This window comes from Micrasema longulum, unplaced genomic scaffold (genome assembly GCF_059751315.1).
Source record: "Micrasema longulum isolate JH-2025_06_02 unplaced genomic scaffold, ASM5975131v1 h1tg001946l, whole genome shotgun sequence".
In the NCBI taxonomy this organism is placed as follows: domain Eukaryota; kingdom Metazoa; phylum Arthropoda; class Insecta; order Trichoptera; family Brachycentridae; genus Micrasema; species Micrasema longulum.
Window position 1 is genome coordinate 1 of NW_028279120.1, and position 286,254 is coordinate 286,254.

Below are 286,254 nucleotides of genomic sequence, written 5' to 3' on the forward strand. Positions count from 1 at the left end.
TATAGATTTACTGGACTATTTTACTAAAATAATTATAGAATTATGTAAAATAGTGGCCATCTTTGTGTAAGCCAATTATAAATTAGAGTCAAGGGACTTCAAACTGACAAAAGATTACTGGCAGTAAATTCGATCCGAAGATATACAAATTCGATTAATTTTGGCGTCACGAGAAATTTATACTTTAAGTTTATATTTAACATTTTACTTTAAAAAGAAGCACCATTTTTTTAAAACACTTAGATATGCATCTAATAAACCAATTAAAAAAGTTTTAAAATAAATTTATTCATTTTAAAAACATTCTCGAATGAGCAAACCAAATACGTAAAAACTGTACTAAAATAAATATTTCATTCTTAAAATAATGACATATTTACAAAAGTAAGTGTGTATTCAAAACTTCGATAGCAAAATAAAATTAATTCACAAGTATAGTAGGATTTTCAGAAAAAAAGGTGCTTTTGAATGAAATATTATTGTGCTAAAAAAATGACATTCTGGAAAAGGCATCATGTTTAAATAATCAATCAATATAAAATTAAGTTTATACAAGAAATATACCAGCTAAAACAAAATGCATGTAGAGAGTGCTGAGAAAAATAAATATAGATTTCTGAAAATATTTCCCTAAAAAAGTGGTAGTAGAAATTATTTGACGTTTATGCAAATCAAAATATTTTTAATCAATTTTAAAGCCTTGTTTTGGGATCTGTTGAAAAAATTCAACGCAAAAAAGGTAGGGCAATTTTTTAGTAGATTATTACTGCGCAGGTAAGCTTTGTAAACTTTTAAAGCAACCATTAAATTTCTCGAAAAATATTGATGACTAATGCATTCCAAAACAAGGTGATAATAAAATAATAAATAAGACTCTATTTCTATTAAATATCAGTTGAAAATAAATTTATTTACAGATCTGATAGAATGAAAGAAAATCGACGGTTATATAAATTAATCCACGATTATTAGTAAATAATCAATATGAAAAACGATATAAAGTTTAAAAACGATGAAAGTATAAAAAAATAAAGTAATATCCCAAAATTTATCTTAAGGAAAGGCGGTCTGGTCTGGCTTTTCTTCATACAAACGTTTTCTGGTATTTTTTCCCCTGGATAATGGCACTAGAGTAATGTTTTTTTACACACTATAAACATTTGCCATAAGCGTGTTTCTATTGTTTTTATAACTTTTATTTATGTTAGTTCGAAAAATTTATTGCAAACCTCATGTTTCAAAGACATAAAGAAAAAGGTTATATTATTTTAATGAACTGTGTTTTTACCTCGCATCTACGGACTAAGAAAAATGAAAACTAATTGTTTGATTGTTCAAAATAAAAAATCTTCCTGACCTAACATTTAAATGTAACCTGGGCAGAACCCTTTAGTCTTATGATCAGCGACAAGAACAGTTTAGTCCAGATAAGTTGGAATTGAGATGACAGATTTTTGACATGATGTATCTTTGTAAAATAATTAATTGTAATGCTGATTTTATTTTTTGTTCAGAAAATGTACCCCTGAATATCCCAAGTCGGTGATCGAACACTACATTTTATTTTCCATCGTTCAAAAATAATATGGCACACTTTAATGGATTATCACGTATGTTAAGATTGTGTAATTATGTAAAAAGTAATGCTGATATTTATATATTAAACGATAAATTCAATAATTAAAAGAGAGCTGTAACGCAATTTATAAGGTCGAATAGTTTTTTATAATCGTCAATAGTCCAAAATAATTTGTAATGACCTGTTGGTATAATTTATTGTTATAACTTTCATAGTCTGATATTATTATATTTTAATTAAGCTAGTCAATTTAAAAAATACATGTATAATAACTTATTTGTGCATGCTTTGTTCACAAATAATAAATTGATGAACAATATCTAAACATAATAACATGTAATGATGTAATAATTTATATTTACATATAAGTTATTAATTTAAGAATATTTGGTATACTTTAACTTAATTATTTTAACCAATTAGCGCTTTCACCCTCTAATGGGCATCTTCAGACTGGTGAATATTATACAGTGTAAGGATAATGTATAAAAAACTAAATATTATCTTAAGTGTAGGTACATTTAAAAATAAGTTGAAAAAGATACAATACGAAATATTTCAATGCAACAGAGTAAGATAGATTGCAATTGAAATATTGCGTTTTTTATCTTTTTCAACTTATTTTTATATGTACCTACACTAAAGATAATATTTAGTTTTATATACATTATCCTTACACTGTATAATATTCACCAGTCTGAAGATGCCCATTAAAGGGTGAAAGCGCTAATTGGTCAAAATAAATAAGTGGAAGTGTACCAAGCATTTTTAAATTAATAACTTGTATGTAAATATAAGTTATTACATCATTAAAATGGAATTCCATTAAGAATTGTCAATAAATAATTAATAAATAATAAATAAAATAAGAACATGTGATATTTATACCAATGTCGTGTGTATTGTTTGTGAACTATAATAAATAAGATTAAAAAAATAAAATCATAACATTACGTTTTTCTATAGCCACACATCACAGTGAATACTAAGACAGGCGACGCGTAACGTGACCAGTAAAGACAATTAACACATAATCCGCTAGCCTTAAGAGGAAACGCGGTCATACTTTTCTCCATATAAAAGTAGTCCCGTATTTTCTCCGTGGATTATAGAACTAGCACAATGATTTTTTTATGCAATATGGATATTTACCATTTGCGTGTCTTTTTTGTTTTGCTTTTTTTGATAAACTGTTTCTTGTGGGAGCTAGAACCATCCAAAAACCCAAAAAAGCTACTTGTTTTATCTACCGTTTGTAGACGTACGCTATACAAATATGATTTTTAAAATTGAAAAACGGAAAAAGTACTGGCACAATTTTTTTATTTTAAAACTTTTTCTCAAAAAGATCTCTGATATTGTGTAAGGGGTGCTAGTTCAAGAAATTAAGGATTTATTCCATTTTGAAATTTCAAAAAAAAACATAAAAAAATTCATTTTTGAGGAAAAAATATTAGGATTTTTTAACATGTTTACCATGGGGAATTTTCATATGAATTTTCGCGATCTGGCCCTGAAACATCATGTATAATGAATGATTATAAAGTTAATGGTTCAGTTACTGATTTTATAATGTATGTGTTGATTCAATTTGGTACGCAAAATTAATTGTAATTACAATTTAATTAAATGTTATGTTTAGGTCCACTTAGATATTTATTACAGACTTCAAATCTTAATGTAGTAAAGTTATAACAATAAAATTGAAGTTATTTGACACCTACATAAATCTTAACTCTCAATAATTTTATAAATAAACAATTTGATAGAATTTCACTTGACGTTGGTATGCTAAGAGGTGGCGTTAACATTCCTCGGCGTATTTGTTTACAACTGAAACATTATAAAGAAGTATATTTTTCCGGATCTATTGGATACAATATTGTGGGGATTTTCGGCCATAAATTACAAATTTGGAGTCAGTTTATGGCTTATTATATTATTTGATGGCGCCAACTCCATTTGATTGACAAAACAGTTTCTATGTTTTGCTTAACTTAAAAGGATAGGCGGTGTCAGAGGAATGTGATGAATAAGTATTAAAACATGCTCTCGCAGATGCCTCCCCGAAAAGACAACTGCATGAGGACTGATTATACCTGACGAAAATCGACAAAATCGAGGTTTCGTTGTCCCGCTTTCCACACCTCAAAACTGAACGGATGCTGTATTTTTAATGAAATTTTCTGTGACGTTACTTTTTCCGTTTTATCAAAATCATTTATAATATTTGTACACCGTACGTCCAAATAAGGCGGAAAAAACCAGGCGTATTTTTGGGTTTTTCTAGCTCCCATAAGAAACAATTTATAAAAGAAAAGCGAAATGATAGGGACACGCTAATGATAAATATCTATAGTGTAGAAAAAAAGCACTACACTAATTATATAATCCGAGGAGAAAATACGAGAATACGTCCTCTTAACGCAGATCTTTGTTTAATGTTTGGCAACATAAATACGAATTAAGAAGTGACTGCATTCCTTTTTATTTATTTATTAATTGTTATTACTAACATGATCTTTGTTTTTTTTAGAATGTGTTCTGACAAATGTACTCTCAGGTAAAAATCCTATAGCCTCCATGATTGAGGTTCTTGGTTCGATTCCTGGGAGGGATGATATGAAATATTTGTTTAATTAACTGGTTTTTTACTGCATTATTTCACTATCTCTTGACTGGCACCTGAATCGTAAGACTGATTACCTTACTTTCCTGCGACAGATGATTGAAATTTGCTGCATTTATTTAACCAATGCAGTTCCATATGCATTATCAGGTAGAGATATGTGTTTGGCGACGATAATTATATTTTTTGTTATTTTTTTCGCATAATATATAATGACATATAAGGTATTATTATCATCATTAATCCTTTATATACACCAAATTGTGCATAGGGCAGTGTATTTGTAGATTAATTGCACGGTATCTCGATCAACTTTGTGAAATGAAGATAAAAAGATCAGTATTACGCTTCAGGTACTTGGTAAAATATGAAACTATGCTGCGTTAAAACTCACTTGAAGAGCAACAGATCAAAGTGTAGTAACTTAATATGTCCAAGTAATATGATTTTAAGCGAAGCGAAAATTGATTTGTCCTTTTAATACGTATTTATTTATTTATTTTGTACTAAATAATAAACAGAATATACAGAAAAAAATTGTGAAATTAGTTTTAAAGGATATGATAAAAAGTTTAACAAAGTAAAAAAAAAAAACGATAATAACAAAGGTATGCGAGAAAAAACAGTAAGCATATAAACAAAAAATGCAAAGATATAAGCTTATGACATAAATTATGTAAAGCAAACAATAAATAAAGTGTTGCGGTAAGCAAGAAAGACATTTTTAAGTTAAATTAATAAACAAGCAAGCATATATTATCACGAAAAAATAAGAAATAAAAATATGTTTCTATGAAATGCGTATTTGCCAATACTACAATGCAATTTGATATAATAGTAAAAAATAAAAAAACAAGTATAAGGTAATAAAAATAAACAAGTAAGTATTTTATTTTAATTTATGAAATTTAATTGTCAATAATAGTTTGACGAGCAGCTACAAATAAACATGATATTGTGGACTTATAAGATGGTAAAGAATTGGACAGAATGTCTGCAGCCGTTCCATAAGTGTTACCTAACCTATGCAGTCTCGGTATCAACGAATTGTTTTGTTGGTTGGTAGAAGTACTGGAGCAATGAAACAATAAAGTACTCCTAGTGTTGACAGCAGGTACTCTAAAATAAATCAATTCAAGTATTTTTGGTGCGTCAAAAAGAGAGTTTACAATTTTATACAGTACAATGAGATCATTAATAGTTCTTCTTTCAGAAAGTGTTGTTAGGTTAAGCAGTGTTAATAAATAGTCATAATTCACATTTTGTATTGGAATGTTTAGTTTGTAGTTTATGTATCGTAGAAATTTATGTTGAATGTTTGCCAAGTATACCTTACTACGTATAACTAATGTTTAATATTCATATTCAATCGGTCCTGAAAAGAACATATAAAATGATCGGACTTATCATGCGGGTATCGAAACTATTTAAACATGCAGAGACATACGAAAAACTTCATAGAAAATTTGTTCTTCCCCAGCTAAAATACTGTACTCTTATTTGGTCACCTACTGTAATGTTAGTATAAATAGATTAGAAAGGGTCCAACAAAAAATATTTAAACAGGTTGACTACCAGTTAAGCATTTACTTCCCTAACTATGCTGAAAGTATGCAGTACAATGGAATAACTTCTCTTAAAAATCAAAGAATGATGTTAGACCAGTTTTTTTATACAAATCGAAAAAAAAATTCCCTTGAAAGACTTCTATTCCGTGTGCCGATGCCGTCTAGACCGACAAGACAAAATTTTCTGTTTTACACAGACAACGCGTCAACAAACTATTTTAAACAATCTACAATGCCTAGAATATGCGAGCAATATAACAATAGATTTACTGAGGCTGATATTTTTGTATGACAATGTATGTAAATTTAAGTAAAAAATCAAAGAAATATTGAGAGATGCAGATATTTTTTTAAATTTTTAATTCTAGCATATTTTTCATTTTTTATTTTTTACATTTGTTAATTTCATTTAATCTATTGTCTTAAGTGTAAAATTTTTTTTTGGTATGTGCATGAGTGTTATACACTAATAAACTAAGAAATTGGTGATAAAGGAATAAATGGTTGCCATGTTTTGTATTCATTTGAATTTAAAGTTTCATTAATAATATGCTATTATGTGATTTACTTACAACGTGCATTTTTTTAACAAGTAATCGTTAGTATTGAATAGACTTGGTCTCCAAGTCTCGTCTTAGTTGGCTCAAATTTGCTTCGAGACTGGAAGCCATATTCTGAACATGGTAAAAAAATAAAATGTAAAAAGTTTTTTTCAATAGATTTAAATTTTTACAGGTAATTTACTAAATCATTACGTGTGCGATGCATTTATTTTTTATTTATTTAAATGTGGTATAGTGCTAGTACTTAAGAAAAAGATATTTCCGTTCAGATCCTACTTTAAAAAAATGTAAATAATAAATTTGATTCCCCAGAGCTAATTAATCTACTTGCTTGCCATGTCACCTCCAGACCAACTAGACTGTCTGATATTTTATATATTCCTAACATTAAAACTAATCATCGAAAACATTCTACCATCCCTCGTATATGTGAAACATTAAACATGAATTTTAATAGTCTTGATATATTTAATACTCCATATAGTAAGTATATAAGAGAACTAATAGGCTTGATTTAGAATAACAGAGAATAGATTTTTGTCTCTACTTCTCGTTATCAAATCAAATGCAATTTTCCACTCCTACTTTCCTTTATTTATCCTACACCACTCCTCATCAATTTCCTTCTTTTCTTTCCTACTATTTCCTTGTTTTGGCCATACTGCTTTTATTCCTTTTTGTTATTTTAATATACAGTTCATTTATTATTTATATAGTTTAAACCGTCGTCGCTTTATTTTAGTATAATTAAGTAAATACATGTTATTGGATGGCAGGCCCTACTTTTATTTATATAAACATTCTTTTTATTTTTTATTTATAATCATTCAACCTGTACATCTGTTTGTTTTCTAAATAAATAAATAAAAAGTAAAAAAGGTTTTTGCATTGAGTATTATGAAACTAAACCGTTCTAGGAAAAAAATAATAGGTTTTCTGTACTAAATAATTCATAAGAGGAAAAAAAAATAGTTAACATATTTCAATAAATTTAAGTACTTAGTTTTGGTAAGCATTCTTTAAACAAAACGTATCGGGGTAAAAAATACGATTGTGACTTGCATAGTAAAGGAAAGAAAGATAGTATTTAAAAATGAAAACTAAATTCCGAGTTTTTCATAATTTCATAGAGTAATTTTATTTTATAGCACCTCCGCGGTGTAGTAAGTTAATATAATATTGATATTTTTTGTAGATATTTCTTGATATAAATCCATAGTTCATGATTTTAATAAGTGTATCAATAAAATTCCTTGTTTAGGTTTTTTTTTGTAGGTATCTTTAGTAGGGACTGTTTACAACATTTTAAACTTTTATCTATTTTTTTACAAGGGAGATAAGATCAGGTAATATTTAGGGACATTTAACATATATATAATTTGAAATTGTTTGAAAAACAGTTTTCAACAAACTTGAGAAAGTTTGTTAGGGCCAGTTGCATAAAAAAAGGTTATTTTAAATAGCATTTATAGTTAAATAATTGTTGCGTTCTTATCAAAATGTGCAAAATGAGATGCTTTATTATACTTTTTCGTGCCAATTCTTTTGTCAATTTTGACGAAAATGCAACAATATTTTAACTTTAAACTTTATTTAACATTATTTTTTCATGCAACCGGCTCTTATTGGAACGAAATTGAGATTATACAATATTAATTATTAAAAAGGCAGGGAAATAACACGTGGAAAAAACAACAGAGTAGATTTTCTGTCACTAAATAAAATACTTACCTAATCTTCTTATATCTCAACTTTGCAAGAAATAGAATAAAAAAATTCAGGAACAATTTAAAAGTCCTGAATATTACGCCTACTTAGGCGAAAGCGTTTGTTGGTTAATTTTAAAAAAATAAAACTTAACCAAGGAATCCTATTGATATTTTAATAAATATATTTAAAGAAATTATTAAACCTTGTTTTGGATAGCATTCTTTAGGTATAAAAGATTGTGGTTAAAAATATAATTGTGACTTGCATAGTAAAGGGAAGAAAGATTTAATTAAAAAATTAAAACAACTTTCCTAGTTTTTCAGCGTTTTATATGGAAACTTTACTATATAGTGCCTCCGCAAAGTAATACTTAGGATCTTTGACTAAGGCGCGGAAGGTTCTGAGATTCCCAGTGAGAACACAAAAATTGCATCAGATTTTTCTCAACTCAGGGTGTTCTGGTGTGTTGTGGTTCAAAAAAAACCCCAAGAGCACCACAAAATCAAAAGTATTATTATTTCCATAAAAGTGAAAAAAACGAGTAAGAAGGAATATGGTTGCTTACAAAATTTATGACATCGATGTTAAAAAACCTACGGTCAAAAACTTGGAAAGTGGTTGACATTCAATTTAAAGTTAAAATCACTAGAGTCAAAATATTGATTGTAAAGAGAGACGTTGTAAGGAAAGCACTCATCCACAAAGTACATTTTGTTTCGCTGACCTGATTTACCTTGTCCGTATCCAGCCCTTTGGTCATGGCCCAAGTGGAGACCACGTAGTCCATGACTCTTTCGCTTAAGGCCTTGGGGACCTCGTGCAGCTTCATGAACTCCCTGACGTTGTTCAACATGTCGTGGTATTTAGCCGTGGCGCTGGTCATTTGTTGGATAATGGTGGTCACGTGACCGAAGATTGTGGCGTACAGCAGGGCTACACATTTGGACTCATAGTAATTAGAATAAAGTGGAAATGAAAAATTAAGTTAATTTACTATAGGTGATAACTTTGTATATGTTTCTCAAGTTGTTCTGGAACATGTTTTTACAAAAAAAAAGTTAAGTTAAAGATGCTAGATTTAAAATACAAGAAGTGTACTGTAGTATGTCTAAATAAGAAGGCCAGTATAACCTTTTTTAAATTGACATTAAGATTCCCATTTTTTTGTGGAATTAGCTTATTTGACCGAAAATATGAGAAAAATACTGTAGTATCATAGTAACTGCAGTGTTTTTTTTGCTTTTTTACCCAATTGATTTTTAAAAAATACTGAAGTTTGTAGTGTATTTCGCTCAACGAAATATTAGAAATACATGAGTGAGATAGAAAACAATGTGGCTAAACCGCATTCACAACTCAAAACAGCCAAATTTAAACTTACGACGGTTTACTTCTGGGGTTGCGATATGTTGTTAAGAATGTAGTTTTTTAGAATTTTTATAAGAAAATTTCGGTTCCATAAAATGCGTTTAACTATTTCTGGATAGTTTAACCATTATTTTTTATTAATTGAGGAACCAAATATTAGTAGAAAACTACAAACAAACAAACAAACAAACCATCACGCCATTTCCTCGTAAGATAGACAGAGAGAATAGAACGTCATATCGCTCTATCTTTGCATACCAATCTAGCTTCCTCTACATTCATACATTTTTTCGTACACGCGCGCCGATTATTCCGATTTTTAACATGTCCATCTTCAAGTATTAATTAAATTTGATCATACCATGTCTTTCTCGGTCTTCCTTTGCTGTATCCATAAACATTTGCATTGTAAATATTTTTAGCCGTTCTTTCGCTGTCCATTCGCTCTACATGTCCAAACCAACGCAGAGCTCCTTTCTAAAGTTTGTCGATAATGCTTTTCTCAGCCTTACATAATGTACGGATCTCAATATTTGTGCAGATGCATAGATATGCGTAGATAGCTTTACCATACAGTCACCTGAGAGATTGCACTTCTACAGCATTAAGCCTACTTTCATCCCTGTTTTTCTAAGCCCATACTTTGCTCCCATACATCAGGGTCGGGACCAGGACTCTATGTTGAAGTGATAATTTTGCCTATTGCGACAAACATTAATTTGACAAGGTTGATTTAAGTGCACCACTCACTTTGTTCCCGGAACTCACCCTCCTTTCAAAATCTTGCTCAGTCATCCCATCACTAGTAAACATACTTCTCAGATAAACGAATTCCTCTTCTTGTTTTTGTATAACCCCAATCACAGTGACTTCACATTTAGTCAAACTTTCATTTCTTTCAAAAACTATCACATTCGATTTATCGACGTTCATCAGCAAATCGCTTCCCTTGCATACATCGTAGACTTTTGTTACCAAGTTACCAATTGCAGTTCCTATTTGATGTGTAGAAAATATTTTTCATTGATTTATTTTTAAAAACCCTGGTATGTTCAATTAAATTGATTGATTTTAATAAAAAATGTACCTACTTAAATAAACATGTTAAATTAAAAACATTAGGGGTCCAACAAAATAACGTGAATATTTTCACAAAAGTCATCACAAAAAAAAACATTAGTAAAAAATTACGATCATTCCAATATCCTAAAACAATGAAAACTGGCGAAATTGAATTGTTTTCAGAGAATATTGCTAAGCGAACGCCCAGTTTTGATTCATTTTAGAAATATGGAAACGGTAATTATTTTAGCTTTCAACTTCATAACCCAGAACAGGCAAAGAGTATAGATTGTGACAGATCTCTCACGGATCGTGATGAATCTGTTGCTTGAAACCCAGAGAAACTATTACAGGTGGGGCAATCAAACCAAAGTGTAAAAATACAAAAGAAACGTACTAAAATCACACACCAAAAACTAAATTATGTTTTTTTAAATAATGCGTTAAAGGAAAAATATAAAAAAGAGAAGAAGCAAATCACTCATTAAACGCAAAATAAAACGTAATAAAAACAGAATTTATGAGAATACATTAACGGATTCGATAAATAACAGAAGAAGTCTAAATCATTGTAACACATGTGGACATCTTTATCGGTCTGTTTGGGAATATTAGCTGTGACTACTTCTGTCTTAAGCAGTAATTTATTCATGTCAGGCGCGTGCTTTTAGTAAAGTAGGGTTCACACGAGGACAAGGCAACATTGTCTTCTCCTGACATCGGACCTGTTGTCCTAGTGTGACCAGAAACTTGTAGAACAAGACAATGGAACGAGACTCCTAGAGATTGACGGCAGGTTATCTCCGCCGGATAATGGATTTACCTACACCGCGCACGGCCGTATTGTCCTCGTGGGAACCGGAACAAATTACCAAATTAATATGTATCGGAGTATATAGGCAAACATGACTGCTTATGGCGCATCAAATACCCAATATATGGGGACAAACAATGCAGAGAAAACGCAACGGGAGCAATTGTTACTGCTAGAGGAATCCACATTTTTTTTTAAATATTTTTTAATTCGTCCTCCAAGAACATTTTTCGCGAACACGCTCGTTACGCACGTCGGCGTCGTTATTAATTCATTTTTGCAGCGTTCCACGTTTGGATTGGGGTCAAATTATTGTATTGTCTCATTTTTCAATCCTGTGCGGTCAATACTATTTGTGAAGCTGTAAAACAACAACATTGGCCTGTCTATTTTAATATAACTGAAGGAATCTCTCAATCGAATATTAAAAAGATGACTTTTAATGCTCTTCTTGATGCTTGGCAATCGCGATTGGAATTTTCCCCTTCAGGGAGGGTTACCTTTCTTTTTTTTCCTTCAATTCGTCAGCGCTTAGAATCTTCTTGAGTTGTCCTTGATCACTAGACTACGCAGTTTTCATCAGGTCATAGTAAATTTAATCAAAAATGATTTGTTTAAAATATTATTGACGTCTCTTTGTGCTGCTGCGGATATCCTAACCAATTTTCTGAACACATCCTGTGGTCTTGTCCTTTTCTCCTTCTCTATGATAACCGAATGGAGCTTCTCGCTACTATCCGCGGCCCTGTTATAGGTCCAGTCAGATATACAGATCTGGTGGCTTCCAAAAAAAATTCAAGGCTTTTCAAAAGTTTTGTAATCATTTCGGCGAATTGATCATGTCCAATCAATTTAATCCCAGTCAGTAAATAATTCACTTCCCTCTTTTTCCTATCTAATAAAGTACATATTATGTACTTCTGGATTACTTTCTTTCAACACAAAAATGCTAAGGCTACCAGATTTCACAGAGCTCTTTCGGGCAGCTTTTCAACAACGCTTCGGGCAGCTTTGGGCAGCGTTTGACAACGAGCAAATTTTCCGTGGATGTGGGCACCGCCAAGGAGACTTATGTCCTCAGATGCGGTGTGCGGTATGTGGTGGGCAAGCTGTCTATTTTAATGTTCTCGGTGAACCCCACATAAGAGTGAAAGCCGTGGTTGCAGCCGTGAGAATTTAATCAAACCAGGATTATTTTTTTCCGCTTTGACATTATCGCTTCTGGAGGTCATCTGAAGAGAGATGCAAGTCGTTTAGCCGGACTCCTTTCAAAAGGTTTGGTTACTTCGACTTGTTTTTGCAAAATTCATATCTTTAAATACCTACCTCCACCTTTTTTGTAAACGCAGCCTAAACGGGTTAAAATACGCATTTTTACTCAGGGAAAAAAAATGCTAGTGAACCATGTATAAAAAATATTTTTTCATTGAAATCTGTACTATACGTTTAAACAAATTGAACGTATTTATGCAAAAAGCAGCCAGTCCACAATTAAAAAAAAAATGACATTGATGTTATCGAGTGCAGGAATGTCAATTCTATGTTCTGCTTAAAACAGCCAAACTGCTTTTGTACAAAAAACTGTATTAATCACCTTCTGAAAATGGTGTCTATCAAAAAAAAAGCATTTCTCAATTTGCAGAAAACATCCACAACACTAGAAAAATCTTATGGTTTCTTAAAAATCATTAAAACTGGTCAAATATATAATTATATTCTTGTTTGTAATATAAAAAAAAACTCATGTATTCATTGTTTATCATTTGTTAAAGTCAAAAACATTCCAACTGTTGTTTAGATTTGATAATCCACTCATTTCACAAAAGTGCTTTTATCTCAGTTTCATTTTTATATGGCTGACTGCTTTCTGCATAACTACTTTCAATAATTACCTTCAACTCCAAATTCATCTCCTTTTTCAGTACACTACAACCTGATTTTATTCACATTGATTGTCAATATGGATCCAGCTGTTTTTAGTACTCATTTTCTCTAAGCTTTAACCAAAAATACTTGTGATTTAAACTTGTAACATCTCTATTAGTATAACTTTGTCATGTCAGAATTCCGTTAAACTTTAAACTCATATTTAAAGAAAATGATTGTTTCATTAAAATTAATCTATCTTTTTTCTTTGTAACTCAATGAATAATATAAGTAGATGCAAATTTGATTATTAAAACCACAATATAGTTTTTTTGTTCAAAATAGACATATTCATAAAAATATCCACATATTACAATGATTTAGCGATACGATAATAACAAAACCAAAACGACTGGCACACCTGCAACGTTTTTACAAATAACAGAAGTACCAATCCCCACCTGCTATGATCATCATGCAGATGGTAAAGATCTTCTCATTATCCGTCTCCGCGGCTACATTGCCAAAGCCAACAGAAGTCATACATGTCATGGTAAAGTAGAGCGCTGTCACATACATAGTCTTCCTGGTAGGGCCGTTGATAAGTTCCAAACCATTAGACTCGTTGGACCAGATGTAGTTATAAGGACTTTGCGTGATGTTAGCCAGCTTCCAGAGCCAGCTGTATTGGACGCCGTTGTCTGCGTCGTTTCTTCCTATGGAGTACCAGATGCAGGCGAGCCAGTGAGCCACCAACATGTAGAAGCAGAGGAGAAGTATGAGCATGGCTGCTCCATATTCCAGGTACCGATCCAACTTCCTAACGACTCTTCCAAGCCGAAGAAGACGGACCACTTTTAATGCGCTGAATAGACTGCCAATACCCTGGAAAATTATAAAACAATTTTTATTTTCCGCTTTAGTATAATTAAACGCTAAGATATCAGTCTGTTCAAGAAACGATTTAAAATTGAGATTCAGAGCTGTTTACGTTATTTATTAACTTATTTATTTATTTTAAATATGACCTAAACCAATGACAACAGTTAAGTGAAGAAACATATATACAAGAAACTGAATAACTGTGTAAAGTGGCCACTTAAACCAGCCAATGACAGGTCATAAGCCCTGTAAATGCCTTGACTTCCATATTCCCTTATTTAAGGTATTCTCCATCCCTGTTGTAATTTGAAAATCTTAATGTCCCCCGAGGGGGTGAAATCCAGTCTTTTGTCTACGAACATTTGGACAAACTCAAATATTGTAATGAAACCAACTGGTCCAAGAAGAAGTTTAAAAATTGAAAAATTGTTTTAAGGCGTTGCCTAGTATGTGAAATAATTCAGTCAGATGAATCTCTTCGCAACAATAAAGGTTTCAGCTCTTTAACTTTACTAAAATCCACAAATGGAAAAATTGAAGAAATATGGATGGTCAAACATAGGCAAAATGGTGAATGTTACACAGTGTGTAAAGTGGCCACTTAAACCAGCCAATGACAGGTCATAAGCCCTGTAAATGCCTTGACTTCCATATTCCCTTATTTTAGGTATTCTCCATCCCTGTTGTAATTTGTTAATAAAACTATGTAGCAAAGACAAACAAGGGCAATAAAATAACAGTATACAATGTATATTATAATAATTACTTCTATTTATTGACTTGGTGTTTATTTTGTAAAATTTCGTATTAAAAATTTTATATTTATTTTTATTTATTTACTTAAAGGCAGTTTTTTACACATTATTTGAGACATAAGTCCCAACTCCATGGGACTTAAAGTCCTATGTTGAGTTGGGAGCAGAAATTACACATGAGTTTATCATCATAAATATTGAATAGGATCAGAAATATAACAATAATTATTGTAACATTAAAATTAAACGCTGATTTGAGTCATATAAAAATAAGAAATATAAAATTCCAACTAATGCTGAACTGAGTATGTTCATTTCATTATTACTCAAGTACCCAGAATGGTATAACTACCTAGGGATCTTCAGTTCATTTGATCTTCACATTCGTCTAAAAATGCCCTAACAACGCAAAACAATTATACGAATTTTTGTTATTGTGTTTAAAAAGAAAATAAACGATTTTTAGTGGACTCAAATCAGATTTTGATTTTAATATTAAATTTATCGCTACTATTTTCATTTTACACATCTACCATCATTATTATTTGGCTCTTTAAAGAGTTTTAACATGAAAACTGTTTTTATCGTGTCTAAATGTTTGTAAACACGGCTGAATTCCACCCTCTTAGAGAGTTATCAAGGATTTTTTTTTGCAAAAAGAGGAAAAACATTTTTGAGACAGGAATATGGAGGTCAACGCATTTACTTGACTTAAAACCGGTCATTGGCTGGTTTAATTTATCACTTTACAAACGTGTATTATTCCCCATTCTGCCTTTGTTGAACAAATATGATAGGCCATGCACCCTGAAAATGCATTGACTTTAGTATTCTCTTATCAGAACGGTGCCCTCAGTGGTGTAGTCGTTTAAACTATTGACTCAGGCACGGGAGGTTCCGGGTTTAATTCCCGGTGAGAACGCAAAAAAAATAATTTGTTTCAATCGTGGGTGTTCTGTGCCGTATTTTTGCGTCCTGGGCTGTTGTGATGCAATTTTTTTTTTCAAAAATAATAATGATACAAAATAAATACAGTTAATGACCTTTCGGGCAATTAAATTAAATTTAAACTTACTTCTTCGTCGTGGTCAAATGCGTTGAATACATCATACGGCAGACAGGACAGCAGATCGATGACAAACCAGGACTTTAAATAATTCATCCTGATGACTTTAGGATCGCTTACAACTTCTCCTCCGGGTCCAACAAACGTTGTATGGAAGTTTAAAACAATATCAATGAAGAATATCACATCAACAATAGAATCTACAACAAGTAAGGAGACGTCTTCACTCGTCTTGTTCTTAAAGGCAACATTGTATGGTACCATAATGGCTGTATAGAAAGTTAAACATAAAATTATCCAATCCCAAATAGCTTTAAAAGCACAGTAATGCAACAATATGTGAGGGGGGGTCTTGGGAGCTTCTTGTCTATATTGGGGCATAACATCTGAATTGAGGCTCATAACCTTTAATATTTTAATTTTATCGTTTATCCAGTTAATTTTTTTATAAAATTAAAAAGATTTGATTAGTTAATTAATTAAAATTAATAATTAAAATAAATTAATTAATTTATTAATTAATAATTAATAAATTAATTAATAATTAATTAAATAAATTAATTAAAAAGATTTGATTGTTAATATAAACCACAAACCCACAGCAGCATAAAAGAAGAAAAAAAAAGATTATTAGGCTACAAATCATATAAAATTACATCACAAATGTTTTACGCATTTTAAAGCAATGGTTTTCTAAGAGCGGTGCCGTCAAATAGAGGCCGTCACACAACGGTGAAGAACGCCATTAAATCATTTGATGTGCAAACTAGATACGGCTGGTTTCCTAGAGAGTATTAATTGCAAGCAGAACGACAAACAGCGGTGTCGTAATTACGGACAAGACAATGTGACAATCTGCAAATCTGCAGGACGGCCGTCATAAAAGTTCAAAGTGCTTGGGGAAAAAAATCTCGTATGGCGGCGAGCATTTTTGTGTCTGAAAATGAGTGCAAACGTGATTTGGACTGTTAAAAATCAAGAAATAATTGTCGATTTTGTAAGAAAATTAACACCTCAACTTGAAATGCACTTCTGTATAGCATAATTTTAAACATATCGGTTTTCTCCAAACGAAAGTTTTCAACATCCGATTACTCGCTACTTTCCAAATGTACCTACCTTTAATGTTTAGTTTTTCTAGATTGTCTTTTTTCCGTTGTAGTACGGCATAGTTTTATAAACATAAGATGATATAATTAGTTTATCTCGGCTTCTAGATAACGGCACTGCTCTTTTTAAGTAGACATCTCTAGTCATCGTTAAGATGACCGTTTTGTTTCGCCCATTGCGCATCACGGCCTATCATCCCTTTCTTAGAAAACCATAGCCTAACCCTTTGATCCCTGAACATAGATTTGGTAAAGAGTTTTTTTTTTCAAATTATTTTATTTATGGCCAGAAAATATATATATATTTTTTTAACTCTTTAAATAATAATAAATCAAAAAGACAATTTTTTTACCGTTAAGAAAATGCAACATAAAAAGTTGATATTGTTCGATCAATATATTTACAAAAATTAATTAAATACCGACATTATAATCCAACCACAAAAAGAAATGAAAAATAAAACACATAAAATACAAATTCAAAATGATGGCAGGTCGGTTTTATATTTTTGTACAACAAACTAACTATTTTAAAGCTATAATGTAGGTTCGGTATGATGGTTTAATTAGTGTCCTGGCGAAGAGACGGGTACGTCTCGAAACCGTTAGGCATAGAAAAGTCTATTGTGTAAACATATTAAATAATATTTAATATACTTGCTGTAATAGCAAAATTATAATGTTAACGTTTGTAAAGAAGTTGTAATTTTACGCAACCAAACGGACGACAGCTCTACGCCTACGCAAACTGGTCCCCTGGAGTCATTTTTTGGAGCGAAATATTTCGAAATGGCCGAAACTACTTAAACATGCCCAAATTTGCACCGGCGGTGTTTAGTTACATTCAATGCATTATCATATAAGAGATATATGAGTTATTTTACACCAGGTTACATTTTTACCGTCAGGCAGCAAAGGGCTTTAGAAAAATGGGAGGAATTTGATTTAATTTATTAATGTTATGTCTCTAAAAATGAATTTTAAAAAAACTTAATTTCATATGTTATTTTCTGTGCGAAAAAACAACAAACAACATATTGGTTCTTCGCAAATCTTATTTCCAACTGCAAAAACAAAAACTCTTACTTTCTATCGTGCATGGAAAAGTTTTTAGCGACTATGAAATTTTTACCGTTGTACGGGGATTATTTTTACTTTTACTCCAAAACTTAGCAGTTTACGTATTTTATACTCAAGTTAAAAATTCTGAGAGACTACTGTTAACATAATTAGGTACTACATTACATTAACCTTGGCGTTCAGATTTTGAAAATAAGCATTTGAGCTCATTTTATTTGCCAAATATTTCAATTTTCACACCATTTCCTGTCTTAAATTAATTGAAGTCTTAAATTACTTGTAAAAAAATGGGAATTTGGTTGTAACAGAGTGAGATTTGAACCTCAAACTTTTGGTACGTAAGTCCACTACACTACCCGATTCTAAATGTGTGTACATCTTATGTGAGGCACTTAAAAATTGAAAATAGCCTTGTGGGTTTTGACACCACTTATATATTTTTTTAAACTTTTTTTTTTTTAATTTTGAAATTAATAACGGTGTAAAATTATAATTTTTACAAAAACTTTACTTTAAATATTTTTCTTACAAATAACAGATTTTAAATGAGTATTTTTAATAGGGCGACCATAAAAAAAATACGCAGTTTTTCCTAAATTCCCATTAAATTTTTTCCGATGTGTAGTAAATGTAATTGCATTTTGACTATGAGGATTTAACTCTCTGCAACAATTCCTTAATGCTAAATCAATGATCTGATTCAATCAGGGACTTTAATATGTCATCATTAAATTTTAAAGACCATCCAGATTTAGGTGCATTTTAAATTTCAAATGCCCGATTTAAATTTTGAAACAAAAATTGATGTCTATGTGCTGTAAACATTTCAATGACGTTAGTCGCCATGCTGCCATTAGCCCTGATCGAAAAATGCAACATGCAGTTCTTGAGAGTGTTCTTTGTTAATTTCTGGTTTGGACATTTACCTTAATGATAATATAATATTTTTTTTACTTAATAATGTCAAACAATAGTTTGAAGCGAAAAAAGCTTACGGACACGTTTACTTCACTGAGTCTGAACACAAATTGCACTAGAACAGGTCATAAAGTAAACGATTTTTTATAGTTCTTTTAATGTATTTTAATCGCGATTTGATCATTTTTAAATGCCTCACGGGCGTTAGAAAATTAAGGCTGAAAAATATTTTTTAAGTTCTAAAAGTCATAATAGTCCCATTAAGTCCTTTCCACATATTTATTCAATATATTTATGATTTGTATTACAAGATTACTTAATACAACATGCCAAATTTACTAAAAATTTTGATTTGAAATTTTATTTTACTAATTGAGTTATTTTTTTAAAACAACAAAAATTTTTAACACGAACGAACAAATTATGATTTAAAAACAAGAAATAAAATTGAACTTAAAACTATTGAAGAGTAAAAAGGGGCATTTACACTGACATGGTTGAAGCTGACGTGGGCAAGGTGGGTCTGCTTAGCCGGGTCCTTCAAGTTGGGCAGGTGAGATGAGAATTGTGACACCAGTACCGATCTGCTCCTCGTGACAGATCTGGCGAGCTTGGCGAACTTTGAAAGACCTGAAATTCCGAAAAAAAATTGTAAACATTTTGGTTTTTTTTAACATGAATTTTTTAAGAATAAGTTATAAGAATAATGTATTGAAATTTTATATCGCTGATTATGCTCAATTATACTTGTTAATATCTTTCAAAATCAATTATACACTGTGCTTGCTTACTTGCTTACTACACAATTACTTCTTAGGAACATTGGAAAATTAAAAGTGTTATCTTCAATGATCTATAAAGTAAAATCAAACATTCGTTTAAATTATTTTTAAAACATGTTCAATCACATGTCACCTACGAAAATACCTCAAATTTCCATACAAATATTTACATTTTCTTAGAGAAAATTATATTTTACTTTAAAAACAATATATATCGAACTAGCTTGAAACAAATGAACTAAAACTGGATGATGAAAAAACTCAATTTATGGAAATAGGAAGAAAAAAACTGAGCATATTGATGAATGTGTTATGGATGGCGAAACTATTAAGAAAGTGGATTGAATAAAGTATTTGGGTATTATATAAGATTTGAATTTAACTTTGAATGCAAACTTTAAGCATTTAAAAAAAATATTTCTCGTAGATTGAGAAATAAATAATATATAAATACGACATAACTCATAGATAAAAATATTACTATCCACATATAGTTTACACATATAAATTACTCTACAGTATGAATTTTAGCCAATGACATGAATTCAAATAAATTGGGAGTACTTTGAAATAGCTCCATGAAACTAAAGAAAGGTACTACTACCATCACGCCATTTCTCCGTAGGGGTAGGCAGAGAGAATCGAGCGCCACACACGTCTATCCTGGCATAGATTCCTAGCTTTTTTTACATTCATACATATTGTCATACATGCCCTTCGGTTCTGTCTGCTTTGACATGACCAGACTTAAGGTTTTGGAAAGGGAGATATAATAAAATAAAAAACTACGAGAAAAAATCAATCAGATACCAATAAAAAAGAGACTGGTATTGTTTTTTATGATTATTTGAGTTTTTTATTGTTTATTATGATAATGATAATTAGAGTAATTGGATTAATTACGTTTTTTTTATTGTTATTATTGTGTTAACTTTGTTAAATAGCTAATCTTAGGCATGTTTCACATTTTATAAAATGTTTTCCTCGGCATGGGACACCCCAGTGAATGAACATTATTCTGTATAAAAAAAGAATACCAAAAATTTAAAAGCATAAGTACATAAATAAATTAATATGGAATTAATAATTCTATGCTGATATAAATATGTAAAAATTTTGGTTCCGTATTTTTGTGGTCGCAAATTTCGGAAAGTAATCGCAAGATTGACTCAAAATTTTTTTAAATTATTGCATTTTAGTAGAAAAGTGTTTCTTTATTCTTTTTATTAGGAAGTTTTAACGAAAACGGAACATTCTATGAGTTTTAAATTGACTCGTAATTTGTAGTTAACAAGTACTGAATGACAGTTTGACTTAGTGCTGTCATTTTGCCTATTATAGCCAAAGTTACAAAACTTAATTTTCCGTACAACTAAGAATAAAAAAAAAATGATAGGATATGAAAATCGAATTATATCTAAAAAATTACATTACTAATTTCGATGATTGTTTTTTTGTCACAGCGAAGCGTGGCCGGCTTCAGCTAGTATATATATTATGATAAAATTAAGAATAGTCCAGAAACCGCATACGCACATCAAACAGAAGGCGACTGAACTACTCATAAATGAGTCAGTTTACTTTTTGGCCCATTAGTTTCTTTGTAGAAGTCGCTCAGTATGCAACTCCGAATTTAAATTCAACTATAACATATTGTGCCCTTTTAAAGTGTAGAAATACTGCTAGGATCTTAAAGAAACAGGATGCAATCACATTTCATGAGTAATTAGCAAATAAATATGTATGGAACAAATGCATTACTTAACATTGAATTATTTTTCCATCTGTTAGATTGTCAAATAAACAAAATTGAAATTTTGTTAGTGTTGCCAGGGTAGTAAATTTTTTACCCTACTTTGCTTATCCAATGAGAGAACTAATGAAAATTGGATCTTGGATTAAACACCTTTATCATAGACATTTGACTGACATTATTTTTAAAACGTCAAATATTATTTAACATGAAATAATAATATCCGTTTTATGTAAAATAAAATGTGTTTTACATTTTAAGCGTAAAATTCATTTATTCAATTATTCTTACTTTACTTTACTTATCTACTCTGTTGTGTCAATCAATATTTCTACGTGCACAATAAAATTTTTGAGAAATTAACAGTTTGCTTTTTTTTACCTTACATTTGTGTTATAATTATATTTTTTCCCATCGTGCAACATCACGCGGCGGCATCACAAATGCACGCGGCGAAAGTGAAGCATAGTGGGAGAATTATTGGACACAGTCCGATGTACTCAAATATGATTCTACGCTCCTTCTGGACTATTCTTAATTCTATGTATAATATGCTAACTTTTTTATAAATTTTTTTCAACAATCGAATGCCTAAATACTTCATTAATACTTTGTATCCCGGAGCCGTGTTAACACGTGATAATATAACCATGCGTTTTGTCCCGGTCCCGTGTTTTCACGTGGTTTACCAGCAGTCTATCTTAAAAAGTTCATTTTATTGACATCTAGTGACTTTTATTAGTACATTTTCGCTGCATTTTCTAAAACACGGGACCGGGACACAACGCGTGGTTGTTATAATCACGTGTTTACATGGCTCCGGGATACAAAGCACAAAAAAAGAGTGAGGCCCCGTAGATAGATAGACACAAATTAAAAATAAATGCACACTGAAAATTCATCATATTTTCGTAATTTCAGCATATTTGGTTTTTCTTTTATTTTAATTTTCTTTTTTCTTTCTTTTCTTTTCTTTTCTTTTCTTTTCTTTTCTTTTCTTTTCTTTTCTTTTCTTTTCTTTTCTTTTCTTTTCTTTTATTTTCTTTTCTCTTCTTATTCTTTCACATAACTTTCTCTCCAAAAATATTTTCCCTCTCTGTTGCAACAAATTTGGATAGAAATTCGCTCAAATACATAGATTATCTTAAAGTTTGCCCAAGGGTGAAATTTATTTTCTGATATTCCCTGAAATTCTACTAATCATCGAACACAAAAGCCGTTACAAAATATCAAAGCAGATTCTCTGAAATTCAGCAAATTATTTCATGATCTTCTCTGGCTTTCCTTTTTACGTCCGTTCTCTAGCGACTTATCTCCTTGAAGGATTTTAAGCGCAAAGGAGAATAAAAAGAGACTTTTTACATACTTTAAGGTATTACAATTCTATACTCGTTCTATATATTCGCTCTAAGTCAACTGACAAAGTGAAGAAAAGAAAGAATCCAATAGCAGAGATAAGATAAAAAAAGCACTAATAAATTAAGTCGACATTTTCCATACGCTTTGAGTTAACAGAAAAACCAGACATGTAGTTAGCGTGCTGTTTAAATTGAAAAACGAGGAAATTCAGTGGGTTCATTTATTTCTGAATAGACTTATAACCTAAATAATTTATTATCTGGGGTTTGAACTGTCAGTAGGGTCGCAATGAGTCACATCTTGCTAGAGGGTGTGATTCTATAAAATGCTGCGAACGCCCAGTTGCATTCCACCGGCAACACTACTGACTAGGCCTACTCGTTAGCGTCTACGTCACGCACCCCGGGCAACGGGATCACACTCGTAAGGGTGTGATTACAGCAGATAACGAGAGGATAAATTATTTATATTTATATATTTCAATTTCAGTGGCCATTTTAAACAAGTTGTAAATAATTCACTTTTAGAAAATGGGAATTAAGTTGGCGTAGAGTAGGGTTGGAAATCGAACTTCTGGTTCGTCCGCAACACTAGCCACGAGACCACAAATTGATTTACAATTGAATGTTATAATTTTTACCGTACATTAGAAAACATTTCATATATCCAATTTCCATTTATGTATTATTTATGTTCAAAGCATTTACTTTGTAGTCCAATATTTCAATTATGTTAGTACATATTAGTATTAAATCGCTTACCGACTTTTTATGTCTGCCAGTTTTAAGACGTACCCGTCTCTTCGTCACTCTCTGACACTCACTACACCAACATGTAGTGACATGGACATAAAAAGTGGATTAGTGGTTTTATACTAATATTAACTTACATAAACATAATAATAAATCCGGATTTTTGTGGTAATTGCTGGAAATGACCAAGTAGCAAGAAGCACACGAACGAACTAACCAATGTATCGAAGATCATTAAACTGTAGAGCAAATGATAATGATAAATATTAGTGCTGTTGACGAGTACATTAAGCTTGAGCACAAATCTAATTAGTAAAATTTATTCAAACTGCGGAGCTGCGTAGATTAATGGGGTTAGTTGGGCTGCGTTTGGAAAGCTGAAACACGTTTTCAGAAATAAAGAAATCCCAAATAATCTGAAGGCCAAAATTTACAACTCTCGTGTTCTGCCGGTGGCAACATACGGTCTAGAAATCATGTCACTTACTGCTAGAAGTGTTTTCAAAATTTAGTGCACTCAGCGGTCTATGGAAAGACAAATGCCAGGCGTCTCTTTAAGGGACCAAATAAGGAATGAGGAGATAAGACGCCGTACAAAGGTGACCGATATCGCAGAAAGAGTGGGGAGACAAAAATGGAAGTGGGCGGGTCATGTGAAGAAGTCGATAGGTGGACCCCCAGAATACTAAACTGGAGACCCTACGAAAGTAAAAGGAAAGTAGGGAGACCACAGAGGAGATGGACTGACGAGGTCGTTGAACTCGTGGACCATGGATGGAAACAGAGAGCCGAGGACAAAAAAACATGGAGAAATTCGGAAGAGGCTTTGCAGGAGGGAAAAGCAAAAACAAATTTTATTATTTTTATTATTATTTTTTTTTACTATGTTTTCACTGCATTTATTACTTTGTTTTTATAATTTTTTTTTTTTTTTGCAACGTTTTTTTTACTACATTTTTATTAAGTTTTTACTACATTTTTACTATGTTTTTACTACAATTTTACTATGTTTTTATTACATTTTACTATGTTTTTACTACATTATTTACCATGTTTTTACTCCATTTTTTACTTTGTTTTTCACTTTGTCCTGTATCTTTATAACTGTTTCTATAAATTGATTACTGTTTTTTATATTTTTTGACTGTTTTAGAACGGGGTAAATAACCCTAGTTAGACAGTCAAAGCAACTTTACATAAATTATAATTTTGTGTTTGTAATATAATGATAATAAATAAATAAATGTAAATTATAATTGAAAAAAATTGACAGGGAAATATTTTCATAATTCGAATGCATTTTTAACATTATGGGAAAGGATTATGCATAAAATGAAATCAAAGTGACAATTAACAAAAAAGGTGTTAATAAAATGAAATCAAAGTGACAATTAACAAAAAAGGTGTCAAATATAATAAGCTACCTAGGGGGGACCATTAGGCCTGAAAGTGTTAAGTTACACGAATAATACCTAATATTAACAACTAAACAAAAGTTTTAAAAAAATGTACTCCTTAGGAAAGGGGAAAATTGACGGTGTATAGATGTTCAACTTAAGACGGAAAGGTGAATGTTACACAATGTGTAAAGTGGCCAATTAAACCAGCCAATCACAGGTCATAAGACCTGTAAATGCTTAAACTTCTATATTTTCTTGCTGAATTAAAAATTTAAGAAAACCGTTTTCAAAACAAACCTCCCATCCCAGTGAACCTTATGAAATCGGTGACTAGTTGTTCCAAATTTGTGGATTAAAATCGCAAACAAACCTTTTCGATATGTAGAAATTGTTTGTGTGTTATTTGTATTAGTCGGGGATAGTCATGAAGATTATTCAGAGCATAAGCTGTTCAAAACAACAGTTTATCTCAAAATACTTCCTGCACGTTGTTACCCTATTGAAAAATATTTTCCTTAGCGATATGTCATGTTGAATTTGAATAGACTATAACAAATGGACAGAATAATGCATTATTCATCTGTCGTACGCCGTGGGAAAACGTCTTTAATAACAACTCTACATTTGACGACTACCTGCGTCATATTTTGTATAAGTACAAATATATATATTTAAGCATCATCAGACGTATACAAAAAACACCCAAGACGTTTTCTTTATCCTAACTTTAAAGTGAATTTATTTTTGTTATTCTGTGGTTGTGTTCTGTTCTTTGTCAAAAATACTTTTAAAATATATTCCTCGGCACGGGATTTCATAATGAGGAATACCTTATAACCAAATCGTTTATGTACAAATATTTACCAACATTTATTGAATTAGTAATAATTCTCCAAAATATATATTTTTTACATAGACATGATACAACCCTTCTTTCAGCAGTATGCATCTGATAGTGTTTTGGTTGATAATCCAATTACAGCGTATTTTTCATTAATTCAAATTCATTTTCAACAAATATCAACAGAGTTGGGAACATTTAGGAGAAGGAAATATGAAAGTCTAAGTATGTACAGGGCGTATGTCATTTTCTGGTTTAATTGGCTACTTTACACACTGGGTAACATTTGCCAGTGTGTAAAGTGGACACTTAAACCAGCCAATGACAGCTCTTTAAATGCCTAGACTTCCATATTTCCTTCGCTGAAATGTTTTCCGTCTCTGTTGTTATTTGTGAATCTAAATAACTCCCTAGAGGGTGAAATCTTGTCGTACGAACATTTGGGCAAACTCAAAATATTGTAGATTCATTTTTGATAGACCAAAATAATATTATAAATAAAACAAAATATTTACGACATTAAATCAGGCCAGGATCACTTGAGTAATGACTAAATTTTAGGAAGGGACATTACCTCTCCAATAGCAAGAATATTTGCATCTTAAACATGGTTTCACTAATGTAAGTCGATCTAAACGAATTCAGCTGCCTGACTGCTTTTCAAATCGGCATAACCAGAGACAGGTTGTTTCTGGAAACTGGAAGATAAAACAGTCTGTGCTGACTATGTTGGAGATATTCATTATATCAGAAATATAAAAATTGATCTTTGTAATGGCTGAGTTCTCGATAAAATCTATTATCAGCCTGAAAAAAATATGTGTGAACCCATCCCTTTTAATGAGCAAACTGTTGCTCAACAGCACGCCTAAGAGGAATGCAGTGGGATAGAGCCACAGATAACAAGATTCTCAAAAATTAAAAGGTCTCATTTCCCTCCATTTGGGCGAGAAAGGCCGAACGCCAAAATCCTTCATTTTATCATGTACCTTATGTACAGAGTTTTCCTCTGCGTATCTGTAATATACCGTACCAATTATTAAATTTGACAATTTCTGCTCAGTCAGGCTGAACTACTTGCAATACGAGACGCTCTTAAATGGTTATTAAAAAAACCACCAGAGAAGTGGCTTATTGTAAAAATATTATCAAAATGCCGTTCGGGCCCACAAGCTATAACTAATACTCGGTCGGTAAATCCATTCAGAATAAAATTAAGCATTTAAAATAGGAATCAGAGGAATCATTATTGAAATATGCTGGATAAGAGGACATGCTATTATCGTAGAAAATGAGAGAGCAGATGAATGAGCAAGAGCCACCACTTGTTAAAAAACGGCACTTTTCTTCTCAGAATTCCCCCTTAGCTTTGCCAAGCGCTGTATAAAATGAAATACGCAGCAACGTTGGGAAGATCATTACCGCGGTTCTTCTACAGGTAAAAACTAAAATGTTTTTCCCAACGCTAGCTGGTGCAGCAAACTTCCGTCGTCATCACCAAAGTACTTTCGAAACGACCCAAATCTTTACCGGGCACGGAGCTATGAGAAGTTACCTATAGGTTTAAATTAAGGAATGATGACTATCGTCCATGGGATGATATTTCTTCACAGAGTATCGAACATCTGTTAATTCAGTGCCCATTTTCAGTGTACAACGCCAAAATCTTGAAGCAGAATGCAGAAAAGATGGAATATCCTTAACAGATTTTCACATTGTCATTAAACGATGTTTTCAAGCGCCGTTGTTCTTAGACTTTGCAACAATGGTGAATGGACTCATAGAGGTAATAAACCAAAATCAGTGATCAAATATACCATTTCCCAGATAAACAATTATGTTTTTTTTAAATAGCTTAACCCTGTACATGAAACGCAAGGCTACTAAATACAGGAGTCTATACATTACATACATTTTTTTTAAAGATACGCAGTGCGGAATTTCTGCAATACTCGTATTAACGCTCCAGCAAAAGATAAAATGATCAATTTTCATGTATTGAAATTTATTCAGTTGATATTACTCAAGTCTAGGATATTATAAATATCGGACAGATATTATTTTATCATTTGCTACGTTTCAGATACAGCCATTGAAGTATAGTATATATTACATACATAAAACGTTTTGTCATATACTCGTACATATGGCGTGTCGACCTCGAGGGGTATCGAACCCAGTTATGTGTTTTGATGGAGTTTTTTTTTTTTTTAATGCATATTAATATGTTGTATTCAATTTCACTTACCCCCTTTCGTGTCATCTGTCTCTATCGGCTGTTTGAGAGCGGTGATATCCCTGAACGTGAGAAGAAACAGGACGACAAGATCCCTCTCGTTCTTTATTGGTGCAATTTGGAGTAGTAGCCATAATGGTGTCTCTGTTTTCCCACAAAAATAATGATTAGTACAAAAACAGTATTTTTAGATACAAAAAGGTAAAATAAAAAAAAAATTCCCGTTCAATAAATAATAAGAAAAAATAAAAGAAAAATGTTGAATTAATTTGACTTTAAAAATTGGGATCATTATAGAATTTTAATTAAGCATCTTTGAAAAAGTTAATGGTACTGTTTTTTTTCTGGACTTTTATGTCATGCGCTTTGGAAAAAAAACACACTTCATAACACCATTATAATTAGATGTAAAATGTTTTATAAAAAATAATCGGAATGTTTAAAATATTTTAAAAGAACTGCCTAAAATATTATCAAGTATAAAATAAGCAACAGTTTATAAAAAAACTTAATATATTAAACACACGATTAAGAAGGTTTGATTTAATTTTCATTGTATATATTAAATTCTCTTAAAACAGTATCTGAATTTCAAATCCTTCGTAATGTATCGTTAGCTGATTAAGATTACGAAGGACAAATATCGTTAATTATATATCATCTGGCGATAATAATTAGTGTGTAAATACATGTCGCCTATAATTTAGAAATCAATTTGACTGATGAATTCCGAATTATTTGTCTTGAATAGAAAATGTCGAACTGAATCCAAAATAAAATGAGTTTCAACCGAAAAAGTGAAAACAATACTTATTTGAATCAAATAAATAATATCAAAAGAGTATTAAATAAATACGATTTGTCACACCAATCAAATCTTGATATAATTATTTAATATAATTCACCGTTGCTTATTTTGAACTTTATAATTTTATACATACTTTATTTACAGTTTCAGTTGTAAATTGTCATAAAAAAATTCTGAAACATCGTTTATTTTAAGAAAATTTAAATTAAAATTGCATTTAAAATCTAAAAATGTGCAATTATATTACGTGTCGTTTATTATGTTCTTTTTACATGAATTCTTTAGTAAAAAAAACAAAGAATAATGCTCGATGGTGTGAACTATTTGTAACAATACAAAGAAATTATGTAGCTCACATTCATTTGAGTACATTAAAATTTTTCTACTGTTACTCGTTTTTGATGGATTCTCTATGAAAATAGTTTTTATCAACAAAAGTGTATTTTGATTGACAGTTTGAATGTTTGAAGAATTCGTATTTACTGTCAAGACAAGTTAAATGTTTTAATAATCAATTAATAAACAAACACGAATACTAGTTAATTTTCAAACAAAAAATGCATGATAGTTAAAAGATGGCTTCATCATTCATTGATGAATTGATCAAAAAACAGTTAACACTATTCTTTTATTTTTTACTCGTATTTTTGTTCATTAATAAATTATAATGTTATTAATGTATATATGTACATGGAGGTGCTTGAGTGTGAAATGGTGTAACTTAAGTTCTATTTCAATTTTTCAAATAGTTTAGTTAGGTACGTTAAATTAAAAATACATTTTTTATGTGTTATTTTTTTACATAGCAGGTTTATTTAAGTAAAAAATTAAATATTTCATTATGGAATAATATTACCGTCTTTATTTTAATTTTAAATTACTTAAATAAATCTAAAATTATGATTTAAGAGGGGTATTTTGTTGAGATGTTTTTAAATCGGTTTGTTTTCTATGACCCATTTAAACTTTTTATAATTAAACATATACCTAAATAATGATTTATTTGTAAAAACTAGTTTATAAGAGTTAAATGTTTCACTGGCTGATATTATATTCTCGAATTTAACGCAGCATTTTGAATTTCAAGCACTTTCTAGCGTGAAATCTTTTTTAGTGAATAATGAAAAAACTACGAATATTAAAAGCTATCATAGTCTTTAATTATAGAAGCAGACAATTAATATGAACAACCATCATACCTTATCTCAAATTACTTACATTATAAATAATTAAAATAGTAATTAGAAATCAATACCACCACAAAAGCTTTTGAAGAACTTGTAAAAATTATGATTTAATAGATCGAAAGTTAAAAATTATTTAAATTAAATTTATAATTATCGTTTTAAATCCATCTTTTTAACAACTTTTATTGTTTAACTTTTTTAACATTATAGTCGCATACTTTATTTATAAATTTATTGAGAACTTTGACAATAAATAATATGTTACGTTTAATTTGACATTTTTTATTTACACATGTTTTGGGATCACAAAAATCTAAACATTGAACAGATATGTTTACGACTAACACCAAACATCGATAGCACATTGACATATTTATATCGCAACAAAAATATTTTTTGAAATGGACATATTAATTTGAAGGGATTTGTCACTTCAGATTTAATTCGCCGTATGAATTAAAAAAAGATGCATTCGAGCAATAAAATTTTACAAATCTCTTCAAAATATTAAGTAACTGCTCTATGAGCCAAAAAATACAAGAGTCAAAGTAATATCATATGTACTCTCATGTCAAAAAGGTGTAAATTTATGTGTTTATTTGATTTTACTATTTACCTACTACGGAAAAAATTTCTTAACGCCAGCCCCTAACTAATTATTGCTTCAAATATTGACAATAGTAATCACATATTTTTGGCATTTTTGTGGTGTTATATATGTTTAATCATGTGAATATTTAATTGAATCAACGACATTGCGTTCTCGCTTTTCTCGTAAAAATCTTTTGACGTAAAAAAAAGGGGTTTAAAAAGTTTCATGGGATAAATAGCATATGTATTACTCATAAATATCCTTTTCTATTTTATGAATTTCATAGTTTATTTAGATGATACATATTACAGTGCTTTTTAATTATTTTTTTCTATATGCTTTTTTTCTTCCACATAATTCGTAATTAGCATGCTATGGACAGTTTTAACGATCACTGTAGTCCAGTAACGTTTATTAAAAAAATGTTACTTGTACCAAGTATCAATTTCTATAAATATTAGTTTGAAGTTGTGAACAAAGGTACAGTTTTGGATTGATTCGCCAATTTAAGATTACAGAGTATTGATCTTAACTTAGCAATTATTTTAGCAAATAACAAACATTTTCTTTTTGTTCTGTTGAGATTGAACTTATTTTTATTCTTAGGAGTCAGTGCTATGCAAGCTCCTGACGTCACTGCAACCTGTGAAGATCTACTGTTACGGGTCCCCGAGCCTAGGTCTGTAAAGAGCCTGGCTACTGTGTGGAAGGCAAGAGATTACATTTTGTTGAATCTCCCCTTCCAAGCCCAGATCCGAAAAGTATCGAGTTATTAGGCAGATAAAGAGTTCTTTGACTTCCTCAGGTTTATCCAGTGGTCCTCCAAGGATGAAGCTCCTTTTGTGATGTAAAACATCACATTCACATCACGTGTTTCCTCACCTGCACTGCAGAACACTAGAAGTACATCTAGAAGTTTCGGAAAGGTTCTTTCTAGCAAGGTGTTTGTTCAATCTGCAGTGGCCTGTAAAGGCTCTAGTGATAACCCTTCCTTAATTTCAGCTGAGCTTCATTAGGTCAAAGGCAAAACTTTGCGAGTACCCTGTGTACCGAGTGAGATTGTACTAAATGAGTACTTAATTTAACTAATCTCAGCTAATTATCACTATTTAGTTGTGGCTGGCTACGAGTAAAATAACAAAACACGAGCCTTTATAAAAAATAAGCTTTTGTAAAATATTTTTCAATCACGGAAAATTAAAAAACGTGCCGCGTAACTCCTCATAGGTAAAAATTAAGATTGAATGATAAATCGTACTTTACTTACCATTCAACATTTTTAAATCTTATCGGAATATAACTAATCATTTCAAAGCACGTTAGTATTTATTTTGAACATGACGAGGACTAATAAATCATTCGTTCGTATGCTTTATAAATAATAATATGACAAGGGTAAAATGTATTTTTTAACAGGCAAATCACACTGTGTTTTAATGTAATGCTTGACCTAATTTACGAATACCTACCCTCCCAGAGTTCCGTTTCTTTTATTATCGTCCTAAAATACTTTTACTGTTCTTTCGAAGCATTCATTTTATTTATTAATAAGAATATTCGTGCGTCCATTTGCATTGTGTGACGTACTAAAAACTTAATTCATCCAAATTTTGCTTAAAATAATTAATTACTTTTTACCGCATTTAACAACAAGGCTTTATCAACGTATTATTTTAAATGATCGTAGAACGCAAATCTAAACATTGATGAAAAACTTAAATTTCTTCGACAGGGTACGCTGGATATGTCCAACAAATTCCGCTAAATGTTTTTTTTTTAACATTCATCCTATGTTTTAAATACCTAAGCGGATTGATTCATAGCAACTGTTTTGCAAGGCAAGGATATGTGAAACCTGTGTCCATCCTATAATGATAACATAGAATCCAGTGTCAATACTCTCAGAATCAAAAGCCTCCCTCAAACCAGCGAAATGAAGATACTCAGAAACATAGCTGGCAAAATCTTTCATGAGAGGATATGAAACACAAAGATTAAAAGGATATACGAAGTCGAGGATATTGTAAAGTGGAAGCCGCAGAGAAGAAAGTTCTGGAATGAGTATGTGATCTGAATGACAGAATCAAGTGCCGTATGAACAGCAAGGGATAGTTCACAAAAAAGAAGCAGATTTCAACGATGAGCTCCAAACAGATGGAAGGACAACTGGTGGTCTTTCTCTCACGAGGGAACTTGATTCAGAGAATAAAAGGCCAACAGGCCTTAAACAAGTGGAAAAAGAAGAATAATAAATTATTGTAAAGCTGAAAGAATTTAGTCACACCAGTTAGATTCATAAAGCTTCACCTCGTTTTTTTCGTAAAAACGAAAAAATAGAAGCGATATTGAAAAAACAAAAATGGGTTCAAACATGAACATTATAAATGTTAATATGTGCAACCGATGACAGCTCATTAACTCTTTTAGCCCCGGTGTTGATTAAAATATGAACGATATTTAAGATTTATTTACTCCTCTCGCACCAGCCGAAATAAAAAATACAGCGAGTTTATTTTATAATTACTGGTATCTCTTCTTAAGTCACTAGTCGGCATTACACAGAATAGTTTGTTTTTTAACAAATTACCACAGGGATGGAGAATTCTTTAAATACGGGAATATAGAAGTATTGGCATTTACAGGCCTTGTAACCTATCATTGGCTAGTTTAAGTGGCCTTTTTACGCACTGTGTAACATTCACCATTTTTCCCATATTTGAATATCCGTATTTCTTCAATTCTTTCATTTCTTGATTTTAGTGAAGTTCGTTTTTTAATTTTGGAAGCTAACTTTTGGCTTATTTGTTTGTTTTGAAAAGAGTTCCAGTTGTTTTTTTTAATGATATCTAAGCCAAGTTTTCAATATAGTTTACTCAAACTTATTTAATAAAATAAACATACATCGTAAGATGTTACATGAACTTTTCCGCATCAGTTTAAGGCTGTAGTCAGGAAAAACGCAAGAAGAATCATACGATTTTGCCATTTTAGTACGAATATTTTTTTAAAACCGCGTTATAATAATTAAAAAACAAACATCAATCAGTAAAAAAAAAAAAGATATTTCAGTAAAAAAATAGACTAAAGGTTTATATAACTAAAATATTATTTCTTTCCGACCGGCAGAGTACGCCATTACAAATTTCGACTTAACGTTGGTATCTCGATTTTTATATAAATACTAAGTATTGAACTCTAATATTAAAAAAAAAATGTTTAAAGATAATAGATCAGAAATTAAATTGCAGAAGTAAAATCTTAATTTTTTGTTCTTGAAAAGAAATACAAACATTTTAAATCACATAAATTTCTGTCACATTTTCCTTTATCTGCCGGTCGAAAAATAATAAAAAAATGTTGTAGGAAGCGTTTAAGTATATTTTTTAATAGAAATACATTTAAAAGGTTTTTTTATCTTATTTATGTTTTTTAAAATAATATTACTGTATTTTTCCAATATTAAAGTTAAATAAATAAATACGTTGGCTGGGTCAGTCCAGTAATAAAAAAAAATGAATTTAGAAAATAAAAAATTTTGATCATTTTATACATTTCATATCACGAAATTCGCTTCTTCGAACGCATATTTTATATCGTTTGGGAATCAAATCTGGGACCTCAAACATTGTAGGCAAAAGGTCTAATCGACTGTGAGGCTAAATATCCATTCAGGGTTTTTACTTAAGAGAACTAATCTTGAACACTTTCCAGGAATCTGAATACATGGAAAACTATAAACTTCATTTTATCCAGACACGGGAAAAGCATTGAAAAAGCGGGATAAATTTATTCACGTGAATTTTGACAACTTTATTCGAAAAAGTAGGATTTTCTTATTTTACAAAAGCATTTAATCATATTTTACTGCAGTTTTACTTAAACCTTTATAATATACGACTCGTGTTGCAAGGAGAACAACATGTTTTTTCTCTCCTATGGCTGGTTATGTAATGGAAATGGAACCATTGACGATGTGTTTTGTAAAAGGGCAATTCTGGGAATTTCCGACAGAAAGTCCATTTCAATACACAATTCCACAAAAACGACTCCCGAGGGACTTATTTAGAGGAGATCGGGTAACTGTTTGACTTTCCGTGGAAATTTGTCGAAATTTTGTAAAAAACCAGTAAAGTTTAGACATGTTTTTTTAATAGGGAAATATCTCATACTACGAATACTGATAAAAATTTATGAAATATATTTATAAAATTTCATTGTGTTTTCAAAATCAATATGGATATTATAGAAAAACGTTTTCATATATAACTTTGAAAAAGAAATTATAATACAATATATGTCCCTAGAAAACCGCTTCATGTTTGGTATTGATAATTGTAAGGTCAAGATTTGAGGCGATGTTCTATAAAAATTTAAACGGTAACAAACAAAGGTCAAAATTAACATGAATCCTGCCGTATTAGAGGCGTGGCCAATTCAACGTACAAATGTGTGTTTTATTCATAAAATCGTGTTGTCACGATAAACTGATTAAACTGGTATGTCCACACCCTGACTCTGCTTATGTGGGATATTATTATTCACATGTACTGTAAACCTATATAATTTTCAGATTTTTATACATATAAAACTTAAAACTTAATTTAATTCATAATTTTATTTAAAACTCTTGAAAAATCACTCGTCAATTGTTCGTTTGAAAGTCCGTTTTTTCAATTCGTTTACAATAAATAAATAAACTTAGTTTCTGAAAATGTTCATTTTGTTTTTTATGTAAAGTTTCTTTGTCCTCGGCATAGCTTATTGCACTTATTATATTAAAAGCTCTAAAAAGATCCATAAAAGTAATTTAATTACAAGCTCAGAATTTGATTTCAAAGCTCTATTTTGGATGAATTTGTATATTATTTTAGCACCGAAATTTGCCCTAAACAAACACATCTGAAACACTCGTAAAATATCCGCAATTTTATGACAAACCAACACTGGGGAGGGGTCAAAACAACAAACGGTGGTGAAAACAAACTCATATCATGTACCAGATGGTACAGAAAAACAAATTGCATATTCCAATATGTATTATAATACACCCGTTTTTGAAAATGATGGGAACATTGTTTTTTAAGCATATTTCAAATTAATATGGTGTGTGCCTTCAAATCAAAAAAAAATTGTACCTTCAGTAAGTTCTAATGTTCAATAACCTTACATTAATAATATAGTAAAAACAAAGTTTTTTTCCGGCCAGGTAGTGGAATACCCACTACCCAACAGTGCAATAGCCATATCACCATTACAATGTATAAAATATCAGAAAAGAGAAGATAAAGAATTTCATAATTTATAAAAAATACACTAGATATATAGGGTTTAAAGATAATAAATGTAAAAAAAATCACAAAAAAAATTACTTAGGGTAAACCAGGGTATTGTCAGCACCCCTTCTGGTAATTGGCACTCTCTTATTCAAACTAAAAAAACATCGTTAGTAATTTTAGTATTGAAAACGGAGTACTTAAATTTATCGAGTTTCATTATATTCTTGAATACTGACCACAATAATTAATCGTAGTTATTATTTTGGTATTCCCATTTTAAACCATCTGTCCATGTGCTCTCCTAAAACTTACGAAAAATTGAGAGTTTCTTTGGTTTTTTTTAAGGATAGAACTGTTTTGAACTTTGATTTTCAGCACGGTTAGTTCAAAATTCAACTGTATAATGTTTACCAGTGATTGAATACATGTTTATAAAGCTAGTTTTGTATCAACTGTGATTATTTTACCAAGAAATTATCATTTTCACTAGGTGCCAACTAAACAAAGAAAAAATGTACAAAATCAGAGATTGGCACCGTGCCAATAACTAACACGGTGTAGTGTTATTTGTTAATATTTTAATTATCGGCACAGGCCAATCAGTATTTTACAAGCATAATTGATATTTTGTTTGTTTATTATTTGCGGCAAAGAAAGTTGATAATTTTTGCATTTAGAATAAAAAGGATTGGATTTTATATAAAAAGAAATACTCCGAAGAAGATTTTTTTTGAAGAAGAAAGAGCGTCGCTATCTTCATATGATTCAGATTGAATTATTCACGTCTTTTATTTTTTCTTTATACACGGAAGTTTTAAAGGTGGCGATAACTGAGAAAATTGCTGTGCCAAATAATAACTAGAGGTGCCAATAAATGGCGGAAATAGTACATTTGCAATCATTATTATTTATTTTTAAAAATTTAAGGATCCTCTGAATATCAATTAAAAGTTTAAAATCAACTCACATTTGTTGTACTAAAAAAAAAAACGTTTTCATTAAAATGGTTATTAATTTTTAAATAAATATTGACTCAATCAATACGCTTAAAGTGCCAATCATTGGTAGTTTTACCCTATTTATAAAAAAATTGAAATGTTCGTGACATAACGTTTTCAAAACAGGCTAGTGTTCCCACTAACATAAACGAAATATTTATATTTACTTGGTTCACGGACAGGTACTAACACATTAACATAGGGTTATTAAACATCAAACTAATATCACTGTAACTTTAAAGTATTTTTTTCTTTCCCGACATAAAAAAAAATTATACGCCTCCACTCAATTGCGAGTGGTTTTGATCCCAATAATTAAAACAGAATTTTTACTTAGACTAACGAATACGAAAGTCTAGACTAATGCGAAAATACTTTTTTCTCTATTATTATTATTCATTTTTTTTAAGGAATATGCGAGTCTAGATTTATGACAACGCGTCTTTTTTTAAATGTTTAGATTTATGACAAGGGTTATGACAGCATTTAATCCTTGACAGTATGAATAATCACTTTATACTTCCGTCATCATTCCCTTTTCGCACGGTGCATAGGCTGCGGCGTTGGTATATCAACAAAAGCGTATCTTGATGATTTTTTGTTATATGAAGGTAATATGATCAGTCTTATGCTTCAGGTCCCAGTTCAGGGAAATATTTTAATTAAAAAAAATATTTAAAAATGCTTTCTTATGATTTACCCAAATATTTCATTTTGAAGGCCATTTTCAACAAGTTGTAAATAACTCACTATTAGAAAATGGAATCGAGTTGGGGTATAGTGGGATTCGAACCACTTTTGGTTCGTGAGTCCGAGACACTAGCCACAGAACCACAACCAGACTTTGCAGTATAAATGTTTCGAACCTGGGTCTTCAAACATCTAGATTATCTCCATTCTACATAGATTTATCTCCACTCAACATCATTCTTCAGATGATTACACGTGTCTAGGGCCCTGGCTCTATATAACACATAGAACCGTATTCTTCATTCGCCCGGACATAAAATTGTCAAAAGTAATTAAAAAATATTTCAAATATTTTTGGCATCATGAAATTCACGTCAAAATAAGCCGAAATGTGGTTAATGTACCTGAAAAGGTCCGCTTACTCAACCGACGATGAGTCCTGAAATCATCCCTTCTGTAATTCCCGTGGGCGCCTCTTACAGCGGAATTCATTAAAGTATTCCTCGCAGAAGGAATAAGGTCGACATCATGTACTCACTCGTGTTGGCGAACATCGAGGATCAGTAGTACTCAACCGGGGGCCGCGGACTCTGGGGTCCACAGGTCCGTTTGGGAGCGATTCGTCATATTAAAGCGTACAAATGTAAAAATTTGCTTAACTTTTAACACCGCGACTCGTTAAAATAACACGTTTGTTTGTTGTGTTACCAACAAGCTCGAGTGGCCAACATTTTCAATAAAATTGTTTGTTTTACAAGCGGTTTGTTGTATAAAATATTGAATGTGAACCAGTAGTGAACCACTACTGTATAGTAACAATTTTTTTAATGTTGATAAAAACTAACCGTGGATCTCAACAACCGTAAAAAGTAAGAAAATAATACTCTTTGTTAAGAAAATGTGAACAAAATCAGAAAAGTGTTCTATTTCATTAACTCTTAATGAGTATTTATGACTTTTTCAACTCCATGAACGTTATAAAATATATATATAAAATTTCCTCTGTACGTGTGATGTGTACTCCTCCTAAACGGCTTTACGTGCAGTTTTCAGAGAAATATAGATCTTTGGGTTGTGTGTGTTCGTAGAGATTAAAATCTTCAATCGAATATGTGAAAAATAAGTTGGGAGCATAAATGTTTTATTCATCGATCTACCAGGGTTGCATTTGCAAAAAAATGGAAAGATATTGTTTTTTTGTTTATAAAAAAAGTTTGTTTTTGTATGTTTACAAACAGCATTTGTTTTTTGTAGATCTCAATCAGATTCTTTCGTTAAGTTCCTTTTAATTTCTACCCATTTATTTCTTTTTATCGGATTTTTGGTAACACTAAAATAATATTGGCAGCCTCCGTGGTGTAGTAATTAAGACGATTGAATTCCGCTCGGAAGGTTCCCGGTTCGATTCCCGGTGAGAACACAAAAATAAAAATGTGATTTTTCTCAAGCCTGGGTGTTCTGTGATGTAATTTACCACTGTAATTGGGCCTCCTGGCCTGTTGTGATGCAAAAAAATAAAATAATAATAATTATTATAATAATAATAATAATTACTATAAAAATAATGAGTATTAAATGCAGTAAATTTTTAAAAATCGTATTCCTACATAAGTACACCCCTTTGTTGGTGAGATGACTGGAGTTTGACGTTTGCAAAATGAATGCCATAGTTGAAAAAATATTTATTTTATGTTTTGAAATTCAACTATAAACAAGTACCTAGGTACCAACTAATCAATGAAAAGTATTATTCCAAGCATATAGCAGGCAAGCCAACGTTTGAGCAGGACAACGTCTGTCGGCTCCACTAATAAAATATATATTTTTTAATAACTGTAATCATTTTAAGTGAGTAACAAGATAATACAAAAATGTATTTTTTAATCCGAAGCGGGCAAACTTTGGATAACACATTCTCACCCGGACATGTTTTTAAAATAAATTAGAGACTCATTATGCAGATAAGGAAGATCGTAATAAGAAAGTTTTAATGTTTTTATTTGTAATTAGACCGTCAAACTAGGTTCAAAATAGTTTCTATTAAAAAATATGTATATTTAGTATCGTATGATGGCGCCATGAAGTTTTGTCATTTTGAAATTACTTCGCCTATGACGTCACAGGTTCTCTACGAAGAGTTGTTCTGAGTGGTGGGTCAGCTTTCCGGCAATCGGTAATGTATCGCAACACTCTGTCATTGGTTGATTTTGGAGAACTAGTGACATCGTTTAAAGTTTTTATCAAAATCATTTCCATAAATTTTTGCACACATTTTTGAAAAACTTCGCCGTACAATTGAATGCTCTAATTTTTACCACGCACAAGAAAGCATTTGTTATATGAAATTTTCCGTTACACTGAACATCATAATTTGTAAGATTTAGCGCAAAAGTGCTTTTAAATTTATAACGAAATAAGAATAAACAAAAATATTCATTAAGATCCTTAAGAAAACCATATTTTGTTAGAAATAATATTTTTTTTTACAACTTTCAGTTGAATTATTATTTTAAAACCTGTTTTAACTAAAAAAAATTAACGTAGAATACAGTTTTTGTTGCTTAATGTTTACAAAAGTTTAATTTTTTTAGTGAGATATATACGCTTTTGATGGTTTAGAGTAAATGTTGAGAATTCTGTGTAAGTCTTTTTATGAGTATTTACAGTCGATGGTATAAAGTATTAAAAATTCATTTAAAAAAAAATGTGACCCACCTCTAGGAGTGCCTGCACAGTCCAAAAACAAATATATCTGTTAGTCAAGTAGATCTTACATCTTGCATAACAGAAACAACACATTTCACGTCTTATTAAAAAAATCTAATTTTAAAAACATTTTCAGATCTGGTATATTAAAATACCATTTGTCTGTTTATTTCCAATGGTTGTAATTTTGTTAATATAACGTGAATTTAATACGCAAATAAGACTACGCTACATATTCGATTCGGTTTGAATGATATTTTATTTGTCAAAATAATGATTATTTGGTGTACAAATGAGGAAGGAATGTCATCGAATAATCAAAATTATATATATATCCGAAAATTACCCAATTGAGTAATGTGGATTTTTAAACTGCTTTTTATCAGTCATCTAGCAATATACTTCAAATTTTCATTCCTCAAGTACACGATTTAATTAATTCATAATTAAATTATTTCTTTAATTGATGACATTATAAAGTTCACCAACGGTATTCTTAATATAACGTTAGACTAAAGGAATGAAAGATATATTGTAAAAGCTTTATTAAAGGGTAAGAAATACGATATTATTTTACAATAGTTAGCATAAAGGACGTGTTTTAACTACGTTTTAGGTATAGCGATACTTGAAGTAGGAATGTTAGATATATAATGTAATAAAAGGCAAACTCAATTCTCAAGACTTATACAAACCGTCTACAGAAATATCTGTTTAGTCGCGTGCCGTAGCATCAGGAAGAAGAAAATACCAGAACATTAAAACAATTTTGAACCTTAAAGACTAAACTTAAAAATCAAAACACATTTTTAAGGATAGATATGAGCAAAATAATTGCGCGTAATGAAGAAAATTTAGAATCACTTCATGCATATAAAGTATTGCAAGTAAAAAACTATGAAAAAAAGTCATCAAACTTTATGTCTTATAGAAAAAACTAAACCTTCGTCTCGACACAATATAAATATCAGCACAATAATTCTTCCATTCAAAAAAGCGTCAATGACAACAAGCAATGTTTAAAATGTTTATTTTAATAAATTTGTGTTACTCTCTAATAATTATTTGTGTGAAATATCGATATTATTCGTAACATGAAATGTTTTTCAAATAAAAAATGTTCACGTAACAAAGATTAATGAAAGAAGATATTTAAATATAATTTAAGTACTTTTGGATTATTTTATTATATTATTTTACGCCTCCTATATGGGTTTCTATTACTCCAACTCTTGAAACACATAAAATCAACCGAAAAATAAAAAGCCGCGGTCTTATAAAACATCCAGTAATGCTATAGTTTTCCACTTAAAAAAATTCTTCTGGGACTCAAAGAGTAAAAAGTATAATTTTTACTGGTTATTTCATTTTCGCGCACTACAAAGCAGCCAATCAAATAATTGCAAAGTGCATACGTACCTTTGTGTTCTTTTTTCAAAATTTAACGGGTAGCATTATACGTAGGTAAGAAGTAGCACACGAGCGAGATAGAAAGAGAAAGAGAGAGAGAAACAGCAGTCAATCGCCATGCGTGGGAGCGAGATACAGAGGTGTAAGGTGTCTAAAATACTCTTCAAATTGCGCTGTTTTTCAGTATAATGAGTTCAAAATATGTTTTAAAGTTGTTAGTTGGCTGAAGCTTGTCAAAAACAAATTTGTTTTCAAATTAATCACTGCAACATTGAACACTTAGAAGTCGATGTAAGCTTTTAAAAATCAGCAATCTCCAAATAACGTGTACATGTAACGTGGGAGTACCCAAAATAAACCGGACAAAATTGTGGTGGGCGTACTTTTTGTAGTACCGGGTTACTGATAAGATTATGTAGAACAACCTTTCATCAGTCAGAATCTAAAGTTTCGTTGCTGGAAAAAGCTCCGTTTGGCTGCTGTATTTTTTTTTGTGATCTCTATGCGGCCGAGAAATTTTGCTTCCTGCTCGGGAAAACTATCAAAAAACTCTTGAAATGTTAACAACGGCCTACAAACATGATGCTATGACGAAAACCTAAATATTTGAGTTGTTTTCCTGATTTAAAAGAGGTGAAATGTCAATTGATGACGAACCCCGCTCTGGACGGCCTTCGGCAGCCAAAAATCACATAAAAAATTCTCAAATTATCATTTTTAACTGAAGATAGACCACAAAATAAATTTTGAGGCTATCTGAAGTGACTTGAAGTTTATGAAAGAGAATTTTAAGTGAAGATTTGGAGATACCAAAAATTATTGCCGAATTTGCTTTCACACAGCTCTCTTGCGCGTCGACTTTTGTCCAAAAAAAGTACAACTGCAGTGCCCTACCCAATCTAACCAACTGCAACATCTTTTATTATTTTGAGTAAAAATACATGAAGGTAAAGCGTTTTACCGTCGTTGCTGAGGTTCAGACAAAAACGACGGAGGCGCTGTCAAGCATCACGGAAAACAAAATTTAAAATATTTCCCGTAATGTAATAAAACAAAAAAATGTCATCTCCAATCGAGAGAACTTTAACGGTTTTTGAAGGGCAAAAAACCAGTAATTAAATACATTTTTTTTATTGGTTCGGTTTCTTTTGGGTACTTCTTGTATATCAAATTAAAAATGGTAAATGCGTTTGTTCCGATTTTGTACATGTTCGATAAAAAAAATAATAATACAATAACATGTTTTATAATTACAATTGATGGATTTTGTATTTATGTTGATGCTTAAATGATTCATCACTATCGTCATTCCATGTCCGATCCCTAGTTGGAGCGTACAGTGTTCTCAAAGAGCCTCCAAAAATCTGTCAGATGCCAGTTCCTGGGAATCCTCCTGGTTCGTCAAATTTTCGACCCATAATTCTGACATGCATTGCCGAACAAATCAGTAGCGGACGTCCAGGTTGTCGAGAACCTGACGCCTTGTAAAGTAGTCAAGTGGCTCTGAGGGGGCATCAGGAACTAGTGATTAAGCTTAAAAATTGGATATTTTTTACACAATAATATGTGTATATGTAATTTAGAACCAGTCAACAATCAAATCAGAATAATTGACTATTTAAAAAAATTTAAAATTTAAAAGAAATGGAGACTGCCAATTTGATTTTTTTTTTTGTTTTTCTTCAATATCATGGCCCTTCATTCAAACTTAAATAAATTTCAGCATTAGCTGGACCATTTAAATGCTTACATGTAAGATACGTTTTAGAGGAAAGATGTTCTAAGAGTAAAATACTACGATGGCAAATCACCTTGAAAAAATCTGGGACCTTATTTGCAGTAGATTTAAGCTCACAAGGATGTGATTAAAGCAATTCAAAAACAAAATTTGGCTTTGAAATGTATTGGAAATGCACAATTGTGTACAGAAAAAATGCGCAGAAAATCCAAACTACAAGAGTAAAAATAATTTATTAATTAATACATTTGATTATACAGTTTTCAAAGTCTACAAAAATGGTTTTCTAAATATAAATTAGGAAAGGTAATTTTATTTTCTGTTTCACAAATTGACAACACACTGTGAACAATTAATACATCTAAAATTATTTTAATATTATATATTTTAAAGTGTTTCATGGCTTCTATTTATCACACATTTAAATACAAATAAGTCAACACACTCAAAACAAAAAAAGGATTGGAAAAACATGTGAACTATTTAAGACAAAACACAAAGCTCATTTAATTTTTGCAGACATTTTGTATTAAGTTGAATGTTATTGTTTTTTAAAACACAGGTGTTTTTATGATATTTATTAAAGATACAATATACAACATAAAAGAGAAATAATACTAAGTACCTACTTAATACAAATTTAATTAGTTATTTGCTGTCGATTTCAAGGTACGAGTATAAATACTTTTCAGAATGTCTAAATATTTTAAACTGCTGGATTTCATTTATCGGGTAATTTAGAGGATTTAATATTTTCAACAGAGCTGAAAAAGTTTTTAAAAGTATAACATGAATGTCTGATAACTTTTAAATGGCAGAATGGCGATTGTTACGTATTTATTAATAATATGATCTCTAAATTAGCAAATCTATTGAAATACCTTTACAATATTTAAATTTTTACAAGAGTTAAGAAATATGTTGATAAAATTATTTTAAAAATTCTTACATAACATTGGTTTCCTCTTTTATAAACATTTATATTTTTTAATTATAACAAATTTTTTATATTATTTTGCAGTTTGCCAAGATTTATACTGTATTATTTCTTGTTTTTGTTGTAATTTGTATAATTTTTTTTCGTTCAATAGAGTTAAGATATCTATTAATATTTATCGATAAATTATAATATACACAACAAATACCAAAGACAATACGATATCTATAAATTATTATTTAATTAAAATATAGTATGCATAACATGTAGTTTTAAAAAATGACAGTGTTATATAGAAAACATTTAAAGATTAATGACTGTTTTAGATTGAATTTAGGTTTAGAAGAAAAAGTTTATTTATTTATGAAACTGTTAAGTGTTTAGAATACTCGTATTCATATCACCCGTTTAATTTTTTTAATCACTCAATTTAAAACACAAACAAAAAAACAACGTGGGTTTATAATATATCTTAATTTATTTGGACGTGTAATGTTTGTACCAGAAACATAAAGAGCGGTAGTTTTTGCAATTTCCCCCTTCCAAAAATACATTAGAGTTGGAGAAAATATTTCAAATGTCACCCTTAATAAAAAACATGAAAAACGATCTCGTATGTGCGTGGGAAAACGTGGTAAGGTTGGTTATGTGGTATTTGAAACACATTTCAACAGCGCCTGAAATTCAGATTTGGTTTTCAGATAACATCCCTATACCTACGATTCAATGTAATCCTGATTTACGCCAATGAAATCAGCTGTAAAATACATATGTTATCGTTTATTCATGAGTATAGGCATATGAAATAAACATAATTATAGGTAACAATATTAACGTAGCCTCCGCGGTGTAGGGGTTAAGACTCTTGACTCACATAAGCAATGTTCCGGGTTAGATTTCCGGTAAGAACACACAAATTAAATGTGATTTTTCTCAAGCCTGGGTGTTCTCAGCTGCTATTCACCACTGTAATTGGACCTCCTGGCCTGTTATGGGGCAATGAAATATTTTAAAAGGACAAAAGCAACCTCTTCTGTCTCTTGCTAGAGCATATGGGGCATGCTCGACGGATGCACTCCCGGTTCTAACGGGCTCGTCTCCGTTGGATCTGGAGATGCAGTGAGGTTTTGTGAATTACCACTTAAAAAGAAAGTCTTCTTCTATCACTGATGGCGTCCGTCTACTCCCAACTGAAAGAATATCTCTATCGAATGTTTTAAAAAAGGCTCTAAATGCTCTCGTTGCTGCTTGGCAATCGCGATGGAAACCTTTTTTTTCAAGGAAGATTACAATTATTTTTTTTCCTTTCATCCGCCAGCTCTTAAAATCTTCTTGTGTTATCCCCGATCACTGGACTACGCAGTTTTAGGTCATGGTAAATTTTATGAAAATTATTTGCTTTCAATATTGTTGATTCCCCTTCGTGCTGCTGTGGACATCCTAATCAGTCTTCTGAAAGCATTCTGTGGTCTTGTCTTTTTCTCCCTCTCTATGATTTTCGAATGGAGCTTCTCGCTACTATCCGTGGCCCTGATATAGGTTCTGTCGGATATACAGATCTGGTGGCTTCCAAAAAGAATTTCGAGGTTTTTAAAAAGATTTGTAATAATCTCTGCAAGTTGATCATGTCCAATCAGTTTAATCTCAGTCGGTGAAGATTTAACTGCCATCTTTTCTCAATCCAATGAAATACATATTATGAACTTCTCGATTACCTTATTTCAGCACAACGATGATAAAACTACCAGATTACAGAGAGGTCCTTCGGGCAGCTTTTCTCGTTCGGTAACGAGCAACTTTTCCGTATATTTGGGTACCGCCAAGGACACTTATGTCCTTAGGGAAGTTCTTATGAACGCGTTTTGGCTAATTTAATATTTAGTCAAAAAAACTATAATAAAACAATATAACACTGTCATTTCTTGTATTTTCAGAAGTATTTTTTACTCTTGTGTATTTATTCTTTGGTATTTGTTACATTATTTGTTTGCACACACATTTATTCCAATTATACACATAAAAAGAATGTCTTATGCGTGCATTTAATGTTTTTTTATCCAAATAATTAGAAATAATATATCGCACCTTTGTAAGAATAGCGATATCATCCAACATTTAGGAATTTTGTGTAATATTACTTGTACCATAGAGTGAACCGAATAACTATGAAGTTTTTTATTTTTTTAGACATCTACACTTAGGGATCTAAAAAGTTGCATTTTGGATCACATTGAACGTAAACATTATTTTAAAAAATATTCCAAATTATTTTTGGCCCTCAACCGAGGTTTGAAGTTTATCACTGTCTGAACAATTATCTATTTTGATAAAATTGCTTTTTGTTAGTAAAGATATTACTAAATCACATTGCAAATTCAAACACGTTTTAAAACTACCGAAATGAAAAAAGTTTACACTCCACGGAACTTATTCCGTTGAGCGCGTGGCTAATATTGACGAAAACAATGTTTCATTAAAACAGTGTTACCCATTTATTACAAAACTAAGTGCAACACACGCCCTTAAATGCTTATTAAGTGAGGTTTAGTGCATATTATAAAATTTTATTGGACTGATTTTCTTTCTTAAATACGGAATGACAACCGGTTTAGCGCAAAAAAATCTACTTTTTCGAAAACTATCAAACTCTGGTTGAGGGCCAAAAAGCGTATAGAATTTTTTTTACGGTATTTTTTGCATTCCGAGTAATCAAAAACGCAACTTTTTAGACCCCTTTCATTTTAAAATTCTGAAAAAAAAAATTCGGCCCATCTTGTACAATATATGCCACTAGTTCTTACTTGAAAATGAACTATTTTAGGGGGTATTTCATAATCTCCTTGTAAATTCTGTTTAACAAAATTTAACTTAAAATTAGCTACTCTATTTGAATAATATTTGTGACGAACTGATTTCGCTCAGACTAAAAATCAATGGATTTTTTGTCAAATATCCCGCATTTGTTAAAATCCGCATTCCAAACAACTCCGTCAATTCCTCAGTTACGACGTTAAGTTTTGTTCGTTTTAGATAGATTGCAATATTTTATCATCAGCCATGTATACACTAAATGCAGCACTGAGCAATTGTCTTGTATTAAATTCAACTTAAGCTCCAGAACTTAAGTTGTAGTCAGTAAATGTGAAGCAGCGTAAAAAGGCGCGACATACAACTTTGAATTACTTATTAACTGGCATGGACAGTTAGTCTTTTTTACTCTATTACGCGTTTTGGATGGCAATGTTGACGCGATAAGGCTCATTTTTCAGAACATAATTCCAAACTATCGTTCTATGAAGCATCATCTCTGGTTATTTATACCTCAGTATATTTTATACGTTATTGAAGACAAGAATCAATAATAAATTGACTTTTTACGGCGTGTAGGTTTATGTATCTATAATAAGTCTTTCGTAGTTTGATTTAGTACAAATAGTTATTATTTTTCTATTTAAGTATTTTCTGTTAAGCTTTTTAAATAGTTAATGTAATGTAGTTAATTTGATTTAAATCTATCAGTATACATAACAGAGGAATACATTTGGAGTGAATGTAATGAGTGGGTTAAATTAATATACAGTCGTAAATGTGTAATTAAATGTAATTACTTCTTTATTTAACTGTCAAAACTCTAAATACAATTCGGCTAGGTTATGAATTGAGATAACTTTTCCTTTTATGCACGCTCTATTTGATTTTAATTATATTTTGTTGATAGAATACTAACTCAATTAAAATCTTGGATTCTCCTTTTATTAATATTAATAACAAACGGTTTACAACGCTATAAAAATCTGAGCTGAAATATCAAAATGATATCGCGCGCGACGTCGTTTTTAAATATGCTTAAAACAGGGAAAAAATCTTACAAATAACTGCAGCAATAATTTCAATGAGATTTTTATTTTTTTGCGATAATCAGAGATGGTGAAATCGACTTTAAACTTCAATAACATTTAGCAGGACAAATACTGTAAACGGGATTTAAAGGGAGATAGTGAAATACCCCATCAGAATTTCAATAGCCTTTTCATACGCTGTACTAGTTTAAATAAATTCTAACTGAATTCCCATACAAATAAATGATGATTTTAGTAAAATAAATATAAAAAACTTTGTTGTTAACCACTTATTTTTAATTTTTCTACCGATTGGTTTCAAAACTATACAAGCTTTTTTTATTAAGATATATAAAACTAATGAATCTTTTCCTATTTTGTTGTACCAGTGATTACTAAATATTGTCGAATAAATATACATCAAAACATACGGAGCTTATAAGTAACGTATTTTTGTCATATTGCTCTTCGATGTAAATTTATTCGATAATATTTAGTAATCACTGTTGAAATTAAATAGGATAAGATTAATGAGTTAATTACACTTTGATAAAGAAGCTTGTGTAGCTTTGAAACCGGTCGGTAGAAAAAAAGCTTGATTAAACAATGTTGTTTTATATTTATTTTAATATAACAAATAATCGCAAAGTAGGTGCTTGAAACATAAATTTTAAGTTATTATTTTGTGTATCACTGTTTTTTTAAAGGTGCGATATCCATTTAAATATGATAGAATTTATCGTATATATTGATTTAATGAATATATGGAGACTTACTGTTTTTTTTGTAAAGAAGAATCTCGAACTGGTCATGAAGTTGGGAATCCAGAACTTGGTCAATCCTTTCAATCGTCTCCTTGTCCGTCAGCTCCCCGAACATGAACGCACACCTGTTCCAAACAAAGAAAATTCATATTAAACAAACAGACCATCACGATAGGCAGAGACGCCATATCACTCCGTATTTGCATACACACCTAGGTTCTCCTAAATTCGTACATCTTTTCATACATGCACGCCAATTATTCCGACATGTTTATATTCAATTATTCGTTGAATTTGGTGGTGCTATATCTTTAATTATTTTACTTATTTGATCGATTTTGGATATCCAATTGGATACAGCGAATATACGTACGAACAAAAAAACATAAAATGAAACCAATAACAGATATTCACAAAAAACACATTATAAAAAAGGGTATACAAGAATAAGTATAAGAATGTACGTAATGAATGTATGTAGAATAAGAATGTATTTGTGGCTGTGCGAGAGAGAGAGAGGGTGGGTGGGTGAGGGTCTGTGTGCATGTATGAAGGTATGTATTAGGGTGTGAAAGTGAGGGTGAGGTTGTATGTATATGTGAATAATTTTCAATGTTGTCTTGAAAAGTTAGAGTGCATAAGTTAGTATCTGTATTTGTAAAATTAAGATATTGTAAGAATAATTGTTAAATATTATAAAATATCATTAAAGACCTAAAGACTAGCATTAAGTATGAATTTTCGGGCCCTCGTTTTATTACAATCAAAAGAGTCAGTAAAATTAAGATTTGAAGAGCACAAGTGGACAGTTCTGGGCATAGTTTGTACGAACGGATTTTAAATGGAATAAACAGTTAGACGTGTGACGAGTATGGATTCCTTGGTCTTCCTCGTTTTCCATAACCATCAATATTCGAATCGTAAATCCTTATGGCAGTTACTTTGCTGTCCATTAGTTATACATGTTCAAATCAACAAAGCGTTAAATTAATTAAAAATTGATTGATTTTAAAAGTATTGAAATTTTTATCTATATTCATTATTTAAATCAGTCGATACAGGCCGTCATCCCTGTAAACGCCTATATTTCCATATTTTTATATTAAAAATGTTTTCATTTCATTAAATTTTCACTAACCAAATTTCAACTTTCATATCTGTTCAAAATATCTTAAAAAATCCCAATTTGGCTCATGTTTATAGTAACATAAATATTATACATATTCGTATTCATAAATGCTTAAACATTCATATTTCATTCTCAAAATGTTTCCATCTCTGTTGTAATTTAACGAAATATATTTTTTTTAAATAACAAAATACTTAATTTATTGTGTATCTAAATATTTCAATTTTCAGACCATTTCTTAAAAGACATAAATTACGTGTGCGGAAAATCAAATAGTAGCAAAGTGAGAATTGAACTTTGCAACTTTAATCCGTGAGTCCACAACACTACGACGGAACCGCAACTCAGCTTAAAACTTTTTTTCAAATATTTATCTCGATCAAAGCCCTCTCTTGTCATAAAAGTAATCTGCTCTAATTCAGTCTTGTGTTTTTGCCTGCCGGAGACACTAATAGTACTTGGTTAAGCAAATCGACCCTTCCGAGAGGCGAATAATTACTTCGGCTGGCAACAAGAAAGGGGATGAAAGGTCGAAGGCTTTATCTACAAAGAAGGCTGTATCTCCTTGTGGTGACAACACGAGCTTTGAATCACCAGAATGTTACTTTCGCTGCTGACATGTTGATAAGCCAAACGTATTTTATGAATATGTATAAGTTACGAAGCGACATAATAAATACAAAGAATATGCAAAGATACGCTTTTATATTCTTCTTTGTAATGTGCCCTTGAGGGATTACGAAAATGGCGCTTAGACATCCAAAATAATAATTATAAATGAAACAAAAAAAATTGTCGGGTTGTGGTCCCGTGGGTAGTGTTGCGGACTCAGAGATAAAAGGTCAGTGGTTTGAACCGCACTTAACCCCAACTTAGTTTCCATTTTCTAATAGTAAATTATTTACAGCTTTATTTTTTTTTTTTATCAAAAAAATTGAAAAAAATTTGTTTTCGTATTCATTTGCCTAAAAACCTGTACCAAAATAAAAAAAATATATTTGGCTCCATTCAAATATTTTAATTGACTTTTTTGAAACACTAAAATATTTTTTTTTTTTTTAATTTTGACCAAAATTGAATTTTTTATCATCATCATTCCCTTTCGGTACCAAATGGTACATAGGGCACTGCATTGGAACACTAATCGCACCATATCTAGATCATTTTTGTTACATGAAGGTAAGATGATCAGTCTTACGCTTCAGATGCTAGTCTAAGTTCTATGAAATATTGCGGTGTGTAATTCATATTTCAACCATTTGAAATTCGTGATTCAAAAACACCATTTACGAGATGATAATATAGTATATTATCATCTCGTATATTTCATGTTAAAATTTTTAGAGTAGTTTCTTTTCACTCTACAATCTTTTGTATCTGCCTTACGCGTTTGCCTACTATGAAGGAAGTCTCGAGTTCGATTGCTGACATGGTTAATATTCAATATTTATTATAAAATATTTATTTCACTGGAATATTTCACAGTCCCAGGACTGGAACCTGAACCATGTAACATGTAACGAAAATTATTAAGATACATTTTGGTTGGTGTCCTAATGCAGTGCCTTATGCTTCATTAGGTGCATAAAGGACGAGATGATAATCAGTACAGTTCTGGTACCAATATTAATTTTCTACATGTTGGGATTCGAACTGTGAGTAGGGTCACAGTGAGTCACATCTTGCCGGAGGGTGTGATTCTATAAGATTATGCGAACACCTAGTTGCATTCTACCGGCAACACCACTGACTAGTCCAACTCGTTCGTGTCCACATCGCAAATCCTGGACGGTGGGATCACACTCGTAACGGTATGATTACAGCAGATAACGAGAGGATGAAAGGCGAGTTCTGGCGCCTCAAGCCAAAACCGACAGGTAAGGAAGGTAACCTCGTTAGAAAAATCCACCATAGAAGGCAAAAGGAAACCATTCTGGTCATCTTTTTCCAGGAATCGCTATGGCGAGTACTACCAATAAGCAGTTGTCCTGGCTGCGGAATACAAGAGTAGCACAGGACCTGGATGCTTTCGCTGTAGTGATCGCCAACGTCGGCGTCAGGAGTATTTGACCAGGCACCGCAAGAAGATGTAGGCCGTAAATGCAATAAATAAAATAAAATAAAACACTTAAAGAAAACAAATAACAATTACGTTTATTAAATTAAATTTATTTCCTTGGACTTTAATATTTTGTTTAAGCTTGCATCAAGTTACGAAGTAAAATTTAAAACAAGTCGTCAGTTTTCTCAGTATTAAATTATTCTCAGACGGTGTCATGAATAAATTATTTTTAGAAAATACAGACTTCAAGTAGGCACAACCAAGCAGAAAAAGTTAATTCAAAACCCAAGAAGATATTTTCACTAATAGAAAACAGAAAAAAGTCGAAATTTCTCGTTGAAAATTAAATCCTTAGTAAAAACACTGGAATATTTTTTATTAGACTCGTTTACATATATTTTTTTGATGTGGCCGTGGGGTTGTGGTGGTGGCCAAATACGCCAGCCATTACACTAAGAAGCCCCATACATGTAAATATAGTGACTTTTTAAGGGGTGGGCCTTGTCTACAAACATTTGGACGTACTAAAAATACTGTTTATAACTGGTCGATCTGGTATCAGAACAAGTATTGAAATTCAAAAGTTTTCTCAGGCGGTACTAGAAGGTAAAATAATTCAGCCAGATAGTTGCAACATTTCTTAAGAAGTGTTTTTTTTTTGTTTGTTTTCCATACATATACTATTTACATAGAATAAAATTACAAAAATACACTTTAGAAAAATACATCTTAAAATTAAGCTAAACATAAATTGGAAAAAAAATGCCCACAAAGACTTCAGCGTCTGAGCGTGGGCCATTCCTTTTTTAATTATTAAAAAGTTTATAGCATATAAATATGGTTTGACATAAAAAGAAAAGAAAAATAAAGAAAAACCAAATTAACATATGCTGATATTACGAAAGCGTGATTTATTTGCAGTATGATTTTATTTTTTATTTTTTTATTTTTAAAAGAATGTGTCTATCTGTTCCTTCCATGCTAATCCAAGACCTCGAACCTACTTTAAACTGTACTGGTGATTTAATGTTTTGTAGTTCCTTAGTTAAAATATTGAAGGATCTTAAACCAACATGTAGGAGTGTCCCTATGCTAAACTGAGTTCTGCATCCTGGAACTGACAGTACACTATCGGATCTATTTCTAATACGATTTAAATTATTACTAAACAATCCCTATTCAAGTAAAGATGAATCTCACCCACGTCGATTGGTAGGCTCTGTGGTCTAATAGTTGAGACACTTGACTTAAGCACGGAGGTTCCAAGTTCGATTTTCGGTGAGAACACAGAAATAAAAAAATAGATTTTTCAAAGCTTGGGTGTTCTGTGTTGTAATTCACCACTGTAATTGGTTTTCCTGGCCTGTTTGGTGCAAACAAATAAAATAACGGTTTCAACCCTTTTAGTTTACAGTATAGAGACAGAGGTGAATATTACACATTGTGTTCTTTGATCACTTTAAGTATACAATGACGGGTCTAACGCCTTTTAACAAATCAGACTTTAATAAAAAAAAAAACATTTTAAAAATATTCTTCCTATGAGCTGCGATTAATGTCAACGATGCAAAACATTGAAATAAAATAGTTTCCACTTAATTTCTAAAAATAAAATTTATTGAAAAACACTATTTTTTTTTTGGGAATATCAACTTATTACATGTAAAAACAAACAAATAAAATATACAGAGAATAAAACCAATGACAGAAACCCACAGAAATACATTAAATACACGTACAATACATACTAGTGTGTTTGTGTGAGTGTAAGTGTGTGAGAGGGTGGATGAGTGGGTGTTGTATTAGAATAAGGGTGGACTTGTGTGTCAAAAATATAAAAAATTAAAAAAATTTAACAATTACCGATAAAATAATATTTTATTACAGAAACTAAGGAAAAGACAAAAAAAAGTATGTTTAAAGCGCGCATTTTTAATGTTATTTTTTTACTATCAAATAGATCAATAGGAGGAAAGCTACAATTATATTCACGAGCTAACGTATAGGGAGAGTTCTGGGCATAGTTCGTATGAACTGCTGGCACATGAAATAGAGAGCTCGACGTGTGACGGGTGTGGTAGCCAGGGACTTTAATGATAACTCCGACATAAGAGCCGGACTATCCAGGCGTCCACTATATGTCATGACGAACACCCCATGTCTAATAGTAGACGGCGAACTTCTAAACTAAGCAAGTGGTGCTTTTTGCAGGAAGACATATAATTGAGATCGGTATTCCTGCATCTCCAGTTAAGATGTCTCGCGTTATGCGTTCTGCGCATGTTAAGAGGAATCGCGGTCTCACTTTTCTTTATACAACGCACACCCGTATTTTCTTCCTGTATTATGGCGATAGCGCAATAAATTTTTTACACACTATGAATATTTAGTATTGGTGTGCCTCTATTGCTTTGTTTTTTGAAAAATTATGTCTTATTGAAGCTAGGACCACCTAAAAACCCAAAAGCGCCTAGTTTTATATGTCGTCTCAGACGTACGGTATACAATTTAGTTTTTTTTTTTAAATAAAAACTTTGTTCTAAAAACGGAAAAATTCAAATGCATGAAGATTAGTTAAAACTCAAATATGTTATTTGCAACTATTATAGGGACCAGGAAATCAAAATGACATAAACAGACTACAAAGACAGCAAAATAAAATATTAAAGTAAGCATATGACCTCCCTTGTCTACCAGCAACCAAAGAACTATTTGAACAAACTAAGCGATTAAATAAAACTGAACTCTTTAAACTAGAATCCTTAAAATTAATATATAAATAAGCCACTGATGTTATTGTAGACGAAAACTAAAACTGAAAAAAATGTTGTCAACATGGACACACTACATAATATTATTTCCATCTGTAAATACTCACCACAACTACAACTTTGACATATCTTTTTTTCACTTAAATTTAATTTTTAAACAACTTTCATTAATGTTTTTCTTTTTCCTTCTTTTTTTATACTTTTATAATAAACCTTACATATAATTGCTTTTTATATGGAAACTTCACTGGTCCATTAGAATTAAGTCTTATTGTGTTAAATATTAAACTTTGTAACTGTATTGTATGTTTCCATAAATAAAGATAATAAAAAAATAAAATCAGAAAAATATCTTAAGCAGCCTTCTAAAACAAGACAAAGACAGTCTAGACTTATAAACCAGGGACTGAAATTATACAATAAACTACTAAAAAAAACAAAATAAAAGACTCAGACAAACTTTTTAAAAGATGTATGTATAAAATATTATTATCAACAACAGAATATGAATAAAAAATTAGAAATCATTGTAAAATGTATGTAATAGATCCGTAAGGGATAATACAAAAAAATCTAAAAATAAAAAAACAAAATTCAAAACAGCAAAGGTACCAACACAAAATAACCAAATCTGTTAAGTTTTGGGGTGCGGAAAACGGGACAGCAAAACGTCGATTTTTTCCGATTGTAGTTAGGCAAATTAGTCCAATGTGCAGTTGTTTTTTGTAGAGAGAGCGTGACAGAAAACATTGCTCAAATGCCTACTCATTACAGTTGTCATGTATCGCACATTCTCTTTCCACTGTTATCGTAGCCCAGCTTCTGGTTCTTTTTTCAGATACATAACCGTATTCGTCATTCCACACGGACACAGAAATGGAGAAAATTTAATGACATGTGCCTCTTTTGAGATAAAAATGAAAATGAATGATTGAATAAAAATAAATAGAATTGTTTTATCTTGTTCGTTACAGTTATTACAATCTATACTTAAGGGGTGTTATGTATTATACAACCTGCAAGATTTCTGCATTACTTCAGCCCTGTTGTATCCGCTGATCTTACAAAAAGGCCTTCGTTGCAGTAGACTATTGGGAAGTCTACTATCTGGGCGTTGGCCAACAGGAAACTGCTGTCGGCTGCAAAAAAACAAACATTCCATCAATACTTAAATACTTTTTTGACAATATTTTGAGTTTGTCCCAATGTTTGTTCACTGGATCTCACACTAGGGAATCATTAAGAGAAACCCACTACAACAGAGATGGAGAACATTTTAAAAATGAAATATGAAGGAAAATATTTTTTAAAAATAAAAACATATTTTTAGGCATTGCTTCTTTAATCAAATGAAGCTCTTCACAACAATAAAGGTATCAGCTATTATCTTAACTTAAATCAACAAATAGAAGAGTTGACAAAATGTACAGGTTCAAACATGGGCAAAATGTGAAGGTTAGGTTACCACTCAAACCAGCAAATAGCACGTTATACCTGCTATATTTTTTGTTGATTTACATTGTTATTTCTTTATTTTTTGCTCGTTGATTTTTATTTTGTGTACGGGTGTTTTGTATTTTGCTTTATTATAGTTTTTTTTAAATTATTATTTTATACTTTGTTAAAGGCGTAAACCGTCGAATGAAAAAAATAAACATTTTTAATGCCCAGACTTCAATTTTCTAATGTTTTCACTCTGTATTGCAACTAATTATGATATTATCTTAATTGACATTGACATGATATGATAAGTTATTGACTTTGCGTTTATTTTGTAGAGGTCCACAATATATAATTTAAATACTAAATATTTTAAAATTTATAAATAAAAGCAAAAAATACGTCAAACTTTTTTAATTATAAAGTTTTTAAAACAAAAGCGATGAAATAAATTTTATTTTATTCGATACATAATTAGAGAATATATGATTTATGGGAGTTTCTCATTCATTCGATTTACAGTTCGGCGGTAAAAAGGCTAAACAACTATGCGTAATGCTGAATTTTGCAGAAGAGTCAATAAAAGATTTTAAAAACAAATAAACACCGCGTTTATTTTGAAATAATAATTTACGTTAACACAATCATTTATTTGAAGTGACCGACCGAAGTTTTGGTGTCGCCAATTTCAGCCAGTAAAACGAGTTCGGCCACGGTTTTGATTTCGGCTAATAATGGTCGAATATTCGGCTCGCCCGAAATCTGGGGTCGGGATGTGTTGGATTACGTTTGGCTGTATTCGGGTGGAAAATTAGCACCATTAGAGATATCGGATTGTTGCACATTCAACTAATTAGTTATTGTCTATTCTGCCGTCATAATAAAGAAGGACGTTTCTATATAAAACAAAAAAACGGAGAAAATAAATATTTTGTAACTCGGAGATTGAAAAAATTCACTGTGTGAAAAATACTACAAAAATAAGGTATAATATTATGCGACAGTATGTATTATGGTTTGTCCTAACGGAATATATATATTAATTTAAATAAGTTTTACGTGTATAATAAAATACTTTAACTTATTAAAATAGTATTATATAAACTCATTAGTTAACCCGAAAAAAAATTGACAATGATCCTTGAGATAAAAATAACTTTATTTCATTTACTTTCATATAACTTTGAATTATCTATCCTCTACCTCTGTTTTGTATAAATACATTGAACTCCTTAATAAAGATACCAGTCTCGAAGAGGTCGCGAAAGCGATGAAACCGGTTAATGGGTTATTCCAAATTTGTGGATTAAAGTATCACTCGTCTTTTATTATATAATAAATTACTATTAACTTCCATTAAGAATTTTCACTTACAAACTTAAATGTAATTAATTGTTGTAAAAAAAATTATTTCATTTCAGTTTTTTGGATTAAAGTCTTAAAATTGAGTCTTATTCCAGCTCTCTGGATCGTTTTTTTTTATTACAGTCCTTTGCCCACCCTTCTGCCATCTGACTACCGATTTAGTCTTTAAAACGGGTTTAGGTATGTGGTGGATGCTTTCAATGCCTATGCGTAAATAGTCATCGAGGATGATTTTTCGGAGTGGCTGTCCGGCGGCGAAGGGATTGACCGACTATTGTCGCTTCCAGGAGGCGCCAGATAGCTTGGTATAGTCATTCAGATTTCCTTCGTGTTTTTGTCGCTTGGATTTATATTATTATTTTATTTGTATGTTTTTTATAACCAAGCATGCATACCAAGAGGCTGTTTTTTTGCCTCCCCTGGTAGAAGTACCTCTCTTGTGACATCTTGTGTGAGTGCGGTGCAACCCAGAACGACAGCCACCTACTGACATGTCTGCTCATGGAAAAAGGTTGCACTCTTGGTAACCCAATTATGGCAAATGACAAGGCGATATCCATCGCCGCATATTGGAGTGGCAGGATATGATCCAGCCAGACACGTTAAGTAAGTATGCAGAATGATTTTAATCTAAGAAAAGCTATCGAGTCGAAAACATTCGTCCAAGATTCAGGTTCTTACTTCAAGTACAGAATTGTATTCGTGGTCCTCCCGGACACAGAATAATATTAAATCAGTGACGTTTAATTACGTAAGTGATCAATAATATTATTTTGGTTGGGGAAAAACTCTGAGCTGGACAAACGAATATCGATTAACCAATTGACGAATAAATGAATTGTGTTAAAGTTTGCAGTGACATTTCACGTTCCGGGTACGTGTTATCGTTCGTACGTGCTCTGTTAAAATGGCCAACATCACAGCATCATGTTTACACTACTCGTATCCACTAAATTAAACAAATACACTATTTACATATTTAAACGAACCGATCAGTCTACACTGCTCAACAATAAAACTAACTCAACATATTTCCGTATCAGATAAATTTCAGTACCATTGATATTTTGAGTTTGTCCAAATTTTTTAGACAATGTGTAAAATGGCCACATAAACCAGGTCATTAGCCCTGTAAATGCCTAGACTTCCATATTTTCTTCTCTGAAATATTCTCTATCTCTTCAGTTATTTGTTATTGTACTTATTTATTTAAACATTTTGTGCGGAATGTGGAAACTATAGGGCAATCAGTCTTCTGCGTTCTGTCGGTACACTGTATGGGAAAATTATAATCGAGAGAGTGAGAAAGGCGACGAAAGATAAAGTGTGGGACGTACAAGGAGCCTTTATCAGTGGACGTGGATGCACAGATCACATTTTTGTGCCGCGAACTCTAACGGAGAAGTTTTTGGCAAAAAGTCAGAAACCATTCTGCGCATTTGTTGATTTGCAAAAAGCGTATGATAAAGTAGTTAGAATGAAATTGTAGGGCGTGTTAGAAAAATATGGAGTAAACAATAAACTTGTACGTGTAGTATCATCTCTCTATGAGGAGAGTTTAGCGTGTGAGTTGATGGGAAATTCAGATCTTGGATTGCGATCTCAAAGGGTGGTTGTTTAATACATACACGGACAAATGTATGAAAGAGATAGAAGAGATGGGTATTGGAGCAAAAATTGATATTTTTTCAGTAAGCTACTTTTTGTATACTGAAAATGCAGTTATGTTAGCAAGCAGCAAAGAGGATTTGCAAAAACTAGTTTCTAGAATGTATGATGGCCTGGAGAGCGAATTGGCGATGAACGATAGTAAGTCAAAAGTAATGGTATTTGAAAGGGGAATTGAGATTACTGACTGCATAATAAATGTAAACATTGACTGTCTCGAACAAGTAAAATAATTTATGTAGATGGAAAGTAGGTTTTCAAGGGATGGAAGAGTAGAAAAATATGTTAAAAGTAGAGTGAATGCGGAAAACAAAATTAACGGTGCACTAAGCACAGTAATTGCTAATAAAAATATGTCAATTGAAGCTTAACTGGCAGTGCACAACGGAGTTTTAGTCCCAACACTTATGTATGGAAGTAAAGCATGAAACTGGTAGAGGAAGGATGAAAGCCGACTGAACGCGGTGAAAATGCGATCTCTTAAACGAGTGTGTGGGAAATCAATGTATGACAGGGTTACAAATGATAAAATCAGGCGAATGTGTAAATCTAAGTCAAGCATAATTGATAAGATTAAGAAAAGGTCTCTGAGATGGTTTGGTCAGGTAAAACGAATGGATGACGAAAAAATGGTAGAACAAGTATATATGGCGAAAATAAACGGTAACGTGAGACGAGGACGACCAAGAAAGACGTGACATGATCAGATAAACCAAAATATTAAGTCTGGTCATGTCAAAAGCAGACAAAACCGAAGGGCATGTATGACAAGATGTACGAATGTGGAAAAGGCTAGGAATATATACCAGGGTAGACGTGTGTGGCGGTCCATTCTCTCTGCTTACCCTTACGGAGAAATAGTATGATGGTAGTAGTAGTAGTCGTAGTAGAAACACTTTAAAATATACAGTTGATAAACATGTGCATAAGGTTTAGGTTGAGAAAATCAGTGGTATATGAACATTTTTTTGTATATTATAATATTTTCATTATAAAATATACATATTTTATAAGAAATAACAATTGACTAAATATCTATATTATACTATTAAGAGATAAGGGGGTAAAGAGGGAAGGAAAGGGAAAGAGAAATAGAGAGTTGTATTGGGCGTTAGCATAAATTGTGTCCGTTTTTATCAAATTTAAAAATAAAAGTTATTCGTCATTCGAAAAAAATTTTTGTTTTTTTCAAGATATTGTGTTTGCTTTTACTTTAAATAATATCATATAATTTAATTGCAAGCCATTAAATTGAATGTCAAATAGACGATAGTGAGTATTTTGATGTCAAAACTTGGCTAATAACACCTTCGCTAATAATTGCTAGCCACGGATCAGAGTTCCGAGGTTAGATCGCCACTCTACCTCAACTTGATTTCCATTTCCTAATATTGAGTTATTTTCAACTCGTTGAAAATGCCCCCAAAATTAAAATATTTGGGTCAATTATAAAAACGCTAATATTTGTTGTTCTAAAAAAAAGTTGCCTGCTTTAATTTAGATAAAAACAAAGCTTTTGAAATATGACTTTTAGAAAAAATTAATTCATTTTGTAAATCGTCAGCATTTGTTCACTCAAAACTCAAACCGCCGCGCCATAATCAATAAAGAAATCAAATGTTGGCGATTTCATTTTGTAAAACAACACCAGGACAGAGGCATATTTGCCTTCTAGAAGAATATTTTCTTGCTCCTAAACTGTATAACTTCTGTTTTAAAGACACAACGAAAAATGATAATTAGAGCCACTCTTTTTCTAATAATTCATTTATAAACTGGGTCAAAAATAATGTCAATGTTTTCTCTTCCAGGTGTTAACTTTTTATTTGCTTTCCTACTTTTTCTTGATAAAATAATCTAACTTTAATTTAATATTTTTCGCTCTATTTTTATTTTTTCCATTTCGTATTTTCCACTTTCTCGTATTTAAAAAAGAAAACTGGAGGGTAAGTTTCAATTATTATTTTATATATTTATTAATGCATCTGCACCGTATATTTCATAATGTATTTTATATTTGGTAACCCACGCACATGCCATGCATATGTAGGATTTTTGTTTTTATAAATAATGTGACATATTTTGTTTTAAAAAATGCAAAATATTTCAATAAAAAAATGAAAATAAGCAAAAAAAAAAAACATTTTTTCATACATATTTCATTATTAAAATCAAATTGAAATTATCAATCTTAGATTTCCTCTAATATTTCGGATAGTAGATGAAGATACCAAATAATGATTTTAATAAAACTGACGTAATGTATGGTTTTCTTTGTTCTGTTTGAACAATGCTCTCTTCAAAACGAACCTGCTATTGTTCATCCATATTGTACTATACACAGCTCGTATATATCTTGTTTTGTTCTAATACTCAAGAACTACATTTCTTTGATCTGAAAATGTTCGCGAAATAACCGAAGATATGTATGTATTTACCTTTATACATTCATCCGAAATAACATCATCTTCGATGTAACTGTCAGATAAAAGTTTCGAATTATTATCTTTTTTATAAACAATTTTCATAACAAAATAAAACGTTTTTCAAAATGGCGTTGCATAAGAACTAGAACCCTAAAAAAATAATGCGTTTTTTAAAACACGACATCTTTAAAAAACTTACTGTTTTCATAAACGTTATTTTTTTTACATTCTGATCGCATTTTATTCTTGATTTTTTAAATTCGTTAACTATTTTAATATCAATCGATTTGTCTATGTCAAAAATTTGAAAAATTTTCAGGTTATTCCAAGTAATTTTTCAATGACTTGTTAAGAAACATTTGAAACATTATCATATCCTTACCTTCTTATATATATTTTTTTGTATTCGTTTCCTTTTCTGGATTCTCTTCCTATCTCTTTCTAAACACATTATCTAATCCTACATTCCTTATCATATAATGTGTTTAACATACGAATTTTTATTAGCAAGTTTCTTTGTGCATGCTTTTACAAAATAGGTGTAATTGAAAAAGATAAATTGAATTTACATACATATTTATAATTACAAATTTTAACCAGTTTGGTTTTTGGTAGGTTATGAAGTAGTATTTTTAGCTACAAACCCGCCAAAGTGGATGTATTGTCTGCACATGAGGTTTTAAATAAAAAAAATATAAAACATTTGAGTTTGTAAGTGAAAATTCTTTATGGAAGTTAATTGTAATTTATTATATAAATAAATATAACATAAATACTGGTATACCAGTCTCAAAGATGTCGTGAAAGCGATGAAACCGGTCACTGGATATTCCAAATTTGTGGATTGAAGTATCTCTCGTCTTTTATTTATATAATAAAAATAAATGAAATATAAGCTATTTTATTTTAAAAGTACAACTAATCAAAACGAGTATTTGGTATAATGTGTACATTTATTTAAATTCTGCCTTCGGGGAAATATAAATAAACGTTAACATAGATTGTACAAAAACATTCTAGTTTTTACAACTCGTAATATTCATAACGACTCTAAATGAGCCAATGGAGCCTTCATTCAATGTAAAGTATAGAACCTTAAATGGAGAAAGGCTTTCGCGGTGGGTCTATAGAACAGGGGGTGTGAAATGCAAATTTAAGTTGAATTTGCATGAAGTCAGTTCTGAAACCAAAGACAACATGGCTGCAAATTCACTGAAGTGTCCTTAATCCAATGTAATTATTTGAATAGTAATTTCAAGTATGACAAAGGATGAAGTTTTTGGCAAATAATTTAAACGCCTTGTGTAAATAACTTGTGACAAAGTCAAACGCATTCCCGGAATACAGAATTCAATTAAAAATAGTATATAAGAAACCATATAATTAAGAATAGTCCAGAAACCGCATACGCACATCAAACAGAAGGCGACTCAACTACTCATAAATGAGTCGGTGTATGTTTTGACCATTTAGTTTCTTTGTAGACGTCGCTCAGTACGCAACTCCTGACTTGAATTCAACTATGCCGTGTTGTGTCCTTTTAAAGTGTAGAAATACTGCTTCAGGATGTTAAAGAAACAGGATGCAATCACATTTCATGTGTAATAAGCAAATGAATGTGTAGGTAACAAATGCATTACTTAAAAATTGAATTATTTTTCCATCTGTCAGATTGTCGAAGAAACAAAATAGAAATTTCGTTTGTGTTGCCAGGGTATTATTATTATTATTATGGATAACTTATACAGCGCCATTTTCGTAATAAAATACCTCTAGGGCGCTTTACATAGTGATTCTATTGTTAAATGAATTTAATTGAAGCTTTTAAATTTGTAATTTAATTAAAACAATTTATTTTGTTGCCACATGCTACGGATTTATTCAAATGATTTAGAGAACAAGTGGGTTTTAAGTTTTTTCCGAAACATCACTTCACTTTCACAGCCTTGCACCTCTGCTGGGAGAGCATTCCATGCCATAGGGCCTGCGACCGCAAATGCGCGTTCACTAAATTTAGTGCGCTGTTTGCGTAGAGGTATAATAACTTTTCCTTTTGCCGTAGACGTCGCTGATCTAAGCGTGAGACGCCTGTCAGCTAGTTCATCTGGAATGCATAGTTCCCTTAGATATTCCGGAGCAGAGTTGTGCAGTGACTTATACATAAGCCAACAGAGTTTGTATTCGACCCTCAGTGGAAAACGTAGCCAGTGTAGTTTCCGAAGTAGTGGAGTGATATGACTGAACTTAGAGATTCCGAATATAAGTCTCGCTGTGGCATTTAATACAGATTGTAGGCGAGTCATTTTGTTCATTGGTAGACCTGCATAGATACCATTACAATAATCGACTCTAGACACTACAAACGCATTTATTAATTGACGGGTGGCATCAACCGGCAATTTTTTGCGTATGCATTAAATTTGTCTCAGCTGGTAGAAGCATGAACTTATCGTTCTACTAATTTGAGCGTCAAGAGATAGGTCAGAATTTAGTAAAACTCCCAGTAGTTTAACGGTGGGTAAGGCGGTACTCCCTACATTGGATAGAGCCGTATTCTGGATCAAATTCTGTCGTCTGGCTGAAGCCACCCACAGTTGTTCAGTTTTTGATGGGTTTAATGTTAGTCGGTTTTCAGCTATCCAGTTTCCTATTTTCTTGATGCATTCATCAATTAAATTGACAAGCACACTTCTCTCACCTGGTTTGCAATAAAAACAAATCTGCGAATCATCTGCATAGCAGTGAGACCAGAATCCACATTCTTTGATAATGCTCTCTATATCTTTAATGTAAAGGAGATAGAGAAGTGGTCCAAGAGTACTGACCCTTGAGGCAATCCTATAGACACCCGAAAGTTGGTTGAGTTTTTACCCTGGAACACAACTGCATATTCTCTTTTATTAAGATATGAACTGAACCACATATGAGCCTGATCACGGATACCATAAGTTTTCTCCAGACGTTCAAGACGTTCCAGACGTTCGGTAGTAATTTTTTTACCCAACTTTGCTCATCTAATAAAAGAACTAATAAAAATTAGACCTCGGATTAAACAATGCCGTGGGAGACATTTGAACGACATTATCTTTAAAACATAAAATATTGTTTAACATGATATAAAAATATCAGTTTATGTAAAATAAAATTTGTTTTATATTTTAAGTTTTAAGTTTAAAGTTCATTAATTCAATTACTCTTATTAAATGATATTTTACTTATCGACTCTGTTGTCTCAATCAATAATTCCGCGTGCACAATAAAATTTTAGAGAAATTAACCGATTGCTATTTATTTACCTTATATTTGTGTTTGGTTTTTTTTTACCACTAAGCAACATTACGCTGCGACCTCACGAATGCGTGCGGCTAAAGTAGAGCATGGTGGGGGAATTATTGGACACAGTCCGATGTATTCAAATATGATTCCCACATGACAAAGGTTTCAGCTCTTTTACTTCACAAATGTCAACAAATGGAAGAGTTGAGGAAATGTGGAGGTTTAAACATAGGCACAATTGTGAATGTTAGACAGTGTGTAAAGTGGCCACTTAAACCAACCAATGACAGGTTGTGAGACCTTTAAACACCTAGACTTTCTTATTCCCTTCTCAAAATATTTTTCCTCGCTGTCGCAACAAATTTATGTCTAAATAACTCCCTAGGGAGGAAACCCAACCTGTCTACAAACATTTGGACATACTCAAAAGTTTTGAATCAAAACATTGTTAAAATGAAAACACTTTTTTTTTACAACTAATTATTCATTTAATTATCGACTGGTTTTGAAGGTTCACTAGTTTCCTAAATAGGTTTAATTTAGCAATGAATTTTATCTTATTACATTATTTTAAAAGAATTAAATTCTCCCAAGTCAGATTTGCGCCCCGTAGTTCTGACATGAGCTGCCGATGAATGATGAAGTCAGCAGCGGGCGTCCAAGACGTCAAAAACCTGATGCCTTGTAAAGTAGGCAAACGCGGTTAAGACTCCTAGGAAGCATCACCAGTATTACGGTCAAGCTAACCGTATCGCCTCCGCTTGATAACAGTTGTCACCGGATTTTGCTGTGTCTGTTCTCTTATTTCTTAATTCCTCACAAAGCTAAAGCACCGCTCCTTTAAGATTATATTGAGACACCGATTATCTTAACTCAGTATTTTGCTGTTTTGAGCCCAGAAAAGGAAACAGACTACAAATTTAATAATGATCACCTTATAAAGTAATTCATTCTTTAAATTTATCCAGCATTTGGTTTGAATAGTTTAATAATTTATTATACGAGTATTAAGACAGCTTGTAGACAATAATAATTTAATTAATTAGACAGTAAAACATAAATACCTCTTCCTTGCTATTTCCAAAAGCACTGTTGTGGTTACCAAACAATTAATTTAATTGCCTTAACCTTTATAGGGAGGTAGTTATTAATTACGACCCTATTTTGTACCTTCAACCCTCAAGGATAACCACCCGTTTTCATCAAACCTCCTTATTCACAACACGTAACCAGGAGAGTAAAAACAAAAATGATAAGATAAACTTGTGCTAAAGCGTTTATCCGGTGTATTTAAATAGTTCAATAATTTGCTGATATTACTTAATTTGCATTATTAATTAATTTTTTCATTATTACAAAATATTAAACTGTTACATTTACCCCTTGGTGTAGTGATTAGGGCATTTTGCGATTACGCATTGGTCTTGAGTTTGATTCCTAGCACGGATGATTTATTTAAGTGAATAAATATATTTTTAAATATCAACATTAAAATAAAAGGCTACAGAAGCCTGGGAGTTGACAAAACTTATCATCGTATCATCGATTGGTTGAAATAATAAACATGTTAAAAATTTAAATAAACAAAAACAACCTTGTTTTTAACAACTTTTTTTTCTAGCGACCTGTTTTAAAGCTATACAAGCTTCTTTATCGAGGTATACTTAACTAATGAATTCTATCCGATTCTATTTAATAAATGTAATGCTGCGTAGGGAGCTAATAAACAAAGTATTTTTGTTTTGTAAGGATGGGAAGTGGAATGTGAGATGGATACAATATTTAAAACTAGACAGTAGTGGACGAAAGGAAATATTGTTAATTTGGAAATCTACAATTGTTTTCTTATTATTAATCGCTTTTTTCATTTCTAAGATTTTCGGGTTGTCTAAGTTTAATATTTATTTTTCTTTTAGATATTATATATTGAGAATTTATAGACTGCGCCACATTCATTGTGCTGTTTTAATAAGGTTTTTTTTCATTTAATAATCATAAATAAAAAACTGGAGATGAATAATATATTTTTTATATTATAAAAAATAGTTTGATTATTGACCGCCCTGTAGTGCAAAGGATAGTACATACATACACGGATAGTTTCGGGTTCGATTTCCGGTAAAAATTTATAAATAAAATACAATATTTGTCAAGCCAAGTTGTTCTGTTATGTAATTTAACCCTGTGATTTGTTCTATTTGTTGAGAAAAAAAAGAGGAAAATAATGTGTTTATATTTGAAACACTTACATTGTGATTTTCCATTTTAATTCATTTAACTGCGTATTATGTTTGTTTAAAATAACTAAAATAATAATAGAATAACTATCTTTCAAAATTCATAATAAATGCCTAAAATTAGATTAGTATGAAAAATTAGAAATTCAAAATGCGTTAGTTGAGTAGGCACGAGTTTAAAAAAACGTCCCTTGGTAATATTTATATTTTGAAATAAAAGTTTCTTTTTATTAATGTTTTTTAGTGGTGTGATGGTTTTTTTTTACTTTTATCTGTGTAAATTTTTTTTTTTTTTTTTTTTTGGTTTTAATTCTTATTTTGAACATTATTTATAATACCATCTGTTATCACCTTATATAGTAATTTGTTAACTGTTGCGCTTATAATTTTTGTAACACAAATTTGTAAACTATAATTTGTTAATAAATAAATAATTAATATTCTTCCAATAATTTAAACCCAAAGATTTTACATTGAGCATATCTTTAAAAATGTTCAATAATTAGAGTATCTCGACAAGAAATTGTCTACAAACATTTGGACAAACTCAAAATATTATTTTTAAAAAACATACTGGTCCAAGCAAAAGTATAAAATTTGAAATTGTTTTCAGGCGTTGCCTAGAATGGGAAATAATTATATTATATAAATCCCTTCTCGACAATTACTTAAATCAATATATGGAAAAATTGAAGAAATATAGATATTCAAACATAAGCAAAATGATGAATGTTGCATGGTGTGTTAAGTGGCCACTTTATTGGTAATAGGAATATCATGTAATCGAATATCAACTACATATGTTCCTTTTCTGAGAATCTGTAGTCTGCACGAGAAACACAGAACACATGTTTTTTAGGTACCTGCTTGGAATTTGGCATTTGGTAAGATTTTTGAAAAAATATTTTTAATCTTTTGACAAAGGGAATGTGTTCTGAAACCGGTCGGCATTTCAAATTTATTTAAGCTATTTTACGTTCACTACACATAAAGTTAAATGATTACATCTTTGAATAATATATTGCGATATTAACTCCCCATTGAGTGGGTATTGTGTTTAGTGCGTGAAGTAATGAATATTCAATACAGAAATTATGTCCAATTCTCTATGCCGTGCGTGACTAAGAAACATAAATATAATCGATTGCTGTTATCAAAAATACTTTCCCAAATTGACCAGTTTTACAAACGTGTTTTCACTTGACAGTAAAATGTGATTTATTTTATTTGTCATCATACCCCTTTTCACAACTAGTGGTTCATAGGGTACTACATTGCAGGGTGAATTCTCCTTATAATCGATTTTTTGCAGCTTACCATATTTTTTTGACATCGAAAGTAATATTACATGTTACATTATTATTAGGAAAAAGCACATCACAAAAAAACATTGCATTTCTTGGGTTAGTAAATTTACATCATGTTCTTTTATTCGATACAGCGAGCCAGTTGCGCCTCTATCAGCCAAAATTATTACTACTGGATAACACAAAACTACTCTGCTAAAGAAAAAATATACATTTAAATACGTCTCGAAACTCAAAATGTTTAAATGTTTGAAAAATTACACTTGTGATTACAGTTAAATCTTGCAGCTTTTCTTAGTGCAATTTCGTCTTGCAACACTTCTTCACTAGGGCTATTATTCTTTAAAATAAATCTATTTGGCAAGGCAATCTTATAAATGATTTTTTTTGATTGAAACCCATAACCACTGGGATACCTTAGACAGGGCATGCACACGAAACACGAAGTTCTGTGAGAAATGACTTAATGATGTCTAGAGCGCGTGTAGCGGTGATTCAAAGATCTCCTATTTTTACGGGACCAAAGCTATTTAACTTAGTTCCTTACATCTGGAAAAACAATAGTAGAACATGTTTTGGGGGAAAAAAATGGCAAATGGTCAATAGGCATGGGAAGCAAAGAGTCAGAAAATTTGTTTATAGTTATAACTTTATTTGTAGATTATCAGTGTATATTATAAATCTACCCATATGTTATGTACATACTTATACACACGGTTTTTCAGAGCCAGACCGCGAAACTTTAGAGAAAATTTCCTCGTGGTAAGCTTTAAAAAAAATCTAATGAAAAATTTCTAAGAAGTCAATAAAAAAAAAAAATTGTATCACCTCAAAATAGAGTAAATTTTTAATTTCTTGGACTAGCATCCCTTCTACAAGCCCCTACCCCTCCTCAACAAAAAAAAGTTGAGATAAAACCTTATTTAACGACAGGTGAAGCGTCTGGGTAGGAGTGGGGTAGGGGTTTGTGGATTGAATTTTTTTTTTTGTTAATGTTAAAAATGTTACTCTGAAGATTCGCGGTCTGTCCCTGAAAAACCGTGTATTATGGACATACTTATTATATTATTTAAAGATATTTGAAAAATGTATATATGTGTACACTTTTGCAAATACGTTCCCATATTATTATTTTTTCTGCCGCATCATATTGGTCGCTTAGAACAGGCATTGCCTATATAGGAACCGATTGATCCTTTCAAGTATTCCGCTATACCGCTCTCCTCCGCTCTCCTCCGCTTGTTTAATTTATCCTTAGTATTTAAGTTAAATATTTTTCGGTAATTTTTCTAATATATAAATAATTCTTACCTGACAGGGAATAAATTAATTTGTCAAAATTGTTACAAAACTTTGTAAAAGCATTAAAATTATTTTTGGAAGCCACCAGATCTGTTTATCCAAGAGGTCCTATAACATGGCTAATAACAGTAGCGGAAAGCTCCCTTAGGTTTTATTAGAGAGGAAGAAAGGGACAAAACCACAGGATGTGTTCAGAAGATTGATTAGGATATCTACAGCAGCACATAGGTGAATCGACAATGTTAAATTAAAATATTTTTAATAAAATTTACTACGACCTAAAAACTAGGTAGTCCAGTGATCGAGTATCCCTAGAAAAATTTTAACGCTGGCGGATTATAGAGAAAAAAAAGGTTTCTATTCCTGGATGGAAGATTCCTATCGCGATTGCTAAACATTAAAAAGAGCGTTTAAAGACCTTTTTTATGTAGACATGAAGGTAAAGTAATCAGTCTTTTTAGATGCCAGTCCAGGAGTATTTCAGTTATGTATATTTTTTAATTAACATTTTACGTCCACTCTTCCAAAAATCTAACCCAGGGCATTAAGAATTAATGGTAGGCAATCGCCCTAACTATTACACGAGGCGGACTTATCTTCACTCGATTTCCTCAGCAGGCATCGAGTCAAAAACACATGTCCAGGGTTCTGGTTCTATTTTGCGCACAGAACTGTATTTTCCATCATGTATTATAATAATATATATTTTAAAAAAAAAAAAAGAGAATCTTTAAGCCTAGTTGGGTAAAATAAATTTAAGGTAGACATTTTTTAAATGCAGAAATAGATGATTAACCAAGCAAGGCGAATGACAAACAAACTGACGACTGCAACAAATTAAAAATAATAAATTTCCTTTCTTAATTAGACAAAGAATAAAATAATTTTAAAATCCTTTCAAAAGCGATAGAAAATAATAATAATAATCAAAGTAAACAAATTACAACAGGGATAGAAAATACCTTAAATAAGGGAATATCGAAGTCAAGGCATTTACAGGGCTTATGACCTGTCATTGGCTGGTTTAAGTGGCCACTTTATACATTCACCATTTTGCCTATGTTTGAACATCCATATTTCTTTTTGAAATCCAGTCTTTTGTCTATGAACATTTGGACAAACTCAAATATTGTAATAATCAAGGTTTATTAACAAAAATAACAATTACTTTATCTACTACATTCACACTTAGTTGGTTATAGATTTTTCTGGATCATGTCTAGTCTGTTTAGTCTAAATATATAAATAAATATATAATTTGCTCATTTTTCGACAAACCAGCATCATAACATTCATCACTGCTGTTAATTCTAAAATTATATTTGTTGAAATAAAATTTAAATATTCGCCATTCAAAGATGTGAGCGTTTTATACAAAGAAAGTTTGACAGCTTAAGGTAGGATGTCGCATTCGATTGTCAATGTCAAGTGCTTTGCTTTGGGCAGTTGAGATAAATTCGACTGGTTCTTGATCGACTTTTCTTGCATATGTGATTCAAGAATACTATCACTCGTCAATTTACATAAGTCACGCGCAATTCCTAAGACGAATGAGTCCAATAAAAGGCCCATGATTGTAATTAAAATGACACTAAAATAGTATTCATTGTTACGGTTTTTTTAATATACACCATGTCAAGAACGTAAAATACTTATAACAACATTAAAAAATAGATCAAATTCATTGTCACAAGAAAAAAATTTTAGAGGCTAGTAAAATATTAATTCAATAGTTTTAACTTTTTTATTAATGTTTAAATTTCAGTATCCTCTTTAACGAAGCTAACCCTTCGATTGGGGTTCAAAAAATACACTATGAATAAATAATCCACGTGGATAAAGCCCACGTTACAGCAAAATATTTACACTATAAGGTTCCATTAACCCTTTCTGCCGGGCTAGGGTGGATTCAACCCCTAACCCTTAACATAATGCCTGTTTATTGAGCCACAATCGCGTGCCGGTTTCAGGGGGTTGTGTCTGAAAGCAGAAACAATTACCCTACTGAAATAAGTCAATATTGACCGAACTTTTGAACCTTGAATATATTCATTTTATATGTCATTTTGTGGAGTAAAATAAGTATTTTTATGGATACGTAATCATTGTGTCAAAAGCAAGCTGTACCACACCGTTGAATAAAATGTATATTTTTTGTATTTTTTTACTTAGTTTGCTATGCATTGTGTATATTGTGGCAAATCATTACCATTGTAAATGATTTCTTAAGACCTTTGTTTGTAAGATCAAATTTCCATTTTGATAAAGATACAACATACGAAATTATGTTTTGATTCAGCATTTCGTTTATTTTTCAAAATAAATATGTATATTTTTGTATGTATATAACTTTTTTTACTGTTATTTTATTATTGAAATTGTTAAAAGTAAAACTAAAGAATCATTTTAAAAAACTGTCTCCATTTTAGGCGGAAAAATGCATGAGAGCGACCCGCACGCGTCGAGCAAATCGCTTTTCTCATAAGGTGCTCTTCATACGAGGACAATACGGCCGGCAGTAAGGAAAATCATTGACAATGTCTCGGAACAATTAAACGTAGTTATGCAGAAAGCAGCGAGTTCACAATTTTGAAAAAATGAGATATTGATGTTATCGGGTGCAGTAAGGTCAATCCTATGTTCTGCTTGACTGCTGACATACAAAAAACTGTATTAATCACCTTCTGAAAATAGTGTCGATCACAAAAATGGCATTTTCTAATTTGAAAAACACCCACAGCATCAGAAAAATTTTAAGGTACTTTAAAAATCATTAAAACTGGTCAAAGAGGTAGTTAGATTCTTGTTTGTCATGTAAGAAAAACTAGTGTATTCATTTTTTATAATTTGTTAAACTCAAAAATATTCCAACTGTTGTGTAAATTCGATTATTCACCCTTTTCACAAAAGTGCTATTATCTCAGTTTCATTTTTCAATGGCTGACTGCTTTTTGCATAACTACGTTCAATTTGCTGTCCTACAAATTGCTGTTTACACGTGACAATGGTCATGTCCTAGGACAGAACAATATTGCATTTTCCGCGAGAGAACGGCCTTTATTCTTAAAATATTGTACTATTTTCTTAATTACTTTGTGTCTGCAGTTAACATTCGTGTAAGGTTGTTTCATAAGAAGTATTAAATAAACCAATGGTTACGCAAGTTCCTATCACAAAAGGTTCGCGTTAGTATGAATGAAATGAATTCGTTTAAATTAGCCTTTAAGCATATACATGGACATAAAGTGTATATGTATATTTGTATGAAATTTTCAGTCGTAGGCAAACAAACACGTGAATTAGTAATCAAGAAATTTGTGTACTAAAGCTAGATTGTGTGGTATCTACTCAACAAATCTCAAAGCACGATTTTATGAACAAATAAAACTTCCTAACTTAACACGACCTTTAACGCGTTTAAACGAGTGGATTTCATCAAACGAGTTCTTTTATTGTGTTTTTAGAATCACATACATTATTATTTATTATAAATTCATATTTATTGGCCTCAAAGTTATTGATTACAGAATTTTTCAGCTTGCCTTTATGAAAAATACGTTTAAATACTGGAATACATACACTAATGAGAAGACAATATTATCAAGGCATTTGCATGTCGTACAACTTAGAGCAGTGTTTCCCAGCCTTATTTATGCCATGCCCCACCGTAGTCTTTTCAAAAGTAAGATGCCCCACTGGCATCTTTTTTAAGGAAACAGCAGGTAAATATTCAAATCATTTTGCAAACATATAAACGACTTATGAAATTAAATAAAACCTATTATTATACATATATTATAACTGAAATGATTACAAAACACAAATTGAAAATGTTACTAAGCAGAATAAAATTAAAATAAAAACATTATAACGCACGAGAGGATCGCAGCTAATTCGTCCTTTCTGAACAAGCTCTGGCTAAAATAATAAAAGCATAAAAATCAAAAAATGAAAGAATTGAAGAAATATTAGGAAAATATAAAAGCATAATTGCAACAGCATAACTTTCAATTTGCCGTTAAAATTGGGCGCCAAGAAGCGAGGTATAGTTGTGAGAGAGTGCGGATGAGTTTAGGATTTTGGGAGTTTAGCTTTTGAATTTTGTTTTCCTTTCATTTAAGTACCGAGAATGCTAACAAGCTCATGAACTTACATACCCTATTGCCGTGAGAATCAGGAAAAATTTATTAAGAATGATTGACTAAGTATACTGAGGTGCCCTGACGGCGATAAGAGACTTTAAAATCAGTAAATGGTAATTTTTAATTAAGCGAATCTTTTTTAAATTTAATTAAAATGCAATTAACCGTTCATTTCAGTTGAAAGTTTGTTTTCGCAATGTGCGGATCTAAAAATAGGCCACAAGATCTCATAAATCTTCACTCCCACCAAGTCTAATATATACCACTGTGTCTTTCTACTTACCTCAATAATAATTTTCTATGTATAAATATGTCCTTAAAAATGCCCATTTGGAGTATATATATACATAAATAAATAAATGAAATGGATCCGGGAAAATTAGTGGAGCAATGTAAACACGATTAAGGAAGGCTGCGATTGGTGTACCAATGCAGTGCCCTATTCACCATTTGGTCCGGAAAAGGAATGATGATAATGATTGCTTATGTCGTTTCGCGTCTAGATTACTGTAATGGAATATACGCAAATCTCCCAAAATATCAAACTGATAAACTTCAATCTGTTTTCAATGCAGCAGTAAGGTTTATTTTTCTTCTTGGGGTGCCTTGTCAGATCCTCCGACGTTGGCGATCACTACAGCGAAAGCATCTCGGTCCTGCGCTACTCCGCAGCCAGGACAACTGCTTATTGTATGTATTCGCCATAGTGATTCCTGGGAAAAGATGACCAGAGTGGTTTCCCGTCGCCTTCTCTGGTGGATTTTTCTGTAGGGGTTACCTTCCCTTAGCTGGTTGGTTCTGGTTTGCAGGCGCCAGAAACTCGCCTTTCATCCTATAGTTATCTGCTGCGATCACACCGTTATGAGTGTGATCCCATTGTCCGGGGTTCGTGACGTGGACGCTAACGAGTAGGACAAGTCAGTAGTGCTGCAGGTGGAATGCAACTGGGCGTTCGCAGCATTTTATAGAATCACACCCTCCAGCAAGATGTGACTCACTGTGACCCTACTGACAGTTTGAACCCCGGTTTAAGGTTTATTACGGGAGTAAAAAAATATTCTCACATCTCACAACATCTTCGAGATTTGCACTGGTTAAAAAGCCCAGAGAAAATAAAATACAAGCATTGCTGGACAGTATTCAAATCCCTTCATGAAATGGCTCTAAAATACCTATCGGACCTTTGTATTAGGGAAAATACATGTCAAAGAAAATCTACTCTTAGGTCAGCATTTGATTAAGGAAGAGGAAAACTTGTCAAAATCCGGCGCTCCCCAAACACTAGATTTGGAGATCGTGCTTTTGCCGCCGCCGGCCCCTCTGCCTGGAACCAATTGTCTTCAAACTTACGAATCATCGACAGGTCCCAGTCAGTTCAGATTCCAACTAAACTCCCACTTCTTTAGACTATCATACCCTCAATTTTAAATCTGGAAATATAATATATCACTTTAGTTTAGTTAGAATGAAAGTTTAGTTATACAATTGTAAAGCGCCATTGAGGTGATTTTTTACAAAAATGGCGCTATATAAATCAGCCAAATTGTATTATTATTATTATTTTAATGATTATGACATTAAAATAGTACAGTTGTAAATTCAATGTAAATATTCTTAAATTCTAAATCTTTTTTGACTATAATTTTTTCAACTTTTTCCGAGAATTTTCTCATGGAAGCAAAAGTTTCAACATTTAAAATTGCTTAATTTTCTAAATGGATTTTAATCTCAATTCGGTTTCAGGAATCTTTTCAGGTAGCCGGTGCTTTGCAAACTGCCTTGCCGTCAAAACTATCTAAAACCTGAATTTGTCGTATTAAATATTAATTAACTTTTAATTCAAACTTTGTTCTTGGAAAAAAAAACTTTTTGTTAAGAGTTGATAAATATTCCATTTTGTTTGGTATTATTTATTTATTTATTGACACTTTATATACATATACAATAAATATACATAAAAGGGCGGGCATATTGCCTTAAGGCAATTTCTTCCTACCTACCCAAACCGTTCAGTTTGAGAAAATTATAAATACATTGATTGAACTGTTAAAATGTTGCAGTTCTTTAATTTTTTTGTATTTACTTCGTGGAATTTTGTAATAAAAGAGAAACATTTATAAAATCACTTCAACTTTCCAGGATATAAAAAGTTTCATATGCTGTATAATATTTTTATGTGTATATGCTAGTATACCATCATCATCATTCCCTTTCCGCATTTAATGGTGCATAGGGCACTGCATTAGTATATCAATCGTAGTGTTTCTTGATATTTTTGTCACGTAAAGGAAAGGTGATCAGTCTTACGCTTCAGGTCCAGTCAAGGTACTATGAAATATTCTAGTGTAAAAACACCTTTTAAAATAAATATTTATTTCAACCATGTTGGAAATCAAACCCGAGAACTCTTGCGTGGTAGGCAAACGCGCTGACCACTACACTGCGAGACCGACAATATATATATAGTCCTGCTGAATTTCAAATATGCATTTCATCAGCAGATTATTTATAATTGAATAGTTGATTTTCAGAGTTAAAAAAATCGTATGGAGGAAAACAGTTATTTGTGTTATGTCCGTTTTTATCATATCTAAGGGTTTATATAAAGAGGTCCGAGGATTGAACCCCACTCTACCCCCAACATGATCCATATTTTCTAATAGTGAGGTATTTTTAACATGGCCCCAAAAATCGAAATATTTGGGTAAATAATAAGAACGCAAATATTTTATTTAAAAAGCACTTTGTTAATATGCTAACATCAAAATGCTTATTTAAATGCCGATTTTTTAAATTAGGCGTTATTTCTGAAACAGTTCGTCTGTATTGACTTTTAATGCTTCAGGAGTTGTTTATTTGCTTCCATAGATAACGGTCTAAACGTAGCCCCATAGGAAATAATCAAATAGCGTCAAATCACAGGATCGTGGAAATTAATTAACCGGATCATTTCTGGAAATAATTCACGATTTAGGATTAGGCGAACTGAACACTAATTTTAAAAGTAAACTTCAACGATTTCTAAGCATTATTACAGTGCCATCATTTGTTTGACAAGTGACATATTACCAACCAAAAGTTTATCATTGCAAAAAACATCAGGTGTAAATGAATAAATAAATTATTAATTTATAAAACAACGCTGAATCACAATCGAAATAAATATGCGTTTCGCGATGCATATTTTTGCTAAACCTTTGTAAATAAAACATTTTTTCACTTCAACAGGATTTAATCAGCTAGCGAAATAGAAATTTCAAGTGTACCCATTACAAAAGAAGCACAAGCATTTTATATTTTACTTCCAAAAGGTAGAAGCTTCTACAGTCCTGATTACTGACATTATCTCTTAATTAATCAAACGTTTTCTTTTTTAATTTTTGTACTTTAAAATAAGGTTTTCACCGTCATTATTATTTCCAATGAATGTTAAGATTATCAGTCTTACGCTTCAAGAACAGTGAAAAATTTAAATAATATTTTTCGTTCACCCCGCCGGAAGTTGAACTCGGGACCTCAAGGTAGGCAAATGCGTTAAACACTACACTATGAGGCCGACCTTTACCCTCTCTTTTTCTTTTCCAGGATTTTTACCTGAGACATCGAGTCGAAAACGCTCGTCCGGGATTATGATTCTATTCCACAACAATAAGCTGTATCTATCATCCGTCTAGACATGGTAAAAAAATAGATTTCATTGCATTATTTTCTTTAAAATATAGTAGAAATTTAAAAAAAACATATTTATGAACCGTATTTTTATAATCATTTTCATCTTATAATTTAAAAAAGAATCCTTTAAGAATTTAATTTGTTGCTTTTTTACTATAGTTTTGACATTTGTAAACATTGTTAATAGTTGAGTAACTAATCTTCTTAAGATTTTAAAATAATTTACTGCATTTGAGTACTCTTAATATATTATATACATGTACTAAACTATTAAAGGTTGTTTTTTTCATGTCTGCAAGAAGAAGTGTCATTGGCATTGCAAGAGCTTAAGGCTTCAAGGGTTGGTAGGCTTTGTTAAGCCGGTACAAGTTACTAGCGGTTGTTAGAAGCCAATGTAGGGGTGAATCATTCACCTTACGAGTGTCAATACACTTTAATTTTCTGTCTGGACTGCAAATGGAGATTTACTACCGACATAACAAATAACTGCATATTGTATGGTAGACTGCAATGGACATTATTTATTATTACTCCAATCGGATACTCAGTAAACACATGAAATATATCGTAGTTAAATAATTATTTTACTGGAAAAAGACAGCAGATTTTATTTGCCGTGACCATGCACTCTGTAGCAATGCGTGTTTTTTTTAATTTATATAGCGATTCCATCAAAATTTTCAAAGCACATTAAAATAAATAAATTTTTAAATACCTCGATTATAAAAACAATAAAACCATTTGCACTTACAGCCAATCTTCTAGACAAAATCGATTTTTTATCCTTGAAAATATACGCACTCTATCGGAATTATGCTATTTATATAAATTATTAAATAATAAAGTAGACTCTTTTAACCTACTCTCCAAAATAATTCTTAATGTCCTCTTTTGCGTGACAAGAAATAATTATATGTTCCATCTGCCAGTCTTTAGCACTAACTATGCACAACACTTTTTGCTCTATCGTTCTTGCTCAAATCATTATGCTTTTTTTATCTATTGATATATTTAAGATGCCTTTTTTTTTCAGTAAATTAAGACTCATTATATCTGGCTGCGAAACGCTCCCACTTGCCATTTAATGAAGATCACGCTTACACACACCTGAACACTTACTCTCACTCAAATACACACAAACACACCCTTTTGTTGTACCACAATTTAATATGTGTGATTTTTATTGTAGAAACTTCGCTGATCTGTCTTTAAACCGTATCTTTTTTATGTTGTTATATCATTGTTTACTGTTTGTTTTTGTGAAACAAATCAATTACAGATGGGTTGATTTTTATTGTATCATAATTCATTTTATTTATTAAATGGCAGGCTACCGCTCGAACCAGTGCACCAAGAGGCCGACTAATCTTCACTTGATTTCCTTTTGCAGGACATTACTAAATACTACTAGTTTACTTTTTTTTTTTTAAATGATCATCCCACTGTAATTTTACTGTCTTGTGTGGATTTCGACAAAACGTATTAAAATAACCCAGAACTCCTAATGTTAAAGCAATACATACTTAGTAACTTAGTTCCCATCTGTAATTTAAATTTAATGATGGAAAAATTGTTGCAACAGTGAAGAAAAACATTTTTGAGAAGGGAATATGGAAGTCTCGACATTATCAGAGCTTATGACCTGTCATTGGCTGGTTTAAGTGGCTATTTTACGCATTGTCTTAAAAAAGTTCTTTGACTTCCATATTTCCTGCTCAAAAATGTTTTCCCTCTCTGTTGCAACAAATTTAAATATGAATAACTCCCTTGGGAGGTAATCCAGCCAGTCTTCAAGCATTTAAACATACTCAAAACATTGTTAAATGATAAATGTATTTTTTTCAATTCATAACCTCATTTTTATAAATGATGCCCACACTTTAACTCCCCGATCTAATGAGGAAAATCAGTGCTACGTAAAATTTGATATAAAAAATCATAGCGACAATAATACGATAGATTAATTAGTTTTATTTATTTTTGTAGTTTGATTGTCTATTTGCAAATAAAAAATATAAAAAACCATCGAACTTCCTCATCATGCCTTTTTTTTATTTCATATGTATGGCATTGTTTGTTGGTTATTGCATAAAAGATTGTCATAGATTATTATATTGTAATCAAATAAAGTTTGTTCGTGAAAATTCTTGGTAGAAGTTCATTGTAATTTATTTGATGGGCATAAGACATACTGCAAAAGTGTAATTTCTCAAGAGAGCTAAAAATAATATTATCAACCCAGTTTTTTAGCTACAGATCTCACATTTCGCGAAGCGAGTTATTATTTACAAATCATTTAATCTGTGTTACCGCATTCGAGTAATTTGTACGGATAACAAAAATCTTCCAGATCTACTACTTGAACCATTAAAGATGGGACAGAAATGAGTCTACCTTTACTACTACAACTAACTTATTCTATTTGCACGACTCAATGAATGATAAAAATGTGTCTACTTATGTATATTACTGAAACCATCTTGTACAATTTGAAACTGAAAATATGACACTGCCACTGAAAATATGACACACAAGTGCAAATTAATTTCAATTACTCTTAAAAGGCTGTGCTGGAAAATTCTTTTACGCGCGGTGATGTAACATCGTGTTACCTCAAGCAAAGGATAGAATATTCTGAAGTTAATACATTTGAAAAAAAGGTAGAAACTATTAAATAATTCATTTTCCATAATTTATAAAAATTATACTATAATTTAGGCCTGTTAAAGCTAAATAAATTTAAAATCATAAATACGCTGGTCAATTTAAACTTAAGTACATAAAATGTTTTTTTTTGTTTCCCATTTCCCACGTAAAATTATCAATATTGTATATACAAGAAATTGGCAATGGGAAATGCGCATGTAAATTGAGCGGACTTTTTACATATGCGAGCTTACACTTAAATTAAACCACTAAGTAAACTTAGCTTTCCTCCTATACAAACGGCAGGGTCGGCGTTTTAGAGAAATAAAAAAGAATAAATAAATTATCACAATATTGTATTGAGTTCGGATGGATTTGTCAAAAACGTAAAAATTAACACCCCAGTAATATTTAAACTGGGATTCATTGAAATGCAGTTGTTTTCAAATGGTGTGCCTACACTGTTATGAGCCTATAACTAATAGTTGAACAAATGTCTTTTTCATGTACACGGTCTCGTGAAACGGACAGAGGATACCATTAAGTGGACACAATACTTACTTGTATGAATAATATTCAGTTTTTATGTTTTTTTTGTACATTTTTTTTTAAATACAAACAAAGTATGAATGCAATTTATAAAATTATAAACATATTTTAGAAACCAAAGACATATGAAATTTTTATTTAATTATTTTTTTTTTTATTTATAAATCAGATAATACAAAGTATTTTACGAGTATAATACGTTGAATTACATTCCCAGGAGTTACAACAACTCAATTCGGGGCATAAATAATAACATTTAGAAAATAACACATATTGAGAACAACAAAAAAACAAAGCAAGTTTAGCACCTTTATAACTAAATATAACACAACAATATATACGCCAAAAACCCTTTCTGACATAAGCAGAATAAATTTATAAAAAAAACTCGTTTAGGAATAGAAAAAAAAGAATTGAATTTACTAAAGGAGTTAAGGTCATTAACATCACATGCCATGCAGATGATGCTGCCATAGTGATGATGAGAACATAGCCATCTCAGTTAGTAAACATCTGGATGCCTAAGAAGTAAAGTATAGTACAATGAACGCATGATTATTGGAAACATAATTCGGATATATAAAACGTGTGTCAGACCAAATCATGATGGATTCAACAAAGGCGAGGATAGATAGAGAGAAAATAAAAAATACAAAAAACCAAGTAGAAAAACTAAATAAAAAAACCAAATAGATAAACCAAATAACTGCTCAGAACGTAAGAGATAAAAGTATTAAAAGCGGCAAATAGATGAATATCAAAACTAAACGTAGAGATTCATCTGAAAGTTGAGAATTTAAAAACAAAACATGTCGATGAATTTTTCTTCTAGTATGGAACCATTAGGATTGGTAAAATCTATAGAAATTTGAGGTTCTTTTGAGATCATCAAACTTAAAGCGAACTCTCGGGAAAACAAAAAGAAGATGCTGCCTAAAGCATTTATAAACCGGACCACGGTAAATAAATGCCCTTCTTTGGAATAATATTTTGGCCAACTTGTAATGTTTGTCAATGTGTTTTCTATACTTTAGAGCCTTTGCAATGGCTCTAATTGACGGGTTTTCCCAAACAATTCTCTCACCGCTCACTCAATTACTGTGTTCATAAGTCTTACACTCTTTATTTTTCAAAACTCCTTATCTGTAATTGTTTAAAACAAAAGATATCATGTATTGCATAAATTTAACCATAATACAAAAATTTGTTAATGAAACGCACACAAAAATACCATAAATTGGACATCCGTTTCATTGTACTTATTAGTGTCCGTTACGTTCAACTTTTTGAAAGCTCGAATAAAATCGAATATTTAAATAACTTTTAATTAGAAATAAAACGCATTCACCACGGTAAATACAACGTTTTTTATCCCATAGGACCAGCAGCAAAGCGTAAGTTGGTTCCCGACATCAGGTATACTCGTTTTACATTTTTTAATGTCACAGCGCTAATGGATTAATAAAGCCAACCACAACCATAATACGAGATACTTTTATAGGAATCTGATACTAAATGAAGGGGTCAACACTGTTCTGGCATCGAGACAACACTATTACGTAGGAGGTCCATAACCTTTGCCAGAATCGTGGAAAGACGGGAGTGTTGTCAAGTTACGGAAGGTGTTGACCTCGCTCTTTCTTGACATTGGTCGTAGGGAGTCAGAAACGTTTATGCATACCACGGATTGGAGATTCTTACTGGATGTCGAAAATAAAATATAAAAAAAATGTAATAATTTTAAAAAATATATTTATAGATGACAACCATGAAGTTTCTCATAAATAAATTGTCTATGTTTTTATGAATGTATGTATGTGTATGCGCATGGGTGTATGTACGTGTGTGTATATGTACATGTGTATATTTGTGTATATATATATTTATATGTGTGTATATATGTGTATATCTGTATGTATATGTATCAAAATGTGTAAACGAATAAGTTTATATTTTGTTTGTCTGTGCTCTATATTAATTTGTTAACTATTATAATATATTAAAATTTAATTTCCTAGCTTGGAACGGGGTATGTACCCTTGTTAGCTGGGCAAAGTGAACATGGAATTGTGTGTTGATAAAGAATGTAAATAAATAAATAAAAAAAGTAATGGTGTGAAATGGACTGATTTTTTTTATGATTTCTCTTATTCTTCTGGAATATTGCGACAAAACTTTACACTGTTGGTGTATTTATTTTCTTTTCCACTGAGTCAATTTATTTTGGTTTATTACTAATCATATTTTATAATTTACAAAACGTTTTGTACCGTAATCGATTTGCGATTAAGAAGTACTTCTATCGAGTTCAAAGCGGCTATTGACACTAGCAGATCAATCACAAATAACTATCGACGTGCTTTAAAACATGCTTAGCATTTGAGCGATCACAATGAACAATAATGAACATTGTTTGATTATGTCCAAATGCTTGCAGACTGGCTGGATTTCCTCCCTAGGGAGTTGTTCGTATTTAAATTTATTTCAACAGAGAGGGAAAAACTTTTCGAGAAGGGAATATGGAAGTCTAGGCATTTACAGGGCTTATGACCTGTCATTCCCTTCTCGAAAACTTTTTCCCTCTCTGTTGAAATAAATTTAAATAATGAACATGCTTAAGTTATCGCAGTCATAAGTCAACGCGAGTGTAATCTCTAAATCAACGCTCGTAACATTTTGTTTTTTTTTCAGCTCCCCAGGGAGTTGAATCCAGTCCTTGTCTACAAAAATTTGGACAAACTCAAAATATTGTTGATAAGTCATTATTTATTTATTTAATGTTTCAATGTGGTATTCAAATAAATTTAAATCACAACATACATACCAAAATAAAATTATATCACTTGGGTGATTTTCTGGATCCAAATTTGCACACGTTATCAAAAATGGAACCGCTAAATCTGTAGCAAATGCTTAACAGCCTCAGATAAACCATTTTCCACGTCCATTACCCATTTGAAAACCCTTTTGACTTTTGTGGAAAGATATAAAACTCAGATATGAAGGCACGAGGCAGTTTATTCCAAAGATGTGTAACCTCAAAATCACGTACAACTCTAAATTTATCCTTCTTTTTCCATATAAATCGATGATAATAGTAATTTGGAGGCGTAGACATCTTTTGAACTTGTGTCTTTATTGCAATGCCCATATTATAGTTATTGGTATCAGAAAATTTTTAAGGTTGTGTAAATTTTCCCTCTATTCTGTAAGTTAGACACAGAAATAATATACGTTCCTCAGTGAAATTGGTCGCAGGGAGTCTGAAGGGTTGACGGTGGGTGTTAGATGGCCATCACGTGCTCTCATTTGAATGTAATTACATTTTTTATTGTTTAATTTATTGAATTTTGGGAAGATCCTCATTACTTTTTACTTTGTTTTTACATTTTTTCTTCTATCAAAATTTCTGGAGTGCATAATTTTCGAATCAATTTGGAATATTTCAATTTTTTTGATTGATTGTATTTCTTCGGATAACACATTGTACCTAATCCTTTTTACAATGAGTTTTGAAATTCTGTGTTTTACTTCATTGGTAATTTTACCTTTATGTTATCCCTTGTTTCATATGTATGGCATTGTTGTTAAAATGTCTTCATAAGTAGCAACAATTCACGGACAGTGTATACTTGTAATGCCGTATTAAACAGACTTCATGAACTCGGCAATAGTTATTCCCACGGATCTGATATATTTAGTGTAGGGTATTGTTCGTACAGAACAAACCTTTTGAACTTTTTCAAAGATGGTGAATGGTAATTATTTTTATTTATTTATGCATTTCATAATATATGCAATTTTTTGTTTACTTTTCCCAGCTATATGCAACAGTAGTTTTGATTTTTTGTTATATTACTTTAAAATATTTTATTATTTAATATGTTTTTTACATTTATTCTTGAATTGTTTAAATTTTCTACTGAATATGTTGTTAAATTTTTGGATTTTTTTTTTTGCAAATCTTGGGTTAAAGGAAATTTACGTTTTAAAAAAAATATAAAAAAATAAGCCAAATATGCTAGTTTGATAAATTTTTGTAAAAGGCAGATTCGCCGTTTATGTTATAAAAAAATATGTTGAAAAAAAGTATGAAAAATTGGTTTATATTATAAGTTACAAAAAAGATTTACTACCCATATTGGAAACTTATAATTTTAAATAGGATACGTATTATTTTCCGTTTAAAAGCATACAAATATTACCCAGCTATAGGGGTAAAAAATATTTACTCCTGGAAAAACATGCTCGAAAAGAGGTGTTAACAAAGTCGCAGTTAGCTAAGCTGTTATCAACATGGTGAACTCTTTGTTTTAATATTAGGCCCGCGCCAAAGCATATTTAACATTATTTTTCATCAGCCTCTTTGTATGGACGCCATTTCTATAGAGTGTCAAGTCCACGGAACAAAGGAACTGTCGAAACCTTTAAGGGAGATTGATACAGCCTTAAAGAATGCTTCCAGCGCTTATTTAGTTAAATCGGATGACATGTTTTATTCAAAACATTACATGACTACTTCCATTACATTAAGTTAGTATTTGCGGACGTGATTTGATTTCCATACAATATTTGGACAAAAACATTTTTACCAAGACACTCATTGTTTTAGAAATGTTTATTCTTTTCTTACTATTGACCTTCAAATTACCCAGAGTTTTACATCCTCACGTACACTTTATATGTTACCGAGTATACAAAAGTAAAAAAACATGCATTTTTTTATACACAGTACACTTATTTATATATGAAATTAAATATAGTTTAAGTGAGTTAAGTAAACAAGTTTTTTTTAAATATTTATGTATGAACACTTCGTTTTTAAACGACTTAAGTTTATTTCAAAGCACTACTAGTTTTGGAAGCCACAGTTTCTGTAATCTATAAGTGTTATTATAAACTGCCTTTATAATAACACCACATCTTATTATAGACTACGATTAAAATAAGTTTTAGAAACTAGTAGTGCATTGAAATAAACACAAGAGGTCTAAAAACAAACTGTTTTATTAATTGTCAATTTAATCATAATAAGTTAATGCCGATTTAATCAATAATATAATGTTTTTATTAAATTATGTTGTTGCTAATAAAATCAAGAATATCAATTAGAATACAAATAATAACCAGTTTGTTTTATAAATAAAAGTTGCAATAATTGTCAATCTGGATTATTCCTTACTGGGCGGAATCAAGTCTCTTCTACAAACATTTGGACACGTTCAAAACACTGTAGACTAAATACTTACATCACCCGTCTTGTATTTATCAAATTAATTAGTTAGTACCTACTTTAATACATGAATCTGCACTAAAATAAACAGTGAATAATTGCGCGGTTAGATCATTGATTACTTCGGTAAACATTCAATGTTCTAGTGTTTGTTTATCCAAATCCAATATGGCATTTGTGTTGAAAGACATCTGTCTTTTATTTACCCCAGTAACAAGGTTTACTCGCATCAAATTGAATTATCGCAAGATATAGAAATTACTCGAATTTGATTTGTTCAAAGAAAAAAACATCATTTTCAAGAATAGGTATTGTGTACTAGTGAGAGCTGAATATTTCTTTTGTATATTCGATAATATGTCCGAAGTGTTAGCGTTAGTATGATGTATGCAAATATATAAATTTGGAATCGTTTCATTAGTCAAATAACAGTTATTAATAGTTAATGTTCTCCTGTACAAAACACTTAAAACTCTGCCTGTTCGAGGTTTGTGGGCTTTGCATCATTTTAGAACAATTTTATGGTAATACTTTCAAAATTCCTCTCAAACATAACCTTAATACACGTGTAACGATGGTTTGGTAGTACCAAAAGTATGTAATAAGTATGGTAATAGAACTCTCAAATATTTAGTACCTGGCATTTTCAATTTATTGCCGAAAGAACTTAAATTTAATACACAATGTAATAAGAGCTAAATAAGAAAGTGGCTACTCGATCAAAAGTTTATACATTAATTATGTGTAACTATTTAAAATTTTCATTTTTTAAAAATATTTGTACCAACATGTATATTTCTGATCTTTCCGGCTGTTAATTAATAGTAATAATAATAATAATAATCATGGCTTATTAACAAATAAATACAATTTCTTTATTAACTACATACATACATAGATAATAGATTTCTCTGGATTATATATATTTTTTATTTTTGTCTTTAAATAGTACAAACATAATAAATGAATGTCCTAATATTAACTTTTATCTAATTATTATTAAAACATATACTAATTATTAACATTTCTAAACAAGAGGTATACGTACACTTAAAAGAAAACTTCTATAAAGCTAACACGAATAAGATTACTTTTCAAAACTTGCTAAACACATGTTTTTTTCATTGACATTTAAATGAAATAATATTTTTAAATAATATCGAGTCTGTCTATCTAGGTACAACCTCTTTTAAGGCAGATATTTTTTTGCAAAAATAAACAATAAAATGACTTTCCACTAGTTAATTTATTAATTAATAAAAGAGTAATACCATATTTAATTATATCTATAAATTCATTATTTTTGTAAATTAAGAAAATAATGTCAGTATAAATATAAATTTCCACCAAAAAGCTACAGAAAGTAGCTTGGTTGGGTTTAAGTTTTAGTAAAAATAAGAAAATGGAAATGTTAAAAGTGTAAAAATGTATGTTGAAACTTTTTTAAATGTTTGTAGACAAGGTTGGATTCCACCCTCAAGGAATAATCAAGAATGACATTTATTGCAACTGAGAGGGAAAGCATTTTTGATACGGAGAAAATGACAATGTAACTGTAGGTATTTACAAGGTTTAAAACTTGACAGCGTTTGGGTAAGTGCTAAACTTTACAAACTGTGTAATGTTCTGTCTGGTTTAAGGACTCTACTGTGCCTTGATTGTTGTGAATACAATAAATTACCGGAGTTATTTAGATCTAAATTTGTTGCAACTGAAGGAAATTATTTTTGAGAAGGGAATATGAAAGTTTCGGTATTTACAGGGATTATGATCTGTCATTGGCTGGTTTGAGTTGTTATGTGCCGTGTAAGGTGTTGAGGGGCACTTTGTAATGAGTAATTGAATCGCCCTCCAGTAGTCAATAAAAGGCAGCTTCGAAGATGGTATTGTTTTATTTAGTTCACTTTTGAAGAGAACAAGATGTGTCCAACTACACTCGTTGGGTTTACTGTACTTATAATTTAATCATATTCAAGTTGTCATACTCTTTTTTAATATTAAATCTTACCTTGCGGCTAATAGTCTCAGGTAGAACTTGTTCTTTTTGATCTCAAGGTTCCTTGAAGGATAACATGGGTCCTTAGTTACTTTCCATAAGGTATTATTGCAAAATTCTAATAAAATACTGAATCTCTTGCTTGGTTGTGAACAACGGTGGGAAAAGACAGAATAAAGTGGTTCATTTCAAGTCTATTTATTACAAATCAGTAAAATATAGTTTTACAGACAACGGACATATATGTTTCTTAAGATGTTCAACAATTATTTATGAGGAACTTAATTATAGTAAACAGGATTAATAATAATTGGAGCAGAGATATCTCCTAGTAAGAATTAAAATTGAAAATAGCCCATTATTAAAAGGATTCGAAATTAACCTACAATGTGATTATTTCTAAGTGTCCTAGAACCGAAAATAATTTGGGCAGCGGTTCCCCGTAATGAGGATAAAGATTTGAATAATCCTGCGTATCCATTAGTTCACTGTAGTATTACATTAGGAGTCACTAATTTTCGAAGTATATTTCCACCAACCTTTATGAAGAGATGCACGCGAGGTACCCACATAATCCTCTGAGAGATTCGAACCATTCTATATTATTTTACTTGAGAAGGAAGTACTAGGAACACCAGCAATTACGAAGGATCCTAGAAATGGCGTCCTGTGTCGATTTGCCATTGAGGAGAAAAACTGCTGAGTCACGCCTCTGCAGGATGAATCAAAGAAAATGTCGACAACTCAGGTTCAAGGGCGAGATTCCGGGGTAACCTGACTCTCCATACTACAAAAAATGTATTTCATTACAAACGGCTCGAGAAAGTAAGTTAAAAAAAAAAACAACAGTTCCGTGCTGTATACTGTACTTACTAAATGGAGATTTGTTAGTTGTTACGTGGTGTATAAGGCTAAACAGCCGTCATAATGGATTCTAGCTTAAAATGATCATACGTATCCGATCTGTGGACAATAATGAAAAATTACAAATTTGTATAAGCGAAACAAGTTGATTTATATATTCGAAAGTTGTTGAAGACTTACCGGAAGCTGGTTTAATTAGAATACAAGTTTTTTTTGGGCACAGCTCAACATGGTGCATAGGGAATTATACCAAAACTCCCATAGTTATTTGCGAGGGAAAACTGGCCTAGCGCGGCGTGGACACTGCTCGCGAACCAGATTGCAACTGGCCGGCTCGCCAGCGGCGAGTGCTACGGGCCTGTATTCAAAAAAACTAGTGTGGTGGGAGGTATCACGTGACCGCCGCGGAATGTCTGTTGACCGCTGTCGGGTAAAGCGTTTATTTACGCGATTGATTTGTTTTCTATATTCAATTTTACTTTTAAACTATAACGGTTCTGATTATCTTATAGGTATAATTATTTTTGTCGCGGGACGCGACAAAGTTTACATGTAATAATAAATTGTCGTAGTCACGACGTACTAAGTTAGGAACCTAATTTCAATGTGTCCTCCTGGAACCAATGTATTGGGTTATAAAGTGTACATTTTCAGTAAATGAAGGGGATTATAATAGGTTAATTTAAGAAAGGTTCAGTTTGGAGCATCGCAAGGTGCATCTAAATAGTCAATCCTTAAAAAGACAATATTGTCCCTTGGGACATTCGCCCCTTGCAGGTGAGAGCATTAAGATAGGTAAATTATTAGACGCGTATAGACTCTAGATATAAATCGTCAAATGAGTAGAGACTACGACTAATAAATAACCCTTGGCTAAAATAAAATGTCAAGCCAAAGATAAAAAATAAAATAGTTACGATACCATATAAGTTATTAAGGTGTGGGAGATGGCAACTATCTAACAAGGGTTTGAGCTAGTTTTGAATATAAAAAAAGGCAAAAGGTTAGCACTTAACAGAGTTACCACTATGCGCACTTACGCATACACAAAAAAAAAAGTTTACAATTAATGCAATAATTTAAATTATGTGAAATATAACAAATGTAAAAGAAAAGAAATGAAAAAATATGTATTTAAGAATAAAGTTAAATATCTGCTTCTCTCAATATTTCTATGATTTTTTACCTAAACTTACATAAATTGTCATAAAAAATATCAGCCTCGTTAAATCTATTGTTATACCGGTCGCATATTCTAGATTTTGTAGATTGTTTCAGAAGACTTTGTCTTGTCGGTCTAGATGGCACTTACATTATTTATATTGGATACAATACGAGTACAACATATTCTGCAAATCTAACACTTTTGCACATAACGACGAGAGCAACATCCTGCAGTACATAAACATCGTATCTACCATGGAGACATGAAGAACGAAAGAATGCGTCATATAAAGAGACCACAGGGCGTGACTATGTCTAGTGAGGCCAGTCAGTCTAAACCCAACAACTCAGCTTAACGAGTCACTCATTTCCAACGTTCAAGTGCAGTTACTTCAACTCCTCATCGCCGTAACACTTTCGCAACATAATTTAACTCATTTTTTATTCGTCATGTAATAAATACACATTAAACAGCAACCTCCTGTCTTCTGTCAATCTCTTACTGGGATAGGAGCTCCAACCCTCAGCAACCTAAATCGTAAGATTAAATAAAATTATTTTCATCTCTGTTACAATATACTCGTATTTCAATGTAAACTTTGCCCTTAAATCATCCTGTGTACTCGTAAATGTCTATTCTGAATTCCCTTCAAAAAACGAAATCACCGTATATGCTGATATTTCTGCCTATTTGAGCACTAGTCCAGTAATATGAGCGTGCCAATTTATTTCACGTCATAAAACTAACCCATGTGATTTGGTGAAATTCTCAAAGCAAGATAACTTGCTTATTCAAGGATACTTAAATAATCATCATACACTAACCCGATCTCCGTTGAGATCTTAAAATCTTAATTGCATCCGGTACCGGATTAAGCAACTCACGAAAGGAGGCTCATAAATCGCCCGTGTAATCCAAGACGGCTCAGTGGCAAAAGGATTACTTTAGAACCTTTAGATTCTAGATATATACATACTTGTATAACAAGTAACTGAACGAGACGCTCTATGCCCAGAGAGGAAACATTACTTTCTTAAGTTGTATAATTTATAAAGAAAAAAAAAATCAAAAAGCATCAAAACAAGATGGTATGCCGAAAATTATTATTGTTAATGGTTAGAAAATGTTTTAACTCATTCGATCCCCCGGAGCATGTTTTTTTCAATACCATTTTTGTTAATCATAATATTGATTTCATTTTTTACATAATTCTTCCCCATAGTAATCAGAATGAACAAAAACTAATTAAAATATTTTTCAGGAGAATTCTTTTAATAATAATTCACGCCTATACTTTCCACCGTACAAACTGCAATCATTACAATTCATCGCTCTGCAATTCAATAATCTTTGATATATTGGTCAGTTTGCACGTGTGTTTTTTGCTACTTGGTCACTTAGTTCGAGCTGTAAGTACAACAATCCGGATTTCATGCTTCATATTTTACATGAGTTTTACCTCCCAACTTCCCGCTGGCGCTGTACCACCTCGCTAACGGTAGCGAGACTTCATATTAGTTCTGTTTAATATAGCATCCTCTCATAACAGTGTTTTATGAAAAATGTATAAATTTAGTAGAAAACTTGAAATATTATGAAACAGTTTTATAAACACTACCATGATAATCATAAGTAGATTTTTTTTTTCGTAAAAATCGTAATTTTAACTTTTTGGCTGGGATATTCCCAGTACCTGAACTTACAGTTTTTTTTACGCTTTAGCTTAGAAATGTTAATTACATCACACCTGTGAAAAACAAAACCGATTTTCCGATGACGTATTTATTTCAATAAACACATTAAAAGCGCAAGAAAAAATTCGTGGGTAAACCGTGACTTCATTTTCAGACAACAGACTTCAACAGACTTTCATCGTGGTAAGACGTGATATTACGCAGTAATATACCTTTGTTTTTAATTGTAGAATGCTAATGTTTTATTTACATTTAAGTCAGGATTAAAATGTCACTATCTAAGTATTTAAGTTGTTCCTTTGTCCTTCTTCTTTCCTTCCCATACCCTTTCCTCTCTCCATGGTATAGAGTTAATTTTTTGTGTATTTCTATTTTCTTCATCTTTGATTTTAATATGCGTATAAAATTGTAAGATTCAATATGTCTATGTACTTGTAATTTTCTCAACCTGAACGGTTTGAGTAGGTAGGAAGAACATTAGCAATACGCCCGCAGTTATATGTATATTTATAAAAAGTGTTCAATAAATCAATAAATTTTGTTAAGAAATATCCTCAAAAAACAGAAATATTATGTTTATACATATATTTTAATTTTTACGGGAAGTTCAAATGAAAAAAACGGAATGGGATTATTTGTAAAGAACAACAAATAAAGTAGGGAATATTCATTTTATTTTATTTATTTATACATTTACAATTTTGTTTTTTTTTTCTCCTTACTAAAGTATCCCGTACTGAGGGAAACTTTTTTACAATAAGTAACATGAAGCATCCCTTAAATGGATTATTTAACATAGTCAACATAATGATTAAATAAAAACGTTATTAACCTTATTATCATCGTAAATAAAATTAGCAATACAAACTAAAATAATCATAAAAAAGAATATTTTTTTCATATAGACTTGTGAACAAAATGGAGGCATTGGGATTTAGAAGGCTGCATTTACATATTTTCAGGCGTTGCTAAGTATATAGGTGAAATAATTCAGTCAAATGAATCTCATCCGCATCGAAAAAGGTTTAAGCTCTTTAAATTAACAAAACTTAACATGTGAAATTTTCATACGCATTTGGATGTTCAAACATAGGCAGAATGGTAAATGTAGCACGGTGAGTAAAGTTGCCACTTAAACCAGTTGAGGACAGGTCAAAAGTTCTGTAAACGCCCCGGCTTCTATATTCCCTTCTGTAAAATGTTCTTTGTCTGTTGTAATATATTAATCTTAATAACTTCCAACAAGGTTGAATCCAATTCTTGCCTATGAAAATTTGTACAAACCCAAAATATTGTTAACAAAGAAGGTTAAATCCATTGCGAAATTGAAAGATGAAAATAAACCTTTGTAATGTTTTCGAGTTGTAACGGCCATTTTGTAATTTACAGAACCGTTTAAGGAGGTGTTTGACACGAAATTATCGTACAAATGACCCGAAGAAAGCGAGGTCAATAGTTCTGAATCTGGTACAAATGTGATTACAAGAATATTCTGGAATGGAGCCAGGAACAGATTCTCGCGGATTTTAAACGCCCTGTAATGTAACAAGACTCAGTTGGCAAAGGAAAGGGGAAATGAAAAAAGGGGAAAAAGAGAAGTATTATGTGGGATCCAAAGTATTCGGTTACTGACGTCATGTCTTGTCTGTGCAGTTATGTCGTAGGAGATTTGCGAGTTAGGCAAAGTAAAGGCAACACTGGTTCTTGATCTGTGTTAAATATTAAACTCATCTAATGTATGCAAGAAGAATATTTTCATTCCGTAATATAGAGTCAATATATAGAAACAAATTTTGCATTCAAATGCCTATAATTTGTTACACAACTCTGGGTTATCCCTGTGAATTATTTAAAGTTTTATCACTAACGTAAAACCACTAACTTCTTAAGGTACAAAACGATGGCAAAAAGAGCAGATTTTTTATTTTTTTATAATCATATTATATATGTAAAATTATAATAAATTATACATTAATACAATTTTACTTTGAATGTCTAACTAGGGTTATTTACTCCGTTTCAATACCGTCATTATATACCGTCAATATATTATAAAAAACAGTAATCAAAATATTTAAAAAATATAATATAGGTAGTAGACAAAGTGAAAATATATTTAAATATAAAGTAAAGAAACAAAATTAAAATTGTACTATAAAATAAAGTAAAAATATATTTAAAAACCAAGTAAAATACGTAGTAAAAACAAAATACATAGTGAGAAACATAGTAAAAAAATATACATGTATGGCAAAAATGATCGAATTATTTGAGCAATTTTGTATGCGTTATTTTTCTATTTCTGAAGCTCACAGTAGTTTCTGTACAATTAAAATAATAAAAATACGTTAATAGTTTTATTTCACTTTACTTTCTGTTCCAATTATTTCTTATGTTTCTGTACAACACTATCGGTTAGTTATCTTAAATTATTTTATTTTTTTGGAGGCACGATTTAGTCAATTATTTTTATCATAAAACGATATTCTTTATCATTTTCTTCACAAAGACGTTTCATTATTCTAATTTTCTTTTTAATGATCGATACATATTTTTTATTTGCTTTAATTTTTTTTCACCCCTTTTATTGGATGTTTTTTGACACCAATCTTTAATGAAACTCAATAAAAATTATGGTCTTGATTTGGAGAATGACACACCATTGCATATGTCCCTGTTATAAATTTATTTTCACTTGCATAACGTGCATTGTGAGTTTTGTTTCTTCCAGAACCTCATTTGAAATTATCTTAAAAGAAATTTTACTTTGGATTACGATCATTACGCCTCCTGTATTCTAACTTCATGAATTACATCTGAGAGTCGTAAATCACGGAAACACGACTTCAACCGCATACACGGTTTATAATTCTACAAAAATATTTCCAGTTCTTTGCAAAAAGCTCAACAGCTTGAAACATTTATAGTAAAAGTATTTTTGAAATCCGTTTCCACTATAATTTATTTTTTCTTATCTCTGATTTGATTCTCCTTTTATAAACTGCACATTCTTAACCAGTCAATATTAAGTTGTAATTTCAGTCGTTCATTCATAATTTTACAATTTATAAACTGCGACTTGTGTGCTTCTTCATTACAATTTTTGATATTTTTTATTTATTTCCCTGGATTATTAGTCTTGATTGTCTTTCAACAATGTTTTTGTCCAAATTTTTGTAGACAAGGACTGGATTCGACTCCCTTGGGAGCTGTTTACATTAACATATTACAACAGAGATGAAGAACATTTAAGAGAAGGTAATATAGAAATTTAGGCATCTACAGGGCTTAAGACCTGTCAATGGCTGGTTCAAGTGGCCACTGACAGGTCATAAGCCCTGTAGATTCCTAGACTTCTATATTACATTATCTTAAATGTTCTTCATCTCTGTTGTAATATGTTAATTGATTGTCTATGTCTCGTTTTAGAATGTTGTATGTGACATTGTTCTGATATTATTGTTTTTTTTATATTTTTTATTTTTTTATTTTTCCATACATATTATTTACATAGAAATATAATTACAAAAATACACTTTAGAAAAATACATCTTAAAATTAAGCTATAACATGAATTGGAAAAAATGCCCACAAAGACTAAAGCGTCTGAGAGTGGGCCATTCCTTTTTTAATTGTTAAAAAGTTTTTAGCACATATACATACATGGTATAACATGACCAGGAAAAGCTAAGAAACGAAAAATAAAAGAAAAACCTAATTAACATTTGCTTAAATTACAAAAATATAATTTTTTTGCAGAATGCATTTATTTTTAATTTTAATTATTTTTTAAAAAATGTGTCTGTTATCTGTATCTGTTCTTTCTATGCTGATCCAAGACCTCAAACCTACTTTAAAATGTACCAGTGATTTAATTTTTTTTAGTAGTATAATTAAAGGGTCTTGGACCAACATGTGAGGAGTGCCTCTGTGCGAACTTTGTTCTGCATCCTGGAACTGACAGTACACTATCAGATCTATTTCTCATACGATTTAAATTATTACTTAACAATTCCGTATTCAAGTAAACATATTTCAGACACTGAAATTATTACAATTTTCTAAAACTTAAAAGTCTACTTTCTACGTATAATTTATTACTAGAAAATAGTAATAATATCATGCCCCTCCCCTCCGCACATTTAGAACATGATAATGTATTTTTGCAATCACGAGCTTTGTGGTTGAAACTATTACGATTGAAGCACCGCAGTGTATGGTTTTGGCCATAATATATCACAAAGATTTTTCACATTATGAATAGTAAAGAAAATGTTTGATGTGCATTTTTTTTCGTTAATATTATTGATCTGCAGGCACCGAGACGTAGTCGGTAAGAGAGCCAACTGTAAACCCAGCATCTCATGGTCAAATATAATGAAAGATAAAATAAGATAAATCAATAGCATTCAAATAAAATTTAGTTTCAAATAAAACATGTAAAAACACGTTTTGATTATATAAATTACACAAAATAATACAGAAGAAATAAAAAATTTAATCACATAAAATAAATAATTGAAACTGCTACAAAAATTCATAATATAAATGCAAGAAATTTTAATAAAACGAATACATAAATTAGTCAACTGCCGACCTAGCTTTAATTTTTCAAATGTCAAACCAAAGGCCTTTTTGTTTTTTTTAATAGGTTTCATTTCCACGATAAGGTTTCAGACGTTAGCCTGAAAATTCATTCAGTAAAGCTTAGCGCCGTCTGCCTGAAAACTACCCCACTATAAGCTTTCCGTTTTAAGTACACTTTGCTTCTAGGGGCGCGATTGTCAATAGGGGGCTGTATCGATGGCTTAGTGAAGGGGTTGTTTGGGGTGGGAAATAACGGAGAATCTCAAGGGGGTGGCTCATTTACTTGTGTTTCTGGTGGGCTGAAAATTACATACTTTGTAGGAAGTGCATGATTTATTTTACTTATGTTTTGTTATTTTCAGGATTAAAAATGTTTTGTTTGAAATTCAAAAATGTTATTTTATAAAACACATAATCGTGTTTATTTCATAAAATAATATGTACATTTTTGCTTAATTTCATTATTGAGTATAAATACTTACTAAATTTTAAAGTTCATCTACTGTAATACTAGTATGTATTAAAATATAAATTATATTTGTATATCATGTACAATTCAGACTTACAAAAGTTATTGTGTCGCTGACATTAGTAATGCTTACAGCTTTATTGCATCACCAAAAATAATATACTTAAGTTAGCCTGTGAAGAGATCACAGAACATTGGCTGAAAAGCCAAAGATACTGCAAATTTCGATTTTCATAGTTTCTGTCTGTATTTAAACATCTTTCTTTTTTCGAGTTATATACAAATATTTGGACAAAAATACTTAATAATAAAATATCGTTTGTTAATTTGTTTAAAAGTCAAATCTTCCCATCTCCGTTTAGTAAATAACATTCCGAGGTAGAACCGTTTTACTGGTATAAAAAAAGTAATTTTTCATGTGAGCGTGTTTTATTTATAATTGTCATTTTCGCAATGATTTGACCAATACGTTTACAAAATATTTGTTTAAATTCATTTAAGATATTTCGGTTTTAAGAATTTTGTAAGCGCCATTATTTATATTTAAAACAGCCACTGTCGGTTCCCTTATATAAAGATAAAGGATAATAACGCTGGCTCGGTAACTTCGTTAAAATTATGAAAACAGCCTCATAACTTTACTTTAACTAAGGCTATATTAGAACTACTTAATGTAGAATGGTTTTAGCGGTGTGTGTGCATTAGCCTGGAAACTACTGATTAAACTGTGAATTATACTTCTAAAATGACTTATTTAGGCATAAAATATTCACATCAAATGTCGTTTGCAGGAATAAAGATGAACAAATAGATAAATAAATAATCAACTTTTAATATTAAATTATTTCATAATGTGCTATATGACGTTTTAGATTTTTCTCGCTAACACATTTGCATAAACCACATTAATTTTGAGTGAAACGTTAATTGATTAGATTAATGACTGAGATGATTAAAACTATATCCTAATAATTTATATTATTGTAATCAAAAACATTTTTCTCGTTGTGGTATGACATTTTACACTTCTATGTTTATACATTTGTATAAACCACTTTAATTTTTAGTCACACTTCGACCGGTTTCGAGGTTCATAACTATAAAATATGTATAGTACATGCAACAAAAAACTTCCCATATTAAATAATCTTTTTGTATTCCTGATATTAATTATTATGAAAATTAAAGTGGTTTCCTTTTTTCAAAAATTTCAACAATTAAAAACTGTTTTTGTGATTATAATTTTCGCTTTTCTATTAAGATATTGATAATACCAGTAATATCTAAGACGCTTGACACACGCCGGGAAGGCTCCGGTTCGGATTTACTGCTAAGAACACACACATTAAATGTGATTTTTCTAAAATTGACTGCTCTATACCATATTATTATTATTTTTTATTTACAATTTTAAAAAACCCGTTAGGTTTACATTAGAAATTTTATATTGTCTAGTCATTTTATGTCTTTTCTAGTCTAGTTAGTTCAGTCATCGTGTGCTTTTTCAGATTGATTTTAAATTTGTTTCCAGTAAAAGTTTTCAAGTAGTAAGGTAAGTTGTTGTAGTGTTTAAGTCCATTATGTAGTATTTTTTACTGTCCTGCGTTTGTCTTTCCTTTTTTAATATGATAGTGGCATTGTTGTCTGGTGTCATATTTGTGTATGTCAGCATTTTTGGCTAATATTATGTCGTCGTCTTGTATGTTTCCCAGTGTTATTTTGTGCACAATTTTTAAGGTCTCAATTTTAGTCAAGTAGTTTATGTCAAACTGGTGTGTTTATTTGTACAGTTCAGTCGTAGAGATCAGGTAGGGTAGGTTGTATGTTAGTTTAAGAATTTTATTTTGTTGTCTTTGTATTCTTGTTATATTAAATTAATTGATTTCATTACATATCATGCAAATATAATATAAAATAGAATAAAATAATAAGAAAAAAATCCCACTCAGGCATAGCATGGTTATACCTGATTTTATCAGCTTTACGTTACAGCACGCACGCAATAAAAATATACTGTTATATATTTTTTTATATAAGCAAAAAAAATAAACATAAAACAACAAATGAAAAATAAATGTTTTACAAAAAACCGTATCTAAAATAGCTTTTTGTGCATGAAAACTTTACCATCTAGAGACGGTAGACGATATATATTGAGGGTTGCATATATTTTTTTCATTTGAGTAAATTTATATGAACGGCATTTGAGTAGTAAAATGTTATTGTAGTAATGTTAATATTATTGGTAATTTCTGTGTTAAGAAACAATGCGATACCGTCATGTGAGGTATATTAATAAGGTTCGGTTTGCATAATATACCTCGGTTGATAGAAGGGAATGATTTATTTTTTTAAATTATCTGTAAAAACTATTGTCTTTTGTTTTTACGGAATTCGGTAAAATTCTAAATTTACCACAAAAAATCGGATTTTTTGTAATCCAACTTGAAGTCGAGGCAAAGTATGAGAAGTATCTGATAATTAGGAAATGGTTCTTTTTTATTATTGAAGTGGTATATCATCAGCATCTTGGATTTTTAGAACATCATTATCTATTCTCACAACCATTTTTCTGTTTCATATAAACTTATAACTATATGCTTTTGCGGCTTTAGCGAGCCAGAGCAGTTGTTTATTTTCCGGATTTAGTTTGTCATTAACGTATATTTGTTCCTTAGATTAACTGTATTCCAAGTCCTTAGCCGTTACATAGCCTTTGTTTTTTTGTCAAAGAATTTTTCCTTTGTATCTTTTGAGTAAAATTTAATTGTTATTTTATTTTTCTATATATGGATTAAAATAGTACACAATTATATAATTTTTCAACATGTCTTCACAATCTAATTTTATTAACAATCGTTCTATCGGGACTTTGGAATTTTTATCTTCTTTTTACAGTTGGACTCCTTGAATTTCAACAGGAGTATTAAGAGTGTTTTGTTCAATCTGATAAAGATGAAACTTTGTATTTATATTTAATTTTTTTATTTCCTTTAATTTGATTTCATCATTTTTTTTCAATTTCTAATTCAACAATTTTCTTTGAAAAAGATTTTAATGATTTGCTGAACGTTTCGAAGGTTACCATCTTTTTTTCTTTATTTTTATTTCTATTTTTAGAATTGTTATCACATTTGCAATTTCAACGATAGTTTGAGATGTATGTAGTTAGTGACAGTGGTGTATGTTGATTTTTTTCATATCTTTCATAGGACATTTTGTATTTTTTTATTTATTAATTTATTTTGTTCATTAACGCCCAAAAGGCATTGACAAAGAATAAAAATAAAATACATGCTAACATACTAAAGAATAAACACAGAATATACAGAAAAAATATGTGAAATTAGTTAGAAAGGATATGATTCAAAGTTTTTCAAAGTAAACAAAAAAACAATAATAACAAAGGTATGCAAGAAAAAACAGTAAGCATTTAAACCAAAAATGCAAAAATTTAAGCTTATATAATGAATTCTGTAAAGCAAAAAAAGTAAATAAAGTGTTACGGTAAACAAGAAAGACAAATTTAAGTCAAATTAATAAACAAGCAAGCATATATTATCGCGAAAAAAGAATAAATAAAAATATGTATTTATGAAGTGCGTATTTGCCAATACTACAATGCAATTTGATATAATAGTAAAAAATAAAACACAAGTAAAAGGTAATAAAAATAAACAAGTGAGTATTTTTTTTTCATTTATGGAATTGAATTGTCAATAATAGTTTGAATAGTAGCTACAAATAAACTTGATATTGTGGACTTATAAGATAATAAAGAATTGTACAGAATGTTTGCAGCCGTTCCATAAGTTTTACCTAATCTCTCGGTATCAATGAATTGTTTTGTTGGTTAGAAGAAGTACTGGAGCAATGAAACAATAAAGCACTCCTAGTGTTGACAGCAGGTACTCTAAAATTAATCAATTCAAGTATTTTTGGTACGTCAAAAAGAGAGTTTACAATTTTATACAGTACAATGAGATTATTAATAGTTCTTCTTTCAGAAAGTGTTGTTAGGTTAAGCAGTGTTAATAAATAGTCATAATTCACATTTTGTATTGGAATGTTTAATTTGTTAGTTAAATTTATGTAAAACAAATGTCATTAATTTAATATTAACTATTTCCGCTTGAGTTTGAAAAATTGACATCCATCGACTGCTTCTTAAAACATTCTTGAGTATCGAATTATATGTACTACCTATTTTAAAACGGTCAAATATGTTGTATTTGCAAATTGATCATTATTTAGACTATAAAAAGACGATTATAAACTTTCAAGAACCATTATAAAAGATCTCCCTAAGATTGTTCTTCATTTGCGCATGACGCACGTATTTAGATTTTTTATTTTATTTAACATTACATTTGTTTACTTTTTATCAATTTTATGTGTAAATGGTTCGGAGTTAAAAAAAACTCAGTATGCACGCACAAAAAGTTATCGTTGTACTCATTATATATTGTCGTATTCAATACCGTGATTGAGTTAAATGGCCTGTTAAAGTGTAAAAAAAAATGCAAAAATTACAATATCCGCATTCTCAAAGAAGGGATGAGAGATGAGGGTAAAATTTACATAAAACCAACTCGATACAAAAAAAGTATTATCCTCGTTTGAAAGCGATGAAGCTTTTATGGCGATCATTTACAAAGTCTGCTACTACGAGTACTAATACAATATTATAAAACAATAATGTATTGTGAAACTGTTTGTTCCATGTGTGAATGCTGTTAAATTTGATTAGATTTCAATTACTGTCAATCGGTCCATGAAAACAGTGCTCACATTTCAAATCGTATTTAAGCTACAAACTACAAGATTTAAAGCCTTCACATACATATAACAGTGAGAGTAAACAAACATTGTATAGTATAAGAAAAGCTTCCCAATTTTAAGGTAAATATAAAATGCACGTCGCGACACTATTTCAAACATCACGGATAATGTGAATTATGAGACAAACAGAAGGTACTAGAACAAAAAAATATTCTGTCAAATTTTATGTAAAATAAAAAAATAATTATTTAAAAGTACATTAGAAAATTTATGTTATGTGCATATACACGGTTTTTCAGGGCCAGACCACGAAACTTCATAGAAAATTCCTAAGGTAAGCTTAAAAAAAAAATCCTAGTAAAATTTTTCCAAAAAGTCATTAAAAAAATATATCAATATTATAATCTCAAAATGGAGAAAATCTTTAATTTCTAGAAGAAACATCCCTTCCGCAAGCCTACCCCACCTCAAATTTTTTTTTTCGATAAAAACGTATTTGACCAACGTAGCGATACGCACCAGACGCGGACAAGCGAAGCAGCTAGGTAGGAATGGGGTGGGGTTTTGTAGAGAGACTGCTTGACTGAGAAATAAAGTATTTACTACATTTTGAGATTGAAAAAAAAAAAAGAAATGTAGTGACTTTTGGAAAAAAAATATTAGATTTTTTTTAAAAGCTTACCATGAGGAATATTCCTCTGAAATTTCGCGGTCTGGCCCTGAAAAATCGTGTATATTAATTTTGTGTACATTAAAAACATTATTCTAAGAAATATTTGCGTTATTATGATTAATCGAAATATGTCAATTTTGGGAGGCATTTTGAACGAGTTGTAAATAATTCACTATTATAAAATGGTAATTGCGGTAGAGCGGGGTGCGAACCTTGGTCCGCGACACTAGCAACGGGACCACAACCCGGTTTTAATGACTTAGTAATATAATTTTTAATTAAACACTGTTAGTTTCATGAATTCAAATAATTAAAATGAAATTTGTTGCCATAGGCGTACCAATGCGGTGCCATATGCACATCAAATAAAGGAATAAAAATTATTATTATCATTAGTGTATTTGGTTATTATTATAATGGAACTGTTGAGGAGTGGACGAGGTGTGAATAATACCTCGTCCTAGAAGGAGGAAAAATTAGAGTTGAATGTATTGTTCGGAAGAAAGGAGGCGCAACTCCACTAACCTGCTGATGATGAGGCGTGACGAGTGCTAGAACCTGGCTGGTGAAGCTGGCGGTCGTAAGACGCTGGCACTAGAGGTGTGTAGTTCGTGAACTGTCATACTGACAAGGTCAGAAACATTGAACTAGAGACATGTTTCTTTCATCTCGGTCAGTTAGTTCGCGAACTAAATGGCTCTTTGTGTCATTTGGCTCTTCGTGTCATTTGGCTCTTCATGTCATTTGGATCTTTCATATCTGCTTGTCTTATGGATCTCTAGCTCATTTCGTTCATTCATTGAACGAGATTGTGTCCTTATCTCTGTGGTTAGTAGGTAGATTAGGTACCTACATAAACACTCTGTATCTATCGTAGGTACCTAAATGTATATACTGGCTGCTTTGTTCTTTGTTTGCGCCGCACTTGAAATTTAATTGAAACTAATTATGAAATGTCGCGATAAAAATGCTATTTTATGAATTATTATTTACGTTGAGATGAAAACATTAGGTATTTGTATTTCATTACTGCCATCTAATGTAAACAAGGGGTTAGTTTGTTCACTCAAGTTTATAAGATTATATATTTTTCTGTTCAGTATAAATAATTACAGAAACAATTCAATTTATTTATAATTTTATTTTAAAAAAATCATCATCACTAAACTAATAATGGCTTTTTAGGTTGGGCCCGTGTTAAACCATAATAATTGACATTAAAAAATATGAAGTAACTTAAAATAAATAGTGATTAAAATATATCAATTTCAAAAAAACCAATCGGACGATATAACATTAAAAAATAATTACAAATGAAACAATGTAAAAAAAACCTACCTAATTGTGGAATAACTTATTAGGTCAGTTATCTAATTTGTGCTAGAGGCCGATTAATGTTTTTAAAAATAAATATATTTGGGTATATTTTTTTTCATTTGCCTTTATTTTATAACATATATTATTACTGCACACGTTATAAACATAAAAACCTAATTTTTAAAAATGTCAACCCGATGTAAAATGTAAAGGGATTTAAAAAATTAATTGTTTTTACTTTTGTAAATAAAAAATAAATAAACCTAGCATGAAATATAACTTTCTATAATGAACAAAATAATTTATCTGTTTTCTGCAGGTTTGTGATATTATAATATCTAAAGAACAATATTATCAAATCTATAAAGAAAATCATGCTGACAAACCAGCCGCTCGTACGCATTTGGCTAAAGCGAACGAAAGAACGAAACGAACAAGAGATATGAAAGACACGAAAGATATGGAGACACAAGTGATACGATGATGCGAAAGATGCGGAGATATGGTGACCTAAATGAGCCGAATGAGCAAAAGACACATTCGTTCAATTGAACTACTTAAAAGATTCGGTCACTTTGGTGATGCAGATCAAGTGACACGTATCCTCTCGGTGACAGGGTCTTACCCACGTCTAGCTGGCACAGCTTGTATAGAGCTGGCGGTCTTAAAGGACGCTGGCACAGCTCGCTTGATTATAGATTAATTGAACACTTCACTCGTTAATGTTAGATTTTGTAAAGGTTTTTTATGTTGTTACCGGCACTCACGCGTAGTATTATTGTTACATGAAGTGCGCTAGGAAATGGGAAGGACGGGTAGGTAGGCATAGATTTGATCCAAGCATAAACATTCTATTGAATTATTTTTTTACTGGCTTGGCTGATTTAAAACACGTTTTATACACAATTTTACAAACCAATCTTACGTAAACTTTTGTCCTTGCTTTAATTATTTAATTGTATTTTATTTTAAGTTGATATATATTTAAACAAAAATCATAGTAACTGAATGGACTAAACGAGTCAGTCAATAAATAAACTAAGAAAAATAAAATTAAGAATTATCAACGAGAAAAAATATAGAGTAACAAGTGAAAAAATAATAACAAGATTTGTTTTTTTAATAAAAAAAATATATTTTTATACCTTATCTACTTATACGCCTTTACTTATTAATATTCACCCAAGTTGGTTCTGTTTTTAATAGGGCATTGGATTTAAATTGAATTATCTTGATGAACGACGATTTAATCTGCGTGAAACCTCAGATTTATATTTATTATGGGGGTGGTCTAATGTTTTATGGGTAAATTGACTGATTTGTAAAATTTTCTAGGTGCATAGGCGAGGCATGCTGATAAACTAGCGAAGAATGGTAATTTCCATTAAGGCTTAATCCGAGCTTACCTTTACGTGTAAGCTCAACTTAAGGGAAATTATCAGTGGCTTTCAACCTGTAGTCACTTAATACTGATTGCACCACGGTGCGCTTACGACAAAAAAGGTCTTTGGGAGTTTTCAAAAATAAAGACGAAAAATCATTTTTGGTACTGAATTTAATATTGATTTTAATAACTTGAGGGAACATCAATCGGTAAATTATTATTTTAGGTCAAATATTCACACACAGTAATTTTTCTTTGTAAAAATGAGAAAATTACGTATTGAATGCAAATATTTTGGACCGGTACTGAAAAATTATTGTTGGTCTAAATTATTTTTCGACTTTGTGTATTCTGGGTAATACATGCCGTTTGAGTTTGGTGGCGTTCGTCTACAGTAGCGCAGTGGTGGCTCATTTGCTTGAGGTCTCAGACTCGAATAAGGTATTAAGGATCTGGAGCGCAAGACTTATGTTATGATCATTATTAATACGATGATTGCATCATCGATTAATTGTGGTTTGCCAATGCAGTGCGTTAGATACGATTGATTATCGATAAAAGTTCGATGATTCTGATGATGACATTTTTACGGTTTGCGTTTTAAAATTAAACTTATTGAGTAATTTGAGTATTTTAATTAATTATTATAAACACAGCTTTAATATTTATAATATGTATTGAACTATAAAGTATTTACCTTACATTCTGAATTATAAAAACATTTATAATAGCAAATAGTATTGGTATATAAAAATAAAAATATCGCAAATTCTGTTTTTATATATTTTTACGACGATTATGGAAATGATAAAGTGATTCAAATGGCGTCTTTGTAATTTTTGTTGTCTAAATATTTCGACCTAATTTTGATATTTTAATTTATAAAAATAAGATAATAATGAAATTTTATTATTTCAGTTAATTTAGTTATTATTGGTCCGTCTTTTCTTTTCTTAAAAAAAAAAAGTAGTTTCTTATGTTTACCTCAATTTTATTTCTTCAAGTCATTCTTTATTTTTTTCTTTTACTAAACTTTATCTTTATTATAACTTAAATTCATTTTACATACTTATTTTATAAAATTTATGAAATATGGTGGAGTTCTATAATTGAGGATATATATAAATAATGTTAGTAATGCAAACTTAAAAATGGTTTGTATTTTATGTATCCTTGTTGAACTTCCAAATAAATCAAAATAATTAACTAACAAAGTAATGAAATCTAGATATGTTATAATAAACTATTTTCTAAATGTTTTGTGTTAAATTTTAGATTTTTCTATTTCATTATGGCTTCCAAATGAAAACTAAAAATTGGGTCTGATTCTCTTTGTAAATATGTAAAAAGTCTTTCTACAAAATAACTATAAAAATATTGTAGCATAAACTAAGCAACTACTAATAAACATTACAAATTATCTGTATTTTTTTTACATAAACTTGTGTTTGTTTCCTAGCGAGTAGGTAATTTAGGGCTATAGCGCCAGAAAAAGTTCAGTTTTAAAAAGCTAAAAGTTAAATAATTGTTAGGTTTTGATCAAAATAATCCAAATGGGGGCTTGACCTTTTTCATTGAGCCTATTTTGTCTATTTTAACTACAACATAACAATTATTTAACGTTGACTTAACGTTTTATCGGACCACTGGCCCTTTATAAATATTTCAGAATATTTTCTTTCTACTTGAGGAATGTTTTACTGGCGTAGAGGAATCTTGACCTAACAGTTTGACATTCTTTGACCCCCCTGACCTTGCCGCGTGATACGTCACGTGATAAATAGCTTCCGAAATGGCCTCCCTCAATGAACTCTTCTAGGTTATGTAACAAAGTAACTGAAAACCTTCTGAAAATTTACTGAAATATTGTACAATACGCCAACATCACTGAGCAGATAGAAACATTACTATTATTTTGTGAAAGTATTCACATAGTACTGATTTTTAAAAAGTAATTTTATACTTCTTTTAACTCTTGCCGGTGATTTATAGCTAGTATTTATTGCATCGAATAACATTAATATCTCTATAAATATAATGAATGCTATCTTAAAATTTTAGGTATTCCTCCGTTATACATTTAAGTATAGGTTAAAATATGTTTTTATCAAATAACAAATACTTTTTGGGCTCAAAAATAATATTTTATTGGAAATCAGAGATAAAACACCAATACATTCGAAAGTTTACCGATGTGTCGCATGTCGTGACGTGACGAAGTAAAGGAGTACCGAATAAGACTATTGTCCTACACACTCTCTACGTCTGAATCTCGATTCTACGAGTATACTCGGGAGCGAGAGAGACGCGTCACTCGCGCGAATCGCAAAGTTGCCAGTACTTCAGTACAATACGCCAGTAGCTCTACAGTAGCTTTCCAAGTTTCGTTTTAAGGGTGGACCTCTTGCGAGCGTAGCTACGCGAGCTAATGTTTATTTTCATATTTTTAGCAGTTATATTAGAATTGTTATTAGTTTCGACTTCAACTAAAAATAATTTCAGCAATTTCTGATGAATACTTCATTTTTTCAATAAAAAAATCTCTCATTTTTGCATGTCTATCGACTACACTTTTGCATCAGTAAGTAGATACAATTTTACTTATTTATCATCCCTTATATCTGGTGGTGCGTGGAACACTTCATAAATACCGTAACCAAGTGCAACATATCTAATTATGTGTTACTTAAATGTAAGGTTCAGTCTTACGTTTTAGTTGCCAGTCTAGATATAATGAAATATTGCATTGTAGAATCACTTTTGTAACAAATATTTACGTCGGATTGCCAGTAATCGAAACCAGGATCTCAAGAACGGTAAGCGGACGTAGCAACCACTTCTCCTCGGGACGGAATTATCTCCATATGATTTTCTTTTAACATTTTTTGATTTGAAAATATTTATTCGAAAAGTCGAAATTAAGTCGAAAATTGAATCAAGTCGAAAATACTTTTGTAGTTTCCTGTTTTATTCACACAAAAAAACCACGGAGGTGTCAAACTATGCAGTATATATCTAGGTTTGCTCTATATAAAGCATTTTTACATTATAAACTGTAACTTAAAAAGCTTCAACAATACGCTTCTTCAAGCCACAGCAGGGTGGATTTACTCACCTCTGTTTGAGCGGTGGCAACAAATAATACTGAGACCGTCATAAGGACATAATAAAATGTAATACATTTAAATTTGTCTCATTTGTGTATTAATTTAATTTTTTTTTTCTGTCTCAACGATTTGTTTTTTTTGTTTTGCTTTATACTTTTAATTTTATAGATTTTAGATTAAAAACAGGGTTAAAACAATGTTAGAGTTACAAATTGCTAAAAAAGGGAAGAAAATAATAAAAATCCATGATTTTTTTCACTACTTACGGAAAACTAATTCCTAACAAATTTATCCCGTCTTTACTATACCAAGCATTTAGAAACGACGCGTGCCTGGTTGAGAATGACAAAATAACTGACATTATCAATTTACATAATTATTAGGTATAATTAGACCAATATAAGTATAATGACACAATTTATGCTTGACTCAATTAAATATTCGAATTAAAATACGATTAAAAGAACGTTCTAGAAAATAACGTAATTAAAAACAGGGAGCCAAAAAGATTGCTTGGAATAATTTTGTAGTTTTAATTTATAATCATTACTGCATGCCATCCTTATGCTTAGTTTCTACAATTATCAACATTTATGTCTTTGCTCTAAATCAAACCCAGTACCAATTAATATATTTTATATAGTAAAAAAATCTGCCGACCATTATACGACTAGGCAAAAAAATATTTTTTTGTGGGATTATGTTATTTTTTTATGACACTTTCATCATCATCATTCTCTATTTCACCTTCAGTGGTGCATAGGGCAATACGTTGGTAAGTCAAATGCAGCACATTTTGATCATCTATTATGTAAAGATGTGGGGATCAATCTTATGATTCAGGTGCCAGCCCAGAAACATAAATTATAATATTTCAATCCCAACAACCAATAAAACCAATATTTTGCGCCCATTCTGCCAGGAATCGAACTCAAGAACTCAAAAACTATAAGCGAATGCGAAGTTCAACAATAGGTATAGTGGTAAATACTACACAGTTTGTAAAGTAATCACTCCATTTAGCAGATAGTAAATAATGCAATGAGCAAAATGTTGGGATTTGTTCTTCAAACAGCTAAGGTGTTCTTGAATACTCGTGTTCTTAGGCTTCTTTATAACGCATTGGTGCGAAGCAGACTTGAGTGTGGACCTCTGATCTGTGCGCCCCACGACTTGAAGTACTCTGTTATGCTGGAGATGATTCAGAAAAAAAATCTGAGGTATCTTTACTTAAGGGAGTGCAAATATTATCCGTGGTTGTACCCGTCTGACTGCATACTGGGAACGTTTGGCTACAATAGTTTGGAGAAAATAAGAAATGCATACTAGTTTTTGTAATTTTTCAGATTAATCCGTGGTATTACGATCAACATAGGTGTAATGGAGAGTATTTTTCTTTGTGTTCCTAATGACTACCTAAGACATAGGCAGCTTAAGCTGTTTTATCTCCCTGCTTGTAGAACCAACCTGCCGATGGTAATGCCAGTAGAAAAAGCAATGTCTTTACTCAACTGTACCTCTTCGGATATTGACATCTTTCATATTAGTGAAAAAAAGTTTAGAGAGGAGAGCACTGTTTTCTATTTTTTTTTCTTTCTATTAGCGGACTTTAACTAAGCAAAAATGTTTACATTTATATATATTGTGCGTTATTTACAAAGATATGATTTTTTAAAGTTACATTTATCAAACACCGCGCCAAATGACTGTAATCAGTGTGTCACTTTTCAGTAGTGACGTCATGAAACGGTTGGCGTTCTTACTTTCACTGACCGCGGTAAGTTGTATTTCTCCAGCCAATAACAAAACTGACAAGAATCTATGGAATATTGCTTTAATTACTTCATTTAGTTGATCGTAATTTGCTTATTTCTATGTTATGGTTGTTTTTACGAACGGTAAATCTGGCAACGCTGTTGAAATGTCAAAAATTTGCAATCACAAATTGTACTCTTTTTTTTCTATGGTCAAAACGTTTCTTACAGGGCGCAGGGGCTTTAAAGCGGAAACCGGAAATACTACACGTAGATATAAGGAGTGACGTCATTATTTACGATTTTAAAATAATACAATTTTTAACATTCTTTATTTATTTTAGCGTGCGTTTTTTAGATATTTCATCCTACTACAAAATTTTTTAATATTCACGTGTACACGAAAACATTTTTAAAATGTAATTCCGGGTTGGGCTGGAATTCAAAAAAAATTGCTGGGTATTTTTATTTTACCATCTTTTTATATTTAAATTTTGGTTTAAGTTTTTTCGGGTTAAGTATGCCTTGAAATATTTTTGTAATGTGCATAAACGCATATAAAATAAATAAATTGAAATTGAAATAATAAGCCCTTTACCTAGATTATTTTATTCACTGCTTAATTTTCTCATATCATCTGTCCACGTAGACATTTTTTGTTAATAATTATTGTTTGATATTGTCTTGATTAGAAGTATCAAAGGGTAGGATAAACATTGAACAAACATAAGTTATTGTTAAGCTGCAACCTTTCCCTATCCGCGTCTACATCCGGTTGTGGCCAACGGGTGTCCGGAAGTAATTTCCGGTGGCTATTTAAGGAAACTGGTAGGGAAAATTTGCGGCCAAAAAGCCTCTAAACTGGCCAAAAGTGGCTTGAAACCAGTTTTGAAAATGTAATGAAAACCCTCAACTACAAACTATTATTCATCAATTTAAATTAATTTTATTAGTTTTTCATCTAAGCCACATAACCTTAGGTCTTTTTGTAATTTATTCTGAGTCAATTGACAACATGAGTATTTTTTTACATAAAATACGACTGTCAAGTGATGCTCCTAATTTGTTTAAATAATATTTTCAGGGAAGAAAACAAGTAACTAAAATAGATAACAAAGTATCTGAACCAATAGAAAATAATTTAGGAGTTCCCCAAGGATCAGTTTTAGGACCAATTTTGTTTATTATATGTACAAATGGCAAAACCCAGATAATAAAACACTGGAAAGTGCAACTATTTTCCGAGGACATATTTATCAATATAGAGGGTAAAAATTATGCAGAAACTACCAACAAATTGAATGAGGACTTAACAGTATATCAAAATGGCTTAAAATAATCAAACTAAAACTTAATGTTGGAAAAACTAAATACATGGAATTTGAAAGAGAAAACCAAGATTTTATTATGTTAATGGCAAAACTATTGAAAAAGTGGATGAAATTAAGTGTTTGGGTATAATATTAGACTCGAAATTAACTTTGAATGCAAATTTTGAGCTTTGTTTAAAAAAAACTGTCTTGGTAGATTGAGAAATAAATCAAATTGAAATACAGCAGAATACATACATGAAAATATAATTATAGATTACTTCTGTACAGTATTATCTTTACCGAATCATGGAAATTCAAATAAATTGGGAAAGGTAGAAATAATGAAATATAAAAAAAACGAGAAGAACTTTATCGGATACCAATAAAAAAGAGATTGATATATAATATGCTTGTTTTTAAATAAATAAAATTAACAATCGATTTACCAAATACTTCATTAATACGATATAGTTAAATAAAACAATTCACATGTATATTACTCGAAATAAGGATATAAAAAGCCTGCCATTGAAAAAAAAAAACAATCCCAAAATTGCATTATGTATTAAGGTTTACAAATGTAGGAAGAGATGCTTTTTTATTATTTTTTTAAAACTCATTTTTAACCCTTACGGATTATTACATTCATTTTACAAAAATAAAATATCATTTTTTATTCACACTCTGTAGTTGATAATAATATTTTTTACTCCTTTTGAAAAGTTTTTCCGAGTTTTTTGTTTAGTTTTGTCTGGTTGTTGATTGTATAATTTCAGTCTCTGATTTATTTGTCTCAATTGTCCTTGTCTTGTTTTGGAATGTTTATGTGATATTATTATGATATTCTTGTATAATGTCCATTGATTATAATATTTTTTTTCAAGTTTTAGTTCTTTATCTACAAGGATATCACTGGCTAACTTATGAATAAATTTTACGGATCCTTGTTGAAAAAGTTCATTAACATTTATTGTTGGGTTTTTTTTAATGTATAAAGAATGAAAAGCGTTTGAAGGAATATGAAAACAAACGCTATGTTAAAAGTAAGATGACGTAAAAAAAATGAATTAGAGTATGTGAAAATATTCGTTAATATGCTCATTGTAATAAAAACTACTTTAAAAAATAATTAAAAATAATAATAAAGCCAAGAGCACCATAAAATAGGAGGAGAAAACCGATTTTAAGAGCGAATGAAAGTATTATTTTATCAATAATTGTAGTGGTGTTTTGATCTCAGATATCGCCACTTTTTATTTTTTTGTATCCCTTTATCCATTCATCTCTTTTTTTTATTTCGCAACCTTCATCACGATTCTTCTCTTCGTAATCGATTTAACCGTCTGAGCCATTTCCAGTAAATCCGTTTCATCAATTCCATCTTTCACCAATAAATCGTGAAAGTTCTTGAATGCTTGTACCGTCAAAACCGTCGTCTCTGATCGATTACGCGAGTTCTAACATGCCAAAAATTTAATTTCCTGGTGATTCGCGGTCATTTTCTGCTTCAACTGACGATTGCTAAATACATCACATTCTCAACCTAAACATAATTTGCCCTTTTAAATAATGTTATTGAATTTATCAAAAAAGGTGGAATTTTCTCTTGAAACCGTCATGCGTCAGCGTAATAATGCTAACGTCATGAGCAGAACAAAGTTTTTCACATTATTACAAACTTTAAAAAGGTTGTTACAGTTTTGAGTTTTCTCCTTCGTAACACGTACACGTACATCAAAATTACTACATTGTATTAACTTACCTGCGAGTAAGTTAAGTTAATTTGTAATTGACGTTCAAAACAAGATATATAATAAATTATCCATATAAAAACAGAACAAATACAAAACAATAAAAAATATTTTTTGAAAATAATAATATTACGTTATTTAAGAAATGTATTGAAAATCTACATTACCTCCTCGTACAAATAATTTATTTTTATATTATTATTTTTTTACACAAGTTTTGAGTTTTCATTTGTTTGAACATTTGCATTTATGGAGCAATTTTTTTTAAATCGTATAAAACCGTGTTAGAAAACGGAAAACATGTTAGAGTAGATTGAAATTCGAACCTCGGACCTCTTGATCCGGGGTCCACGATATTACCCACAGGTTCACGATACGACCAAAACCCATCGCAACAGAAGGGCAGATAAAGGGATTACGCAGGTTTCAAAAAAATATTGACGGTCTATAAAAGTAAAGGAAAAAATTCAAGAATGAGACTAAACAATTCAAATGGTACATAAAAGCATTCGCAATTTATTAATAATTGAATTAGAATCTGTTATAAAATTTACGTTATAAGCAAACATATATTAAAAGATACAAATTACATACGACTCACACAAAAATAAATAACTATTCATTAACCACATATTTTGTGCAATTTTAATATTGTCTTGTATTGGGTGTTAACACAAGTTGTGTCTGTTTTTTTTTCCGAATAAAGAGAATAAGAAGGCACAACAAAAAAAAATAACAAATTTGTTAATGATGTATTCTCCTCCATTACTTTATAATAAATTAGTCAATAATTCACAACATCTTCACCGTACACTGGGCAAATATCGCGAGCTGCACTGACAGCTTTATTTCCTCGATTGAACACGAACAGAAAATGTCGAAAATGCCCATTTTGGTCTCATTGACATTTTTGTAAACGAAAAAAATAATGTATGTATGTACTAAACGCAATACTTACTTTTATGTTTTAATATTAGTGATTATATTTAAATTTGGAATAAAACTGACACAACGCAATGTTAACACCCAATGTATATAAACTTTATATTTGAACATATAGGGGCGGGTATATTGTGTAAGGCAATTTCTTCCTACCTACCCTGGAAACTCTTTTATAATAAAAAAAAGGGAAATATGAACAAACATTTAGTTGGTATAATACAATCTTTATTTTAATGTTACTATAATCCATACTTATATTATAAATGTAAAAGTGTATGTGTTCGTTTGTTTGTGTTTTCTTCACGTCTCAACGGGGCTACCGATTAACATATTTTTTGCGTAGGGATAGCCAAAGAGGTGAGAAGTAAAATAGAATACTTAAATACAGCGAAAATAATAATACCAACAATAACCAATATTATTTTAAAATGATTACCTCGGCGGTAAGACAGGATGTCAAAAATAATCACTTCAAAACATTTTTTTTTGAATTTCTCTAATTAGAATTGGATAGAAAAAATGTTTTCTTGTGCGCAGTAAAAAATAGAGTTTTAAATTGTACTGCAAAGTTTCTTGAAAATGTACGAAAAAAATAATAATAACACACTACTTTGAACGATGTCACTGGTTTACATGAACCTACCAATTATATAAGAGCTGTGAAGAATATCCGGTTTGCTTACCGTAAACGCACCAATTGGGAGAGCTGACAGAGAAGAACATTTAAAGTCAATTGCGAAGTTATTTTAGAAATACAAAGCTTTCAGGTGCTGATACTACGATTTATAAAAATATATTTTTTTTTTTGGGTAAGGGTAAGTTTTTTCTTCATCTTTTTGTCTTTTAACAAATACAAGAAAAAACTGAACTTCTTAGCCAATAATATCGATCGACAATCGTTCAATTGATGTGGTAACATCCTAAAGATGAGCTATTTTTAAAAATTAGCTATCAATATTTTTTTTTTTAGACCAACTAAACTTCTAAACACAGTTCTATAATTTATTTCTTTAAATTGTATTTTTTTTAATTTATGTCGTTTATACACTCATCTTTTTATTTTTATTTTTAAACCAACTATACTTTTTAACACTGATCCAATAATTAATTTCTTTATATTGTATGTATTTTTTTAAATTTATGTTGTTTATGTACTCATCTTCTTTTTATATCCCAACTTTACTTCTTAACACTGTATTATCTTTTATTGCTTTGTATTGTAGTTTTTAAATTTTATGTTGTTTATATACTAATGTTTTATATAATTTTCATGTACTTTAAAGCCTTATGGGCGTGAAAATTAACAGAATAAATCAACTACTTTAGTTTAAAAAATTAACATCCTTTATAACAATATATAATTATGTTGGTAAAAGAAATAAAAATTATTCAACTAACATAAATAAAAAAACTAAATGAATGTTAAGGATCGAAACAACTATCGGAATATAGTTCAAATTTTTCGCTTTTTACCGTCTCTAAAGCAGAAGTTAGTTATGTTCCTTTTTCTTTTAATGGCGTGGTATAATTACAAGAAAAACCACCATTAAAATTGTGAACAAAAGGTTTTATAGAATCTCGCCGTGAAGTTTTGTGAATAATGTATTTTGCGCAGGTCATAAAATGAAGTCAGGCTCTGACCATAAAATCCGACAAGTCACGGGTCCCATACTCGCACCACTCTTAATCAACCTCCTTGAATGTCACGTGGTCGGGAGGGTCGCCCCCTCTCTCATGTGAAGGAGAAGGATGACGATTTCACTAGGTCACAGGAAATACGGATAGCCATTTTGGAACATGAAAAGATTTCTTCGTGAATATTTTATTTGGCCCTGTAAGATTCAGTACAAAATGAATGACATATTTAGGTACAACACAAAGGGCAAGCTTTCGGAGATAAACTCACTTGCCCATGACGACAAATTTGGCAAAAACATGGCTATTATTAATAATGTTTTGTAAAAATAAAAACTACGGCAAAATTAAATTAACTGTAAAAAAGTACTGTAAGTGAACAATCTGTATTTTTAAGTTACGACACTTTTCTAGGGTATTTTGGTGTTTCAAATAATCAGCAAAATACTATAAAATCTTTAAGTACAACAAAGTATTGTATAAAATAAGCTGGTGTACGAAAGTGTAGTAAATTTATGAAATTTAATTATACAGTAGTGGCATTTATTTTGGAAACTTTTGGTTGAATCTTGATTTTTTTTATTTTTATAATTTTATTTGTGTATTTATCTATACACATATTATTTACAAAGAAATACAGTTACAAAAATACACTTAAGAAAAATACGTCTTAAAATTAAGCTATAACATGAATTGGAAAAAATGCCCACAAAGACTTCAGCGTCTGAGCGTGGGCCATTCCTTTTTTTATTATTAAAAAGTTAATAGCATATATATATGGTATGACATGAACACGAAAAAAAAATAAAAGAAAAAGAAAAGAAAAACTAAATTAACAAATGCTGATATTACGAAAAAATTATTTATTTGCGGAATGCATTTATTTTTTATTTCAATTATTTTTTTAAGGAATGTGACTATCTGTTCCTTCCATGTTGATCCAAGACCTCAAACCTACTTTAAAATGTACCAATGATTTGATGTTTTGTAGTTCCTTGGTTAGAAAATTAAAGGATCTTGGACCAACATGTTAGGAGTGCCTCTGTGCGAACTTAACATCCTAGAACTGGCAGTACAATTTAATTGTAATCATAGAAGAAATCGTTTGTTCTGGTATGGTCAATCACAATACATCAAAATTTACCGAAAACTCGTTTCGCAAAATAAAACAATGACACAAGCATGTTATCAGATTGGTTTATTAAAGATTTTCGGTAAAATTTTTGACATTGGGTAAAACGGTGAATTTCTGATATTTAGTCGGATATCCCTTAGTCTCTTAGATGTAATTACTGCCTCAATTTATTGAGGCATTTGTTCACCAAATGCCAAAATTCTCTGGGTATGACAACCCTGAACCACGAATGGATGACGGCCTCGATCAATTTTACTCAATTTTATTGTTTAGATTCCGACGCGACAACAGCATTTTTAATTTTATCCACAAATTTTCAATTGGATTGACGTCAGGGCTCTTACCAAACCAAAGGCAGGACAGTGATATGGTGGTCACTGAACCATTTATGGTTGTTTAGTGGGGTGCGACATGGTGCGCCATCCTGCTGAAAGATGCACTGTTCGATATTCCTTTCGAACAAATCACCGACAAGGCAGCAGTTTTGGCTTTATGACCATATCTTAAAAATTTTTGGAGTTGATATTACCCTTAATAAGTGCCATACGTCCAACACTATGCCCTGACATGCTGGCCCACATCAACATAAAGAGTTTCACTCAAAGAATGATCATGGTGGCTGTGGTGCGCTCAGGCAACAAATTTTTGCCCGGTCGACGACAAACAAACCTGGGCCCCGATTACAATGGGAAATTAACAGACTTATTTTCGCCTGTATATAAAGAAAAAGCGATATTTGTGTACGAAAATGAGTATATTTGCATGAACATTGTATATTCGTCGATAACCTCTAATTGATAATGTTTAAAAGAAAAAAATGTGTACATATCCTGCTTTTCATACAGAAAACTTAATTTTTCTTTGTAGATAAAATTATATGATAAATGTTAACTTCTAATTATTGTAATCGGAGCCCAGACGTCATTAGTACCAAAGATGCTAATTGTAGTTTTGTTCAAATAACTTTGGCCCCGTCATCTTCCGTCTAATTCATGCATTCTAAAGCCCAATCTAGACGATTTAGTCTGGGATTTTGATTCAAATATGACTTCTTTCAAGGAATTCTCGCACGCAAACCTTTTTTTATCCTAATTGTTCAATTGGTAGCTTGCACTCCTGACGTTTTCAAAATGGCGTTTATTTCTTCAGATTTTTGACGACGTTGCTCTAAAGACAGGTTCTGCGAGAGACAGACTCGGCAATTTGTTAATTTCGAGTTATTTGAGGTTCATTACAACAGTTTTTGTGGATCCAGACGCTTGGTACCTTAGAAATACTTTCTTCACAGCCGACTTTGAACCACCGCCACCTAACCTGTTGGTGATATTTTCTTTAGAATAACCTTCTTCACGAACCATTATCACCTTACAACTTTAATTGGTGATAGATCACTACATTTAGGCATATTCGGGGCCATTGTTTTCAATATTCGAACTTTTATCGCACTCCAATTCAAGTTACATAGGTCCTTTACACTTAAGCTGACTAAACTATAGTAAAATTTCTTGTAGCAGTCACAACAATTTAAGATCCGCTGTTTTATTGACCTACAACAAAAGACATTTTATATTGCTAATGCACCAAAATACACATCTGGAAATTATATGGCTCCAGTAAAACTCATGAATAATTTTTTTATTAAAGATTTAACTATAATAACTTTTTCAAAAGATATTTAACATCAAGTACAAACATAATGCATAAAATAATAACATAAAACTACTAATTTAGGAGATAAGAAAATAAATTTTAAATTTAGATAGCTAATAAATACCAATTTTTAAAATTTGCCACAATTAATAACCTCAAATGTCAATAACCTCAATGTGTATTTAAATTTGTTGCAACAGAGATGGAAAACATTTTTGAGAATTTTTAAATTGCATATAAGTTAGGTACTTAAAAAGAAAGTTAGAAAATGCATGGTCAAATAATAAATAATGTCATGTTTACACTTACAATAGTTTTTTCCGGCACTTTCCGATGAATCTTAAAAATATACTAACCTAAATAACATGCCTACATTGTTTAATTAACGTTGTTCATACATTATTAATTCTAGTTTGTTTTTTGAAGTAAAAAAAAACGTTAAATAGAATTTCACCACGGTGAAATAAATTAATAACTTTTGGCAAATTTATCACAACAAATATTTAGGCCCGCTACACGAGTAACGAGAAGTTGTTTACTCAACGAAACTTGGAGAAATTATCACGAAACAAAAGTGTAAATAATAAATCAATTAAGTACTCTTAGTTTTGATTTATAAAGTAAAGCATTATTTGCGTCCAATGTTCGGAAGTTTTCTGTCCTGGATTTTAGGTTTTCTTAAGTGCTGTTGGATATCAACACAAATGAAGAACATTTATGAGAAGGTAATAAGAAAATCCGAGCATTTGCAGAGCTCATACCCTGTCATTGGCCAATTTAAGTTATCTCTTTAAAAACTTTGGAACATGCACTGTTCGGCTAATCTTCGAACATGCTTATTTTGTCAATTATTCCATTTGCCTGTTTTCGTAAATTAAAATAGCTAAAACCTTTGTAAATTGATGCAAAAAAATTGCTTCCATGTTATTTGTTCATTAAAAGTCATGTTTTCTTTTTGAAAATGTTCAGTTCCTTACAAATTATTATTTTTTTATTTCAATATTGATAAACTACTGGATTAAAATTGCACTGAAATTTGAAATTTAAGTTTATCTCGCAACAAAATGTTTGATTTGCTACCCTTTAATTAATGTATTTATTTACTTATAAGTAGTTTATTACACATTTATTGAGACAAAACTCCCAACTCCATAGGACTTAAAGTTCTGTGTTGAGTTGCGACGAGTAATTAGTTGACACACACATACAAGTATATCATCACAAATATTACATTGGGTCAGAAACCAAATAATATTTCTGTTAAATATATACCCGGAAATGGCACTTCAGTATAGTAAACAGCAAAATTCAAAAAATCGGAAAATCATCAAGGAGTTTTCCACTCAAATCCCTCCCACTAAGAAATATTGGGGTAAAATAACAAAAATGTTTTTAAAGGCTGTTTACAGACTTAAAATGATGAACTGTTTACTCAGACAATGTTTTGAGTATGTCCAAATGTTTATAGACAGGCTGGATTTCCGTTCCAAGGAGTATTTTACATCTAAATTTGTTGCAACAGAAAGGAGAAAACATTTTTTGAAGGGAAATGGAAGTCTAGACATTTACAAGGCTTAAAATCTGTCATTGGTTGATTTAAGTAGCCACTTTACACGCTGTGTAACATTCACCATTTAGCCTATGTTGAAACATAGGCAGAATGGTGAATGACTAGACTTCCATATTCCTTTCTCAAAAATGTTTATCTTCTCTGCCTTCTAAGATATTAGTCTTAACCTTTGATTTCAAAAATAAATAATTCTTTTTTTTTTAGTAAATAAGAAATATTTTCGTTCGTATAATTTACACAAATATTTCCATTTCGAGGTGCCTTTTTAAATGAGTTGTTAATAACTCAATATGATCTGAGTATCATGTTATGGTAGAGTAGGGTTCAAATCTTGGACCTTGGTTTGTGAGTTCACTACACGTAGCTACAGGACCACAGCCCGATTTGGTTTAACGTGTTCCATAAGACTTCATTTCTTTCTTCAGGATATTTACCTACCATCTAGTCAAAATTACTTGTCCGGGATTCAAGCTCTATTTCATACACAGCACTGTATTGAAACTGAAATATTATTAATATTTACTATGGCTGATGTATTCAACTGATATTTCAAAAGGAATTTCTTTAGGATTTATTTCAAGTTAATATCCTAATGTTTAGATGTCGTGTTAGCCGAATTCTTCCAAATCCTGAGCGACAGTCACCATCGCATGCTTCTCTTTAGTGCCTTATTTTAGTTCACTAATATTAAATGCTTTATTAACAATTATAAATAAAAATTTCATTCTAAAGACATTATTTTGAAACGTAAAAATATTCGGCTGAAACTTCGGTAAAAATTCTAAACCCACATCCCGAATTGGAAAAATATACTTCGCCTAGGTTTAATATCATCATTATTTTCATAATTTATTTTAAATCTCATAACTTTTATTAACTAAGTTAGAGATATTGAGAAATATGTATGTACGTAGGTTCAGACGGTAACGGTATCATAGAGCTGTCATTGGCTAGTTAAAGTTAAAGTAATCCCTTTGTGGAACATTTACCAGTTACATACACATATACCCTCACCCTCACACACCCTCACATACACACTCTCATTCAGTGTAGTATGACTATAAATGTTTATTTCTACCGTATATTTGTGAATGTCTGCTATTGGTTTAATTTCATGTTTTTTTCTTTTGTACTATTTGCGTTTGCTGTATTACTATTGATATCGTTAATAAATTTTCAAAAGTTAAAAATAAGTTGAGATCATGCAAACCCTACTATATACCTTCATCATAGTAGTTCCGCAAATATATAAAACCAACGTTCTGATAAGATGCATGTTTTTAATAACTAACACTAACGTGCATTAATTATAATTTTATCCCATAAGCACGTTGGTTTTACATTTGTATGGAACTAACTAACTGGTGTGAGTGTACATTGTGATTTTCATGTAAATGTAATTAATATCCTAACAAAGTCCTAAAAGATACATTCCTACATAAAATATGCTATAATCTGATGACGTATCAAAAAACAAAAGGATGTATATCTCAATAGAGCTTCTTTCGAAATAGCCATATTATAATAAGGGCTTTATTTGTTATTTTTTACGCTTTAAGCTATATGACAGAAGGAATTATTAACATGTTCCGTGCAGTTTTAAAAATGACAGATAAACCCTTTTGCCATCTCTCTGCCGAATTATTTACTAACGTTTTAAGTAATTAAAAATCTTGAATTTGTGTATAAAACAAACATTTTTTCAACCAACAAATTGTTTTACAAAAACAATTTGTTTAAAAAACAATTGTTTTACAAAAACAATTTGTGTCTCTGTTTTAAACTATCTTCATTTTTTTTGTAAGTTTTACTTTTACTATCATATAGTTTTATTTTTAAATTTTATATTAGTATTTTTTATATTCAAAGCATTAAATTTGTAGTCAAATAATATGCTAAATGTCATTAAATATTTGTATAGAACCATTTAAGGACTTTTCTATATCTACCAGTTTCGAAACGTACCCGTCTCTTTGTCAGGACACCAATTAAACAAACATGCAAAACCCACTACACCTTCACCATTGTTGCTGCACAAAAATATAAAACGTACATGCTGATTTGAAACCACACACTTTTAGTAGGAAACCCTTACGTGCAATTATAAGTTTATGAATAGCTTGATGTTGTGGGAGAAACACTATAAAATAGAGGGAGGGGATAATGGGAAGGCCGTGAGTTTAATAGGTAAAAACTGACTATTACAATGGATAATGGGTTATATTGAAAGGTTATTTGATTTTTGATATTTTATTTTATTTATTTATTTTATTTTATTTATTTGGATAACCAACAGCTATAATTATCTTATATATATGTATATAACAAAACAAATAACAAATAAGCTAATTACAGGTTTTCACAAGTAGCATTATAGTAAGTTAAAAAAGATTCTCGAACATAAAATGAATAGTAATTAAATGTAAATTCAAAAGAAAAGAAAATGTACTACGAATTATTTCGAAAGCAAACGCCGTACGTCATTAAGATTATTTGCAAATAAATCTATGTTAAATGATTTATTTATTACATTAAAATTATTAAAAGTTCGCCTAGGGACTTATTTTTTAAAGCCTTCTTAATGTAACATATTTCCATATTCAACGATGTTTTAAGTATGTCCAAAAGCTTGCAGACTGGCTGGGTGTCTTCTGTAGGGAGTTATTTAAATTTGTCACTCGCAACTCATCCATCTGTTGACTTTTGTGAAGTAAAAGAGCAAATGAAAGTAAAAAAGCTGAGGAAATATGGATGTTCAAACATAGGCAGAATGGTGAATGTTACACTTAGTGGAAAGGAGTCTTTCAAACCAGCCAATGACGGGTCATAAGCCTAGTATTTGCCTAGACTTTAATATTCTCTTTTCAAATGCATTTTCCCTCTCTGTTTTCACAAGAATAACTCCCTAGGGAGGAAATACAGCCAGTCTGCAAGCATTTGGACATATTCAAAATATTGTTGAATTAACTACCTGGTAAAAGAAGAAGTATAAAAATTGGATAATTGTTATAATTGTAAAGTGTTTTCCCTCTCTGTTGTCACAAATTTTATTTTTTCCAGATTATTTACTTTCAATCCTTTATTGTTTGTATGCAAGATTTTAACTCATGTATCTTAATTAAAGGCCTAATTAAAATTGATTGTAATGGTGACCCTATACCAATGAAACTCACGCAACTTCCTTCATCGTCTCCCTCTTTTTTAATTATTTCTACCACAACATCGAACATTTTTATAAACTAATCAGTGCATGTTAGGATTGTCTATTAAATGCATGTGGTTTCAAATCAGCATGTTGGTTTTATATATTTGTGCAACAACTATGTTGGAGGTGTATAGTGGGATATGCATGTTAGTTGGATTGGCGTCCTGACAAAGAGACGGATACGTCTCGAAACCGGTAGACATAGTAAAGTCAGTAAGTGGTTACATTTAGTTAACTTAGTATTTTAAAGACGAATTTAATAAGTCTGTGAAGTTTTCTGTTCTCTAGCAAACTTGGCGTTATCGTGCGTAAAGCCTCGTGATAACTTTTAAAATGGCGGCTTAAGGCTTCAGGTTATCAACATATTCGTCACGATTACACAATTCTAAGTTGGTGGTAGTTTTTCTTCCGTGACAGAACCCAAAACATTTAATTATGTTAACCTTTTCCGTCCATAAATAAGACCATGCGTGGGTGTAGTAACCAGTAACGAGGAAGTACCAAGAAACCAAATGACCACAAAATCGAGAAAATTAAAATCGCCATCTTGACACGATTTTCCACTTACTGCCTGTGTCGGAATATAGTTATATTGTTGCATTTTATCTACGCTTCTGCGTGGAAATGAACTTGTCAGCCATGATTAATACCCCATTGTGTGACAGGGGTGGTAGGCTTATATTTTGTTTATTTATGTCTCAAAATTACATCCCTTATAAACACCAATTATTATCGCTCGCCCGTCTTAAATTTGCCGCTAAAATACAAGATTATTATTTCATGTAAGACATTCCATTATTATTTATAAATGAATTTACATAATTTACGGATATTTGAATAAAAATTGAGAATCTTTTTAAGAACTAATGCGGAAATTCGGACACAATAAACCAAAATCAGTGATCAAACATGCCATTTCCAAGATAAACAATAAGGATTTTTTCAAAATATCTTAGCCTTGTACATGACACGTAAGGCTACTAAATACAGGGGTCCAAAAGTATATAAAAAATAATAAATTAGAAAACAATCAATTTTATTAGGTGTCCAGGCGAATGAAGAATACACTCGATGCTACTCTCGGATAAAAATCCTGAAAACGTACACCCCGTGATGCAGTGGTAGGCGTCATTACCTATAGCGGTTAAGGTACCAAATCCTGTCAAAATAGGGATATATCACTTTTTTTACATTTTTAAAATAATAAAGATCTATGAAATGCTGTCCAGCAAAAAAAAAATATTTTGCTAATTATTAGTACATTTGAAGCATAAAAAATACTTTTAAATTTGTAATTTCAACAATCGAATCTGGGTAAAAATAAATACATTTATCGATTATGCTCGTCATATAATAAATATTTTGGCTCATAGATCTTTTTAACGTAACAAAATACTGTTTTAAAATATATATTAAAATTGCCATATAGACGTCATAAGAGCTAAATTTTTTAGTTACTGTTTTTTTATCGTTTTACTCATCAGTGTTCATTATTTTATTATTTATTATATATATATATGTAAGCGAAAGTTTGTGCATTAGTGCATCCGTATATGTTCATGTGTGTATGTATGTGTATATATATATGCATGTTCATGTATATGTATGTATGTGTTTATATATATATATATATATTTATATATATGTGTATGTATGTATATGGATAAGTGTGTGTATGTATATGTATGTATGTATGTTGTATGTATACATTTAGATGCATTTTTATTTCTTTATTTATCGTTTTATATTTACTTACTATTTCTTCATCTTCACTTCCTTCCCTATTTTCCCATCCTACTTCCTTTCACCCCTAGCAAACTGTACGTTTTGTTGCTTTATATTTTTGTTCCTATATGAAACCCATAATTAGTCTTGTTATTTGTTGCTATTTTTTCTGTATTGTTTAATACTATGACTGGGTTGGTTTAAAAAATAAATAAATAAAAATAATAATAATTCCCGCGAAAAACGGTAATTCCATTGGCCACAAGTCTTGACTTTTAAAATCACTTTAAATAAGCCTTGCTTTTCCCACTTAGAGCATCTCTCCGCATATTACCGTACATTAGTCAAAAGTAAAAAAGCAATACTCTTGTATCATTCCCCGGAACAACAGAGTTTCTTCTCTTATTCTCAAGGGAAATTATTTCATCTCAACTGGGTTTTAAATTATTTCCACTTTCGTTAGTTAATCTCTCGTATTTTTTATTATACAGCGAGCAAAAATTCTGAAATACTTAAATAAAAGGCACAATATGATTTGATTGCAGCCATCTTTAGTAATTATATACTAAAAATTATTTTCAAAGTAGTAAATATCTATGAAAATATTTTTTAGAATTTTTTTCATACATTTTTGAGAAACTTCGCGCTACATTAAATGCATTGAATTTTACCTCGCGTAAGAAAACATTTTTATATTCCGTAGCATTGAACTTCCTTATTCAAGAACTATTGGACAGCGTCAATCTAATTATATACCAAATTGTATTTAGAGGAATTTCAAACTAATCATAATTATAATTAGAAAAAAAAACAGTTTAATTAGAACAATTATCATGAAAATTATTTAATTTTATTTTGTATTATAAAAAAACCATCAATATTTGTGGAGTAAAATAACATGTTATCGGTGCGGAGTGATATGACTGAGCTTAGAGATTCTAAAAATAAGTCTAACTGCGGCGTTTTATACAAAATGTATGTAAGTTTATTTGATTTATAGGCAGATCTGCGTAGATACCCTTCCCTTATCAAAAATGTTCGCCTGTGTTGTAATATGATGCTTTACTAGTATAATTTAAATTTCTAGATTTTTATTAAAATATCATGATGCAAAGTAGTTTGTTTAGAAAATATATAATGTGTACAATTGTACATGTCATATTAGATGTGATAAACTAAAGTACATTTACGGAGGCTGGACCGCTGTGCACGTGCAAACCACGAACCCGCTGCGGAATAACGCATGAATGACACCACGGCATGATAAAATACAATATTATGGATCAATATTTATTGTTTTACAATTAATGAGACCAACTAATGTCCAACCGATTTCCTTTTGCAAAAATTTTACCTGAGAGTACTCGCTAAATTTAAACGATTTTGATCAAATTATCATTAAAATCTCTTCTGTTAAGTTTTACTATATTATTTTATTCAGGTTGTGGTCCCGTGGTAGTGGACTCACGGATCAGAGGTCCAAGATTTGAACCCCACTCTACCCCAATCTATTTTCTAACAGTGGGTTAATTACAACTCGTTACAAATGATGACCAAAATTGTTTTTTTTTTTTAAGAAAATATATTATCCGAGGCGTTTTTGTTTTCATCAAAATCATTAACTATGAAGTTTCATAAAAAAAACGAACAATATAAATATTATCAAGTTGAAATATGTAGGTACAAACGAATCTAATAAATGTCATTCCACTATAATTTTACCGTGCCGTTTAGATTAAGATGATGTGTGTGAAATATACTATTCTCCGTCGGATATCACGTGGCTGGTTTGTTAATTTTAAAATTCTTGTAAAATCAACATACGGTAGAGACTATTTGTTAGGACAAAATATAAATAATTTTTTTTTAAATAAAAATTTTTTTTTTTAATGTTACATTTTTTACGACTTATGAGATTTTATTTTGTAAAAACTCTTAAATGCCTCACCAAGTACGAGTGTAACTAGGTTGCGTAGAGTGTGACAGGTTTTTTACTTGAATTGTGAGTTTGTGATTTGGTTATTTATTTATTTATTTGACATATTGTATTCTGCATAACTTTACGGGCTGTTTAACCCATTACGTAATGCAGACTGCAAACATAAGTTGGAAGTTTAAGCTGCTAAAGTACCGAAATGTACAGAAAAATAGATCCATATTATCCGCAGAAACCGTATTCAGCAAGCGAATCGCCCTATTCATAAGTTTATTCTGATTTTTATTTGTATGATTATATTGTTTTATAGTCTGTCAATATATTTTACTGGCGAAAAATAATGGTATCATTCAGTTACGCCGATACCTATAAATAATAATTAAATATTGATTCGCGAAAAAAATATTATTTGAAATAAAACAAATATTTGTATATGTTATAAAATCCTTTGATGGTTTGAAAGTTCTTAAATATTGGTGGCCACTCCAACTTTTCAAGATTGTTTGGTATCTTAAAACTTTCATTGAAAGTTCCAGTTTAGCTCAAAGCGGTTTCGGGGTAGTTTTAGAAGTAAAAGTTTTCAAAGGTAAAGCCGATCATTAGACGGTACAAGTTCTAATAATTTGTTTCTATTAGAAATAAAATGCTTGGGTTATTAAGATACCAATTTAATACGGGTGTTTTTACTTAGGTGGATCGTGTTGCACGCGTGTATGATTTTTAAAAATGCGTGTTTAAAAACGCACGCACGAACTGTATTTTAATTTATTATATTTTTTAACATATGTTGGTAAATATTAATAAATGACTACTAACTGACAGCAAATTGTCTACTGGTTTCGAGATACACCAGTCTCTCCTTCAGACTCTTTTGCCATTACCACAGTATACATAGTATTCACGATATTTTTTTTGAAACTCTTATGCTTTAAAATATACCAAAACCGCCGGACATCAAGTTGGCAATTGGTTTCATACGAATATTTGCTTATATAAGAAATTAGTAAGCCGTCATATCGCACCTTTAGGACGAAAACGACTCAACTCGAAAAAAGTTTTTTTTGGGAAATTGCAAAAGAAGAATGTAAATTGTGACACCTTCGTATTCTTTCGTCGATTGATTCGTATTTTTCGAAGTAAGCACCAAAGTTTGAGTTAAAAATTATACCGAAAGTTTTCAACTTTGAATCTATGAAAAAAAGCGTAATACAAATAAATAATTATAGGTTAAAACAAGATATTTATTTAATGAGTCATTATTAGATTGAAAAAAAAAAACAAACAAAAGCACTTTCATAAATAAGATAATGATTTTTTTTTATTAGGTCAGATCAGGTCACCAAACTTATGTTTTTACTTATTCACAAAATGACATAAACGTTAATAAGTCACAAAGATTATCGATAATTTAAATAATAAAATGATATTAATATAAATAAGTCACTAAGATTATCGGTAAGTCGGAAAAAAACAATCACGAAGCTAAATTGGTCGGTTTCATATATTTTTTTAATCGACTCAACCGGCTTTCGGTCACTTTATGTTTGTTTGCGTTGCGTCCTTTAAACAGCAATGTAAACACAATATTAATTGCGTTGCTTCCGTACTGACACGAAATCCTTATTCTCTGAGTAATAAAGAGACCGATGTAATGGTTTTGTCTTATTCCCACCCAAAAGTTGCGTTTTTTTTTTAATGCTGAAAGATGGACAATGTTCGTTAAATTCGTTTTATGATCTTAACTCATTTTATGTTTTTTTTAGTTAAGTCGTTTTTGTCCTAAAGGTGCGATATATCTTAAAACTTCTAAAATATTAACATTACTTGAATGAAACTGTTTGATGCGTGTGTGAAAAAGAAAATGCATTGCATTAAGAGATAGAAGAACTATTACATGGATTAGAGAGAGATTCTTGGATTGAAGTGGTCTACAGGGTTGACAACCAGAAACGGAGCTGGTCTGAGCACATAGTCAAAACCACAGACTCTAGATGATTTAAAATAGTTACGGAATAATGACCCAGATCAGGCAGAAGAAGAGTCGTGACGGCGCGGCAGGCCTCAGGCGAGGTGGTCTTATGACATAAGATGGGTTGCAGGAAGGGGTTAGAAGCGACTCGCTCAAGATAGGGATATGTGGAAATATAAGGGGAGGGCTTTGTTTTTTTTTTATTTTATTGAGTAAGATTTACATGTATATACATATTTATATGTTGTGAAGAGAAGAAAAACAATAAGAAATTGATAACAGTCAACAATTCACATATATTCACAAAGTGTCGCCCAACTAGAAAATAGTCTGGTCTAAGGCAAAAATGTTATGAATTTACGGGTTTATAGTGGAACACAAAAATTACGAAACTAATATGCAGAAACAAAACTTAAGGTGAGGAAAGTACATTCTAATCTCAAATGCGGAGAATAACCCGAAAGTGAAGACAATATAATGTACTTTCCTCACCTTAAAGTTTGTCTCTGCATACGGGTATTAGCATCAAGGAGATATTAGAAACATATTTCATGTAAGATACACTGAATGACTGGAGTATATATTCTTTTTTTGAAATAAATGTTCACCATTGGACACGAAAGGGCGGATGATGATCACGATGAAGTTGAAATGGATTGATCACAAAGTTAATTCTTTGAATATTGTTTTTATTGACTTATTTTAATGTTTAACTCCATAAAATGGTACGTTTATAAATTAAAAATTAGTTTTTTACAATGCACTGTTCAAATTCACGTCGACTCGCCAACAATCAGCTGTCCGACGTTTCAGTTAAATTTACCATCAGTTTGAAGCTAATTCTACTTGTGATTGGCGTTAATTTTACCTGAAATAAAATCTCTCTACGTTACGTAGATAGGGGTGGCATGAACCTACCATTATATGTTTGCTACAACAGCTGTTACGTTGGCTGTGTGTTATTTCCTTAAATTGGATTACCTTCCCTCTCGCGAGTAACCTACCCTCTACCCTGCCAGACCACGTGACATTGGCTTACGTCTTAGGTTGCAGAGGTGGGAGCGAATCAACCTGATTGGTGGAAACTAAATATGTAATCAAATATCTGTATATAGACAAGCATTGTTAACATTGTAATGGTTTGCACAGTTTACAAAGTATTCAAGAAATTTCAAAAATTTCACAGATATTTCATCAGATGCAGAATTAAAAAAAAGAGTTTGGAAGTCTAGACACTAACAAAACATGTAATATATCATTGGGTATTGACTTGTGTAAAAATAAATAAATATAGACGTTTACACATAAAGAATATCACCCAGTATAAAAAAAATAAATTATATACATATATATATATATATCTGTTTATTTCACTCTTCGTGTCTGCATGTTTGTACTTTGATTGGCAATGGTAATTTCTTTCAACCAACCAATAAAACAAAATATGTTATTTACGAATTTGAGTTTCAAAACGTATGCGAGAAAAAATAATATAATTAAATAAAAGAAAACTAGTAATATGTGTGAATACCAGTGGCAATCGGTGATGTTTTTTAATGGTAATCTTTATAAAATGTTCATAATTTTTTTTCCCACATAATAAAAGTAATATGTGAATTGCTTTCATCAAACAAAGATTTTTATAGGGTTAAAACGAAAAATAAAGATATGCCAGTTCCACTACTAGACCACATTTTTTTGCTATTTTGCCAAACTGCATACGATTCTACAACAAGGTACGTCTTGAAGTTCAGGCTTTATACATTTTTTTATTTATTTTGAAGTTCAGGCTTTTTACAATTGTGTCAAGCACAGGCTGGTTAAAAAGAGCTACTACAGAGTCAAAGAATATTTGCAGGACAAAACAACTTGGCATTAGATTCGTGTTTATGGATTTGAGTTTGTTGTTTTGAATTTTGTTGTTGCTTTGAATTTATTTGAATATGTTTTTTTTTATTTATTCGTTTGTTGAGTTTAATTTACTAATTGTTGAAGTGTAGTTCATTGACTTTGGTTAGTGATTCAATCAATTTTATGTAAAGAATAAACTAAACCAAACTTAAAAATTTGAAAAAACTCTATCTCTGTTGTAATATAATTTAAATCGGGTTGTGGTAGCGTGGCTGGTGTTGCGGACTCACGGATCAGAGGTCCGAGGTTCGATCCCCACTCTACCCCAACTTGATTTTCATTTTCTAATATTGAGCTATTTACAACTCGTTGAAAATGGCCACCAAAATTAAATTGTTTGGGTAAATAATAGAAAAACAAATATTTGTTTTTGAAAAAAAATTACAAAAAAATATGTTTAGCAGATTACGATGTTTTTAAAAACATTTTTTAGTGATTAATTTTATTTATTTTTATTTCATATTAATTATTTGAATTGATTATTATTTTATTCAATACTAAATATTTAATTCCGGGAAAATTTTACATTTTTATCTGCTGACCTTTCATAAATTGATTAACATTGCATTAAACTTGTTTGTAATTATCTTGAATTAACAAACAAATAGCGAAAATTTTAAAATACTTTTTTCTTATCAGTTTTTAGAAAGTGAAATTTGAGTGAAAACATTTGGATTGAAATTTTTTTTTTAGTTTATTTAGAAAAAAATATGAGTATATAATATTACAAGCAAATACATTTTTATATAAAAATTTAATAGGTATATTTATTTATATTATAATAACTGTCAGCCTCGTGGTGTAGTAGTCAGCGCGTTTATTTACTATGCAAAGTGTTGAGTTCGATTCCCGACATGGTTGAAATAAAATATTTATTTTCATAGAACTGATACTTTATGCGTAAGACTGATCATCTTACCTTCATGTAACAAAAATGATCAAGGTATACTGCGATTGATGAATAAATAAAGTGCCTTAGCACCATTAGGCGCGGAAAGGGAATGATGATGATGATTATTTATATTAACACTTCCCATTACGTAAAAGAAAAAAACAATTACAGTGCACGTAATGGGAAGTGACGTCTTAAATAATTCGTTTATTTTATTTTTGATCAATAAATATTTTCAGTACATATACATATATATTTTTTAATATACGGTGTTTTCAATCAGTCCTACAATTTGTTCATTTCATTAAAGAAAAATATTAATCTCTAAGTATAATAATGTTGTGCGGCAGTTGTTTTTAATTTTGGAATTTAGAAGTTGCCAATTGTTTTAGGTCGCGTACTTACGCTTCGTGACGTAGAAACACTACTTTGTATGTTATCTTTAAATAACGATTTTTTATCTAAAACTCTGAATTTCATAAACAATTGGACATTAGGAAAAGTAAACGGTTTTTCTAATACAAGGTGGCGCAAAAATTGTCACCCGATGTTCTTTAACTGTATTTTTTTTATGAATACAAATTTTAGATTCTGCTTTTGGATTATGTTTATTTGATATCTTAACTTTTTTTTTTAAAGTCAAAAAAATTATATCGGCCAAGGGGCCGCCGCCAGAATTGATGACCCTACAAGCCCGATTTATGACATTTTCCTTCACTCTTTCCAGAATTTCCTGCGCTAGGTTCTCGCATTCTTGACGGATATTCTCTTTGAGGTCTGAAACTTGTTAACATAGACTATTGACTCCAAGAAACTCCACAAAAAAGTCAGGAACTGTTAAATCGGGTTATCTTGCCGGCCAGTGCAAATCACTAAAACGAGAGATTAAGCAACCCGGAAATACAGCCCTCAAAATATTGGTTGTGGCTCGTGCAGTATGATCCTGTTAATATACACAACATTATAAAAAAAAACATAAAATAAAGCCAAATCAGTTTTCCACATATATACAATTATAAAAATCCAGATCAGTTGGATATAAATTTATAGAAGTGCATGTGTGCGAGTTTTTTTTGTGTGAGGATGCGTGTGTAAAAAAGTTAAGTGTGGTATTGGTAGGTATGTGCATATGTGTGTGCTTGTATATGGGTGTGAGGGTAGGTTAATGGATAGGGTGAGTGTGTGTTTGATATGAGTTAATAGAAATAAATTAAATTTATAATGTAAAATTTTTTTTTTTTCAAAAAGAAACATAATTTTTTTCATAAAATAGTTTTTTTTATTTTGGTTTTAAAAGTGAGTTAACTGCAGTTAAATATGTCTATGTTATTGAAACATACACAATATATATAAATACATATTATATCAGAGGAGAGTTCTGTGCATAGTTGGTGCAAACTGTAGGTACATGGAAAAGAGATAGATTCGTATGACGGGTGCGGTAGCCAGGTACATTAAGGGCCAACTCAGAAACCATATGTTCTCTAATCCCTAAATTCTCTGTAAATACCACCGATTGATGTCTAATTACGTGGCACGTCGTCTGGTCGATACTCCGAAATCTTCTGCGACATCTTCAGCCATAGCCAGGATATTCTCCGCAGAATAGCTGCTCCGGGGCCGGCCAGACCTAGCAGCATCTCATGTTAGTCCATACACTCTTAGGCGAGCGGCTAAACGCCGCGCCACGCCGTGGTGCTTATCCAGTTGGTGTCGGACGACCAGGAAATCTGCGCCTAAATTTGCGCTGCGCCAACACCACCGACGAATTGTTCCACAAAAAAATCGAAACAATTTTTCCGCGATCTTAGATGAGTATAGCGATTCATGTGTTGGCGTGTATTTTGTGTCTGTTTACTTCACAAATGTCAAAACAAAACTAACATTTGCCGCCATTTGCAAAAGGTATGGCATCTTTCGATAGGGTGATGACTTTTGCACCACCTTATAATATAACTTTTCTAACTATTTTTTTTTTTCAATCGGTAAATTATTTGCTTTCAAAGGACCCTTTCCGATTATTCCCTACTCCAATATGGATTGGCGTACTGCAAAGTATTTTGGTTTTAATCCTTCGATATTTAATATATTTTTAATCTAATAAATACATATACAATATAAGTGTTCTCAGGTGGATCATCTTGCCATCATTAGGTTTGCTCTTAAGAATACTACGTGATCGACTGGCTGCGCAATGATCAATTCTGTAACCATATTTGGTTTCGGAATACGACTGTTACTTTGTCAAGACCTGGTTTTTTTTATTGGCAATTTAAAAAGTTCATAAATCCGATATTTCTTTATGCAATGAATGAAATTTGAAACATACAATCAAAGTACACTGCATTATTAGTATGACAACGCAGCACTTACCCTATGCACCACTAGGTTCGAGGAAGGAAATAAACATATAAGAATTTTATTTTCATTGATTTTTAAATTAAGGCAAGGGTTATTAATGTTTTAACGTAATGAACAACCCCTTTTATTATCTGCCTCCCACTTTGTAGAAATCAATAAATGAGTGAGTCGATTTGAGTGCACTCAGCGGTCCACTTTAGTACTTAACTCAAGCATCACTTTAACCTAAGACGAGTCGCTACTTCAATAACACCTTTGTAAAAAAATTCAATAGATACACATTTCAGCATTAAAAATATTCCACTGGAATATATTTTTTTATTTGTCTTAAATAAATGCAAGTAAACAAAACATTAAATTCTAAGTATCAATTGGTGTTCTTGGCACTGTTAGATAGAAAAACGATAGAAATAATGTCAACATTCTGCCCTTAACACAACATTGGATAAAGACGCAAGGATTATTTTTCAGGCAAATTATTAAATGTGTTTTCACATAAATTTAAATAAACCAATAATAAACGATATTTGAAAAAAGATATCAAAATCTAGCTGAAAAAATTAGGATAGAAGAGGCTTACGAAAAATTAGGAAGAAAAAAAAATTTGAACACTGTACAGTATAGTATAGAATAACGATGTCTTCATATATTAGTTTTTCTTTATATATTTATACATCGAAGTCAATTTTTTAATCGTTTAAGTCAAGTAAGTTTTTTTTTTGTCTTTTTCTATTTCCAAAGTAAATCTTATCGCTGTATGTAATGAATACAACGTTAGTGCTTCAAATGTAAAATTTGAATAATATGTATTGTTAAGTTTTATCTTTAAAAGTTCTTAATTTAAATTCTTACTGATTTTGGTGCGTGCCACACCAGAGTATTGTTACTCTAATGGGTTCTAATAGCATAGTATATAAAGACAGCACAAGGGCTATAATCTCTCTCTATTTCGTTTTTTCTCGAAGTCTTCGGTCGTCACGAAGCGCACTGTGCTTTAAAATAAATTGTATACAGTCCACTTTTATTAAGATCTTTTATTTAGTAAAGATCGCAGCCATATTTATTGAATTGGCCACCAGCTCACAACACACATTTTTCCATGTATGTTAATTTTGCATGACTTTTTTTTCTATTCAATTTATCTTTTATGTTTATTTTGTAATGTATTGAAAATAAATTGGATACTCAGTACTATTTTTAATATTAATAAAAAATTAATAAATGAATATGGAAAATGATGTTAAAATAACTGTCAAACTTAATTGTTTCTTTGAAAAACTAACTTAATATGAGATAAGCGTTTTTTCGCCTTTTTCATTTTTACCTCTGTACGTCGTTACGTTATTTTCAATATATTTACCTTTATAAGAAAAAAATCAAATAAAGACAAAATACGAAATAATATCTTCAGCCTACAAAGTCGAAGGCAAAATGTTTTACATAAACAGAGTTAACTTTTTCTGACATGATTGATGAGATGTTAAGGGATGCTCTTACGTTTTAAAATTATTCTAAAAATTACGTCACCACAAAACAACCCTTGCCATATACCTACATAATGGATGATTGCGTCATTGTTTCAACTGGAAAGAGGCAAACTTGATGTGTCAAAACCTAGTTAGAAAACATTAGGAAAATTACCCATTTAAGCTGTCTTTCAAAATATATTTAACTTAATCAACAATATTTTAAGTATGTCCAAATGCTTGAAGAAAAGCTGCTCAAATTTACAACTGGTATAACAAGTATAAAACATTTTAAAAACTTTTCAGGCGTTGGCTCGTAGGTAAAATAATTCAGCCAGATGAATCTCACCCACATGATAAAGGTTTTAGCTTTTTTACTTCACAAAAGTCAACAGATTATTAGTATGTAGCAGATCGTTTACATTGAGCATTGAGAAGAGATCCTTAAGCTCACCATCCACCCGCAGCTGTTATAGAGTCCTAGGGGACTCTATGTCAGCTGCGCATGGAGGAAAGTTAGTATAAATATTCCTTAGGAATACAAACTCTATGCAGATTAAGGAGGAGGGAGGAGGATGTATGAACAGAGGCCAATACGTCGTCATCACCCCTCAGGATCCTCTCAATGCCTTTGTTTTTATTTTATTAAAAAAATATATATTTATACAAACAATTTACATAAATAAACGTATCCAAATATACAAAAACATTTTTTTAAAACTATAGTAACACAACAAACATAACTTACACAACAAACTTAAGTAAAAACACAGATATTTATAATGAGAGAACGGCTTTTAATAAAGAAGGACTCCCTGGGTGGTCAGAGGCAAAGGATCCAAATACCACCCCCGTAAGGGGAAGACAAAACAAAAGAACGTGTGCGTTCCGCTCGGAAGGAAACACAGTCGCAACTGAATGAACATCCCACAGGAACAGTTGCCTGTCCAACCATATTTTATCCACCTGGCGTCCGCGCATCTGAGGAGCTCCTAACGCGATACCCAAGTCCGGAAAAACTGACGGAAGAGTGCAAATTCGTACTGTTGGCCATCAGATCCACATTCCACGCTGGTCGCATGACCCCTGTCAGACCATTCAGCATCTCATTTCTGGCATCGTTCAATAGCACACAGCGTCTTAGGATGTGTTCGGCCGAAACTCAACAGATGGAAAAGTGGACGAAATGTGGAAGTTAAAACATAGGCATAATTCTGAATGTACAGAGTGTTTAAAGCGGCCACTCAAACCAGCCACTGGCAGGTCATGAGTCCTGTAAAACTTCCATATTCCTTCTGAAAAATGTTTTCTCTCTGTTGCAATAAATTGAGATTTAAATTACTCCATAAGGAAGAAATCCATCCTGTCTACAAACATTTTAACATACTCACAACATTGTTGAATGTGGTATAAAAAGAAGTATAAAATAATTTAAAAAAAAGGTTTTCATGTGTTGTTTTGTAGGTAAAATGGTTTAACCGGATAAACCTAACCCACATGATAAAGGTTACAGCTGTTTTATTACACAAAAGTCAACTGATAGAAGATTTGAGGAAATATGAATGTTTAAACATAGGCATAATGGTAAATGTTACACAATGTGTAAAATGGCCACTCAAACCAGCCTATGACAGGTCATGAGCCCTGTAAATGCCTAGACTTTCATTTCCTTCTCAAAAATATTTTCCTTCTTTGTTTCAATAGATTAAGATATACATATTAAACTGTTTATTTATGTCAATGGTTAGCGCGTTCGTCTACCATACAACTCCCTGAGACCCCTCTTAGGCTCGATTTCTGACGTGGTTGTTATAAAATATTTATTCAAAGGGTATATTTATCCTGCATTTTTAATGGTCCCTGGACTGGAACGAAAGACTTATCATCATTACTTTATGTAACAAAAATGATCAAGGTAAGCTGCGATAGGCGTATCAGTGTAGTACTCTATGCACCATTAGGGGCAAATGGGATAGTGGTTATGAGATTGATTTAGTTTTGTATTTTTTATCATCATCATTCTGTTTTCGCACCTGATGGTGAACTGAGAACTGCATTGTTTCACCAACCGTAGCATATCCTGATCATTTTGTTTGCACGAAGGTAAGATGATCAGTCTTACATTTCAGGTGCCAGTCCAGGGACTAATAAATAGATATTTATGTCTTAAATCACTTTTAAATCAACATTTGATATTAAATTTTACATAAACTGTGTAGTTCGACAATGTTATATTCTTGATAAACTACGAGTATATAGCGTTTGAAATCACTTATTTTCTACATAAAATTTCGATTTAATTTTTAATTTGTAGTTTTGGTCAAATAAAAATATTTTTAAAATCCGTATAATCATTTATATTTATGAGCACTAAACGGCGCAAAGGGCACTTAATTGGTACACAAAATGTAGAATATTGTCATCTGTTATTTGAAGGTAAGTTGATCATTCTTATGCATTAGATGACAGTCCAAGAACAAACGCGATAGTTTAACGTAATATAAATTTTTCCTTGCTAGAAATCAAATTTGGGACCTCTAACATGGCAGGTAAATACACTAACCAAAATGTTTTAAGGCAAACTTTTCTCCAATATAAGATTTTTAATTGAGATCTAAAATAAAAGTACTCCCTCCACCAACACAAACCGTTTTAAAGACGGTGGGTCTACTATCGGTTTTACTCATGATTTGAATTCAACTATGCCGAGTTTTGTTCTTTTAAAGTGTAGAAATACTGCTAGAATCTTAAAGAAACAGGATGCAATCACATTTCATGTGTATTTAGCAAATGAATGTGTATACAACAAATGCATTACTTAAAAATTGAATTATTTTTCCATATGTCAGATTGCCGAAGAAACAAAATGGAAATTTCGTTAGTGTTGCCAGGGTAGTAATTTTTTTTTACCCTTCTTTGCTCATCTTATGAGAAAATTAATGAAAATTGGATCGCGGATTAAACAAATCTGTGGTGGACATTTGACCGACATTATCTTCAAAACATCAAATATTATTTAACATGATAGAAAAATATACATTTTATGTAAAATAAAATTTGTTTTATATTTTAAGTTGAAAGTTCATTAATTCTATTACTCTTATTCAATGAATCTTTACTTATTTACTCTGTTGTGTCAATCAATATTTTCGCGCGCACAATAAAATTTAGAGAAATTAACAGATTGCTTTCTTTTTTAACCTTACATTTGTGTTATGATTTTTTTTCACATCAAGCAACATTACGCTGCGCCCTTACGAATGCGCGCGGCAAAAGCAGGGCATAGTGAGGGAACTATTGGACACAGTCCGATGTATTCAAATATGATTCTACGCTCCTTCTGGACTATTCTTTATTATGTGTGCTTACGTTATTATTAAGATTCACATTACGTCATATCCACATTTTCAATTTCTTAACATATTATATTTTTTATACTGGATATCTCATAAACTCTGAAAGGTTATCTTTCTTCTATAAAAACATAAAATTAAATTTATTTAAAAACATTTTAGCTTCGGAAGTGCAAGTTGCGAGTCTTCAGTTTTTAAAATAATAATTTTTGTTTAATTTTAATCAACACAATTCCGTAAAATGAATCTGAAAATTTTATTACTGTTTTTTACTATAGAGTTATTTTTCTTTATATCTGTTGAATCATTACGCATTAATCCAGGTGAGTTTAAATAATGTTTAAAATCAATTTTAAATTCCAAAGATACGTGGATATAAAATAACAAAACTTAATAATTTCGGTATTTAAAAAGTAAAATAATGAGCATGAAAATAGTGATTGTTAATTATTTCGCGTTATTTTATAGTTTAATTGATTATAACTATATTCTTTTACGAAAATATTTTCGAAAAGGGTTGTGGTCCAGTAACTAGAGTCAAAGACTCACCAATCCGAGGTTCGAATACAACTTTACCACAACTCGGGTCCCATTTTTGATAGTGAGTTTTTTTTACTTTGAAAGTAGCCCCCGAAATAGAAATATTTGGATAAAACAAAATACTATTTTATTTTACTGAGATAACGTGACCATTATAAAGAAGGCTTAGGAGTCTTAAGAGACTTAGGAGGAGAGGATAATAAAGAATGTATTAATTTTACGTAAATTTTCCAATGCAATCTACAATATATGCACAATCTACTATTATTCTTAAATTAATTCATTCCTAAATGAATAAATTTATTATGTAATAATTTATAAATCAACTTAATATTAGTTTAAGTCATTAATAAATTTCTTAAAAAAAGTTCATTAAAAAATCACAAAAACATTATTTTTACAGTTTCATTATGATGTATTTCCTTGAAATTACTTTTATATATATTAAATAAACTATAATTCTCTATTATTTTATTTAATTTCATTTATCTTAATTTATGACATATTTGGAAAAACTCACGTGATTCATTATTTTTAATCTTCTTTGCAGAAAGCTAATTACAGTAAAAATATACATGACAACACAAAATGGGTTTTTGAAATGTGTAAAAGCTAATACAATATATTTTGTATAAACATTATAGTTATAGTTATGTGAGTTATAATACATAAATATTTATAAATGAAAGTTTTTATTTTTATTTTAAATTATAAAAAAAAAAATTAATAACATATTTTTGATTCATGAATATCAGTAAATGTATAACAACACACTTAAATCTTGTTTTCTCTTTTTTTAATATTAAAAAATGAATCCTGTGTGCCCATATGAATAACATGTTATACTCCAAATACTGTTCTTCTGGTTTAATAATCAACTACAATTATGTATGTATCCCTTTATTAATTATTATAATTTCTATGTAGGTTTGTATAAGTGTCGTATAAATGTATGTTTGTGCTTTAATTTTACATAAAACACATTTTTTTTAATGGCCCACTCAGACGTCAGTCTTTGTGGGCATTTTTTCCAAATTGCGCTCATAAACTCTAATTTGTAACTTACTGTATGATTTGTAACTTACTGTATGATTTTATAATATATAATTTACTGTCAATAATTTTCTTATATATTACGAAAGGTGTAAAATATTGATGTTTTGATTTTTTATGTTTTCAAAATAAATTATAAAATTATTCATTACATATTGCCATGTATTATTATCGGGTTGTGGTCCCGTGGCTAGTGTCTCGGACTCACGGATCAAAGATCAGTGGTTCGAATCCCACTCTACCCCAACTTGATTTCCATTTTCTAATAGTGAGTTATTTACAACTCGTTGAAAATGGCCCTCAAAATTAATATTTGCGTAAATTATAAGAACGTAAATATTTATTTTTAATAAAAAAAAAATTTAAAAAATATATAACTTTTCTGCATTCCATTTTTCGACATGTATAAATTTTTATTATTTATATTTTTCTGTTATTATTTTGTGTATTGTTTTGATTATTTTGAATATTGTTAAATATGTTAATAAATGTTTTTGATTTATATACAGAAGAGTCCCGACTTAACACGGAATTTTCTAACAAGTCAGGACATTAAAAAATTACAATTGTGCTCTATGATAAAATTGACTATTTTTTGCATTAAATAAAATAAAATAAATGAATTAATGTAAATGCATATGTTTATATCATATATAAATGGATGCATATTTTTTTAAATATTATTATTTAAAAATCATATGACACAAAGTATTTTACAAGTATAATACACCTCAGTTAGTAAAACATTTGGATGCCTAAGAAATGTCGTATGGTACGAAAAACAGATGCGGATTAGAAGCAAGATTCGGATATACAAAACGTGTCTCAGACCAATCATGGTGTAAAAAAACTAAAAACGTACTATAAAATTGGTAAACATGGTTTCATGATCAAGTAAAGTCTTCTTAACAGTGTCATATTTAAGAAAAAAAGTCAATTAACACATATGTAATATTCATGTTTGAAGCTCTAACTTTGTGGTTATTCATTGTAAATAAAATCTAAATAATGCAACTTTGTTTCTAACCACTTATTTAATATATTTTTGATTCCTACCGGTTTCGAAACTACACAAGCTTTCTTATAAAGGTAAAATTTAATGATAAATATATTATCCCGTTTTGTTAATTTTACGACTGTCTACTATAATGAATTAAATCTCAACTTATGGAGATAGTAAGTCAAGTCATGCCATGTAGTATTTGTTTTTGTGAAGGTGTGAGTGTAAAGTGAGGGATGCAGGGAGTTGAAATTCGATCATTTGTATTTTTATTTCTAAAACTTGATAAGAGTTGACTATAAGAAGTACTTTTTATAAGTTTGCTTATTAATTTCAATACATTTGTCTTTAGCGAGATGCTATCATCCTGAAAGCCAGCAGACTATGGTAGTGGGAAAAAATTACACGATACCTGGAAAATGTTCAAAAATATACTGCATTGCAGAAAATGAAGTAATGATGGAGATGTAAGTTTTAAAATAACTATTATTACTTACAAAATATAAAGATGTTAAAAGACGAAAAGTATTTAAATATGGTGTAATCAATATTACGTATGGTGTAAAGTCGTAGGGAAACCTAAATTAAAATCTCTACCTTAGACCTTAGAGAACACGGGCGTCCGCTTTTTACCGTTTTGTTGTTAATATTTTATTTTTTTTTATTATTTTTATTTTTATTGAAATAAACGGCACTTAGTGCCTTTTACATATTAGTTACAAATACAATTAAATATACATACATGTAAGCATAAGTAATACCGAGCATTTAAAACAATATTATTAATTAACAAATTAAGAAAGTCTAAAAAATATAAACTAAATAAAAGAATAAAATATTACCAGTAATAGAATTATCGATAAAAAAAAGGTAATTTGGTATTAAAAATACTTTGAACCAGTTAAAAAAAAACTAAGAAAACAACTTAATGAAAAAATTTTAAAAAATAAAATAAAAAATATATCTTTTAACAGTGGTAATGCAGAAATTATCGCAATGAGCTATTTGAATGAGAGGTATCAGAAGTGGTATAAAGAATTGTTTTTGGGGTACGGTTAGCATTCTTTCTGTGCGCATGGCCCACCATTGTAATCTTCTTATTTTGATGAATTGTGCAATGTTGGGTTTGCCATACAGTGCCTCTTATTCATGATTAAACCGTCTCCTCCACACTTTGTTTTGGTTGACAGCACCAAATATCTTTCTTAATATTTTTCTTTCAAATACCATTTATGTGTTTTCATCTCTTTTGGTCATAACCCAGCATTCGGCACCATATGCAATGACCGGTCCAAAGAGAGTTTTGTAAATAATGGTCTTAATTTTTCTAGTGAGAAATTTGGATCCCAGATGTTTAAACAAGCCATAATAACATCTGTTTGCTGCCAATAGCCATGCTCTAAACTCGGCACTATAATTGTTATCATTAGTCATTACTGTACCTAAATATCCAAAGGAGTTGACATTGTCTATGTAGTGTGACCCAAAAAATATATACTAATAAAAATCCGAAGACACAAAATACACATTTCTCATTAACAATGATGTGAGAATAATTAAAACATGTTTGATATTTTTTTCACAGTTGCAAAGATGCCACCACCACTGATCCATATTGTAAAAAAGGGACAGAAAATCTTCACTTCCCCTTCCCCGACTGTTGTCCTGTAATAATATGTGCCTAAAAATGTAAATAAATTGACATTAAACAGTATGTACACAAATATTGCTAGTTTCTTTGTATATTAGTGTAAGAAACTCGTGCACACACCAAAAAAATTGTTTACGCTTAATACAATCATTTGAATTATGTTCAATATTATAATTATAAAAGAAACGAATTAAAAAATTATGTTTATAATAATAAAGTTAAATATCTGCTTCTCTCAAAACTTCTGTAATTTTTGACCTAAATTTACATATATTGTCACAAAAAATATCAGCCTCGGTAAATATATTGTTATATTGGTCGCATATTCTAGGTATTGTAGATTGTTTAAAATAGTTTGTTGACGCGTTTTAAACGCGTTGTAGTGTAAAACAGAAGATTTTGTCTTGTCGGTCTAGATGGCACACGGAACTGAAGTCTTTCAAGTAGGTTAGGAGAATCAATTTTATTATTTATTAATTTGAACATACTCGTATATTCGGAACTTACTTATATACAATTCTTATTTTCAAAACAATTCATTTCACGAAAACAAACGGTTTGTTACTGGGAAAAAATAAATAGTATGGTCTGTTCAAAAAGTATCGCAAATTTTGAGTTTCCGTGGGTTGCGTATATTTGATTTTTTTCTGGCGTTATTTTGGCACTCATGTCTCTAACTTATGCCGACAAGTTCGGGTATTTTTAATATTCAGTTAATTTTTGACAGCTGCTTTTCTCGCACGTGTTTTGGCTCGTTTTCGATTTTTGCCTATTCCAAAAATGGATCAAAGTATCTGTATCAAATTTTGTGTGAAAAACAAAATTAAGTGCGCATATGCATTTCAAATGTTGACTGTGGTATATGGTTAAGCTACCATGGACCGAAGCAACGTTTATTGGTGGTACAAAATGTTCTCAGAGGGCCGTGAAGATTTGAACGACAAAAAGCGTGCCAAACGCCCGAGCACGTCAACAACAGACGAATACATTGGTGAAGAAAATAGCATCGACCAATCGTCAAATCACCGTTAAAAAAATTTCTTAGGATCTGATGAGGATTGCCTTGTGTCATTTGATTTTTACCAATGATTTGGGCATGAGACAGGTCGCCGCGAAATTCGTACCAAAATTGCTAAATTTCGACCAAAAACAGCATCGCAAAAATATTGCTCAGGAGCTGTTGGACCCAAATTTGCTCTAAAGGGTGACTGGTGACAAATTATGGGTTTATGGTTATGACGTGGAAACCGCACGCCCGCAAAATGCCGCACGCGCCAAGTCCGAAAAAAGCGCGCTAAGTTTGGTCGAATGTGAAGGTTTTGCTTACAGTTTTCTTCGATTACAGAGACGTGGTGCATCATGAGTTCTGGCCACAGAGTATAACGGCCAATAAAGAATATTACTTGCAAGTTATGCGCAATCTGCGCGAAGCAATCTGCCAGAAACGCCTGGATTTGCTAAAGAACAAAAATTGGCTTTTGCACCATGATAACGCCCCGGCTCACACATCGTTGCTAGTGGGCGAATTTTCGGCCAAAAACAACACACTAATAATGCCGCAGCCACCGTATTTCCCAAATCTGGCCCCTTGTGATTTTTTCTTGTTCCCGAAACTGACGAGGCCCATGAAAGGACGACGCTACGCTACGATTGTGGAGATAAAGGCGGCATCGAAGGAGGAGCTGAACAAGATCACAAAAAATGATTTTTTGAAATGCATCGAGGATTGGAAAAAACGTTGGCACAAGTGTATAATATCTGGTGGGGATTACTTTGAAGGAGAAAAAGTAGATATTCATGAATAAATAAACAATTTTAGAAAAAACACAAAATACGCGATTCTTTTTGAACGGACTACGTACAATGACGAATAATTAAGTAAGCATGTTACAAGCGCGTAATATATGGCAAAATTAAACTTAGAATCAGACATGAATTTTTAAATTATTTTTTTTTTTCTAAAAACATTAAATTGGTTAAAACTTAACGAAAGAAGAAAAACTATAGACCTTTTAAATTTATTCAAAATTTTAAATTCAATTTGCTCTGAACTGTTATCTCTCATCAACTTCAGGATGCCAGGAAGAATGACTAGACAGGTGCCACCGTTTAGTAGCAACAATTTTCGGACAGTGTATATCTGTAATGTCGTATTGAGCAGACTTCATGAACTCGGTAATAGTTATTCCCACGTATCGGATATATTTAATATGGGGTATTGTTTCTTAAGAACAACCCTTTTAAACTTTTTCTAAAATATATTTTATATTTTAATAAAATAAAATATCAATGAGGAAATTGGTTAAAAAAAAAATAAATAAAAGTCTTGGCTTCCATATTCTCTTCTCAAAAGTCTTTTCCTTTTCTGTTGCAATAAATTTATATTAAAATGACTCCTTAGGGAAAAAATTCAGCCTGTCTGCAAACATTTGGACAAACTCAAAATATTGTTGAAAAAATAATTTGCTAATGGACTTTCAAACTAAGTAAATTAAAAAAAAAAACTTTTATGGATCGTTGTATTAGCGCTATGATTTTTTAAAGTTTTGTGATTTTGAAATTACTCCACCTATGACGTCACATGTTCTCTTCGGTGAGTTATGCTGATTGGCGAGTTGGGTTCCCGTAAACAAAAATCTACAACAAGACTCTATCATTGGTTGATTCTGAAGAAATAGTAACGATGATCACAGTTGTTTATTTGAATTAAAATCGTTTTTACTATTTTTTCTCTCATTTTCGAGAAACTTCGCCATGGAATTATTTTTTTAATTTATTCAGAATACAAACAGATTAAATGATTATATTTTTTTTTTATTTATTGATTTATTTTGACGGCTTACGCCTTTGACAAAGTATGAAAATATGTTGAAAAGCAATTATAATAAAACAAAACACCCGAACACAGTATAGAAAATATAGATACATGAAATAAAATCAGCAGAAAATAAGGAAATAATGAAGAAAAATTCAATACGAAATAATAACATTGGTATGCAGCAAGTTAACAATAAATAAAGGGTTTAAATAAAAAAGTAATGAAGTAACAAAGGCGATGTATCATAGCATAAACAGTAAAACAAGTAAAACACTTGGTACATTTTTATAATTTAGAAAAGAAGTGATTAAAAAGTAATGATTTCAATTGGTATAAAGATAAATTAAATAAATCTAAGTTTCCATGTTTGTTTGCTAACACGTGGAACCGTGGAATAGGTAGGTATTTGGCATAGTTTAATCTATGCAAATCAACAGCAAAATAAGTATTTTGTCTCGTCCCACGCTATCTCACATAAAAATTCACACAATTTAAAGGTTCAAGACCGTCAAGAACATTATTTAATAGCTCGAAAAACAGCACTAAATCTGAAATTTCCCTTCTATCACTAATACATATTAATTTCAACTGCTTCATTAAACATTTATAGTTAAACTCTTTAATTGTAATGTTTAATTTGAAATTTATAAATCTTAAAAACTTGTGTTGGACCTTCTCCATACTGTTTATATGGGTAACACAATGAAGAGACCAAACTGAGGACCCATATTCTAACTGGCTTCTTACTAGGGCCATGTATACTATTTTTGATGTATCAACAGACTTGACTCTCTTGTTGTTCTGATAACTAAGCATATGGTTTTTGTGGCTCCATTTACCATCTTATTCATATATGGAGACTATTAAAAAATATCTGCACAATATAGTAGGGTTTGCAATCCAATAACATGTATTCATTTAATTATAATAAAATACAGCACAGAAGGTTTAAAAATTATAAAAAATAAAATAATCATTAATTGAAACAATGTTATTAATAATAAAATAGATAAAACAACTTTGTTTTTAACCACTAATTTTTATTTTTCACCGACCGGTTTCAAAGCAACTTATTGTAACTTAAAAATTAGTGGTTAAAAACAAAGTTGTTTTATCTACTTTATTATAATGAACAACCACTATGTTAGTGCTTCAAATATAAACTTATTCATATTTATTAAAATAAAAGAAATAGGGAAAAAACAAGGAGATAGCGGGAAGGAAAAAAGGAAAGTGATGAGTAGTGGTGGAGGATAAATGAAAAATAGAAGATGTGGAAAATTGCATATGCTCTAACGCTTTAATTTTCCGTATTTTTTTTTATTATTTTTATTTCCCGTATTATTTCATTTATTAATGTTGTAAAATAATCATCTAATATGTTTTTATTATTGTACGTCTTTTAGTTTGGGTTTTAGAACAGAGCGTTCTAAACAAATTTACATCGATGGACAAGGTGGTTGATAGTTTTTTTTTTAAATGCAAATATTTTTTTATAATCTTTATTCAATAAGTCCACTTATATTTTCTACACATCTCTGTGAGCGGTTATTTTTTTATAGGTAATCTACTAAAAATGATTATTAATTTGTACCTACATATAAGTGGTTCTGTGAAAATCAACTCAAACAATTATTTTTAACTTCGCGATTTACGTAGCTTTATTCTACACTATTAATACTACACTTGTACAAAAGTTAATTAAAAAATACCACAAAAACATTAAGCAGATATTCCTTTTATAACTAAAAAGGCAACACAAAGCACTGACCGATTCCTTTTAAAATGAATAATGCCAAAAACGGCCACTTCGAACGCCACATGTCCCATGTGATACATAATATGTCAACGGTATCATATCAAAGAAAAAAATAGTCCTTTGGAAATAATGTTTGAAATACTACTTTCCAAATATAATCTTCAAATAATGTTTGTATTTTGCAAGCTTGTTTTAGTACTAAAAAATAGCGACTGATTTAAAGATGTGAAATATAATTTACTATTTTTATGGAGAAATAAGCTGAGGTAGTCGGATAGTTTCGTCGTTCACTGAGAACGGGCTGGGGCGCTGAGGGCACTTTATTTATTTATTCATTTATTTTAAGGGATATAAAAACGGTGGTTGTGAATCATAATAAATATCAATTACTTTATGTATTTCCCCATAAACATATTTACTATGAAACATTATAATCGAAAGTCTAATATAATGGTAAACTGTGCATAATCGCTTATTTGGACGATTCGCCCCTGCTACACATAGTCACATACATTCAATACTCTCATACATACTTATGCTCACACACACACACATATACACACACCCTCACACAATATCCGCATACATACTCACCCTCACTGACATATACAATAATAACACTGATATACTAAGGAGTACTTAGCATAAATATTATTCAGTTACAATAAAAGTTGTCCCGACAAAATGTAATTGAGACACATTTCACATATATTTATTTCTATCGACATATTGAAACCATCGTATAAATTTTAAAATGTGTTTTGTTTTTTATGAGAAATTAAAATAAAAATTAGCCGACAGAGTTTGAATTCATTTTTTTATTTATTTATTAACACATTGTCTATGTATGCAATGTATAGGGTTTTAATATCACAATAAAAAAATATTTTTTTTTCAGAAAAGAAACATTGACAAACATAAGGTACATCAAGACAAAATTATTTATTTAATTCTCGTTTAAATCGCTGTAAACTTAAACCATAAACACACTGGTTACATTTTCCACCCTCTGTGGAAAACGTAGCCAGTGTAGTTCATGAAGTAGTAGAGTGATATGACTGAACTTAAAGGATATAAAAAATTGATCGCGCTACGGCATTTAATACAGACTTTCATTCTGTTTTATATAAATCGTTTTAGTACGTAATTAGATTAAAACTAATACATGGAATTTTATCAAGTAAAAGAGATGCTGATGGATCATGACATCTGACCCTTAGAATGACTTATGTACGCTCTCATGTTATAACTATCACGAATTCTAATAACATGATAGACACAGTTTTGTAACATAATTATGGTGATATATTTAAATAAATAAGTTTAAAAAAACCTTAAATCATAACCACTGCATAACATTTTTAATACGTTACCAACAGTATTTAGAATTTCTCCAAATGTTTGTAAACAAACGCTAGATTTCACCTTCTAGGAAGTTATTGAGATTAACTAGACATTTACCCAAGCGTCAACCACAACCATAATACAAGATACTCTAATAGGGATCTGATACTAAGTGAAGGGGTCAACACTGTTCTGGCATCGAGACAACACTATAACGTAGGCAAAAAGGTCCATAACCTTTTGCCAGAATCGTGGAAAGACGGGAGTGTTGTCAAGTTACGGAAGGTGTTGACCTCGCTCTTTCATGACATTGGTCGTAGGGAGTCAGAAAAGTTGATGCATGCCACGGATTGAAGAACCTTACTGGATGTCAAAAATAAAAAATAAGGAATAATTTTAAAAAAATATATTTATAGATGACAACCATGAAGTTTCGCATAAATAAATTGTCTATGTTTTTATGAATGTATGTATGTGTATGCGCATGGGTGTATGTACGTGTGTGTGTATGTACATGTGTATATATGTGTATATTTATATATACATGTGTGTATATGTGTGTATGTCTGTATGTATATGAATCAAAATGTGTATCCGAATAAGTGTATATTTTGTTTGTCTGTGCTCTATATTAATTTGTTAAATATTATAATATATAAAAATGTAATTGCCTAGCTTGGAACGGGGTATGTACCCTTGTTAGCTGGGCAAAGTGAATATGGAATTGTATTTTGATAAAGAGTGTGAATAAATAAATAAATAAACTAATTAAAACAAAGATAAAAAATATGTTAAAAACGAAAATATGAAAGTCTAAGAATTTGCAGGGCTTATAAACTGTCATTGACTGGTTTAAGTAGCCCCTTAGCACACTGTAATACTCATAGTTAATATTGTTGATTAAATGAACTGGTCCAAGAAGAAGTTTAGTATTAAAATTGAAAAATAATTTCTGGCGTTGCCCAGTATCTGGGTGAAATAATTCAGTCATTTATTATGAATCTCACGTGTTTTAAAGGTTTTAGTTCGTTATTTTCACAAAATCAATACTGCATTGTTAAACCACTTTTTAAACAAATATTTCACCATAATAGGCGATACTCCAACCACTGCAATACGAGGCCGACTTATCCCCGTTCGATGTCCTTTTTTCAGGTTTTTTACCTCAGAGGATCTTTATTGTAAAAAAAAGTCCAGTGTATTGGTTGTACATATTTCACACGTAGAACCGTATTCTTCAACCACCTGGACACAGTCGCATATCAACTGAGGTCTAAATATTATTTTCGCCTAAATCTATTGTCGTTCAATACCATGTCCGCTTCCTTAATAAAGCATATGAAATTTACAAATTACCCCTAGACTTCAGTCAGATCATTAAATTCTTCTTCTTTCTTTCCTTTCCCCTAAGGAAGTTTGAAATTACCACAGTAATTCTCTCTTTGTTGGCAGCTGCCCTGAACAAGGACTGAGTGCTGCAATGGAACATGGAACCAGTCATGCAGGTTTTGTAGCCAACAGATGTGCATATTACCCAAACCACGTCTTCCTTCAATTCTTCCCTGTAGAATGACTTGTTTTATTTTTTGCTCCTCATCAAATGCCCAAAGTTTTCAAGGTTCCTTTTTCTTTGTGGTCTTCAGTACCTCCGATTTTTTTTCATCCATCGGAGAACGTCATCGTTTCGGGCTTAAAAAATTTAAACTAGACGCCAAGAAACGATTGTGACCTCAATAAGTTCTCACTGTTGATGGTGTTATCTTAGCCCTTTTACATGGGGCAATACTACAACTAACTTCATCGTGAAGCTCCACTATTTCGTTTGAATCAACAGTATATGTTATTCCTCCAAATTTGACGTTTTTCTAAAATCAGCAGCTGAACCGCATAGAATTCTTATGAAGGGTTATGACGACTATGCTTTGTCGAAAACCACATGCAGAGATTGGTTTCGAGACGTTTAAAATTCTGATTTTGGTGTTGAAAATAAAGATCGCTCTGACGCACCGGAAAAGTTTAATCTCTTCGTCGTTTCTTCGTCTTCACGAAGAATTGAAAGAACTACTCGATGAATGTCTATGTCAGACACCAAACGAACTTGCTGAATCATTAGAAGTTGATCACATAACAGTTACAAACGTTTAAAAGCATTAAAAATTATTCAAACGCGAGGAAATTGGGTGCCATACGAATTAAAGCCAAGAGAAGTCGAACAAAAATAGAGAGAACTTTTTCAAGCCCCTAATATATGCGTTTTACAAATATTTTCATAAAAATACGGAGTTATTATTAAAACACGCATAAATGTGTGTTAATGTGTGCGCTATTTTAAGATTTAATTAAATAAATTATTTCACTAAGAAAACATAGCCATTACCTTTTAAAACATTAAACGATGGAAAAAATCACTAATTACCGATATGCTACAACGCGTAATTATAATTACATTCCAATTTAAATACTTTCTTATAATTGGTTGCTAATAACGATAATAAAACGACATAAACAAACTTATTTGAATATAATAATATTACACATAATAATCCAAACCGTCTTATTTTATAAATAACTTATTCATTGCGTACTTGGAACCTGCCGTTTATAGGTATCAACATAATTACTTGTTTAGATAATGTATTTCATAATATTGTTCATATAAGTGTTGAAATAAGTAGAGACATGATTGAAACAAACGGCCATTACCTCTCGGAGACTCAAACTGTTCAGTGCTTGTTCATTATCATAAACTTAAATACGATGGATTTCAAGTGTGCATTCTTGGTACTATATGTATCTTTTTTTACATTTTCCAACGCGTATATGCATTTTGAACACATCCTTCCTCATAAAGGTAACAGTTTAGTTCGTATAAATTATTATACTTGTTGTTTTCTTTTGTTTTTCATTATCATATTCCTATTCGCACGCGATGGCGCGTAGTGTTCTACATCACTACACTTGATTCAGCGTATCGCTCGCCCAAAACAATAGTGAGATATCTCTAAAGAACACGTTCTGAGATAATCGGACTTTGAGGTGTGCGAAGGGTCTGACTGAATTAAATTATATGAAGTAGATTACGAATACTATATGTTGTAGGTTAACTATCTAACTTCAATATTTTATTATTTGAAAACATTTATTAATTTATCCTATTAACATAGCTGCATGTTTATGTATCTTAAAATCAGTCATTTCGGGTTTATCACACTGTTGCTTTAGGCTAGCAGTATCACAATTAAACGTAGTTTTGCAAAAAAGCAGCCAACCCACAATTGTATATATATTCACAGAATCCTGAACTCCCTGAATTTTACTATTTTTTTAAAAATATATATTTTTATCCCTTTTTCTTTCCTTGGTTCCTCTTTCTTTTTCCTTCCAAACTCGTTATGTGATTCCACATTCCTCATCATTTAATATGAATAACATAATGTACTTTTAAAAAAAGTCAATATATGCAAGCCTTTTCTCCCAATTTAAAAAAAAGCTATTCGTTTTAATGAATTTGCTTTTTTTTCCATTTATGTATCTTTTGATATATATTTATGGATTTTTAGTACAAAATTTTGAACAACTCTTTGTTTGTTTTTTAGTTGGATAGAAAAGAGTATTTTTAGCAATAAGTCTACCAAAGTACGTATTCTTTTTCCTTGAAGTTTTAAATAAATAAATTTTTGAAAAATAAGATATTGGTGTGATCGGATTCAGTAAGGTTAATTCTATGTTCTGCTACAAACGGCCAGGTCTCGATCTTTCAAAAATATCATTAAAAGCGATATCTATAGTTACAATATGCGCAGCTCAAAAATCCTGCATACTTGAATACCGAAACTTCATTCTACTAAGTCCTTTGAGAATATCTCTTGAACGCTAAATTAAAGACCAAAATTAATGAAAATTAAATGCGTAAATTGCAAAGCGTAGCGTTCGAAGACTTTTCCTATGACTTTTTTGGAAGATTTGAGTGAAAATTATTTTTGAAAGCTTCTCTTTTTTGGTTAAGTTCGGTCGATCTGTTATCAACTAGAAGCTAACTTCTGAGACTTTGAGTTCCAGATGTTCTTCCTTCTCCTTGGTAGTCTTCCGGGCAGACGGCAAACCGCTGGAATTTCGTGGGCCATGGTATAGGGAATTCTGGAGCTATCCATTCTATTGACGTCATGTCTGCATAATCTATTTAATATGCCTTGAGAATCACACGTCCGTCTAATTTCTTGACTCTGGATTCTTCCCCTTAGGGTTTGAAAATACCCAGATCTAATATTGAATGAGGTACCATACAATATTAGATCTGGCCTTTTTCTTTAAAATGCACATTTGCTGTGTAGTAATTGAAAAATCACCAAAACTCCTTTAACATCATCATCATTCCCTATCAGCACCTAATGGTGCATAGGGCACTGCATTGGTACACCAATCGCAGCGTATTTCGATTTTTTTTCACATGAAGGTAAGATGATCAGTCTTACGCTTCAGGTAGCAGTCCAGGGACTCTGAAATATTATTGTGTGAAAACACCCTTTTAAATAAATAGTTCATATCAACCATGTCGGGAATCGAACCTGAGACCTCTTGCATGGTAGGTTAACGCGCTGACCATTACACCACTAGGCCAATTTTCTCAACGCATAAACAAATTATTATAACAAATTATTGAAGTGATTCTTTACAATTAAGTACCTTTATATAAATTGAAAATGAAATTATACCTACATAACTAATAAATTAGTATGGAAACAGTCTGTCTTCTAACCACTTTTGTAATAAAAACATTTTTTTTTTAAGACATGTTTTCAAGTCAAGTGGCAGCATATTAAATATTTTAGGAACAATATAATCTAACGTACGCTGTCCATATTTATTTTTATATTTTGGTACAACTAGACTATCAACAGATGTAAATCTTGTTAGTTAATTTATTTTTATGCATTGAGCTGATCATATGTTGGAAAATAATTTTTAATACTTTGTTTTACTTTGAATACTTTGTTTTATTTTTTACCTTGTTTTGATTTCATTTATGAGCACACACTATTTATTTATGTGTAAATATATGTTGTTCCTATATTTAAAATAAATTCAAGTATATGGCTATTCTTTCATTTTAATTGTGTTATTTTACTCTATTTTCTTACTTTCAAAAAAAAAAAAATTTAAACCATTTTTATCTGGTTTTGTTGAGTTTTTTCTTTTCTATCTTCTTAATTATATTTTTTAAAGCGTCAAAAACAAAACAATACATGTTCATTATTTTATATGTATACAGTAATATGTCCGTATTTTCTTATTTGATTATTAATTAAAACTAATGTCTGAGCACTCGATGACAAACTATTACTTAATAGTTTATCGGGGCAAAATATGTTTTAGTAATTTGTTTTCTATATAATGTATTAATAGAATAGAAATTACACCATCAATTGTAATAGAAAATGAAAAACTTAATGAAGTCACTGAAATTAAATATTTAGGTGTAATGTTGGATTCAAAACTTACATTTCACCAAAACGCTAAGATGATAATAAATAAGATTGCAAAAAAAATATCAATTTTGGGAAGGATCAGAAGATTTATTGATAAGGACTCTTGCAAAACTATTTACAAAGCAATTATTGAACCACACGTTAACTATTGTAGTAGCATTTTATTTTTATCAAACAAAGAAAACATAGATAAACTAACTGTATTACAAACTAAAGCCTTTAGAATCATTTTGAAAAAAAACAGATACACGAGGGTAAAGTCGATGGTAAATGAAATGAAATTATTAACATATAAACAAATAATATTTTACAATACAATGATATTTGTTCATAAAATTATAAACTCTAATAAAAAAACAGAATTTTGGAAAAAAATTGATCGGAACCAGCATGAACACGATCACAATACTAGAGAAAAGAACAAAATTAGACTTCCATTTAGGAAAAAGGCAGTCACAAAATTTTATTTTATTTAAAGCAATTAAAAAGTATTACGAAATGGAAAAAAAATATTTATGAAGAAAAAAACATATCAAAATTTAAAATAATGGTCAAGACATATGTGATAAACAATTTATAAATTAAATATATTTCCAATGTTATTATTAGAACACACATAACAATATGTATGATATGTGTGCCCTACTTTAAGATTTAATTTAAAAAAATATTGTTTTGTGTGTATTTTTTTGAATAAAAACTCCATAAAAGTAAAAAAATAAAACTCCATAAAAAACCCGTAACTGGTAATTCTTTATACACGAATGGATTATTATGTCTCTGATTGTATACTTAAGTTGGTGCAATCATTTCGACAAGTGCATTTTGTACATATTTACTGTTTGTTGCACAGGAATGTCCCCAGGAAATGATCTCATATCTTATTATGGATTCGGGTTTGATTTACTTTTGGGCATTTTGTGAATTAGTAACATAATTTGATTCGGGTTCGATTCCCGGCTAGTTGCTATGAAAGAGAGATTTAAATTAAGAAAATTATTAACCTGCATTTAGTGGGTCTATAAAGTGAGTAATGCAACTATCAATGATGGAAATTATGATAAAGTTTTGAAGATTGTCCAACACTCATTAATAATTATTTTTATCGCATTATTTTAACAGATTACCCTAACAAGTGCTATGTAGAGAAATACAAAAAAGCCTTGGAATTCGGAAAGGCGTACCCAGTACCCGATAAGTGTGAAGAAATGATTTGTGATTCAGCATACGTTCTGAATAGTGTGGGGTAAGGAAACCTTTCAATGAAATGTTAAACAAAATTAAATGATATTAAACAAAAGTCAGTTTATTTTATTATATTTACTAACCGGGTTGTGGTCCCGTGGTAGTATTGTGGACTCACGGACCAAAGGTCCAAGGTTCAAATCCCACTCTACCACAACTCGGTTTCCATTTTTCCAGCACAAGTTATTTACGACTTTTAGGAAATGGTCTTAAAATTTAAATATTTGAGTAAATAATAAGAACTCTACTCTTTTGAAAAAATAATAATAATAATTACTCGTGTTATATCCAAAACCCTCCATGACTTTTTCTCTGATTCACCTCTACTTGATATTTTTCTTTTTTTTTAGTAAATAACAGCACGACAGAAGTTATTTACTAAATTTATTTATAATTTATCTATGTAAATTTTTTCACAAACCGTGTTGCATGTTATCTAAGAATTGAACACAAAAATAATTAATCGCACCGAGAGAGTTTAATATTTTTGAAGAGCGTATTAAACTCTCATAAACAAAAAATATTTTCAGGAGAGGTGTTCGGGACTGTGTTTTCCTTGGGAAGAAGAATTTGAGTTGGTATCAAATGATTGCTCTTTTTATAGTCATGTGCTATGTTTAATTTTTTAATGGCGTTTTTATTACATTGAGTTTTCCAATAGGGGCTCATATTTTGACAGCGTATAGAGCGCCCATGTTGGTAAAGCTATAGCTTTCAATTAAATGATTTTAATAAATCATATTGGACAAATCATCATGGAAAGTTACAGTATTGAAAAACGCGTTCAAGTTATTAAACTTTGATATCAAAATGAGTGCTCACATACGTTCGTTAGGAAAATCATCTTCAACAACGAGGCCCATTTTTGGGTGAATGGCTAATTAAACAAACAAAATTTTCGTATTTGAGGAGATAATATTTCACATAAGATTCATCAGTTGGATTCAGAGAAATCCCTTTGATGTGCATTTTGAAAAAAGGCAACGGCAAGAACTACAGTTTGATGATAGCCAATTTTTCGTATCTTAAATTGAAATACATGAATCTCAATGATATGTGATTTCATAGAGACAGCGCGGCATGGTTCTCTCGCGTTTCGGTGACGTCAGCTGGCCACCAAAATTGGATGATTTAACGCCATTTGACTTTTTCTCGTGAAGCTACGTTAAATCACTTGTCTATGCGAATAAGCTACAGACAATTGATGCCTTAAAAATCAACATAAACAGTGCCATCAATGATATCGAGTCCGATTTATGCGGTCGAGTCATCGAAAATTGGACCTTGGATACGCGTCATCCAGCGGAGCCACGGCAGCCATTTGGCCAATATCATATTTCGTTCAAAATGTAATCCAATATTCTTTCAAATTGAAAAATTCTCGTGCAAAACTTGTTTTATTTCCATTTTAAGATTGAGCGCCCTTAACGGAAAACCCTGTACAAAATTATTATTGTAGGTACTATAGTGAAATTTTCATAGATTATTCTTTCCAACTCACACAGAACCTTAGTCCTATGATAATTGTTTAAAATTGAGTTTCAATAAATGTAAATTTATCAATTATTTTTGAAGTAGCAAATAAATACCAAATCACATAGACATGTACAAAATAAAACATAACTCAAAATAATAACAAAAATGTTCCATATAAATAATGAATAAAAATTTTAATGCCATTCAAGCTTCTAATGAATTGGATGCTCTCAGCTATTTTGCCATGTTATTCAAAGACGTTGATCAAAACAAGCTGGGAACAATCCTGGGAACAAAGAGTATGTATACGACTGTCTCCATTAAAATTGTTTAAAACATACCTTATAAATATCACTTACTATTATGTTATAAATTGTGTCATATTTGCGAATAAAAGTAGTATGAATTGCGTTTTTTTTTAAAATCATTATTTATGGAGTTTTATCAAGAAAAATCTACAAAAAACGTCAATATTTTACATAATATAAGTTTACGCTTGTAACGTGTCTATTTAATTATATATCAGTGCCTTCAAAAGAGGCTTGAGGGGATTTAGTTTCCATCGTCGTTAATTATTTTAATTTCCTAGTTGTAATTGTTCGTTTTCAGGTGCGGTACGATTGCAGTGCCACCCCCATGCAAGATTGTTGATGGAGACCTAACTCTTCCGTACCCAAAATGCTGTCCCAAACCTCAATGCTAGTTACTAAAAACTCAAAAAATTATTAATCAACTTGTAACTCAAAAAACATATTAAAAAATATATCAACCTTTAAATAAAAAACAATATTTTATTTAGGTGTCCCCTTTTTACAAATAAAAAGTATGATTAAAAATTTCAATAAGCATGTTATACCTATTTTGTAGAATGAGGGTCAGTTCTATGTAGGTTCCTGACATCGCTGCGACCTGTGCAGATCTATTGTGACGGGGTAAATTAGTTCTCGCCTTTCAAGCCCGGATCTTTTAAGAGCCTGGCTACTGAGTGAAGGGCAAGTGATCTCACATTGCTAAATCTCCCCTTCCAAGCCCAGATATTTGTACTATCGGACTTTTAGGTATTAGGTAAGAGACAATCCCTCTAACATCTACAGGTTTAATCATTGGTCCTCCAAGGACGCGGCATCTTTCGTATAAAGTCCATCCAATCATTAAAAATATTATACTGTTCTCTTGAAAGAAGTAATTTAGATTTTAATTCATCAATATGGTCACCCTGCTATAATGTTCATGTTTATAATATAGAAAACATTCAACATAAATTTCTACGATATATAAACTACAAACGAAACATTCCGCTACAAAATGTGAATTATGACTTTTTACTAACACTGCTTAACCTAACAACACTTTCTGAAAGAAGAACTATTAATGATCTCATTGTACTGTATTAAATTGTAAACTCTCTTTTTGACGCACCAAAAATACATGATTTGATTAATTTTAGAGTACCTGATGTCAACACTAGGAGTACTTTATTGTTTGATTGCTCCAGTACTTCTTCCAACCAACAAAACATTTCATTAATACCGAGACTGCATAGGTTAGGTAACACTTATGGAACGGCTGCAGACATTCTGTTCAATTCTTTACTATCTTATAAGTCCACAATATCAAGTTTTTTTGTAGCTGCTCGTCTAACTATTATTGACAATTCAATTCCATAAATTAAAAAAATACTTACTTGTTTATATTTATTACCTTATACTTGTTTTTTATTTTTTAATATCATATCAAATTGTATTGTAGTATTGGCAAATACGCAGTTCATAGAAACATATTTTTATTTATTATTTTTTCGTGATAATATATGCTTGCTTGTTTATTAATTTAACTTTAAAAAAGGCTTTCTTGCTTACCGTAACACTTTATTTATTGTTTGCTTTACAGAATTTATTTCATAAGCTTATATCTTTGCATTTTTTGTTAATATGCTTACTGTATTTTCTTGCATACCTTTGTTATTATTGTTTTTTTTTTACTTTGTAAAACTTTTTTTTATATCCTTTGTAACTAATTTCACATATTTTTTTCTGTACATTCTGTGTTTATTATTTGGCAAGTTAGCATGTATTTCATTTTTATTTTTGTAAATGCCTTTTGGGCGTTTAGAACTTCACATTCCCACAGAATGCGTATAAGTGTTTCATCTTCTGCACTGCAGAACCTTTATCTATAAGTTATAAAAAGTTTCATTGTAGCAAAGTGTTTATTAAATCTTCAGTACCCTGTCAGGGATCTAGTGATACCCCTCACTTGGTTTGACTATGTTTCATTAGGTCAAATGTGAACCTTTACAGGTACCACTTTAGTAGTTCTTAATATAAAAATAATAAATCTTTCAAGACAACGATCTAACAATCATCAGACCCCGCGTCATGCAAAGCTATGATCTATTTAGCAAGACCACTAGAAGGTTTTTATTACAATATGTAAATTGATTATGTTCAAATTACAACAAAACTAAAAAGTTTGTTTATTGTAAAAGGCTAAATGATCAGAAATATTGTTCTGATAATTGATAAATTAAAATTTGTGCGATCAGAAATGAACTTATATTTGTTCATGCTCAAAAGATTTACATAATATTCTAAAAATGTAAGTAGGCTGGAATCTTATTTTTCACGGTTTCGAAACAAACCACGGTCGGAAATAAAATATTTAGATAAATTTAACCTTACAGTAATAATTCGCTCTAGCTTAAAGATAAACTCTTTTGCTCTATTGCATAGAACATACGCGTACCAAAGTATTTTTTTGGTTTTTACGGTTTTTTGGAGTACATACGGCCCGTTGTATTGCTGTAAACTGTAGCTAACTTAGTAGTTGATAATCAAAGAATGATTTTCATCCATATGGGCGAATCTATTATCTGGTAGCCTAATATTACTTTAAGAATTTAACAACGTGTAATAATAATATAATTAAATTATTCAATCTCGGAATGCCCTACATCGCTCTTTTACTCACTAAACGTATAATATATTTATTAAAGTAAAAAACTTTTGTTTTAAAAAAATAAGATTCGATACAAAATAGCAAACATTTTTATTTTATTAAATCCCAAATTGATTTTTATACAAGAAACCATATCCAGCGATATTATTTTTTGTGTAAAAGGAGGTTTAAGTTAATTTGTAATTTCTTTGGAAAAAAAAAATAGTTATAAAATAGCAGAAATGAAATTAAGTTGTCGTGGAAATTTTATAATATTAATGTAAGCAAACTCAAGTTTATTTAAGTACAGTCCATTTAAATGTTTGTTAAACTTTAATTTGACATAATAATTATAAACAGATTTCATATAAATCTTTCAAATGTGCGCGCTTACAGAAGCGAAAATTGTATGCTTACTTGGTTCACCGACAGGCGCAAGCGTAAGATCACATTACACATTCAGATAGAGTTTTTAACATACAAACGCACTCTTCCTTGTATTTTAACTGTCCAAACGTTTTTAGTATTGACAATGAAAATGTAAGAATTGTTCAAATATGTTTACTTTCAAATTCAAATAAATCTGATAAAAATTTAGATCATTAATTCTTTGAAAACGTAATTAAATGTTTCAGTGCGATATTCCAATAACAAAGAGGATTCAATTTATTTTTTTGCACCACAACAGGCTAAGAGGCCCAATTACAGTGATGAATTACAGCACGGAATACCCAGGCTTGAGAAAAATCAAATACATTTTTCGTGTTCTCACTGGGAATCGAATCTTCCTTGCGTGAGTCAACCATCTTCACCACTACACCACGGAGGCCGCCAAATTGTGTTGCTAAGGTATATGGCTCACACGTTGACCTGGAATATAACGACTTCCGTGATCCACGCATGTAAGGTTCTGGGTTCGATTCCCGGTGAGAATACAATAAATAAATGTGAATTTTCTCAAGCTTACGTGTTATGTGCTGTAGACTCACATTGTAATTAGGCGTCCTGGTCTATTGTGGTGCAATAAAAAAGAGTTTAAAAAAATTTTAAAAATGAGGTTGAACAAAAAAACTATTTTTTTGACAAATATTTCATAACGTGTAAATATTAACAAATTACAACTGGGGTGGAGAACATTTTAAAAGAGGGAATATGGAAGTCTAGGCATTTACAGGGCTTATGTCCTGTCATTAGTTGGTTTAAGTGGTCGCTTTACACGTTGCGTAACATTCACTATTTCGCCTATGTTTAAACATCCATATTTCTTCAATTTATCCATCTAAAGAGCTGAAACCTTTATTGTTGTTAAGAGATTAATCCGATTAAATTATTTCGCCTACTAGGCAACGCTAACGTCTGGAAACAGTTTTTCAATTTTTAAACTTCTTCTTAGACCAGTTAGTTTTATTACAATATTTTTAGTTTGTCCAAACGTTTGTAGAAAAAAACTGGAGGTGGAATAATTGAAGAAATATGGATATTGAAACATAGGAAAAATGGTGAATGTTACACAGTGTGATGGCCAATTAAACCAGCTTTTGATAGGTTATTAGCCCTGTAAATGCCTAAACTTCCATATTCCTTTTTTTTAATGTTCTCCATCCCGGTTGTAATTTGTTAATCTTAAGAAATCCAGTCTTTTGTCTACAACATGTAAATATGTATTTTTTTATATGCATGTTGCATAACGAGTGCCCCGAAAAGCACGAATTCTCTAGCAAGTCGGGGCAAGTTCACAAGCATGGATCATTCCTAGTTGTGTCACTGTAAGCTTTGTCTGTATTCAAAAATGTTGTTAATAAATAAATAAATCATGAATTTTACGACGCAAAGTTCTTTTTTACAATTTTCACGGTTATTGAGTTATTGTAGTTTAAAACCAGCGCGTCGTGTGTGCAAATTGCAAATTATGCAAAAAAACCCAATATCTTATAAAAAGCGTGTATAAATAAGTAGGTTTAATTGTTATCGGTTTCACCTTTAAGTGGCGTCTTCATAAACACGGCAATAAATTACGTTATTTTGTATGAACAAGGGTCAAAAATCTGCCAAGTATTTGTTACTCTGGCGCCTAGGCACATCTCGCCATATCCGGTCTGAGATAAACCCATATTTCTTACCCAATAACTCTGACATTCCACTACCTTTCATGTCTTTTTTTATGCGATCATTTACAAACCCCTTACGTGCCGGGCTCTTTACAATAAGTTATTGTTTATTGAATCCGCGGCCGAGCCAAAGCACGCCCTGAAGATAGATGGACGAAGCGTGTTCTCGAGGAATACGAGGTTCCAAGGACACCCATCAATGTTGGAGAGATTTCACAGCGTCTGTCATAAACCCTCTAGCAAATGCATAAAAATTAATACTAAGAGTGATGCATCGAAGTTGGTTAAAAAAAACTTAGAGATCTACATTTTTGACACTGGATTATTTAGGTTTAAGAAGGGTTTACAAAAACATTTTTATACTGATACATTTATTTTTTATATTTAATTTTGATGAGTTACATTGCTGGTTCTGTTTCGATACACGTTTTGTTTACTGTTTTTATTAGTATTTTATTCGTTTTAGATTGATTAATGATTTTTTTTTTAAATAGTTTAATTTTAATCATTTATATTGTTTATTTTATTTAAATACGTATTTTATTCTTGTTTATTTTATTATTAATTCGTACAATTTTTATAATTTTTTACTATTTTTAAAAGTTTATTTTCAATTTTGATAATTTATTCTGCTCATTTTATTTAATTAGTATTAAATAGTGTTTCCATGTATATTATATAAATAAAACACGAGTGATACTTTAATCCACAAATTTGGAATATCCAGTGACCGGTTTCATCGTTTTCGCGACATCTTCGAGACTGGTATCTTTATTAAAAAGTTAAATGTATTTATTCAGAACAGAGGTAAGGATACATAATTCAATTTTATTTTATTTTATAATACTTAAACTCATTAAAATAGCATTATATCAATGCATTAGTTAACCCATAGAAAATTTGTTGATAATGATCCTTAAGATAAAAATAACTTTATTTAATTTACTTACATATAACTTTGAATTATGTATCCTTACCTCTGTTCTGCATAAATACATTTAACTTTTTAATAAAGATACCAGTCTCGAAGATGTCGCGAAAGCGATGAAACCGATCACTGGATATTCCAAATTTGTGGATTAAAGTTTCACTCGTGTTTTATTTATATAATAAATTACAATGAACTTCCATCAAGAATTTTCACTTACAAACTTAAATGTTTTTCCATGTATATATAAATAAATAAATGTAATTGATGAAAAACAAGTGGTGTCTTTTTTTATTGTTACAATATTTCTGTGTATTATGTATTATTTTCAATTATTTGTAAACCAAATAAATAAATAAATAAGACATCGGAACCATCACCATTATTTATCATATTTAATATATTTTCTACCAGTAGGTATAGTTTTATGTTCGTGAAGGGTTAAAAGTTTTCAAACATTTCGCCACCTTGGAACAGTAGCAAGGTTAATATAAGCTTTTATTGCAGAGGAGAATAATTGTTGACCATACACTAGTGAACAATTATTCTTTTGGTAGATTATATCATAAACAACCTCAAATAAATTCAATCACCTCATAAAATTATCAACTCACTTAAAAACTATTAAATTATACCTACCCATGGCTCAAATAGTCGGTGGTCCCGAGATGCTTCGTACTTTATTTATTTATTTATTGATTTATTCATTTAGTCACTATAAATTTATTTATGTATTCTTTTTTTATTTTTTTAATATTTATTTATTAAAGCCCCAATCGCTTTAACATATACAGAGGTTATAAACAATTGAAAAATACTATTGAAAAAAAAACAGAATTATTGCCCAAAAATGTTAAGAATAATTGGTTCTGGAAGTTTCATAAATTTACAGCAAATAAGAACTTCGGACGAGTGTATTCTGGTTGGCGCGTTCGCCTACCATGCTTGAGGTCCTAAGTTGAATTCTTGGCAGGGCTTAAGGAGATAGGCGGTGTCAGGAATTTTTTATGAATAGGTAATTAAATATCGTTTTTCTGGCACTCTCTTGCAAATACCTCCCCGATACTGTGGCAAAAAGACAATTGACGTCGGACAATTTATCTTAACTAAAATCGACGTTTCGCACCACCAGTATCCCGCACCCAAAAACTTTTTAAGATAGGGTATCAGATCAATAGAAAATTTTATGTGTCAGTACCTTTCCGTTTTTCAAAATTATTTATCATATTGGTATATCGTAAGTCCGAAGACGGCGGATAAAACTGGGCGCTTTTTGGGTTTTTTGATAGTCCTAGCTCTCATATGAAAAAACTACAGAGACACGTCAATGATAAATATCTATAGTGTGAGAAAAATCATTATTCTAATGCCATAATCCAGGGAGAAAATACGGAAAACCGTTCGTCTAAAGAAAAGTTAGACCGCCTTTTCTCTTAAGTGGTTATTCTGTACTGCAATATTTTATTGTATCTGGACTGACACCCGAAATGTCAGGCTGATCACATTACTTTTAATATCGGCGACCTCCGTGGTGTAATGGCTAAGATACTTAACCCACCTATGAAAGGTTCCGGGTTCGATTCAAAACACGTGTGATTCTCTCAAGCCTAAATATTTTATTCTGTAATTGACCAATGAAATTGGCCCTTCTAGACTCCGATTACAATAGAAAGTCAACAAAGTTATCTTTGACGATCTACAAAGAAAAATCGATATTTGTATACTAAAATGAGTATATTTGCATAAACATTTAAGGCTGTAGTCGGGTAAAAAGCACAAAAAATGAGGAAATTATACGAGTTTGCCATTTTAAAACGGATGTTTTTTAAAAAATAAAAAAACACACATTAGATAAAAACAATCATTTTAAAGGTATTTCTGTTAAAAAATATTCTTGAAAATTTTATATAACTAAAATAAAATTACTTTTCGACCTGCAGATTACGCTATTTCTGATTTAGACTAAACTTTGGTATCTCAATTTTCATAGAAAGACTGGTATTGAAGCAATTTTTGTTTAATAATTTGAAGATAATAAATTGAACATTAAAATAACGGAAGCCAAAGCTTAATGTCTTGTTTTTGAAAAGAAATACAACCGCTTTAAATCAAATAAATTTTATGACATTTTCTTTTATTTCTACGTAAAATTATGCTTTCAGGAATACTTAAAAAAATAGTACTTAATTAAAATATTTTAGTTGAAACCTTTTTTTAAAGAATTGTATTCTTTTTTTTTAAATAAAAAATCTGGTTGTAATATTCCATTTCTAACAATATTAAGATATTTAGGTTTTTATTACCTTCATACCGGTACCGGTAAGGGCCGGTCTTATGTGTTGATCGTGGTTTTGAACATATTGTATACTGTAAGAGGTGTAGGTAAGGGTTGTATTGTTCTCAATACAACACCTACCTACTGGCCACAAGGTACCCCCACATACCTAGACCAACAGGCCATTCTTCAGCTAGCCTCCTCTGAAGACACTTGTCCACTTGTTACTATTGTTCCTCTGTTTATCTTGTAAATATACCACATTAATTAAAAAGGAAGAGTTTTACTACAAGACCACCAAGGCCACCCCATAACATATAGTAATGGTATACCATTACTTTATTGCCCTTGTTTGTTTTTGCCACATAGTTTTATGTTTTTTTTTCTCAGTTTCTAGTACGTATTGTTACTTCATATAACTATTGTAATTGGCTTAGGCCGTATATTTAATAAACAAATAATTAGTATATATTTTTTATTTATATCCCTACAGAGATGAGGTAGAATTTTTTCAAATTCAGGATTATGGATATTCGAGCGTTTACAGGGCTTATGACCTGTCATTGGCTGGGTTAAGTGGCCACTTTAAGTAGGTACTACAACATTCCCCATTCCGCTTATTAGCGAATATCCACACAGGTAACATTTTTGATTTTTGTATATATGTTAATAATCGAGAAACCATCCACAAGTGAGTTGGAGCGCCATCTATGTATTGATATTGAAATTAAGGAGAAAATCCAGATTTGTGTATATACAAATACACGTACCAAAATAATGTTGTGAAATAATTAGTATTGTATTAAGCTTATCGGATATTATTTTTAAAGGCATTTTTAAATATACTGCTTCTTGATCAATTTTTGTAGGTAGAATTTATCAATATCACTTGTTATATAAATAAATCAATCATTTATATGGGATGCTTTCAGATGCCGTTAGAAGAGAAAAAAACATTTTCTAACGGGATACGTGATTTCATGAGATGCAACGTCCAATAAATTATAAAATAACAAAGGTAATTTGCCGAGTTTTTTACAAGTCACTTTTTATTTATAAAAAGACTTTAGAATCGTTAGTTTGAAAGAACCATTATCAGACATTATAACATACAGTCAAGACTGATTAAATTGCATAATAAAGATTAGGTCGAAAGACAGACCAGCGAAGTTTCTAAATAATAATCATGCATCATCTGAATCATAATCAAATCACAATTTATATAATAACACCAAAGCAATTATACGCTAAAACAATACTCACACATTCAAAAACAACTTACTTAAACGAAAGACATAACCCTAAAAAAACAATACATACAAATAATATAATCGCTAGATCCTTACAACACACAACTCAAACAAATGCAAACTCATACCACTTTTTGACAAAGGGATTTTGAGAATTATGCAATAAAAATCTAAAACCTACTTCCACTCTCCATTAAAACAATTAGTGACGAAAAAATGTTCAAGAAGGCTTTCGAAAATGGATTCTGGAGGTAGGTAGATGTTAAATGGATTGTCTCATTCGCCCAAACCAATATTGAATCACCTGCTCCATAATCGTATAGTTTATGTTACGTGAATGTGTATCTTTTTTGGGTGACCCGTATACGTTGAATTCGTTCCGACGTTTCGTCTACCATTGCAGGAGCCATCTTCAGGGTAAACTGTGTGTTTTGTAAATAAAATATGTGTTTATGTTCTAGTATTTTTTACCCTAAGTCACATTCCGCGACATTTTTGTAGTAAGTAGTGCCGGAAACCATGTTCAGTTTGATTTCAGCCCCTCGTCTTTGTTTTCGTTGTTTGGGTGTTTGTGTATTTCAATGGCCTCTTATTATTCTTATTATTGTTTCAGTTTTTTTTTTTCATATTATAGTAATTATTTAAACTTTTTAAGTATCATTTAATGAAGAAAAAAAAATATGTAAAAAATAATGTCCTGCCTGAACACAGAATTTTTTTAGCTAATCGGGACTTGAAACAAACTTCTGTTAATTTTAAGACTATGAAATAAATCATTAAATTTATTTTTTTTAATTATTCATGCACTCGCATCGCATTGGAAAGCAAGGTTTTTTATAACAAATTATGTTTTTTTTTTTTTCATTCAACTTTTATTGAATTCAGATTTAAATTTCTGTTCCATCGGCATCAAAATTATAACAAAACTCAAAATCAATTCTTTGTGTATTAAGACTATACATGTAAAGACGTGTTAACAGTAATTTGTAGATCAGAAAATGGTTCTGAGACATTGTCACGCAGATAGACGGGCAGGCTATTTCCGCGGAACAATTATTACTCCCAATAAGCCGCTACGCTGTAAAACCGCCAAAAATCATTCTAGAATTATCAATAACAAAGTTGACTATAACTAACAGCAAATCAATAGACCATAATATGTACTCAAATCGAGATCGCAAACGCGGCGACATAACCGTCAACGTTTTTGTTTTATGCAAAAGAGTGAAACTCCGTCTGTACAGCTGTGACGCATTATTACTATCAAGGCAGGACATTCTTATGACAATGGCCGTCCTTCTTATGACAATACCTCGACGTGTACGTGTCGCTCTCCCGTATTTTTTCGAGGCAGAAAAAAGCTTGTTTATTATTTAGATCGTCTTTTAACAATCCCAATACATCATAGTATTTTTTTCATTATTATTTATTTTATTCACAATATATTCATTTAACATTTATTGAGACACAAGTCCCAACTCCATGGAACCAAAGTTCTGTGTTGAATTGGGACGATTATATGTATAAAACTTTAACAATCAATATCACCATACCTATAGTATACTACACATAACAAAAACATTATGAATTCTTAAAAGACTGTGGTAAACAATCCCTTTGCGCGCGGAGATGTAACATCGTGTTACCACTAGTAAAACAGGGAATTTCCTAACGTTCAGAAATTTGAATAAAAAACATGGAGACAACGATTTAATAATTCATTTTCCATTGTTTATGCAGATACACATGTTATTTATCCCTGTTATAGCAAAATAAATTAAAAATCATAAATACGCCGCTCGACAACACCCGCCACAGAACAGCGTCTCTGTCTTCCTTTTTATGAGTTCTATCTTCGTGTTCTCTCTTATACAGATGTGTTGCTGAATTAGCGTAATTCATTCATCGTGTAGCAAGGATAAAATTTTTTTGTATTAACATCCAGCGTAGTTGTACAAATTTCTTTTTTTCAAATCCGGTGTGAAAATGTCCATTTGAAGATTACGAAAAATACGAGTTCATAATTTTTAAAAATAAGAGAGATTTTTCAAGTCTTGCATCCAATGTCGATTGGTGTGACATCATAGCCACACAAGAGCTAAAAAATACATTGCATATCAAATATGAAAAAGAAAATGCAATTGAATAAAACATTAAAAATATCAGAAAAAAATAATTGTAAAATTAAAAATAAACCAACTGAAATAGATGCTCAAATGTTCGCTCGTAATAAACGCCTTCGTTTAATTATTTCGCAGCGGTCACGTGTGAACAGCGGCCGAATTTTCGCACTGTCCAAACGTTCTGTCAAGGCTGTTCATGGAGCTGGGACAAGTCAATATTGTCTTATCTATTGTATTGTCCATATGTAAACAATACTTGACATAGGTAACAAACACTTGAAGCTTAAGGATAAATAGGACGCTTAAAGAAATGAGATCGATATGAAGTTCGTATAAAATATTATCCTTATTATATGTTTCTCCGCTTGTCTAAGTAGAGTATTTGTAACACCGAGAGCTTTTTTCCACTTTCTATTTATTTCGTTCCACATAGCAAACTAAAGCGAGCTTCAAACAACCGAGGGAAGTTTTTTTTATGGATAGTAGTATATGTTCACATTATTTTATTAAGATTGCTTTTTAGGTGGATGTATTTGTACGTTAAAGCGACTAGCAACGATAGTCCAAAGGATTTTCCAAATACCAACATCGGCAACAGACGTCATCACAAACGCAAAAACTTTACTTTTACAATTTACATCATTCATTTTTTAGATTAGACAACATACACTCATTTTATCAATAGACTCACTCATAAGACTCGTTTTACTTTGTTATTATAGTTATGGTTCTATCTATTTCTTGCGTTACTTTAATGGCGTTTTTTCATTTTTTCCTGCATAAATGCTAGCAAATTATAGTACCCATATTAACAACTCACTAATTAAAATAATCATCGCATCATTATATATCACACTAAACTAAAATTGTGAAATGTCTTCCTGGACACGGGTTTTCCCAGTGAGGAATACATTGTTCATTAGATTATTTAATGTATTAATGTGAAGTATTAAATAAATAAATAAATTATTGATTGATTTGGTGTTTATTTTGTAGAACTCTATATTTAAACTTATAATATAAGAAATCAAACACTGTTTTTTTTTTTTTTTTTTTTTATTTATTCACACTCTTTATCAAAACACAATTCCATGTTCACTTTGCCCAGCTAACAAGGGTACATACCCCGTTCCAAGCTAGGCAATTACATTTTAATATATTATAAAAGTTAACAAATTAATATAGAGCACAGACAAACAAAATATAAACTTATTCGGATACACATTTTGATTCATATACATACAGACATACACATATATACACACATATATATAAATATACACATATATACACATGTACATACACACATACGTACATACACCCATGCGCATACACATACATACATTCATAAAAACAAAGACAATTTATTTATGCGAAACTTCATGGTTGTAATCTATAATTTTTTTTTTTTTAATTATTCCTTATTTTTTATATTTTATTTTTGACATCCAGTAAGGTTCTCCAATCCGTGGCATGCATCAACTTTTCTGACTCCCTACGACCAATGTCATAAAAGAGCGAGGTCAACACCTTCCGTAACTTGACAACACTCCCGTCTTTCCACGATTCTGGCAAAAGGTTATGGACCTTTTTGCCTACGTTATAGTGTTGTCTCGATGCCAGAACAGTGTTGACCCCTTCACTTCGTATCAGATCCCTATTAGAGTATCTTGTATTATGGTTGTGGTTGACGCTTGGGTAAATGTCTCTCTTTATGTGTGTATTCACTACCGTTCTCAATATATACTGTTGAAAAAGATTCAGTACTCTGAATTTGAGTCTACTCAACACTTTATTTTATTTTTACAAATATAAAAATAAAAACTTCGTGACAATTGTTTCGCCTTGTTAGGACATTTTTAAACGAATGATTATTTATATACATTCGTTTGAAAATGCCCTAACAAGGCGAAACAATTGTCACGAAGTTTTTATTTTTATATTTGTAAAAATAAAAGAAATTGTTCAGTAGACTCAAATTAGTGTTTGATTTCTTATATTATAAGTTTAAATAAATAAATCTTTGAGTGACCCGAGTTTCTTATTTACTCATCTCATATCATTCACGCTTCTGTTCAGTTCTATTCTAAAGTTTATCTTACGTTTATTATTATTTTAAATTACAAGGCTACTTCAACTCTTCTCAAATTAGCTGAATTTCAAACGCTATTGATTTATCTCATCTTTTGCTCCGTTCTGACGAGTTATTGCAGATATGATTTTTAGTGAAAATACGGACTTTAAAATGTGACATTGGCGTTATCAGAGGTCTGAAATTCAAACTCCGCTCTACCGCAACTTGATTCTATTAGATTACGTATGACGGCCATATATTGTCACCAGGTTTCTGGTAACCGTAAAAATTATTATCATATACGAGTATAGAGTGGACAGTGCTTAAAATATTTGAATACGTATTTCTAATTATCGAGCAATGAATCATTTCGAAGACCACCCACGCTCGCTAACTGCACCACTATCAAAAAACTATTAGATATTCTTGGTTTACTTTTCCCAATGAGACACACAGCGCGTAAATTCCAACCATTTTAAATACAAAATGCCTAAAGGTTAGTGGTATGAAATGTTTCAAAATAATATATCGTTTGTTTATTAGTTTATGTTTATTTTAAGGTCCATTACTGATTATCGAATTTGGGTTCATAAACGAGAAGACCATCAGCATCATCTCTGTATGCGTCAGCCTGATTAGGAAAATGTAAATAAATTAGAATATCTTGTTTTGATTGTTCCAAAGAGGTATTTAGAGACTTCTAGATTACTTCTCAACCGTGAGGCGCGTGCAAACTAACTAGAAAACCAGTTTTATGATTTACTAATCAGAACGATAGGATTTAAAATTGAAAAAAAAACAGTAAATTTGACCAAAAAAGTTGAGGAATGGTTTGACTGGATGGTACATGTTTTGCCGTTTGTGATTTAAACAAAATATCGTTTAAACGACCACCACAGCTTCTCTTGTACTGATTGATCTGGTGACGCCAATTTTCGAGACTCTGTGCGGCATTTCAGATGCTATGGCGACTATGGTGAGGCGAATGTTGGCTCATAGCTCATTAAGAGTCCTGGTTTTTTTTTGTGTAAACCTGCGATTCAACGTATCCCCACAGAAAATAGCCTAGTGGTGATAAATAACAAGGTGTTGGTGGCCAGTTGTAAGGATCATTTCGTGATATAACCGTCATCAAAATATTCAGGCAATAACCTCATTGTAACGCTCGCTGTATGGCAAGTTGCGCCGTCTTGTTGAATATGAATATTGTTCTCATATTTTTTTTCAATTTGGATAAAGAAAAAATCATTCAGAACGGCACGATAACGCTTACCATTCACAGTAACAGTACGACTTCGCTAATTTTTGAAAAAAAATGGCCCGATATTGCCACTATTTCATAATCCTCACCAGACAGTGAGTTTTTCCGAATGTAATTGAGCTTCATCACTTGAAAGAACTTGGGCAACGTGAAACGATTCATGATGAAATCGCAAACCTTATTAATGACAACTGAACTCTATATTATTTTTCAAAATACATTTTAAATTAGACAAATTTTAATCGATTTCACACTAAATTCCACCAAATAACATGTAGCGCAAAATTATAATAAAAGGCTGTTTAGACGTGGAACTATATTTTTTGTCACATGACTTGATCATGGTCCACGTGTGAATAGTAACTTATATGATAAAACGTTGTTCCGAGACATTGTAACCAAAACAGACGGGTAGGCTATCTCCGCCGTACAATGCTAATTTCCATCACCGCGTAAGGCCGCATTGTCCTCGTGTGAACTCGCACGGATATTACCTTATGACAATAGCAATTTGTTCGACGCAGGCGCGTTGATCCTGTGTGATTTTGCTGCCAAAAATGAAGGCAGAAAAAAACATTTTTATTTTTAGTTTTTTAAAAATCAGTGATAAACCTTGAAAGTCTCATCAGGTATTCTTCAGAGAAAGAAAAACGATTCAGTCTCTTTATTAGATATGTTAGAAATAAATGTGGCAGAGTAAAAAAAGAGCTGGGAGTGCGGCTGGGAATAGCAGGCGCCGCATTCAACTATATGTACGCGGCCTGGAGGTTGGATATTTACATAGTGAATACAAAATGCCGCCCATATAACATATATTCTCTTCTTCGGAAAAGCAAAATATGAAGTTTTGGGATTAGGTATCTAAAAAGAATATCAGTTGTACGGGACATTGTAAAAATGAAGAAATAAAGGAACGGACGCTGCTACATCCCGTGACAACTGTTATCAAGCGGGAGCGATAGGGTTGGCTTAACCGTATGCTGCGGGTGCTTCCTGTGAGCGTTAATAACGATTGCCTACTTTACAAGGCATCGGGTTCTCGAAGTTCTGGACGTCCACTGCCAACTGTTCGTCGAAAGTTCATCTCAGAATTTGGGCACGCGAACCTGACTTAGGAGGACGGAAAGTGCACAGGAGTTAACAGCCGAAAAAGAGGCCTGGAGTATTTTTGTAGGCACCGTATTTAGGGTCCGTCCTTTCGTTTTCTAATCTCAAAGTAAATTATTATTGTGTATGGTTTAAAATAATACCTCATGGGACCCTAGTACATAATCTCGGTAATATATTTTATAGTTTTAGATCCGAAGCCACTTAATAAGTTGTATTATTGAGAATTAATGTAATTCGACCACATTATCATAAAATATGATACTTCAGATTCGACTTCATTCATGAACGAACTTAAAAATAAATAAAATGGAATAAATAAAAACTGGTTTCAAAGCTACACAAGCTTCTTTATCAAGGTATAGTTCACTAGTGAATTAAATCCTATTTTATTTTTACATTGTTTACTAAATATTACATGGAACCTTTATGGGCCTGCCACACACTCGATGAGTGGCATGGGAAGTAGTGAGGAAAGGAGGCAGAGACGTAGTGTGGCAACATTACTCGTCATGCCGCACGTCATGCTCCTCGTCGTGCCCAACGCTCCCTATTTTGTCGGTTTTTTGAGAGCGAGTCAAAGGACCGACAATATGAGTGCGAGTGGGTGGCCACATAATTGCGCGGACGCATTACGCATCGAGCGCTTACACAAGACGCACGCGTCATTTTTGAATGATGTATATTTCTTTGTATGGCATTTTTTTTTACAAAATACGTAAGAGGTGAAACAAAGTATAAAAAAAGGATAATTACATATCAATGAAAAGCATGTTAATAGTAAAAATAGTAATCAAAAATCGAACAAAAGCATGGCCTGTTCGTAGGTATAAAATAAATGTTTATGAACATTTGTTCTTATAATAAAAAAAACATGTAAAATATTTTTCTGTAATATAAGAAAGAGAAAAGAAAATATTCTTTAAAAGGTACTTTTGTATTTTATGGTAATTAAAAAAGGAAATAAAACATATTTTAAAAAAATATATATTCCATTATTCCATATTAATATACATTGATATAATTGGCTGTACTAAAAATTCATAGCGCGCACGCTGTCACAGTTTCATCGTCCATTGTATAGAAAGACAAATGACAAGTGCGGAACGTCGCGATTAATTGCGCGAGTAGAGCAGTGTATGGGTGGGAGGGCAACATATCGGGCGAGAGGGCGGCAGCGCGAGGAGCATGAGCATGAGCAGCGCAATGAGCATAGTGTGGCGGGATTATAAGGATGGAAAGCATAATACGCGATGGGAACGATCTTTTAAACTAGACAGAAGTGAACCAAAGGAAATATAGTTAATCGCTTTTTTAATTTATAAGATTTCCAAGTTCTCTTATTTTATTTTCTGCGTGAAGAACTTTCTGTTTTTATTGAAATTACGATTATTTTCTGTCAGATCGTTTGCAAATTAAGAAAAAATTAATGAATAACTACTGCTTCAAATGTAAATTTTAAAACGAAATTATTGTACTTTGACAAGGGAGCGGACATGGAAAATTATATAGCAACTCTTTGTAATTTCATTCCAGCATTACATAAGTGATAACTACAGCATCCCGTAGGGCTGATTTAATTTATTATATCGATAAATATATGTGACACGTGTTGAGAAAATATTGAGATTCGCTGTTTTAGTCAGCGGTTAATGTGGTGGATTTGAATGCCTAAGTTATGAGCGCGCCAACCGGATCTGTACTAAGAACCGAGAAGATCTCGTATACAAATTTACCGCGAACACAAACAATTTGTGACGTAGGAACTCCGTATTAAATGGAGTTCAAACTCACATAAGTTTCATTCGAGTTTGACATTCGGCCGAAGAAGGACGCACATATACAATTTGTCGACAGTTGGTCGAAACATGTGCCTGCTGCGAGTAACTAATATATATCACAATTATATGTAAAAAAGTGATTTTGATTAATAATATAAAGTTCAACGGTGTTCGTGCTTATTAATTTTTTACCGTTTTGCTTATTTTATTTTTTCATTGTTTCCAATAAACGGTTTTAAAAATGAAGGTTTCTTTAAATATCTGTGCCATTTTTGCTGTCGCTATTATCGGAGTGGAAAGCAGTGTTTATTTCGAAAGAAATACGAAAGACAAATGTAAGTATGATCAATTCTTAAATAAATTTGTGTCATATAATTACAGGAGTAAATATTTTTATTCAGCAAGTTAACAATATCCAACCTAACCAAACCTCATTTTTTTAAACATTGTGAGCAAATGTTTAGGGTCTTTTAAAAGCCCGCTCTAAAGCCTTATTTTAATATGGATTTTAGTAACATTGGAATTCCTTAAACATATTTCAAATGTCAGATGTAATGCAATAAAAATACTAGATTTCGTACTGAGAATGTCCAAAGACTTCGATAGTATACAAACTCTTAAAATTCTTCGCACTGTATTTGTTCTTAATCAAGTGGAGAACTGTACTCAAATATGGTTTCCGTGTTATAAAATACACATTAAACTTATTGAATCAATACAGAGAAGACATTTAAGACACATTAACTAAAAGTTCAATTACCCAAAAAATATGACTAACTATAAAGGATTACAAGCAGGGCTAAAACCACCTTCATCGTATGATAGAAGAGAAATATTTAGTTTAATATGACTGTATAAAATGGTCAACTCTATTAGATTGCCCAGAAATTGAACAATTAATAAGGTTTCATGTACCACAAAGACGTACAAGTCAACAAATGTTATTTATGGAAGAAAACTATCGAATCAACGTTATTAATACCAACGTATTAATTATTATGTAATAATTAATACCAATTATTGTTATTAATTAGTAAATTTTGTTAACATTTTTAACAGAAACGATTCACAAAAAAACGATGCTTAGAATTTCATTTTTAGCTTAAATTTACGTTTTAAAGGTATAAATAAAATTACTTTGTTTTATGAACCACTTTTTTTACTGTCACAACCGACTAGTTTCGGCAACTACACGTTTCCCTCTTTTATTTAAATAATTTTAGTAATCTCATAAATTAAATAATTCGGGGATGGAAGCCTTCCCACCATTGGTGATATATGCTACAATTTGGTGTTTTGAGATAATCAAATAAAACATTATCATAGACTTATAATCTTTATTAAATTAAGATTTAAAATACAAAAAAAGAAGATGCAAATTAATGTTATTCAGGACTGCTAACTTTAACTGGAACTTTTTCAACTAGAAAAATGGATAATATGATGTAGATGCATTCACAGCTCCCCTATTCATACCCTTACCCCACCATAATCACAATTACCCTCTCCTCCATCTTTATCGACACCCATTGTTCACATTTTCTTTTACATACGTATATTTAGTTAGTATATAACCCGAAGAGAGCAATGTGTAGTTGCCGAAACTAGTCGAAACTAGTGTGACAATAAAAAAATTGGTTCATAACACAAAGTAATTTTTAAATTTATTTCAACAGAGAGGGAAAACATTTTTGAGGAGGGAATATTGAAGTATAGGCATTTACAGGGCTTATGACCTGTCACACTGTGTAATATTCACCATTCTGCCCATGTTTGAACATCCACATTTCCTCAACTCTTCCATCTGTTGACTTTTGTGAAGTAAAAGAGCTGAAAACTTTATCACTTGGGTGAGATTTATCCGGCTAAAACCAAATTACCTACTAGGCAACGTTTGAAAAAAAATTAAGTTAATTATAATATTTAGTTTTTTCGTCATTTACGAGTTTATATTGCATCCTGTTTTCCATTTTAATTTTGTTATATAATTATATTTGGTTTATTTAGTTATATGTTTGATTAACATCATGAGTACAAATGTAGTCGGCTAGTATGTATTTTTAATTTTGTATTACTGTGTACAATAAAAGACGGTGAGCCGTGCAGAAAAAAATAAATGAATTAGTTGTTTACTTGTATTACTCGTAAAAAAACATGCATGTTCATAAATAAAAACATGTTTTTACCATAATTGTTCCCTTTCTGCATCTAATGGTGCACAAGCTAATGTATTGGTTCACCAATTGCAGGGTTTATTGATCTTTTTCATGAAGGTTAGATGATTAGTTTCAAGAACCATGAAATATTTCAGTCTAAAAACACATTTTCAAATAAATATTTCAGTCTAAAAACACATTTTCAAATAAATATTTCATCTCAACAAAGGCGGGAATCGAACCTGAGACCTTTTGTGCGTATGAACATGTTTTAATCTGTTATAATGAACTAACTTTAAAATAAGAATACTAAACTATTTTTTTTACAGGCGGGAATCGAACCTGAGACCTTTTGTGCATATGAACATGTTTTAATCTGTTATAATGAACTAACTTTAAAATAAGAATACTCAACTATTTTTTTTACAGTATTATATCGTTACGGATAAATAAATTACAGTTACAATATTTTGAATTTGTCCAAATACTTGTATAAAAATGTAATATCAACAAATTAGGACTAACAATAGACAGACAATTGACATGGACAATTCATATCAACATGTTACAATTTAATTAGCAAAGTGGCGACATTATCGAGTTTTTTTTTTTCAAAAATCAAAAACCTTGTTCCAAAAACGGAAAAAATTCTAATGTATGAAGCATATGTAAAAACTAAAATATGTTACACGCGACTACTATGGAGAACAGGATATCAAAATGACACAAACACAACAACAAAACACAACAAAATAAAATATTAAAGTTAGTATATGACCTTCCCTATCTAACTGCAACTAGAGAACTTTTTAAACGAACTAAGCAATTAATTATAACTGAATATTTTCAACAAGAATCATTAAAATTTATCCATAAATTAGCCACTCATATAATTGTAGACGAAGAACAAAAACTTGTAAAAAAAATGTAGTCAACATGGACATAATACGAGAATATCAGTAAAATATCTTACCCAAAAAACAAGATAAGGACAATCAAGACCAGGGACTGAAATCATACAATAAACTACCAGACAAAACTAAACAAAATACCCAGACAAACTTTTCGAAAGATGTAAAAAATATTATTTTGAACAATAGAGTATGAATAAAAAAGGTTTATATTATTTTTGTAAAATGAATGTTATAATCCGTAAGGGTTGTTAAATAAATTTTCAAATAATAAAAAAAAAAAACAACAGAGATGGAGAACATAAAGTATTTTATTTATATTTGACACTTATTCAATATGCTGTTAAATGGAAATAGAAATTAAAATTGCTTTATAAACAAATATCAACACACAATTTCAAACAGTCAGATGATGCTCTGTCAATGCTTTTTAACTTTTATTATAATTTTCTCATTTATAGATACAAAAAATTGTGTTCTAATATCAGCACTCATTTTTAAACTTTGTGATATCTATCTTTTTCTTCTAATAGCCATTTTTTCAATTAAATATTACATTATTACCCTCACACAGGCCATGCTTTTGTAGAATTTTTTTTGTGTTAATGAAATAGTTTTTTTTAGAATTTGTAACTTATTTATAACTTATGTAAGATGCAAAGAAAAAAATAAATAAAAAATGAAAAATGCGGAATCAATTTCATAAATTCAAAATAATTGTTGTAATCTAAAAATACCCGATTTTTTGTGATACATAATTATATTATATAATGCTCGCTTAGGTGTATTTTTAAATAATACCGAGTACTATTTGAAAAACCACATAAATTATAAACGATCAGCGGAACAACCCAAATGGATTTTAAAGTAGACATTTAATTGAATCTTTTATTATCAGCTTAAAGTATTAAAAGCATATTAAATGTTTATGTCAAATATCTGGCAAATAAATTGATTGAAATCCTCTTGTTGTGTTAAGTGTGAAAAATGATTTAAAATACATTTATAAATGTGTTACTAGTTTGAATTAATTTATAACAGGATGTACATAGTTTACCTGTTAGTGAGAATTATTTAATATTGCGTTAAGTTATAAATATTTCTAGTAATAAAACCTGCTATCTTCCAAGGTGCGTCTGGTTTAACTGAACACTCGAACATCCTTTTATTAATTGGTCAAGGGTATCATAATATTAAATTAATTACCGCATATAATAAATTCTCGCTTTCAATCAAACCACTCATAAAATATTTATGGTCAAATTTTTAATATAATGTAATCAATTATTGATTTTAAAGTGTATTCGCTCTGCTTTGATATCCATATTCGGTATAAAAAAAATATTTGCGTATATATTTTAAAGTATCCAAAAGAGAGAAAATAATTACAGTAAAATCCATATGCTGTAAATTTGTTATGACAAAAAGCGTTAACGGACATAAAAATGAATTTGAATAATAAAATTACACGAATTACATAAATATACGAGGTGTGGCAGAAAAGTAATGAGACTGGCAACACTGCGTTGTTGCCCTTTATAGACCACGTGTATCAGTATCCTCCTATAGCCTAGTGCGAGTTTCAACTCCTTACGTTAACCACGTGATTTTTGTGGCTGCTATTAGTGAAGTTGTGTTTTGGTTGTGTGTCACGCAAAGTGGAACAGCGGAATTTGGAGCAACGTTGTGCCATTAAATTTTGTGTTAAGCTTGGAGAATCGGCCTATGGGGAACATTCTTTATCCCCAGCACAGGTTTTTCGGTGGCACAAATCACTTTTGGAAGGCAGAGAACACGTTGAAGAAGAACATCGTTCAGGGAGGCCTTTAATTTCGAAAACCGACGAAAATATCGAACGTGTAAAAACTCTTGTGAGATCAGACCTTCGGTTAACATTAAGAATGTTGAGTGAACAATTAAATTGTAACCGTTTTACCGTTCATCAAATTTTGACATGAGAAAGATTTGTGCCAAGATGGTGCCAAAAAAACTCACAATTGAGCAGAAGGAGATTCGAAAAAACAAGTGTCTTGATCTTCTTGACAGAATCGCTAATGAGCAAGATTTCTATAGTCGTGTGATCACAGGTGATGAATCATAAATTTTTTAATACGATCATGAGACCAAGAGGCAAAGTGAGGAATGGCACACTGCAAACTCTCCTCGACCAAAGAAAGCTCGAATGTGCAAATTTAAAATCGAATCGATGCTGATTTGTCTTTCAACAGAAGGGGAATCGTCCATAAAGAATTTGTTCCTCCAGGACAAACTGTAAACCAAGTTTTTTTATAAAGACGTCCTCAAAAAACTCAGAAAAGGGGTTATTCCCGTGAGATCAGACATTGCAGGCAAATGGATTCTCCACCATGACAACGCCCCATGTCACACTGCCCTCTCCTTTGCAGAATTTTCGACCTCTAAAGGTATTCCTGTGGTTTCTTAGCCCCTCTATTCACCTGACCTCAGTCTCTGTGACTTCTTCTTTTTCCCTAAACTGAAAAATGTCCTCAAAAGACGTCATTTCGGGACTTAAATACGGACGGGGGAAAAACGAGACGAAAATATTCTAAAGAGTGTAACAGACATGCTAAAGACCATACCGGTTGAAGACTACCAGCGCTGCTACCAACAGTAGGAATAACGTCTCTATCGGTGTGTAGTTGCTCAAGGGAACTAATTTGAAGAGGATAACATTGATGTTTGGAAAAAATAAAAACTTTTGTAAATAAAAAATCTGTCTCATTACTTTTCTGCCACACCTCGTACAAAACCATTTCATTGACATGATAAATGCCTGTTTTCCTTTTTAAATCATGTTTTGATTTTTGTAAATATAAAAAAATAACGGTTGTACTCCAAAGAAAACAAAGTTGTTTTTCAAATGCTAATCACAAGGAAAAAGCTTTTTTTTAAATCATGTATAAATAAACACTAATTAAGTTGTATATAAAAATACATAAAAACAATTTTTCCCTATTACCTACGCTAAATATCTCTATTTAAAAATTAAAAGTAGTAATCAGTTAAAATTTTACGGCAATAAGGAAGTTCATCCGTTTTTTTAAATATTTTATATATGAATAGACCTAAACATTCAACAAATTTTTTTATATCGCTTTATCAGCGCTATGATTTTTTAAAGTTTTTTTTCTGAAATAACTTTTATTCTCGATCAATTCTGCCCATTGATCCATTGACGGCAAGCAAACCGGAAATTTGTCATAACTCTCGTATCATGGGTTGATTCATGTGAACTAGTGCTGTCGTTCAAAATAGTTCGTTTTTATTTAAACATTTTTTATTGTTTATTATTTTAAGAAACTTTTCCGTACAATTTTATACTCTAATTTTTACCCCTTGCAAGAAAACATTTATTGCATCCAATTTTCCGTAGGGCTAAAGCTCCTCATTGTAATGCCTATTTATTACAAAAACAATTGAATAAATAATTAAATATTTTAGTGTCGACGATATTCATTGTCTTTCAAATACCAGCAGGATTTTTTTCAAGTTGAACAAGAAGTGATAAAAAAACGAAACAGTTATTAAATAATTTGCAAACGAAACCTGTTTAGTAAATAAATAATATCCTTACTAGTTATTCGTTACAGAAAACGCATAATTTATTTCTGTGAAACTGTTTCAAAAACTGATTATTTCTTACGTTGCTCGAAACTGTTATTTCTAAAATGGTTTTATGAAACAGTTTAATTTTGAAACGGAAACTACTACTGCAACTTCTTTTTTAATAACCGAAACGCCCATCTCTAGTTGATATATCAATTATTAAGAGCGTCGTTAAAGCAATCACAGATTTTAAAATACTTTTTTGAAAATACAATTTACATCATTCATCACAAAATAAGTATTTATATAAGTAAATTAATATTTTAACCAAACTGTTAATTTAAAGAATTTTCTAGAAGGTAGAATGATTACTCATGAAATCGATTGAAACATATATTTATTGATGATGCATGATGACACTCATCAGCAAAAAAAATCAAACATCAATAAACCTGTAGTCATTAAAATCAATTCACGAAGGCCTACAATACTCGCATCATCATCTGAGTCATTATAAATAAATGAAAAACGTCATACGTACGTTTTTAGACAGTTAATTTGGTTACCTTAATGGAGTAGGGACTGGCGTTACTTCTTCTTCTTCATATATAAATTCCTCTTTACGTGTGATGTTACCGAACTCCTAAACGGTCTAACCGATTTACGCGACATCACGAATGCGCGCGGCGAAAGTGGGACATAGTGGGGGAATTTTTGGATACAGTCTGATGTATTCAAATATGATTCTACATTGTACGCTTCTTCTGGACTATTCTTTATTTTATGAAAACAACGTTACAAAAAAAATGATAAGTAAATATATGAGCTCATTTTATTATGGGTGTTTTCACTATAAATATGAAGATTTAATAAATTAAAACTGATTTAATAAGGGCTATATTTGACTATTGATTTTTTCACGATTGCTTTGCAATTGTGCGATAGCTAATCGGGTAATACTAATAATTATATCGCTCTAACTTGGTTAGCTAAATGAAATTTTGAACAATTAGTCATTAAATGTTTTGCTGGTTAAATTGTTTTTCAATCAGTTCGTTATGTACAAAAACTGTTTTTAATTTTATGTAACGAATCTGCCCTCAACGCTCACCATATAAAGTGGTCAATTGAATGGTTTGGTCTGGTCGGTAATTAAATATATTATAATTAGTTAACAAGAAAGTATTTTTAATTTAATTTAAATTATATTCAAAATTTCTTTTGGTTTTCTGGTCCTTGGAACATTATTTTTTACTCTCAATCAATAACAAATATTTAACTGGTAAAAATGTTATCAGGAATAAACTGATATTGTATATTTTAATATATATATATATATCCCTTGGTTTTTTTTAATTCGCGTATGGATCCCAAAACTCCAATACTTTAAAAGCACTTATATCGATTTCAACAATTTCTTAATATTTCTAGTTTTTTTTAATAAGCTAGTCTGCGTATTGAAAATGATATTTTAGCTACAATTCAATATTGAAATTTCCTTGATCAAAATAATTTTGTTACTCAATTTAGTTGCTGTTTTCAATGAATTTTTACGCCCTATAAGCTTTTACATTTTCTTGCAATACATTTAAGTGCAGCAGTATAACATAAGTATATAAATGAAGTTAAAAGTAACAGTAACTTAAGAAAGTCTAAAAGAAACAATAAGCCCACATAAGTATATGGGTACCAATACAGTAATATATTAAATATATTTTCATATTTAAACATACACACATACATACGAGTAAACATGCATATGTATAAAAAACACACACATTTCTACATTCATATACATATACATACCCACACATACACATAAATCGATTATTAAAATAATTTTTAAAAAGCCCTTCTGGTACCCCACCCTCACGTTATTTGAGGAATTTGATATATTAGATTTAAGGCAATTATATATATCTAGAATAATTAGGTTTGTGAAAGCAAATTATTCTACCAAATCCCAAAAGGAACACTCCCACACCAACAAAAGTCAAACTAAAGGATGGGTCATGGGGTCTACCGCAAACTCTGAATTCGGGCAAAGAAATTTCAGGTTTCTAGGCCCCAAAATATTGCATATGTTACCTGAACATTACAAAATCATGATCCGAATTCAGTTAAATTAATTGTTTAAAAAATGGTTACTGGATTTAGGCAGAGAAAAATCGGAAAACTTACTCAAAAACATTCTAAATTGATAAATGGTATATTTGAATATTGCATACTCAATAATAAATTAACTAGTAGGTAGTCATGTTATTGTTTATTTTTGCATAAAAACGCCTGCCTTTAATAGGTTGTACCTAGTTAGGCAGACTATACATAATCCAGAGGAATCTATTACCTAAGTATGTATGTAGTAGATAAAGAAATTGTATTTTTTGTTAATAAACCATGATTATTTATTCATTTACTATAGAGATACTCAAAAGAAAATAAAGAAATATTTAGGAAAATAGAGCAAATAAAGAATGGTTTTAAGATTTTTTTCAGATTAGTTTATAGCCTTTAGAATATTTTATCAATCATTATATAAAGCCAACGAAATATAGCAATTTCATCATACTCGTTACCTAGCCACTGTAGTCTAGGTATTGGTGAATTGAAATAATAATTATGACTGCCGGGAGATTAAGAAAATAACGTTAGCCGTCGAGTATTTCGAACAGGTATTTTTATGCTGATAATACTAGTTAATTCCGAGACGTCCAATACGCCATTAAAATAAAGTCTTGTTGCAGCTACAAAGAAACTTGTTTCGGGCACTTAAATCTATTTTTTTTTAACAAACAAAATGTGATTTTAACCTAACCTGTAGTTCAATCACAAATAACTATTGACTTGCGAATAAACGACGTAATAACAATTTTTCACCATGGTTGTTTACCGTATTCGCGATCACAATGGAATATCCGGGAACACCTAATATTAAATGTCAAAATATTTACGTTTCCCGACGTATAATCCTGCTGTGCAATCACATATTGTAATTTCACCGGTGTAAATATGGAAAATATTCCAAAACTGCTATATTATTCATTAACTTATTATTTAAACTTCTTAGATTTTCACGGCCGTTAAGATGCACAATAAGTTTTTCTGGGTTATTATGCCGTGTGTCGTTCGTACTCTCTACCGACGTTTCGGATCGCGTTACAGCGTCCATCATCAGGGGATGATGGACGCTGTAACGCGATCTTATTATTTATCGTGCTATTTATTGCATTTAGCCGGTGGTTGGCGAGCCAAATGTCAAGAAAAGCAAACGCCATAGTAATTGTACTTTAATTTTCACTTTTTTGTATTAGATACTCCTTACCATTTTGCAAATGCAATGTATTGTATTATTTTTATAGTAAGCGCTGATTTTTCACCAATGAACTGTATTTATTTACGAGGAAAACAAAAAACAACCCGACTCGAGCGTTGACTTAGAGATTACACACGCGTTGACTTATGACTGCGATAACTTAAGCATGTTCATTATTGTTTACTGTGATCGCTCAAATGCTTAGCATGTTTTTAAGCACGTCGATATTTTTTTATGGTTGAGTTGCTGCTTGTAATTACCACTGTATTTAAGCCTATTGCCCTGATACTGAGCAATAAAACGTTTTCATATGTTTTAATTTATTTATTTTTTCAGTTCAATCGGGAATGTGCTATTCCACGGTATTTCAGACTTCCTTGAAAATCGGAAAATCATATCCAACACCAAACTGCGGGGAAATGTACTGTGATGAAGACTACATTATTTCATATGCCGGGTAAGAAATTTTCCTAATATAAATAAATAAAGTTTATACAGAATTGCACGAACACATTTAATGAGTTATAAAAATGTTTTGTCATTTTCTTTTTTTTTTACTTATTTTAAATAAACGGCAAAAATTGCCTTTCGAATATCTCTTTTCAATCCGTGCCTCATGTCTGAGGATGGTGATTACGCCTGACTCTAGGCATGGCTCGTCTGTAAACAGTCTCCCTCCATCTGGAACGCTCTTGCGCTCTTCTATAGGCATTCGTCGGTGATGATTCTGATAATTCAGTGACTGTGCCGCTTCATCTTGTCGGTTGACGTCCACGCGACCTTGCACCTTCAACACTTTCCAGGAGAATAGTTATCTCCAAACCATCAGAGTTTCCCCTGGAAATATGCCCAAAGAACTGCGGGATTCTTTTCTCGCACATGGGTGTTAGCCTCTCTATTAAGTCCAGCTCCTGGAGTATAGATGTATTCGTACGTCTGGCCGTCCACGGAATCCGCAGCATTTGCCGCCAACACTACATTTTGAAAGCTTCGAGTTCCAGTGTCTAACACTCTACACCTTACATGAACACTGAGAAAACCAAGGCCTTCACCAGTCTCTTTTTGGTGTTAATGGTTATACTGCGATTCTTCCAAATCTTCACCAGCCGACTCATAGCACTTTTGGCAATACCTATACGTCGCCGTATTTCACCTTCACACCCACTGCCATCGCTGATGAGAGAACTTAGATAAATGAAATGTCGACTCTTTCTAAGTTGCGCAGTAAGGATAATGGCGCTACTTTATTAGCTCGATCAATGATCATAAGCTTAGTTTTGCTCATATTCATTGAGAGTCCCAGGTCTGAACTAGTAGCATCTATTCGGTTAATTAGTTCTTTCACATTTAGAATATACATTGAACATTAAAAAAATAAAAAAAATATCTTGAGCATACAAAGAAAACTGGCTAAGTCAGAAGTCTTGTTTGTTGGCAAATCAAGATTGAAGTTTAGCATATTCGCAAACTAATAGTTTTGTTATTTAGTACACGCTTGATTTTAAGTATCTTTTGCTTTACACAGACAAAGGATTAGCAATGTATTGTGCTAGTATGGAAATATTTTGATTTTTTAAATATTTCCCGCAGTAGATGTTCGTAAATTAACTTGATCCGTGTCCAATTATCGAATTTGAAAAAAAAATATGAGTGGATTTGATTTTGTTCAGTAAAAGATAACATTCAGCTCTAAAATTTGGTGAAAAAATGACAAAATTGCAAAAAATCTACTTTTCCAGTTTTTTTTGTATGCTCATATACTTACGAGTGTAAAATAAAAATAATTAAATTGCCTAACTATACCAATAAAAAACATGTAGGTAATTACAAATATTAACTTAAAATATTTTTTAAATATAGGTATGTATGTATACATAAATATAAATTTTAAAGAAATATTTTGAAACAGAGAAAAGTCTAAAAATCATATAGCGAGTTAAAAAAAATAGTTCGACTGTATTTATAACTACCGAGTCCTGAACCAAATATATCAGCCCCTTATACTAATTGTCATATTTGTAGAGCCTAGGGGTAGGCGAGTTGGTTCTAGAATAATTGAATAGTGTATAATGTATTCATTATTACTAGAATTTCCAAATAAACAATTCAGCCGAGTGATATTCGACCGAGAATAGCCCATTTCACACGTATCGTTAATTAGCGTAGATTGATATTTATTTTTGTATATCTTTAAAAGTTATTTTTGAATCCCGCAAAGGGAAATTGAGTTGAGATTATTCGGCCTTATGGTGTACTAGTTAAAGCGTTTGCTTGGCATTATTATAAAAAATAAAACACAATGAATTCAGCCAATGTTTTTTTTTTCATGCCGTGTTGATTTTTGCCGCGGTGTAAATAGGCCAATCACGTGATACCACGCAGTGGACTCGTGGTTTGCACGTGTACAGCAGTATGCTAAACAAAAGATGAATTATTTTAACAAATTAAAATAAATAATATGACGAAACAATTAATATGATCATTACCTCGTGCATCGGGCGGCCTCCGTGGTGTAATGGCCAAGACGTTTGACTCACGCACGAAAGGTTCCGCGTTCGATTCCCGGTGAGAACACAAATATTTAATGTGTTATTTCTCAAGCCTAGATGTTCTGTGCTTTAATTCACCACTGCACTTGGGCCTTTTGGCCTGTTGTGGTACAAAATAAAATATTGAAATAAGTATTTTAAAATATTAGTACGTGTAGATAAGGGCGAATGAATAATTGATCGTTTAGTTTTATTGATAATACTTTCTGCAGAAAACTTCAATTTTTACTTTTACAATTAGTTTTTTATTTATGTATTCAACGGTTTTATTAATTTTTATAGGTTTATTGTTTTAGGTGCTAACTACATAAGGGTTTCAATTGTTAAGTCGGGACTTTTTTGTTACATAAAATAATAATGTTATGTTATTTTATTGGTCGATACAAAAACGGAAATATAAATATTAGAACTGTATTATAAATTGTTTCTAGACACGCTCACCTAAAAGTTTTAAAAATGAGTTATTTGAACTATAAATTGTAATTATTTTCTTTGGCATTTATACATATATATCGAATTGTAATTTAAAAAACAGTTTTAAAGCCTTGATTTACATTTGCGTGTGGTACAAAATAATTGTTAAGTAGTCAAATGCCCATTTTTTATTCGTTCTGCTATAAGTATTGAAGCATTTTTTTGCTTTCCAGATGTATATCAGGATATATTCCTTCAGACTGCGTTGAAACTGAAGAAATGAGATCTCTTCCTTATCCCGATTGCTGTGCTGTCAACTACTGCTACCAAAATACGAAAGAAAACCGGGATGAAGGAAGCCTAATAATCTAATACTTCTCCAGTCAAACAATGGAAATTACTTATTTATAAACCAATATCGTTATATTAAAAACCAACGATCTTCGGAGTTCCACGAAGATGCGACGTGAAATGACAGCTGTTTGAAGAACTTCATTTAACAACATATTACGAATCTAAAGCAATTTTCTTTCCACAAACATTTGCTTCAGTCCTCGATTATTATAAAGATTTTAAATGTATTCAAATGATAATTTGAATTTCTGAAATATGACAGTGGTCTTGGTTTTTATAGAAAATAATAGACTCCGTTGAGATTTCCATGACTTTTTCTGCCTTTTTCTTATCGTAATTAGCCACCATTTGCTCAACAGATAGCTTACGGGGAGTTTCTAGCAATTTGAATTTGCGAGGAATACCTTAATGTATCAAGCCTTTACTATTAGTCTGTAAATGGTTTTTTTTTTATTTATTAAAAAAAAAAGGATTTTGAACAATTTTTTAAAACCAGGTTTGTCAAAATACAATAAAATTCGCGCTGTTAGGTTGAACCATGCAATGAGAATCCTTAATAAAACCCATCGCTTTAAGTGTAAGAATGATGATTTACGTAAAATATAAATATTATATGTATCTTACGATGATGTGAGTCTAAAAAAAACTATTTAATATTGAATGGGAAAATGAGATTTCATTTACTATTTGTACTGATCATCAAAAATAAGTCATGCAAAAATGAATGTCTGAAAAAATTCATATTAATTTCCTTTTTTTTATTAAGTGACAATCTATTGTTAAAGAGAGTATATTTTTAGATTTAATTCATCAAACCCATGATTTCATCACAATTTAATTTGTCATTTACGGTGAACTTCACGATATATTTTAATGTAATTTTCAATGCAATCAACAAAGTGCATAATGATAATCATATTTTTTGTGTGAAAAAGTACAATCATCATTAAAGACATATTTTGTCATGTCAAAAAAACCCAGAAATATTTCAGATAATGTAATTAACATAACTGGTTACATTTGTGAACAATGTAATGTAATTTCCTTATTGTTAAAGTGACCTGAGAATGTAAGATTACAAGTTTAAGTAGCCTTTATTATATTTAATGACCCAGTGACAAAAAGAGTATGAAATATATTTAAACAAAGGGAAAATCATTGTTTTCCGTGTACTGATAATTATAATTTGACAGTGTAATCTAATTCCATAATTAAAAAGTGCATTAACAGAAAATAACTTAACATACATTCATTATTTTGACACAATTCAATTGTTTTTTTCAATATAACTTTAAAGTGACAGAAGAAAATCGAGTAAGGATTTTTTCAATAAATAATATGAATTTGGATATTCAAGGTGATTTGAAAAATATAATTTCTTGATAATTATTTACCAATAAATGCCTAGAATCAATGACGTAATTTGTCCTTCAAAGTTCAGTGCAAAATATTGTCTTTTGTGTTTTTTTTCACCGCCTCAAATTTATACGTTTTCATATTATGCCTAATTTACTGACTGTATTAACGATAAATAATTTTAAGTTATATTTTAACTCCTAAAGTTTGATAACTTTCGTAAGTCGAGATGAAATCGATGTTGATCAGATTCGATTTTAAAGAAGCTCAAAATATGTATTATGAAAAAATTTACTTAATTTATATGAACCTTTTCTAGCAAATATTATCGTTTTAAATAAACACCAGTCCTTTTGAATAAAATAATTCTGAAAATTTTTTATAATTTCAATTAAAAATATTTTTTATGTTAGAGAGATTTAAAGCCTATGCGAGACGTTTGAAAAAAGTTTATCATTGTTTCGTATTTTTTGTACTTATAAATTGGCAAAAATAATGCTTTATCTTTCATATTTTATACAATCCATTTGTCATTTGTTAATTTTTTTTAAATTTTGACTTTCTTTAATCGCAAAAACTTTTTGTAATTTTTTTAACATTACTTTCAAAGTTTATATTTTTTTTAAAAGATAGGAATTATAAACTGTGGGTATATTAATGAAAAAAAATGTGTCTAGAAAAACATTGGTGCAAATACAGGATTTTTTTTTCTAATAAGGATAAATTTATTTAAGCGTTATCTACTTTTTGCTATAAAATAAAAGCAAAAGTAAAACTTTTTATATATGATTTCACTGTTTTCAATGAACTTGTGTATTTAATATTATAAATGTCTAGGCATCTTTTATGTTCAATGTTCTAACCTCAAAACTCGTTTACATTTAAGAAACCGTAAATTGTTGGCCATAAGGTCAAGCAAAGGAATGAAAGTGTGTGACAGTGATGGATGATCAAAGAAAAAGAGGTCATGGTCAGAGGATGAGACTGATTTTGTAGTAATTAATGCGCATTCATTATAACAAAAATATTCTGGACTGATCCAAAACACTTTGAATATATTTCGCTTTTTCTATTCTGGAATCATTTTGATTTGACAGAAACCGTAATAAAAAAAAAACAGTGTCGTAAGATATGTTTTATAATTAAATATGTGTTAACCAATTAGATTCTAAGTTAATTTATTGAATTTTTTTTTACGATTAGATAATTTATTCGAATATGTAATACAGAGTTGGTTTTTGTTTCAACGAGAAATAGGGATAAGTCAAATAACCAAATAATTATTTCTTAAGATAAAGTAGATATATTAAAAAAGTTTAGTTTTTTTAAAATATAAAAGATCCCATTAAATTTACCTAACTTGTTATAATATTTATCAAGCTCTCTAAATGCATTTTTTTTTAATGATATAATTTATTTCAAAAACCGTATTTTAAAAAATTCGTTGTCTATCAAGCTACTATTAGTACATTTTCCAGTTGAATGAATCATATTTAAAAAGTTAATTATCTGAAATAAAAAAATGTGAGTAACAAAGTAAATTTTATAATGTTGGAGGATGCATAACGTAATAAATATGAACTTTTTTTTTCCATAAACACAGTAAAATTGAGTATATTTTTTTGATATTTTAAAAATACCGATTAAATTATAATCTGTAGAACTAATTTTATGTAAAATGAAGTCGTCATTTGTAAACTCATTTTTAAAAATTTAAAATTAATATTGTTTTACTACAAATCCGATTCGAAGATATTTATTGAATGTATAAAATTGAATAAACAAAAATTATTAAATAATCATCCAACTGATTTTTATTTAAATTGTTTGTTTATTGTTTGCGCTTGGTAATGCGCATAATATTATTGTTATGTAGATTTGATTGCATGGTAATTAATATTCCTTTAACCGAGGCAATGCACATTGTCTGTATATAATATACTATGGTAATTTCTATTTACGTAATTGAACTGGGATATTTAATGCCATGGAAATGCGACCCAGTCATTAAAGAGAAAATCCACATTGAGTCTATGTTCTTTTTTTTCTTTGAATCTATATATCGTAACGCCAAATCCAAAAAAAAAGTAGATTGGCAGCTTACCGAACCAAGGACATGATACCTAGGGATATGTTGAATCATCACAGATAATACTGGTATTCAAGGAATATAGAATAATTGAAAAGAAAAAAAAATCCTTCCTCGACACAAGCTTGCTAGGTGATGCAAATCCAATACCTTATAAAAAAATACGAATAAGTAGTAAGGTAAATAAATAAATACCTAGAAAAAAATTGCAGTTCGGTACATTTTAAATTTTAAATGTTTGGTCGAGTGGAACAAAAAATGGTAGATAGAGGAGGTAATTTTGGAACAAATTTACTGCAATGGTCCGTCCTCAAACGTCACCAATTTATTTTTATGTTTTTATATTTTTGTTGTCATTTTCCCAAATTCAGGTCTTGTGCCTTTAATAAAAAAATGTAAGGCTTGTATCAGCTCAAAATAAAGTTTGTTTGCCTAAGTAGTAGTTTATCGTTGTACTAGAGCAAACATTTAGTGCCGTTAATTTTTTTTTTTAATATGTAAAAGTAGACAAAGTATTTTATCTCTTTGCAAAAATGTTTCTTTGAACTAGGGTAGGTAAGCTTAACTATGCAAATTAAAATGTGATTTATTTATCTGAGGTGGTTTTGTGAAATACCGTACAAAAAGACATAAATTAATTTAGTTTTCAAAAGAATTTGAACATCTTTATCAGTTTTGATGTTTTTTAATGCGATGCAAAGTTCATGTTTAGGTTTTTTGTATCATTTTTCCGTACTTTGTTGGGTAATTACTTTTTTGACTAGAGATTATCTTCACCAATTTTATGCGTTATAACACTACTAAGGCATTTTTCTTTTCATTTAGAGCTTGTATTTTTTTTATTAAAGGCACAAGATCTGGGAATATGACAACAAAAGCATTAAAAAATCATAAAAATAAGTTGATGATATTTGAGGACAGGCCACTAGATCAAATATGTTCTAAATGGCCACCTCTATCCACCATTTTTTGTTCCACTCTCTGCCAAACACCGTGTATATCTGTTAAGACTGAGTAAAATTGGTTTTAAAAAAGGTGTTAAAATGTTTTTTTATCAAGTAATTGACTGACTATCCACTGTTTGCACGTCCATTAGGGGTGGATATTTCTTTTGTAGGAAACGAAACATCCCAAGATAAACAAAACCTCCTTTGTTTTCTTGCAACTCACTGCAAAAAATCAAACTTATTACATTAATTTTCTTTATGCAGCTTTTACCACTTATATATAAATATTAAAATGAATATAAATATAACAATCAACAAAGTTTTCTTAATGGACAACTAACGTTGTTTAAAAATGTAACCTATTTTCGAGTACCAATATTATTATAGAAATAAAAGACGAGTAATACTTTATTCCACATACATATTTGGAATATTCAGTGACTGGTTTCATCGCTTTCACGACATCTTCGAAAAATTCGCAAAATTAAATGTATTTATGGAAAATAGAGGTAAGGATAAAGAATTCAGAAATATATCCTACCTACTCTCATACCTACTCACCCAGACCTACTCTCCTTGATTCATTTCAATATCTCCACCTAGGCGGACACGACAAACCAAACTTTTTCACATACCTAAATACAATACAAATGCAGAAACGAATTCTCCCATTATTCGTGCCCTGACCTTGTACAATTAAATATTATATAGTCTCGACATCGACATCTTACTAGACTCTGCCATATCTTTAAAAATATTATTTTGAAGAAATATTAAACCGCAATTATCTTTTAAAAAAAATTATGATATTCTCTCACTCACACACACACATATACACACCCTTTCACCCTCTCTATCTTTCGTACACACAAACACACACACCCTGTTGTGACGGTTTTATATCTTCTTTATGTAAATAATTCCTCTGTACGTGTGATGTCACCGAACTTCTCCTAAACGGTTTAACCGATTAACGTGCAGTTTTCAGAGAAATATATATCTTTGCGCTGTGCGAGTTCGTAAATATTAAAATCTTCAATCTAATATGTAAAAAAGAAGTAAGGAGCATAAATGTTTTATTCGTCAATCTATCAGGGTTACATTCGAGGAGAATGCATTTGCGAAAAAATGGAAAGATGTTGTTTTTTTTGTGTATAAAAAGTTTGTTTTTGAATGTTTACAAATAGCATTTATTTTTTGTAGATATCAATCAGATTCTTTCCTTAAACTGCTTATAATTTCTACCCATTTATTTATTTTTACTGGATACTGGTAATACTAAAATAATATTAAATTCAATGCATTTTTAAAAATCGTACATAAGTACACCTCTCGGTTGGAGAAGACCGGAGTTTGACGTTTGCAAAAAGAATGCCATATTTGAAAAAACACTCATTTTATATTTTGGAATTCAACCATAAACAAGTACCTAGGTACCTACTAAAACTCAAAAAAATATTAATAATTTTAAGTTTTGGAATTTAATCACAAACAAGTACCTATTTATAAATGAAAAGTCTTTTTCCAAGCTAATAGCAGGCAAGCTAACGTTCGGAAAGGACAACGTCTGTTGGGTCCGCTAGTCTATAATAAATTACAACAAACTTCCATCAAGAATTTTCACTTACAAACTTAAATGTTTAAAACATTAAGATTTTGTACTTGAGTTTTTTGATGGGACTTTATTTTAATATATTGCAAAAAAATAAATGCGTTATTAAGTTGATATGTATATATAGCTCTTCACATAGATTTAATAATACATATACACATATTTTTATGAAAGGATTAAGATCCACCATAAATAAACAAGAGGTCTTTAGTTATTCTTTATATTATATCTTATTCCAGGGTGGATAAAAATATTAGGATAAAATCCATAGAATTTAGTTTGCACTTAGGGACTTCATACTTTACATTATTAATCAGTCTTCTGCTGATATTAATCTTCTTGGCAAGATACTATGACACTTGCATATACATTTGTATACTCGCATATGTTCACCTATTTAGTGGGCAAAGTGCAGTAATATGCAAAGGGGAGGTAATTATGCAAGATTAAGAAACCTTGGCTTATACTAGGAGCCTAATGACTTCATAAATACTATTTCAATTAGTTTAAATAAATTACTCCATTATAATATATTATTATCTGCGTGTTTTAGTCAAATAATTATCTAGGTAAACAGGAGTTACTGTGAATAATCTTGTATCCCCCACCAAGAACACCGACAAACGATACCTTCAATATTATCAATAATATTTTCGTTAAATTCAAAGTACTGAGACAATTAACATTAATTATTATACACAAATAACATTTAAATCACAATTTTGAAATTAACGTCCAAGAACGTAAGTTCGATCCATTAGATTTTTTTTATTTAGGTTCTTTATATATAACAAAAGTGCAAATATTGAGTAAATTAGTAACGTTTCCCAAACTCCCTTAATACTTTTCAAAAATATAATAAAATACTAATTGTTATTAATTTTCGAACTTTTTGACAGATACATGAAATTGTATTTTTTTTTTTGACAAAAACTGCGTTTTTATCAATATTCATATTTTAAATTAATTTTCAAGGTTTAGATAAATTTATAAATACTTAAAAATAATAAGTTTTTATCAACATTCATATTTTTAATTAATTTTCAAGGTTAAGATAAATTAATAAATACTTTAAAATAATAAGTAATATTTTTAATGTAACTTAATTTAATGTGTTGAATATTTTAAGCCACAATAGAGTATAAATAAAGTTCAAACCGCACTACAGCATCGTTGCACTTCAGCGACGCTGCGCAACAAATTTCATATTGAGTACCGCGCAGTGCTACTCTAGTGCGGTTCGACCTGAAAACTTATAAGGTTAACTCGTCAATATCCATACGGTGTTAATTTTTGGTGTTTAAAAAAAAGCTACTTCTCTTTTTCTAAAGTCAAGAATCTCCATAAAAGCTCACTTCTTGTTTCACTTATTAGTAATTATTAGTAAACCAAATGCAGCGTATTTTGATCATTTGTTTCATGAAGGTGGGGTGATCAGTCTTGCACTTCACGTAGAAATAGTCAGAAACAATTAAGTCTTCTTCGCAGTCTCAATTCTGGGGATTGGTTTGCAGCAAAGTCCTGCATCGCGTCCTGATGAAGTGTAAAAACACATTTTATTTCAGGTCCACCCTTCCAGGAATCGAACCCAGAAGCTTAAGAATGGCAGGCAAATAGGTCAACTACTACACAAGCAGGTGGACTTATCTCCGCTCGATTTTTTTATCCAGGATTGTCACCTGAGAGCAGCACTCGAGTCGAAAATGCTCGTACAGAGTCCCGATTATATTTCACACAGAAATGAAAATATTACGTTTTTTTTCATTTTTAAAGTAATAAAGATCTATGAAAAACTGAAAAAAGTGTTAGGTAAAAAAAAAATTTGGGGTAATTATTAGTAACATAAAAATATTTTTTAATTTGTAATTTTGAATTCCCGTAAAAACGGTCATTCCATTGGCCATTGGCCCTTTATACGTCACGATTCATGTTTATTTGTTCCTGACCATTCAAATTAGTTGAGAACATTGTCACGAATCTCGGCGTCACAACTACCAAGGCCGAACATGACGAGTATTTTTATTAAATTTCTTTTTTGTTTGAAAATATTTCTCCACAATATCTATACAGATTTCGAAAACACAATTAGTTATTCCAAATCCATTTCATATATTTTTATCGGTATTCGTAGTATGTGATATTTCCTATTCCGTACCGTACGCAGATGCACAGTGGTTGAATAAGGATAGAAATACGGAATGCTGGTGATGATAATAGTATAAAATTTTAATTATATTTATACACTATTAAACAAAAAAGAAAAGTAAATAATTTACACACAACATGTAAACAATCAACTAGATAAGATAGAAATAATACGGACCAAAATGGACACCAAGTCGTTGGAACAATAGGCATAATCCCCCAGTCTACACACGTGCGTTTCCAGAAATTCTCCAGCAGCCTAGTGGACCACATGGTGACGATATCTACCTACTGTCTACAAAAGATTCTCTTCGGACATCTATCTCCCTTTGTTAACCATGGAGTTGATACAGTGCTTTATTTATTTAGTTTTTTATTGCTTAGTTCTTGGCATGAACACTTGACAAACTTACTACTATGCTCTATTTTTTATAAATTTATTGATATCATTCTAACTTTGCTAGAATTCCACTCGTCCATGCGCTTTGTAGCTGCACGATGATTGGTTATCTAGCTTTCATATACCAACTTAAAAATACCTAAATTTTATAAATGGGGTCTAGAATTCCAATCGTCTATGCGCTTAGTAGCTGCAAGACGTGTTGTAATCTTACTCCTTTTTATTATTCATATTATTTTTATTTTTTTTTAGTATCATTAATACACTAAATTTATTTGTCAATTTTTTAAATGTGTAAATGGGGGCTAAATTTCTAACTGTCTATGCGCTCTGTAGCTGCACAACGTCCTGTAATCTAGCTCTTATCTGTTATATTTTTTTATTGATCTTAATTGAAAACGAGGAACTAGAATCCCAACCGTCCATGCGCTCTGTAGCTGCAAGACGTACTGGGATATTTATTAATTGTACAGCGCCCTTGAGGTGATTTTCACAAAAATGGCGCTATATAAATTATCCAACTATATATATAGATAGAGGAAATTAACAACACCCATATTATTTCCAAATAATACAATTTATTATTCTAAATCCCTTTTCTGCACTTTTATCGGTATTTGTAGTTTGTGATTTTTCCCTATGGTATACTTCATCATAGACATAGAATTTTTTTATTAATTTTAAATATTTGCATTCTCATGATTTCCCCGAATATTTCAAGTATGCGGTATTTTCAAACAATTGCAAATATAGACGATTCCGGATTGCCAAATATATGGATCTTTACAAGAAATTAAAAATAAAGGAGATATGAACACAAGAACCAGACTCTTTTTAGGCAAGTTCAACCTTAATTGTTCTATTTTTTTACTGCATGTTTAGTTTTTTTACGCTAATAAAGGTTTTAATTGAAAAAAAAAAATTAATAAAAATAACAAATAAAAAAGGGCGCTGGTAGCCGGCGCGCAAGTTTTTAATATGATTCCAATTCGCTCTTTTATTACAAAAGCAAAAAAAGTTATCTTATAGTAAATTTTTATTTTTCTTTCCAAACATTGCCTTAATTTAATGGCTAACCCAACTATCCGGATTTATGCATATCCGGATAACGTCTGGCACTCATGAGTCCGGATAATCGTTTAAATGTAATTTCTTAAAAAAAATTGTAACAAAAAAATAAAAAAGGATAGAACATTCTATACCTTTGAGTTAGAATAAACCTTAACAAAACTTCTGGGTGTAGGTTATGCAGTGCAGACGAGGAAATACCTATACACACTCTATGTGAATGTGATTCTTTACATCATAAAGAAGCCTCATCCTCGGAGGACCACTGGTTAAACCTGAGGATGTTAAAGAGCTTGCTCCCCACCTAATAGCCGGATACTTTACGGATCTGGACTTGGAGAGGGAGATTAAGCAAAATGAGAACTCTCGCCATCCACACAATAGCCAGGCTCTTTAAAGACCTGGGCTTGGAAGACGAGAACTACTCACGGGGACCCGTCACAATGGATCTTCACAGATCGCTGTGACGTCGGGGGTTTGTATAGCACAGACCTCTACCTTTAAAAATTAAGAATAATACCTTTGATCGCGTGTTTTTTCTATCCTTATAGTCCTATTTAAAATTCCTTACTCACTCTTTGATGCGCCTGAACTACTGAGCTCAATAAAATTAAATATCTCAACTAGAAACCTCAGACAAAACTTACTCTTTCATACCGATATCCATAGAACTAAATATAGTTTTTATTCCCCTATGCCCAGAATTTTTAGGTCTGCTAACAAATATACCAGTCTTAATTTCTTTGATAACAAGTTGTCTTCTTTTAAACGATCACTGAATCAAATTCAATTATAAACACCTCTCTCCCGCTTCCACTCCCACAAAGTCTACTTTAAACCATTGAGTCTTTCTAATTTTTTATAATAATTTTCTATGTATAAATGTGTCCATTAAAATGCCCATTGGGCGTATATATAAATAAATAATTAAATAAAAACACTACATTTTAATGTTTTTATAATCACTCATATGACTTATTGATTTAAAATTTGAATTAAATAATTTAATTTGACAGTTTTTACGAGTCTACGTTATTTAATATGATGTCAAAGAATAATATTTACACAATGCAATAAAAAAACAGGACCAGAAATTCACAAATCGTCTCGCATTCCACAACAGCATTCCTCGGAATAAAATTATACGTATTATGTCCTTTATATTACCTTTGCTCGTGTGTGGGTTTTTCTGAATATACGATATTATGTATTATATGTATGTACATTTACCCATACAGAAAATGTCTCGCTCAAAACATTATGTATATTGAACCAACGACAAGATTTATTATTTATAATATATTGCTACGCGTCACGTGGTATCTGTACACAGTATTGTCGTGAGTCGAGATCTATGGAACGTCTGCACATTCATCTAAGAGATATGAAATAAACGCTGGGAATACCAACAAACTAGTGATGGTATATGTGCAACTAACCGGTTGTTAAAAAAACCGAATATATTACACCCATTAACAATATTTTTAGTATATACAAATAACTGGAAAAAAGTTCAATATACATATATGTTAATTAATAATTGTGTGGTATTTCGCATTTGATATTTGGTAAGTTGGCCCTCAAAACTTTATGACTTAACTTAAATTTAACTTTAAACTTTATGACTTAACTTAAATTCAAGTAAAATTATTGTTAATGTAGGCTAAGTGTAAATAATTAATGTAATTTATAAGAACCTGCTGACGAGTTGTATGTATGCAACTCAGCAGGACTTTAATTTAAGAATTTTTTGTAAATATTTTTGAAAAAATAAATAAAAAAACCTTGTGTATCGGTTTTTCTGTTTTCGGGATTATTCTTAGGGTTTATAAAATGATTAATTTGTTTAAATATTATTGGTATGATATAATAATGTACTGCTGCGGTGGTTGGCGTGTGGTTCAGTGATTGTATTGTTTAGTATAAATAAGATCTTTTGATTCTTCGTAAAAAAAAAAAAAATTTAAATCTTTTTCGATACCATATTAGTGTTTTGATGAAGTGTAAATTTAAAGTTTGTATAGTTTATAAATATTAATGATTAGTATAGTTACGGTTTAATTAAGATTAGAATTAAGTTGATAGTACAACTTTCATGCATTGTGTTTGTTTTGAGTACGGCCAAATGTTTGTAGATAGGCTGGGTTTCTTCTCTTGAGAGAGAAAACTCAAATTCTCAAAAATGTTATTCCTATCTGTATAATAACTCCCTAGAGGGAAAATCTAGCCATTATTGATTGAAACATTGTAGATAAAAGTAACTGGTATAAGAAGCAATATTAAAATGTTAAATGTGTTTCCAGACGTTGCCTAGTAGGTGAATTGGTTCAGCCGGATAAATTTTACCCACGTGATAAAGGTTTTTCTTCCATCTGTAGGTTTTATTTCACAAAAGTCAACAGATGGAAGAGTTGAGGAAATGTGGATGTTTAAACATAGGCAAAATGGTGAATTACACAGTTTGTAAAGTTGCCACTTAAACCAGCTAACGACAGGTCACAAGCCTAGACTTCCATATTCGCTTCTCAAAAATATTTTCCCTCTCTGTTGCAACAAATTTAAAACTATTATAATTGTACTATTTTAAGATCAAATAAATATTGGCATATGTACATTCAAAATAGTCAATGTTTTTATGTCCACTTTTACAAGTAATTATTTCATTATTTTCGTTTTATCCATGAATGACAAACTATTACCAGTCACAGTTGTAATTTACTCCAAATGCCAGTTTAATTTGAAAAACCTCCCATTAAGTACATCGTATTTTTATTCCTAATCATTATACAGAAGACATTCTACAATACACTTGAACGATATTTTTATCAATCTTTCATAGATTCCAAGCAATACGACCCCAAATACGGCAATTTTCAATGCAGTGTCATACTTCACTGTCCGTGGACTGACACCTGAGCAAAAGACTGATCGCCTTACGTTTTTGTAACACATGACCGAGGTGTGGATTAGGGCTTGATGATAATGATAAACAATATGAAAACATGGGAATATCAGTATATTGTTTATTTACTCTTTACGTCAGTCGTTTTTTATTTGATCTAATATTCTGAAGATTTTTTTGTTAGGATTAAAATAATTATCCGATTAATTGTGTTCGATTATCTGTCGAATCCAATTACTTGAATTGCACATCTCTAACAGCAACGTAAACATTTTTTTGCTGTGGCTCTAGGAAAGAAAATTAAACATGCAAATCCATTGGAGATTACATACAAATTCAACCATAAATAACGCTAATTTAAAAAACAAACATTGACAGAGTTTAATTTATGAAATAGCGACTCATCAATACATCATTAGCACTATTATTGTGTACATGTTTGTTTTGCGGGGTTTTGCTACCTTTTGTATGATTATTTTGCAAAGAATCACAAATTTTGACTTGTTGACTTATACAATTTTATATGCTTATTATTTTGCGCCTTTTGTTTTGTGAAATAAAAGATCCAAATATTTTGAACTTTAAATAATTACCATTTGACACATTTAATTTCGTTGTAAATGACATGCATGCATGTTATTTTTTTCTTAACAATAAATCCAATTACGAAAACATAATAAAATCTCTTTTTTAATACAAAATCTGGTAGGGCCTATACCTGTACGTGTACATGTTCATACATTAAAAAAATATGTTTACATACCTAATTTTATTTTTAAACCGACACTACGAGAAATTATGTTTTATATGGTATAAGTTTGATTATTAGTTTGATTTTTAAGAAAGAAAAAAATAATGAATTTAAGTTGCTTTATATACTTAACTTTATACAGAAGGTATCTAAAACTTTACTGGGATAAGTTCTACTTTTTCTTATACACCGAACTAAATTTGGATCATAGCAAGTAGGGTCAAATCACCAATGAATGGCCGTTTAAGGTTCAGCTTGTAGTGAAATCCACATAAAAAGTATAAATTTCATTATTTAAGCGTACAAAATAAAAGAAAACAATAAAAAACACATTCATTTTTCTAAATACCTTTACTTTTTTATTGAAATACGAGTATTACAATTATAATTAATATTACTATAAAAAAATAGCAGAATCACCAGTGAATGACCACTACTAACTACCCCAGTAAAAATAATACTCAGATGTAGTTACATCATAACATTATAAAACACCCTAACACATTAGAATTTGGATATATTCAAAGAATAGCATAAGAAATAGCATCAAATAAAACACTAACCACACCTTTCTTTATAAAAAACAAAATCAATATCAGAACAATAACGGGAAGACGCACTATTACCTTTTGAAAATTCACAGTTCAAAACTGATAAATTTGTTTCTTACCAAAAGATGTGTCCGCCTACCGCTTTTGTCAGCGTTAAAAGTTTTTTGACTGGACACACGTAGCAATTCTTATTATATTGTGTTTTATTGTCATTTACTGATGCTTTGACCCTAGCAAGGATAGGATGGTGCAGATAATATATATTTTTAGTTTAAACACATGAGAAATTTTATTCGAAAGTATCAGGGAAACAGAAGATGAAATAGGTAAAGTAGAGAGTATTACTCACGTTGCGATGTGGAGCGCCGGATGATGTTCTCTAGAAAGGTGTTTTGGGGGGCGACGAGCCCCCGCCGGCCTCCGGGCATGGCGGCCCGCCCTCCCTCCTAGCGGCCCGCCCGCGCTCCGCCCCTGCGCCCCGCTGCACTCATGCAGACGGGCGAGCACACCTTCTCGTCACTCGTGCTCGCCTGGTACTCCAGATTCAAACGGCACTTGGTATAACTGACACTATTTTGTTTCATTCAGTTTGATGACGACTACTTACTGTTTTAGACTGTTTTCCTGGTAGTTTGTTTGAAAATCGGGCACCAGATTTAAAAATAATTATCGATCTTCTTTATTAGGTACATTGTCACAAACTTTTTTCACAATTCTAAAACGAAAAAAATAATTTTGAAAACCGTTTTTAATTCATTAATTTATTGTAGAAATAAAACTTTGTTATTAGTATAAACATTTTTTTTTCGACCCAACCCAATTCGCTTAAACTATTACAATTATTTATATCACCCGTCGATGGAAGGAGTGCTTTCCTGAAACTATAGTAGTATTCTTGTAAAAATAATGAAACCGTATAACTCTAATAGCAAAGTTTATAATGAAGTGTTACGAAGTGAATGCCGATTAAATTGATAATGTTATGCCGTTTTTAATATGTATTAATAAAAATGCGTTTTGGAGATTTTTTAAATTAATTATATATTTAATGCCATTTATATTTTGCTATTTTTTTCCGTGTTCAGGGCGCATAAAGAATACAGTTATGTGTGCGAAATAGAACCACAACCCTGAACGAATGTTTTCGACTCGGTGGCTATTAAAAAAATATTGAAAAAGGAAATCAAGTCAAGATAAGTCCGCCTCGCAATGTAAATAAATAAATATAAATAAAAAATATTTATCTTTTATCCCAATAGTACAGTACAATGTAGGTACTATGTTTATTTTCCAAAGTTAGTTTCTTGTTACATCTATCTATGTTTTTTTATAATCTTTTTTTTATTTGAAAATTTATTTATTAACCCTTACAGATTATTACATTCATTTTACATAAATAATAAATATTTTTTATTCATACTCTGTTGTTGATAATAATATTTTTTACATCTTTTGAAAAGTTTGTCTAAGTCTTTTGTTTAGTTTTGTCTGTGAGTTTATTGTATAATTTCAGTCCCTGGTGTATTAGTCTTGATTGTCTTTGTCTCGTTTTGGAATGTTGTATGTGATATTGTTCTTATATTATTGTATAATATCCATATTTATTACATTTTTTTTCAAGTTTTACTTCTAAGTTTTAGAACCCGTACCAAAATAAATACAAGTTGTATGTGTACATCGCATATTATATTATTTTGTGCTATGTATATATACATATTTTTCTTAAAATGCTAAATAAAGACATTAATAACAAACTACTATCTAGAGAAATTGGACATTCTTTCCGTACAATTTGATGATAAAAATACATTCGACAATCAAACGCAAAGTTAGAATGAGCCATCTTTAAATGTATGTACGAAACATTTAAATGTTATAATTGTGTATGTACGGTTGCATTAATATTTACATCCGAGTTATCTAGCACATTCTGATATCTATTTCAGGGCTGCTCAAAACGAGAACCGCGAGCCGCGTACGAGTCCGAAAATTATCATTTTACTACGCTCGTCTTCGAAAAACTATTTATTGCTTATTATGAAACGTACAAAAACCTTTGCGTGATGATTTGTCGACCTCGTGGTGTAATGGTCAGCGCGTTCGCCTACCATTTAAGAAGTCTCGGGTTTGATTCCCGAAATGGTTTAATGTGAAATAATTATTAAAAAGAGTGTTTTCACACTAGAATACTTCATAGTCTCTGGACTGGTACCTGAAGCGTAAGACTGTTCATCTTACATTTATGTAACAAAAATGATCAAGATACGCTGAGATTGATGTATCAATGCAGTGCCCTATGCACCATAAGGTGTGGAAAGGTAACAATGATGATTATGATTTGCTAGTTTTCCCGACACTAATCTCAAAGAATATATGTTATTATTATCATTATTATTATGGATAACTTATACAGCGCCATTTTCGTAACAAAATACCTCAAGGGCGCTTTACATAGTGATTCTTTCAAATTTGTAATTTAATTAAAATAATTTATTTTGTTATCACATGCTACGGATTTATTCAAATGATTTAGAGAACAAGTGGGTTTTAAGTTTTTTCCGAAACATCAAACATCAATTATATATGTACTAGCTATTTTGTAACTTTGTAAAGATTTTTTTTCAATAAATTTATGAAAAAATAAAAAATAAAAATTTCAGACATTTTTGAGAAACTTTGCCCTATAATCAAAATGCTCTAATTTTTACCACGTCTAAGAAAAAAAATCCAATTTAAACATTTCATTACAGTGCGATCTAATGTTTAATAACCCTATGTTAATGTGTTAGTGCCTGTCAGTGAACCAAGTAAACATACAAACTCCATTTGTAAACACACTAGAATGATTTATATGAAATCTTATTATTACTCACCATGAAGTAGAGGGTATTTTATAGATTTGAATGGATTATACATTTTTATTGGTATTTACTGTATTTGGTGATGCAAAATAGACCGTTTTATTTTTTAAACAAATGTGATCTTTGAGTTTTGTCGAGTAAGATAGCCCTGATTTATCAGATGGTCTTCAAGACCGTGTCGTTAACATAGTCGCCTGGTATATGAAACTCCGTGGCGACACCAACGTTTATCAGTCACGTTCCAGCAAACTACTAAGTTTGTATGCCGATACATTCCGTTTATCTCCATGCACTTCTCTTCGCCTGGTACATAGAATTCGATCAACGCTGTTAGTAGTAGTCGGTCATGCATGATATTGTTTGTTACACTACCATTATAATACTTCTGCTGCCCGGATAATTCGCTGAAAACAATGTAAGGCTGATTTTACAATAATGACGCAATGATTGAATGGTGTGCTAGGCACTTTATTAGTACCCCAATAGCAGCATATCAACGATCAGAGCGGACCCAACAGACGTTGTCCTGCCAGAACGTTAGCTTGCCTGCTATTAGCTTGGAAAAAGACTTTAATTTTATAGATAGGTATTTGTTCTTGTTTGTGATTAAATTCCAAAACTAAAAGTTGTTAATATTGAATTTAAGTAGGTACCTAGGTACTTCTTTATGTTTGAATCCAAAACATAAAATAAATATTTTTTCAAATATGGCATTCTTTTTACAAACGTCAAACTCCGGTCTTCTCACCAACAGAGTGGGGTACTCAGGTGTAATTATGTTGGAATACGATTTTTTTTAATGTATTTAATTTAATGTTATTTTAGTATTATCAAACATCCGGTAAAAAAGAATAAATGGGAGGAAATTATAAGGAATTTAAGAAAAGAATCTGATTGGAATCTATAAAAAGCAAATTTTGTTTATAAAACTTAATAAATAAACTTTTTTTATATGCAAAAAAACAATATCTTTCCATTTTCTTGTAAATGCATTCTCCTCGAATGCAACCCTGGTGGATCGATGAATAAAACATTTATGTTTCTTACTTCTTTTTTATATTTTAAATTGAAGATCTTAATATCTACGAACACACAGCTCAAAGATCTATATTTCTCTGAAAGCCGCACGTAAATCGGTTACGACGTTTAGGAGTAGTTCGGTGACATCACACTTACATGGAAAATATATATATAAAGATACATGAAGGCAAGTTAATCAGTCTTACGCTTCAGGCACAAATACAGAGGCTATGAAATAAATCATATCTAGTCATTAGTCATGAGGACTTGTCAAGGGTGGTAACATTATACACGGTAGGGCAACAAATTAATGCCGAACACTCTTCAAGTGAAACGGAAGGTTTGTTGACGAATGACAACTGTCAGTCTTCTCGTGGCGAGTTTTTCGTGGTTTCCTTGTTGTTAGAACAAATGCGGAGAAGCTCCTAAAACAGCGATCACAAAGATACACGATCGAGTTTTTCTGTATGTACATATGTGGCTATCGAGGGCACCCGTACCTCGTGGTCAACATATCTATTCACTGGCCCTTTTTAAAAATTTAATTGCGATTTGAGTTTGACATTTAGCGCGAAGACATATTATTTTGACAGTTTACTGACAGCACCATCTAGTGGAGAAGATTTGAAAATTCAAGGTAGTTTCAAGATGACATCATGCGCATTCACCCTAATGTTCAACGGCAACGATTCGGAAAAATGTTGCCACTATGAAAAATAAATATCACTTTTTTTTTCATCTTCCCAGAAACACGCATCGACATGTTGGGAACCCGGCTTCGTAATATCGGTGGAGATTGGGATTATAGAAAAGTTAAGTAGCTATACCGTCTCGATACGAGGCGATGAAGACAGCGTTTGTAATCCCCCCCTGATCATGTTACGTTCATGTTAGAAAAAATATCGAGATACGCTACGAGTGGTGTACTAATGCAGTGCCCTATGCTCTATTTATTTCAATACAAAAACGCGTATTTATTTGGTTGAGTCTATTTCAACTCTTTAAGTAAAACCTTTGTTAAGCGGAAATGTTTTATATTTAAATTTAAATTTATTGCAACAGAGAGGGAAAACATTTTTGATAAGGAATCTGAAAGTTTAGGCATTTACAGAGCTTATGACCTGTCATTGGCTGGTTTAAGTGGCCACTTTACACACTGTGTAACATTCACCATTTTGCCAATGTTTAAACATCCACATTTCCTCAACTCTTCCATCTGTTGACTTTTGTGAAGTAAGGAAGCTGAAACTTTTATTATGCGGGTGAGATTCATCCGACTGAACCACATCACCTGCTAGGCAACTCCTGAAAACAATTTTCCAATCTTTTATACTTCTTTTTTCAGGCAGTTAATTCAACAATGTTTGAAATGCTTCGAATTCCATATTCCCTTCTCAAAAATGTTTTCCCTCTCTGTTGCAATAAATTTAAATATGAATAACTCCCTAGATAGGAAATCCAGCCAGTTTGTAAGCATTTGGAAATGTTTTTTATAAGAATAATACAAAATATGTAATATATAACTAAACTTGCTTATCACATATTTGAAATGACATAAAATAATAATAATAAAAATATACAAATACTGTAAGTTAAAAAATACTCCTTAGTAGCCACAAGTACAAAAAAGGCTATTTAACTCTTGTGTGCCCATGATGTCACACTTACTAGCCTACATACGATAAAATACTTAATATTATTTGGTTCTAATTTTTTTTAATGAGCAGGTTGTACGAGTATTTTTTGTAATCTTCAAATAAACATTTTCACACCGGATTTTAAAAGTCAAATTTGTATAACTAAGCTGAATTTTAATATAAAAAATAATTATCCTTCCTACGCGAAGATTAAATGTGACGCCAATACAGCAATAAATATGTTTAATATTGTACAAACGTGAGCACAAAGATAGAACTAATAACAAAAAAGATAGAGACGATGTTTTGTGACCGGTGTTTGAGAGAAAAGAGATTCAGTCGAGACGCGCGCACGCACGTAAGATGACCCGCGTATTTATGACTTTTAATTTATTTTACTATAACAGGGTTAAATTAAACTATATATTAATTTTATATACCATAGAAAAGAAATTATCTAACTGTATGTCTTCAGGTTTGTTTTTGAATCGTTAGTAAAAATGTACAGTGAGGAACTTTAGCCCTACGGGAAATTGGATACAAAAAATGTTTTCCTGCGCAAGGTAAAAACTAAAGCATTAAATTGTACGGCAAAGTTTCTTGAAAATGTACGGCAAAAATAAAAAAAAATATTTCAATAAAAACGCACTACTTAGAATGACGTCACTGGTTCATATGAATCAACCTATGATCTGAGATCTATGGAAGATTTCCGGTCTGCTTGTGGTTTCTGGACCAATGGGAAGAACTGAATGAGAATAAGCGGAAATGAACCTCTGACGTCACACGAGTTATTTCAGAAATACAAAACTTTAAAAAATCGTAGCGCTGATAATACGATATATAAAAAAAAAATAAAAAAAATTGGCTTAGTATAATAGTCTTTTAATAAATAAAAATATATAAAAAACCACTGAACTTCCTCATTAATAGAAAAAACCTTTTTCAAATATCGGTAATAATTTTTCGCAAAACTGAGTACATTAGATGCGGCAAGGGAATGATGATGATATTTGTCGATGTTAAAAATGTGAAACGGGATTTAAAAGGTAAATACTTATTTTATTTCAATTATTCAAAAGTATTAAAATATCGACATTAGTGAACAAAATAGTTTAAAGTAGTATCGACCGGTTTCCGGCTGTCATTGCCCCCATGACCGAGTTCCCTTCCCTTCGCACTCCCCGCCGTGTCCCCACCCCTAACATTTCAGGAGCAAACAGCCTGAATGCAACCGTGGCTATTTTTAGAATCCAGGTTACACTGAAAATTGTTTATGCTAATATTTCTATTTATATAGGCTTGCGCAGTTTTTACACCCCTTAAGATGACGTGTTGCACGGGATAGCATTTTAAAAGGTTAGTTTATTATGAAAATATTCAGCGGTCTAGATGTATTTTAATTTATTTCTTTTACCTCATTTTCGTTTGAGTGCCGTTACAAATGTGTTTGTTTCTTTTATGTGTTTTTTTACTGAACTTGTATATTTTATATTTTCCAATAATTAATTTTGTTAAAAAATTACTTAGGCAAAAGCGATCGTCGATAAAAAAATAAAAGATTAAAACTGAACCAATAAATTTTATTGGTATTTTAAAATTATCAACCATGGAGTTTTATCAAGAAATATCTACAAAAAAATCCGTATTACTTTTTAATTTTTCTTCTTGCGGTGCCTTGTCAAGTCCCTCTGACGTTGGCGATCGCTACAGTGAAAGCATCTCGGTCTTGCATTTCTCTTATATTCCGCAGCCAGGACAACTGATTATTGGATGTACTCCCCACAGTGATTCCTATGAAAAGATGACCAAAGTGGCTTCCCGTTGCCTTCTGTGGTGGATTTTTCTGTCCGGGTTTTGAGGCGCCAAAAACTCGCTTTTCATCCCCTCGTTATCTGCTGTTATCACACCGTTATGAGTGTAATCCCATTGCCCAGGGTTCGCGACGTAAACGCTAATGAGTTGGACTAGTCAGTAGTGTTGCCGGTGGAATGCAACTGGACGTTGGCAGAATTTTATAAAATCACACCCTCCAGCAAGATGTGACTCACTGTGACCCTTCTGATAGTTCGAACTTTTCAATTAACTTAACATTTTTTTTTTAATAAAGCTAAATACGTAATAAGTGTTTATTTGACTTAGGTATAATTAAATAGGGATGATGATTCATACAACGATAGTTAGAAATTATGTTTTAAAAAATGGGCGTTGTCGCGTCAAAATTGCTGTGCAAAACGAGTTGTAGAATAAAAAAGACTATTCATGTCAGCATACTGTGAATTTAAAACTGTATGTCGCGCCTTTTTACACTGCTTCAAATTTACTGGCTGCAAGTTAGTTCCGAAACCTAAGTTGAATTGAACACAAGACGGGTGCTTAGTGTTGCATCCAGTGCATATATATTTATTCATATTTTTAACTCTGATTAATAATAAAAATAATGTGACCTCACTGGGGTTACCCGTGCCGAGGAAACTTAAAATACTTTTTAAAAATATTTTTACATGTGAGAATGTCAATTTTATCGATTTTAGTTTGGCATAATCAGTCTAACGTGCAGTTGTGTTTTTCAAACATAAAATCGATGTTTAAATAATACATTAAAATTGTCTGGTGGCGCATATTTTCTTAATATCGTATATTATTGTAATGATTAGAAAAAAATATTAAAAACTTAAAAAATTCAATATTTTACATATAAATTAAAAACGGTACTTCGTTCGTTTGGCAGAATTCCAGATGTCTTTGTCTTTTGAAATAAAAGGCAAATAATTTTAAAAACTAGATAACGCTGGTTGCCAATTTATTTTTCGATTAAAAAATAAATGTCAATTTAAAAAAAAATACTTAACAAATAAAAACCTTAATATTTTATGTATCATAATTTTTTTTTTAATTAATTGGGTTGTTGCCGCATAGCGGATTATTCTAAGTCATGGATTATTTTTAATGGATAAAATATAAGAAAATTACATTCATTTGGTAAACGTTGTGCCGAATTTATTCATTTGAAAGAAAATTAAATTTCAAAGTGTTTCGCTGTCTGTTGGTTTTCAAATAAATAAAAATTGCTTGGGAATTGGCTACGTGTATGTAAGATAGCCATTCCTATGGACACTGCACTGCGTTATACTGAATTATTCACACCTTAGCGTCTCTAGCGGTGAAACCCATAAACTACCATGTTCAAAAAACCCGAACCGGACATTCGAACACTATTCACCTCATTAAACTGTTTTGCAACAGGGTTAGAATATGTACAACCCTGATGAAAGACGTATGAGGGTGAACATGCAATAAAGATTGCTAATTTTGTTTTCTCTATCTTCTTCTTCTCTACTGCCCTGTCAGGTATCCCCAACGTTGGCAATCACTCTGGCGAAAGTCTCTCTGTCCTGTGCTACCCGGAAAATCTGCTCCGCAGTCCTGAAGCCAGTCCAGTCTCGTTTATTACATAGCCAGGATATCTGTCTTCTTCCAGGCCCTCGGTGACCCTCAATCTTGCCCTTCAAAATTAAATGAAGCCAGGGATATTTTTCTCAACGCATTATATGCCCCAGATACGAAATTTTACGAATTTTTATGACGGTTAAGAGTTCTCTGCTTGTTCTAGCTTGACTTAAGACTTCTGAGTTTGTTTTATGATGAAATTATGTATTTATTTATTAAGGAAATTGTACAGGCTTTACATAAATACAAGGTACAAAAGAACAATTTTAAAAAATAAGACCAAATACAGATTTCACAGTAATTTATTATGAATGCAGGAGGAGAGGGGATGTAGTAATTATTATTTTTGATTTGTAGTTTATAAATAAGTGCGTTTTTCTACTCTGCATGCTGCTTTGAGTTCAATGCGCATTTAAAAAATAAATATTAAAATTACATTGCCTTTACGTTTTAGGAATAAAGAAAATTATGTAGGAACTATGCACATTATAAAATTAATATACAATCTGTACGCATAAAGTTTATGCATTTTAATAATATGAATATGCTTTTTTATTACAATTTTTCACGTTGTTACATGACATTTTACACTTTTTGCTGGGCTAAAAATATCGTTATATTTAAGTCATATTTATTTTATATGAATATTACTAAACGCATGTAGAAATTAAAATACTGTTTCATCAGGTAATTTAAATAAATATTATACGTTATCTTTATTAAATAAGAAAAATTATAAAGTATAAAACAGAAATCAATACGCGCCTATCTGAACAAGTAAACTATTGGAATGATTAGCATATGTTGCCAATACCTCCCGAATCTAATTCAAATGGGTAGGTATATTTGTTTTCAGGGTGTTGGTTGATACATTTAAAGAGGAGTAACAGTTTTGCGGCATTTCCATCACCCAACCTATTTCTATGTTTGAACTAAACCAAACTAAAGATTGAAAAGTATCTCTCTAGAGCTGCTGGTATTGCATATTACTCTCCTGCTCCGGATGAATCCCTATTCCGGTTCACAGCACGCAACAAACGCGACTTCATGGTGCCCGGGAATCTCGGTAAAGTTAAACACCGAGAAACGCGGGAACGTCTCGCTAAAACTCAAACAGTGTTCATTATTACTTAAATGTATCATTAAAACTATATAGCATATTACACAGCAATAATAATAATAATATTATATAATCACATCACATTACTAATAAAATAAAGGAACACGGTAGGTACAGGGAAAACATTAGCGTTGTCAACACGGATGATTATGCAATAATAATAATAATGGAGCCTTGACAGCTTGTTCTGCTATTTTTAAGGTATATTTAGTTAATTAAGTAAGCAGTTAGCGAATAATGTTATAAAGCAAAATTTGAACATTGAAGTCCCAAAACATAACCACAAAACAGCGATTTTTAAATATGTCAGCTTCCAGAACTTTAACCTAATAATTGGCCGAACAAAAATCTGTCGTAAACGCATTTTTAACGTTTTACGCCAATAATTTAAACTAGTAAACTCTGTTATCTAACTTCAGTAACTCTAATTATAATTTATTGTGTAGACGCTGTCAGTAGATTGTAGACAAAAACTTTGTTTGAAGTAGTTTATATCACCCCTACTGCTGTGTTACATTACAGCGAGACAAATCTTATTTGTATATGTAGAACCGAGTAAAATTATATTTACCTTGAAATATAATGGCTCCATAAATAAGACGAAATGGTCCCTTTTTGCCCGATTCCACGGCCCGCAGCCGTTATAGAAAACACGAAAAGCCTTCCCTTTATGTGTTTCTGGAACTTACTAGAATTACTTAAATATTAACTAGATGTGTTGCTAAGTTTCGGGAAAGTGAAAAAGAATTATCTTATCGATTCTGTCCGCCATTTTAGGGTAAGCGGTTAATTCCCTATATTTTATCTATGTACCAATACCAGTACAATGTAGTTGTCTCTTACTATTTATATAGAAGAAATGGCGTAACAAATATGTACCTTAGAGAGTCTCGAAAAACTCAAATAAACTGAATTAACTGGTTAAAGTTTTAACCATTTATTTATACTTCGAGAGAAATCGGAATATTATTCGGCTACAGAAGAGATAAAAAAATACTTCTTGTGTCCCTTATGATGCAATTTTTAATTTCATTATATATATTTATTTATTGAGAATTTAACGATTATTCATTTTTATCCTAAAAGGTCGTCAGAAATAACCAAAGAAGAACTACAAGCAAAAAAACCTTATCGTATAAATTTACACTCGTATTAAAACCCTCTCAGCATTTTGATGACAGTTTGAATGGAGTTCAATATTTTTTTCACAACTCAAACGTATTACTTAAGTGACATATGGTATATCAAATAACCTGCCCAGGAAAATTTTCTTTTCTATTTTTGGATTTAAATATATTTCAGCATAGAAAACGTGAGTTTTACATTTGGAAAATATATCAAATTCATCATAAATAAAATTTGAAGTGGGTGAAGGACACATAATATCCAAAAAAAAATTTACTTCATGCCCATGTAATTCGTACGAAGAAGAAATATGAATACGTTTACCGTTTTTTTAAACTTAAATATGATTTATTTAATATATCAGTTTAATTTTAATATGATTTTTATATATTTTCTTATCAAAAAAGACTTGATTTACTTGTATCTAATTTTTTTTAACTTTTATTTTATTGATATATTTAAGATTTTTTTATATTTTATGGAAACATTATTATATTGTGTTACCAAAATGTTTAAAGAGAGAAATCCCTGCAAAAAAACTGCTTTGCAGTTTGGCGAGAATTAAAAAAAATGTTTAGAAGAATGCTTATGAGAAAAAAAAAATTCAATAAAAAAATATATAAAAAATTGAATGTTCAAAATAGTTACAAATTTTTATATTTCTCAAAGTACACATAATATTGAATGTAAAATCTTTGTTACTAAACGCACGTAAACATTATTCTCTACCTTTCGTTACAAATACTAAAGTTACTAGATACTCCACTCTGATGCTGCAAAAAAATAAATACAACTTTCGGTCAAAGAGGATTGGCCTACTACTCGGTTAAAGTGTACAATCTACTTCCATTATCCATAAGGACAATTAGTAAGTTCTCACAATATAAAATTGCTATTAAGAAATGGATAGTGGAGGTGGGTTGCGCACGGATCGATGAGTGGATCAAGCCAAATAGGTAAAATGTGTGTACTGTTTAAGAAATTTGTTTTTATTTATTTATTTAACTTTTTGTACATAATGTTATTTGTACATTGGCGGGCTTATTGCCAAATGGCAATTTCTTCCAACCAACCAATAAAATAAAAGTTTTATTTTTATAATTCAAGTAACAGAACATATTCAATTGAAAAAAAAAAGATTAAAAAGTTAAAAATATATAAAAATAGAAATAAACGTATTTGTTTATAAATTACCTTAAATCAAAACTATTACTCAAGTTCAAATTTATCGAGTTGCTCACAGCTTAAATCAGTCATGGAAACATCAGCGTAATCTAGAATGGGTAGTAGTAATGCTTGTACAAGGGTGCATTTAGTACTAATGGGTAAGAATTTTTGCAACCTTCTAAGTGAGTGTAGACTGAAAAATATTTTGCGGCTTAATTCATTAGTATGAGCTCGCCAGCACAGATGTTCATCCATTTGTACTCCTAGATTTTTTTACGAATTTCCTGTATTGAATATTGGTACCATTGACAATAAAAGGATTAAGTGAAGGTATGTCTAGCTTACTAAGCAATCTTTGACTAGCTGCAAACATAATTTGTGTTTTAGATGGGTTTATTAGTAAACCATACTCTTTTGTCCATGTTGACACGCAATTTAGTGTATTAGACATCGATTCTATTGCTTCGCTGGTGTTTTCAGGTCTGCAATGAAGATATAATTGTAAATCATCTGCATAGAGATGATATGAACAATTGAAACAATCTGCAATCGGATTAATAAACAGGGAAAATAGTAATGGTGATAAAACTCCACCTTGAGGTACTCCAGCGGCAATATCAACCCATTCCGATTGATGATCTGGTGTTTTGATGCACTATTGTCCAGCTCGTAAATACGATCCGAACCATTTTATAATCAGTTGTGTCATATTTAGTGTTTTAAGCCTAGCTAACAAAAGATCCAAGTCCACAGAGTTGAAAGCGCTGCTGAAGTCGAGTAATGTTATCAAGGCTAGCATTTTGTTATTAATCGCGTATCTAATGTCATCTGTAACCTTGTTTAAAGCGGTAGTTGTACTATGGCACGCACGAAAACCTGATTGATTGTGATCAAGAAGATTATTTGACAATAGATAATTATTTAGCTGATTATATACAACTCGTTCAATGACTTTGGAAAAAATTGGAAGAATAGATATAGGTCTGTAATCTTTGACAGAAAATGGTAAAGAAATTTTGGGAAGTGGTATAATGAATGCTTTCTTCCAAGCTTCAGGAAAATTTCGAGTATTTAAAGAAAAGTTTATAATGTGAGTAATAACCAGTAAGATAATAGGAAAAATAAAGTGTATCAATCTCATACTCAGCTGATCACTGCCCATAGATTTGTTCTATTGGTCTATTGGTCATAGATGTGTTCTATTGGTCTAGATATATTGGTTATGTTTTTTATGATTATTTTAGTATTTTATTGTTTATTATGTTAATGATAATTAGTTTAATTGGATTAATTACGTTTTTTTATTGTTATTATTGTGTTACCTTTGTTAAATCGCTGATCTGAGGCATGTTTAACATTTTGTAAAATGTTTCCCTCGGCACGGGAGACCCCAGTGAGGGAACATTATTCTGTATAAAAAAAGAATACAAACAATGTAAAAGTATAAATAATCAAATATAGCTTTGTTAAAAGCACAATGTTCTTCTGCGTGTATGTTTTAGATTTTATTGTATGATACCATAAGGCAATGGAAGACATGAGCAAGCAATTTGTTTTGCTGAACTCACGTAAGACAAAATATATATGACTATAAAATAAATTGCAGATTACGTGCTGCTTTTGAATCGATCAAAATTTAAGTATTAAACATTAATATAATTATTATTTTAAGCAAAAACTATTTTTTTTATTACGTCAGGCAAAAAACTGCCTACCAATTGATTATAGATCTTCGATGATTAAAAAAAAATCTGATTGATGCCAATAGCAATTCGAGTTTAGTTAGGTAAAACATAATTAAAAAATTCAATAACAAATAACAAATATTTAAATATTTTTACCTTTATTTACAAACATGGCCATTATTATTATGGGTTGCGATGTAGTGGCTAATGCCTCACGTACAGTTAATCCCGACTTGATTCTTGGCAAGATAATTAATAATTTAAATGTGTTTCTTATTAAAACAGTATGTTGTATGCTATTGGCCTAAGGTGGTGCCAAAAAACACAATAATGCAAAATAATGAGCTAATTGTTTCAATTAACTTATTTCCAAAGGTTTTTCTCAAGCTAACACATTTTCGCGTTCTGGGAGAAATGTCTGCATAATTGGGTAAATCAATTCAAGTGGTTTCTAATAACATAGCAAACAATTCCCGGATGTATCATTATGCTATCGATACGCAGAACACAATAGATACACACTCGTTTATATGAAGAGGGGTAAAATAATGTTATCATAAGACGTTCACATTCACATTGATATCTCATCTAAAGTATATAAACCTCCGACCTGATTCTTGACTATCGATCTATTTCCTTTCATTCTGCATTAGTATTACATCTTTATATTACGTTTGTGTACAGGTACCTGTGCATACAAAGTATTGTATTTCAGTATTACCTTAATAATGCCGATTGCTGAATTTTTAAATTACAGTAAAACCTCGATATAACCGACTTCTATTTAACGAACTTCAGATATAACGGACAGAAAATCCGGTTAAATGTAAGAAAAATAAAAACGTCCTGTTAATATTATTATACGTGCTTAAATTCAAGCGTCGCCGCATGTAAACAATTTTTAGCGGCCATGATAATCCCGTCATACGTTTAGCACTAGAATTTGAAACATTATGCCGTCCTGCTCGTAGACTTCACCTAGCCGGAGCGATAGTATATTAGGGAATTCCCTGATATATTAACGCGTACGTTTCGACATATATTATACCCATTTTCGTAATTTTAGGGAGTTGATTATAAAAAACAGCAAACTTCAAAAGTACAAGCAAAACTTGATTCCTTTTTCAAAGCAGAATAACCGAAAAAAATGCGTCGATATCAAACAGCAACGTCACTTTACGACGAGTGTTCGAAGACGATACATAGAATTTTGTTTGTGTTTTGTGTTGTTCAAAAACCGACAGTAGAAAACGAAACATATCAATTTCTCCATACACGTTTCCGAGCCAGTGTAGTCTGGCGATTGAAGAATTTACAGAATAAATATTATAATAATAATACACAAAAAAAAATTTATTGAGATATATGTACCCTTCAAAGCAAAAAAATATTTTTTAAATCACAAAAATGTAATCAAAATGAAATATATCAACTTGCAGTTTGTTTTTTTTTTTAAATACTATATGAACCACTGACCGTCAAAAATTGACACAAGTAGCCATAAATTATCAAAATGTAGACAAAAGCAGTGTTGCCATTGATTTACATGTTATCGTCGGTGATGCCAGAGTAAAAAAAACCTATTCTAAAGCATTTGGGACAAGGACCGATAATTTTGTCGAAGATTTGTACTATTATTCCACTAAATTTAATAATATGCCAAGCCACTTTATATATGTAGATAGCGCAATGTATGTACGTATGTAGAAGTGAAAAAGGGGAAATTGACAGGAAAACCTCATCAATAAACTTATACGGCTCTTTGTCTTTGTGACTAAGTGACAAATTGGCACAAAAAACGTGACAAAAAGATGTTATTGATCTTCATCAATTCTCATAAATCATATGAAAAACATACACTCGAATGGGAAAAAATCAAAAGAAAAAGAGAGAATTAATAGAAAAATTCATTCATTAAATTATTTTTCACGATGTACTTCGACTTTCAACCTGTTATAAAGAGTGTTTAATTAATAAATAATAACGATGTTTTTGTTGATATTTCTTATCATTTTATAGATAAAACTCAAATTTGATCAAAATATCAATATGTCATAAAATATTACCAGTCTTAGGGCCAGTTGTAAAAAAAAAAGTTATGTTTTATAAAGTTTTTTTTTCTTTTTTTTCCCCTCTTGTTCCGGTAATTCCTTGCTTTGCTTATGCACACAAAGCTTTTAAATAAATACATGTTAAATAATTTTTGCGTTTTCGTCAAAATGGACAAAAGAGTTCGCATGAAAAAGTAAAATAAAACAAATTGTTTTGCAACTTTTGACAAACACGCTACAATTATTTAACTTTATTCTTAACTTTTTTTGGTTCAACTGGTCCTCAACTCTTGTGTGGCTGTGATGTCACACTAGTCGTCATAGGACACAAGACTTGATAGATCTCTCTTATTTTTTTAAATGATGAATTCGTATTTATTTTTAATCTTCAAATGTACATTTTTACACCGGATTTGGAAAGTAAAATTTGTATAACCATGCTAAATGTTAATCCTTGCTACGCGAAGAATGAATGTCCGCTAATTCAACATAACATCTGTATAAGAGAGAGTATGAAGATAAAACTCATAACAAGGAAGACAGAGACGCTGTTCTATGGCGGGTGTTGTGTAAAACGTAAAACAGATTCAGTCTTCAATCGGTTGATGACAGTGATGGGGGACGCACGCGCGTAACATGAGCGGCGTATTTATAATTTTTAATTTATTTTGCTATAACAGGGCTAAATTATACGTTTATTTGCTTAAATTATGGAAAGGGAACTATTAAACTGTATTTCTCTATATATTTTTTTTCAGATATCTGAACTTTAGAATATTCCGTATTTTACTAGTGGTAACACGTTTTTGCATCACCGCGCGCAAAGCGATTATGTACCACAGTCTTTTAAGAGTCAAAGATGTCAGTTAAGATGAAAACGCTCGTTGGTCAATAATAAAAATTAAAAAAACTAAACCACTCATAAATGTTTTTTTAACAAATGGATCATTTTTATAAACTCTGTGTTTTTGAAAAGTTTGTATTATTAACTTATAATTAATATTGGTTGTTTTCATTTAAAGAACAAATGAAAAACGTTACATTTGTGAATAATAATTCAAAATAATATTATAATATAAAATTTATATTTGAAGCAATAACTTTGTGGTTATTTATCATATTTAACTTTGATTTAACCAAATAAATCAAGTTTGGACTTTTCTGTTAGTAATAAATATAAATACAATAATAAATTAAGTAAAGTTTATTTATTTATTTTAATTCACTACGTAATGTACATATTTAAGAAGTGCCTCTAAAAATGGTCGATGTTATATTATGTACCTATATTTTTAGATTTTTGACATATTTTAAATGCCGGATATTTATTTTCTGATTATTTCATTCACCATTTACAGTAGTGAATTACATTACACCCTGCTTTGATAAAAATCACAATTTTTGTGTTTTCACCGGAATCAAACCCAAAAACTTCCGTGCGTGAGTTAAGCGTTTTGGCATAACACCACGGATGCCGCCAAGGTCATTTTACGTTATTAATAAAAACCAAAGAAAATACAGATACAATGAAATGGATGTAATAAAATATAAATGCAGGAAGCAAACAAAGAAAATCAATGGCAAAATATTGTTTCATAAATATTTATGCATGGTTAAAACAATAAAAGAAAAAAAATTTCTTGATAATTTTTTGGATATAAATAAATATCATGTCTAGCTTGGCATGCGTTGACGGAATATTTAATTGGATAATAATGTCGTGATTTCGGAGAAAGTAGTTTTAGGGATTGTAAAAATAATAGGACGATTGTTTCATTTATGGAGGGTTACTAAGGAACAATTGAACGTAGTTTTACAGAAAACGGCCAGTCCACAATTTTGAAAAATTGAGATATTAATGTTATCGGGTGCAGTAAGGTCGATTCTATGTTTTGCTAAAAACAGCCAAACCGTTTTCGTGCAAAAAAATGTATTAATCACCTTCTGAAAATGATAAAGATCACAAAAACGGTATTTCTCAAATTGCAGAAAAATCTTAAGGTCTTTTAAAAATCACTAAAACTAGTCAAATAAATAACTTGATTCTTGTTTGCAATATATAAAAAACTAATGTATTTATTGTTTATCATTTGTTAAAGTCAAAAAAATTCCAAATGTTGTGTAGATTTGATCATTCACTCTTTTCACAAAGGTGCTATTATCTCAGTTTCACTTTTCTATGGCTGGCTGTTTTCTGTATTACTATGTACATTTAATTGTAGGTGCGTATTTTACCTCAGGGTTGACGGTAAATTTTTTATTTTTTTTATTTTGAATCTGGAAGTAGGGCACACATAAATATATTCTTGTGTATGTTCTAAAAATAACAACTATAAGTGGTTTAACACAATCATCAGTTGGATTTTTTTTTTTTGAATTAATAATATTATGCACAAAACCAAGCGAGCTTTTGCAAAATTTCTATCTACTACCATGTAAACGATGCAATGCTATTGCATGTGTATCATATTTGGCACACTTCGAAACACAAAAAAGTACCATAACGTGATAATGAAAATAATAAACAAAACTCTCAAAGAACCGGTAACATATCTAGGACTCACCATGGACAGACAACTAAAATGGACGAAATCTCATCAAAGTAATGGCATTATTACATAGCCTCTTCTACAAAATCAAAAACTTCGTACCAAAAAAGGAAAAAATAATTATGTGCAAAGCTTATGTTAAAAGCAAATTGAGCTACATGATCGCCTTCTGGGGAACCGGTAAAAGACAGACATAACAAGGATACTGTGGTAAAAAAACTAACATACAACATACCCTACCTGACCCCTACAACTGAACTGAACGAAAAGCACACCAGGGGTACTATTCTGAACCACTCTCGTGACACGAGAAAATAGTTTTTCTCGTGTATATATTGTATATTTTTAGTTTATTTTTTTTAATATAAATCTTGTATAATTTTTGGTTTAATTTTTTTTAATATAAAACTTGGGTATAAGGAAATTCATGTTTTAAAAAATATATAAAAAAATATTAAGCCAAAAATGTTAATATTATAAATGTTTGTAAAGGGCAGATTTGCCGTTTATGTTAATAAAATTAAAATAAAATAAATACACGAGATAATACGGCCGCGAGAGCGTTTGGAATACCAGCCCAGTTTGACATAAAATACTCGACGAAAATTGAGATGATAAGAATTAAACAGAAATTTGACGATGACAGAACATTAACCAAAAATTCTGACATACACAAATGTAATACCAGGCGCATCGGCATGTGCAATATCAAACATTTTTTTTGTATTTGTAACAAACTCTTGTCGACGCTGCTCAAACACATTTTGAGTTTTGTTTGCATCTTTTTTGCAAATTTCTCCTATCTTGGTATAAGGCTACAAGTTTCTTAACACGTTAGGTAAAGATTTAGTCGGTATACGTGCCTTTTCCCAATAAATAATGCACTCACGAATAGTAAGATTTGCACTTTCATTGACGCTTAAATTGACTTTGCGAATATTATAAGATAAAACCGCCAGCACTTGTCCATTAGAGAGAAGTTTAGAACCTGTAATTTGATATTTTATATCCCCAACCAAAAATATTTCCTTTTTAGAACTGCGTAACTCCACTGACATGTTGACAAAACGAAAACAATGCGTTCATTAATAAAAACAAACACGATATAACAAGCACATTAACACTTTGTTCGCGCGCGCCGTACTATGTATGTTCTGACAAGTTCCGATGCAAGTCGGCACGGGTTGCCGTGATTCAATTTACGTAAAATTTTATTTATAAGTTTTTTGACATCATTCAAACAAAATTAGAGGGTATGCATTGAAAAAATAAAACTTTAATTTTTCTGGGACACCTTAATGTACATGTGTATATATACATATATATATAAAAATATCTATATATATATATATATACATACATGTATATATATGTGTATGTATTAAAATGTGTATACGAGTAAGTTTATATTTTATTAGTCTCCATTAATTTGTTAACTTTTATCATATATTCTAATGTAATTGCCTAGCTTGGAACGGGGTATGTACCATTGTTAGCTGGGCAAAGTGAACGTAAAATTGTATTTTTGATTAAATGTGTAAATAAGTAAATAAATAAAATAAAATAAATAATATTTAAAACATAAAACACATTATTTTACATTATTTATATAAATGATATTATTGCATTAAAAAAATAATTGGTACATGCCAGGTTTAAGAGGAACTTTATCAAAATAACCGCAACGTTAGTTCTTCAAGTATAAATTTCATCTGTTTAATCTGTTAATTTAGTAATTTAATATTAAATTTATTTATATTTATATTTTTGTAAGAAACATCGTTTGAGTCTTATTTATAATTTACGTCTTCCTTTTGATTCACTATAAGTATCGATGTCGCAAATACTCGATAAATATCGTTATTGGTATCGTATCGGCAGAAGCGCGTAAAGACGCTTTCTAATATTTAGCTTAGAGTTTTTATAAATACTGTTTGTACAGTCGTGTTCTATTATAAATAGATAAAATAAGAATTCTAGACGTTTCCCACGATAAAATAATTTCCTTTTGTATCCAGACAAGGCGCAATACACTCATAGCACTAACACATGGAAATGTTTTTGTAGAATATTATTTTGTTTCGCGTGTTTTGTGAAAATCGTTCCAAAAATAGCAAATTCTCTCAAAACACGGAACAACCCCACCCATTAGTCTATCCACACTAGATAAAAAACTTGCATTTGAAATAAAACCTTTTACTAAAAGGGATGTATAATTTTTAACTCATTAATAGTTTTATTTTCAATTTAGTTTTCTATTTTTTGCCAAGTGCCTTTTTCGTTTTGGTTGAAAGATCATTGCCGTGATTTTAATCTTCAAGAGGTAAAGATAAGCTTGAATTGATAATGCATGGTAAATGACCTTTACTTTTTCTACTTAATTGGATTATTTTATGAAATGGAAGTTAGTTTATAAGTTTCAGGAATTAGAATTAGATATTTTATCTAAGAGCCATACAATTTTCTATCGCATCTAAATTCAAGTCATTCAAATAAGCTTTTGCTGTGAAGTTAATTTACGCGTTAAAATTTCCCATTGGTAAATAACTGAAAATGCTAAAATAACACGTTCCCGTTAGACGTGATACTAGTAAAATATTGGGGAGTATAAAAGTGAGAAAAAGTTACCTTTGCTGTTAGCACTTAATATATCTGTGGTTAGCATAAATCAAAACAATTATCAGAGAAAAAAACTGTACGCATTTCGCGTTGGCATTGGGTTCAAAATCACCAAATCTTAAGCTGAAGAGCTCAACACTCTTTTTTTTATTCCTAAAATTCGTTTTATTGTGACAATTTTTTACGTCGTATACTCAAGTCAACCTCGTTTTTAAGTACCATTTTTAAGCCATAAACGTCTAATACCCCACCGCACTGACTATAAAACTTAAATGTCATGAATAAGGAAAGATTAAATTTTAATCAAGATCATTGATAAGGCTGTAATCAAAGATATTATGTTTCGTATAACCTAATTTATTTGAATTTTTTTTGCACCACAACAGGCCAGGAGGCTCAATTACAGTGGTGAATTACATCACAAAACACCCAGGCTTGAGAATAATCACATTGAATTTTCGTGTTCTCACCGGGAATCGAACCCGGAACCTTCTATGGGTGAGTCAAGCGAGATAGAAGAGAGATAATCTTTTTAAATATATAAACATCATTATTTAATAAACGAATACTTTTGGATGATAATTTATTAAGTAAATTAATTAATTGTTCATTATAATATTGACGGATTATTTACATTTAATCATTGTTAATTAGCTATTAATCATAGGTAACTGAATGAAATTGCCAGTTCAAAAAGTTTACTTTTTGAACCGTTTTTTCTCTTTTCTTTGTTTTTTTTCCATCACAAACCATAACAGGCTAAAATGACCATTTTCAGCTGTAAATTCAGATGCCAAACAGCCGGGAATGAGAAAAATCATATTTTATTTCTGTGATCTCAACGGGAAACGACCCTTGAACCTAAAATACGTGAGGCAAGCATTTTAATTATTACATTAGGAGGCCGACAAAAAGCATATTACGTTTATATAATAATAATGTTTTTTGTAGATATTTCTTCATAAAATTAGTGGTCAAACAAAATAAAACTTTACCAAGGAATTTAAATGTCATTAAAAATAATTGTATTTTTTAATGTCAATAAATGTGTCATTATTTAAATACATTAATATTTTTAGTGGTATTATGCAATCGGATATTAGTTCGATAATCCTTTGTGTTGGCAAACCTATTGTTTAAAAATTCGTGATAATCGTTTTGAACTTTTGGTGTAACACGCCAAACTAATAAAGATTATTCCAGTAGAAGTTAAATTAATTTGTGACCCTTTTCGTGAAAAATTGCAAGCTTACACGTCATTGTCACCACAGAAAAAATAAAGGAAAAATGCCGCATGACACATGACAGGTGATAATGTATAAAGCATAAAAAAAATTACTTCATATTCAAACCACTTAATGAAATATAACATCACTTCCTTAAAAGATTACACCAGTGCCTTACTCGTTTTTAAAATAAATATTTACGTTCTTGTGTTTTACCTCAACATAATTTTCAAATCCTCTCACTAATCTAACTAATAACCGTGTTAGAAAACGGAAAAGCAGTTGTGTTGCAGCGAACCTCTGACAACCTGATCCACATTTAGAAGCGCATGCCTATCAGGGAACAAAAAACAGAAAATTCTCAATCTATAACTATTTTTTTTTTCTATGTCTAGACAGGATAAATAACACGACCCCATCCGTGTAATAAAATTAAAATCCTTGACGAGTGCTTCTGACTCGGTAAAAATCATTATGAGGGAAATCGAGTAGAGATTAATCGCCTAGTGAATGGTTAGAACTTTGCTTACCATGCCGGTAATGTCCCGGGTTCGGTAAAAGTCAGATTTTCACTGCAATATTTCATAGTCCTTAGACTGGATCTGTAGCTTAAGAATGATCATCTGCCTTTATGTATCTAATCATGCAATGAAACAATGCAATTGTATTCTGTTGCCGTCCCCTAAGTGCCATTGGGTGCGGATAGGAATATTATGAAGTTATATTTGTTCAATTTATTAAAAATATATTCAATTTTAATATATCGTTTTGATGAAACAAATCTTATAGTCGTGTCGTGGGAGTATTCAAAATGATTCGTATGAATTATTTAGGTTTTCGTTTATTTAGTGTACATACACTTACGTGCGTGTAATAAATAATCGGAATGTTTGCCTGACAATAAAGTATTTATGGGTCGTATATTTATGTACGTAGTAGGGTTAAAAGCAACCCTCCGCTAACGTAAAAACAAAGCTATGTATTCGCGTTAAAATTATTGTAGAAAATAATGAAAAAATGTGATTTAATATGAAAAAAGCGCTTATAATATAAGAAATCAAACATTGATTTGATTTACTGAACACTGTTACAAATATAAAAACAAAAAATTCGTGATTATTGTTTTGCCTTGTAAGGGCAAACAAGTGTGAAGATTAGATGGATTTAATGTCCTTATATAGTTTTATAATTCAAGGTACTTAAGTAAAAAATAAAATCAATTTTATTAAGTATAGCATGTACATTAATCGTAATTGTGGGAAAAACCAATAGTTAAGGGTAAGGCTAAGTGTTTCATAGGTAATGAGGAATTTGGGTATTTATATTTAAATTTCGGCAAAATGTAAAACCAAGTAAGTATTTATTGACACACGTGTATGTACGGTGAGATAATTAATGAAGCTTTATAGTTTTTCATCTTTAGATAATTGTGGGGATTCATTATATTGTAATAATATCATAATTGGTTGGTGTTTTTTTTTATTTTAATACATCAAAATAAACACTAAATCAATCAACAAAAAAAGCGCTTTCATAATTTTTCAAGCACAATCAGAACAAGTTTTTTTTCAAATATTGTTTGCGTTCTCATGATTTATTCTAACGTTTCAATTTTGGGGCCATTTTCAGCAAGTTGTAAATAAGTATTAGAAAATATTTCAATCAATTTGGGGTACAAGGGGGTTCTAATTTTGGACCTCTGTCAATCAATTCTAATTATACCATTCAAATTTTTAGTTGAAAAACAAAAAATATAAATTAAGTGCCAAGGTCTTCAAAATATTCTTTAATTTTATAATAGCCTTTTCTAAACAGTTTTTGTCAAACAAAAATTTTAAATTTGCTTGCTGACAAAGTTTAAATATTATTCGGTATTTTGTTATAGAACCTTATACGATTTCTTTAAAAAAAATACAATTTTTTTGTGCCAAGTAGTAAATATAAATATTTCGGTGTATTAAAAATTATCTCCAAGTGACTTACAATAGCACAACTGCAATTTTTGGGAAAAAAAATACCGAAAACCTATTTCAATTAATAAATTATATGAAAAAACTTTACTTAATTACTTTTAATATCTTTAAGTATTTATTGAATTCGGTTACACCATGTCTATCTCGGTCTTTCTCGTTTTCTACATTCATCAACATTCACATCGTAAATTTCATCATCGTTATTTTAGCCATTCCTTCACCGTCCATTTGCTCTCATGTCCAAACCAACGCAACACTTCTTTCTTGATTTTGTCGACAATGCTTGGCTCACTCGTAACGCACGGGTCACCACATTTGTGCACAAACTTTAAATAATAAAGCGATATAATAAGACTTTTAATGTAGCGCTAGATTATTTTATTTATTTAGTAATTGGTAGATACACACACTAACCAGTGCACCATGAGACCAAATAATCTCTACTAGATTTTTCTTTGCAGAATTTTTACCCGAGAGCAACCACTAAATTAATCAAAATAAAATGATAAAAATAATTTCACCGTTATTTTATCTTATGGATTTTTACTACCTCATGCTAATATAAAATCGGCAAAATAGTCATTGAAAGTAGCATACACTTTTAGGACGCGGTTTTGTTTGTCATGCTTATATAGCCATTTTTGTAAGACAATCTATATTTTAAACAGGATTTTGGTCCCGTGGTAGTTTATACTCACAGATCAAAGGTCCGTGATTCAAATCACACTCTACCACAACTCTATTCCCATTTTTCCATCAAAAGTTATCTACGACTTTTAGGAAATGTCTCAAAATCATTTAAATAGTTGTCGAATCTGAATTTTGAAGACATTATTTATTATGGTTTTAATTTCGTTGACAGGCGTAAATTGAGAAGCCACTTGGCACATTAAAAACGTATTAAATATTATATTTAAATAAAATTTCGATTCTGATTTCAAATAGACAAGGCATATAAACAGCGTTTACTTAAAAATATTTTAATTGTTTAATGTCAGGTGGTGTGTTTTTATCTAGGACAATCTGGGACGTCATCACTGCGGACCAATGTTTCTTAGTATTAGCCGTATTTACCTGTGTAATCATTTATTAAGGCTCACGTTCTCATTGCTTTCAATAGAGACGATGTTCTTACGTAAATAATGAATCCTAGCAACTCTCGTAGCCATAAAATTTTAAAATTGGCTTTTCTCTCGAAGGATTTTCCAATATTATTCTAAATAAGATTCTCCGCATCCATCTTTATTTTTAAAATAAATTTTGCGTTTTGTAAGTAATTTGATTGGATTTTTAAAGCGTTATTCTGATAGTATGGAAGTCATTTAAAGAGCTTATAAATTGTTATACATGGTTTAAGATATTACTTTACGCACTGCGTATTATTTACCACTCTGCCCTTATTTGAACATCTATCCTCTATCTATCCATATATCTAAGCATGTACTGACGTTTTTATTTATTTAACACTCTACGAGATACATACACATACAATATATATATACATAGACAAATAAGGGCGGGCATATTACCTTAAGGCAATTTCTTCCTACCTACCCAAACCGTCCAGTTTGAGAAAATTACAAGTCCATGGACATTAGAGTGGGCCAATGATGTCTGACGTTTTTTATTTTTTTAGACATCAAAGTGAAAGGGGTCTAAAAAGTTGCATTTTTATCACGTAAAAATTATTTAAAAAAACATTCCATACTACTTTTGGCCTTCAACCAATATTTTTAGTTTATAACTGTCCGAACTTTTTGTTAATTATCTATATTGGTAAATTTATTTTTTTGTTATTTATGTATAACTATATCACATTACAAATTCGAACACGTTTCAAAACTACCGAAACGAAAAAAGTTCACACATAACATTTTTTATATCAGCACGTTTTGTGTTTTTCGATAATAATTATATTTGTATACCGTGCGCCTGAAGATAGTAGATAAAACTGTGCTTTTTTGCGTGTTTTTGGATGGTTCTAGTTCACATAATAAACTATTTTTACAAAAAAACGTAACAAATGGGACTCGCTAAAAAGTAAATATATATAGTGTGTAAAAAAATCCTCACATACACGGGGATAAGTTTGTATGAAGAAAAGTCGGACCGCCCTTTTTCTTAATATTATACATTATTAAGTTTACCTACTTACAAAATTTTACTAAAAAACCGTTCGGACAAACGTAAAAAAAAAATGTTATAACTTTTCATTGGTGAGTAGGTACCTAAGAACTTGTTTATGGCTGAGTTCCAAAACATTAAATAATTAATTTTCATATATAAAACTCATTTTGAAAATTTAAACTCTCCTCTTTTCACCAACAGGGGTGTACTTTATTTAGAAATGCAATTTTCAAATTATTTTTACATTACCAAAAATCTAGTGAGAAGAAATAAATGTGTATAAATTATAAGGAGTTTATGGAAATAATCTGATAATGTTGGTTGTAAACATTCAAAAATATGTTTCAATTTTTTTTGTAAATGCATTCTCGGCGAATGCAGCCCTGGTTAACGATGAAAAATTGTTTAAGCCTCTAACTTTTTTTCTAATCAAAAAAATTGAAGATTTTAAAAACCATAAATATGCTCATGGCAAAGATCTACATTTCGCTGAAAATTGCACTGAAATCGGTCCAGTAGTTATTCAGTCTATCGAGGACACACATACAAACATTGCCTTTTAAGTATATAAATTGGGTATAAATCGAAATCTACATATTTCCTTAATTCCCTAAAATCTCTAGATGGCGGTGCTTTAACACTTACAGATTCCACAGACAGACGGGGTACAGCTTAACCGAGTTACCAAGTTTAAACACGCGCTGTACGACCGGATATCCTGCAATACATCGGACCCTTCCTAAAACAAATACTGTATTTGTCTAAAATATTGTTAGTAAATCTTTTGTTCACTAGCCATCTTCTATGTATATGACGTAATAAAATAGAGCTTTCACTGTGGAATAAGTGATATAAAGCGTCCCTAACTACACGCTATAAATTCACCATGGAAAGAGTCAGCTGTTTAGACATATCCACCCTACTGACATCAAAGATATAAAAAGGGGTATTAACGAAGGGTAGAAAGGACGGTAGGACTATCTGAAGGAGTATCGAGTGCCTGTGGGAAAATAGGCGAAAATTCTCAGAGAAAAAATCAATTTCCTAGAATATGAGAGGTGGCCTTGAGTGGATAGAAGGTTTTATATGTCTAGCGGAGTTTTGGAAAGAGTTTCTGAAATAAAATAAACTTGTAGTGATTTACATCGTGTCGTGGCTCGAATTCTTTATACGATCATTTCGCCCGACGTTTAAGATTCTAAGCATAGTGAATATGTTGATCAAGTTGAACTTCTGTAGAATTCCATAATTATTAACAAGTACGTGTCGCGGATAATTAATATGCTGTCTCTAACTTTGACATTTGAACATTTTCTAAGAATAAAACGTCGGGTTTCTCGCACGAATTGGTAACTACATTTTACTACTTGTGAGATATTTTACTTTTAAAGTTAAAAGCTCATCCCAAATCAACAATTCAAATAAAACTGCTTTTTGTATATTTTAATAATTTTCAAATTTTTATAAAATACGAAATATTTTTATTTACTTTTTAAACACAGACTATTTAATGCCATTTATGAAGACATCAGATTTTTTGATAATTTGTTGTTACCAACTTGTGCCACAAACCCGAAGGTATATACTTTCATTAATATAGTACTAAAATTCATATGATTATTATTACATTAAACCTAATTATTTAAACTATATTTTGAGTTTGTCGAATGTTTGTAGACAAAGACTGGATTTCACCCCATAGGAAATTATAAATGATTAAAATTTTACAACAGAAATGAGGAAGTTGAGCAGATAGTTCAGAAAATTAGGATATTTAAACATATTTTATTTTATTACTTTACACTTTATCTAGGTACATTTACAATATATATACATATAAAAGCGGGCATATTGCCTTAAGGCAATTTTTTCCTACCTACCCAAATCGATCAGTTTAAGAAAATTACAAGTACATGGACATATTCTAGGTAATTATTTAGAATCTTATAATTGTATACAAAAATTTCAAACAAAAATTAACCAAAAATTTTCACTTTACTATGAAGAGAGGAGTGGAGAGGAATGGGAAGGAAAGAAGAAGTAGAAAGGAAAAACTCAAACATTTAGATAGTGATATCTCAACTAACTAACAGAAAAGGAAACTGTTTTGTGTATACGGCAATAAAGTTCTACAATTCACAATCTAATTATTTAAAAGATATACAAAACATTTATGCACTTAAATAACACCTTAAAAAAACTGTTCTTACAGCCCATGTGTGATGTGTGATGTTATTTTATCGACTTTTATTGGTGTCATAATATAGTATATCCCGTCATACCAGCACTTTTGCTGATTGGGAATATTTTGTCCAAATAAAATATGTAATGTAAGTAGGCATGATACAACTTTAAAAATTGTTGGAATGTGTTTGCTTTTATTATGTTCCTAAGAAAAAAGTGTACACATTTATTTAAAAAAATAATAAACTAAAATATCTTCCACAACTAGCAGTTACGTAGCATATTCTGTGGGTTCAATTTTTGGCCACTTTTTTCCGAGAAATCCGGCGTTACTTCCGAAACGGTGCGTGTTATATTAGCTTCAAATGCTTCAAGCGTCGTGAGTTTATTGTCATAGACCACGGACATAATATAGCCCATAGGAAATAATCCAACGGCGTCAAATCACAGGATCGGTGAGGCCAATAAACTGGACTATTCTTGCAAATAATGTTGCCGCCAAACTTGTGACCCTATACGTTTGGCCAACTGAACACTGAGTTTTAAGGAGTGAAGAGCGTTCCGTTTTTTATTTGAGTACTGTAACAGAGCACAAATTAAAAAAAAATCGTCATTAGGGTATGAACTGAACTAGTATTTTGATCGGGCCTTGCCCATTAAAGGTAAGTAGTGTTGGCTTTCTATCCCTTGGTCTTGAAATTTTCAAAGGTAGTACTGTAAGATTTTGCTGATAGATGAAAGTTAGAGCTTCTACCCCAGTCGGAGATTAACAGAAAACACGATTTGTTTTCAAGGTGTTTTATTGCATGTTAAATAACATACGACACTTTGTTGTGGAGCGTGATTGTAGCGGCGATGCTGAGTTGAACCAACTGCACTTGTACTATACGTTGGAACTGAGTGACTACGTTGAACTGACTTGGTTGAGCTGACTCTTTGGGCTGACTTGTTTGGGCTGACTAGGCGTTACCGCATCATGTGGTCTCTTTATAGACCACATTTTATTGTTCTTTATGTCTTCATAGCGTAAATATACTGCAGGACGATGCTCTTAGATAGACGTATGTTTTATGTCCAGTACATTTATTCTGGTAGAATACAATGTTTTGTATTCAATATTAAATAATGACTTGCTTCATCGTTCGTTGCTCTATATTTCAAAGGAAATCATTGCATGTGTATCTCTCTTAATTAAAAAAAAAACCTTATATAAATTCCCAAAATATGTTTAATTTCGGGGCAATTTTCTTTAAATCTCATATCTTAAAACTGTGTTAAAAAATAAAAACAAGATGTGGCAGAGCGGAATTTAAACCACAGCTCTCTGATTTCTAAGTCTCCGACGCTACGACGGGACGGGACAATAAGCTTAATGTAATTGTAAAAGTTTATTTCAAGAGTAATTTCCATTTTCAGACGTTTCCACGTACGAAATAAATGCAAACTGTGTCTCATAAAGCATTTTAAAATTTCATTGTCAGGTAGCACTAACGTTGTTCATTTAAAATAATTAATTCCTGAATAAAGGAGTGTGTCTTAAGGCCACGCGATAAGACCTCTCGCCTTCATCTACCCAAGATGAGGCCAGCGAAGTAAGGTGCCATTAAAGTAGTAAAAATTTCCGTAAAAAGATAGTGAATTGATTATGAGGTCGGAGGAACAGCGAGAAAAGAAGGTTCTGGTTGGAAATTGGGGCTACGTAAGATATTTGTGCAAGGGAAGCACTCTCAGTGCATACATTTAATGAAAAACAAAGTTCTAAGGTTGAGATTTCAATTCTTTGGGTAAACTCTATAAGAAAATATAGGAAAACACGCTAAATCTTTTCTTATTACAATTAAAATGCAGTTCCACCGAGAAATATCAGTAGAGAAACTCAATTTATGAAATTCCAATAATTTACAATTTTAATCGCACCTAGGAGTGAATAGCATGGGTTTGGTGGTGATTTGTGAAATTGTTTAGTATTTTCTTTGGCCCCGAACATTATTCTAAATAAAAAATATATTTTTGTAAAAATGTTTTACATCTAGGGGCGATCTGTAATGAAACGACCGGGTTGTAAAACGGCCGACAGCCGTTATTCCTAAAGTATTCACGCCAGTGACTTCAAATTTTGACATTGGCAGCACCGAACGTAATAGACAATTCTTTTTCTTGTCCGCATCCGCCCCTAAGTGGGGCATGTGCGCCAGTTGTCTCCAGGAGACCCTATCGCCAGCCAGCATTTTCGCCTTCTCCCACGTTAATCCTGCGCCCTATAGTTCCGCCGCATAAAGTCGAAAAATCGTCATCGACGGTCCTAGATAATACCCTTGCACAAACAGTTCATTTGAAAGGGATACGCGGAAGCGTCGCGCATTTCTCGATTTTGATTTAAAAAAAGTTAATTAAATCAAGTTTTTCTCAACACTTTTAAAGGAGTATTACTTGGAATATTTTACTATTGTGTTATATTTTTGTATTTACATGTTATTGTAAAAATAGTTGCAATCACTTTAATTTTTTGTAAAAAATCATTCACAAGTATGAATTTTTGTCAATATGACATGTACGCATTGAACCGGCCAAAAAACTGCACTGTGAAAAAGACGGCCGACTCATTGCGCAATGAGTGTTCTTTTCATTACTCCTGTGATTCAGTAGTCTGATTATTTTAATTTAATGAAATATTATAAAAAATGTTTTTTTTCTAAACATCCTTATTTTAGTTAAAATACCTGGTGCATAAATTATCATCTGACAAAATTATGGATATTGTGAAGAAATGTTTTCATACATATATGTAAAAAAGAAACTTAATAAAAATTCGTTGCTAGAAAAACGCGACATGTTTGGTCTTGATAGTTGTGACGTCAAGATTCGTGACAATGTTCTTAACAAAATTAAATGGGCAGGAACAAATAAACATGAATCGTGACGTATTGGGGCGTGGTCAATGGAATGATCGTTTTCGCGCGAATTCAAAATTACAAATTTAAACATATTTTTTATGCTACTAATAAATTATTGTTAATTATTAATTTCACATTGCCATGTATTATTAAATTACTTTTCGACATCCCATTTCTTGATATGGATATTTTTAATTATTGTTTTGTATATTGTTTTGTATATACTTTTTTACGGCGTCGAACCGGGGACACTCACCCAAAACACTTCAAAAAAGATCGAAGCCTTTGAAATGTGGTGCTACTGGAAGATATTAAAAATCTTCTGGGTGGATAGAGTCCGAAACGATGATGTTCTCCGACAGATGAAAAAAGGTAAAGAGGTACTGAAGACCATAAAGAAAAGAAAACTTGAGTACTTTGGGCATGTGATGAGAGGCGAAAAATATAAAATTTTACAAGTCATTCTGCAGGAAAGGATTGAAGGAAGACGCAGTGCGAGAAGAAGGCGCATCTCTTGGCTTAAAAACTTGCGCGACTGGTTCCATTGCAGCACTCAGTCTTTGTTCAGGGCAGCTGCCAGTAATGTAAGAATCGCAACGTAAGAATTCGTAAGAATTCCAACCTCCATCAGAGAGAGGAACCATTAGAGGAAGAATATTGTTTTGATTATTTTTTATATGGTTTAATATGTTTATAAATGTTTTTGATTTATATATAGAAGAGTCCTGACCTAATTCGGAATTTCCTAACAATAAGTCGAGACATAAAAAATATAATTGTGCTATGGTAAAATTGTGTATTTTGTGCATTAAATAAATAAATTAGCAGAGAAAAAAAAAATTACTGGACAGTATTTCATAGACCTTTATTATTTTTAAAATATTTTTAAAAAACCTGATATATCCCTACTATAGTAGGGCCAATATAATAGATCACATTTGACATTTGTCGCTTCTTTTATTTTTTATTTCAGCTTCATAGTGAGGTGACCTGCTTAAAAACATCGATTAAAGTGAATGAATCGATTCGGATTTCAAACATAATATATGTGAATTCAATACAGTTACTATGAAAAAGTACTTACAGGTACTATAATTTTATTTTAAAAATCATAAGTCGAATCCCTGTCCCATTATTATTTTCTATCGTAAATTTAAGGAACAAAATAAGATAAGTACATAATTTAACAAAATTATCAACATTAGATTTTTCTGGGTAACATCCCTAGTGTTTAAAAAGAAAAAGGGTTCACTGATGCAACATTGTAACGACGTTTATTACAGAAAAAGTTTATTATGTTTAGAATGGTTTATTAGTGAAAGTAAATCGTAAAATTACCTTATTTTGTCATTATTACAATAAATATGTAATCGTTATAGAAAAAGGTTAAGCAATTGTGCAGTTCTAAATTTAAATAAAATATATATTTTATTACCGCCCTTACAAGGTTAGGTTGTTGAATTTTGATGAAATGTCAAATGTGACCTATTAAATTGGCCCTACTGTAGTTCTCTAAGGGCAGCGTATTGGCGATGATACATAAAATAAAATCTGTCTTGCACTGCAGGTCCCCGGCCATGGGACTTAAAAATATTACTGTAAAAAACCAATCGAATTCTTTTTTTAGAATTATCTGAGATTAGCCTTCGGATCTAAAACACCGGTGATCCAATTTAACGCCAAAATAATTAGGTATTTCGGAATTCGCAAGTCGGAACATTCAAGCTAGGAGTGGGTGTCTGGAAGCCATAATTAGTTATGTGTTGACTGATGAACGTAGCTTTATCATTTCTGAGTCTAGAGAGGGGTCCGGACAAAATGAATTCGTTGAAAAATGAGGAAGTTCAGTGTCTTTTTTTAAATTTTATTATTTATTAAAAGACTATTAAAGTAGGCCAAATTTTTAATTTTTAAAATTTTTATCCATACATCGTATTATTAGCGCCATGATGTTTTAAAGTTTTATATTTCTGAAATAACTCCGCGTGTGATGTCAAAAGGTTGTTATATGACAGTTCTTCTGATTGGTTCGTGTATGGTGACCAAACTGGATATCCTTCGAAGCTCTCATATCATTGGGTGGTTCATATGAACCAGTGACGTCATTCAAAGTAGTGCGTTTTTATTAAAATATTTTTATTTTTTTCGTACATTTTTAAGAAATTTTACAATGTAATTTAATGCTCTCATTTTTACCGCGCGCAAGAAAATATTTTTTGTATCTAATTTCCCGAAGAACTTAAGTTCGTCATTGCGTAAATACTTTCCATCTTACCCTGAATATTTCGTATCAACCTTGTAAGGAATCGAAACCGGAACATAAAATATTATGTTTATTTATGAAAAACACTATCCAAACATTAGTAATATCTAGCTCCTATCTGTTATAATTGAAATATTTCATAATTGGAAAGGAGGAACTATAATCCCAATAGTCCATGCGCAATGTAGCTAGGATATTTATTTATTGTACAGCGCCCTTGAGGTGATTCACGCAAAAATGGCGATATGTAAATTATCCAACTATAGTAATAAAATAATGACAGTGATCCATTCTCATTCGAAAAAGCCAATTATTTAAACCAGATTTGAATTTTGAAACGGATTCAGACTCCTTTATGATCCAGTAAATTGAAAATCGTTGGACCTACCACACTGAAATGACTCTTAGCCAAAAAGTATGATATGGTAATAAAACATAATTTTCTCTGTGTTCAGGCAAATAAAGAATACAGTTGCCTGTGCGAAATAGAACCAAGGCCCTGGTCGAATGTTTTCGAGTTAACGACTATTGGTTTTTAGTTTTAATGTTGAATATATTGCATAATTGGTTGGGAAAAAAATATTTTTTGGACTGATATATGCAATTGATTACATTATATATATGGTAATTATAGAAGGCATGTCTATGGATCTTAATTGTATTTTTTTATTATTGTATACCTTGCATTTTTTGCATTTGTATCCATTTTATATAGCTTTGTAATTTTTAAGTAAAATATTGAACTTATGTATGTGTACCCGATGACAAATTGCTTGAAAAGCGCCTTATGGAAACTAATATACCTACATATGTTACAAAACTCTTTATTGCTCACTAGTTCGACCCATCTAGAATACGCTTCTCCTATTTGGTCTCCATTCTACAGGACTATATTGAGTCTGTCCAACACCGTGTTCTAAGAAAAGTGGCATGGTTACTCGGATTACAAGGGGGCAATTATTTCTATTCTGAAACAGAGCAATTTCTTAATCTGTCTTCATTGGAGAAACGAAGAACTGAGATAAACCTTGTATGCATTTTCAAAATACTTAATTCTTTGAGTGATATCCCATCTCTGTAATCAATTTCTTTTCATGTTCCCAACTATGTCACCAGAAGTCAAAATCTGCTATTTATCAAATCTTCTAAGAGCAACTTTTGTTTTTATGCCCCAATGTCCAGAATGTGTAGGTTAGTTAATTCATCACACGACTTAGAACTCTTTGGGATAGATCTTCCGGCTTTTCGTAGATCTTGATTTAAACAGTGCGGGATGAAGTTGGATTGGCAAGATTCAGCTCGAAGTCTTATGTCTTTCATTTTTATGAATATATTAAAAACTATTTTTGTATTACCCTTGTTTGTATTCGGTACGTAGTTTTATATTATTTTTGTTTAGTTTCTTGTATTTATGTTTCTTCGTGTAACTGTTGAAATTGGCTTCGGCCGTATATAAAATAAATTTATGTGTTTTTTACTTTAAAAAAAACTCCGTAATGGTGTTTTTTCGTACAAAAAAAAACTTTAAATACTTCTGCACAAATAAAAACTTTCGATAAAATATTTTTAATGCAATCATGAAATTCTCCACAGCGTAAATAGTACATTGGCGGACATAAAAACTATTTCTTTTATACAACTTATAGTAATTTTGTGTCCAGTCAACAAAAATTTTTTTTTATTTTTTTATACGCCTCCTCTCGTTTGCGGGTGATTTAGGCTCTAAACAAGAATAATGTTAAAGAATATACGATTTAACGAAACGACGAAAAAAAACCTACCCCGGAAAAATGTGTATAATGTAATAAGATGTTTAAAATTAGTATTAAAGAGTCAGGTGACAGTAAAATATTATTACCGCCTAAATTAGACGTAAACATCACATGAAATTATGAGCTTAAAGTAATGAATGAACGATATGTTTAGAATTGTGACAAAATCAAATATTCAATAAACATAATATTATGTTGTCCAATATTAGAGGCGCTTCCCCAACAAAACCTCTGCCTTAAAACTGCAGGTAATTTGACTGTAAGAATATTTACTTGGTTACATTGTAATTTTACACAGGAGACGCAGAACCAATAAAATGTGTAAACTTTATCATTTGTTGATACAGACGTAATCCATTCACCGTGCATTTGACAATCATAAATAAATAATCTTAAATAACATATTGTATTGTTTTAATCATCAATATAAACTCGCTTTAATAATTCATACTCACCACTGTTTTTACTTCAGATTACACATAATTTAAAAAACTTCCTGTAAAAGGATAGAATGTAGTATTATATTTATTCTGAATATTTGCTTTTAACGTTATGTTGAGTTGCATTTAATATTCCGTTGAGTTTTTTATTAATGTAGGCATACATAATAATAGTATATTCCGTAATAACTGTATCAGAAATGATTGCAAATTTTGCACTAACAATCTATTGATACTACGGCGTACCCACCACATAACGCGCTCCACACCTGAGGGCTTAATTCTACTTGGCGGTGCCCACATACAAGGAAAAATTGCTCGTTGCCGTACGAGAAAAGCTGCCCTAAGGAGCACCCTGCAATCTGTCAGCCTTGGCATCTTTGTGCTAAAGAAATATAGCCCAGAAGCACATGATAATAAGTATTTAATCCCGCTTGACTTTTTACTTTTAATTTGATTTCTAATTTTATCTTTCAATTTTTACTTTTTAATTTAAATTCTTAATTTTAACTTTTAATTTTAACTTTTAATTTAAGCTTTTAACTTAATTTTAATTAAAAATTTTATTTTAATTTTAACTTTTAGTTTTGATTTTAATTTTAACTTTTGATTTCAACTCTTAATTTATATTTATTCATATATACCTACATCTACTACCTGCATCTAATAAATTATTGTTGGTTGTGAATTTTTACAAAGAAATTTAAATGTTCATGGAAGCAGAGAGAGGGGAAGGAAAGCAGAGTACATAGCTGTAGAATGTCTTCTCCTTTTTATGTACTTTTAATTTAATATTTATATTTTTACTTTTTTAGAATTATTTATTATTAATTATTTTTCCCCTCTCCATTCATAATAAATCAGTGTAAAATCTGTAATTGGTATTACTTTTTTCAATTGTTCTTTTGTACCTTGTTTTATAAAAAGACGGTACGATTTCATTAATTAATAAATAAATAATTGTTTTGAGGAAAAGAGATAAATGAATTCTTCACTGACTGGGATTACATTGATTGAACATGATCAATTTGCTTAAACGATTACAAAACTTTCTATTTAAACGATTCTATTTAAACAATTTGAAAATATACTATTATGTTTGAATATAATTCTAGGTACGTAATTTATTCGAGTGCTTTTAAATAATTTATATTACCGGTTAAAAATTGTTAAAAACACACGATTTTTTATTCAATTAGAATATTAAACTGGCAAAAATCTGATGATACTCCAACTTTATTACGGCTAAAAAGTTGTAATATGACGAATGTAGTTTAACTTTTTTTTCTAATACTATTGAAATAATTTGTTTTAAGAGTCATTTAATTTATGTTTTACTTAGTCACTGTTAAAATTTTGTATTCATCAATTTATTTGTAATATCCAAAAAATGTGCAATATATTAAAATTTAATCAATCGTCGGTATTAATGGAAATTTAAATATTTAATTTTACTAGTCCCAAATTATAAGGATTGGTAACACGTTGGTGTGGTTTTCGAGAGAATTGGATTATAATAATATGTCAATACATAGACTCGGCCATTTTCAAATATTTAACCTCTAAACTTTACTATATACTTACTAATATGCAAATTTATACATATAAAGGTCGACTTTGCTTTTATTTTTTTTCGTTTTAAATTATAAAATATTTTTACTGTCACCGTATATTTCAAATTTTATATCGTGTTCCTTCACATTTAGTTTATTACTACCGTTTTTCACTATCACAAATAAACAATTACTGTTTTTATTTAACAAAATGATTACCGTAAAATTCACCGGAAGATTTGGATTGCGTATAATATCGCTTAACAAATTTAAAAATTAAATAATAACACTTAAACGGCACTCAATATTTTGACATCGGTACGACACGTCTATTTCAGAACAAATTCTTGTAAAAAACTGAACTTCCTTGAATGTAGGAAACTGTTTTACCATCCGATACAAAGTGGATACACCCCTGTGGTAGTTTCCGGAATTTCCCGAACTTTTCCGAGCACCACCGAAAACGAACGAACGCCGACCACAAAACGCCCTGCGACCACTTATAAATTTGATCAATAATACCCCTTATTCTTACGTTTCATAAGTAAAATAATCGCGTGGAATTTAGATTCACGTTGAGGAAATCCGTCAACCCTTGTTTTAATTTTCGTCGTTCGCTTTCCTTTGAGAAAATCGAAACTACACCAGCGCTTGTGAGCTTGTGTGAAATTGATAGAAACTAATTGTGACAAGTAACTTATTATATTGACTAATCTTCGTGTTAATTCGTGTTTACATAAATAGAAAACGGGAAATTGATTTAATTTTTAATATTTCTGAGACTTTTGTGTTAAAATAAACTCGATGTTCGTCAGTTTTCTGTTCCCGCCAAATTCATCTCCATTCTGAAGGTAAACCAGTTGACGTTTGTGAAATAACAAAACAAATGAATTAAGCATGTATTTCAAATGTAACGCACTAGGTATTCCAAATTCCACATGCATACATGTTTACGCATACATAATATATATCTATATATTAATAATGTTTAAAATAGAAACCATTCTGTACAAACCAATCTTGATATAAACGAATTTATTACTAGTGATTTTATGTTTTGATTTGTAGGTACATTCGTAATAGAATTAAAAGATTATGTCATTAGTAGGAACAAACAGTTTTGGTAACAGTTTTTTTTGCTCTGTTATTGTTTATATGTAACAACATTTTTTTACAAAAACAAAAAACACATTTCCAGAAAATAAACCAATTTGAAATTTATAGTTACTTAAAAAGAGAAAATAGTTCATAAATATAATGTAGTATAAGTATTATACACAAGTTTTTATTTACACAGTTAGAAATAAGTTATGACAAAAATTATTATTTAAATCTGTGTTTTTTATGTCAAATTTTTTGAACCCTTAAAGCAGTGTATTTATTTTATATCAATTTTTTTTTTCCAATAGGTAATTTTTCAAAACGTGATTTTATGATAAAATTGTCATCTAGCGACACTTTTACGAAACCGTATACGTTAAGGAAGAATGCTTCCATTTTATTATTGTAGATGTCAGTAGTATGTAGTATGACCTCAAAACAATTCTCTAGAAAAGCCTAAATTTTAGTTTGATTTTAGTTTGGTTTTTAATTTAACAATAAACGTGTAATGAACGGTTTCGGTATCAGCTTTTATTTTATTTATTTATGTTACATAAAACTTTTTATTTTCTATATGAACATCTAACTGGGCACAACCCGTGTCGAGGGATTAATTTACGTTTTTTTAATATTATGTTCTAGTTACAGTAGTTATTTATAATAATTTATGCGCATACACATACATACATATATAAATAAATAGTAAAATAACTACTAATGATAGCCGAAAAATTATAATATAAGTAATATAATACACATAGGTAATAGGTACCTACTGTGCAGATATTAAGCCGAGAAGCGTGCCACCGTCGCGGGATATTTGTATTGCTATAATCTGTATCTAACTTCGTGGTCAATCATCATAGAATTGTTTTTCTCCGTATGGGCGACTCTATAAGGTTATTACATTAAGAGTATAATAATAACTGATAATATAATAATTTAAACACATTTAAATGATTTATAATACATAAAAACTTTTTGTAACCTACACATAAGCAAAGTTTATCAAAGATTTGAATGGACCATAAACATCTTGCCACTTAACCTAGCCTACGGCTAACACATAAACAGATTTGAGTTTATCTTAAGCGTAGGCTTAAGTAACGAGATGGTTACTTAAGATATTTGTACATTTACAGTAAATACAGAAAAATTATATATATATTATTTCAAGTGGAAAATAAACTAAACAATTTTACTATCTTTGCTTCATTCGAGCATAACCGATAACCGATAACTAACTATTGTTTTCATTTCCCTATGCCCAGAATTCTTAGGTCTGCCAACAAACATGCCAGTCTTGATTTCTCTGAAAGCAAAAGTATAAACACCTATCTCCCGCTTCCACTCCCACCAAGTCTACTATATACCATATTTTTACTTTCTTTATGCATGTGTCCTTAAAAATGCCCATTGGACGTATATATAAATAAATTAATTAAATAACGCGTAATACCAACAGCTGTATTTTTCGGACCATAAGACGCACTTTTTTACTCTGACATTTCAACCAAAAATTGGGGTACGTCTTATGGTCCAATGCGTCTTAACGTCCAAATTTTTTTTTTTTTCTAAAAATCGATATATACATTTTAGGGTGCGTGTTATGGTCCAATGCGTTTTATCGTCTCCAAAATACAATATTTGATTGATTTTTTATCGATGTTCATTCTTGGAAAGGCTGATGAATGTTATAGGTTTCTATTAGTGAGAAGTAAGGTCACCTCAATCAGTCAACTCCTGGGCTTCCATATCCTTCCATATATTGGCGGCCTCCGTGGTGTGGTGGTCAAGACGCTTGACTCACGCACGGAAGGTTCCGGGTTCGATTCCCGGTGAGAACACAAAAATTAAAATGTGATTTTTCTCAAGCCTGGGTGCTCTGTGATGTAATTCACCACTGTAATTAGGCCTCCTGGCCTGTTGTGGTGCAAAAAAAAAATGTAATGTAAATGTAAATCCTGATTTTAAAATGAAAATGTATCTAATTTATTAAAAGTCATTAAATTTAACAGCAATAATAAAACAAGCTCAATCCAAAAATCAGAAAGATTGACTAATTATTATTGGTGAAATATGTAACCTTTCTGCCATTTATTTTGATTTTTCTTTCCTAAATTTATGCAAATGCTTTAATTCACCTTCTACGCTTATGTACATAAGACATAGTTTGTGGTTCAAACAAATAATAAATAAATCAACAATGTTTGATTATGTCCAAATGCTTGCAGACTGGCTGGATTTCCTCCCTAGGGAGTTGTTCATATTTAAATTTATTTCAACAGAGAGGGAGGAAATCCAGCCAGTCTGCAAGCATTTGGACATAATCAAACATTGTTGAATTACTACCTGGTAAAAGAAGAAGTATAAAAATTGGAAAATTGTTTCCAGGCGTTGCCTAGTAGGTGATTTGGTTCAGCCGGATGAATCTCACACACGTGATAAAGGTTTCAGCTCTTCCACTTCACAAAAGTCAACAGATGGAAGAGTTGAGGAAATGTGGATGTTCAAACATGGGCAGAATGGTGAATGTTACACAGTGTGTAAAGTGGCCACTTAAACCAGCCAATGACAGGTCATAAGCCCTGTAAATGCCTAGACTTCCAAATTTCTTCTCGAAAACTTTTTCCCTCTCTGTTGAAATAAATTTAAAAATAAATAAATCATTCAATTTTCCGGAGTCCACGTCATTCATATTTTTCCTCAACCTTTCAATAAAAACTTGATTAAAAAAACGCCTAAAGCGTATTCCAGGAAACAAAGAAATGTTTCTAATAAAATTCCCTCAAATAGCCTCTTTATAATTTTCTATTTATGAATCCCTTTTGTAATGAAAAAACGTAAAAGCTGGCGAGAGGTTTACATGTTCCCTGAATATTAATGTTGTTATTAATCATTTAGCAATTTCTTTTCCGTTTTTTTTTCTCATTTGAACATTTTTACCCAAATTAAAAGAAATTATTTCTCTTCCAAAGGCGTTAGCCCAAAATACATGAATTATTAAATTCCACTCTGTATGACTGGGGCTACTCAATTTTTCTTGGCGGGAATTAAAATGTATTTCATCTTTTCTTATTTTATAGAGTTGTTTCGAAAAATTTCAATTTTAACGTAAAATCAACTAGAGCAAAATACGTTCTCATAACAATTTTTTGAGTCATTATCACTTTTGAGGCACGTTTAAAATGCGTCATTCTTTCTATTATGCATACTTACTTAAATGACACATATTTTAGTGCTCCGTGTTATCCCAAACTAGGCCTACGATCCGTATTTCTTACATAAGCTGCTGATCAATCGTCAGCAGTAAACTTCAAGGACGTCTAGAACATAATTTCTTATGAAGAATACAAGCAAAATAAATTTTTAAAAATCAATAATACGAGGCAAATCCAGAAAGTAAGAGTACTAAATTTTTGTATTAAAAAAAAAAACAGTATATTGTTCGTACATATATTACAAATTTTTCCACGTAGTCGCCTTCCCGTTCTATGCAGGTTGTAAGTCGTGGCACAAGCTTTTTGACGCCCTCCTCATAGAACTCTCCCGCCATCTTCTTCATCCGCTTCAAGACTTCTTGTTTCACCTTCTCATCTGTTAGAATTTTTTTTCACCCATGTGAGTCTTCAAAGAAGGGGAAAAGATGAAAATCTAAAAGAGCCAAGTCAGGGAAGTATGCAGGGTGCTTAAAAATGTCCCAACCAAACGACTTCAAACGCGCCTTGGATTCAATTTGTGCTGCTCTGTCAGTTGTTTTGGGACCCATCTTGAGCACAATTTTCGATATTCCAGCATTTCTGTAATGGTTTCATATTACAGAGATCTGGAAATTTGTGGAACCATTACGGACATTTCATCTACTGTCAATCGGCAGTCTTCACGAACAGTTTCGTCGATTTTTTGCACCAACTCATCGGTCACAATGAGGAGTTCCAGCCCAACCCGGAATTAAATTTTAAAAATGTTTTCGTGTACACGTGAATATTACAAAAATTTGGAGTAGGATGAAATATCTCAAAAACGCACGCAAAAATAAATAAAAAATGTTAAAAATAGTATTCATTTTTAAATCGTAAATAATGACGTCACTTCTTATATCTACGTGTAGTATTTCCGGTTTCCGCTTTAAAGCCCCCGCACCTTGTAAAGGAACGTTTTGACCATAGAAAAAAAGCGTATAATTTTCATTATACTCTTTTTTCAACCAGAGATTATGTCAACTTTCTAGGTTTTTCTAAATAGAAACGTTCGTAAAAACAGCCATAACATAGAAATAAGCAAATTACGATCAACTAAATGGAGTAATCAAAGCAATATTCCATGGATTCTTGTCAGTTTTGTTATTGGCTGGAGAAATACTTACCGCAGTGAGTGAAAGTAAGAACGCCGACCGTTTCATGGCGTCACTACTGAAAAGTGACACACTGATTACAGTTATTTGGCGCGGTATTTGATAAATGTAACTTTAAAAAATCATATCTTTGTAAATAACGCAACAAAAAGTATATTAATATTTTTGCTTAGTTAAATAGTACGCTAATAGAAAAAAAAATTAGAACACAGTGGAATTCCTCATTGAAGGTCTTACACTCCATCTTACAATATTCGTTTTTCTTTCAATAAACTCACACCACTTAAATACATTTGTTCGGCTCATAGCACCTTCGCCATAAACAGTTTTGATTTGTGCAAAAATTTCAGTCGGAGCTTTCCTTCCGCGATAAGGAACCTTATGCCAACAACTATTTTAGACAGATTTAAAGTATGTATATACAAATCTCTATATACTCTAACAAAGGAACGCGCCACATGTTTTGAAAACTCCATCATATAACAAAACACGTGGATCCTACCGGTTGGTCGCAAAGTCCTGCTAGTAGGACTATGGACGTTCTCTCAGTTAAAACCTATAACTGAATCATAGCTCTATTGATATATTATGTTATTCAAAATCCAAATTTAAAGAAATGATTTTATTAACGACAGAATTGTTTATTGGGTCATTAAGCTATTTTGTGTTCGAGTCCCCATTGTTTTTATGGTTTTATGTATTGTAATTTATTTCCATTGAATTTGTATTAATTTATTCTATACTCTTAATCACGATTTAGTTTACAGTTTATATTTACCATATCCGTGAATTATTTATAGTTTAAAAGCCCACTAGGATTTTTAAATAAATAAAATAAATAAATAAATAAGCATACTGTAGATACGAGAGTTTTTTTGCGGGAGAAGATAGATATCGCTTGGTTAAATTGACTTCCTTTGAATGAAAACTACGAGGTTTATAGAAAGAGGTGTTGCAAGGACGTAGCCTTGAAGATCTCAAGTGGTGACGTCAAACCTATTGTGACAATATTTTTAATTCTAGTGGAACAATCGCTATTCGGGTGAAGGGCTATAATTAGTTCTATGGGCAACCTATATACGAGTATGCTTCCAGTATTTTTTTTTTCAATTTAATAAATAACAAATGAAATGTTTACATTTGTGCAAATTGCAAGTCTGAGATGTGCATTATTGTATTGTAACCAATATTAAGAAAATAGTAATTCGATTGTGTTGTGCTTGCAATGCCTTCATCAGCATGTCTCCATCTCAGTATTTTTTTCATATTCAAACTTGGTAATAAAATTCCATTTTTAATTTCCCTCGAGATCCAAATTATTTATAGCTTCGTCCAATCTCTTGAAAAGGATGTAAGGAATTTAATTATTTATTACCTACAACTACTCTTACGCGTAAAGGGTGCATTTTTGGTGTTCATAAATACAGAATACTTGGATAAAAAATTCTAGATCTGATGCTGACCAATAATAACAACAAAAAAATAATAATTTTCTTAGATATAAAATAAAAAAGGTGTTTAAATAAAAATATGTTTTAACACTCCTCCTTCCTTTTGTACCAACATTATTAATTGACTTTATACTTAAATATAATTCAACATGGGCAGAATAGTGAATGTTACACAGTGTGTAAAGTGGCCACTTAAACCAGCTGATGACTGAAATTAAGCCCTATAAATGCCCAGAATTCCATATTTAGTTTTCTCTCTTTGTTGCAACAAATTTAGATCTAATTAACTACCTAGGGAGTAAATCCAGCCTGTCTACAAACATTTAGAAGTACTCAAAACATTGTAGATAAAACTAACTGGTGTAAGAAGAAGTATAACATTTGGAAAATTGTAATTAGGCGTTGCCTAGTATTTAAATTGGTTCAGCATGCATCTCACCCACATAATAAAGGTCTCGGCTCTTTTACTTCACAAAAGTCAACAGATTCAAGAGTCGACGAAATGTGGATGTTTAAACATGGACCGAATGGCGAATAGTACTCAGCTTCCCCACCACACACCGCACACCGCATCTGAGGACAAAGGTCTCCTTGGCGATGCCCACATACACGGAAAAGTTGCTCGTTGCCTAACGAAAAAAGCAGCCCGAACGAGCTCTTTGTAATCTGGTAGCCTTAGCATAATTTGTGCTGAAAGAAAGTAATCCAGAAGTACATAATATGCACTTCATTAGATTAATAAAAAAGCGAAGTGAATTCTTCACCGAGGAATTAAATTGATTGGACATGATCAATGCGCCGAAATGATTACAAAACTTTTTAAAAGCCTCGAAATTTCTTTTGGATGCCTCCAGATCTGTATATCCGACAGGACCTATAACAAGGCCACGGATAGTATCGATAAACTCGATTCGGTAACCATAGAGAGGAGGAAAGGGACAAGATCACAGGATGTGTTCAGAAGACTGATTAGGATATCCGCAGCAGCACGAAGGAGAATCAACAATATTAAAAACAAATAATTTGTCATTAAATTTACCATGACCTGATAAAAACTGCGTAGTCTAGTGATCGGGGATAATCCAAGAAGATTTTAAGCGCTGGCGGATTGAAGGAAAAAAAAGAAAGGTAAACCTCCCCGAAAGGGAAGATTCCCATAGCAAATGCCAAGCGTCAAGAAGAGCATTTAAAGACATTTTTTAAATATTCGATTGAGACATCCCTTCAGTTGGGAGTAAACTGACGCCGCCAATAACAAAGGAGCTGCTTTCTTTTTAAATAGAAATTTGCGGATCGCGCTGGACCTCCAAATCCAAAGGGGCAAGCCAATTATAGCCGGGAGTGCATCCGTCGAACATGTCCCATTTGCTCTAGCAAGAGTCAGGAGAGGTTGCCTTTGTCCGCTTAAAATAATTCACCTTAATATTTCAACTGACATCGATATGCCCAACAGGCAGCTGAATAGCATACGATCCCTAGAAAAATGAATTTATAATAGACCGTTGAAGTTTCAAAATACAACCCCCAGCTAGCTCTGGCCATGCGTGCAACTTTGTAGAAAGCCATCTTTTCTAAATTCACTGCTTTCCTAGCATGGGAAGTATAAGACAAGATGTGTACAAATTCAAAGGTGAACAGTTTAAATGGCCACAACCAGCCAATGACAGATCATAAGCTCTGTAATTGCCTAGACTTCCATATCCCCTTCACAATTATTTTTTCCATCTCTGTTGCAACAAATTTAGAAATATGATGCATTTATTTTATCAAGTTTGACGATCAAATTTCTCCTGTCGCATTTCGCTGCAATCGTCAATGAATCTTATGACAGTAATATGTTACCAACGAAGATAACTAAACATTTTCGAATATAATATGTAGGTAACATTCATCGATAAATAACGGAATGGCGACTGCCGATACTATGTATTATCGATTACGTTATCGCTTATCAAAAGTATAAATATCTGAATTGGTAGATTATTGACCTAATTATTTAATCATATACTCTAGATAAACTACAGAGAACAATGAACAAAGTAATTTAATTGATACCATAACATATTACAAAGATAATTTTGCATGAATTATTAAATTTAAAAAACATAAATTGCTGTAAATAATGAAGTTCAGCGGTTTTTTAATTATTTTTATTTTTAAAAACTATCAAGTAATCCGAATTTCGGAAAAAATAATTTATGTATCATCGCTATGGTTTTTTTAAGTTTTATGATTTTAAAACTTTCATTTAAAAAAAGTTGTCCTGATTGGTGAGTTGGCTTTCCGGATACCGGAAATTTATCACAACACTATCGTCGATTGATTTCGGAGAACTAAAGATGTCGTTCAAAGTAGTTAACTTTTATCAAAATCATTTTTATCAATTTTTTCATACATTTTCGAGAAACTTTGCGGTACAAGTAAATGTTCAAATTTTTACCGCGTGTTACATTTTTTATATCGAATTTCCCGTTGCACTGAGCTTCCTAGCTGTGGTAAATTAGAGAATTTATAAGTTGCAACATCCATCTGGCCCGCGACAGCCAGTGATTTATTATCATCAATCTGGCCCGCGACAGCCAATGATTTATTGTTGTTACTATTGCTGTGATAAGTTGAAGAAGAAAACACAGAATGATAATTACTCGGTTTTATTTACTTGCAAGGTCAAACTTAACGACCGAAATGATGACGCAGAAAACTTAACTGAATTTTCTAAGTTTAAGCATATTAATAACTAACAAATAATTTAAATGAATCCCACTAATCACAGCAAAACAAAAACACTAATGAGATTTATGTCATTCTGATTTTCCTCCGACAATAGTTTGTAGTTGTGGATCAATTTTACTTGTACCAATTGTCAAAAGAGATTTAAGATTCTCATCGGTTAATTGAGATCTGTAAACATTCTTTGTGTACTTCATCTTGGAAAACGTTTTCTCACACAAGTAAGTAGTACCAAAAACAGAAAACAACCCACGAGCAAATTAATGCAAATTATCAAATTGTTCCAGTGGAAGACTCTTATAAAATTCCAGCAAAGATGAATTTTGATATTTGTTCTTAATCATATCACTGCACTGTAAATCAATAATTTCCATTTGGACTTCCAGAGCCAGGGTTTCAATGTCAGAATCAAAAGGATTTTGGAAAAGATTAATTTCATTCGCAATGACATCGAAATCTGAGAAACGAGTATCAAAATTTATTTTCAAAGCACTCAAATAATTAAACATGTCAAGCAAAGTTCAATGCACTATAAATTATTATTAAAAACTTTTTCTTTATCGTTTATTTCCTGATAACGATCTGAATATTTAGCAATCCGGATGACTGGAGATCGGATAGTCGGAGTTCTACTGTATTTACATTTTCCATAAATTTTACGATCGCAACGCCTGCGTCCAAAGAAATAAAGAATACTGTTCTGTGCATTAAATAGAACCAGAATCTTAACGAGTGATTTCTACTCGATAGCTACTCTAAAGAAAAAATCTTCAAAAAAGATAGGTATTTAAAATTAAATGTAAAAGTAGGTATTTTCGCCATACATGCTCGAGGTCCTGTGTTCGATTCCTGAAGAGCCAACATGAAATATTTATTTTTAATGGTGGTTTTACACTGCAGTATTTCGCTACCTCTGGATTGGCACCTGAAGCGTAAGACTTATCACCTTAACTTCGTGTAACACACGATCGAGATACACTGCATGCAGCTTTTCAATGCAGTGCCCTATGCACCATCAGGCGTGGATTGGGGCTTGATGATGATGATGATATTATTTATAATCTACGTAATTTTCTCACCTACATACTGCATTTTTAAATTATTCTTGTCAATAAAACAAACCTGTATTTTTCGCAAACTCACGTGGTGTAACCATTATTTTGCCAGAATGAGGTTGTATAAAAGAACTATTTAATTGTGCCCACGTAGGTTACGTGATTTTGTATTTTTTAGAGTAATATAATATAATATCAACAAAAAATGGGGCTCTATTAAATCAATTAAATAAGAAAAAAACATATTAATAAAATATATACCGCATTTTGCGGACGATAAGATGCATTAGACCATAATTTTTGGTTTCATTTTCAGAGTAAAAAAGTGCGTTTTATGGTTCGAAAAATACGGTAAAACGTGAATAACATATTATTCTCCCAGGGATGCTATTCTGAACCACTCTCGCGGCACGAGAAAACAGTTTTTCTCGTGTATTTTGTATTAATACGGCCGCGAGAGTGTTTGGAATACCAGCCCAGGAATTATAAAATAAAACTCGTTTGGAACGGTAAATAAAAAAAATTTTTTTATGACAAAAAAATTATATAATTTTTTTTTTTATTATAAACGACTCCACTCGTATTATATCAGTTAATGCAATCCAATATAGTAAGAAAACATAAAACTCAGTATTATACATTATTTACAGAAATTTAATTAATAAATATCACTGTGAAAAAGATTTAAGTATTTTATTTTAATTGCTTCCTACACACTTAAACTTACTGTCTTTATTCTTCATTATCCTTGCGGATAAGGAATACAGTTCTGTGCGCGAAATAGAACCAGAAGCCTGAACGGTTCGATTCCTGAAAGGGTCAACATTACATATTCAGTTATAAGGTGGTTTAGCACTTCTATATTTTTTTATTTCTTAGCTGAATAAGGATTATCAATCTATTTAAATGATATCATCAAATACAATTATGGCGGTATGAAATACAATAAACATGATATTTTGCAGTATTTTTGTTATATTTGTGGTTATTTCAATGTTTGAATTGGTTCTTGATAAACCTGACCACAATTAATGAAATCATAACATCGAAATATCCTGATGATTACTGTTTAAATGCAATGAGGAAGTTCAGTGGTTTTTTAAATTTATTTATTTTGTTAATAGACTATAAAAAAGTATTATCAACGCTATGGTTTAATAAAGTTTTGAATTTTCGAAATTTCTCTGAGTGTTACGTCTCAAGTTCTCTTCCGCTTCTTCTCGGTTAGTTCGCCGAATGGTCCCTTGACTTACCGTAAACCTGAAATCTTTCACAACTCTGTTATCATTGGTTGATTCATATGAACTAGTGACGTCGTTCAAAGTAGTGCGTTATTATTTTTTAAAATTTCATACGTTTTCAAGCAACTTTGCCGTAGATTTTAATGGTCTTATTTTAACCGCGCGTAAGAAAACATTTTGTGTATCCAATTTCCCGTAGGGCTGAAGTTCCTTATTAAGGTGGGTCCTCGGCTTACTCGGTCGCTACTTATTTATTTGTTTACGGACTTATGCAGCCCATTCTAACAATGGCAAATACAATTTCTTACAATAAATACTGGTACTAATCAAATAAAATTATAGGTAGGACCAAAAAAAAAATACTACCTTAAGACAAGATCCGGTCTATCTTAGTGATTTTATAAATCTATAAAGACTTGCACCAAAAAAGTCCAGATCTTGTCTCGAGTTTACAATACGACACAATCGGGACATTGGTGCATGCAAGCCATAGTTTGTGCTGTCTTGATCAAGGAACAGCATATTATTATTTCGCAACCGGCGGATTGGAACGTTGAATGCCACTTGTTCCAGTAGCGATGATACATCAATTAAGCCATTCAGTAAATAAAACATAAATATGGAGTAGACGTTATTTCTACGTTTTTTTAGACTTGAGATTTTTAACATTGACTCCATTTCTCCGTAAGTGTAGTCTCCCCTCTCGAGGGCAATCATCCATGCTACTTTTCTTAGCAAACGATGTTGCACCGATTCGATATGATTTATCCGGCCTGCATATAAGGGAGACCAGATCACGGAGGCATATTCTAAAAGTGGACGAATAAGTGAGCAATATAGTGTTTTAACTGTGAATATATTAGTAAAGTCACTAGATGTCCTGCTAACAAAACCTAAGAGTTTTAGTGACTTGTTAATCATAGTATCAATATGTTCATTAAAGGTAAGTTTCCATGTCCATGATAACTCCGAGGTCCATGATAACTCCGAGGTCCATAATAGACTTGACTACATCTAAATTAATATTTTCTATTTTGTAATGAAAGGAGATAGGTTTTTTCACTCTACAAAAAGACATATGGTCGCTCGAAGGAAGTTAAAGACGTCATACCATCAACTTGACTATATAGTTGAAGATAAATTCTCCGGAGCGATTACTAGATATTAGATAGTGATCATCATTAGGTGTTTCTTGGTCGACGGAGTCAAATGGTCATTCACATATATTCATTTGGTTGTGTGGAAGCCTGTATCGTTAGCTGATAGGTTTTTCATAGCACGAGCGGCTGATGTGAAGTCTTCCTTTATATATCGATTAATAAAACTCTATATGACATTGTTGGTGAAATTTTATGTTTTTATTTTATTTTATTCATCCCCTTAATTATTTCATGTACCAAAATTGTAACATTATATTTTATCTGCTGCTTTACTGTGAGCAAGCCCATTTTTGTGCATTCTCTCTACATTAGAATACATATTTCTTTTGAGTATAATCCTCATTGCTTTTTTTTTGAAGAATTAGTATATTTTTAATTTTTCCTTTAAAACATAAAAAAAACGTTTGAAATTTTATTGAAACGAATAACTCGCGTAAGTTAAGGACCCACTGTTTTTGAAAATCTTCTTTAATGAGTGAATTTTATTTATCTCTTGTTATATAATTTATATTATTGAAAAATCAATCTTGATAAAAATATGTATGTGTATTCTAGCTCAACAAAATTGTTTTGCAACATTATGTTTGGCTGTTAGAATAAAATTTTACAATAAACTATGAAACAAAATTTACATCTGTTGATGTTCTAGTTTTAATGAAATTTAAAAATAAATATCTTAATTTTAATTAATTAATTAATTTTGAAGAGAAGGTCAAAAGAGTATACTTTATTATTTAATAATTTATTAAAAATAATACTGTTTTTTCATTTACATGTACATATTTTTTAATAAATACTACGAAATATGAGTGTAAACCCGTGTACACTAATTTATTGTTTTAGTATTAATAACTTAGCATTTGAAATTGATTAGCCTCCCACGTAAAATGCTATTTTTATGCAAAATTTCTCAAACTGATATACGAGCACATGTCTTTAGTTCTTGTTGCTTACTCGTATGTCATAATTGTAATTACATCTTTAAATATTATTTAGGTTTTTTTGCTATCATTTTTCATAAACTTTCAGTCACAGCTCACAGCACGGGTTAATTCAAATGAGGAACTTTTCTTGTGAGTTTAAATAAATTGTTCCTTAAATTTCAAAATCAAAATTTTTCACAGAATTTCTATACTAAGAATCCACACAGCGGTGGATTTATTTTTATTGTATTATAATGAATTTTTATAATTATTTTATTTATTTAATGGTAGGCTAACGTAATAATCAGTACCCATGACCCATGAGGCCAACTTATCTCCACTTGATTTATTTTGGTAATTTTTTTACCTGAGAGTAAATTTAGGAGTACTGATGGATGAACATCTATGCTGGCGAGCTTATACTTATAATTTAAGCAGGAAAATATTTTTCAGTCTACACTCACTCGAAAGGTTCACTGTACTCCATAGTCCTAAAGCACCAATATACCTCCTTTTACCTCTTCGTCCTAATTCTCAAAGTAACCTTTTAATACCCATCCATAATTCATCTTTCTTCTCTAACTCATAGTTTCCATGCGGCTTGACTGTGAACTGTGAAATCATCACCCATCTGTTTAAATCACGTCTGAAGAAACATCTCCTTTTTCAGAATTAATTTGTGCACCGGAATCTGTCTTATTGTAACAGATCACAACAAACATTTTCTGAAATACGATAAACGTGACACCGGAAAAAGTGTAAATTTTGTTCCACGGCGTCATTTTACTAACGAATAATTCGTTTTAGCAGTATTAGACCCGGCATTCGTAAGTTCGTTCGTTCGTCATATATCCATCTTACTCTAACGCAATCAAAATCGTATTTCGGTCTTGTTCCCTCTTATACGATGAGAATGAATTTACGAAACGAATTAGTTACAGTATCACTGTGGCTTTTGTAGAAAACAGTTTTTCTCGTGTATTTTGTATGTAAATACACGAGATTGGAATACCAGCCCGGGTACTAAAAAGCCTTACCAATTAGTGGACCTATTAAAATGTACATACTCGTGGGAATTTTATGGATATAAAACTAAACAAAATGACTGATGAATTGTTAGGAAGTGTCCTCAAATCTAAATAACTCCCTACTCCCTAGGGAGGAAATTCAACCTGTCTACAAACATTTGGATATACTCAAAACATTATTAATAATAAATAATTTAATTACTTTAATGATATTAATAGAATTTAATAAGCTAGTCAATTGAAAAAATACATATTTATTTAAACTTTTTTTTCCTTATTTGTGCATGTTGTGTATGAACAATATCTAATCATAACAAATTGTGATTATTATACCAACGTCGCGACCTTGGTGTAATAATCATATCGATGGTCCCTATAAACAATGTCGGTTCTGAAAAATGACTACTTTTCAGTAGACAGTAGCTGCAAGACTTGTTGTAATCTAACTTCCATTTTTAAGTATTTTTATTTTTTTAAATTTTTTAAAAAATCACTTAAACTCTAAACTTCATTGTCAAATAAATAAAAAAATGTAAATAGGGGCTATATTTTTTATTGTCCATTCGCTCTGTAGCTGCAAGACGTACTGTAATCTAGCTCCTATATATCATAATTGGAGACGAGAAACTATAATCCCAACCGTCCATGCGCTCTGTGGCTGCAAGACGTGCTGGGATATTTATTTATTGTACAGCGCCCATGAGGTGATTTTTACAAAAGCAGCACTGTATAAATTATCCAAATATATAAATATATATATATATATATATATATATATATATATATCAACCGCCTTTGGTAAAAAGTAATACAATGTAATTGCTTCAAAAATATTTAATGATTTATTGCCAAATATAGAAGACTCAAAATGTAAAACAAATTTTAAAATAAAAATAACTGCACATATAAATAGTGTAGCGAGTTTTTTTTTTAAATATATGTAAATCAAAAAACGTAGTACTTTATATGACTGGTACACATATTATTTATATTTTTATGTATTTCATTGCTGTATATTTGTTTTATCATATATTATACTATATTGTTTATGTTTAAGGAACATGTATTCTTGGCACATATATATATACTTTATATTTGTATAATAACGGTTTTTAGTTTCTTACATTTGATTAGCTAGGCATTTATAATTAAGTAGTTTTAATTTTTCTTTTTTATGTTATTGTTTTATTAGTATAGGACTACTTATGCTCTAAAGATCGAAAATCTCCATCTTAGAACAGGCTGTGCCATGATAGATGGAGACTATCATAAACAGAGAACACTTTGTTTTAATTTTACATTAATTGGTTTATATAGATTCCCTGTTATTAAGTATGTATATTATTTTTTTGCAATAAATTTATAAATAAATAAAATAAATAAACATATGTATATAGAGCAGTTCAAAGTTAGTTTTACCAACACTGCTGTTGTTGCATGGACAAAGTTATTACAACTGACAATATTAGCCTAGAAACTGACTAAATAACATGATTTTCAATCAAATAAATGATCGTATGCTATGTAACTTTTTATTGTGATTATATTTTTGTACATACGTGAAAATTTGTAAAAATGTATATCCGACATTGTTAATAGGGACCATCGATATATAATATGGTCTTGTTTATTGTTGTACAATACTAATGCTAATAATTATTATATACGCCCATACCAGCATTTAAATGAAGTACAGAAACAGTACCTCTACCTCTAGTATAAACATTGATACGATAAACATACCACTCTACCAATTACCAATCGGCAGTCGGCAGTCGCAACTCGCAACACGTAGCGTTGGTCGCGTAGTCAGTCACCACTGTCGCCAGTGCTCGTCACGAATTTAAGTAGTCGTTCTGTGTTTTGTTGTTTTTACAGCCGGCTTAACGTCTAACCTGACCTCAAAATTAACCATTTGTAAACAACTCTAAATACCGGTAAGCCAAAAAATCTACTATCTTAATCGGAAGGATTAAAAATAAACTGTGGATCATAATGTGAATTATCTGTTTTGTTACCGTATTGGTGCTCGTTTGCAACGTGCGTTTGTAGTATTTTTTTTTGTATTATTTGGGAGTGTAATTTTTTTTAAATCTTGGAAGTGTGCATAGTAAAATTTTACTATTTTATGCTATTATATTTTTTTTTCTGCAGTAAACTTGTGGGTTGTTTACTTTTAAAAAGTAGTGATTTTTATAGTCCACGTATTTGTAATATCAAGAGTCTGTAGAAAACTATAAACAATATCATGGATTGATTGATTTGGTGTTTATTTTGTAGAACTCCATATTTAAACATATAATACAAGAAATCAAACACTGATTTGAGTCTACTGAACACTTTTTTTTTATTTTTACAAATATAAAAACAAAAATTTCATGTCGATTGTTTCGCCTTGTTAGGGCATTTTCAAACGAATGTCTTTAATGACGACTGAATTTTTGTTTTTATATTTGTAAAAATAAAATAAAGTATTCCATATACTCAAATCAGTGTTTGTTTTCTTATATTATAAGTTAATACCCTTGATGTTTGTTTTCTTATGGGCTCTCTTTGCATTGTTCAAATATTTAACTTTTTCTGAATGTATTAAAATAAAATATAAATATTAACATGCTTTACTTTTTACATCCCCAGAAGTTACATTAGTATTTCTATATAATAGGAAAAATTATTAAAAATAAAATAATATCATTTTGTTTTAAAATAAGTTATAAATTAAAATACTTGTTACATTTTCAAATAAAAAAGTTTTATGTATTTTTGTATTTATGTGTTTTTTTTAATGTGTTTTTTTTGTATTTATGTGTTTTAAAATAAGTTATAAATTAAAATACTTGTTCCATTTTCAAATAAAAAAGTTTTATGCATAAGTTATAACCTAATTTCAATTGAATTCCATCAATAATTTGTCAATAAACAATATAAAAACAAAAAATCATTAATTTTAAAGTACGTACTAGACGTCTTGTATAATAACTAGCGCACAAATTAGTGAGTAACTGTTTTAAACAAAGTCTGTTTTGATTTTAAATTTCAGCTTTCTACAACCTACCGTTAAAAAAAAAAGTTAGTAACGAGCAGGGTGAAGACTTTGATTCGAAAATAGAGCGATTGAGCGATATATAAATGGCGTTTTACACGTTAGTAAAATTTATAATATTCGAGTCTGTACCGAGTAGAGATCTGGTCAAATTCAACTCGAAAATATCACAGTTGACATAGAAATTGCATTTCAATCGTTAATTATAAATTTACGTTTCTTCGACATACTATTAAAAAATCGGATTTGTATCAAGCAGGGTTTAAAATTTTAACTCTAAAATAGCGCGGTTGATCTATAAATGGCATTTTATATGTAAAAACTGTTATAAAATTTCACGTCTCCACGACTTACCGTTAAAAAGTTTGAGTCTGTATCGAGTAGAGGTCGAATCAAATTTGACTCAAAATATCACAGTTGATTTACAATTTGCATCTAGAACGACGTATCTAAATTAAATTTCTGTCGCTACGACTTACTGTTTCGGAGATGCTGTGACGAACAAACATACAAATACATGCATGTACCTATTTTTTATAGCGGATTAAGATTTGGAATAGATTAGACATTTATTTTAATTTTATTTTTTACCTACGTAATCTACGTTTAATTTGCGTGTTTTCTTTTACTATGCATAATAAAAATTAAAATCATAATAAAATTAAATCATTCAGTCATACAATAAAATCTACAAAAGTAATTTTCATTCCTTATAATATATATATATTATTGTTATTTAAACCTAATATTTGGCCTTGTTTTATTTCTTCGCCAACCGGTTTTTAGACGAATCCATTTTTATATTTTGAAAGAGTGAGACCTTCTTGTAAACCGTACGAATGTCTGGCATCACTCTATTCGCAAAAAAATGTTTACAAAATTTTATTTGATAATAGATAACGTTGTTATCAATTTTTTATAGTACGACACTGAAATTGAAAGTCATGCTGACCTAAGAAACGTATTCATTTACAACACTTTTATCTTTTAATGAATAACATTAATAACATTTACTAGTATAATCCAGTTCGATTCAGCGTAAACTCTGATACCCAACCAGCCATATTGTATAACCAGTAGAAAGTATGTATTCTTTAAGAGAAAAAAGTATAAATAAAGAAAGAAAATAGTATAAAAATTAAACAGAAATAAAACTTATAAATCAAATCAATTTTAACATAAAAAAAACTGAAATAATTTAAAGATAATAAACATAAAAGTAAAGAAGAACAACATAAAATAAAAAGTTTGTATATCCTTTAAATGGTGCTTACGTACAGTAGAACTCTGTTTATCCGAACTCTAGTCATCTGGATTGCCAAATATCCAAATCGTTATCAGAAAAATAAAAAGCATAAGATATGTTTTTATTTTAAATTTGATTGGGCAATTAAATTTGCTGGACATGTTTAAGTGAGTTTCTGTGATTCTAATTCGCCGTATTATTTCAAAAGTTTGTATTTTTTATTTTATGCAATATTCAGACCTTATCTGCATCTTTAAAATATAATACTGTTCCTCGGTCATCACAGGACCAAAGAGGAAGTTCAATGCTACGGGAAATCGGATATGAAAAAAGTTTTCTTAGAGGCGGTAAAATTTAAAGCATTTAATTGTTCCGCAAAGTTTCTCGAAAACGTATGAAAATAACAATAAAAACGATTTTAATATAAATCAAATATTTTGCACTACGTCACAAGTTCACTCGGATAAGCCAATTATAGAGTGTTGTGATAGATTTCTGGTTTCCGGGAAGCCAAACCACCAATCGACAGAACTCTCCGACGAGAGCTTGTGACGTCCCGTGCGGAGAAATTTCAAAATACTTTCCTAGCTATAACATTCAGTTTCTTTCATCCCCAGATCCAGAATGATCATACTGGTGAATAATTTTCACGATCATTTAGGCATCACTTAAACCGGCTAATAAGTCATAAGCCCTTGAAATGCCTTGATCACCACATTCCCTAATAATCAATTCATCTCGGTTGAGATATCTATCAATGACAATTTTTTTCGACCAAAAATATCAACTTTTTTATTTACTAAAATGAAAAAATAACTTAAATTACCATTATTCATTAATATTTATTAAAAGATAATAAAATGCCCGAGTAAATAAATGTTTTTATTACAAAGATTATAATTTGGTATTGTTGACACTTTTATTGGACTTGAAACTTAAGGAAAAACCGTGTGCATAAAAAATAATTAGTAAAATGAAATAAAAAGTATTTATATTTCAATGCATCATAATTTATGTATTCCAGATATTCAAATTAGTAAATAACTTGTAAATTAAACTCAACAAACTAATAAATTCAAACAAATAACACAATGAACAAACTAAAATCAATAAACACGAATCTATTGCCAATCTGTCATGTCCTGCAAATATTCTTCAACTCTATAGAAGCTTTTTCCAAACAGCCCGTGCTTGACAAATTTTTTAAAATTCCTTGTCGGCAAAATCTGAATTTCAAGAGGTATCTTGTAGAATTGTACGCTGTTCGAGGCATTTTTTTTCAGTCTAGTAGTTAGCACAGCTAATTTTTCTTGATTTCTTGTGATGAACCTACGGAAATCTCTGTTCCGCTTAAGGTCATCAATGTTTGTGAACGTGCATTGGATTTTCGTAAATATATTGAAACGTGACCGTCAATATGTTAATATCTTTGAACTTATCTCTAAGTGACTCTCTGGGGTTCATGTTGTATATTGCTCGAACAGCTCTGTTCCGCAGCACAAAAACAGAGTCAATATCTGCAACATTTCCCCACAGCCGTAAGACATTATTTATTTGGTTATTTATTTATTTATTTATTTATTAATTTATTAATTAATTAATTAATTAATTTATTTATTTATATATTTATATATTTATTTATTTATTTATTTATTTATTTATTTATTTATTTATTTATTTATTTATTTATTTATTTATTTATTTATTTATTTATTTATTTATTTATTTATTTATTTATTTATTTATTTATTTATTTATTTATTTATTTATTTATTTATTTATTTATTTATTTATTTATTTATTTATTTATTTATTTATTTATTTATTTATTTATTTATTTATTTATTTATTTATTTATTTATATTATACTTTATTAAGTTAGTTCATAACATCTTAAGAACTAATATAAACTTTCAATAACATTACAATTTTTTCATCAAAATTTCTCAATAACAAATTTTTTCAAATTAATTTTAAATATTCCTTTCTTTTCTGTATCCTTTATTTCTTCGGATAACTCATTGTACAGCTTTAATCCCTTGTACAGTGAGTTTTGAGATTCTGTTTTTTTCCTCATTGGTAATCTTATCTTTTTTTTATCCCTTGTTTCATATATATTGGCAATGTTTGTTTAATTTTGTTTTTTTTATTTATTTAATTGATCTTCTTAATTATTTGATGTATAAAAATTGCTCCATTATATTTAATTTTCTGCTTTATTGTGAGCAAGCCAGTTTTTTGTGCATTCTTTCTAGATGATGATAGATATTTATTTCGAGTATATTCCTCATCGCCTTATTTGAAGACTTTGTATATTTTTTATTTCTCCTTCAGTACATAAAAAAAGAATAGAAGAACAGTTATTTATATGTGAACATATGCTTGTTTTATATTTATATTAGAGTAGTGTTCTTATACACTACTCTCTACATCGATTACACTTCGCAATCTTCCCATAAATGAAATTCTTTTTGAATTTGTTTTTTGTTAGATATTGAGAATGTGTTTTGAAATTCAAATATCTATCCAAGTAAACCCCGAGATTTCGTCCACAGGATTTATATTTAAATTATCAATATTAATATTGTATCCCTGGGGTACATTTTTTCTCCCAATATTCATGTATTTTATGTTTGAGATATTAAATTTTAATTAATTCACCTTCAACCATTATGATATATTTTCTAAATCGTAATTTATCTTATTTATCATTGTATCATAATTATCTCCTGATGTGTAAACCAATGCATCATTTGCAAAAAGTTAGATCGTACAATATTTTAGAGATTCACCAATGTCATTCATGTATATGATAAATAATATTGGCCCTAGTACTGAGCCTTGGGGTACTCCTAATTTATTTTCTATTGGATTTGAAATAATATGTTTAACTTTCGTTACTTGATATCTGTTATATAAGTAGTTTTGAAACTAATTTGAGGCATTTCCTCTTATTCCGATTAATTTTAATTTTAATTAATTATGCTGCAAAAGTATCTGATATTAACTAACCTAGCTATTTCTACATCAGTTAGATGCCAATTTTTTTAACAGCGTATGCAGCAAAAATAAGTCTGTTCAATAAACCAGCTATATGTGGACCCCATTGAAGCTAATGTTACACGTAAGAATACAGAAGTATCAACAAGATCCAGTGTTGGTTTATCAATCAATGTTTTGCTTCTTGAGCAGAGCAAAACAGCCACTCCACAATTCTAATCATGATCTATTATCGGATGTTTTGAAGCCAGGAAAGCTGTTTTCTTTCGACTCTCTACGTCCTTCGATCTTCCCTTTCATTTATGACATTTATCACCTGTCAACACATGGCCATAATTTGAAATCTTATTATATGTATTGACTCTACGTAATACTTCATTGTAGGTTATCATATTGGTCCAATATATTATTAAAATTCTACAGTACGCAACTAGCCAAAATCTTAAAAGTGTGTTAAAAACCAAATTGTGCATTTTCTGGAGTCTCATGCTCTTTTATCATATAACCAATTTTGCTTTTAATCTAGTTATAGTACAGAAGATGCAATATTTAATCTTACAAAATACATTTATTCTAGTTTAGATTTAAATAAGAAATGCCTAACAATATTTTTAACCCTTAAAAAAACCGTTAACCACAGAATCAAATTAAGTCAACTTTCTAAAATTGGAATTAAAAATGATTGTCTATTATTTTTTTGAAAATTACTTAGCAAATCGACTTCAAAACACTAAGATTGGAACGAATGTGATGAAAGCTAATACTGTGAAATATGGAGTCCCACAAGAAACAATCCTCGGTCCTTTGTTGTTATAAATTTAAACAAACGATCTTTCGATAATATCGATATGCTTGATAAGCTGTTTGCTTATGCTGATGATACCACAGTAATTGTACAAAGTAAATCCTAGGAAGAGACTGCCAGAAAAACCAATTGTAGCTAGGTCGGAATCTTCTTTTTCTTAATTGCGAAAAAACTTTTCTCGTGCCTTTTTACAATTTCAAATCGTCAGCCCCTTCATCTTACTTTTTTTGTATTAATTTTTATTCAAGTGGGTAGATATGAACAGAAAAATATGAAAGGAAAAATAATGGAACCCACTAAACAGCGAAACCGGCTTGTCAGCAGGTTTCTTATTTTTCCTTTAAAAAGAAAAACGTTAGAGAAATTACATAAATTTAAAAAGTAATATAAACATTATTAGAAACTAAAAACATACGTATTTTTTGCACAAAATTTATTTATGAAATTTTTAGTAAATGACTGTTAAGATAAAATAATAATCAATATAAAGCCTTGTTACATATTAGCTATTTAATTATTTTTTTCATAAAGTTTTGTCAATATTTTCTTTTAAAATCTGCTGAGGAATCTTATTGAAAATTTTAGGAATTGTATAATGAAGTGTTCTTTGGCCATACTTGTTTACAAACCTCGGTACTGACAAGCCTTCACGTTGTGCTAGCCTTGTATTGTGTGTATGTACATACCGTTTCTGGTAGTTACCATCAAATCGATATCTAGTAATAAATTTGAGCCATAGAATACCATTTACGGACAGGCACCCTTGCTTTTTCGGGTATCTCTTCCTTATCAATTTTAGCTGATTTTTAAATTAATTTAAGAGACGAGTTTTGTAAAGATTGAATTTTCTTAATGTTGGTTTTACAAGAAAGGCCCCAACTGGTAATACCACACCTAATAATTGATTCTGCTAATGATTTAAATTTAACATTATATTTTATAACAAATACTGTAACCTTGATATGTTATAACTGTGAAAAAATTAAAACTAAAACGTCGATCAAATATTTGGGAGTAACGTTAGATAGTCGACTTAAATGGACCAATCATATTGACCTTCCACAAACCACTGCTCCTCCCCTAAATTTTAAAAATAAAATCGCATTTGCGTTTTATGGACTTCCTCGGAAGTTTCACGGTCTGGCCTTGAAACTTTTGTTTTGTATCTACTTCACTTAAACGTCGTTTTTGGACTTGTACTAATGAACTGGACGATCGATATGTACAATGTACATAATGTTTCTCCACTCTCCACATAATATCTACGCGTATGCTCGTAACATATTATGTACGAGTATGTTACCATTTAAAACAATCGCCAAGCCTCCTCATTTGGCCAATCAACGCGAAGCATTAACAAATACCTTCGACAGGAATCGATAAATTATTTGCATAGAATGACAAAAGAGAATCGATTAGCCATTGTGAACTTTGAGCTGTTATTCGATTAGGGCACAAACCGGATTACATTGAATGATTGAATACCTACATAAAAAAACAGTACGTAAATAATTATTACTAGCAGGCAACAGCCGGCAATCGCTGACTGTTACGTGCTAGGATATTCGGCCCTTCGAGCCTCGCTTTATCGCCCCTGCGGGCCTCAGTTGATCAGCCCTTTGGGCCTAAGTCGATTAATTAGGATCTTGGGCACTGTGAAATTTCACCTATTGGGGAAATGAAATTGACAGACGAACAAAAAAGTTATGCTGCATCTGATGTTTTGTATCTTCACAGGATAAAAGAAAAGCTAGACTTAACGCTCTACCACAACTTGGTCCCCATTTTCTAATAGTGAGTTGTTTATGGCCTCCAAAATTAAAATATTTGTGGAAATCACGAGAACACAATTTTTTCTTTTTAAAAAAAATAAAAAAATAATAATAAGTCACTCAGAATAATGGTACCAAAACCACATAAAATTTACATATATAATTTATTAAATATCCCAGCGGCCTCCGTGGTGTAGTGGTTAAGACGCACGACTCACGCACGGTAGGTTCCGGGTTCGATTTCCGGTGACAACGCAAAAATTGAATGTGATTTTTCTCACAACTCTTCTGTTTTTCGTCTTTATTTATTAATTTATTTAAAACTTCAAGTACAAAGAATAACAGCTTTGGCGGACTTATTCCTAAAAGCAATATCTTACAGCCAACCAAAAAACGGACATGTCGAAAGATTTTTTTTACAAAATTTTTTACTAAAAAACGAAAATATGTATAAATAGAATACATACATAAAAAACCTAATTAATTAAAAATAACAGCTGTTTTTTTTAATTGAGAGATGAGGCTTGCACATATTAAAATTAAAAAGTACATTTTGCTCTACATATATAAGGATGAAGGATATGGAATCAGATTATGAGTTTAGGAGAAAAGAGAAAGAGGAACCAAGGTTAAAAAGGGGATAAAAGTATATATTTTTTAAAAAAAGTAAAATACAGGGGGTTCAGGATTCTGGGGATATTATAGTAATATTTACGCGTTTCTTTAGGGTGGCTAGAAAAGGTGCATTTTTTATACGCAGAGGTAGCTCATTTTTAAATCTAGCACCTTGAACGGAAAAGGAATAGCTGAAAAATGATGTGCTATCTCAGGGATTGGAAAGTGTTCTTTCCTGAGAAGAGTGAAGCGAAAGACTATGGTCAGAAGGCAAATGAATCTTTCAGCAACATGTTTTGGAGCGCAAGGGTTGTGAAGAATATTATAAATAAGTGAGAGAGATTGAAAGGATAAAAACAAAGCCACTTGAGTTCGGAGTAAAAGGGCATACATGGTTATTGGACTATACTTTTTCTTACGTGGCTCTCACATTTTTCTATCTTCCTTCGTAATAAAGTAATCAACACATAAAACTACCATGATTATAAGTACGTTCTTTGAAATCTCTCTCTCTTCAATCCGTGCCTCATGTCTGAGGATGGTGATTACGCCCGACTCCAGGCATGGCTCGTCTGTGAACAGTCTCCCTCCACCTGGAACGGTCTTGTGCTCTTCTGTAGGCTTTCGTCGGTGATGATTCTGATAACTCAGTGACTGCCGCCATCTTGTCGGATGACGTCCACGCGACCTTGTCTCTTCGACACTTCCCAGGAGAATAGTTTTCTCCAAACTATCAGAGTTTCCCCTGGAAATATGCTTAAAAAACTTTGAAATAGAAAACGTCAATTTCGATAACTTCTGTACATTTCCAACGCGTATTATAACGCAGTAAAAGGCTATAAATTAGGCAATGTTACCGCTTCTCTGAACTAACTAGTGTGTGTGGATTGCAGTTGTAGTTACATAAACATCGGTATTCGGTACATAGTAGGTAAGTAATGTAATCAAGGTACTATTTACTGCAACTATGTAACTAACTAGCAATAATGTTTTTGTGCACGCATGTTTGTAGGTTATATATTATGTATACTTCTATGCAATTGCGCTGTGTTCTTATTCTTATTCTTTGTGGTGGGGGTCAGTGCTATGCACGCTCCTGACGTCACTGCGACCTGTAAACATCTATTGTGACGGGTCCCCGTGAATAGTTCTCGCCCTCCAAGCCCAGGTCTATAAAGAGCCTGGCCACTGTGTGGAAGGCGAGAGTTTACATTTTGCTAAATCTCCCCTTCCAAGCCCAGATCCGTAAAGTATCGGGCGAGCTCATTAACATCCTCTGGGCCTCGATTATGATGGGAAGATAAAGACGTCATACCTTCACTTTGGCGGTATAGTTGAAGATAAATTCCCTCTAGCGATTATAAAGATATACTACCGACCCCCCACCGTCAAGTTTTGAGTAGGTACATCGATATAAATCGAGGGGAAGCGTACGACACGGTACACATATCTACGCTCTAAAATGACATAGCTTCAGTATGACGTCATAGTTGAAGATAAAAGTCTCCCGACCGACTACAAAGGTATAGTACCGATACCCCCACCATCAAGTTTTTATATAAGTACATCGTTTTATACCGACGGGTCTAGAACCTCTCGATACGTTTATCTACACATCAATAGTGTCAAAAATTTTGTTCCACTGAGTAATTTTTCCTTTAATTATGATTTATTAAACTTTTTAATCGCTTTGAGGTTGGCACTTTTTTTCTTAAAAGCCTATTATAAATATGAGAGAGAAATAAGTAAGTTTTGAAGTCATCATGTAAAAACCGATTTAACTTTAGTAGCGAATCATGGCGATTTTTTTTTTCTTTTCGTATTTTAAAAAATAATGAAACACTCTACGGATATATAAGTTTTACACACATGTCGATTATTTTGATTCCTAACACAAAACTTTAGAATATATTCAAAACTAAAATATGTTATATGCAGCTACTAAAGGAAACACGAAACCAAATTGACATAAACATACTATAAAGACAGCAAAATATAATATTAAAGTAAGTAGATGACCTCCCCTATCCAACAGCAACCAAAGAACTCTTTAAACAAACTAAACAATTAAATGTAACTGAACTCTTTCAACTAGAATCCTTAAAATTTATTCATAAACCACTGATATCATTGTAGACGAAGAACTTAACCTTGAAAAAAATTGTAGAAAACATGGAAACAATACGAGAATATCAGAACAATATCATAAAACGAGACAAGGACAATCGAAACTAATAACCAGGGACTGAAATTATATAATAAACTACCAGACAAAACTAAACAAAAAACTCAGACAACCTTTACAAACGACGTTAAAAAGTATATTCATTTACAGTAGAATATGAATTTAAAAAAACCAAAGTATTTTGTAAAATGTATGTAATCCGTAAGGGTTTATAAATAAATAAAAAAAATGTTTTTTACCATTTGTTTTTTACCATTTTACAAATTACGGGTGACGGTATATACGATTTTCAACTTAAGTAACTTTTTAGATAACAGACAGATCTCTCATAATATGGACTCCAGAAATCAATTCAGAACACATAATATTGGAGTTTTACCTACCATTAAAACTCCTATGTTTCTATTGATTTCTGGAGTCCAGGTAACACATACCTGGTGCATTATGAGCTTTATGAAAAAACAAAATCCATGGATGACCGGGATACCAAATTGGCGGAAACGGACAGAGCGACCATAGATTAAAACATTGACCCAGGAATAGACGATACGAAACCACAGACAACGGGAAAGAAAATGAACGCTTCTCAAATTAAAAACTAATAATATATCGGCCTGGTTGATAATTCGAAATAATATTTTTTATTGGATTTCTCACTTTGGCATAAGTTGCGTCGTCCTTATTCCCTTTCCGCGCCTAATGGTGCATAGGGCACTGCATTGGTGCACCAATCGCAGCGTATCTTGATCATTTTTGTTCCATGAAGGTAAGATGATAAGGTGGTAGATGGCATAAGTTTAATTTTTATTTATTCCAAAGCATTCACATTTTACTTTCTGTAAGTTGTCAGACAAAATTGTAAATGTTCAATAATACCGTTCGCGTTCCTAGTTTCCACAAACCACGACACAGCGGTGATTAAAAAATATTATAATAATGTAAACAATTTCTCTGGCTTCCTCAAATTATTTTCGTTTCGCGTCTTATCTGTCATTTTAGTGGCGGCATAATAATTGTAAAATTACACAGATATACTGGTTGTTTAACGAAAGCTGGCGTGTTCGTAAAACTCACACAAACGCATTTGAAATCTACAGGGTGTTGATATAAAAAAAGGTTATATTAAATTTTAACCAAATGTGCTATCGTTATTGTTTATCAATAAGTGTGTACACATATTTTCTCCAATATAATTTGTACTGTGCAATTTAATTACAGTGTATTTATTATTATTAAAATTAACACAAAATATTAAATTAAAAACATGCTTGTTTAAAAATAAATAACTAAATGACATTTTGTGACAGTGATTGTCTTTTTTTGCTGTAATCTAAAAGAGATTTTTAAAAACAATATTCTGTACATTAAGAGCGCGCAACCCGCCTAGGAATCGCTGAAGCAACTTTTAACATGATGCGAGTTGTCTGAAACTCTAGTCTAGGTAGTACTAGGTCAAAACGAAATGCCGATTATTTAAATATTTTATAATGCCAGTACTTGTATACGGGTGCAAATCTTAACACCTTATCAAAGCTCAAAATACTAAACTTTTGCGTTTTCAGAGTAAGTGCTTGAGAATAATATTAGGTATAAGGTGGTTCGATTTTATAACTAACATTGAAGTCCGAAAAGGACGCAGCAGCCTCTCATAATGAGTGTCTTGAAGATGCGGCGGTGGACCTGGCTTGGACACGTGCTGTGCATACCTCAGGAGAACCCAAACTCAAGATGCCTCTTTTTTAAACCTGCGGGCTCACGCCGTCCTGAAAGGCCGTCGATGACGATCATTATTCGTTATTCGGTGGAATTAAGGGGCGCTGGATTGACGCGAGATGAGGTTAAAATGCTGGCTGGCGATTGGGTCTCCTGGGGGCAACTGGTGATGTCCACATGCTCCACTAAGAAGCGAATGTGGAAAAGAAGAAGAAGTACATTAAAATATTTTTGTTTAAGTTTTGCGAAAGCGCCAGCACTAGATAATCGACCTAAACATGATTGAATTAAATGAGAATATATATTCATAAACTGGTGTTTTTAATCCATAGCTTAATGCATATACATTAAGTACATATTATTATTTTTTCTCTATTAAGAATCTATGAAGCATCCTGTGTATATTTTATTACCATATCATTAGCAACTAACAAAGCAATAGTTGTCAATGTCACGCCTATAAGCGCGTCTGAGCGCGAGAGAGACAGAAATTAATTTAATAATGCTTATGCCGTGCGATGTCATACTATGGGCTTATTCACAAGTACTTCGCAATGCGTTTGTGTAAGTATTGCGAACACGCCAGCTTTAAAAAATCCACCAGTACCAAAATGAATATTGTCTGAGTGACCTCGCGACTAGCCACCAACACGATAACATACGAGAATTATTACGGTTTTTAGACAACACTGCTGGTACTATGTCAAATTTAATAATACGTATGTTTCTATTTTTGGTTACAACAATTGATAAATAATCATGTTAAAAAACTACCAATAAAAAAATGGTTTACCTAACGCAAGGTTATCCTCAATGCCAGCTATAAAGGATTTGATATACAAAACGTTTTTAAAGAAAAATAATATACGAATAAATAGTACATTATAGCTAAAGATTTTTTCAAAAAATGTAAATATTTAGGTATTTATAATGAATTTTTTTTATGTTACAACTAGCCTTTACCTGTGGTTTTGCTCGCATGGTATTAAGGAGAAATTATTTCGTCAAATAGTTTTGCCGTTTAACAATATATTTTTTTGAAGGAATGATATATTTTTTTGCGATATAAAATAGCTTGTATTAATTGCCGGCCCTCCAGCTATTGCTATGCAAATAAAAAATACCACGATCCTTTTATTCTTTGTCTACGTAGCATTGTTATTTTGTTTATATTAATTTATTTTTCCACTGGGGATTTTCTCGGGGGAGTGAGATGTTTTTTTCAGGATACAAAGTAGCTCCGGTTATTCTTATGCAAAAAATCACGTAAATCGGTTGCTCCGTTGCGATGCGAAAGAAGAAATCATTATAATTTGCCACTGACAATTTTCCGGAGGGAGTGATTTTTTTTTCGAGATTTAAAGTAATTTATTTCACTTTTAATCTCTCCGGCTATCCCTATGCAAAAAAACACGTTGATCGATCGTTCAGTTGTGACGTGACGTAAACACTAACATACAAATAAACAAACACACTTTCGCATTTACAATATTAGTATGAATGGATTGGTACACATATTCTTTTTTAGTATTTCTATGGATTATAATATTTATTTACATAATATTTTATTATATTTATTACATTCAAATGGCATTAGGTAGTTTTATTTATTTATTCATATTTTTCTTTTACAGACTATAATTAATAATAAAAATAATGTGACACCCGTGCCGAGGACACTTAACGATATACTTTTTTGAAATGTTTTTACATTAGAGAATAAACAAAGAAGACTAACTTAATAAACAGAGATAATTAACAAAATATTCACGGTTTTAAAAACTAGGTATATATGTACATCTATATTATTAATATTACAAAACGCACATTGAAAATAACAAAAACCTAACATAAGCCATACACTTGTGGAGCGGTTGATACAAAATTGGTTTGGGGAATGAGACAATCCATTTTACTTCTACCTAGCTCCACTATCTATTTTCTTATTTCCTTTTTTAAAAATTTCTCTTAACAAATTATTTTAATAGATAGTGGAAGTAGGTTAAAGATTTTAATTGAATAATACTCAAAATCCCTTTGTCCGAAAGTGGCATTAGTTTGTATTTGTTTGAGTTGTCTTTGTGTTGAGGATCTAGTGATTATATTATTTGTTTGTGATGTTATGAAGGGGATATGTCTTTAATTTGAGTTAGAGTAGTTTTTTAATCTGTAAGTGAGTATTGTTTTAGCGTATAATTGTTTTGGTGTCATAAGTTTTTGGCATATTTCTTCAGTAAATGTCTGCATCGGGACTCTGAGTATTATTTTAATTATGGATTTTTATGCAACAAATATACTATTTAAAACTGTGTCACTCGCACTACCCCAATCGATTACACCGTACTCCAAAATTGATTGGCGCAATGTAAAATAAATCTTTAAAAGTTCCTGTACATAATTATATTTCAAATTGTTTTGAATATATACATTAGTCTTTTAAGTTTGTTAGTAATATTTTCAATCTGCTATTTCCACTTTAAATTTATATCAATAATAACTCCTAAGTATTTGACATTGTCTGTCCTATCCAATATTGGGCAATTACAATGAGCACTTTGAAGACAGTTATTATTTTGTAGTTTGATGTTAAGATAAGCATTTTGTGAATAGTTTCTAGAACTGATTTGAAATGGAATGAAGTTAGTTTTAGATTTATTAAGAGGTTAGTAATTTTTGTTTTGAAAACAAACAAATAAGATATATTTGCTACAATAATAACTTTTTTTTGCTATTGAAATATTTCAGCAAGGCCGAGGGGGCAAGGAAAGGAGATGTCAATACTCAAAACAAAACGTTAAGTTTAGGCTTATTGAAAGTTACTATTATAGTTACATACATTTTATCAAAGTATTACATACACATACGATTGAATGATAAGAAGCCGTTCTAGTCATAATCAGTTACCGGATAAAACCAGTTGCGAACATTTGCCGAAATATGTCATGTGTTCAAAGTTCACAAATATGTACACGAGTTGAATGTACAACTCCTATATAAAATATTCTTCAAATGAATTTTGCATATTGGACTATATGCTAATTGCATTTCCTTCGTTGTTTAAGAGCGTGTTGTATTGGACGAATTCTGTGAATATTTCCTAGATCCAAATGAGTTTTGTGTTGAATTTTTATATTTTGTTTATGTTACTACTTACCACGTTCTTCTTCCTTTCGAAGCGGGATTTGGAAACCGCTACCCTGTCCAATTTGAAACTGCCACTATATTTCTTCGCTGTTACTCAGGGAAACTAAAATATGGTGAAGGAGTGTAGTAGGATTTGCATGTTAGTGTAATTAGTATCTTGACTCCAGACAAGAGGAATACGTCTCAAAACCGGTAAATGTAGTAAAGACAGTAAGTGTTTACACATAATTATTTACTAACATTTATATCAATAATGTATTATATTTTCAAGTCTAACGACAGCATTAACAGTGCATTTCAGTGTATTCATGAATTCAGTATCGTAATCTAAAATTTCAAGATTTCATCACCTCAAATTTTTTATATCAAAATCAAGACTCCTAAACCTAAAATTTTATGTACTTGAAAACTCAAAATAAGATTTGATTTTTTAAATTATTTACTGTCAATTTTCTTGATATAATTCCAATGTAATTATACAATAACGTATATTTTAATGTAAGTTATAGTTACAATAATTCAGATTTATCTTTCACAATACATGTGCCAGCATTGCCAGCCAGGATTTGTAGACGGTACCACATGTTTCATGTTCCAAAAAGTAAAACATCGTATGTTAAAAATGCTTTTTTTCGTATGACTTTTTCAGTGTACAATACAAAATTTAAAGATATGGATTACACAAACATCACTCTGTCAGATTTGAAATTTACACTAAAAATGCATTATGTAACTTAGTAGACATTATAATAATAAATATGTACATCTCCCTTCCCCTCCTTATTCTCTCTTCAAGCATTCTTGTCCTAATCCCGTCCAATTTACAATAACTTACTGTTCTTAAAAAATATTTAAAAAATATTTGATTATTGAAAAATATTTACGAGTACATGAAAATAACATTTTTATATGTATAAACTTATATGTATTTATTTAATATGTAATATATTTTCTTTACTAACTTTGTATACTTTGTGGAAATCTGTTATTAGTTCTGAGTTTATACACTATGTATGTTTGTTTACTATAAATATGTATGTAGAACTGTTGATTTCCCAAATAAAATAAAATAAAATACACTGGATCTTGGGTGATTTTATCGAGTTGAGTGTGCACGACTATAATATCATAGGGAAATACAACATTTTTTAAGTAGTAAAGGTCTATAAAATATTGTCCATTAAAAAATTTTTTTTTTTGCTAATTATTAGTAGCATAAAATAAAAATAAAATTAGTAGCATAAAATAATTAAAATTTGTAATTTTTAATTCCCGCAAAAATGGTGATTCCATTGGCCACGCCTCTAACACGTCACGATTCATGTTTATTTGTTCTTGCCATTGAAGTTTGTGTAGAACGATTTCATTAATCTTGACGTCACAACAACAAAGGCCAAACACGTTGTGTTTTTCTACTTACATATTTTTAATGAATTTATTTTTTTCATTTATGTATGAAAACATTTCTCTACAATATTCATATTGATTTTGAAAATACAATTAATTATTTTAAATTCATTTCATATATTTTTATCAGTAGGTAGTCGGAGTGTATGTGACATTTCCCTTCTAGGAAGATCATCAAAATGTTTTCTTACGCGTGGTAAAAATTAGAGCATTTAAATGTATGGCGAAGTTTCTCGAAAATTTGTGAAAAAATTTATAAAAATAATTTTGACAAAAACAAACTACTTTGGACAACGTCACTAGTTCTTCCGAATCAACCAATGATAAGAGAGTAGTGATAAATTTCCGGTTTGCATTGGATCCATAATTTTATTTTTTAAATGTTGGTTTAGTTTAATAGTCTATTGACGAATAAACAATATAAAAAAACCAATAAACTTCCTTATTGACTCGTCAATGTGGAAATATCACATACTACAGATACCGAAAAAATATATGAAATGGATTTAGAAAAATAAGAAATGTTTTCATGCATTAACTGAAATGCATAGTGAATATGGAATTGTATTTTGATAATAAGTGTGAATAAATAAATAAAAATAAATAAATAAATAAATAACTTCAAAAAAGAGATTACAAAAAAATGTCACTACAAAAACGCGTCATGTTTGACCTCGATAATTGTGACGTCAAGATTTATTTATTCATTGATTCATTTTTTATTCATACAAATACATACATACTACAAAAATATAATAATAACGCATCCCAAACTCTATAAGGCCACTGGCCCTGTGTTGAGTTGAGATTCATGACGATGTTCTATTTAAATTTAAAATGTTACAAAGTTCAAAATTTACATGAATCATGAATGATGGGAATTAAAAATATTTTTTATGCTACTAATAAGTAGTGGAAATTTTCTTTTTTACTCGACAGTATTTCATAATTGTGAAGAAAAAAAGTTATATTTCCCTATCATGATTTTTTTGTCTCTACAATACAAATATATAGGTAAAGGTCTAAGGGTACACTTGATTTTTCATAATATTATACTCTGGCAAATTGCTAGTGTAATTCAAACATGATAATTCAAGCGATCATTTATACACGTCAATCATTTTGAAATATCATGGCATAATTTCCACCAGTTTCTACATTTGCTGTCATAATGAAGGCAGTTGATACTCGTTGTAAAATGTAGTAACACAATTAAAGTAGATTTCAAAGTCATGTCCATAACAACATAAAACAAGGTTTTTGAGCAATATCAAGGTTTTACAGATACTTGTGCAATAATTGGAACAATTATTTATCAACTTTTTTCTCTCGTTATAATGGAAGATTTTTTTGTTTTTTTGTTTTTTTTTTTAAAGATCATATCGTGAGCATACGGGTGCGATACCCTACCGATACCACACCATACAGATACAACTTGTATGTATCTTGGTACGGGTTTACCTACATAGATAGATGAAACAAAAAACTAATATTGCGAAATACACTCGTACATAACACGTTGTAGTCTACTATTAGGGATTATATTATATTCTTGATCCCAATCAATCAGGTTTTCGTGCGTGCCATAGTACAACTACCGCTTTAATCAAGGTTACAGATGACATTAGATACACAATGAATAACAAAATGCTAACCTTGATAACATTACTCGACTTCAGCAGCGCTTTCAACTCTGTGGATTTCGATCTTTTGTTGGCTAGACTTAAAAACACTAAATATGACACAACCAGTTATAAAATGGTTCGGATCGTATTTACAAGCTAGACAACAGTGCATCAGAACACCAGATCATCAATCGGAATGGGTTGATATTGCCGCTGGAGTACCTCAAGGGGTAGTTTTATCACCATTACTATTTTCCCTGTTTATTAATCCGATTGCAGATTGTCTCAATTGTTCATATCATCTCTATGCAGATGATTTACAATTCTATCTTCATTGCAGACCTGAAAACACCAGCGAAGCAATAGAATCGATGTCTAATACACTAAATTGCGTGTCAACATGGACAAAAGAGTATGGTTTACTAATAAACCCATCTAAAACACAAATTATGTTTGCAGGTAGTCAAAGATTGCTTAGTAAGCTAGACATACCTTCACTTAATCCTCTTATTGTCAATGGTACCAATATTCAATACAAGAAATTCGTAAAAAATCTAGGAGTACAAATGGATGAACATCTCTGCTGGCGAGCTCATACTAATGAATTAAGCCGCAAAATATTTTTCAGTCTACACTCACTTAGAAGGTTGCAAAAATTCTTACCCATTAGTACTAAATGCACCCTTGTACAAGCATTACTACTACCCATTCTAGATTACGCTGATGTTTCTATGGCTGATTTAAGCTGTGAGCAACTCGATAAACTTGAACGACTTCAGAATACATGCATAAGGTACATTTTTGGTCTTAGGAACTATGACCACATTTCTGATTATCGTAGGCAACTGAAATGGCTCAAAATTAGACAGCGGAGAGACTATCACTCCCTCTCACTTCTGTTCAATGTACTTCATAGTCCTAACGCTCCTATATACCTGCGTGAAAAATTTCAACGCTTATCAGTTCATGGTTTACCTCTTCGTTCTAATTCTCAAGGCACTCTCTTAATACCCATCCACAATTCCTCTTTCTTCTCCAACTCATATAGTGTCCATGCGGCTCGACTGTGGAATCATCTCCCACCCACCATCAAAAATGTTACTACACTATCTCTGTTTAAATCACGTCTGAAAAAACATCTCCTATCTCTTCCTTAATCTCTCTTCCTTTACTTTTTCCTATTTCCTCTTTTTTCCTTTTTCCCATTGAGTAATAGTTTTGATTTAAGGTAATTTATAAACAAATACGTTTATTTCTATTTTTATATACTTTTAGCTTTTTAATCTTTTTTTTTCTATTGAATATGTTCTGTAACTTGAATTATAAAAATAAAACTTTTATTTTAATGGTTAGTTGGAAGAAATTGCCATTTGGCAATATGCCCGCCAATGTACAAATAACATTATGTACAAAAAGTTAAATAAATAATAAAAAATAAAAAAATATTTTTTAATGTATATATTGTATTTATTAATGACCGGACTTGGTCCATTCAAAATATGGCAAACCCAAATCTGTAATACATACAGGCACAATTGAAATTAAATATAAATCAAGAAAATTAAATCTAGGACAAAAATTTCACAAATAATTACTGCCTTTGGTCTATCTTAGTGATTGTTTGAATCTAGAAAGACTTACACCAAAAAGTCCAGATCTTGTATCGAGTTAACAATGCTAGACAATCGGGACACCGGTGCATGCAAGCCATAGTTTGTGCTGTGCAACAATCAATAATAATTATATTACTTGTGCTATGTAGATGTGATTTTTTTTTTTAAATGCCAAATAAAGATTGTTATTATGCAAGGAAACTAGCCTAGTAATTTTTATGCAGTTTTAAGATTTTTTCGACAAGTTTTAGTGCTGGATTTTATTTTACTATTTACTAAAAAAATTCACTCAATTTCATCATTCATTCATTTTTTTTACAAAATTAATTATTGTATATTGACCGAGTTAGTATATCTGCTACTAGACATATTGACCAAATCAAAACATTTCCATATCAATAATAAAACTTTATTTTACATACATTTTTTTCTCTGTTTTTAATGTATATTATTGTTATCTAATCTCTTTCTGAAATTAATTTATGAAATATTTTTGTGTACCATATATTATATTATTTTCTTATGTATACTTACTTTGAACTAATTTTTATTATTTGTCTTTCACATTAATTTGTTAATACCATTTTTTATACGTATAAAAAATGTACATATACATATTTTTTTTTATTGTTTAAATTCTTTACAAGTTATTTACAATTTGCTTTTTAATTCTAACATTTTTCTTAATTCAATTTTTTTTGTTTTTTTAATGCTAAGTTTTACTTTTTATGTTGCATTGCAGCATGTTTTTTGTTTCTACATGAATACAAACAAAAAGTGTTGTTTATTTTTAAAATGAATACTTACAATCTTTGTAGTTACCTGTATAATTTTTGTAAATGCTCCTTGGCGTATTGTAAAATAAAAAAATAAATACAATACATTGCTAATCCTTTGTCTATGTAAAGCAAAAAAAAACTTAAAATCAAAAGTGTACTAAATAACAAAACTATTATATAGTATGTGTCGATGCCGATGTAAAGACTTCAATCATGATATTCCAACAAACAAAAATTCTGCGCTTACCAGTTTTCCTTGTGTGCTCGCGTTATCTGTTTATGTTGAGATGTCTATACCGTTAGTTTGTTGAGATGACTACATCGTTAGTTTTTTTAGATGACAATATAGTTAGTTGGTTGGGATGACTATACTAACTATATAGTTAGTTCTATGAGATAACTGTATTGTTTGTTTTTCGGGTTTTATGATAAGACCGTACCCTTAGTGTTATGGGAAGACTATATCGTTAGTTTTATGAGATGACTTAGTTAGTTGGGTTTTATGAGATGACTATATCGTAAGCTTTTTTTAGATGATTATGCAAGTTTGTTAAGATGGCTATATTGTTAGTTTGTTGATAGATATTAACAAAAAATGTTTCAGCAACAGAATTCAATGAAGTCAAAACTTTGTTGTTCTAATTCGATACGTGTATATTTCTCATAGAAACGAAAAATGCGGAACAAAATTATTTTTAAATATGTACATACGAGTACACGCAACAAAAATAATGAAAACATCCTCAGATTATAATGTAATTACGGATCGCATAAAAAAATATTTACGTCATGGTTGAACCTTGAATCAACAACACAAGTACACATCTACATTTAAATAAATATGTACGTACACACCTATCCTATAACACCTATATCGTAGTATGCGAAGCGGAACCATGCATCTCCACTTAAAGGCGTCATCATCATCATCACCTCGTGTACACTCATTGATCAATTATATCAGTGATCATTATTTCTAATACACATGAAAGTATGTAAATCTAACTTACACTTCTGGCAACCAGTCCAGGGCGTCTAAATTTGGAATACTGCAGATTATATTGTGACCATATTTTCCGGGTTAATTCCATTTTTGTCCATTAACATATTATTTATTTTCTACTTGTCAAAACATTTTTTGGCAGACGGATTTGGGTCCAAGATATAAGTGGTTACATTGACCATATGATGTTCTGATTCTCGGTATTGGCTGCAGTTCTTCAATGGGTTCCCGGATTCCTATGTTTTTAGCTTTGATTTTGGTCTTGTGATTGAACCAATAATATGGTAAAATCCGATTTAAAATTAGGATAACATCCATAACAGCCGCTGTTTCGAACACATATGCTTAACTGGTGACAATTGGCAACTTTAACATAAGTCTTAAGAATCCTTTTTGATCTATTTTTAGGAGAAAATTTGCGGTTTTAGATGCTGAACCCCAACTTATGATTCCATACTCTATTATACTTTGACATAGCGCAAAGTAGACTGTCCTTAAGCTTTGTGTATTTAGTACATTTCTTACATTGTAGAATAAGTGCACAAGTTTTTTTTTATTCGCTTTGCGGTTACATCGATGTGTTCTTTCCATCTGAGGAGTGGATCATTTATCAGGTAGATATTTGATGGAGTTTGTCCTTTCTATTACTGGGCATGCGCATACCGGATTATTGCATTCTTCTACGTGCAGCTTCATCTTAAGTTCTTTGGCTGGTTGTCTTTGTTTTGTAAAACTAAAAGCTATAAAAAAAAAATTGTCACTGTTAAGTGCCAAAGAATTTCTGTCTTATCATTTTTTGACACATTTTAATGCACTTTCGGTCTTGTTGAATACTTCTGGCCATTGTTTTTGTGCAAATACAAGTACAGTATCATCTGCGAAACATGACAAGTAGTAGTGTTTTTCCATATAGCATCGGTCATTGATTTATATGGTGAAAAGAATAGGTCCAATGACACTCCCTTGGGGAACTCCATAAGTTATAGGGAGGAGGTCACTAATCGCACTATTTATTTTTACAGACAGCATTCTTTCACTCATATAGCTCACTATTCATTGAAGTTCTTTGTCTTTAATGTACGAGTCCTATATATACGAGTTTCATGAATAATACATTATGTGATATTGTGCCGAATGCATTTTTTAATTCCAAGAAACAGCGAGGCATTTTTTATTGACATCCACATGCTTTTTTTACAACCATTTACTGCTGCAAATGCGTCAGACGTGCTTTTTTTATCACGGAAACCACAATTTTCTAACAATTCAGTTAGCTGCACTTTGAACTATTTTTCTGGTATTTTGGAGAGGCTTTATAACAACGTTATGGGCCTGTAGTTACTAGTTATTTTATTATTTCCAGTTTACAATATCGGTATTATGACAGTGTGTTTCATATTTTTGGGAAATATCCCTTCATGAATGTCTTTTTTTTCTTTGAGAATAGACCTACATTTTAAGGCCACAAACACCACTTGTCTCCAATTCTTCATACAGTTATAGCTGGTTGAAAAATCAGTTAATTTTATAAACAACTTGGTCCTTGACTTAGACCAATCCTATAGTTTTCAAATAAACGCAAAAAAGTAACTACCTAATTCAACAAAATAAAATAATAGTTGAGTTAATAATAATACATCAAACAAATTACTTTGTGTTAGATTGTGTTTCAGTTTGTGTCCCCATAATAATATTATGGGGAGTAAAGGCTTCAGGAGAGTATTAGACATAAGGTGGTTTGATTTTATAACTAACATTGAAGTCCGAGAACGGACGCAGCAGCCTCCTATAACAAGCGTCTTGAGGATGCGGCGGTGGAACTGGCTTGGACAAGTGCTACGCATGCCTCAAGAGGTTCTCGTTTTGCTTTTTTGATCAATTGTTTCTTATGGGAGCTAGAACCATTCAAAAACCCTTAAAAGTACCCAGTTTTATCTCGTCGGCGTATGGTATACAATTGTTATAAATAATTTTGAAAAGCGGAAAAAGTACCGACCCAGCAAATTTAATTCCGATACTTCTAAAAAATAAAAAAAAACGAAATCGGTTCAGTTTTGGGGTGCGGAGAACGGGACAAGAAAACATTGATTTTGTCGATTTTAACTAGGCATAATCAGCTGGACGTGCAGTTGTCTTTTTTGCCTAACATCAATTTCGCTGCCACCGCATTTCCTCTTAATTTTTAAAAACACATTTTTCATGCTTTAAATAAGAATAATGGAGCTCATAAAAATATACAGTATTTTAAAATAAGTAAAATACCCTGTGAAAAACTTCTTTACTTCTTATTAAAAATTTTAGTGATCTTGGTTTCGTTATAAAATTTTTAAAAAAGAAATAAAAAGTACATATTTCAAAAATATTTGTATATTTTAAATCATTTCGATAGTAAAAACATTTATAATATGTAGAGATGCGCGAAATACGGATTTTTCAACGGAACTGAATATGAACATTATTTGGTTTCGCACTTGCCGAACCGAATATTCGGCTGAATTATTCGGTTCATTGCACGCGTCGTTTTTTGAACAACAGAAATGAAATGTTTACTTTAAACATTAAATAAATTTTGATTATATTTTAACTTTCTTTTATTATTCAGTGTCAAAAATCAATGTTAATTATAGTAAATATTACAATAGTTTATGTTTGAAAAACAGTGAAAAGGGTACAATTATACAATAATTTCGTAAAATCAAATATAATTCAATTATAAGCAAACATATAAGACAATTAGACCCTGTCTATCCTCACTAGGTATAGTGAATACCTGTTCTGAGGTAGACAGCATTTATTTATTTTTATATAATACGGCATGTTTAGTCTCAGTAATGTCTAGAAATGATTTAAATATCTATTAAAATTAAATAAGTTTTAAAAAATGAAAGTCTTTTCAAAATATTAGAATTTTAAAAAATCAGAACTCTCAAAGTGTCTGATAGTGAAAAAATATATTAGAATTTAGTGAAATATCATTATTATTTTCACTGTGATATAATATGCAAGACACTGTACAAATAAGGAAGTTCAGTGGATTTTTTTTTATTTGTTAAAAGACTACTTAGCGAAAAAAAATTTTTTTTTAATTTTTACGTATTATCAGCGCTACGATTTTTTTAAGTTTTGTATTTCTAAAATAACTCCGCGTTTGACGTCAGAGGTTCTTTTCTGGTTATTCTCGATCAGTTCTTCTCTCTCATATTCAACTTCGACAATTCAACTCTCATATCATAGGTTGATTCGTATGAACCAGTGACGTACTCCAAAGTATTTCAATTTTATTGAAATAATTTAATTTTTTTTCGCACATTTTCAAAAAAATTCTCCGCACAATGTATTGCTCTAATTTTTATCACGAGTAAGAAAACATTTTTATTACCAATTTCCCTTAGCACTGAACTTCGTTATTATTTTGACCTTATTTTGTATTTCGGTAAAATAAATAACTTAACCTACAAGTAAAAAAATATTATCATAATTAAATTACTCATATAAAGTTTTACTTTTAACAGATAGCATTAAACTATGACACACTCGGTTTTATGTAATTAGTAGAAAATAATTCGAAATTATTCATATATCTAATCAATCGCTTATTAAATTGATTAAACGAAAAATCCCGTGATAGATAGATGAGTAATTTTAATACAAAGGCATACCGCATACCGCATACCTGATATAATTCATTTTTTTAAACAGTCAACACTGATATGTGCGCGTGCGCAGTAACTTTTATAACAACAACAAACCAACGTCAAAGTCAAATCGAGACTGTCAGTTTAATAGATAACATAGAGAAAACCGTTAGAAAAAAAAAACAAAATTGGGAAGAAGAGGAGAAGGTAAAAACGAGTTCTTTAGTTTATTCGTGTTTCTTTTTTTATCACAATCAATTAAAATACATACAAACATTTCAAATATTATTAAAACAAATTATTAAAAATCACTTTAATCGCACTGAAAAGATCGCAGGACTTCAAAATTGTTTGAAATTTTTTAAAAAACCTGATAAACTATCCATTTTGATTACCGAAAAATATTACTTTTGACAGATCGCGTGCTTATTCCAGCGTTATACCACATAATGTGCAGGTATACAGTTTCTATGGTCGCTATCCCAGATTTAAACTGAGTTTAACTCTATGCTAGGTTTATAAGTAATTATAAGTTTATTAGCATGGAAGGAGCAGATACACATTCTTAAAAAAAATAAAAACAAATGCATACTGCAAATAAATTATATTTTCATAATTTCAGCATTATGTTAATTTGGTTTTTCTGTTATTTTTCTTTTCTTTTCTTTTCTTTTCTTTTCTTTTCTTTTCTTTTCTTTTCTTTTCTTTTCTTTTCTTTTCTTTTCTTTTCTTTTCTTTTCTTTTCTTTTCTTTTCTTTTCTTTTCTTTTCTTTTCTTTTCTTTTCTTTTCTTTTCTTTTCTTTTCTTTCTTTTCTTTTCTTTTCTTTTCTTTTCTTTTCTTTTCTTTTCTTTTCTTTTCTTTTCTTTTCTTTTCTTTTCTTTTCTTTTCTTTTCTTTTCTTTTCTTTTCTTTTCTTTTCTTTTCTTTTCTTTTCTTTTCTTTTCATTTCTTTTCTTTTCTTTTCCTTGCTTTTATTTTCTTTTCGTTTCTTTTCTTTTCATGGTCATGTCATACCATATATGTGTGCTATAAACTTTTTAATAATTGAAAAAAGTAATGGCCCACGCTCAGACGCTGTAGTATTTGTGGGCATTTTTTCCAATTCATGTTAATTCACTTAATTTTAAGATGTAATTTTCTAAAGTGTATTTTTGTAATTATATTTCTCTGTAAATAATATAAATATGGAAAAATAAACAAATTTAAAAAAAATAATAAAAATTAAAAATATTTTTTGCTTTACCATCATTATTTTACCACTATTTTCAAGCTTAACTTTATACCCGATTTATAAGTATGGCCCAATATTTATAAACCCCGGTCCCGGGCGGGAATAATAGTGCCACAAGTAAAGAAACTATTTTTACAGGAGAGCAGTTAAAACACACACTCACCCGCTATCAGTAAACTATAATAACATTTGTTCGCAAATCAATGGCACAACTTAAAGTTCAACAACTTATGCCATAATGTTTGAAATTAATTATTTCATAAATTACAGTGGCATAATGATCATTGTGTCACTATTATTTCTTGAATTTGAATAAAAAAACAGTGCAAATCATCGGCATTTCTGCTTTAGGCCACATAAATATTTTAACGAATCATGCCGTTAATAGGGAAATATCACATACTACGAATACCGATAAAAATATATGAAATGGATTTAGAATAATTCATTTTATTTTTAAAATCAATGTGGTTATTGTGGAAAAATGATATCATGCATAAATTTAAAAATAAATTTAATAAACATACGTTGCCAAAAAAACACGACGTTTTTGGCCTTGGTTGATATGACGTCAAGATTCGTGATAATGTTCTAAACAAATTTCAATGGCCAGGAACAAATAAACACGAATCGTGACGTATTAGGGGCGTGGCTTATGGAATGACCGTTTTTGCGGGAATTCGAAATTACAAATTTAAAAATCATTTTTATGCCACTAAAAACTAGCAAAAAATTTTTTTTTTACTGGACAGTATTTCATAGACCTTTATTATTTAAAAAAATATGATATTTCCCTATTGTGCGGATAGGAAATATATTAAAGAATATTTCTGCTTACCTACTTATTTCAAAATCATCAATTTTGTACTTGTGCCATTGTTATCGCTACGTCGCGCGTCGTCGCGACTTATAAAATGATAAAATCTTTTTTTAAAAATAAATCAGATAAAAACGCTTTTCTTTGGAAAATAACTATGATGAGTATATAATGACTTGCATATTTTTTATTTATGTACCCGGGTATTTGAATAGGGTTATTTTTTTATAAAACAGTGTTCAAGCGTTAATTTATTTATTTATTACTTTTACGGCCTAAGCCGTTTATAGCACTTGCATAAAGAAAAATATGTACAAGAAACTGAACAAACAGAACATAAATTCATGTAGCAAAAACAAACATGGACAATAAAATAATAGTATCCATATGTATACAGTATATTAAAATAACCCGATCTTCATAATAAAACTTCGAGCTAAGTCATCCCAATCCTTATTTATCACAATGAAAAGCTAGAAAATCTATCTTAAATAACTCAGAGTTGTGTGAAGAATTTACTAATCTACACATTTTGGATATAAAAACCGAAATTGCTTTTAGAAGATTTGATAAAAAAGCTAATTTTGACTCCTGGCTATATTATTGTGAACATTACAAGAGTTTTTTTTTATTTATTTATTTTTATTTATATATATATTTGGACCCCTGTATTTAGTAGCCTTACGTGTCATGTACAAGGCTAGGGTACTCGGAAAAAATCGTTTTTGTTTGTCTTGGAAATGGGATGTTCGATCACTGATTTTGGTTTATTACCTTTATAAGTCCAATCACCATTGTTTCAAAGTTCAAGAACAATGGCGCGTGATAACTACTTTTAACTACAGTATGGATATCTGTTAAGGATATTGCATCTTTCCTGCATTCTGCTTTAAGAATATGGCGTTGCAAACTGAAAAATGGGCCCTGAAATAACAGATGTTCGATACTCTGTGAAGAAATATCATCGCATGGACAATAGTCATCATTCCTTAATTTAAACCTATATAGATAACTTCCACATACAGGATTAAGTATTTTGAAAATACATGCAAAGTCCATCTCCGTTCTGTTTCTCTAATGAAGATAGACTTTGTCAAAATGTTTAATAACATCATTGAAATATTATATACAGAGATGACACTCCATACAAATCCGAGCTAAAAAGTCGTCCCCAAAGGAAAGGGGGAGAGTGTCAAAGCGGAGGGAGCAAGTGTCGCACGTCATATCACGTCATCTTTAGCAGGTAAAACACATAGTACAGTAAAAAGCACGGACTGTTAACATCGGTCTACTGTAAGTTCTATTCATTATGTCGCTCCCTTCCGCATACGCGTCTCTTTTGTTTGTCGTTTCACCATGCGCCCGAATAACTGAGCAAAACGGAGATAGGAGATAACTCACGAATTGGTAACATATCAATAAGACGTTTTTTTTTACATTAAAATAGCTATTTTGAACAAGTATTGATTAAGATAAGAACATTACTTGTCGATGAAAGGTTATACCATCGCGTTTCCAGATGGATTTGTGCAGTATCTTAGCGTACATATAGGCATATTAGTAATTGCGAGGAGACAACAGTTCAAAAGTATCCGGGAACTGCTTGCAACAGACTAAAGTCCGTTCTATTAAACATATGCCAATTGGCCGCAGGTTGGGGGTCCATATTTCGAACGGGCAAGCTTACTCTAGA

The 286,254-nt window shown here is 30.9% G+C and overlaps 3 protein-coding genes and 1 long non-coding RNA gene across 4 annotated transcripts; 3 read left to right on the top strand and 1 right to left on the bottom strand.

The window, feature by feature from the left end:
* Window positions 1-8,782: 8,782 nt before the first annotated feature.
* LOC148273456 (potassium voltage-gated channel protein eag-like) lies at window positions 8,783-240,217 on the bottom strand (the record flags this gene model as incomplete). Its single annotated transcript, XM_088238688.1, is given in 10 exon segments — window positions 8,783-8,982; window positions 13,621-14,044; window positions 15,872-16,267; window positions 19,463-19,599; window positions 28,105-28,236; window positions 49,050-49,162; window positions 56,016-56,071; window positions 56,074-56,138; window positions 202,519-202,884; window positions 239,917-240,217. Coding segments are annotated over 9 exon segments (1,602 nt in total), but the record flags the coding sequence as incomplete, so codon positions are not given.
* Window positions 139,025-143,187, top strand: LOC148273457 (uncharacterized). The gene is made up of 3 exons (XR_015824569.1): window positions 139,025-139,191; window positions 141,814-141,928; window positions 143,047-143,187. It is a non-coding gene; the product is annotated as an uncharacterized LOC148273457 (long non-coding RNA).
* On the top strand, window positions 151,725-158,034 carry LOC148273458 (uncharacterized). The gene is made up of 3 exons (XM_088238690.1): window positions 151,725-151,884; window positions 155,642-155,765; window positions 157,850-158,034. The coding sequence occupies exons 1-3, from the start codon at window positions 151,791-151,793 to the stop codon at window positions 157,941-157,943; spliced, it is 312 nt and encodes a 103-aa protein (XP_088094816.1). The 5' UTR covers window positions 151,725-151,790; the 3' UTR covers window positions 157,944-158,034.
* Window positions 175,104-189,614, top strand: LOC148273459 (uncharacterized). The gene is made up of 3 exons (XM_088238691.1): window positions 175,104-175,419; window positions 185,368-185,488; window positions 188,228-189,614. The coding sequence occupies exons 1-3, from the start codon at window positions 175,326-175,328 to the stop codon at window positions 188,364-188,366; spliced, it is 354 nt and encodes a 117-aa protein (XP_088094817.1). The 5' UTR covers window positions 175,104-175,325; the 3' UTR covers window positions 188,367-189,614.
* Window positions 240,218-286,254: the final 46,037 nt, after the last annotated feature.

Bases quoted from the DNA above. Each gene is read 5' to 3' on its own strand.
- LOC148273459 (XM_088238691.1), top strand. From the start codon at position 175,326: ATGAAGGTTTCTTTAAATATCTGTGCCATTTTTGCTGTCGCTATTATC. The intron at 175,420-185,367 runs GTAAGTATGATC...TTATTTTTTCAG, and splicing joins AAGAAATACGAAAGACAAAT to TTCAATCGGGAATGTGCTAT. The intron at 185,489-188,227 runs GTAAGAAATTTT...TTTGCTTTCCAG, and splicing joins TACATTATTTCATATGCCGG to ATGTATATCAGGATATATTC.
- LOC148273458 (XM_088238690.1), top strand. From the start codon at position 151,791: ATGGATTTCAAGTGTGCATTCTTGGTACTATATGTATCTTTTTTTACA. The intron at 151,885-155,641 runs GTAACAGTTTAG...TTATTTTAACAG, and splicing joins ACACATCCTTCCTCATAAAG to ATTACCCTAACAAGTGCTAT. The intron at 155,766-157,849 runs GTAAGGAAACCT...GTTCGTTTTCAG, and splicing joins TACGTTCTGAATAGTGTGGG to GTGCGGTACGATTGCAGTGC.